The 267,130-nt window shown below is 44.4% G+C and overlaps 8 protein-coding genes and 2 long non-coding RNA genes across 17 annotated transcripts; 7 read left to right on the top strand and 3 right to left on the bottom strand.

Annotated features, from left to right (window-relative positions):
- Positions 1–14,585: 14,585 nt before the first annotated feature.
- LOC142066073 (uncharacterized) lies at positions 14,586–23,686 on the bottom strand. Its single transcript, XR_012663606.1, has 4 exons — positions 22,264–23,686; positions 17,717–17,883; positions 16,031–16,141; positions 14,586–14,779 (listed from the first exon to the last, which is right to left on the bottom strand). It is a non-coding gene; the product is annotated as an uncharacterized LOC142066073 (long non-coding RNA).
- On the top strand, positions 18,987–20,213 carry LOC142066070 (C-C motif chemokine 13-like). The gene is made up of 3 exons (XM_075113053.1): positions 18,987–19,225; positions 19,422–19,536; positions 19,703–20,213. The coding sequence occupies exons 1-3, from the start codon at positions 19,153–19,155 to the stop codon at positions 19,806–19,808; spliced, it is 294 nt and encodes a 97-aa protein (XP_074969154.1). The 5' UTR covers positions 18,987–19,152; the 3' UTR covers positions 19,809–20,213.
- Positions 19,707–22,387, top strand: LOC142066071 (C-C motif chemokine 13-like). The gene is made up of 3 exons (XM_075113054.1): positions 19,707–21,182; positions 21,611–21,728; positions 22,122–22,387. Exons 1-3 carry the CDS (start codon positions 21,110–21,112, stop codon positions 22,219–22,221), a joined length of 291 nt encoding a protein of 96 aa, XP_074969155.1. The 5' UTR covers positions 19,707–21,109; the 3' UTR covers positions 22,222–22,387.
- LOC142066072 (C-C motif chemokine 3-like) lies at positions 23,516–24,617 on the top strand. The gene is made up of 3 exons (XM_075113055.1): positions 23,516–23,758; positions 24,077–24,185; positions 24,361–24,617. The coding sequence occupies exons 1-3, from the start codon at positions 23,686–23,688 to the stop codon at positions 24,449–24,451; spliced, it is 273 nt and encodes a 90-aa protein (XP_074969156.1). The 5' UTR covers positions 23,516–23,685; the 3' UTR covers positions 24,452–24,617.
- A 31,805-nt stretch (positions 24,618–56,422) lies between these two features.
- On the top strand, positions 56,423–67,737 carry LOC142066043 (uncharacterized). The gene is made up of 3 exons (XR_012663603.1): positions 56,423–56,733; positions 65,360–65,854; positions 66,990–67,737. It is a non-coding gene; the product is annotated as an uncharacterized LOC142066043 (long non-coding RNA).
- A 3,221-nt stretch (positions 67,738–70,958) lies between these two features.
- On the top strand, positions 70,959–89,670 carry SMTNL2 (smoothelin like 2). Its single transcript, XM_075112991.1, has 9 exons — positions 70,959–71,788; positions 78,670–78,757; positions 79,498–79,731; positions 80,431–80,484; positions 82,069–82,144; positions 83,499–83,669; positions 84,242–84,359; positions 85,701–85,852; positions 88,123–89,670. Exons 1-9 carry the CDS (start codon positions 71,384–71,386, stop codon positions 88,247–88,249), a joined length of 1,425 nt encoding a protein of 474 aa, XP_074969092.1. The 5' UTR covers positions 70,959–71,383; the 3' UTR covers positions 88,250–89,670.
- A 5,160-nt stretch (positions 89,671–94,830) lies between these two features.
- Positions 94,831–99,602, top strand: TEKT1 (tektin 1). Of its 3 annotated transcripts, none has more exons than XM_075113006.1 (8): positions 94,831–94,957; positions 95,763–96,007; positions 96,398–96,563; positions 96,847–96,975; positions 97,411–97,554; positions 98,127–98,349; positions 98,976–99,172; positions 99,443–99,602. In XM_075113006.1, the coding sequence occupies exons 2-8, from the start codon at positions 95,818–95,820 to the stop codon at positions 99,600–99,602; spliced, it is 1,209 nt and encodes a 402-aa protein (XP_074969107.1). In that variant the 5' UTR covers positions 94,831–94,957; positions 95,763–95,817. The 3 variants fall into 3 exon arrangements, with proteins under 3 accessions (XP_074969107.1, XP_074969106.1, XP_074969105.1); XM_075113005.1 differs by having other exon boundaries at positions 95,732–96,007; XM_075113004.1 differs by lacking the exon at positions 94,831–94,957 and having other exon boundaries at positions 95,177–96,007.
- Positions 99,603–100,514: 912 nt separating this feature from the next.
- Positions 100,515–104,303, bottom strand: FBXO39 (F-box protein 39). 2 transcript variants are annotated; one of them, XM_075113008.1, is made up of 5 exons: positions 104,144–104,303; positions 103,772–103,838; positions 102,616–103,673; positions 101,355–101,531; positions 100,515–100,643 (listed from the first exon to the last, which is right to left on the bottom strand). In XM_075113008.1, exons 1-5 carry the CDS (start codon positions 104,213–104,215, stop codon positions 100,515–100,517), a joined length of 1,503 nt encoding a protein of 500 aa, XP_074969109.1. In that variant the 5' UTR covers positions 104,216–104,303. The 2 variants fall into 2 exon arrangements, with proteins under 2 accessions (XP_074969109.1, XP_074969108.1); XM_075113007.1 differs by lacking the exon at positions 100,515–100,643 and adding an exon at positions 100,924–101,222.
- A 2,326-nt stretch (positions 104,304–106,629) lies between these two features.
- On the top strand, positions 106,630–114,338 carry PIMREG (PICALM interacting mitotic regulator). Of its 2 annotated transcripts, XM_075113011.1 has the most exons (6): positions 106,630–106,741; positions 108,115–108,434; positions 109,301–109,632; positions 110,455–110,550; positions 111,381–111,427; positions 112,759–114,338. In XM_075113011.1, the coding sequence occupies exons 1-5, from the start codon at positions 106,645–106,647 to the stop codon at positions 111,409–111,411; spliced, it is 876 nt and encodes a 291-aa protein (XP_074969112.1). In that variant the 5' UTR covers positions 106,630–106,644; the 3' UTR covers positions 111,412–111,427; positions 112,759–114,338. The 2 variants fall into 2 exon arrangements, with proteins under 2 accessions (XP_074969112.1, XP_074969110.1); XM_075113009.1 differs by lacking the exon at positions 111,381–111,427.
- A 2,115-nt stretch (positions 114,339–116,453) lies between these two features.
- Positions 116,454–258,594, bottom strand: PITPNM3 (PITPNM family member 3). Of its 4 annotated transcripts, XM_075112992.1 has the most exons (20): positions 258,257–258,594; positions 231,906–232,001; positions 210,361–210,468; positions 189,479–189,526; positions 169,153–169,229; positions 166,756–166,991; positions 158,876–159,065; positions 155,922–156,041; positions 149,046–149,227; positions 146,232–146,401; positions 138,830–139,000; positions 132,464–132,658; positions 131,674–131,822; positions 128,904–129,020; positions 128,101–128,217; positions 125,186–125,334; positions 123,032–123,181; positions 121,988–122,171; positions 121,460–121,588; positions 116,454–121,068 (listed from the first exon to the last, which is right to left on the bottom strand). In XM_075112992.1, the coding sequence occupies exons 1-20, from the start codon at positions 258,276–258,278 to the stop codon at positions 120,760–120,762; spliced, it is 2,919 nt and encodes a 972-aa protein (XP_074969093.1). In that variant the 5' UTR covers positions 258,279–258,594; the 3' UTR covers positions 116,454–120,759. The 4 variants fall into 4 exon arrangements, with proteins under 4 accessions (XP_074969093.1, XP_074969094.1, XP_074969095.1 ...); XM_075112993.1 differs by lacking the exon at positions 189,479–189,526; XM_075112994.1 differs by lacking the exons at positions 149,046–149,227; positions 158,876–159,065.
- Between the last annotated feature and the right edge of the window lie 8,536 nt (positions 258,595–267,130).

Below are 267,130 nucleotides of genomic sequence, written 5' to 3'. Positions count from 1 at the left end.
CACCAGTGGGACACAGATCCTATAGCCCCTGTGGGTACACACCCACCTGGAGCAGGGCGCGTGGCAGGGCAGGCAGCAGGCTGGCAGGCAGGAGCAGGCAGGGTGAGCCTTGCCCCGGCCCTGCTCCCTTTCGCAAGGCTGATGAGTTTGCAGCTGGTTTCTCCTTCGAGCCCGAAGGGATGGCCAGGGTCTTGCAGGGGGCGAGGAGGGATGTTCATCATCTTCAAATGGCTGTGGAGCTGCAATTATTTATTTCTAGACCTTGAGCAGGCTGGAGGGCAGTAAGGAGGCAGGGAGGAGGCTGGGGGGCTGTCTGCAAGCCCCTGCCTGCAAAGGGACCCTGCTCTTGGGGTATTTACTGACACCTTCCACCCAGACTCCACCAACACCTATGCATATATATAAAACATATAAAAAATGCAGAATCCCTTCTTTTCCAGCCTCGCCCCCCATACCATGCTGTCTGCAACCTTGCAGGGGTGCAGGAGAGTGTGTGGTGGCTGTATCTCCAGGATGGGCCCCCATCGGCATCCCAGTGATCTCGCCAGGGACACCCAACTGCCCTGACTTGCCTCTGCATCCCTGTCTCCCTCCCCCTTCCCTGCCTCCCTGGCCAAGACGGAAAGACAGACAGGGAAAAGCACTTAAGAGGAGGAGAAAAGCCCATTTTCTTTGGTTTCCCAGTCGTCCCCTCACTTGGCTCAGCTCAGGCAGTTTGATTTTCTGGAGGCTTTTAGGCCTCCCCCGGTCCCTAATCAGATAAGGGGTCATGGGAGGTGGTGTTGAGGGGATGGGGGAGGATTTGGGGCTGCACAGCCCTTAATGGCACTGCAGGGATGAGCTCACTGCGGGGTGCAGCCTTCCCACAGCCCCAGCGTGGCCCTGGTGCCCACTCCATCATGCCAAAAAACTCCTGGACAAGCCACCCCCAGTGCATGCATGCCCAGTGGGGCAGAATCCGACTGCTTTCTCCCCACACCTCTGTCTCCCCAGCTGGGATGCTCTGGGCTTGAGGAGATCCTGGGCAATTTGTGGGCAATGGAGAGGTTGGGCTGGAGCTGGGTTGATTTGCAGGGTGAGGGATAGGACATGGGAACATCCCGGGTGGCCCCATATCAGGCAAGATGTGCTTGTTGATGTGTACTGACCTGTGGGTCCTCAGCATCCTGCCACTCCGCAGCTCCCTCCCGGGGACATTGGCTGTCCTCAGGGTGGGTTCAGCTGGGAATTACGTGGAAAAGGCTACTTGGCCAGTTGCCCCACTCCTGGGATGCTTAGCCCTGCACCCACCGCACTCCCCCGCTCACCCCTTACCATGTCCATCTGCCCCCAGCAATCCCTTCTGGGGAAGTACATCCACCCAACACCAGCTGATGAACACTCCAACCCCTGCAAAATGGGTCCCGGTGGGATGTGGGGAAGTCTGGCACTGTGCGATTATCCCCATAATGGGTTTTCACTGTAAGCTGGGGAGAAGGCGGCAGAAAACTGACAAAGCCATGTGCACATCTCAGCCTCAAAAGGTCCCTTTTGGCACAAGGAGATCCAGGGGGAGATGCAGGGTGGGAGAAGTGTGGCAAGAGAGGCTTCTCCCCTGGTCCAGCCCTGGCATCGGAGCTGCGCATGCTCCATGGGAATGGAAAGAAAAACTGGCCCTTCAGAGAGGGCAGAGGGCAGGGGACCTGCTTGTGCCTGGCCGTGGGCTGTCCCCTGAGGGTTGGGGACCTGTCTGCCTTGCAAGGGACTGTACCGAGCATGGGCTTAGTGAGTGCCGGGGCTCGCGGTTGGCCTAAGGTTGACAGCCTGGCAGTAGCCGAGTGGGATGACATCCCACCAGCTCTCTGAGGTTAGGGTACTTACCAGGGGAGCATGAAAATGGCCAGTTCAGATGAAAGCAAAGGTTCATCTAACTCTGGATTTGGCCAACATTCCCTGTATACCCTTGTTGCGTCCCTCCATTTACCTACCCATCCATCCCTATGTACCCTCTGTCTTCCCATCCATCCATCCATCCATCCATCCATCCATCCATCCATCCATCCATCCATCCCTCTATACCCTCTCCCTGCCCATCCACCCCTATCCCTCTATCCCTTACCCATTCCTCTAGCCCTCCAACCCTTCCCCCACATCTCTCCCTCCCTCCCTCCCTGCCTCCCCCCATCCCACACTCCCTCTCTCTGCCTCCCCCCAAGATGCTCCTCATCTTGGATCCCCTCTCCCCCCACGGCCACCATGACCTTTCCAGGTGAGGACCCTTGTACCGGAGGCTCCGCATCCCTTGCAGCAGGGTCCCTCCGCCACCTGCCCCGGTACCGTCTGGCTGGGGCCAAGGACCGTTGCCAGCTGAGCAGTGAGAGGCCCTGGCAGTGAGCAGGGCCTCCCTTTCCCCTTCGCTGGACCTGTCACAACAGCACTTGTCGGGATGGAGATGGGGGCAGGGGGAGGTGCTGGGAGAAGGGCTGAGACTGGCTGAGCATCCCTCAGCCTGCCTTGTTTTCAGAGGCACCGTGGTGCATTGGGCTGAGTTTGCTCCTGGGCACAGGGCGGTGGCAGCTCCAGGGTCCCACCACGAGCATCTCCTACAAGACACCCATTGCAAAGTGGCCCCAAGCTGGGCACCCCTCTGCACCCCAAAAAGCACCCAATCATTTCCAAAATGCCAGGCTTCAGCAACAGGATGGGGGTTTCCCCGGTGCCCCCTCCGTACCTCCTCCCATAGGACACGGTTCAACACCAGCAGATACCTCCCCAGGGGATCTCCCTCCCAGGCTGGCAACAGAGTGCTGGAGCAGCTAATTGCAAGCAAGGAGTCATCAAACACAGCCCTAATTCCCCCCAGAGGCTCCTGAGTAGCTGTCGGGGTCCCGCTGTGGGTAGATGGATCACCTGCCCACCCTGGCAAGCAGAAACCTCCCCTGCTGGCTGGCCTTGGGAGGCGAAACCAGCGCCCAGCTTTTATCCTGGAGTTTGGAGCCCCATCCCCAGCGCTTGCCCGGCTGGTGTGGCCAGCAGGATAATGATGGAGCAGCTGCTAATTCATCTGGGTCAGCCCCAGCACTGTCTAATGGCCACCCCGGTAATGGCCAGGGTGTCCCGGGGGTGTGCGGTCCCATCTGGAGCTGGGCCCGGCAAAGCCCTTTCCTTCCTGCCATTAGTAGCTCCCAGCTGGGATTTCCCACTCCTTGGGGGTAAGAACCCCCTGGAAGACCATTTAGGGCCATGAATTTTTCAGGAGCTCATTTAGCAGCCAACATTTTCCCATCTGTTTTTGCACAAAGTGGATTAACCCCTTCAGCAGGCCCGGGGGGATGGAGGAGCCAGACCTGAGTGGGAGAGAGCTGCTGTGATTTTGGAGGGGGGGAGGTTGCAGGGGGAAGGCAGGGGTAGGAGCAAGGGCTGGGTTCAGGTCCTTGCTTTGCTCTCTGGAGCTGACAGCAACCTGCTGCCTGCACCAGAAGGACCAGTGTTGTGGCCAGTGCAGGCTCAAGCTGGCAGGGAGCAGTCAGCAGCAACCCCAGAAGCAGCAGAAATTAAGCCTCACCCAAAACATGCCTGAAAACAGCAGGAAACCCCCTCATTTTGCACCTGGGAATTCACAGGATGCAAAAACCTGCCTGGAAACCCATGCAGAGGGGGTTGCCTGCATCCCCATCACCTGTGCTGAGCCTCTGAGACTGCAGGCAATCCTGTATCCGACAGAAAGGAGCCACCACACAGGGCTGGGAGGCGTCTGGGAAAAGAGCATTTGAACCACATTCATTGCTGGAGTGTGGAATAATTATAACGCTGGGGTCAAAAGAGCCTCCTTCAACGTCATTTTTCTGCTCAATATGCAGCAGCCATTTAAAATAAAATAAAGCCCCTAGAAAGTCCAGACGTGGAAGGAAATAATGGGGAATGGTCAAGAGAGGGAGAATTTTTCCAGCGGGAGAGCTGCTGGGCTGTCTCGGGGGCAAGCAGGGAAAGGACTGCAATTTTGTGGCAAAAGCCGGTGCTTAAGGCTTCTAGCAACAATTTCTATCAGAGCTCAGCAGTTTTTTGAACGAAACATTCCTGACCTTGACGGTATCTGGCCAAAGATGATTCAGTATTTGGCTACAGGTGGTCACATCTCAATTAAAGCCCCTGACTTCTTCAGTGATGTGTCTGATGCATCCTTTAGATTGACCCTGCTAACGGAGCTGGACACGGGGATGGTTTTTCTGATGTCTGCAGCCCTTTTTGGACCTTCCTGGTGCAATTTAATGGATGATAGCATCCTTCCTCAGCCTCATCTTCCTCTCCCAGAGCTGGGCGTGGAGGGGCTAGGGTCCCCCATTTGCTGTGGGGCGGTCATGGCACAGGCTGCATTTCCCCAGCCTGGGATTATGCTTTGCAAAGCCAAAGACCTTTGAGGGGTCTGCAAGAGGTGAGCAGAAGGGCTGAGCCCCTGCCATCGACTTGCAGGGTGTCCTTTGTCACCTCCCTTTGCCTTGATCCCGCTTGCCCCTGTGCACAGGTCAGAACGGGTTTGCATTTCAGTCATTTCCAGAAGGCCAGAAAAAGGCAGCTAAGTGGGGGACTGAGCCCTGCCACTGCATTCCACAGCTGAGGATCCCACCACAGCCCCCCACCAGTTCCCCTGCCTGTGGAGATTCCCCCTCTCCCACTTCCCCACTCCCTCCTCCCAGCCCTGCCCAAAGGTGAATTTTGGGGGAGCACCACTGATTTAGGGTTTCATCAGAGCCAGGACCCCACAAATCACTGGGATTTATTACAAACTGCCCTGACCAACATGTCCCCTCCGAGAGACCCCCCTGAGCAATGAGGCTGTTTGCTCCCATGGGAAAGCAGTTCCCCATCCTCTCCGAGGGTGGATGCCCAAGTCGCCCAGAATGATGGAGCACAGACAGCATGAGGGTCTGAACTCCCTTTGCAGGCTTCTCACTGCCCTTGCGCTGGCATCCCACATGGTTTTGGCCCTATCCCCATCTCTGCAAGTGGGTGATTTAATTTTATCATCACAACATCCTTTTAATGCAGATCTCAGCCCTTGGGAGAGCTCTGCTTGTCTTCTGAAGGGTGCCTGTAGGCTGCAGCACAGGGGGACCCCGGGCTGGCCCATGGGATGCCATGGTATTGACTCTGTACAAGTTTCCTCTCTGTATCATCAGGCATCATCCTGGCACACACAAAACTCTCCCAAAAGAACCAGGCAGCAAAAAAAATAGGAGTATGCAAAGGCCAGGCAAGGGAAGGCAAAGAGTTTCTGCTTGGCTGCGTAGGGAGGGGTCTGTGGTGCACAAACAGTGTCTGCTCCCATCTCTTCATACCAGTGACATTGAAGAGAGTCACAAAAAAAATCCATTTTCCTCATCCAGAATAATAATAAAAAAAAGACATTTGCAGCCTTGAAAGATTTATGTAGCCCCTCCAGAAGCTGGTGAGACCACGCGGGCTCTGTGGAGGTGCTCAGTGCCAGGGCTGGCCCCAAATGGCCCTCCCAGGGCGGGGGGAAGCACTGATTCTCCCCAGCGGGGTGATGCCCATGGGAAAAGCTGGGCTGGTGAGAGTGTGAGCACCTGCCCAGCCCTGCTCCATCCATTGGTGATCTTAATTAATTATCCCCTTCTTGCAGTACACGCTCTTGGTTATATGCCTCAGAGACCCCTGGGCAGCAGCAAGGGCTGCAGCTGAGCAGAGGGACCCCAAAACAAGCAGAGGGACCCCACAATGAGCAGAGGGACCCTAAAACAAGCAGAGAGACCCCACAACAAGCCTCTTCCCAGTGCAGAGCCGTGATTTGAGCACTGGGTCCCTACAGTTGTGCCAGTCCTGGGTAAACCCACAGTAAAATCCTTCTCACCCACAAGGGAGAGCCCAGCAAGAGCAGAAAGGACCAGACCAGCCCCACCAGCCCCCATCCTCCTTATGGGCTATAGCCCCCCCAGCCTGGGAGTAGCCCAGCCCAAGCTGTGTGAGCAGCTCCCCGAGGCCCTGCATCTCTAATAGCAATTAACATTGGCCCCTGATTGATGCTGGTCTTGGGCCCGAGGTTCACCTCTACGCCGCAGTGAGCCCTGCTCCCCCTGGGACCGCGGGGCTCACTGTCTCCCTGTCTGCCTCCCCAGAGCTCTCTGGAAAGAGATGTGGAAACCACACTGGCGCCGGTGTTATCAGCCCGGCTGCAAGCCAGATCTGCCAGAGCGTTAGTGCTGTCCCAGGAGCCCGCCGTCTATTTTTAATCCCACTAAAAAGCAGGCAATTTGTCACTTAAGTCTCCATCCTGGACTCCCACTTACCCAGGCAGGAAGTGAGCGGCAGCTCCAGCAGCATCCCTTGCACAAGCAGCCCCAAAACCTGGCTACAAGGAGGATGGTTTTCTGTTCAGGGTCTGCAGCAGCAGCGTGGTCCCTGTCCTTGGGGCTGGGATCGGAGTCTGGGGCCAGGAATGGATGCTGTCCTAGTCCTTATTCGTCATTCCTTACTCCTTGCACCTTATGCCTTATGCCTTATTCCTTATTTGTTATTCTTTATTCCTTATTTCTTTATTCCTTATTCCTCATTCCTTCTTCTGTATTCTTTTCCTTATTCGTCCAGGTTTCCATCTGACCATAATTTGGGGAGAGGGCAGAAGCAGTAGTTTCCAACCATCCCAAAGCAGATATCTTCTCTCCCCTTTCTAAAACTGCCAGAAACACGGGGAAAAAACCCCGGTTCCCATCGCTCTGCCACCAGCCCATCTCAGGTGTGCAACATGGCACCCCCAAATCTCCTGTTCTTTGCAGCAGTGTTTGAACCCCGGTGCACACACTGGGGCTCTGCAATTTATCTGTCGGCAGATGATTTTGCTATTAACAAAATATCCATGTGTGGGGTTTTTTATGGGATGGGGGGGCGGTGGGAGTCCCAGCTCACACCTTTAGCCCCACAGTGTCACCCAGGTCTCCCCATCTGCCCCTCAATGAGGGTCCAACAGCTCTGGCACACCGAAACCTAAATCCTGCAGATTAGAAATCAAACACCCTCCCTCCAAATGGCAAACCCATGCTGATTGCGGCACAACCTGCCCAGGTGGGTGATGGCAGATAAGGGCTGGGTGCCACAGAAAAGGGAATGCTCTCCAGGAGGAATATTAAACCTCACGGCGGATGGATTGGAGGTTTATTGGCAGCTTTTGATGGTAATAGATTTTTGTAATAACCCGAGTTTATTACTGGAAACAATGTGAGGATGTGAAGTGGCTTTGAAGCTTGTTAAAAGCATTTTCCAGCCACTTTAACTCCCTTCTCCCATTGCTGATGCTTCACCTGGGGATGCTAAAGGGGCTGGGCAGGGGATGGGGAGGTGAAGAAATACTGGCCCAGCCCAGTAAAACCACTTGATGCTTTCCTAGAACCAAGGTCACATCTCAGAGCAGCTGCAGCTCAGCAGGGAGGGACGTGCTGGTGAAGACGTGTCCCTGAGGAACGGGCTTGCATTTGGGTGGCACAGGGATGGGATAGGCGCATCCCACCGGGGCAGCTTTCGGACCCTGCCCTCACCAGCCACTGCAAGAGGTGGGAAATATACCCTGACAAATAATTGAATTCCCTTTCCCCTTGGCTGAATCCCAGGTTACCTGCTTAAGAGGTGATATTTATACCTCTTTCAGTAAATGAACTGCAGCGCTCACATTAAATCAACATTTCAGATCAGCCCTCCAGCTGTCCCTGAGGGATGCTCAATCCCGCAGAACCCTCAGACCCTCCTCATCCTTACGACAGCGCAGGGAAGAAGAGGACCAAGGGCATCACTGCAGAGTGGCACAAAAGCCAAAATGCTGGAAACTGGGGATGAGGCTAGAAAAAGGGACAGAAAAATCAGGCAAGGGCTGAGCCAGGGCCATGGGGAGCAGTCAGCATGGGGCAGCATGGCTGCGGCTGGCTTCTGGCTCTGGGTTTGGGCAAAGAGCTGAAAGAAAATCCCCCTCTGGGACTGTGAGGTCTGATGCTTTGATTCATCCATATGGGTTATTTTTTTGGTTTTTTGGCCAAAGCCACTGGAGCTTGACCTTGAACTGGTGTCTTGTTTCCCCCTGCCAACCCCAAACTGCCGTTTTTTCAGCAAAATAAAAATAGTAGCTGGATAAGCACTGTTCTTCTCCAGCACTGCAACCAAAGGCAGTTTCACTGGCACCCCAAACACCCCGAACCATCTCCATGGCCCTGCCACCACTGCAGGGTGACAGCTGGACTAGAAGGGGCAGATTTGCAGGTGCCATTTGGGGAGACCAACATCTGGCTGGGGTCACCCGGGAGCGGTGGATGGGGAGCCTGGGGAAGAAAGTGAAGCGCCCAGACCCTTTCCATCGCCATTACTCACCCAAATCCATCCCTTTAATACCACCAACACCCTGTTTGGAGCCCACTCACGGAGAGGGTGGAATCAAGGACCCCCTTTGGTGTGTCCCGGGCAGCTCCTTGTGCCACAGGGAGCCGTGATCCAAGCCTGGCTCCGACATAGCAGCATCACATAAATAATATTGAATTATTTCCCCGCTGTTTCTGGGAATTGCCAGTTAAGGCTCTTAGATGGCATGCACTTACAGCTCCTAATCGTATTCACCTGCCATTTACCCTGGGAGCAGAGCATGATGCCGCCAGCCTTTCTAGGAGCTTACAGATATGGGGTCTTACATTGTTAATAAGAGGGAATAATTAATATTAATCAGAGGTGCCTCAAATTGCACACCAGGGCCCTTCAGGCATGCAGAGTCAGGGTCCAGCAAAGGGAAAAACGGGTCTTTGCACCCCAAAATATCTCATGGGAGGAAAAGGAAGGGGAAAAGCAGGAGCCAAACTTCGTTGTGCACAGGGATTAATTTGGTGCCTGGCTTATCAACCTCATTCCCCAGATACACATCTAAGCAGCAATATACCTGCCTGGCACCTGGGAGTCACTGTGTCTCCAGGAGATAACATTGGGAATGTAATGTTCTCCCATTCCCCAGGATTTCTGAGCCCAAAAGATCTGGTGACACCAAAAAGATCTCCAAACCTTATTGAACTTTGCCAAGTAGCTCATGAAAGTAAATGAGAAGGGAGGAAATCTGAAGGTTTGGGTTTTTCATCAGCAGAGAGAGATGCTCAGCTTCGCAATCACTTCTCTTTGAAGTGGCCTTCAGGGATGCTGGAAATACCCTGAAATCCAAGCAGCCCCCACCAAAGGATTTCCTTTCAGCGCCCCAAAAGTTATCATTTAATTAAATCCAAACCAAAACGCTTTGATTAGAGCCCAAGACAGAAGCATCTCTTTTTTTAAAACCTTCCTATTAACAAAAAGCCCCAAAAGCTGTGAGGGGGTGGGAGTTCCCACCAGGTTTCAGGGAGAAAAGTGATGAAACAGCATCAGGGATGGATGCAGTACCCAGCCAGGCATCATCACCCAGAGGGAGATTGAGGAGGGGTCTGTAGGCAAAATCCTCTTTGCCACATTATACACTTGGCTAAATTTCAATTTTTTTTTTGGCTGGAAAGTTCAAAAAGAAAGACCTAGGTCTTACCACACCCATCCGTCTCCCCCCAGTGGGGTCGGCAACCTGCTGCTGGCAGAGCCCTGCTCTCGCTGCCAGCAAACCAGGGCTGCAGCTCTCTGCTGAAAGTAACGGGGAGAGTGCAGACACCTGCTTTGCAACTTCTCCTGACCTCAGCTCCTTTTCTTCCTATTGATATGTTTTTCTTTTCCTGGCCCATTTCAAGCCTGAGTTCCCCAGATGCTCCCTGACATCTGCTAATATCCCTGAAACCAGAGCCCAAAAGGGCTTGGAGGGCCTGAAACCACAAACGATGCTGTTTTCAGGCCATGATAGGATCAGGAGGGGTTTTCCCCATCCTAGGCTTGATGCCTCCTAGTAGGGTGCTTGCAGCAGCCCTGGGGGATCCGAGACATCATCCAGGTGAGTTTTCCACCAGCTTTTTTGTACAGGGACAGCATAGCTCCATCATGGGCTGTGGCTTGGGGCTGGCAGGAGCCTCTCCAAACCATGACGGATGTACCCGATGAACCTGGGCTTGCATTTGCAGGCAGGAAAGAAGCTCCTGAAAGAGGGGTTGTGGGTGAAACCCAAATTGCCCCAAATAGCTGGGGCATCCGGGAGAGGACTGGCAGCCAGGTCTCTCTATGCCTCGGGAGCCAGAGACGCAGCCATGGCAGGGAAGATGAGGTGTTGGCAGCCGGCACATATCGCCATGCCCAGCCCACAGCCCTGCCACCTTCTCCACTTGCCTTCCCATCCTGCTCATTTCAACCACAGAAAACTCCATCTGGGTAAAATAGAAAGCCAGCAATTTTTTTTCCTTTTCCTTTTTTTTTGTGCATATTGAGTGTGTAGTGGATGTAAACTGCGTTATCTGGATGGCTTGCTGGCTTAGCACAGCCTCCGTTTTACCATACTAATGACTTTTTACACTCCAGGTAAAATCAGAACAAGACAAGAAGGTTTTAGAAAGCTCGTTCTGACAAATTCCTCACTGTAATTACTGGAGCAGAAAGAACTCATCAGCAGTACATGCCGTTGCTCCGGGCGCTAAAAGTCTCGAGTGGTGAATGGCCCAGATATGGAAACTGCAGCCGCCGCTGCCACATCGCCGTGCGGCACAGGGCCTGCCCGGCAGGTCTCTATGCCAAGGCAGTGAGCAGAGGCCATCGTGGGCTCCTTGTTGGATGGGGAGCAATTTTATACACTAGTGATCTGGCATAATCCCTGTCCTCCTGGGGCCAGGGACTGCCGCGGGGACACAGCACTGCTGCGGGGTGTGCAGGGCTGTTTGGTCCTGTGCTGGCTGGGCTCAGCTTTGCTGGTGATTAAAGACACCAGGCTGGGCTTTGGGAGGCTGATTTTATTCTCCGGGTACCCCTCAGGTTCTGCCTCGCTGAGGAGGATGGAGGGCAGGGACCCCCCCGTGCCCGCTCCCAGCCCAGCCGGCTCCTGCTACTTGCCCAAGCTCCAGCTCTGCTACTGCAGTGGGGAGAAAAGTCATCAAGGTCTTTTGCTTTAAATACATAGAAAACAAGACGGGAAAATAAACCTCCTCTCTGGCTGATGGGAAAGCATCTGGTGAAGCGATTTGCTGGCTGTATGCTGCCAGCAGCCATCAGCAGGCATGAAATAACCCCCTGTTTCACAGCATCCACCATGTAGAAGATGCCCAAGGACCAGGTCAGCCACAAAACCCAAGCTAGGAGATAAAGCCACCAGGATGTCCCCAGCTGCAAGGGGACATGGCAGCACGGCTCACCGGCCAGCTGGCATGGGCTGTAGGGCCCAGCGTTGGGATAGAGAGGGAGGATGAGGCAGTGTGTGGGGTCCCTGCACTCTCCCAACCCCAGCTACCAGGCCCACATGCTCACCTCCAAGACCGGGTCTGGACCTAATGGCCCGATACAGACACCCTCACAGTTGCACCCACGAGGTACTTTGCTTGCACAAGCAATAGTTTGGCTAGGAAGGGGCTGGGAAGAGCTTTTTAGGCATTTGGGATCTGCAAATGTGCTGCAAATATGCCTGTCCCGCATCCCCCAGGTCCTGCCTGCGCCTGGCTCAGCAGGCAAGGAAAACCCATCACGGCTTGGCTTTTACTGCCCTCTCCAGTCCCCCTCCAGATAAGGCAGCTCCCAGAGAGGGAAATGACCTCAAAGCATGGGAGGGGGGGGCCCAAGGCTCAGGTCTGAGCCGTGGTGGGACCCCCCAGCTCTCCCCCCAGCCCCAGGGATCGCCAGTGCGAGCCCTCCCCATCCTCGACCCTCTCCTAGAGCCCACCCCCATGCCGGGGATGGCGGTGGCCCAGGACAAGCCTCCCACGAAGGGTAGGAGCCGTGTGGTTGGGCTGGAAGCTGGGGACTACTGAGATGTCCCCCAACACAGGGGACATGGTCTAGGAGGGGACCACAGTGGCACGCGGAGTACCCATCCCTCGCCTCCTGCCACCCCCAGCCATTGCTGTCACCTAAAAGGATTAGTCATTAAGGATTAATAGTGGATTAGACACTCAGGCACATGTGGCTTAGACACTGAGGGTGAAGCATTAGCGCACATCCGAGCAGTGTGGGCAAGGGAGGGATGGCTTAGGAGGCAGCCTGGGGGGCAGGCAGGCACCTTTCTGCCTCACTGGCTGTGGCTGAGAGGCAGAGGGTTTTACAGGCACCAGGGCAGGAGGGGGATTTCAAGCCCAGAGGAGGGTGAGCACAAACCAAAGCTGGGTGGACCCAGGGCAGGGGGGAGAGGTCACCTCCAGCATCCTCCTGCAGGGCCAGCCTCTGTGCCCTGGCCCTGCAGAGCACCCCAGGCTGAGCAGCCCCCAGCAGCACTGTGCTCCCCAAAAGCTCCCCAAGCTTGGCTCTGTATGACCCCTGGGAAAGCTCGGATCCTGACCCACTCTCTGCAGAAGCTCCCCAGCTCTGTTGGCTGTCCTCGGTGCCCAATTCATCAGAACATGGAGGGCCCCGTGATGTCTGTGGGCAAAGATGCTCTTTTTGGAGCCTCCTGAGTCTCCAAAACAACTTTTTTTTTTTTATATTTTTGTTGGATGGCTGTTTCAGAAATGCAGTGCCCAGGTCACACGTGAGTTATCCCTCTCTTCTCCCAACCAGCCCTGCAGTGGGGGGGTTAGAAAAGCAGAGCCTTTCCTTCTGGGGGGCTCCTTCCCTTTCTTCAGGGTCCCTGTGCCCTGACCTTGGCACCAAGCCTGGCTGCAGGCAATGCCATGCCCCCCACTGCCGCTACGAACTCCCACATGCCCACAGAGCAGGGCTGGAGCAAATGCGGAGGATGGATCCCTTTGCTCTTAATCTCTCTCTATCTGCTAATTAAATATTGATGGTAGTTAAATATTCATAGAACATTTTGGCTCAGAGTTTTTATCTGTCTTCAGGCATATGTGAGGTCTTTGATGTGTTATTTTTCTGGTCCCAGAAGCCTCCAGACTTGTCAACACTCTTTGGAGGGTTCCCCCCACACCCACCCCCACCCCTTTCCACATACGGTTTGTAGAGGGTTTTGGTTCTTTCATTCCCAGCCTCTTTTCCCTCTGTATCCCCTTCCCTATTTTTTTTCTGCAGCATGGAGCATCTCCCCTCCCCCTGAGGGATGCTGGCCCCAGGAGAGCTGCTCTCTATCCCCTGCACACCACAGGGAAGGGGGGGACAGCCCGTGGCAGCGATGGCAGTGCCATGGGATGTGGGGATGGTGCTGGTCCCCCTCCACCTTCCTCTTCCAGGCTCCTGGATTTCTCCCCAGAGGATTCCTCTGGGGCTAGGGGTGTCTGAGAGCCTCGTGGTATCCCTAAAGGAGAAGGACCTGAGGTCATGGGGCTGGTTGAGACCTGTTGCTCTCGGTGCATCTCCGCCGGTCGGGAGAAGCCCTGGAGGGTCCCTGCTGGCGGGGGGACCACGTCCGGGCCCCCGGAGCACGCCACGCTGGGGACCCCAAGGCGATGAAGAAGCAGCACCATGACCCGGCCAGGCCATGCAGTGGGAGAGCACCGCCAGCCGTTCCTTGAGCAGCACTGACATCTTGTGCCAAATGGAGGAATAACAGCGGCCAAGCTTGGAGAGATGCAGAAACCCCACCACTGCTGCTGTGCCCCAGGCTGGCACCCCAACCCCTGCTCTCGCCCCCCCATGCCCGGGCTGGCAGAGCCAGGGCAGCCATCCAGCAGGACCAAAGAGCTTCCACGGACTGGCACCTCGCCCTGCTCATGGTCTGGCCACTGCTTTGAGCCATGAGCAAGCCCCAGGGTCCCAAACCAGCAAGGGCTGGGGGGACTCACTCCTCACCCCAGCCTGGCAGAGCCAGTGCTCCTCCCCATCACTGGTGCCACATCCAATACTATTTGCTTTTCATTTTCCCAACAGCAAATTCAGCAGGACAACAGGGAGGAAGGTCTTTCCCATGGCTGACCTGGCAAATATTTGCGTATTTTAGGAAAACTTCCAAAAGTGACTGACGCCAAGGGGAAAGGGCAGCTGCACCAGGACTGCTGCACGGCCACACTGGTCCCCACTCCCCCAGCTTGGAGCAGTGCTGGGGAAAGAATACACAAGGAAAATACCCTGGGGTGGTCCCAGGCTAAATGAATGAATCTTCTGCTGAGTGTCTTTTCCTCCCTGGACAGGTGGTTTCCAAAAATAGGTGTGAAAACTAACAGTCACTAACACCGCAAAAGCAGATTGTAGCTGCTGACAGCTGCAGCCTGGGGAAAAAAACCACAGGGACTTGGGGCTGAGCCACAGGCAGATTTGGGGTGGAGTAGCAGAAGCCCCCACACCCCAGCGATGCTGATTCCCTTTGCCCATCACCACCTCCCTGCAGGATGCCTGCACTACCCTGCCTTGGGTCCTGTCCCTGGAGAAAATCCAGAGAGCTCAGCAAGCTTCTAGTGTGATTTTGGTTTTTTATTTTTGACCCCAGCTCCAGGGTGCAGAGAATTTTATGAGCATCTTACTTGCTCTTTTGGGGTTTCTTCTTTTTTTTCCACCATTAAATGATACTTTTTGCCATTCAGGTTGTTGGGAAATCGTGAGGCATGTGCAACTTGCAGAAACCAGGGTGCAGATAAGGAGGCATATAGTGCTTTGGGTTTATTTTAGTTTTAAACTCTGGGTTTTCAAAGTCCAAAGCCCGTTGGGGGCGGGGGGAAGAGATCACTCAACTCGAGCAGCGCAGCCCTGATCGTAATCTCAAGCAGAGGAGTTTGGTGTTCACTTGGTGTTCGGGTTTTCAGCCAGGGCCCGTCCCTGTGCGGAGGCAGCCAGCATACTGGGGCCCAAAGGACATGGGAAATGAGTCAGGCAGCACACGGCGGGGGATGCTGAGGAAAGGGGAAAGTTCAGCCTGGGACAGCTGAGAGAGGATGAAACACCAGGGGCTGAGCTGCCTGAACGGCACAACATGGGTACTGCAAAGCCCCGTCCCCTGGGTGGTGCGGGGAGGGACAATCATCCTGGAGGAAAGCTTTTTACCTTTGGGATCAGCTCTGCCAGTGGCACCCTGAGCCACCCACCCACCGCTTTGAGTTGAAAACCATTCTCTTTGGGGCTGCTTTTCCCATTACGGGGCTGGCGGGATGTAGGGCGATCTGCATTCCACTGCCTGGCACGAGCAGCTAGGGAAGAGGGGGCTGCCCCACCACAGCCGCCAGCCAGGAGCAGGGCATGGACTCCAAAATCAAGACAGAGCTCCAAAACTCCAGAGATCTACATCAAAGCCACGCGGTGTAATTCGTTTCACTGGGTTCCTGGTTCCTGCAGCCAGGGAGCATCGCTGCTGGCCTTTCCCTGTGCCCGGGTTAGGCAGGTGAGACAGGCTGCTCTGAGCCTGGCACACGGCTGCAGCTTCTTCCAGCAATGCCTGCAGCATGTTCACCATTGCTCCCGTGTGATGAACATGTCTAAAATCAGGGCTTGGCCATGACTTTCCTGGTGAAATCTCCCCTGGCCAGGGATGGCAGCATCTGTTCCCTCTTATTTCTATACATTTGTATCTTCTGACAGCAGGAGATGGGTCTGTCCCCACAGCCTCATGGTGGCCGGGTACAGGGCGATGCCTCAGAGGCTGCACAACCTAGTCCCATGCTGGTTGGCAGCTTCGGGGGTGAGGTGCAGATCCCCACCAGCTTTTCCGGCCTTGGACCAAAAAAAAAAAAAAACCAAAAAAAAAAACCCTCTGCTGCTTTTTGGGGAAAGTGATAGCATCTGGGCAGGAGCCAGCCAGGCTCCTCAGGAGCGTGGGTGGTGGTGGGGGCATGGACTATGAGCCACCTCTTCCTGCGGACAGGCGAGGGTGGACCCATCTCAATATAAACCATCTCTGCAAGCAGCTGGGGAAGTCCCGGGTGGCTGGAGCTGGGCAAGGACCTTAAAAATGGAAACAGCACATGCAGGGTGTACATTTAGTGGTTATCTCACTATCAGCCCCGGCAAGGTAATGGAAAAGCTGATCCAACTGAAACAGAAATTTAAAAGGGAGAAGAACAAATCAAACAAATCCTTTATAGAAAACAGACCTGACCTGTCAAAGCTGCTTTGATCACGTTCATTACTTTGGCTGCCTCAGCTACAGCAGCCATCCTGTCCTGTGGGTGCTGCACTTCGATCTTCCTCCCCTGGGGTTATTGATCGGCTGAAATGAGGAGAAGCACAGTAGCATCAATAAAACATCTGCAAACATGGCTGGAAAAACAACTCTCACCCAAGGGTGAGCGGCATTTCCAGGGGGCTGTGCTGCTGAGCAGGTGTCCCAGCATGGCCGGCAGCACCCAGCAGCTCGCTCTGGCAGCCCCAGCAGTGCAGTGTTCTGCAAGACAAGGCTGTGGCTGGTTCTCAGCACGGAGAGTGACTAAGCACCACCACGCTCCTGGTGGAGGCAGTGGTTTGCCCAGGAGCTGCTTTGCTTTCTGATCAGGGGTGCAGAGAAGCCTTGGGGAGCAACGCCTGTATGGGGCAGCCATGGGGCGGCTGTGGGGTGGCCAGGGCTGCAGCATCCACAGCTGCCCCCGGGGCCTTGTGGGACTGGGACCTCCTTGCCCGCCCCCCCCAGCAGTGAGAGATTTGGAGTCCCTGCAAATTTTTTGGAGGGGTCAATGACAGCTCAGCTCCCAGCAGAGTCCCAAATGCCTCTGCCAGCCCCCAGATTTGCTACCTTCCCCTGTGCTTCTTGGCAGCAGGGGCAGGATCTGTCCTATGTGTGTTGCAGGTGCCAACACCTCCCACCCCCATGGTGGGGCTCAGCCCTTCTCCCCACTGATGGTCCCACCGTACCGGGGTGGTAGGAGGCATGTAGGGATGAGGCAGCATTTCTTGGGTCCCCCACCTGTATCCTCTGCATTTGCTAGAGGGATTTCCCAGCCATGGGATTTCCCAGTGAGCAAGAGTAATAAAAAGCAGGGCCAGCAGGGTCCCAGGACCCCACGCTGCAGCCCTGGGAGAGGGGGCAGGCAGAGATGGAGGCTGGTGGCCTGTCCCCAGCAACTGCTCCTCGCCACACTCTGCAGCCAAGCCCGGAGGCAGAGCTGTGAGTCCTGGCAAGGACCCTACCATGAAACGGGGTAAGAAAGAGAGGAAAAGGATGGTTTTCAGCCCAGACCACATGCAGGACCAGGGGACCTGCAGGGTCATACCAGAGCTGAGATTGGATCAACTCATCACAGCACTGGGTCTGTCCATGTCCTGTGCCCCTCTCTGCATCAAACACGGGAGGGCTGATGGGGTGGAGGGGGGTGAACATCAGTTTCTCCTAAATTCAGCAAGAGCTACAGGAGCACCTTGTTTTGCCTCTGGTCCCTCTGAGCCCCCATGGACATCCCCAGCTCTGGTGCCAGGTCTGTGTAAACCAGTAAAGCCCTGTCCTGGCCAACGTGGGGAAGAGAAAGGGGAATATTCCTCCTGGGACACAGGTGAGCCCCAGGGACCTGGGGGTACTCAGGGGCTGCCAGCTCCAGAGGCCCAACCAGGACCGAAAATCCCCATCCACCATCCACAGAGGCCCCTCGCCCCCTGGGGCAGAACGCAAGCACTGGGGTTTGGGATGGAGGGATACTGCAGGTGCTGGGTATGTCATCCCTGGAATTTCCCGGCCTGATGTATTCCAACATTTTGCATGGGAGTTTTTAAAACAGGCCTTTCCCAGTCCAATAAACCCTCTTTTGTTTTCCTTGTACTTCTGTTCCATTTTCTTATTGCAGGGAATATTTCCTACCCTTAGGAGGCCACTTTTACCACAGCTGGGCCAGGAGGTCCTCAGTGCCTGGGGCTGAGAAGGCGGATAAGTGGGAAAGGATGGCTCCAGGAAGGGAAAGGCGAGCCAGGCAGCTGCGCTGGACCAGGACCAGAGGCATTCACTTTCCTCTGCTCCCCGGGGCCTCCCTGAGGAGAGATTAAATGGGAGGTGGGGTGATGATGGGAAACTACTCTGCCAGCCAGGCACAAAACCATGAACACCCCCTTGTCTGCACCCACCAGCCCTGGGGCATCACCCAGCCCCACTTGCTGCACCCTGCTGTTACCCAGCATGTTCACCCCCCCAAAAAATGAGGCTGATTTCTGGGAAATTACATTGGATAAGAGCAAATGGAGGGACACATCTGGTCCCACCAAGGAGGTGGCCCCCATTCCCATTGGGGCAGGTCCCTGCCTGGACCAGCACTTCATGCCCTCCCCGGCCAGGTCTTCATGGTGGGGCTGCACTGCAACACCTGCAGCATGCCATCAGCACCCCCAGCCCCACACAGCGGTAACACGGCTGCCCTCACAGCCAGGCTGCCAGGGATTCATGTCTGCATCTCCCCACTGCTTCCCACTGTCCTCCAGCTGCTGGCAGCTGGGATGCATCCTGGGATTTGCTGGGGCTGGGGGGAGAGGGGGCTTTTTGGACAGCTGCAGCCAGGCAAAATCCACTGGGAAGCCCCAGACTGGCCTCTGCCTTTCCCAGCTCAGCATGGCCAAGAACATGAGCTGCTCCTTCAGTGCAGGGGGGAAGGAAGCGGATACACCTGCCCAGCCTCTCCCGGGCCTCATGGGCCCCAACGAGCCCCCAAAACCAGCACATAGCTGTCTACATGCCTGGTGCAACCAAACAGAAGCTGTTTCTCTATGGCTTTCTTTTGATGGGGCTGTGGTATTTGGCTGTTTGTCCCCTGGGCCTGGATGCAAAGTGAGAGGCTGCAAAGATTTGTGGTGCAGGGGGAGCACATGGACTGTTGGGAGCATGTGCGGTGACTGCAGGGTGCTGAGCCCTGCTCTGGTCCCATCCAAGGGAGATCCCCATGCCCTTTTGCCAGCCCTGGAAGTCCTGTCGTGGCATACAGCCTGCCTGAGGGACAGGGATGTAGAGCCAAACTTTGGGAGCAACCTGGCCACCGGCCCTAATACTGGAGGCAGGAGCTCAGGAAAAATCCCATGCCCATTGAAGGCCAAAGGCACAGCCCAGGATCACATTTTTCCCTTCCTGGAACTGTGCTGGGAGGGGATAAGTATTGCATGTGGCAGGAGACCAGGACCTCCCCCTGTCCACGCAACTACTGTCCCTGGGGGGAAGCCAGCCCTGCTCTCTCCATAAAAGCAGCCCAGCTGCCTTGACCCTGGCAGACGGCAGCTCTGCTCTGGTGCCACCGAGCAGCCCTCCCACAGCCCGGCATGGCAAAGGCAGCCGAGGTGGTCTGCGCCCTCCTCCTCCTTGCCGTGCTGTGCTGCCAGAGCCTGGCTCAGAGTGAGAACCACCACCCACTCTGTCCCCACGGGTTGGGGGAATGGGGACAGCCCCCCCAGGGCCATGGGGATGGGTTTGTTTCATGCATGGGGTGCATGGGGGGGGTCCCCTCAAAGAGCTGCCATGCCCACAGCAGGAGGGCTGAGATGGGAGGTGGGGGTCTCCAGGCTAAACAGAGTTTGCAATTTCCCCCCAGGAGCCCCGGCTGTGCCAGACAAGTGCTGCTTCAACTTCCAGACAAGAAGGATCAAGAGAGACAACATCATCTCCTGCTACCCCACCAGCCCTGAGTGCCCACACCAGGCTGTGATGTGAGTACCCTAAACCTGGGGGTAAAGCCTATCTAGAACCTGCCAGACCCTGTGCCTTGCTGTGGTCGGTCTAGTCATGATCCTCTGTGCTTCCAAGCCCCTCGGAAACTCAGCACTGGGGTCCCTGTACACCCACCCTACTAACCCCATCTTCTCTCTGCCCCAGCTTCAAGGTGAGGAGCGGGAAGGAGATCTGCACCCAGGCAAGCAGGGGCTGGGTGAAGAGGTACCAGCAGAGCTTCCAAGTCAGCTCCTTCTCCATCCCCAGCTAGCAGGGTGGCCAGAGGCACCACAGGGAGTCCCCTCCATGAGGGATGGGACACCACAAAGGCGACCCATTTGCAGAGGTGGCTGTGGGGACACCGCATGTGGATATAGCAGCTCATCTGGGACATCCTGCCCATCAAGCTATTATGACCCTCACCACCTCCTCGAAGGCAAAGGGCCTTTGCCATTGCTGGCATCCCACCAGGATGGGTTGTGCTGACCCTGCGGGGCCCTGGGGTCCACACCTGCTGCCAGCCCCCCTGCTCTCAGCCCTGCTTTACTCACAGGCAGCAACAGCGTGTCAGTGAGGCTGCACTTGCTGGCCTGGCAGCAGCAGAGGGGTTAAGGGGGAGCTTCTCCACGGTTATTTTTTGTACAACATACTGAACAGAATTAAACCTGATCTCACACATGCAAACATCTGGCTCTGCAAGTGCCTTGGGAGCGAGCAGATCCTGCTACTGGCTTTCCCACCCGGGTGTTAAACCACCTCTGTAAGTGCTGGGGTCAGTAAGGAAGTCAGGAAGAGGCAAAACCCCAACCATGTCTCTGTGAGGGGGTCTGGGGGTGCACGGGTCCAAACTATGTCCATGCGGGCTTTGGGAAAGCCACCAGTGAGAGAGACAAGAGGCAGGCACAGCCTGCGAGAAGGGGGCTTCACATGCTCCTCATCAGCCATCCTAATGAGTGGAGACCCCGGCTCAAATTAGATCAGAGCTACCACTCGGAGATGCCTGGTCAGTCCCCAGTGGCAGCCTGTGCTCATGGGATGCCACGAGGAGACATGATGGGCACTGCCACTGTGATGGGCAGCCAGCAATTGGTATTAGGGTGGGCTGGGGCAAGCTCAGACACGACCAAGCCGCTTGCCCCTGTGCAAAGCTGCAAGAGAGACATTGCAGCTGAGATGACAATGGGTGGTTTTTGAAAATAAAGTCACCCAGGGCTCTGGCAAGCATGAGCATCATCCTGTGTGGTTTGCCGGCAGCAACAACCAAACCCAAAATAGACTGCCGGCCCCAGCACATCATCTAGTGGTGCAGAGCTGCCGGCTGCTTACCACACTTTCCAGCAGCTCTCGGGTACCACGAGGGTCAGAGGGGCTGGGAGAAGGAATTTCCATTCACTGGTTGCCCTTTATTGGTGGCTCTGGGTGGTACTTTCCCTGGGGATAGCCCAGAGCTGTCATGGAAAGCCTGGCCAGCGGGTATATCATGCCAAGGTGCAGGCAGGACAGGCAGGTAGCTCTCAGTGGCCCCAAGTCAGCAAGAACTGCTGCTGGCACTGACCGAGCCCCTGATTGGACATGAAGGTCTTCCCCTTGGCTCTGCTCACCCTGCTGCTGGTGGCTCTCTGGACTGGAAGCCAAGGCGCCTCCTGTAAGTACTGATGCCAAGCCTTTTCCCAGAGTTGCCTCAGCACCGTCCCTGGCTCTTCTGGCTACCAGGATTTTCGGGGGACAAGAGCTTCAGTTCCTGCTTCTGCCATGGGTTTGGGGGGCTGGGGTCATCACGAGCTGCCTCAGCAAGGGACTGTCCTAGTCTTGTTCAAAATGAGCAAAATTAGGCTTGGGGATGGCTTCAGCCCTGGCGCCCTGGCCGGGGAGCTCAGTAATAGCCCTCTGCGGGCAGGGAAATAGGGGGGTCCTACCCTGGGGCAAAGCAGCACTGCCAGGGACATGAGAGGGGACCCCTTGTAGGGGGAGGGAGAAGAAGAGTACCTGGGAAGCACCCACAGCCCTCAGGGGAGCACCCACACCCCTCATGCCAAGCGTGGGAAAGCACCAACCCCTCTTGCCTCCTCTCAGTACGCAGCTCCTACAGCATGTGTTGCTACAAGAATATGTTAATCCGGGAGAAAATCCCTGCGTCCCGTATCAAGAAGTACCAGGAGACACCTTCCCACTGCTCCCGCAAGGCCATGATGTGAGTACACCCAACCCCCACTCAGCCTTCCTCCCTGGCACCCCGCTCCTCACCCTCGCTCACCCACATTCCCTACTGGTTGTTCTGCCTTTGGGGATCCCCCAAAACAAGCCACCTCTAAAGGTTGCTGTGGGTTGGGGTGCCCTGCCCTGGGTCCTCACATGCACCTTGCTCCTCATTGCTTTATCCCAAATAGCCCCAAAATCCCCCGTTTCATCTGCCAGCCTGAAAAACGGGAAGGAAGCCGAGGTTTCAGAGATTGTTAAAAGTCAGCACTTTCAGGGGATGTGGGAGCACAGGATGCTGCAGGCATGCCCAGGCTGGCGGGGGAACCCCAGGGCACAGCCGGATCCCGCATCCCCCCAGCTAACGCAGCCCTTCTCTCCCCCACAGAGTGGAGGTCCGGAGTGGGAGGAAGTTCTGCGTGGACCCGAAGGAGGGCTGGTTCCAGGAGTACCTGCAGCAGAAGAAATCGAACACCACCTCCATGTGAAGCTGCCTTCCATATAAGCTCTATTTATTTGCATCCAATTACCTGTACATTCTCATCTCGTTAAGTTATGGAGCTGGCTCTGTCCCCTCCCCTGCCGTCGTCTGTCCACAGTCCTCTATGTCCCTTGATGGGTTTAATAAAACATCTCTTGTTGACCTGCAGCTGGAGTGAGATGACATAAATCCTGTGTGAGAAAAGAGGGGTCACATCAGGACTCAGTATCCTTGTGGGGACACAGGAATAGTCTTGGAATGCCCTGGGAGTGCAGTGAAACCTGAAAGGCTAAGGCTGAACCCCTCAGCTCCCCCGCAAGATGAAGCAGCTCCTGTTTGTGCATGGGATGAGGATTGAGGCAGGGATAAAGGCAGGTGCAGGCTGACAATGGAGGAAGGTTGGGTTTGGGTGGGGTTTGGCGGTTGGTTTGTTTTTCTCCCAGATGGATCAAGGGATTAAACAGGACGGCTTCAGAAGGGGAGGTGCCTGGAGGTTTAGCACTGTCCTTCAGACCCAGCCAGAACCTGGAGATGGGCACCCATGGGGGTGGCCCTGCTCATGTTGTGGGGCTCCAGGTCCCTGGGAATCACCTCATCTCATGGGGAAAATCCTCCTGCAGCTTCTAGAGCCTGTCCACCCACTGTGGTGGCAACGGGGGTGGCAAATGGAGGAAACTAGGCCACAACAGGCTTCCCCCTGATATCAATAATTTCCTTAAAAATAACAATTTGAAAATGCAGGTGCTTTTGGGCTGGTCTCCAGTGGGCACAGGGAAGCTGGAGCAGCCTTCATCTGCCTGGTTCCCATCAGGGCTCCGGCCACGGAGCTTTGGAGCTAACGCTGTATCCCTGCTGTGACCAGCAGAGCAGGGTGAGGACTGGCATTTGTGGCAAAACTGGAGATAAGTTGGGATTTGACACCTGCCACTGGTTTTCTGCCAGCAATAGTGGCAGTGGCTGGGGGTGTCCATGCCATGGCATGCAAGCTGGGCTGGGCAGCTCCGCACCCCCCCAACACAGTGGTGCTGCTGGGGCTGTTGCAAAGCAAAACCCTGCCTGGAGCTTGCTGGTGTTGCTTTACAGCTGCCTGCTTGGGATTGCTGTCGGGGCTCTGGCCACCGAGCTTCACGCTCCAGCCTGGCTCATGGCCGGTGGTGTCATTGCAGCAGCAGCAGGGTCAGTGGCATGGGGGTTAGGGCTCTGGCTAGTCCCTGCCAGGCACCCAAATGGAATCTGAAAGCTGCAGCCTCTTGGCCAGCACTTCCCTTCCTGTGGTTTCCTTTCCTTCTCCAGCTCAGCAAAACTGGGAGATTCTGACGTAATTTCCCCAATATGATGCATTCATTTTCTTTCCTTGAAATCCTGCTCCCACACAGTGCTTGCGGATAAAAGGAGGGCAGCACCACAGGGATGCTCATGCAGAGGAGAGCCCTGGAGTCCCACTCGTGGTTCCCACAGCCTAAGCAGCACCATGAAGGTCCCCACAGCCGTCCTGATCGCTCTCCTACTCATGGCGACCTGCACCCCATCCAAGGCCCATCTCGGTGAGTCAAGCATTGCTGCATCCTACCCAGGGCTGGGTGTGCCATTGCTCCACGGGATCTGCTGGGGCAGCCGGAAAACCCCGTCCTCATCAGCGGGGATCCTCGTGGCTGTGGGAAGGGCTGGGCTGGAGAGCACTGCCAATGCTGGGACTCCAGCTTGCAGCCAGGGGTCTCCTGGGGGGGCCACCAGCAGGGAATATGACACAAGGGTGGGGATGGGTGATGGCAAATCGCTGGGAAACCCCAAGTGTCAGTGAGGCCAAAGCCTCTACTGTAACCTGGGGTCTCACCAGGCTGTCTGTCTCTCTGCCCTCACAGACGGCGTTCCCACCTCCTGCTGCTTCAGCTACCAGCAACGCCCTGTCCCACGGAGTCTCATCACCTCTGTCTACATCACCAGCAGCAGATGCACTCATCCAGGAGTGATGTGAGTACCCGCTGCTTCTGGGGGCTCAGGGTGTGATGGTCAGGGCAGTGCCCCAAGGGTGGCTAGGAAGGGGACAGGGACACAGCTGGGGCCACCTGCGGCACTTCTGGTGGGACCCAACACAGGCACCCCACTGCCCTGGCCAAGCACCCTGACATGGGTTTTCTCCTGGCAGCCTGGTCACTAAGAAGAAGGAGCTGTGCGCGGACCCCCGAGTACCCTGGGTGCAGGCGCAACTGAAGCACTTCCGGGCCCTGAAGAACTGACCCTTGACTGCTGCCACCCACGATGCCCCCAGTGCTAAATCCCAGCAGGCTTCCAGCCCCAGGCCTGCAAGAGCATACTTGAACTGTAGCCTTCTTCAACAGGAAAATTTATTTTATTTAACTTATTTAAGTTAAACTAAATATTTTTTGCTAAGAAAAGGGAAAACACAAAAATAAACTTTATTAGGGAGGATGTGCAGGTTTGTTGAACATGGGCTACGGGGTCAGTTGGGTGTTGGGGTGTCCTTTGAGGATCCTGGCCTCTTCAGGAGTGCCAAAGTGCCAGGAGCTGGGGCACTGTGTGAGGGTCCCTGTGCCAGGGGCCTGGAGTCTGGACCGGCTGCAACTGGGGACACTGCAAGGGGCAGGGAGATGATGAGCACAACAAGCCCATGCCACGCTCACTCCCTCCCTGCATCACAGCCCTGCGCCTGTCCCCAGGTCACAGATGGCTGTGGTGGCCACGTGGCCCTGGGGACCCTGTCCCCCCAGCTACATCCCTCACCAGTGCCTGTGTCACCTCAGCTGATGCACCCCCAGGAGTCAGCATCTTCTCCCATGGCAGAGCAGTGCTGGTGGGTCCTTTGGGAGCCACAGGAGCTGCAGAGCAGAAGACTCCAGAGTCTCGGGGAGCCATGGGACCCGCTGCCACCAAAGGCCCCTGAGCTGTGGGCTGTCAGCCCCCGTGCTGCACCTCCACCCTGCTCCCCTCCTGCTGCCGGAGCTGAGCCACTGGCATGCACCCTGCACCATGCCTGGCTCAACATCCCAGGAAACCTCCATCCCTGCCCAAAAGCATCGTCACCTCTCTGGGGCTCTGGGGACCAGCATTCACCCCTTCTCCTCTGCCTCCTCCTGTCCTGCCGGGCACAGGCACTGGCTGGCATCGCAGGACCTGTGCCGGCCCGGTGGTCTGCCCAGGCAGCACCCCTGCAGGAGCCTGGGAGCACTCAGCCCCAGGGGTGTGGGGGACCCCCACCAGCACCCGGGGAGGCAGGAGGGGACCAGCCAGAGCATCCTGGAGGAGGGAGGCAGAGGGGAGGGTACCAACCTGCTGGGGATTTCAATGCCCAGATGAAACATCTCCCAGAAGGCATCCAAGCCCTGGCAGAACGCAGCAGAAGTGGTGCAGGGCAGAGCATAGCGCCTGGCCCTGGGGCAGAGCTGGCATCAGCAGTGGGGGGAGGGTCCCGCTCACCCCCCTGGAGCTGGGCAACGGGGCAACCACGTCTGGGGGTGATGCCACCCACCTGGCTGCAGCAGCGGTGGAACCGGGCGCTGGCGGGACAGAGCAGGGTGTGGCAGCAGTGCCACCCCGCCACCGCCTCCTGGCAGGCGAGGCAGGGGGTCCGGTCCTGCTGCACCGGCTGGGGCTTCCAGCAGAAGGACCTAAGGGACGGGGGTGACAGTTCAGCCCCAGCCCAGCCGCGCTCACTTCAGTTCCCCGAACAACTGGGAGTTGCAGCCCTGCTCGTTGCCGGGCGGGAAGTGGAAGCTCTGCAGGCAGTGAACTAAAATGGAGACTAATAAAGTAAATTTTAAAACCAACGGGGTACATGACAGACAAGAAAATTAAAAAAATAGGGATGGGAGCTTGATATAAGTAGATATAGAATGAAAATTTTAAAAGCAATGGCACTAAGTCAAGAAATAATTAAAAAACAAAAGACAGTGAGTGGGATAAAAGTAGAAATTACATTTTAAAATGTCATTTTAAAAAGGATTAAGAAAATAGAGGAATAAAATTAAAAATAAAGGACAGCAAACCAAAACTTAGACATAGAAAGCAAAATTAAAAAAGCAAAGGTGTAAAGGAAAGACAAGAAAAAAAAATAAAGACATTGAACTGGATAAAAGGCGATATAGAAAATGTTAAAAGTGACAGGGATTAGGGAAATAAAGGAAAAAAATAAAAACAAGGACAGCAAACTAAATAAATGGAAACAGAAAGTAAACTTTAAAAGTAATGGGAATTAAGAGAGGAAAAGATTAAAAATATACAGACAGGGAACAGTGAAAGTAGACATTAAAGAAGTTAAAATCCAAGGGATTAAGAGAGGAAAGAATTAAAATATAGAGACAGGAAACTAAATAAATGAAGACAGAAACAGAAATTTTAAGAAGTGAGGGCACTAAGGAAAGACAATAAATACTTAAAATAGAATGAAGGGGAAAAAAGTAGGCATAGAAGAACATTTAAAAACGGCAGGGAGTCGGAGAGTAAGGGAAAAAAATAAGAAATAGGGACAACAGACTAAATCAATGGAGACATCGAAAGAAAATTTAAAAAGCAACAGCATAAAAGAACAGAGAGGAACTATTAAGAAGTAGGGAGAAAAAACAATAAAAGTTGACAGAAAGAATATTTTAAAAGTGAAGGGATTAAAAGAGTGAAAAAATAAATAGGGTCAGCAAAGTAAATAAATTAAGACATAGAAACAAAATTTAACAAGTGATGAAGTAGAGGACAGGCAGGAAGAATTAAAAGACACAGAAAGGGAAATGGATAAATGTAGACATGGAGGGAAAATTTAGAAAGCAACAGGGTACTGGCCATACGGGTGAGAAGTGAAATAGCAGGAGAGGGAACCAGCCAGCCACAGGGAAAGGACATGGGAAGAGCAACGGCTCATCCCGCGCGGAGCAGAGGGAGTCACTGAAAACAGCAACAGGTTGCTGGGCAGAGGGAGCCCTCAAAACGCAATTTTCACAAGCGCTGGGGAACAAGGCAGTGTGGGAAGAATGAAATAACAGCGGGTGGGGAGCTGGAAAGGAAGAGGCATAGAAAAGAAATGTAGAAGTCAACAGGATATAGGGCAGCGTTGGCAAAAAAGCAAAAAGGTTCAGGGAGCTGTAAAGGTAAAACCACAGGGTGGCCAGTGATGTGTATCGACTATATCCTCTTTCTTGAGCCATTACGCCTAATGGCTGAGATCCTGGTCCATACAGGTGGGGAGTAGGACATATCTTCTGTGAGTTGCTGGACCTTCTGGGACAGTTTCTCCACAGCTGAGACATAGGAGGAAGAGAGACTTCCTTCGGATTGCCAGAGCTGGCCAGCCAATTCATCCCCCACTGGTTCCTCTCCATCTTTCCAGGTCATTACTGCCAATGAGCTGGCATGCAACGCTGGTGTGCTCTCTACAAACTTCCACCACATGGGGTGTGTGCACTGGGCTTCATCTGGATCTTTGTTCGTTGTTCTGCTCATCATAAATCACCTCCAGCACAGCTAGTTCCCTCAGGTGCTGGATACCTCTCTCCATGATGGTCCACTCACCTGGGTGACAGAGAACATCTTCCTCAAAGGGATACCTTTCCTTCGCGCCTGACAGGAGTCACCTCCAGAGGCTGATTACCTTGTGCTCCATTTCCAATTGCTTTGTCAATGCCCCCCTTCCCTAGCAAGGGACCTCAGCTACTTGGCTTCCCCACCCTCTAATTCCAGGCTACTGGCCCCATCATCCCAGCATCAGAGCAGACAGGTGACAATGTGCTCATCTGGATGACGACTGAAATCATCTCACATATCTCACAGCTCACTCAGGGATAGGGTGGTTACCATCTCATTTATGGGTTCTGCCTCCTCCACCTCTCGTGATGGACCTGGTTCATCTTCATCCCTTACTGAATGAGCCGATTTTCTTGTGTACTTCTCCTTACGTGCAGGGGCAGCTGATAGCAGCATGGGTTGGTTCACTGGTTGAGCTGCAGTACCCGTCACAGTGGTTGGAGTAGCCGCAATGCCTGTCATTTTGTCATCAAAGCCAGAGACTTTCTCTTCCCTTTTAGGGTTCTGACTAATGTTGAACAGGGCTCGGTAGGCACGGGCCAGGCCCCAACACGTTGCAGTGATCTATATCCCTCTGCAGTTGTGACAACATACTCTTTCCAAATACTTTCCTAGTTTTTCAGGATCCTGCACTTTTTCAGAGGTGAAATTCCAAAACACTGGAGGTGCCCACTCTCCTAGGTACCAATGCTATCCCACACACCCTGCCACCCATAACCATCCAGCCTTGGGGCAGATCTCTGGATTATATTAAACTGCTTATTAACCTTAGACAAAACCAAAACAATACTGCCAAGAAATACCAATAGAAGTATCTTAACTACCCAAGGACATTCAAGATGCTGAAAAGTTGTTGTAATGAAGGAGAAAACATCCTATCAGGCAGCAGCAAAGGTGCCATTCTACATTTCCTCCATTAAAAAAACCTCTCTGAGGAAGAGGTATAATTGCTAGTTGTTTCCATGAGGTGGTACCTGAAGTACAGTAACAGCTTTGGTACAAAGCCCAAACACCAGACTAAGCTCAAGGCCAGGGTTTTAATAACAAATCTCCCAGGCAAAATATCACTAATCACTGCAGAGCACAGCAAACTGAGAAAACCAATACCAATCTTTAATACATAGAGCAAAAAAAAAAAATTAGCATGCTGCAGATCAGATGAACTAATATTGAGAACAGATGAAATCAATATTGTGACCAGCAACTGTTAAGAGATATAAATTCCTTAACACACTCTGGTTAATCTGTTATCTCAAATCCTCTGTGCCCCACGTTGGGTGCCAAAAATGACTGCCATGGTTTAACCCCAGCCAGCAACTGAGCCCCTCCCAGCTGCTCACTCGCTCCCCACCAGTGGGATGGGGGAGAGAACCAGAAGAGTAGAAGTGAGAAGACTCATGGGTTGAGACAAAAACAGTTTAATAATTGAAATAAAATACAGTAAAATGATAATAACAGAATATACAAAGCAGGTGATGCACAATGCAATTGCTCACCACCCACCGACCTATGCCCAGCCTGTCCCCGAGCAGTGGTCACTGCTTCCCCTCCACCAGCTCTTGGAAAATCCCTGGGAGCTGCCCTGATGGGGCCTGACTCTAACCGACCATCAACCTGTCATTTGGAAACATCCTTGCTCCTCTGCAGGCTCCGGCAGGCATGCCCCAGCAGCACCATCCCCTGGGGCTGCAGCCTTCTTACACAAAGGGGCTATCACCATCAGCCTCACCGCCCCCCGGCCCTCCTCCAGCCCCAGCCCACAGCTGCAGCCATGGTCCCTCACACCCACCACTAACCTGCTCCCCGGACTCTCTGACAGCCACTCACCAAGCGCAAAGGACTACGAACACAGCTGTGGGTGCAAAGGAGGCAGCAAGCGTTTATTCGTCAACGTGTGTAAGTCCTGGCCAGGAGTGAGTCTGCCCGGGGTCTCAGTCCCTTCGCCTGGAACAGCAGGAACAGCAATTCAGCAGTTGTTACTGGAGCAGCAGATACACAGAACAAAAATACAGCAATTAGGAGGAGGACAGAGGAACAGAAAGAAAAATACAATGAGGGAGGAAGACTGAGGAACAGAGAAACAAAGGTATAGGGAAAAGGACACCGAGATGGAGAAACCAACAAAAAAAGGGATGAGGACCCCTGCAGGGACATGGCAGAAGAAAAACAGGGTCAGGGAGCACGACAGATGGCAAGAGAGAGAAAATGACGAGCAGGGAGCAGAACAGATGGATGAAATTAAATAAGAGGGATAAGGGGAGAGGGAAAGAAGAGGATAGGGAATGAGAGGGATTCACAGGGAAAAAAAAGAGAAACACACAGATCAGGACAAAGAGAAGGAGAAGGAAAAACCAGCACTGGGCTGGAGGATGAGAAAAAAGGCCCAGGAGCAGGACAGAGGGGAATAATGGGACAGTGAGTTGGACAAGGGGATATAGCAAGAATCGGTGGGACAGGCAGACGTATGGAGATATACAGACAAAAAGTTAGAGGGAGGACGGAGGACAGAGTAAGAGAAAAGGGACAGGGAGCAGGGCAGTGATGGAGAAAGAAACATCACAGAAAGAGAGAGGAGGAGAGTGGCAGGACCAAGGCAGAGAGATGGAGAAAGAAAAAAAAGATAGTGATGGGTAGCAGGCCAGAGGGACAAGGAAAGACAAGAGGAAGGCCAGAGGGATATAGAAAACAGGTCAGGGAGCCAGAAAGTGGGATACTGTGAAAGAGAGAGGGACAGGGAACAGGATGCTGAGATAGAGAGCCAACGAGAGCAACAGAGAGAGTGACAGAGAGGTGGAGCACAAGAAAAAACAGGGACAAAAAGTGGTGCAGTTGAAGCAATAAATAATAGGGACAGGGTCAGAAAGATTAAGGGATGAACAGGAAGGAGGCCAGGGACAGTGAGATACAGAATTTAAAAAAAAAAAAACAAACAGCGACAGTAAACAAGACAAAGGGATGAAGAGAGAATGAAAAGGAAGGAAGGAGAGAGATACAAAGGCAGGGACTTGGAGCAGCATGTACAGGCTCAGAGGGGAAAAGGGAGCCAGGGAAGAGACCAGAGAAATTGAGGGGGCAGGGAAGAGACAGATTTAGAGCAGGACAAAGAGATGGAAAAGGAAAAAAACAGCGGTGGGCTATAGGACAGAAACAAAGGATGGAAAAAAAAGGAGGGAGAGGGAGCAGGAAAAAAGCACAGAGAGAAAAAGGTAGCGGTAGAGGAAAAGAGAGCAGGAAAGAAGAATAGAGAAGTATAAGGAAGCAAAAAAAAAAAAAAAAATTGCAGCAGCCTGGGAAAAAGAGGGGGCCGGGGAGGGACAGGATGCACAAGAGGGGCAATAGGGACAGTCAAGGGCAGGACTCACCGCAGCTCTCACTCTCAGTGCTGCCAAGAGAATTTGACAGTTCAGACTTTTCTTTCACCTTCTCTCCTCCCTCCCTCTTTTGTAACTCCTGTCACTTGGCTGTCCTCCTAGGAGGATACGTGGGTGTCTCACCGCTCGCGCAAGACGAGGCTTCCCAGACACGCGGCCTCGCCCGTTTGCGCGCCACACGGCGGTACCTCGCAGCGCGCGCCGGCGGCCCGGCCTGCTGCGGACCGTGAAGAGAGATCCTCCTTCGCCGGGAGAGGCGGGCTCTCTTGCCTGCAGCGGGAGGCAGCTGCCGGACGGATGGCCTTCCATTTCCTTGTATTGACCTTTCTCCGGCCCCTCCAGCTTCAGCCGCGGAGCTCCTGTCCGCAGCCAGTAAGCCTCCGGCTGTGCGTTTCTGCCTGTGCCACTAGAACGAGGCCAAAGGCAATCCACCCAGCATCATCCCTGGAGAGGAACCGACAGCCGAGTCCTCAGCGCTGCCTCCGGGAGAGGGAACGAGCAAGTGGTGGCTGTGGCTCTTCTCAGGCAGGAGCCCCTCTTTCTGCAGGAGCTTCGGAGGCACCGCTCTTTCCCCGAACTGATGCTAACGGCACCCGCATTTCTGGTGCAATAAAACATATTCAAGGGCCGGCTTGCTGCCGTAAGGACAGGGTTGGGGGTGACCCGGGGATACGGGAAGGGCTTCAGGAGAGGTGCTGAGCAGAGGCGGGCCGTGGGGACTCAGAGGGAGCCGGAAGGCACCCGGGGGGTGTCCGCCTACCTTCCCCTCTCCCCAGCCCTCGGGTAACTCCCTGGGGCTGCCCCGACCGCAGCGGGCCGTTTGGAGCTTCCCGTCCCGCCGGCCCTGCGTCCGCCCCAGAGCCCGCCGGCCTCCCCGGTGCCCTCAGCCCGCGCGGCCGCCCTCCCTCAGCGGGAGGCAGCTCGGCGCGCGGCGACCCCGCCCCGCCCCGCCCCGCCGGCAGCCCGCGCATGCGCGGCTCCCCGGCGGCAGGAGCCGGGCTCGGTCGCCGAGCGGCAGCAGCGCATCAGCGATCCTCGTTCGGGGCGTACCGAAAGTGCGCAACGACTGACGTCTCAGCCCAGTTTATACCGTCCAAAGGCGGTAACCGGGTGCCGGTACCGGCGGGTACAAGGCTTAAATTCCCCCGCCCTTCCCCTCGCAGCCCAGGCAGTGACATTCATTGCCTCTGCACCAAGCGTGGCGGTCCGTTGCATGTGGATGCTTTAAAAGTCTGATAGTTGTTTCTCCCCATGCACCCCGTTCCGCAGGGAGGAGAAGCAGCACAGGGAACCTGTGCAACAGGTTTCTTCCCCCCTCTTCCCCCTCAGAGTAAGCCCCAGGGACTGCTGTATCAGTCTGCATGTAGCACCAGGGTTGTGGGAGCAACAGCAGTGAGCCAACAGATGCTGGAGGGAGATTTCATAGAAACATAGAACCATTAAAGTTGGAAAAGACCTCCAAGATCGTCAAGTCCAACCATCAGCCCAACACCCCCAGGCCTCCTCAACCATGTCCCAAAGTGCCACATCTACATGTTTTTTGAACACCCCCAGGGATGGTGACCCCTCCACCTCTCTGGGCAGCCTGTTCCAATGACGGACCACTCTTTCAGTAAAGACATTCTTCCTAATATCCAATCTCAGCCTCCTCTGACACAACTTGAGGCCATTTCCTCTCATCCCATCGCTAGTAACTTGGGAGAAGAGACCAACCCCCACCTCACTACAACCTCCTTTCAGTTGTAGAGACCCGTAGCTGCAGAGAGTGATAAGGTCCCCCCTCAGCCTCCTCTGCTCCAGACTAAACACCCCCAGCTCCCTCAGCCGCTCCTAATCAGACTTGTTCTCCAGATCCTTCACCAGCTTCATTGCCCTTCTCTGGACACACTCCACAGTCAAGAAGGGACTGAAAGCTGCTTTGTGTGAGAGGGCCAGCTGTGTTTGGCAGGAAACAGCACATCCAAGCAGACCATATGCAAGAGGCTCATGTGCAGCTGGTGATTCTTGGGCTTTGTTGTGTTGTTTGCACCTTTCCTCACCTCTGTGCTATCAGTGATCTGCTCTCCTAATCCTGCATACACACAAGGCTTCCTGTGCAAACCTTGTCACTTAGATAAGAGACGCTGCACGATGTTACTTACCACCCTGCCCTCCAACATTCAAAGTAATTAGACATGAAACAGGGAAAACAAAAGGCATGTTGGATGTCCTTAGCAGATGACTGGAGAGCCCTGGAGGTTCGGTCTTTGCTCTGTACAGGAGCGTAGCTCTGCACTCCCTGCCACTCCGGCCAGCGAGCATCACAGTTGCACTTTGCTGCCTGCAACACAAAATACGTAGTGGGCTGCTCTGCCACTATGTAGTGTGAGCTGCTCAGTTCCTTTGGCTACCTAATTCAGATCCTTAAAACAACCACTTCACTCAGTTTCTTTAATTCAGACGCCTCTAAATAGCTCCTGGCCTGCAAGCTGTTTTCAGCTAGCAACACAGCTGAAATACAGCATGGGTAGAAATCTGTCACCTTGCTTTGATGTCAAAAAGGTCTTGTAACATGAACCCCTGATTGTTTTGGTATCAAGGCTGCAAAGCAAGAAATAGACCTCCACTTGAGCAAGCAAGACACCTGCCAAATAGCTGCACACAGTAATACGTGGCTGCCTGTGACCGACACCTTCTTCTGCTAAAATCCAGAGCACAGTTCCCTTGTGAAGGGTGGTTGGCAGTGCAGAACGTACCTCAGCTTTCCCTGCACCAGGTCCCCAGAGAGCAGCCTCTTAGCCTGACTGGAGTGTGCAGCAGCCTGTTGTCATCCCAGCATCTTGACCTTGAGAAAGTGGCTGCCTGTAGCAGCAGCAGAACTGTTGTAAATAACTAAAGGGTTAAACTTGCAGCTTGAACCATTATTAACCTAAACCCACATCCTGAGAAATACAAATGACTCAATGAGCCAACTTGTGAAAGGAATTCAAGGTTCACAAGCTGAGAAACTTCAAGGACCAATAACGAAAAGAAACATTCTCCTGCAAGGAAGATGGAGAGATGAAACAATGAAACCAGTGAGAGTCACAGTAACTGGGGGAAGAGTAATTCTAGCGGCAGGAGATTGTGACCACTGACTCAGTTGAGGGACGAAAGGACTAACCCCCCCACTCCTTTTGAGCATGCACAATGAATTAAAATCACACTGTAGCTCTAAATTTAAGCACAGAAGATACAGACCAGTGAAAGAAGGGGATGCTCAGTCAGGTCAATAATTATGTATTAGATAGGCGTGGTGTGTTAACTTTCACGTATAAATGTCAAAAATGAACTCCACTAGGTGTGCATGTTAGGTGGAAAGATTCCCCACGTACCCGGCACTGAATAAAGTAATGCCTGCTCTTTAATCCACCTAGTATTAAGGGGTTTTATTCCCAGTTTTCAGTGACAGAATTGCTGCAGCCTGAAGAGGAAAGGAATGACTTGGTGTAAAACTCTCCAGGCTGCCTGTGTCCCGTGCAAAGCAGACGACCTCAGCAGCCGAGGCCCAGGGCAAAGCTAACAACCTGAGGAGGAGTCACAGGGTGTAGCAGTTTCTGCAACAACCATATTTTCTGGCCTAGCTGGGTAGAGTAAAAGGCAAGAGAAAGGGGCCTGCTGGGTGCCTTGAGAGGCAGAACTGCTGTAGATTGTGCTGTGGCTGTTTCGCTCTTTGTCTTTGGCAGAGTTACTTCCCAGAGGGCAGGAGACAGCTATGTTGCACAGCACGAGAACTGCTGCTTACAGAGCAAAAGGCACTATAAAGCAGCAGTGAAGAACAAGGATGGCCTATGAAGATGGTATGAACAACATGGAGAGCCTAAAGCATTAGCCAGGCAGGGCTTGCACCTAATCTTGTGTTATGGTTTAATCCCAGGCAGCAACTAAGCACCACACAACTGCTCACTCACTCCCCACTCGCAGTGAGATGGGGGGAGAGTGGGAAAAGTGGAAGTGAGAGAACTCATGGGTTGAGATAAAAATATTTTAATAATTCAAAAGAAACAGCAACGTGTAAGGAAAAAGAGAGTAAAAAATAACAGAGAAAATTAAAAAAAAAAAAAGAAAAAAGAAAAAAGAAAAAAAAAGGACCTCAGGGTCAGCCCTGTAAAGATGAGGAATCCTGACACTACCTCCGCAGATGCCCCAGATGCATTGTGGGAAAACGCTGGTGAGGATACCTGGCACAGAAGAGGAAAGAGCCACTGGGAACCTTGGTATCAAAAGACCACCTGACTTTACCTGCAGGAATAAATAGAAGAAACCCTGTCATCCCCCCCCAAAAAAAATATAGAAGCTAAAAAACAGAAAACATGAAAAGCCCAGAGCACTCAAAAAGAGAGGACACTGCACCATGCAGCAACTGAGGCTGTCTGAGGGATGAAGCTGGAAGGAGAAGGTACCTGCTGCAATAGTGGTGTGAGACACCGAAGCCGGATTAGTACGAGGCCACGTAGGGAATTACAGAGGCAGTCAGCCAACTGAAAAACCACAATGGCATGACATGGTGATTCAAAGATCTAAAATGGGCACCGTAAGACTACAGAAACTGCTGCTAAAAATCACAGAACATAACTGCCATGACTGATACTAGACCAAATTTCACTCGACACTTCAGGAAAAAAGCAAAACTGAAATAATAGAAAAAGCTTGCTTGCCCAGGACGGCAATAAAGGAAAGATCCCTGGCTGGAGATTGTTACAAGCACAAATAATAAACATCCTCCTCTCCAAGAAATTCCAGGGAAGACAGTGACACAGGCCTGTGCTGGAAATAAGTGCCTAGCCAAGGCCTCCAAGTAACAATGACCATGACATCTGGATGGACAGTGAAGGGATGAATGCAAAAATTATGGCAGGGAATAAAGTAAATAAAAGGCACTGAGGAGCAGAGATCTGAGTGCTGGAGGGTGTGTCTGGGGCGGGGGGAGGGGGGGGCAGCAGGGCCTGAGGGAAAGACTACAATTACAAGAATTATTGCTAAATCAGTGAAGGGAAAATGATGACATGGAAACAAACTGCCATGGCTGAAACCAGAGCAAAGCACATGTGACAGTGATGGAAAACACACTCAGCTGGGAGAGCAGGACACACATGCCAGGAGGCTACAAAAAAACCCCACCCACAAAACAACCCACAACCCTGGTCTGAGACATTTATGGGCATGAATAAAACAGATCCTCCAAGAAATGCCTCGGAAGACCATGATGGAGATACATGCTCATTGGATGCCTAAGAGAAGCAATGCCTGTGATGTTTAGGTGGATGACTTTGGGACAGATATTATAAGAAAGTCAGGGAGAGCCATGGCTATGGTAAAAAAAAGGAACAGAGGCATCAGGGTTCTGGATTGTATATGATAATGTACATGACACAGACCAAATGAACAAGGCATACAATTTGCTCGCTGGCCCACTTTGTGTGGCGTATTCTACTTATTTGGCCCATGAGATTTTTCCAACCTAGCATTCCCACAATATTTCCAACCTAACCCACCCTATCTCCCTATTAAGCTAACCTCAAACCACCCTCTCCTCCCTTCATTCCCACTTAACTATGGACCACTGGTCACCCACATGGACCCAATTATCAACAAAATCCATGCTGCGTGGCCTCCCACCTGGACATTTTCTGAGGGGCATAATGCGGCCACCATCCAACCACGTGGATGATGGCATCAACAGCAAAGTGCCTAATGCTGTATTTCTTGTAACTTTATCCTCCCTCCCTTTAGCTGTGGTATGAAAAGAACAAAAGGCACCTCATCGTGACCCAAATCAGAATGCAAAACCAGCCTAAAGATGCTGATGAACCCACCTTCCTTTCCCAGACATCGCCTAATAACAAAAGTTAAGAAACACTAACTCTTCTGGGGCTGTCAGGGACAGATTCACATTCCTGCCCAACAACACTTTTCATGTCTGTGCCCCCAAAGCCACTGTGCCATATGGCTCAGAAAATCAGCTCCCAAAGAGCATATCTTCTCTTCTCATACAGAGCCCAGGCTCCTCTGCACATGCATGTATTAGGTGAATTCTACACAGTTCTTACCTAAAAAGGGTGCAGCTCCCAAAGGCTTTAGGGACAGAAATGCTTGCAAGCAAGCTGGAAAGATGCTTAGCCATCCTGTGCCCTGAAAATACAGTGCTTCACAGGCATCCACCACTTCCTTAGCATACAAAGGGACTCTGAATGCAAGTGTGGAGTACATACTTGCACAGACACCCGCTACACCCTCTCACCGTAAATCCTGTAGAAGATGACGATCCCTGCTTTCACCAGGGCGACAACAGGATCAGTGAGAAAACAACATTCCTTCTACAGTTACCTCTGAAGTTAAAAAAAAATCATTTACCTTTGCCAAAAAAAAAAGTAGCTGTAGCGGCTTCCACCCCAAACACCCCTTATTCACTTATTGACCTGAGAAAACAATGCATCTGATAAACACCCTTTGTGCTACACCTGCAGCTCAACTTGACATGCTCTGTTGCTCTTACATCAAATATGACCTTTTGCTTCCCTGAGCTGTTGAAAACACACCTTCCCAGATATTTTGACTGCCTCAAAGACCACCAGCAACAACAGAAAAAAAAAAACCACCAATCCCAAACCCAGACCACTAACCCCATTGGAAGCCAGAAGCAGAATGAGATGCCTGGGGTGAGATCTGAGGTTGATATGCCACCTACCACCTCACCTACCACCCCACCCACAATCTCATGAGGCAGGGGAGGGGAAAACCCCCAAAATGCATAAAGGCAGCCAGCTGGGCAGGAGGAAGGCTTTTACTCTGCCTTAGGTCTAAGTATAGGGAAAGGAAATAGCCTGACACTATGAAAGAACGCATGAGTTACAGCAATGATATAAACAGGTATTTAAACTTGTTTTTACTCTAACAAATGCAAACCCTTATTTTAAGCTGTTAAAAGCATTTGAGGTTATTGGAGGTTTAGTGTCATCTAAAGGGGGTAAGAGAGGAAAGGAATCTCTGACATGGAATAAAAGTTGCAGAAGGGGTCATAGAAGGATTAGGCAGGCAAAAGAAGGCTGTGGGTAGCATCTCCTGGCTCCCTGCGCAGCAGGATGCAATGCCGGGGAGAGGCTGCTTTCCCGCCCGGACATGGAAGCCACTTTGGAGCGCCAAGCTTCCAGAGTGGCCGTCAACTTCTCTAACCCATCCCCTCCCCAGGTATTACCCCGCTACGGCAGGGCCCCGGCCCAGGCCCGACTGACCTGAGGCTCCTCAGCAAGCTCCCCCCGCCAGCCCCCTCTGGAGCAGCCCGCCATCGCTCCCGGGTGACCCCTCCGTCACCCTGGGCCCTCGCCGTGGCCATGCATTGCCCTGCTGTGGCCCCAGCACTGCGCCTTCCCCTGGGACTCGAGGCTGGTTCTCTCCTTCCTTATTGTGTGCCAGGACACCCACCTTTTCTGTCAAGGGGTCTGGGACATTCCCGTCTGCCCACCCTGGAACGAGCGGGACCCGCTGCCCGAGCACAAAGCCGTTGTCGACGCTCACCTAGCTCATGGTTGTGGCCGCGGTTCTGGTCCTAGCTGAGGATGTTCATCGAGTCCCTGGCACACGACTGTCACCCCTACCCATCCGCCTGCAGCCACAGTCCAGACCACCAGCCCCTTGGTCCGGGTTGCCATCCATCAGAAACATGTCAGCCATCACCATTAGCCCCATCAGGGTCAGCTGGGTCTGCCAAAGCAGCTGAGGCGTGCCCCAGCTCCTGAAAATGGCATGCTGAACGCTGCATAGAGAGACCTGGACTGTGCAAGGAGAAGTAGTGTTAAGAGGACAAGAGAACAAATGGAGTATTTGCAGTGCAACCCAGGGGCTGACACGCAAACGGATGACTCTGGGAGCACAGAAAGGCAAAAGACTAGCCCAGTGGCATGCCAAAAGGAAATGTGAAAACCCTGAAGCACACCAGAAAATGTCTGCAAAAGTCTGAGACAGAGAAGAAGGATAAACAGAAAACTTTGTCACACCTTGCATGACAAATGGCAGGCCTTGGTGCACACCAAAACGCTCCTAATGCATGCAGTGGGGCTGGCAGGAAGTCACCTGTCCCTGGGGACATTTCCCTTTAGACATTCCAACTCCCACCCTGCCACCGAAGGCCCCAGCCCTTGGTGCCAGACACACCAGGGATGTCTCAGGGTGCCGACAGATAATGCAGGAGTGTTTTTCAGGACCTTGCACAGCACTGGATGGACCCTGGCTGCCCCCAGGATGATGCGAACAGTTCCCAACAGCCAAATGTCTGTGGCAATGTGAGAGAAATTCCCTGCTGCCCTGTGAACACCACAGGGGTTGCTCTAGAACTTTAATGAACTTTAAAATGGTCCAAGAGCCCTTAGGACTGGTCCCCATCTCCTCAGACACAATGTTTAACGTCCTCCCTGGAGCTCTGTGTTGAGACACTTTTTACTGATTGCAGAGGGACATGGATTTGAGTGGCCCCTGTGGGAAGCTGCTGCTGGGCACAGCCTCAGTGGCACAGCCAAGCCTGCAGGAGCTCCACTCGTGGATGATGACATGGCGTGTCTGTCAGAGACTGTGGGTACTGGGGCCACGGGAAGCCAGGTGCATCCCCCACAGGGTGGTCGTAACGCTGGGCAGCCTGCAAGTCCAGCCCCACAGAAGGGAGGCAGGTGGCTCACGTCTCGCTCACTGGGACGCACTGCAGCCATGCCTTCAGAGCGCCTCTGGGGAAGCATCCTTGCTGAGGGCTATTTGTGCCATCTGAGAAAGGCACAATGAGATCTAGTGCTTGGAAGCAGAAATGAAGCAAATTCAGACTGTAGAAACAAGTTTGTTTGTTTGTTTGCTTGATTTTCCTCTGTGGAAGGAATCAACTGTTGGAACAACTTGCACAAGGAGGTACTGGATTTGCTAGTGCTTGCAGCTTTCCGATCAAGGTTATATATCTGTATAAAATCAAAGTGCTATATATTATGGCAATGAAGCAGTTTAGCCACTATTAGTCCTAAGTTTAGTTAGCTGAACGTACTCAAGGGTAGTAGGGGTTTACCTCTTTCCAGTATGGGTGATCCAGAGTTTCTGTTTCATCAGCTACCTGGGAATGACAGACACGTGGGACAACTGAAAATTTGTCTGGAGGAGTTAAGTCAGTGTCACAGACCTTCAGCCAGCAAAGGGTATTTGTGGGAGCATGTTACTACAATCTTAGCTCTATGCTATTAGCTAACAAGCCCTGCCTGGAGGTGGAAATATTCCCAGTGCCCGTTTCTCTTAGGACAGGACTGATCCATTTTCTCTGGTGGGAAAGTTCCTGCCCTCGGCTGCTTGCACTTGCCCTCGCTCTGCCATTAATTCAGTGCCTCCCTAGTTTGGTAATTTGGGTGTCAGTGAGGCTGTGCTGTGACACCATAGTTCTAGCTTGCTTTCTTTAAACAAACAAACAAAAACCCCCTCCGTCCTGGGGATTATCTCCATTATCTAGTTTATGCTGTGACTGCTAAGACATTTATAGCAGCTCTGTAAAAAGAAAGGTGGATGGGTCAGTGAGACGGTACAGCTTATCCTGGCTTCACTGCTTCAGCAAGCCTGACTCTGTATTTCACTCTGAGGCCAGAAAGAGAGAAGTGATTTGCCCAGTGTGTCTGAGCCAGCCTTTGTCAATGTTAAGTTAGCACTTGTCCATAGCTGGCTTCTGGCCTGCAGGCAAAACGCCAGTACCCTGGCTCAGTTTGTATGCATCTGCAAAGTATAACACAGAATATCCACTACTTCTCTGTTCCTGCACCCAAAGTAAGGGAGTAAGAACATGACAAGCAACCGAGAGCACTTTGCAGATTGATGGTGCTAGGGGAGTTTTACTCATGCTGTTGGGGGGTTCAGAGAGTTGTTTTGAGAGATTCAGAAGATGTGATGAAGTTACAATGGCTGTGTGTGAGGCCAGAGTCACACAATATTGTTTTAGCTGTGTTCCTCAGCCTCCTTCTTTGGCTTGTCTCGTAGGTAACAATTACAGTTATTTTGTGGGTGGTAGGTCTGGATTAAGAGGCTCTGACCTGCCTTGGGAGGCATTAATGTCCCTTCCATACTTCTGGGGGGGGGCAGGTAAAGTGGTTGAGTTGTAAAACAAAACACTTAGGGAGGAGATTTTTCTTTTAAAACCAAATAACGCTGTAGATGTGCTTTAGCTGGCAGCCCCACAGAGCTCCGTGGCTATGGTAACCTTTGCTCCAAGGGGAGAGAAGTGAGCAAAAGGAGGTGGTGCTGGTGTGGAAGTGCCCTTAGGAGCCACTGCTGAAGGAGGTACTGCTCATTCAGATCCTCGCAGCCTGACACATGCTGCTTACCTTCCCTCTGTGCTGTGTCTTGACCGAGGAGAGAGTCCTCCATCTACGTTCAGTAGTATTTACCTTGCGCTGTCTCTTGGACACTGGAAGGGATTTGCAGACTCTTGCTTGCTGTCTGTTTAGCTGTCACTGGCCTTTCTGGGTATGAGACACCCACAGTGGGGCTGTCAAACCCAGCTTTTCCAAGATCTGTTTCACTGTAGCTTCCTCTGTCTTGACTGCCAGAGTCACACAAGAGACGTGCCTGCTCTACTTCGTTGCATGGGCAAGGGATCTTTCCCACAGAGTCTTTCCTGTGCACATTTACTTAGCCAGTCTCCTCTCTGGAGAGAAAGAAGGGCTTCTTGAGTGTTAATAACCTTCATTTGGAGCCAGTTGTTGCCTTTCTTAGGAAAATTGCGACATGGTCGATGGCTGAGCCTACCCTTAGAAACACAGCATGACTGACGAGGCGATCTGTGGAGCGTGTGCCATCTCCAGAGAGGATTCAGTGACAGTTACTTGGGCTGTAGGAAGACAGCTGGTGACAGCTGGCGAGTTTATCCCTTTATCATCGTGGCTGTCAATGCTGCTGTTCTTCCCGTAGCTCCATTTCCATGCATGTCAGTGCTGCAGCTGTGCTGGTTAAGTGCAGAGGATGAACTCAGTCGTTATTTCAGCCTGTTATAGATCCAGATCCCATTAATGGATCTACCTGGCAGAAACAAGAGGAGAGTTTGTTAGGGTTTGTTTTATCTTCTCCCCCCACACCCCGAAGCTATAACAACATGCTTAGCAGTGAAAGTTGCAAGTGAGCGAATACACATTGTATTCAGCTCTGAGGATTAGTTTCCCATCTGTCCATCTGCACCGTGGCACAAAATTAGAAAGCACTCCTTCCGACATGCAACTGTTGCCCTGCATTTCCCCCAACTGAGTTATTCAATCCCCAAATTGTCAATTTTGTCATCTTCTCAACTCTTCTTCCCAACCAACGAAATACACGTGAAAAGGAACTGCCTGCAGGCTATAAAAGTATAACTGCAAGTACTGAATGAAAGCTGAGCTGAGCTTCCCGGTCTTTTCACAGCTTACTTGCCAAACTCTTTGGCCTCACTGGCTCTCTGTAAAAGCTGCATGGAAACATTAGCTGGCAAGGGCAGAGCAGCCTTCCCTCCCCTCAGCTGTAGGTTTTGTTACCCCCTCGTTGGCAGCCACAGTGGCGTACTGAGCTGAGTCAGGGCTGAGAAGGGTGGGAGAGAAGTTAAGTCTAAGGACTGGAGTCACAGGTGGCGACAGCAGCCTTTGTACACCGGGCCTTTTTTTTGTTGCCTCTTTTTTGAGGCCTTGGGTGAGCAAAGCCCCCCATGATTTCAGGGAAAAAAACTCCTCTTCCTTCCAGCCTCGCCTGCCTCTGTGGCACACTGAGCGGACAGGCTGTGGCTGTCTAGGGGCACTTGGCCCAGCAGGGACCCTGTTTTGATCAAGTCGTGACTGTGTTTGTAAAGTTACCCCAAACACTGAAGTGGAGGAAAGCACCACCTTCTCCCTGAGGGCTGCTGAGTAGCTGTTGGCCAGTCTTCCTCCTGAGCAACTTACTAACGCAGTTTGCAGAGTTTTGGTGATGAGATAGGGAGGGGACCCAGACAGAACGCTGCTCCTCCTCCTCCTGCACTCATACGTCCTGGTCTTTTGCAGCCCAAAACAATACATAGCCCGGTCAGTCTTCATGTGAAGTGCTGTAGCACGGGCTATGATTTTCACAGGTCTCTGCTGATAAAGTGTTTTGGTTGTGTTAACCCATGAATCTGAGCCACTTCTTAGAGTTGTTCTGATGAAGCACAGACCTTTTAGAAGTCAGCTCACCTGTGGCTTTCTCATTGCCCTGCCAAAACAGACTCTGGTATGATCTTTTATTTCCAGTTTGCAGATTCTGAAATGTAAAACCCTCTTTCCCCCTTGTTCCCTGCCCTCTACACTTACCCCCCATCAGCTCTCACCTTACACCATCAGAATGCTCTTGAGGACTGGGACAGACTTGGCACACTCTGTACTGCCTCAAGTATGACAGAGACCTAATTCTTTATTGAATTTCCTCACTGACTGGATAAATTCCATAGCTTGTGTATGTAGGAGGTCAGCCTGGAACAGGCATTCCCAGATGTTTTGGTTCATGAGTGAACGTACTTTCTTGTAAACAGCCAGCCACTGTTCCCTTTCAATTTGGAACGAGAACTGTATGCAATGATACTGTTTCGTGGGCCTGCTGTGAATCACTTACCTGCACCCTTCTGACTGCCAGTGGGCTGCAGAGCGTGGTTGGGAATGCCAGTGAGATGGCAGGGCATGATACCAGAGAGGAGCATGATACCAGAGAGGAGCATGATACCAGAGAGGAGCATGATACCAGATTAATCGTTGCTTGCTGCAGAGTTTGACTTATATTTTTCATGTTGGCTTGGCTTGGTTTGGCTTGCATTTTCATTGTTACACTGATTACATTCCCAGTTGGATCAGTAGGTACTGTTGGAAAGGAGTAATTTCCATTCTTCACCATGGCATAATTTACAGATTCCTGACTCTCAGGGTGTACACTTGTGTGCGAGATAAGGAGTAGGGGAGGAGGAGGGCATGGAAGATCGCTTCATTTGGACTTTAATTCTCTCCTTCCCAAGATGCAGGCTTTGCTTCTAACAGCGTGTTGGCTTCTGCAGAGCTGCGCGAGGGAGGCGACCAGATGTCTGCGTTTTGCCTCTACTTTCTGGAACACAGGATGGTACCCAGTGTCCTGTTGAACATCTCTAGAAGGTTATTTTTGTCCTGAATTTTATTTGGGACACAAGACTTTCCTTGTCTCTCCCTTTCAGTGATATCTAGCACCAAGGTAGAGCCTTAGTAGGCTGGGAGCAATCCTGCACCACTGACGCCTAAAACGGATGTGCCACCGTAGTCTGCGGGATGTTTCTTCTGTTACAAGCTCCTTAGAGAAACCTAAGCGGTGAGGTTTCTCAAGGGGAATATTTTCCATAAGTGAATAACACAGCCTAACTATGCTCTGTCTGACATTTTAAATATCTAGTTCCTGGAGTTCATCTTCCTTCTCATTGAGCTATTCACTATGTGAGAGATGCCCCCTACTCGTATTAGCGCTATAAAGAGCCTGATATCCTTGAACTAAAATCTCACCCACCAAAGGCTGAAAAACTGTTAATTACGTCTGCTCTCCTGAGAAATGGCTTCTCTCTCTCCCCTCCCTTCTCTCTTCTTTTTTAAACTAGGCAGTGTGGTTGCAATTCTTGCATTTAGCTGTTTGATTGTAACTCAGATGGTGGATTTTACTTCTCTCTGCTTTACTCTGAATGCTAGAGATATGCCTTGTCTTACTCTGAGATGCTAAGCTCTCAGGCATTTACATTCCATTTTGTTCTCCAGAGATGCTTATGCCGTGCACCCCGTCATACTGGGTGCCGTCCAGTGGTGCACCAAGTGAGGTGGCTAACATCTGTCACTCTTTCTTTTTGAACTCCTCACCTTCCCTGGGGGAGAAGCGTGCCATGGAAGTTCTGCTTTGGTAGAAGGTTTTGGCTCTGGACTTTTTCTTGGGAAGATCTGGGGTTATTTATTTTGGTGTGTTTTTTCTTTTTCTACAGCTCTAACTTAGGGGAGACACATTCAAAAGAATGCAACTTATTCTTGGAAGGGCAGGAGAAGAGATGAGTGGTGGTCCTAGTTTCTGGAGTGTGATCGAGAGCATTGGGAAGGTTTGTTCCATAGATTTGGATCAGCCTGTAAGACGGGCTGATTTTCAAAGCAAGAAAACAGTCTACCGGTCATCTTGGCGATTCACAGTACTCAGAAAATGTAATGCCTCAGATGTGACGAACGGTAAGTGCTATACAGCCTCTGGAGTGGATTGGGAGATTAAAATTAGCGACGGCTTTGAATGTGTGGGTTCAGAGTGCTGAGGAGAGACAGAGAGAGGGGTCAGTTTGATCTGTGGAAGCAGGAGTTGCTTCCAAAATCTGAGTGTGGGTCAGGGCATACATTTGAAGGTTGAGCTGCGTAGTGTTCTGTCTGATCCCCCTAGATTACAATAACAAAGACAGTGAATGCAATATGAATCTTGAAAAATATTTAATATGCAATGATGTTTTGATTAGGCGGAGGAGCTTTTCGGCACATGCATGCACGGAGGGTGTGGATGTAGTCAGTATCTACCTTCCCAGGCTTTGTATGGTCCCCTTGATGTAGCTGGAAATGGCAATATTCATATTTCAGTCTCGGGTGCATCATTTAAAAGTCTACATCTCCCTAGGTCTCTCTATCCTGTTGACAGAGTGAGAGGTTCCTCCAGAGAGCCATTCAGAGTACCTAGACTGACCCCAAATCTAGCCACCTTAAATGCCTTTGTAGGTGCTGTGTGACTATAATTCACAGGCCTTTGGCTTTATCTTATGCTGTTACTGAAGCCAACCCTCTGCATTCAGGTTTCTCATGGGTTCTCTGGGTTTAAGGGTTTAGAAGGCATCTCATTCAAGCCCCATGCAACTTGGAAAGGCATTCATGCCATAGATTTCAGTTTTTCCTTTGACTTGGAGAATGGAGCAAGTCCAGAATGCCCCCTGAAAATGTTTCAGAGTCGATTTGGTTTTGGTAGGATTCTATTGAAAGTGCTAAATGTGACCTAAATTGCTAGGGATGGACCATAGGTGCAGAATTGGATGGACAGTACCTCTAGCAGGGAAATGAGGAAGCAGCGGATGAACAGGAGCAACGCGTTCAATGAGAGTTTGAATGACTTTACCAAGGTCACACACCAAACCCACAGCAGAGTTGAAACAAGAATCAAAGCAACAAATTTCTTCTGCAACTTCATCTTGGGACCTTCAGCCATTCATTTCAACACTCTAGTGAGGTGCTATGGAGTTCAGAAGTGAGGGGGGAAGAGACTGGGTTAATTACTTGTTTACCAGAATCTCTTTGCTTAGGCACATCCATTCAAAGTGAACCCTTCTAATCACTGGCTCTCTGATCTCAGTGTTTCTCACTGATCGTTGTCAAACGCATGCACAGTGATACTGTGGTTCTAAGTTGCAGTGGGCATCTTGTTACAAAGCTCGCTGCTTTGTCAGGACACGGAATCATCGTGCCAGTAATAGCATCGTCCGTCCATTTCCCACCCCCTTCCCCCCCTCCTTCTTGGTTGTTTGTTTGTATTTGGCGAAAATAATATCCCTTTGCCATAAACAGCGCGATGTCCAAGCTGCGACTCGCATTACCGCCTTCTATTTGCTCCTGCTGTCACACAGCCCCTGCAGGTCATAATTCACTGTGGGTGTCATCACAGAACAACCTTGCTGGCCTTGTTACTGGGTCCAGAAAGATGAGTTGCTGACCTTTCCCAAGCGCTATTTCTGTTGACTACAAAAAACCTTCAGAACAAAGTTGCGTGTTTCTTAGTGGCACGAGCCAGTCCCTTCACCTGCCTGCGAGCTTTCTGAATAGCGCATCTGTGAAGATAGCTCCAGCTATTTCAAAGGAGAGCCTAGTTTAATCTGCGTATACTCTGAGGAAGGGTAAGCTTCAGGCCTTCACTACTGGTGAACTAAATACTACTGGTTAATCACATTCATGTAGCTTCCAGTTTGCTTCTAACAGGAGGGTGAGCTCACCTCTGCTTGCGAGCTCCCATGTAGAAGGCGTACTGCTGACCACCACACAGACTGCCTACTGTTGGTGCGGGCAGCCCAGTGCTGGTCTACGCTGCAAGGAGCTCATTAGAATACAGTAGCAGAGCTGGAAAAAAGATGATGTGTATTCCACTGGCTTCAGCATAACAGTTGTTAAATGCCTACTGTTCTTCTCTGCATCTCAACTCTCTTGGTTATTACTTACAATGCTAATTTGGAGCAAAGCTCCCAAGCTCTACCAAGCCATACAAGGTATAGGTAAAGAAACTGCCAGTTCCACAACCCTACAGATTACGGAAGAAGGCCCCACCTTTCTGAAATCATCATGGGAGATGAGGGTGGGGAATTTCTGGAAAGATTTGATGTTGATGTTCATGGGAAAGTTTAAAACCAGAAGCATATGAAAGGTCCCCATATTTTACCTGATTTTAGGGTGAAGGATGAGGAAGTTGTATTAGTTTAATTCCATTGGGGAATTCTTAAATATTTCTTTGCCGAGGGACATACTTTAGGGCAGCGAGAAAGAGACAGATGGATAGGTGCACGCCCCGGGTGCCTCCTTTCACAGCTGTCAGGGCATGTGCTGAAGCAGCAGGCAGGCAAGCTCAGGCCTGATACTGGACAACTAAATGGGAACAGCACAAAGCTGAGCTCTTGTCCAGCAGCTTAACCACTGGCGCTGTAGGCAGTGGAAGATTGCTTCAGAAAATGCCTTCATTTCTGTCCTATCTGTAAAACAAGGATAAAAATCTTGGATTTCTCAAAGGACTTAGTGATCTACTCACAGGAAGAGGTATATGTATCTAAGGAATCAGGGATTAGTTTGGTTCTATATAAACTGTGTTGAAGCAAGGCGAGCACGCTGGCGCTCTCTGCATCTCAGTGTTCATTGCTGGGATGTTAATGCCTCACCGGAGCCCAGCTAGCCTGTCCAGTGCTTCTAGAATAGTGCCTTTCAGTTGCTTGCACTGGCACTTGCATAGTGCCTAGGAAATGCTTAGCAATAGTTGGGATCAAAGGTTTTTGATGAAGCAAAACACAAATGAGAAGAGAATGCTTTTCTCTGCCTCTTTTTGTGATTGTTCTTGTAAGCCTAGATAAAGAACACCTTCCTGTTACTTATTTATTGGCCCATATGAGAGGATAACAATCCTCTATTATAGAATTGTTTGATGATTTTTTTTTTCACTCCTGTGCAAGGCTTGTGACAGCACTGAAGGTCACGAGTTTAACCACCTTGATGACCTATAGGGGAACCGTTATGCTGAGGAAAAACATGATTACTCATCAGTGTGAAATGCTCAGATAAGGTGTCCAAATAGTTGATAAAATCATGGGAACAGTTATTCAAATAACTGCCTGAGGAAGAGGGACACAGTTTCTAGTTGCTTCCATTTTTGGATGTTGAATTCTGTGCACTCCCAGATAAATCAGCATCCAGTGTCACACAGGCCTCAGCTTTTGAATGCCCGCCCTCATGGAGGACCAAACTCTGTATGTGCCCAGCCAGGTAACTCAAGGCACAGTGATGGGTATACAGCGGCCGTGGCATGTCCGTTTTCTCTCTATACAAATGCATCCTCCCACTGCCCCCCCAGATAACTTCCCACTTAGTTTGGTCTGTCAGTTAACCAGCCAGCATTCCCAGTACCTGGATGAAGGCTATCTGGACACTGGTTGCCTCTCCATGTTCCAGATCATAATCTGTGAAGTGTCCAGTATTTATGGTACTGTAACCAAAGCACTGATGTGGAAGCTCTCTCAGAGTTACCTGCCTCATTATACCACCACCATACTATAACTTATTATACTACAGATGCCTGGGGGAGTGACTCTGCACTGAATGTAAATAGTTTTAGTAACCTCAGATAGTCTAGGACAGTTGGTGCTGGCTAGAGATTAGCTCCCACTTCTTTATGTATGCTTGACCTACACTAAAGTCAAGGTCTTATGATTCATCCAAATACCACTGGCATCAATGGGAGTCAGTCCTTTATTTTGTCTGTATTTAAACAATGCACTTAAACAGAGGAATGGATGGATGATTCTCAATGTCGGAGAAGCAGAACTTTTTTGAAGGTCTAGATTTAACTGTTGCACGTGAGAGGTGAAACAAGGAATGCTTCCGTTCATTTGTACTGCTTTAAGTAGCAGGAAACTGTCTCATTCTTAACAGCGCGTTTGCATTAAATAGGTGTATTGTCAGAAGAAGTCTTTAGCGTTGTTTTACTTCACCAAATATACAGTTTAAGAATTTAGGAGAGGGTAATCACCTTGAGGTTTTATCTCACCACTGCCCCCCTTTTATTATTTGAACAGCTGGTTCCTGGGTATATATTGAAGTGGCCTTTAAGTTTAACATATGCCATAAGGTTTTACATGTTTTCAGTGCCAGAGTTTGTATGTCCAAATGATGCTCTGGTATCCCTGTTATTATAGTGGCTTGCTACAGCTGGAATGTAGTCTCCCTGCATGGTCCTTACTAGCTCCATGACTGCAAATTTATAAGTAGCTGAAGTAGCTTCCTTTTTAGATCAGAACTCCCTGAACAGCAATAAAGGGAGAACAGAGCTAGTGAATTAGAGCATGTTTAGCTATTTATGAAGGATCACTTATGAAGCCAGAGCTGGAGGTGATGGCTTGGTGGAAACAAAATGTGTCTCCATTGAGGTCAAAGCAGTTACATCAGGATTCATCTGTAGACCCCATTTATTTTTAGTTCCCATGTTAACATTCCTTCTTATGTACTTATAGCATGCCTCTCCCAATATTCTCCTCACCCACTCAGCTTCCCTGTCCTTTCTCATGACAAAGTGTTGGGGCTCTAGTTTAACTTGTGGTCAGATATCTGAAGAAAAACCAAACAAACAAAACCACACACACACACCCCAAACCAAAAGACACCTAACTGCCATTGCTGTCAGTGGAAGTTGGCTGTGAAAATGTCCTAATAAAGCCAGTACTTAGTATGTGCCATCTTCAGAATCAAGACCAAGGCCTGCATTCTGATTTTAGAGACACAACTATAAACCTCAAGTAACTGCAGGAATTCATAGAATAACTCCACATTTACCCTAGCATTATAGCTAAGGCTGGAGTTTGCCTTATTATCTTTTAAATTACCAGCATAGCATAATCATATTTACCTTGATTAGGAGCTTCAGATCATTCCTTCCATTATATTTAAGGCAAATATGCAAGGTCTGGGTTCTGTCTTTCATAGAAGTCTTTCCCACCTTTCAGAAATCATACTGCAAACATTACATGGCTGTCCTTGGTAAATGTCTGACTCTATTGCCAATTCCTGGCACAGTCAGTCATTTAATGAACATTAACCGTGTCACCTATGCCACACAGGCCGAAACGCCACAGCAGCCAAGTTCTGCTGTTGAAGGAAGAGAGCTGATCACTCTCTCTTCGGCACTGTATCAAATTTGTACAGGTTTTCCATAGCCTGTGATCATGTTCTAACACTCGCACTCGCCCTTCAAAAGGAGACATAATGAAACTGGTTCGCTGTAGAACAAGAAAGAGGGGGACAGTTGTAGCAAGCCAGGAAGGATTGCAAGACAGAAAAGCAGAGCATTCAAGAAAAAGGGAACCTCAGTCACAAAAAGAGACAAGCCGACATAGTGGTCAGGCCACTATCCAAGTGGTGGGAATTTTATGTGGTACACAGGAATGTGTTGGAGGCTTTGTGAAGGATGCTTGAAGAGCTCATCAACCAGCATTATCAGACAGGAAAGCTGCTATCAAACCCTGGCCTGATAACTGGTCAGAGAGCCCTGAAGAATTCTGTAATGGAAGCTGGAGTAGTTTATGAAGTGTTTGGGGAATTCAGAGTGAGATAGTGGGGTACCTAGTAGTAGATTATACCCGAGGCATGAGCAAGAACAGCATGCTACGGGTCTCTTGACATTCCTGAAACTCTCCAGATGCTTGGCAAAGGTGTTTCTTAGAATGAAGACAAAAGCAGACTGCAGTCAAAGCACTGGCCATTTTAGCTGCAGTTTTGCGTGTCTTTTGGCCACTCCACAGGGGGAGCTCCCCAGCCGTGGAAGCATGCAGCCAGCCGTGTCCCAGCCTGATGGGATGTCAGGTTGCTAACCACAGAGCTGTCCCTTCCCATAGTGTTGGGTGACCCTCCTCCTTTCAAGTACAAAAGCCAAAGGTCAGTTACTACAGTAGCAAGTTTTTATCCTTCCTTCCAGGGATTTTCTTATGAGACCCTCAGCCTGGGTCACTCCCACAGCACACCAGAGTAAGACTCGTGGTTACCCACCTCTGCCCCAGTCTCAGAATTTCCATTGGTGTCACCTCTGGCCCCCAGACTGGGCAAGCTGAGTGCTGTGGAAAATAATGGCTAATAATAAGCCACATTGCAAGATGCTGTGCATGAAGAAGCAGGTGCTAAGAAGAAGGTGTGATTAAGGAACTGGTTTTGGTGAAGTGACCATAGATTTTTTCCACTTCTTCTGTAACAGAGCACTTTGAGACAGGTGCTGACAAAAAATGTCCCATCTCTGAGGCCTTCCCCTGGGCTGGCAGTGCTGTGTAGGTTGGAGCTAGGCCAGGGTATCAGCTTGCCTTCTGCCATGAAAAGCTAGAACTCTGATCTGGAAAGAATTGGAACAGCCCATGGAACTCTGTCAGACACACGATCGGGCAGCAATTTGCTGAGAAGAGGGTGACCGGGCCTCAGTGTTATCCGAGATCAGTATTGAGAAAACAAAATTTGCAGCCATGGCAACAACTGCTGCCTCGTAAATGTTACCCTTTTCAGGGCTCGGCACCCTGAAGTGTAACAGAGACTGTCAGTACCTCTCACGGTGAGTGAACGGGGCCGAAGGAGCTGAAAGACCTTGCGCAAACTGGGGAATGGCTGCTCCTTTTGCTGCCTGTGGATATATGTGATTGCACATACTTCTGTGGGCGCACGCCTTGTGTGTGTGCTCTGTTACCTTCTGCCATCATCATTTCAGTGTTGTGATAATTCCCGGTGCCAAGCAAGGATGACACAGGAAAGTTGCCTGTCAGTTACGTTGAACAACCGAGGACTCTTGGCTTTTAGCCCTCACGGAGTGATTGTTAGCTTCAGCTGTTTTCAAATAAGCTTTGCAGATTAGAACTAATGACCAAGATAAGTCACTAAGAACATAAGTGATTTTTAATATTTAGAAAGTTTATGCTCCTTTAGTTACTAAAATCTTGTAATTTCACATGCCATCAGGCTGTGAAACCTCATCTGAGCAGCAATTGTTCACATGCGCCCAACTCATCCCGTTTTAGAATTTGCTGGTTATTGAAACTATCCAGAATCTTTCTACACCTAAGGCGCTTCTTTAAGTCCCTGTTGCATAAATTCTGATGGATCACTTTGCTTTTAGATTAGTCCATTTTAGTAGGTTGTGTTTTTTCAGAGTCTGAAATGAATATGACTTAAGACAGTTCAGGTAAGGATTTCCCAGGTCATGCTTCAGCTCACAGATGCACATAGGCACACCCACGCATGTTATATGGGCAGACGGTGCCGGTCCCACATGCTCCTGTCAGTCTGTAAGATGCAGTGAATGTTGACCAAATTTGCCATATAGTTCTGTTTATTCCATCACACTCATGTGATGTAATTTAGGTTTCTTTTCTTACCTTTCCAGGTCTCCCACCTTCTCACTTCCCCAGATCCTCTGTGTGGGAACTTGATGTTAAAACACTACTGGAAGAAGTTGCATGAAAGGCAGCTCTCCTGTAGTCCTGAATAACAAGACTGTAGTGGGGAAAAACGATGGCTAGTGGGGCAAGAGAGATTTTATAAGGTAATAGAGAAAAAGGCATGGAGAAGATTGAGAAAAGCTATAGGTGAAAGAAGGGGAGAGAAAAGCCAAGCTATTGAAACAAGCAAGGGAAAATGGTATTTTCTATAGCTTGCCCAATGATTGCTGGAAAGTCAGTGGCAGAGGGAAGACCAGAGCCCAGTTGCTAGTCCTTGCTCTGACTAGACTGCTAACGCAAATGAAGAGAGACCCAAGGAACTAAAACAGTTCATAAAATAAAACAAACTTACACATAACGTGCAAAGGGGAACAAATCTGAAGTAAGGAAATCCAACAGCAAAGCACTTCTCATATGCAGCTGTAGTGCACAATTGATTTTAAGGGCTCCGGAATTACGACCGCAGCATGCTGTGTCGACCGGCACGCAACACACTGGCAACTCACATAAGGGCACTAGCAATCTTTTCGCATGTGCACTTGCCTGCTTTTAATAATCATGTTTCACACAGTAAGTGCAAAGCTCTCGTCTCTTGCATGTGCGTTGTTGTCGTTTGCATTTGCTTTGGCGCTGCACGTCTATGTCTCTTGTGTCACACTGAAGTACAGCAAAACACTCAGGAGTATCTGTCTTTAAGAACAAAGCCAATCAGATGCAAATCTGGACACAGGCGTAGGCATCTTTCACAGAGTTCAAGTGGACACGTATGCATTTCAGTGATGCGGTCATTCCCTCCGCTTTGCCTGATGCTGTGAAGCTGCCCGCTTAATCCAGCACTTTTAGAAATGGTATTTTTCGGCTCTGCTTTGACACTGTCAGTCATTATAGTATGTTTTAAACATGTATGCTGATTAATCCAAGCTGTGTTGTTGGCAGCAACCTAGAACTTTGAATCTTGTTCTCTAGCTTGATCTCCTCATTGGTTAGAGGATTAATTTTAGAATACAAATGACAGCAAGCAGGAATGAGCCGCGGAAGATGCCAGGCACCGCTTGCTGGCATAGGGAACGGTCTCCCTATGGAAGGCTTGAGCTGTCTTGCAGGTTGCTGCTTAAACTCTGGTAGCCTGGAACCTGTCAGAGGACAGGGAAAGAAGCAATGTAGGCTGGCAAAAAGTGACGCCCTAACAGCTGGACATGTATCCTGGCGGTTGGTCATAGTCATCAAGATTCCAAGCCTAAACCTGTGAATGTGCCGAGAGCTGATGGGTTAAGCTGGTGGTTAGGATGACATGCTGCCTTATGAATGGTGCCAGTGTTACAAGTACTTCTTCTATTATAGGAGTACTGAGAGCTCCCAGTTATGCTGGATGCCGCCCGGTAATTCACAGGGCAAAAATAGTCCATGACCAAAGCAGCTGACCACGATATTCGGCAAGACAGTCAACAGAAGGTGCTTTACCTGAGGGGATGCTATTAGCTGTATTCTGCATACCTCAGGGGAACTGAAGTAGAGGTGGGATGAAGACGACTAGAGTAGGGAGGATGTCTCTGACGGAGTGGTTGAAGCGACTCAAGATACCACATTAAGCAGTTACGCCTGTAGTTTTAGAAGAAAAATAAGAAAACTGTTGTCTTGAAAATAAATAAGAAAGAAACATTTCCCACCCTTAATCCGTGGTCCTGTCTGTTCAGCACATTTCAGACTCCCATGGAACCAAATCTTCCTGGCGGTTGCTGTTAGTATGAAAGGGTGCCTTCTGTAATAAATGCCAAGGCTGCTTCTTGCAGGAAAAGCCTGACGTGGCATCCCATACATCACTGGCAAATATCCTACTGACTTGGCCAGCAGGATCTCACCCATGCCATCTTTGCAAAGCACACCATCTGGCAATGAGCGGATGCTGGTTGATTGTTTTCTTTTTTAAGCCTGTTTCCCAGTACAGAGGGGAGAAAGGCCAACTCCATCAGAATCAGCAGAGGACAAGGGGATGTTAGGATGGGGCTTGGCAAAGAACAAATGGGCAAAAGTGAAGATACTGCCACGTGACCTACTTCTTGCAGAGAAAATTGATTCTGTACCTTCCCAGGGCACTCCCAGCTGGAATGCCAGGGAGAGGAACAGCAAGGTTTTTGGCATGTAAGTTGCAGTCAGGACTAGGATAAGCTGAGGAAGGACAGGCATAATTTGAAGAGTACGTGTTTTCTTGGTCAGAGGAATATAAACAATAATGTCCTTCCATTGAAAATCCAGTGCAGACTTGCTGCAAAATTGGCTGGCTCGTGAACAAACTGGCCCCACAAGGCAGTAACCTCTTACTTGTCAGTATGAAGTGCACACCCATGCACGTGCTTGGTTTAAACACTAGAAAAACCTTTTGCTGAGGACCGATTGCCAGAAGGGACAGAATTTGTGGCATCCTTTCTCTGGCCTTAAACTCTTAAACAATAAACATTCATGCAGCAAGCCTTTCTATGGGAGTCTTCTCCAAAAGAAGGCATTTTGCAGGTCACTGGGAAATGGAGACTCAGCAGGAGGATGAGCAGATGCCTGCTGGGATAAAAAGCCTGGCACATTTTTCCTCTGAAACTTTCAAGTGTTCCTGTGTGCTTGCCACCTGGCTGTTTTTGAAGGTCATCTCTTTGCAGGGAGACAGCAGGTTCTGTGCAAATCAGGTATGTGCCGGCTCCTCTCTGAGCTCCTCCATTTGCCAGTCCTTGTCAGCCCACCGTTTGCTAAGGTGAAATGTCCATACCTGCAAACTCAGTCATTAACATTGCCCTGAACTGAGTTCTCTTCGAGGTCAGCCACTGTGCTTCTGCTCTGCCCCAGCAACAGCAGGAAAACAAAAATACTCTGAGGAGTTCCCTTGCCAGAGGGAGGCAACACAGACTGACCTGTTAGTCTGTGCAGAAAAACCGGAGACCACTTTACCTTCAGATTTTAGCTAGAGATAGCGCTTCCTTTCCAAGCAGAGAAGGCACAGTATGGGAAATGGTTAAGCATCTGTGGGCAACACTAAAATTATTCTCACAGCCCAGTTTAAGAATAAGCGGTGTAGATGGGATAGACCCACGTGTACGGAAACTCCAGGTGCTTATACAGCACCACCACACATCCCACACATCCATTTCTTATCGTACTGCCTGCTCTTCAGCGCTTTGTTTTAGCTTCCGTTCTCACTTCTTTACTCCTTTGTTGCTTTCAGTACTGATACCCTGAGCATCCTGCTTTATCCTCTCTGCTCTTTTGGCAGTGGCAGTGGAGAGCAGTGGTGGAGAGATATAGTCTTAGTCTCTTCACAAGCAGAATTTTGGCTGGCAGCAGTACAGAGGTCTCCAGTACCAGGACTGCCCAGCATCTGTCACAGCAAGCCCTTTAAACTCTTTTGGTGGCAGAGAACAATGCCTCCTGTTACTTTCCAGAACTTAAGGTATGGTTTTCAAGCCGTTGAGGAGAGGGAAAGAGAGAAGGGGGAAGGGAGACGGAGAGGCTGACTTGCCCTGGGAAGCAACATACCACAGGAGATAAATGGCTCCTGCTCCAGCCAGATAAAGGGCGCAAGTAACTATGTGAGAACAAAAGTTAGAAAGAGACATGGAAAACATGAGTGTGGCCAGGGCTGGTGACAGCATTGTTCTCTGACACCTTGCTGAAAGCAGCATTCCCGCAGAGAAAACATTTTCCACCCCAGTGGATAGCTGTGAGAGAACACAGCAGTTGTGTCTCACCGCCTTTCTGGAAGGAAAGCATCTCTTCTTTGATTATTTTTTTTTCAAGGCAGGGACAGCTTCCCTGCTGGCATCGATCCCTGCCACCCTATTGGTTTATGAAGCTTTGGCAGCATGGAGAGAGCTGTGTCTGCTGTTGGAAGTTACCGGGAAATGAGGTACGATATAAATTTGCTGTGTGCTAATTAATCAGCATGCTTTGTGCAGAGCGAGACCCAGGAACTGACTCCATTCAAGGGCAGCCCTACTGCATGCTAAGAACCAGACCAGCTGCTCACCGCTGCCCAGTGGAAGTCATCTTCTTCCTTCCCTTGTTGCTGCTCTGAGTGCTACCAGTTCCTTCCTTCTCCTTCCATCGGCTCCCGGGCTCTTCAGACTATTCTGGGCTGACTCGGCTTTCTAGCCCAGAAGAGAGCAAATCCATTTCTTTTTTACTTGAACTGGTTTTCTGCTGAGTTGAATGATTGAATTGGCTCATGAACTGTTGTGATGAACCAGGAGCGGGCACAACACAAACAGTGGGAGTGAGGGTGGTAACAGGGGAATTGCCTGTCCCTCTCAGCCACAGTGTACCGTTAGATCGGATCAGCTGTATCATCCCCCTTAACCCCATGAGTGTCTAGATAAGGAATAGGTGTAGGATAGACCATGTGCTACACATTCGTAACCTCCCTCACTCTGAATGAAATTCTTTTTAGATCAGAGTTCCTTCCTTTGAAAAGAGTGTGCTTTTCTGGTCAAACTGCAGAGGAGGATCTTTTCTTGATTACTCCTAGGTGTGTTCACATAAAATTTCTTTATTTTTCATTGTCTCCTCTGCATTGTCATGTATTTCAAAAGGGATGGAGGAGAAAGGCTGCTGTATTGTGTCTATTCTGCAGAGGTATAAGATCCATCTACCCTTTTCTCACCTGTGTTGGGAACTACCCAGAGTCTTAGCCTCCTGAAAACACAGAAAAGTGTATGTGAATTTTATGCTGGTCCCTAAAGGCCAAGGGAGCGTGTGCTTTAGAAGCCTGCTCTTAACAAACCTGTAAGGAGAGGAATTTGACTTCATTGACAGTAATAGGGTCATCAGCAGAGATAAAGGTCTATCAGTAAATGATACTATAACCTAGGAGAACTTTCCAGTTGCTCCAGAGTTTGTCAAGGCCTCTAACCTTAACGTGCACTTTGCCTGTTTAATCCCTGAAAGTGAAGGAAAAAAAATTGGCCAGCTTTACACTGGAACTGGAGAAACAAACGGAACTATGTTGCCTCATGCGTGATGGAAGTAAGTGTTGAGGAAATTATCGAAATGTATCTTTTCGCTGAGGAAAGAGGTTTTGCACTCTTACAGTATGGCTTTCCAAGTGTCCCTGTCTTGCAGACCCATCTTTCCATTTCACATATCTCACGTGGTCTCTTTCCTCATGCCTGAGAGCATTGCTCTAAGCTCCTTATTTCAAAGGCATTTGATGACAAAAAAGGACATGGAAGATGCATGTGGGCCAGGAGCACTTGGAATCCTTGAATCAATATATCGTGTCTCATTGTTTTCATTACTGTCTCAATTTTGCTTTCCCAATTGGGAAGGAAGCCAAAATGGAAAGGTAAAAATAGAATGTGTGTTGGGAAAGGGAGATGTCGATCCCGTGGGTTACTTACAATGCACAGCTTTGCCCTACCCCTGCTTGTTATCTGGGCCGCAGGCCAAATGTTTGACTGATACAAATCTGCATAGTTCCAAAACACTGTGTTAATTTACATGCTTTATTACAACACCATTGAATAAGAGCATATTTCTCTTTAGAAAACATCCGATAGCATGATAAATCCATTTTTTCATAGAAGCTACCCTAGCTCCAGCCACGATATTTATCAGAGCAAGTAAGAACAGCCACACAATTTTGCATGTCTGGCTTTCTTCTTGAGCCTGTCTCCTATTTGGGTCAAATCACATCATACCCAGGAAGGTTTGGATGCATATCAAAAAATAACACGATATCAGAGTAGTAATTCCAATTTAGTATCCTGTGGCAAATAAGGGGAGGAAATGAACGGTTCCGCAGTTATTTTCAGTACTCATACGTAAGTCTATGGAACCTGATGAGATGCATCCCAGAGTCCAGAGGGAGTTGGCTGATGTAGTTGCCAAGCCACTCTCCATGATATTTGAAAAGTCATGGCAGTCAGGCCAAGTCCCTGGTGACTGGATAAAGGGAAACATTGCACCCATTTTTAAAAAGGGTAGAAAGGAGGACCCTGGGAACTACCAACCTGTCAGCCTCACCTCCGTGCCTGGGAAGATCATGGAATAGATCCTCCTGGAAGCTATGCTAAGGCACATGGAGGACAGGGAGGTGATTTGAGACAGCCAGCATGGCTTCACCAAGTGCAGGTCCTGCCTGACCAACCTAGTGGCCTTCTGTGATGGAGTGACTACATCAGTGGACAAGGGAAGAGCTACAGGTGTTGTCTGTCTGGACTTCTGTAAGGCCTCTGATGTGGTTCCCCCCAACAGCCTTCTCTCTAAATTGGAGAGATATGGATTTGATGGGTGGACTGTTTGGTGGATAAGGAATTGTTTGGATGGTTGCATCCAGAGAGCAGTGGTCAACGGCTCAATGTCCAGATAGAGATTGGTGACAAGTGGTGTCCCTCAGGGGTCCATACTGGGACCAGTACTGTTTGATACCTTGATCAGTGACAGACAGTGGGATCAAGTGCACCTTGAGCAAGTTTGCAGATGACACCAAGCTGAGCGGTGCAGCTGACATGTCTGAGGGAAGTGATGCTATCCGGAGGGACCTGGACATGCTTGAGAAGTGGGCCCATGTGAACCTCATGATGTTCAACAAGGCCAAGTGCAAGGTCCTGCACCTGGGTCGGGGCAACCCCCGGTATTAATACAGGCTGGGAGATGAAGGGAATGAGATCAGCCCTGCAGAGAAGGACTTGGAAGTCCTGGTGGATGAAAAGCTGGATATGAACAGACAATATGTGCTTGCAGCCCAGAAGGCCAACCATATCCTGGGCTGCATCAAAAGAAGTATGGCCAGCAGGTCGAGGGAGCTGATTCTGCCACTCAGCTCTGGGGTCCTGAGCACGGGAAAAACATGGACCTGTTGGAGCGGGTGCAGATAAGGGCCACAAAGATGATCAGAGGGATGGAACACCTCTCCTATGGAGACAGGCTGAGAGAGTTATTTATGGAACGAGCTTTCTTGTTAGCCCTGAATACGGCCCTGCACCATCCCTAGTCCCAGCAACTCCAATAACAAACCTGCCCAGTAGAAGACGGGATAAGCAGCAACATTCTTGTATCTAAAAGTCTTGATCCTCCCCCTCTCTGTTTTGGTTGAAGTGAGGAGATTCTTTATTGTGGGAGACCAGGCTCTTTCTGGCTTGAACAGCAGGCTCAATTCTGGTTGCTTACATGCTGCAGTGGAGTTATCTGGAACATCACTGCTAGCAATGAAAAGGAGAGAAGGCAGCCAAATTTAGGAAATTTTCATTAGATGGGGTGTTTTATGGACAAGGATTCTGGTCTCCCTCCATTAAGATCCTCATTCATGAAAGATGCTGGAGAAAAAGCTGTTGATGATACCTGTATGCACTGGTATGTGGGGACTTGTGTTACCGCACCAATGAACAGAGCTGGCACGGGAGCGGAGGGGCTCGTCATGTCAATACGTATCTTGTCCCAGCAAAGAATGTTTTGGGACAGCCAGCTTCTGCTGCTGAGGTCCCTCAGCCTCACAGTTTCTAGGGACAGTATCGGTTGTCCGTGTCCTTTTGCCAACGCTGCCTGGCGATGTGGCCTGTCTCTCCTTATGTTATTTTTACTTTGGCTTACCCATCCATCTGTGGTAAATGTGCGGATGAAAGAACACTTCAGTCACCAAAGCAGCGGTAGCCACCCACCTGTCTAGGACATAGTGCACAGCATGTTGATGTCAGGGCTTGTTAGTGAGGATTGAATAAATGACGCTGTTTTTTCCTGGGGAAGGACAGTTCTCCAATGACATGATGTATTACAGCCAACAAAATTGGCAATCTGGCTTCTGCCTCTCCTGGAAAATTTTAATGCCCTTAAGGTGCTGATGCGTGTAACGATGAGGAGGGCAATTCTGCCTGGGATTCAACTGCCTTACAGGTTTGCAGGGTTTTTGAGTCCAACAAAGCTCGTGACCTCACTGTTTTCATAATTAATCTCTCATATATTGTAAAATACATTGTAAAATGCGAAGTGGCACAGTACTGTAAGTATTTAGTTGTCATTGTCTTGTCTGCACTGATTTGACCGTTATCAAAAAAATGATGAAAGGCTTGCTATAAAACCCTGGAAGCCAGAATATCTGACTATAATTGCATATGCCTTGCTAAATCCCTAACAGTTGCTCGCTGGAGTAATTCCGAATTGAAGCCAATTCTGCAATGGCAGCTTTATGCTCTTACTTACAAGGTCTTTCTGAGGCTACCTGGGGAAGGAAACTGAAGCTTAGAAATAATCTTTTCTTTGGGCCCAGTAGTAGAGTTGCAAGTCCAGATATGGAAATGGGTTATTTCAGTGTTTAAAGAAGGGCTGATGTTGGGATTGCTTTAAGCTCCTCTCAGGTTCTCTACCCTGATGAGACTCTGTCAGGTGTGTGCTCAATGGTGTAAAGACTCTTCTGACTGTGTTGTAAGTAGGTAAAAAATGGTAGAAACTAAGATCTGCCTTGTCTCGCCAGGGTTTTTTTAAAGCTTTGTTGTGAATTTGAGGTTGGGGAAGGTGTCTAGTTACCAGCTTCAGACACATGGGTCTTCTATCCACATACCAGCTACAACCTGAACAGCCTAGCCTTGAAGCTGGCAGGCTGTGGCTTTCCTACCTTAAAAAGTTACACCATTTTATGTGCAGTGGCATATGGCACACGCTGGGGGTGCTATCTGAACTCAAAAAAAAGCAACAGAAACATATTACATTGTTATACTTCACTCCAAAGCATAAAGGAGTTCAGAGAGAAGTGTATTGCAGGAGTAAAAAATAGGAAGACAAAAAAGCCAGTGACGGTGTTCTTTCATTTCAAACTTTCTCTGATTAAGGAGCATGCAAGAGGTCACATTTCTGTTCCATGCTTCACTGAATAAGCAAGGAATGAATTCTTTCCTGTGAGAACCAGACTGGCTGATTATCTCTTAAGTTCAGAGCACTGCTTTTGAAAAATAAAGATCTAATATAGAAAAGCAGCAGCATGTGCTTTTGCCCTTTTGGGTCCCGCTGCAGGACCCAGCTGACACAGACTGGCACAAGGACTTTGGGGACTGTTCTTCCGAAGACAGCATGGGGGCCTCGTGTGCCGGCGGCACTTGTGGAACAGGCTATGCCATTTGCAAATTTGGAGCTTTTCAGAAAGTCAGGAGGTGCCACGCACGCAGATGTTTACCTGCTCAGTGTGTAGGAATGCAGAACTTTCCATCAGCCGGTCAAGGAGGAAGCGGCCTCTTCACTACTGGAAAAAACTGAAAGTTCTGAGTGTAAGGATATTGTGGTAGTTTGTAGGATGCCACCTCCCATGAACTGAGCTGGCCTGGAAAGAATGTTAACTGTGCCCGACGAGAAGCTCTGCTCAGCTATCCTGAGCTTCAGGGTGAGCTGAGCCTCCTAGCAACTGTTACTGTCATTTAGTGGTGGGCCTTACCAAAGCCAATGGAAAATGATGCTGCTGTGCCAAGTTGCTCGGAGAAGGGAAAGGCAGTGAAGCATCTCAGCTGCAATGGTGGTGCCCGGAGCAGAATTCACATGATCTTGCGTATCTGTGATAGCGACGGACACCTTTTACTGGCCCTATGCAGACCATGCATAGCATCTGGGTGAATGACTCTGCTCTTCACATGGTGTATGACAGCATTTTTGAGACGAGATTTGGCAGGGCTGAGTTCACAGAACAACACTATTTGTGTGCATCTCCAGTTGTCTGTTGCCATATATTTATATCATACAGGGAATAGCCTGTTGTTCGCGCTTTGTTTAGCACTAACACAAATGGAGTTCTGGCATGACTGAGTTTCCCCTGTGCTATCTTCATACAAATAAGTAAATAGTAACATTAAAAAAAAGGGGGGACAAATGTGTTTTCTTGAGCAGAGCAGGATGGGTATTCCAGTATGTTTCGGGCCATGCTCAGCACCTTGTGGGATTTGGCCTTGCATGTTTTGGTGTCTGCTTAATTTTTTTGCCTTTGGGAGGGGGATAAGAAGCTTTCATTGCTGGGCCAAAGCATCTAAATCAAGTATTTTTATATTCTACAGGACTAGAGGTTTCAGGAGGCTGCCAAGCATTTTCTGATTAAGGGAAGTACAGTAGGGATTTCTGTAAAAATTCCACGAAAAGAGAGCATTTTGCTGTAGGGACATTGTAGAATTCTGCCTGCAGGACAAACTAACTTTAAACTTTCTATGTATGTAATTAAGGTATCACATGCTCGTGGTGACGGTGTCAGCAGCCGTAAATCCCAGGCATGGTTTCTGTTGTTGGAGTTGTGAGAGTGGTTCAATCGACTGTCTTGGGTTTTAGTGCAAAATGGAAGAGCCTCTAAATGGTGTTTCTGTCATAGGGGTTGAATCCTATTTGGTAAAAGGAATAAGCTCTACCCTAATGAGTAACGTGAATGGTAATATAACTACATTAATGCTAGGTGTTGTCTAAATATTCCAGTTTAGGAAAATTATACTCTTAATTTCCATTATGTAATGTCATTACCAAAATTCAGGGTTTTCTAAGAACTGAAAGATGGAATCCAGCTCATACTGTGTTTAGGTGTCTTTCCGCTCTTACACTTGCAAAGCATTTAATCTCTGAAGCCTTACAGGCCTTCAGTTGCAGCTGTCCAGGTGAAAAACAACTGCAGTGACCCACCAGTTTTATAAAAACATGGAAGGTAGAGGCTCTTAGTATGACAGCCCTCTGCTTCTTTCCTTTCCTTTGTAATATTTCAGAAAGGCAGAAACTATATTTGGCTTGAATTTTACTGAGTAGCTGCCTTGTGTTACACTTTATCACATCGGGGTTTTTGTAAGACACTGGCCACTGTCAGAAGCGTCTCTGTGTAAACCAATTGCAGAACAAGCCATTATCTTTACTGTGCTACAGAATTAAGTTACGGAGCCCATGTCAAAAAGAATTAAATATCTACTGAGTGGAATAAATCCTCACTCTGATATAATTCACAGCAAAATGCACAAAAAAAATATTTAACTCCGTATATGCCACTGGTTAGTATGCTGGTGTAAACAGGTATTTCCTGAGAGGATGTTGTAGTGAGGTGGGGGTCAGTCTCTTCTCCCAAGTAATAAGCGATAGGATGAGAGGAAATGGCCTCAAGTTGCACCAGGGGCGGTTTAGATAAGATATTAGGAAAAGTTTCTTCACTGAAAAGGTTGTCAGGCATTGGAACAGGCTGCCCAGGGAAGTGGTGGAGTCACCATCCCTGGAGGTATTTAGAAGACATGTAGATGTGGTGCTTAGGGACATGGTTTAGTGGTGGATTTGGCAGTGTTAGGGTAATGGTTGGACTTGATCTTCAAAGTCCTTTCCAACCTAAATTATTCTATGATTCCTCATTTTCCCTGTTAATTAAGGAACACTTTCAAGTATTGGTAAATGCCAAAATGGTGTCAAAAACCTAAGTTAACAGAAGGGGAAAATGAAGCATGAAGTAAAATGATTTCCTCAAAGCCATGCAAAGAAAATGTGCCAGAGAGGACCAGTTCTGTCTCCAAGTCATATTTTCAGGCCATGAACGGACCTCCCTTCTTCACATATGGTTAAAGTATAATGGCAGAGTCTCTCTCCTAGGTAGTGGAAAGAATTCTTTCTCCAACACTTCTGTTTGCCGGATTGTTGCAGGTGATTGATGAAAAGTTAGAGGTGATATCCCCTACCACTGAAAGAGCAGAATCCTGTCCACCACCTTCAATACCTGCACACTGATTCTCTTCTCATTCAGCTTTATACAACCTTAATTCCACTGAGCACATAGAATTAGTCTAGATTTACACCAGAGGTAAACAGAATCTGAATCTGGGTCAGCACTTTAGAACTAACTAGACCGGTAGCAGGCATAAGAACCCATGACTTTAAGTCGTCCATATTACTGTGCTAAAACAGATTACCCTCTAGTTCAGTAGTCACTGTGGACAGAGTTGTAATTTATATCCTTAAAGATTATGTTAGGAGGAGGAGGCAGCAAGAGCCATCCTTCATCTCAGGGGCAACTTGCACTGACCTGAGTAAATGGGAGTCATCGGAGTTACTCCAGCTGTAATCACAGTGGTGCACCTGCCCAGAGAATGTGGCCCATGCTGGAAGTAACAAACTAGCTTTGCACAAATCCTTCTGCAACTAGAGGGGAGAATCAAGAGAAAATCACAGGCAGTTGCTGTGTGCAGCATTGCCATAGTCTTCTTATGGGGAGCTCCATGGAGGTATGCTAGCATCTGTGTGCCTAGAGCCCCTGGAGAAAAGGCAGACAGCTCAGGCATTTCTGGGTCCTATCCTATGAGATGCCACATGTCAGACTGTGTAACAGGGCCACGCATGCGTATGCCAATGTCTTGCAGCAGGGAATGGCCGATGGCTGCATCCAGAGACAGGATGCCTTCCAGTGGGGCTCCTCTGAATTAAAGACCTGTTTGAAAGGCTTGCTCTCTCTGGCTACTGCTCATTGCAGATGCAGTTACACCTGTGTCTTTTCAACTATGCTGGCCTACGATGCTGAGTGTGTAACTCACTGCCGGCCACTGCTCTTCTCTCCTCAGTTGGCCTGGGCTTTAACTGCAGAGTGTTGTGTGGAAGAAGAAATCTCAGAAGGTTTCATAAGACATTGTCTGCAAGGTGGGGATTGAAGACTATGGCTGACGCTGACAACAGCTGAGGTGCCACAGAACAGAACTGGAAAGGACTGCAGCAAATGCTGATTCTGGAGGTCAAAAGGAAGGAGTGGAGGAAGGCTCTGTGTGGAACCTCAGCCTGTTCCAAGGGAGATAAGTAGTATGATGTCAGCGCTCACACCAATGTAAATCTTGTGAGAAAAAACAGACCCACAGCCTGAGAAGATCTGTGACAAGAACTGAAAGCCTCATTTTGAACTCTTCATCATCCTGCTCTGCTCACAGTGAAAACAAAGACAGCAGTTGCTGAGTCTGAGCTTTTAGTCTGTGTCCAGCCCTGTGCCTTGCAGGGGAGAACTGAAAGGAAATTCCATCCCATCCCATTGAGCTTCCCAGTTCCTAAGAACAGTAACAGAGAGATGGGTAGGAAGCAGAGGCTAACGAGACAGGAAGGATGCCAGATTTTAAAAGCCTTAAAACTTTCAAAAACCTTGAAAGAGGTAGCTGGAGACTCCGCTCCAACCAACATAAAACAGAAGTATCTTCCAGATATTTACACCAAGTGAATGTCTAGATCAGATCCAGTGTTAAAAAATTCCCTCAGTGATTTACAGACATGTAGTGAGAACCTCCTCCAGTTTAGCTCATCCTCCTTCCACTGAATTTAATGGAGCTTTACCACTTCATGCATATTTAAGAAGTGACTTAAGTGATCTCCAAAGAAAGCACCCCCAAAGTGCGTGGCCATTATACTCTTGTGACCATTTGCCATTGAAATATGTATTTCAGCATAGTCCTCAAACGCATTCTCGCAAAATGATACTATAGTTACGCATGTATTTGTAACACCACAGTGCTATTAAAATATCATGAAAAGCAGAGCACTATGCAGTGGAAGTCATCTGTTAACACCCAAGACTAAAAGAAAACACTGTTTTCTTTCACAAATCTGAAGCTCAAACATACATGTTAAAGGAACCTCTGGGTCACGCAGAATTTGCCAACCAATACTGACTTATATCTTTTTTAGGTCCATTTTAAGCCAGTGATTGAGTGGTCACCTGGTTTATCTGCTAGCATATGTAGAACATGATAATCCAGGACAATGTAAATCCCAATGCTTGGATATAAGTGTGTTACTGTGTTTACAGGAATGGTTCAATTGTTTGGATTAAGTTTAATTTGGATGGCCTTGTAGCCTGTTTGATGTGCCAGATTTTCACTCCCAAACCACAGGGAAAATAATTTAGAGCTTAGCACTGCAAATTAAACTACTTTAGTCTAGTATCATACTAGAGCACTGTGTTAATGTCAGAGATTTGAATCACTGGGAAAAAAAAAATTATGGCAATGGATCAGTGCAGATCTGCCAGAACAGCTACATGGGTTTTTACAAAAACACACACACATAAAAAACCATTGGCATTGAGCTTTAACGTGAAATAAAGGTTGGAACATTTAATAGATTATGTAATACAGTGTTATTTCCTGTCCCCCAGTCAAATGAGACAGATTTCTTTCTTTTCTTTCTTCCCTTTTCCCTTTCCCATCTTTGCAGGAATCTTAATAGACTTGTGGAAGTGTTCCTATTCTCTGCTTCGAAAGGCAAATACAACAAACTTCCCTGAGCAATGCTGGCAAAATGATGGTGCAACTGTTGCATACCCTTGCTGTTCTACTGGGCGCAGATCAGTTTTCAAAAGGATTATTCATACCTGCATGAGGATCAGTGACTCATATTGCTCTAGTCCATAGTTCCTGGCCAGGACCACTGAAGGCACTGGATTTACAGAAGACAAAACAGGCATCTTGTAGCCTGTTGTACATAATCACTCCTGGTGGGGCACCAGATGGAAAGAACTCAAACTTGCTTATCAAAGCCTGTGGTGAGCATGTTGGACTGGTATTTCTTTCAAGACAAACTCTAAACTCCTCTATATGTAAACTGAGCATATTTTGTTCCAGACTGAAACATTTTTGGTTTTTCCTTAGTTTAGTGCCTGGCTGTACCATTTTTCAATGACAGTTTTCCAAGCAGAACCTTACCATAAGACAGCTAAAGTGGCTATTTGAGATGGGCTGTGGGATGCAATGTGTTCCATGGATGCTGGTTTGCTTGCAGGGTAGATTAGGTACTCTAGAAATGCCATAAGGGCCTTAAAAAAACATGTGATACTGCTACAGAAATTGTTCAAACTATTGTATTATTGTAGGCTGTAGTATTTGGACCATTGCTAACAGAATATTGACAGGGTTATCATAAGTCAGGTTTTCCTGGGTGTTTCCTCTTCTCCTGCCAGGAGATTTTGCCATGAGATACTGAGATACATGAGATACTGAGATTTTGCCATGAGATACCATGAGATACTGAGGATTTTGTAGTTCTGGTCTAGGTTTCTGACGTGCCAAATATCTCCAGTCAGGCTGACCTTCCTCTAGAAATCATGGATGTAACCACAGCATTTTTAATATTATTTGTTCCCCCGCATGACACCCAGCCAAGCCGCGCTACCAGCTAATTTAGCTGGAACTGTGTGTTCTTCAGGGTTCTAAACTGTGTCTGAAGACATGATAACTGGGACCTCTTCCTTGCTGGCAGAAGAGAGGTTATTTCATCATAGTAGACAAATGTCAAGAAGCCTCCTTTGGAGAAATGGAGGAAAGCAAACAGTTTGTTTTCATGAAATGGTCTGTTGCTGCTGTTCTAGGACAGTTTTTTCTTTCTTTCTAGTGCTCTGGATTGATTCTAAAAAGGGGTAAACAGGAGCGCTCAGGGAACTCTTGAGATCCCATGAGCAGAAAATCACCCATTGATCTTGGTCTTTGGGCTGTGGCTCAGACCTGAAAAGAGATTCTTAATTGCTTGTACTTCAGAAGAAATCTTACTTCCTGATAGGGTTTTATTGAAGAAAAAGAGCATCAGATACTGAGACAGAGAGGGGGAAGGGGAGCTGAACATCAAATTCCTACTGTGAGTTGGGCATCAAAATCTCTTCGGTAAATTTAAGCTCTGAGAATCTGAGTGTTGTCTTTCCATCTTTGAATCGTATAATTTGGTTTGGGCTTCACTTCTGGTGTTTACATACGATACTATCTGTTTTGAGAGGCTTTTGGAGAGTGCCCAGCTGCAAGAGCTCAAAAGGAGGCGATTTCAACGGGAACAGAAAGGTGGGCGTGGTTTTAGACTGCTGAGGTATGAAGATAATTCCTCGTCTGTGGCAGGGCAGAGAGACAGAGTGAAAGTTGTATTTAAATTTGCTGTGAGATTAGGAAGTATTTGAACTGTTGATATCCTAACCTGTACTGTAAGTTGTTCTAAATGCATAAATGAGACGCGGTTTTAAAAATACTAGCTTTTTATGATTATTCTATGGTTGCTTAGCCTGAAAACTATAAAAAATTTGTATTTTCTTGGCTCTGCTACACCCTGCTGAGAGTGGGTTTAAAATTTTCTTTTGAAACACCTTTTGTCTGAAAACTGAACTTTCAACTCGATTGATATTCTGTGAAAAAGTATAAGCTTTCCTTAGTAATTAAAAATGTTGTAAAAATTGGAATATTTACCATGGAAGAAGGAATATTTTCCAAAGAATTACATTATTAGTACCATTAGCTGATAGCTGTGAGCTGTGTCAACTTTAATATTCGCGCACACACACACGCACACTAACATATTAACATATATAACTATGTTGTACATGTTAAAAAATTACCTACGAGCAAGTGGTAATTGACTTCTGTTGTTATTGCTCTAGGGTTTTTACACATACTCACTTAAACCCTTTGCAACCTGGAGGTGAGGTTAAAAGTCAAGGCAGAATTTCTCCAACTTTCCCTGTTCATTCTAGATATACAGGCTCAGCTATTTGCTGCTGTGTGTTACGAGATCAACTGTTGACAACTGTTAATTGATGACTCCTTTCTGTAAGAAAGCAGTCACTATCTTGTAAGACACTGGCATTTTTCTACAGCAGTGTTTTGGTGCTGTAAAATAGGTCCCACAAAGGAGCCTGGGGTAAGAGAAGGGGAGGGCAAGGAAAAGGAATGCATACAGTGATACTGGAAAAAAGGAAGTGATAGGTTGGTGTTTAAAGTTATCAGTAGCTTAGATAAATGGGTAAATATTACATAAAAATACACACACGTACACATGTTCACAGAGGAGCGTAAGTTTGTACATACAAAAATTATCAATTGCAAAAAACTTTAAATTACAGTGTGCATCTTTGTCCTGCTTCACTCCTGGAGGGTTCTGACACAGACCTGCAGCCATTATCTCTGTAGTGTTCTGCAAAGATCAGGTGAGTCTAGGCATGCTCGTAAATGAGTGTGTACGTTAATTAGTTTTGCATGTGAATACAGTATTCCTGAGAGAAAGAGGCAACGCATTGGTAATATGGTAAATCTTGTATGGTACCAAGAAAGTTGTAGCTACCTGAGAAAGTGCTGAACACTTGTAGGCTAACCCTGATGGTGTAAATTTGCTTAAAATACCTTCCAGATTTCCCTTTCCTGTGAGGCTTTATGCATGATGCATTGCCTTGCGCCACAATAGGCAATACAGAATAAACCTGAGCGCATTCCCCATCATGGCTCTGGCTAGTTTGACAGAAACGTGTGCCTCATCCCTCATGCACACACATTGGATCCGCCGGATGATTTGGGCCCTTAGTATTAACACACATTGAATCGCAGCCCACAGCGGGAAACTCTTGAGCATGAGGGTGAGTATGGTGGATCTGTGCACAAGTTTGTGTGCCTGAAGGGACACGTGAGCCTTCAGCATGTGTTTCTAAAGGCGCATGCGTGTGCATTTCTGTCTCTGTGCTCCCAGAGACAATTGTCCTCTCTCTTTGCCTCAGCGTTCCCCTTGGAAGAGATAAGCTGTGCTTACTTTGGCATCATCATCATCATCCAAGCAACCTGGGAAAGAGCAGATATTCACCCCTCCTCTCACAGAATCATTAAGGTTGGAGAAGACCTCGAATATCATCAAGTTCAACCATCAACCCAACACCCCCAGGCCTCCTAAGCCATGTCCCAAAGTGCCATGTCTACACATTTTTTGAGCACCCCCAGGGATGGTGACTCCACCACCCCTCTGGGCAGCTGTTCCAATGCCTGACCACTCTTTCAGTGAAGAAATTTCTCCTAATATCCAATATAAACCTCCCCTGATGCAACTCAAGGCCATTTCCTCTTGTCCTATTCACTTGCTATTTGGAAGGAGAGACCAACACCTGCCTCAGTACAGCCCCTCTCAGGTAGTTGTAGAGAACGATAAGGTCTCCCCTCAGCCTCCTCTTCTCCAGGCTAAACGCCTCCAGCTCCCTCAGACGCTCCTCATCAGACCTGCTCTCCAGACCCTTCCCCAGGTCCGTTGCCCTTCTCTGGACACGCTCCAGCAGCTCAGGCCCCTGTAGTGAGGGGCCCAAACCTGAACACAGCACTCGAGGTGCGGCCTCTCCTCACCCCGTCTCTCCCCTGCTCCTCCCCGAACCCATCTACCTCCTCGTCCTCACCCTTTCCCACGCGGGGCTCCCGGGGCCCCGCCCGCAGCCCACCGCGCCCGGCCCTCTCAGGGACTCACCGGGGGAAGCCCCCCGCCCCCGCCCTTTCTCCCGCCCTCTCCCACCGTTGCCTCCTCATTACACCTCTCCCCGCGGGGCAGCGGAGGCTGAGGGGCGGCCCGGCCCGGCCAGCCGCCCCGCTCCCGCTCCCGCTCCCTCCGTGCCCCCCCGGCGCCCCCCGCCGGGCGCGGCCTCAGCGGGGCTCTCCCTTCGCGCCATGAGAGCGGGCCCTGGCCCGGCGGCGGCGGGGGCCGGCCAGCGCGGGGGCCGGGCTTAGGGCCGCCGGGAGGGGACGAGGGGCGGTGGCGGGGGGAAGGGGAGAGGGAGACGGCCGGGCGTCTGCCGCTAGCGGCTGCCGAGCCCCCCGCCTCCCCGCGGCACCATGGCCAGCGAGATCGAGGATCTGAACAGCCGGGAGGCGCAGACCGTCTGCGAGGCCCTGGGGCGCTACGAGGACACGCTGCGAGGCGCCGTCCGGGAGATCCATGTGGACATCCAGGTGTTCAAGCAAGGGGTAGGGCGGCAGGTGGAGGAGGTGCTGCGCCTCGCCAGCCCCCTGGCAGAGACCGTCTCGGAGCTGCAGCAGGAGAACCGGCGGCTGCGGGCGCAGCTGGAGCGCCTGTCCCGGCAGGTGGAAGCCCTCGGCCGGTCGGCGGGGCTGCCGCAGGAGTGGGCGGACGAGGCGGCGGGGAGCCCCCCGGCCGCGGGGCCCGGCTCTCCGGGGCAGGGCCCGGCCGGCGGCAGGTTCTCCAGCCATGCCAAGCTAGCGGTCACCGGCCGGAGCCAAGTAAGTGCTGGCGGCGGAGGGAGGGTGCCTGAGCGGGAGCCCTACGGGTGTCGCCAGGCTCCGCGCTGGCCTCGGGGAGCGTGTGGGGACACGGGGCTCCTCTTTGGCAGCGCAGGGTCAGTGGGCTTTCGGGAGCTGCTCTGAGAAACAGTCTTGGCCCCGACACCACCTGGAGACGTTGTGATTATGGCACTGCTTGGTCAAACTGGGATCTTGGTTAGAATGGAAGCAACCTGTCAGTTCTGTGTGGTTAGGAGTAAGAAGAGAGGCTGAGGCAGTCTCAGCTATCAATACACATATGCATGTGAATATCTGTGTATCCTTTCTGGACTCGGTTCAGGGGGCTCTGTGTGCCTGCAGTGCTGTTTGCCAGTTGGCAAGCTCACAAAGGAGAACAGCTCAGCATATAGCAGGCAGTAACATGTTTTCCTAAGATAGTGACTTAGCATCCTGCAGTGAGGCAGTTTTGCTGCACAACCACTGTCCCACACTGCTGCCGCTCGTCCTGGAGAGATGGGCCTCACGCAAGCTGTCATCGTCTCCATGACTTAAACTAGTACGAACACACACATTCCTCCCAGTGATAAAACACTTTCTGCAGCGTAGTGGAGCCTTGTAACTTGGTGCATGGAAACCCCAGTTAGTGGGAAGCTCATCTGGCATCGAGACTTTTTGTGTAATACTTTTTCTATGTGTCTAGCTCTATGGAAAGAGTTGAGAGCTCCTGTACAATCCATGACACCAGGAGGTAGCAGCCAGACAGTACACCATGATTCAGTCACATAAAACTGTGCAATACCGGAGACTTGGCTTTCACAGATGACAGCCTGTTTCATGTAATCCTGACTAAGCCATGTCTTAAGGGGTCTTTAAGACTGCTGGAGCATGAAAAGCTGGTCTGTGGTCTATCCAGGCTTTGGGGATGGAAAATAAAAGCTTGGAAATGAAATTTACTCAAAGTTAAATTGGTGGGAATGAGCAGGGAGCCTGTATTGCATTCCAGCCCTTGTCGTCCCTACTGACTCCAGAATGGGGGTGTAGTGCTTCCCATCGCTGGGCAAGTGGAAAGGTAAAGCTGCTGCTTGGCGCATTGTTCCAACACAGTTGTGGCAACTGCTGCCTTTCCCCCCACGTGACAAAGGTAAGCAGCATACACACAACTTTCAGGTCATTCCTTTTTGTTTGAGAGAGCCATCCACACTTGTCTGTATTGCAAGGAACAGAAGTGAGCTGAGTGATATGGAAGGGGCAAGGGGCTGTGGTCCCTCACACCATCTCACCTGCTCCATCACCACTGCCTACGCTGTAGTGTGTTCTTCACACTCTGAAAAGTCTTGCATCGAGGTTATGGCAATATCTAGCTTTAGGTATTGATCTGTCTTAAAGCACAGAATGAGCTTTTGTTTGGATTGGAACCTTCCAGCTTTGTGTTGAGGGTTCAGAGAAGATCACTTAACCACTGATAGTTCTTCAGTGCCCTCCCAGCAATTTTCCCCAGAAGGCTGGACAACTTCCCGTGTTAGCATAGTTGACCGAAAAGGAATTTCAGTACTGAGAACCATGGGAGATGCAGCTAGAGCTCCACACACCAAATGCATGCAGTGAAAACGTGATTTTGTGGGTAAGGGTCTGTTGTGGCTGTGCTCAAATGGCTAAAGAGCAAGCCTTGGTCGCTGTGCTGGTCACCCAGATTCTCTGTAATGAAGTGTTCCCTCAGTTGCTTGCGATTTCTGGTTGTGTGACCAAAGCACTTGAAACAGAGTACCGTAAACGACACTGTCTATGTTTTCAGATAAATGAGTAGCTGTGATAAAATTGGTGACATTTCTAGCCTTGGTAAATCTTCTGTGAGATACGAGGAGCGAATAACACTGACCTGGAAATAGTAGCAAATCAAGATGTGCTGTCTTTCTCCTGCAAAGGTTTATTGTTTGAGTTCCTTTTTACTGTGTGGTCAATGCAGTGTTTATCCCAAAAAAAGGCTGGGTTATGTTGCCTTCATTTCTAGCCAGATACTTGGGATACGAGTTAAGACTATCCTTTGCAGGTTGCAGATTGGAAACTAGAGATTCTGAGCATCGTCAGTGTCTGAACCATTATTTTCTAATATTGCTAGACTATTTTTCAAGGTAATTTGATTGAAAAAAGTGAAGCCAGGGAGTTCCAAGCATGGTTCAGAAGTAAGGACACAAATCTCCTTTTAATTCTAATCTTTTGGCAATTTCTGCTATGCTGTCCTTAAAATCTGGTATACAACAGTCTAAGTGCTGATTTAGGTGGAATTTTAAACATCCATTAGCCACTGTGATTCAGAGGTGAGTCTTTTTGGTATTTTGATGGCAAACTTTAATTTGGCTCTCTAACCAGGCCAGAACCTGAGAGCTGCTTTCGCAAAGGTGGAAGATGGGATATGTTTGAAGAATTAATTTTAAAGCAGGATCCTGGAGCCAAAGCTGCACTACTGAAGATTTATCCATTGCTGAGCAATTTGTTGCTGTTTGTCATCCTTTGCAGTCACTGAGGTCTCCTACCCACCTGTGATTGTTAGAAAGGAGGAGTTTTGACTGTTTTTGTTGATCAGATCTCACATTTTGGCAAGAGCTTTATCACTTCTTATCTTTCCATAGTGTTTGTGGTTGAGCATGATGCCTTTGTGAACGGGGGGGACTAAAAATACTGTAAGGGCATTCTGTTTTCATACTGTCAGAAGAGTTTCTGTACGATGTGAATAGACTGCTGGACAGACTGCTGCAGAGAACCTGCCTGCAGCGGTCAAAGCAGCAGAGAGACAAATAGCTGGCTATGACCATCTGGGAAGATCTAAATAAGTATTACCCAATGGTATCTCTCTGTGGTGACCTGAAGGCACCCAACAGTTAGTCAGCCTGGGAGTAACTACATGAGATGTAATGACCTGGGGTATATAGGCAGGGAGATTAAGTGATCTAGCAGTCACCTGGCATTACATACTATGATTCTAAACCATCTCAACTCCAATATTTGATAAAGGAAGTCCGGTAGTTCCAGTTCCTTTTTATTATTATTTCCTCTTACACTTCCTTTTGGAATGGTGGCATTCCAAGGTTGCCTTGATCCTTATCTAGATTATTTTTGTTGTGGTTTGGTTTGGTTAGGTTTAATTTGCTGTGACATAGCTGTGGGCACCTGCTGAAGCTGCCAAGGTAGAATTGTTCCCTGCTGTCCATTTTTATCCAGCCTTGCTTCAAAAAAGGTTTTGTGAAATGTGCTTCTACTGGTTTTCTTCAGTGATTACTCCGTGTGCAAAAGCTTTCCTAATTTGCTTATGGTATTCAAGGCTTTCTCTTCAAGCTGCAGGGTCAGTTGCGGATAGCGAATACTTGTGTTAGCTGACAGACAATGTTGGGCAGATGGCTTTCTGGTAGAAGAATTAAGGGGTAAATGTGGTACAGTTCTGGCTGTTGTGTAGCAGCCTTGTTTGCATTTTCTCACGCATTTAATCATTCCCCATTTCTGATGTATCAGTGATCCCTTTATATGCAAGGAACAGAGTGTCAAATCTTGCCTTACAGAAGTCAATGATGGTTTTGCTGTTCACCAAAGTGAAGCATCAGTTTTATCAGGCTGGATTGATGGGCTGAGGCCAATTGTAGGAGGTTTAACAAGGCCGAGTGCTGGGTCCTGCACTTTGGTCACAAAAACCCCATGCAATGCTACAGGCTTGGGGAAGAGTGGCTGGAGAGCTGCCTGCCAAAAAAGGCCCTGGGGGTGCTGGTCAACAGCCAGCTGAACATGAGTCAGCAGTGTGCTCAGGTGGCCAAGAAGGCCAACAGCATCCTGGCTTGTATCAGCAATAGTGTGGCCAGCAGGAGCAGGGCAGTGATCGTGCCCCTGTACTTGGCACTGCTGAGGCTGCACCTCAAATACTGTCTCGGTTTTGGGCCCCTGTCGTGGTTTCCCCAGCTGGCAACTAAGCCCCGTACAACCACTCGCTCACTCCCCCCCAGTGGAACAGGGGAGAAAATTGGAAGGGTGAAAGTGAGAAAACTTGTGGGTTGAGATAAACACAGTTTAACAGGTAAAACAAAAGCTGTGCACAAGCAAAGCAAACCAAGGAATTCATTTACTCCTTCCCATGGGCCAGCAGGTGTTCAGCCATCTCCAGGAAAGCAGGGCTCCATCATGCATAACAGTGACTTGGGAAGGCAAATGCCATCTCACCAAATGTCACCTCCTTCCTTCTTCTTCCCCCACTTTTACATACTGAGCATGACGTCATATGGTGTGGGATACCCCTTGGGTCAGTTGGGGTCAGCTGTCCCAGCCGTGTCCCCTCCCAGCTCCTTGTGCCCCCCCAGCCACTTGCTGGTGGGGTGGGGTGAGGAGCAGAAGAGGCCTTGACTCTGTGTCAGCACTGCTCAGCAGGAACTAAAACACCCCTGTATTATCAATACTGTTTTCAGCACAAATCCAAAACATAGCCCCATGCCAGCTACTGTGAAGAAAATTAACTCTATCCCAGCCAAAACCAGCACAGCCCCTCACTATAAGAAAGACATTGAGGTGCTGGAGTATGTCCAAAGAAGGGCAGATGAAGCTGGTGAAGGGTCTAGAGAAGAAGTGTCATGAGGAACGGCTGAGGGAACTTGGGTTGTTTAGCCTGGAGAAAAGGAGGCTCAGGGGAGAGAGACCTTATTGCTCTGAAAGGAGGTTGTAGTGAAGTGGGTGTCGGTATCTTCTCCCAAGTTAAAAGACAAGTTGCACCAGGAGAGGTTTAGGTTGGTTATTAGAAAAAGGTCCTTTCCACCCTAAATGATTCTATGATTTGCCTGTTTTATAGCAGCTTCCAGTTATGGATATCCAAGGTCTAACTTCTTTACAGTGAAGGAGGAATTCCAGCAGCTCTACAACTATGGAAAGTATTATCACCCTACATTACATGGAGACTTCTGAGCTACAGAGAGATTAGTTCTTACAGCAAGCCTGAGTAAGACACACAAATCATTAGCATCAACTTTCTTTTCTTCAACTTCACCAGTTCCTCATCACGTTGTTGTTACATGAGTTGTACAGATGAGTACTTCTCATTATTAAACACAGATACAGGTACCTGCCCCTCTGCTATTTACAATCTAAGTATCCAGCATTGACAGAGGAAGTATTGTTACACTCATGGGTTTGTCAGTGGAAACAAAGTGGATTTTAAAATACTTTAGCCTGACACTACTAAATGCCCGGTAGAATCTGATCCCAGATCCTCCCAGTGTTTTGTCAGCGCATTGGCCTTCCCCATCCTCCAGCCTGGTATCTGTTTCTTCCCCAGCACTGTTAGCCAAAATGTGGTAATCAGGTTCACATAAAATAAATTAACGCAGCACCTGTCACTGCATTAGGAAGCCAGTTCACTGTGTGGGATGCTACATGATCCCTCCAAGGACCACCTCATTTGACTGTTTTGCTCGCCCCCACCCCTTACAATCTAAAGGAGATGTTTACAGTCTATGCAGGCATTTGGCAGAGTCGGGTCATAACGGCTGACATGTATGGCTAAACAGTTCTAACTGTATGCCATGGGTACATTCTAGGGAGCTGCATTAGCTGTGCTTTACATTTCAGTTCTGGTTATGGGCAATATTTGTTGACTAGGATCTCAGTTACACTAAGTATAGCAATAAAAGTTCTGAACACCTGATTCTGTGTGGTTTGTGTAATAATATTTGGAGTGCTTTTCTCAAGTTAATCCTGGCAGCTAGTGATAACTAAATCTACTCATGCATAGTACCTTCCTCTTGACAAATATAAAAATTTCAAAATAATTTTACTTTCACAAATTAAAAGATCTGGATACAATGACATGGATCCAGTTTAGCAGCAGTAAGTCAGACTGCGTGTGCGTATGGAAGCATTCTCTGTGGGGGTAGCAGGTGGTATAAAAAAGAAAAATATTTTTGATTATCAGGAGAGACAAATGTTATTTTAAATAAGTCATTCTTCTGGTGATGTGTTGTGAAAAAAATTTGCAGACTAGCTTTGCAAAAGAACTCAACGCTCCTCTTGGGTCTAAGCTAAGGAACTGTCTAAAGAGTGCAGCTTTGTTGGATGTGAGCTCTTCTGAAAACTTGTCTGTAATGAAACCTCTAAGTGGGAGAGATCCCACAAAATCAGTGGAGCCTAGATAGCTGAACTGTAGTGCTTTTGCTTGTAAAAAAGTTTTAGATGCTGGGAAAGAGTGAGAAGTTCTGAATGTTCCATCTTCCCCAAACTAGTTTATTTTTCTTTCTTTTTAAATAAGAAAGAGGAAAATCAAAACAAAGCAAAAGTTCTCCGTGTTCAGATTGATGTACTGACCTTTGCTGCGGATTTGATTTGCAGAGCTTGCAGTGTATCTTAAGGCAGGGTGACCTAGTTGTGGAATGGACATTCTAACTCCCAGCCTTCATTGGACATCAGCGGAAATCTGTCAGTCTTGCTAACGGGGCTATAAGCAACATTCTGTTAAAATATGGTGTCGTGTGTGGTTGGTTGGTTGAGTGGTGGTTGGTTTTGGCTTTTGGTGGTTTTTTTGTTGGTGTTTTTTTTTTAAGCAGCCTTTCTTTGCATTTCAGTGGTAAACAGACTAAGGAATGTCTTGGCTCATCATGTAACCTCTGCGCTCTTACCTAGCAGAGCACATAAGTGCATATAACCCCAGGAAGATCACTTACTTAGAAACTAGTCAAGAGAACTAAATGGAACTTCTGGCTGAGAAACCTTTAAAGCCTTCTTTTCTGAGAGTACATCTTCCACATTTTTGGGAAGTCAGCAGTCCTCTTCTGAACTTTGTATTGTTTTGTTTGAAAATCATATCCAGGTGATTCTGCTGCTGTTTGAAATTTAGCTGTTGTGTCTGTTTGTTCTGACAGAGTGTAGACCTGGATGACCACCACAAACCTGAGTTTAGAAGAGTTTTTAGTTCTTCCATCATTGAAAATGGTCATCAGCCTTCATCAGGTAGGACCAGGGTGTGAAATGAAGTAGCATTACTTGTAAAGTACCTGATCCTGGCAATCACAGAGCAGCTCTCACATGTTGGAAGCATTAGAATCTGCTGTGGTTTTAGCATGGATATTGTACTGTGGCACTGATACTGTTTAACTTTACTTCCTGATTAGGAGTTTAACTTTTATTGTTAAGCATGCACTATGATGTTTCATAAATTAGAGATTATTACTGTCACATTATCTTGGGGCACTAGTGACAATAAGGCCACCTATTCTAGGTGCCCTTGTAGCCTTGCATCCCAAAACATTTTGCAAATTACCTGTCCACTTCCATCATCCTTCAGTGGAGGAAGGACTTACTGTCTTCATTCTATAGAAAACTGAGGCACACAGTATTTCATAAGCCCATGAAAAGAACAAAAATGCTGACTCCTAACCCATGGCAGGGGATTTTGGGCGGGGGATACACAGAGGAAGAGGAGGAGCTTACCAAATGAGATGCTAATGGATTAATGATATGAAGAAGTAGTTCTTGCTGAGGTTCATGTAGGACAGGTATGATTGCTGCAAGGATCACTTACACTAGGGTTGTTTCTGCAGCGTGTTGTAAATGGTATAATGTCCCACAGGGAGAACTAGGTGGGATAATTCCAATGAGTTGTAAAATAAAGTTGTTGCATGGAAATTGGTTTGTAACGTTGTTACAAATCTGCAAATAAATTAACTTCCTCTCTTCTTTTTATTCACTAGCTCAGGCAAAAGGCTCCCAAGAACCTTTCCACATGTCAGACGCTTCCCCTGAAGCCCATGCCCCAGCAGTCACCTTACAGATGCCCCACCTTCCCGTCACTGCAGTAACCAGGATATCAGAGAAGTTTTCAGGAGAGACTACCTGTTCAACAGGAACAACTAATGCGCCTACTGGCCTGCTGGGACAGAGCAAGAGCAAAAATGCAACAGCAGTAAAAACTTCTGACCAGTCAGGTAAAAGAGACAAAAATTTGCTGATGCTGGGTCCCGTTTCTTTACCCTGACGCTGTGGGGATTGTCCTGTGACCGAGTGGTAGTTGTGAAACCTCGCTTCTATGGCTACATATCCCATGGCGGGACACTCTGATTTAGAATACTGTGAGTCCTAGGTGCAGCTTTCGCTATAACGTCACATGTGCTGAGAATTTTTGCTGCCTAATATAGTTGAGTTCGTAGTGCATCCTGTCTTCTAGCACAGTTACTGCATAAGTATCTCTTCATCATAGCCAGCTATTTTAATGAAGTTTTCAGGAGTTTTTAGTGCTTTGAGACCTGAGGCCCCTTGAGGAGTTAGGCAGGTATTTGGCTAATGAGTTCGACAGTCACTTGGAGGGAGGGATGACTGGCGGCAGACTGACACATATACATAAGTCAGAGTGACTGCAGAATCTTATATATAAATTGAGTTTAAAAAAAAAAATCTCATTTCATTCATATTGAAATCTTTCAATCTCGAGCTGTATTTCGTATGCATTTAGTGATAGTGACACTTACAGATCACACTGTATACATGGCTCAGAAATTACAGAGAGAGACCAGATGGAATTCCCAGCAAGAGACAGGGAATATTTGCAGATTATTCTTTCAACTTTTATCTTATTAAAGCTAAGAATGTAGCAAAGCCTTCCTTTGTCTTTTTTTCTGCTGTTTCAGTGAAGGCCTGGAATTCAAGTACAGTGAGAACAATGGGTTCATCTGCCACTGGAGGTGAGTGTTCCTATCAGCACGTCCTTACGCAACACAAATTGAGAGGGATTCCGTGCTCCTTGTCTGGGGGGTTCACGTATGAGCATGTAGTTCCGATTAGTAGGTACATGGTAATACTAAAATTGCCAACAGGACTGCATGCAGATTCAGTTTTCCAGGTATCATGGAAACTTGTTCCGCAGTATCAGATTCTCAATCAGTTCAAAGCAAGGGGTTCCTTATTTGCACAGTGGTGTACATGTGTACTGTTAGGCAATCTCTACAGTGGAGACAATAGGTTCCAGAAAAGTGTGGCAGAACAGGCAGTTTGAGCGGTGAAGATTTCAGCTGACCAGGTAAAAACTGTGACTGAACACAAGGTAATGACAGTTGGAGAGTGGTGGGCCCACCCTATGGATGTTGATGCAAATTCCTTCGAGCAGAATAGCAGTAAGTAGTCTCCTTCATATATGAATGTATCAAAGGACAAAATGCTGTAAGGATTTTTGATTGCAGTCAAAATAGATGAGTTGAGCTCTATCCAAAAGTACTTCTGATTGATGTCACTGAGCTGTTTCTGTCTGTACAACGTGCTGGCATTTCACAGTGGTCTCCAGTGTCAGTTTAGCAAAGATGTACCTCATCCAGAATAGGGATCACACTCCTCCTCAGCTTAAAACCCCTGAGATTTGCATAAATATCTGTCAATTGTTTGTGGTCCCAAATTTGTCACGTCTGTGTGCTGGCATTTACCAGGGTGTTTTACATCAGAAATCTAGTTGATCTGGGTCCCTTCTATAAGCAGTGGGGAGAGTTCAGCATTTTCAGAGAGCAATTTAGACAGTGCTCAGGTTGAATTGCTCCTAACATGCCAGCCTTTCTTCTTGTGTGTAGAAGGAGCCTTCAATAAATGAGTCATTGGCTTATGCAACAAGTTTTGGCTTTAGTGTGTTAAAACTGGGCAAGCTACTCCGTTTTCTACATTTACAGAGCATAGCTAGAGTCCAGAGCTGGGCTCTAAAAGGCAAAGCAAAAAAGGTAGAACCTCAGAGGTGGGGGGAGGAAGATGCAAAGTTGGTTTAAAGCCACCTTTGCAACCTTTGGAGCATGTTCTACTTTGCAAACTAAAACGTGTCCTGGTGGAAATTAGGTAACTTAAATTATGCTCTCAATCATGGCAGACTTCCCAGGACTCCTTATCTCTGCCAGAATGACTGTTGCAAGCTGAGCTGTAGCACCATTTCTTTCTTTCACTGAAATGTCCATGGCAGCGTGCCCTCCTCTGAGGTTTGCACAGCGGCCTGAAATGATCCAACCTTCCCAATGCAGTTTTATCAAAGGCATCCTCTCATAGCCCTTTCTGGTATGTTTATACCATCTTTGCTGCAGAACAACAGTTTTGCAGAGGGATCGAACCCCTGGGGAAAATTCCTCCCCAACTTGTTAGCTCATACTGGAAATTAGACAGAGGCCTGCAGTTTTTCACTGTGGTGAGTAAAAGTCACTGCGTGGCTACCTATCAGGAAATGGTTTGAAAATGTACCACGAAAGGAGACAAAAGAAGTTTCTGCCCTGATGCATCTTGTTTTTCCTGCTTTTATACAGAGAATACCACTTCTGTCACTAAGTCTGCCTCAGCTGTGAGCTATGGGATGAGTAGTGGAACCAAAACTGGTGAAAGGTACGCATCTTTCTTGACATTTTCTTAGGCCACTGTGGTCAGTATATTCTCAAGGGACAGGTGTTCTGCTAGCTTGGAGAACAGGTGAGTTCCAGGCACCGTATTTTAAGCCTGTTAAAGGTTGTGAGCTTTCCTGAGGGCTAAGGGGAACAGAGATGGGAAGGGGTAAAAATCTTTCATAGACCAGTTTAAATCAGACCTAATTGTGGGTTTCAGCATTGTTGCAGTGTTAGTCAGTAAAACCCTCAGTGCCAGCAGTGGATTTTTGTTAGGAGGAGCAAGTTGTCAGGCCCTTTGAAAACACTTTTAAAAATACTCAGCTGTGTTGAAATTTGTGCTTTGGGCTTATTTTTGGAAAACAACATATGACTGCTGTCAAACATCCTTAGTTTGGCTAGCCTAGAGTTTAGTTTGTAGATAAATGCCTTAGCTGAGGACTGAGGACTACTACACATTCTTGATGAATTCAGGGTTGCAGTTGCTTAGTATAGGATTACACGGTATCACAATTACTACTGGCATATCCAGGCATCCTCAGCATGCAAAATATCCATCAAGAAAAATGGGAGGACAGCCAGTTTAAATCTCTTAAAGTGGGCTTGCATCTGCCTTGAAAATTATCCCAGATTTGGCATTACATTTCTTCTTAGTTAGTTCCAACATCAGCGCTTCAATATTTGAGCCATGATACACTGAGCACCCTAGAGAACTTTGTCAGATCTGTACCAGAAATTAATATGTGGCTCTGATGTCATTGCTCTTTGCCTCAGTTTCCCCATTTCTGTCATGGGGAACACTTGCAAATGCGATGTGTGGCTTACTTCATGAATGCTGATGAAGTGGTTTATGGCTCAAATACAAATTAGAATGTAATCCTATATTTCTTGATCAACTTACCAGCTTGTGCTCAGTGAAGCAACACTGACAAGAGCTCAGGATTCTGTGTACTATAAGTAAAAATTTCAAAAGTACTTCCTGTATTACTCTTCAAGTTCTATTTTTAAAATGTGCCTTGTCCTCCAGGAACCTAAAAGTTGGAGATTAAAGGGGTTTAGTGCTTCTCTGTGGCCACAACTTTTTTTTCTTTTGTTGTTCTACTCAGTGTGATAAAGCACTTGTGACTTGTCCAGCTATGTCTCATCTGTAAAAATACCTTAGAATCTTCCGTACTTAAGTGCTGTTGTCTGTCAATAAAACTTCCACTTAAATTGCTTTTGACTCATTCAGGTCGTCTTGAAACAGCTGTTTTGGGAGGTTTAGAGTAGGCAACAGTTGGACCTTTTTGCTGACTCTTGGCACTGCAGAGAGTTACTTTTTTGTTTAACCACATACTTTCCATGTTCTCTTTCTCCAGTGCCGCTGATAGTTACTGTGATGTGACCCCCAGCTCTCACTCCTCTCCTCCCACTGTACCTCGCCAAGTTGAAAGGAGGCGAGAACTGGTGCGGTCTCAGACACTCCCACGGATTACAGGAACACAGGCCAGGAAAGCGCTTTTTGAGAAATTTGAACATGATGGCGGAAAGTACGTCACACCCCTTGTCTCCAGAATGGGTTTGTTAATGGGAAACTAATTTGTCAATTATTACCAGCAGAAGACAGCTGGGTGGGAGGACTGTATCAATGTAGGATTTTGAGCTAAGGGACAATATGAAGTCACATATAGCTTCCCCGACTTCACAGACTGAGCCCTGGAAATTCACAGTGACAGACTCCTCTGGCTTTGGAGTTGTTCTGCTGAAGAAGCAGGTGCCTTTTATCAGGAAAGAGTGCTGTGAAAGCTGCCTTCTCCGTCATTATAAGAGGCTGGGAATAGAGTGACTTTCTGTTGCCATTCATTAAGGACCGAAAGTATGGACTGTTCTTTATGCACCATGATGGGACTATGATTTAAATAGAAGAGGGCTTGGAACCCTGGCTTTAATGAAATGAAAATGAGTTTTTCTTGCAGGACCACCAAGTTGAATTTTCAGCAATGTGTTTCTCAAATATCACCTGGGCAGGGGCTGACCTGGGCAAGGTTGCATAGATGTTGCTGACAAGTAGGTTTCAGTTTTTCTAGAATGTAATTTAACCTGGTCTCTGTTAATTTTCCAGAGGAAAAGGCGAATCCAGAGCTAAGCTGAAGAGGTCGCAGAGTTTTGGGGTTGCCAGCGCTAGCAGCATTAAACAAATTCTGTTAGACTGGTGTCGCTCAAAAACCATAGGATACAAGGTGAAGACATGGTAGCACTTTCAGCTCTCTTTTTCAGGAGAATTGCCAAAAAAGTATACTCAAAAATTGAATGTAAAACATGCTAGACAATGAGTTAACTTCCTCAAGGTCATCAAGTTTTGTGCGGGTAATGCAAACATCACGATTTGCATGGGCAGCACTTCAAGACAGTCAGTGATTGCATGAGTGACATTCTGTATGTCGATCAAAGCAATGATTAGTGTTTGTCTGAAAGCCTACATTTTTGTGCTTACGGATATAGACTCAGTACACGCTCACTTCTTTTTTCCTTAGTTGCAGGCTGTGATTTTTGCATGCTTATTATATATGGCAAGATCTGAATAACATTCTGCCTGTACGTGGAGCCTATGGCCCTTTTGCTACACAGCAGACCAGCGTACTCTCTACTGGTATTAGACAAGTGAATTTGTAGTAAATGGCTAAGGCTGAATCACACAGGGTTAGTGAGCTAATTTCTATGAGGTAACATCAGTGTAGCTAAAAGAATTCAGCAGTTGAGTGTTTAGTGATTTTACCTGGCCTTAAACTGCAATTGCCAAAGCAATTTCCAGGACACAGAAAATTTTTTCTGAGGGTTACTTTGTATAATGTTTTCCAACATTACTGTAAAATGTGCATTATTATTGCTGAACTCTAAATTATAGTATACATAAGCAGAACTAGTGAAAATTACTGCTAGTTGCTTGCCAGAGAAGCTGGGGCTTGAATTTTGTATGATGGGAAATCAGCATGAGACAAGAGCCCAAGTATGTTTCTTTTCACTGTGGCAGTTGAAAGTAGCAATAAGCATTTGTTCTAAGAATCAGGTTCTTCCTATATTTCTTCTATGTTTCTACTTATCTGTGTGTAAACAGGCATTGAATTGGGCCTTACTGAAAAGCAAAGCAAGCAGCATAGTCTTTATCTAGTGTTACAGCCACAAAATGAACCATTCTTAAATTATAAAACACTTCACAGGGGTAAGCAGTGTCCTTAGTTTCCACAGATACTGAGCTGGTGCATTTGGCCTGCTCCAGAGTTCACTGATGCTGACAAGATTCTTCTCAGTATTTTCAGTGGGCTTTGGATCAGGGGCCTTGACTGTGTTTGTTTTGTGTCTGGGCATTTTGGACAAAAGGCTTTCCTTGCTGAGCATGCCATTTTTTCTCAGAATACAAATAATGCAATGAATATACAAAGAGGGGAAGAAAAACATAAAGCCTGTGTTCTGTTGCTTTGGTTAGTGGGAGAGGAGGACAGAAAACTGCAGTGAGCAAAAGCAGCTGCTCTTCCCTGTTCCCCCATGCTGCATTAACATGCGTGGTTTTTTCACCATGACAGCACATTGATCTCCAGAACTTCTCCTCAAGCTGGAATGATGGGATGGCATTCTGTGCTCTCGTGCATTCTTTCTTTCCTGAAGCTTTTGACTACAATAAGCTTGACCCAGCTAATCGCAAGCAGAACTTTGAGCTGGCCTTCACCATGGCTGAGTGAGTATCACATTAGATCTCTGTGAAGTGCTTCCAGTTCAAGTCTAATCCAACTGGGCAGCAGCTAAGAGTTATAACCATGCTTCTTGTAGATCCTATATCACCAGCTTACATGTGTCATGCCAGAAAAGACAATGAAGCTCTGCATAGAGAATGCCTAGAACAGGAGACTTGGCCAGTCTAAAATCAGAAGTGCTTTCACCAGGCACAGGATAGTTCCCTGGAGTCCTATGTTCAGGTCTTTCATTGTCTTCAGGCAGTACCTGAGCTCTGGTTCCTCACCTCTGTGATTCTCACCAGGCTTACAATGACACACTAAACTTGAGAAATTGGCCTCATGAGTTATGCTTGGACAAAAGAAGGAAAAAACCTACTTCTCTCTGTGTTTGTTTTTTGGGTTTTTAAAATTATTTTGTTCTTGAAGAAATGAATTGGTCTTAATGAATTTGCTGATATCAATCATAAAAAAGAAATTTAAGTTCACAGAGCACAAGGCATCTAGTGTTCACTGACAGTCCATAGGAACTGGACATACAACTTGTAGTTTCTTAGCCAATCCCACCTGTTTGATACCTGATTTGGATTTGAGGTGTGTTAATATATCCATCCAGCCTCTCTGGAAAAACCGTAACCCCTGAACGCAGGGAGCAAGTAGCTTAACTTTTGGAACTGGGTTTTGTGGGAGGGTTCACCTCTGTCTGTACGTTGCTTTGGTTGAACAAGAAAGAAGGTTGAATTCAGTGCAAGTAGAGTTAGATCAAGGCTGAGAGCTTCTCAATATCTCAACCTGGTAACTGCATTTTTGTAAAACGGACAGAGCTAATACCCTCAGTCACACTGTCCTGATCTTTTCTGATGCAGTACACTAGGCAATTAAATGATAACTACTCTGTTAAAGTCATTATGAGTATGAACTTGTCAGCCAGAAATAGTAACTTTTTTGACCTAGTATCAACACGATTCTTGCTGTTTTGTTTGACTTGTGGAGCAGCAAGAACTCTCCGTGCGGTATGCAGCTGGGTTCGGTATACTCTTTCTGAATACTAATAGGGTGTGGGAATACATGGAAAAGCTTCCTGCAGCTTCTGATACAGCCTCAAACACTGATAGCGCCACACTGAAGGTCCGGGGTTCTTTCAGAGTGCCTTTTTTTTTTTTTTTTTTTTTTAATTGAAGCAATAACTTAGAGAACTGGATTTGCCATTTGCCATTCCAGAGAAAAGCTTTGAAAATTCTTAGCGTAATTTTGGTTCTCCTTATTACTGCCCTTAGCAAAGGAATCCATTTGGGAATTACAAGGTTGTTATACACACACACACATATATATGTATATATAAAAAACTTGTGTTGCTTGTCAGTGGGTTGAAAGAGATTCTGCAACACTTTTAGGTGGTTGATCTCTAAGGTAAAACTATCTACAACTCTTAAAGGAAAGTTGCAGTGTTTTTTCTGTCTCAGTTTATGTATAACCGTAACTGTAGGGGAGAACAGAAGACAGTATGCACACAACATGTAAGAAACATTAGGTAAGAGTTGTCTATGGAAATGACTCCTTCATAGCTGTGACTGCCTTTAAACTAACTGTTCTTGCCTAGTGCCAGAAAAGGCTCTTCTCTCACTTACTGCGGTTCACCCCAGTACGAGCTTTGCTAATCAAATCGCTTCCTGCCCTTGTGATTTTTGAACCTAGGCCTCAGCAGATCTGTTCCTTTCTGCTGGTCCAGATCTCAGTCAGGCTTCTGCTCATCTGAGATTGTTGTCCAAGTCACTCACACCTTGAAGATATGGGGGTGGTGAACAAACAATGCCCAGCCACATGGGCCTTCATTGGCACATCTGATCTCTTCTCACATTTTCCCATTCTTTTGGAGCTTCCTATATCATAACCAGAAAAACTAAGGATTTGCAAACTCTCATGACCCTGCTGACTGGGACTTGGGCAGAGGTATGTGAGATTGGGCTACATGCTACAGATATCAGGGATGTGAATGGCGGTCAGTGGAAAAACAAACCAACATTATAGGGCTTTGGATCAGCTCCCAGTATAGAGGAAGAGAGGGAAAGAACAGGAATATTCCATGGTCACAAAAATAACAATCTCCGACCTGAGCCTGACCGTTTCATTGTGACATGAAATGTTGCTGGTAAACCTCAGGATTTCTTAAATGCCTCAGTGATGCCCAAATCAGAGCAGCAAATGAATCTTGGAAGTAGCTACAGGCCTTAGAGTTAATTCTTGATTTGCTCTATCTGTTTTATTATTACTACAGGAAAATGGCTCACTGTGATCGTCTCATAGAAGTGGATGACATGATGGTGATGGGTCGCAAGCCAGATCCCATGTGTGTCTTCACCTATGTCCAGTCTCTATACAATCATCTACGTCGCTTTGAATAAAACCATCGACACCTCTCCAGCCAGAAGGGTCAAGTACAGTATGCTAATAGGAAGAGTGACATTTTACAAATGGAACGCAGTGTTATTTCTTGCTTTTTACTGTCCCTTTGCTTACACTCAGCTGCGTGGCTGGGCTGACTGAAGTGTTGCTGAGCAGCGCCCTAAAGTGTTGATCACATCAGCATGTCAGTAATAAAGAAATAGGTTTGAAAAAAAGACAAAAAAAAAAAAAAAGCCATAGGGAAAGGCAAATGCTGTCATTTTGGTGCTAGTAGTAGATTGGATTTTTAATATTCTTGTGTTTAAAGATCACAGGAAGCTAATTTGCTGCTCCTGTCTCTGTTAGGCTGGGGACGCAGTTTTATGCAGTGACAGGTAACTCTGCTACAAAGGCGTTCCCTCTTAAAATGCAGGTAAAACTCCATAAGATAGCACCTTCAATTCCACTTCTCTGGTGACCATAGCACAAAAGGAATAGCAGTTGGACAAGGAAAATTCCATTTAGTGAATGGAATAACCTAGAGTACGCAACCACTGGGACACTATTGCCTCTCCTCCAACCATACCCCCCACTCCAGCATCCATGCCTGCGCTCATACACATCGAACAGGCATCGTTCTGTTCTCTTAAAGCAGAAAGAGAACATTGCCTCTTACCCGCTGACTGGGGTGATAGGTAACTACCATGTTACACAAGAGCGTGCGTCTGTAATGGCCAAATCTAAAGTGATTTGCTTACAGGCTTGCCAAAGCCTCTACTGGCTGTCCTGGATTAATTTCTTGATCATGAAGAATAGCAACAGCTGGGGCTGTTCTGTGTACAAGACTCTGTGTTTGCCTGATTTAGGATTACAGGAAAGGGGGGAACTAGCAAGGTACAAAATCCTCTGAACAGCTGTAATAGAAGCAAGACTGTAGCACGCTTTGACCTGGACCCTGGAGGGGAGCAACTCACCAGTGTGGACAGGAATGAAGTCTTTACAACTTGCTCAGTCCTCATGCTGACTCCGAGCTGGACAGCCGATATGCCAGAAACGTATGAAAGATGTGGGAGTTCTGAAATGCCTTGGGCTAGTTTCTGTTTTCAGTTAAATTAGCGGGGGATTATTCCCAGATTTACTGGACAAAAAGGTCGTGTGTCACCCTTTCTGGTTTTCTCTTTGATAAATGAAGAGAGCTTTGTTTTCACAGTGAATGTTAAAACCCAAACCACTAAAAAGCATACTTCAAAAAAAAAGAAGCCTTTTGAAATTATTTCTTCTGTGAGAACAGGCTCATAGAAAGTTAAAACTGAAAGCCACGAGCCCTCTGCTCATGCTAGAGAATGTTTTTTAACCTGCATTTGTGCTTTTTTGTAGATATTTATAAATATGACTTTGGTTCTGTATTGATGACCATTTATAATAAAATATGTCAAATGCTCTTCAGATTTACCGCTTCTCTTTAGAATGAAGTGACTGATAACAAAGTAAAATCAGTGAAAAGAACCCAAAGCTTTCGCTTAGATGATTTTTGTTCTAGTCGTGATGTTTGAAGAAGTTTAAAGAAGTACAGAAGTTCAGTGGCATTTGGAATAGGATTTCAGTTCAGCCTCCCTTTCCAGAGAAGTTTACTTAAGAAACCATTAATGAAGCAACCACTTTGTTAGCAGTCTCAGAAAAAAAAAAGGCCCAAACACCAGAAGTGTAGAAAGCTGAAGTATAAGTTACAGTATAAGTAAAACTATAAGCTGAAGGTCTGGATCATCAGGTTCTGTTTGAAGTGTAGCTAGGCTGTTGCTACGACACTGTGGAAACAGTTTGAAAGATTTCTAAATACAGATGTGTACATAAGTATCTGAAAGACACTTGGTCAAACTAGCAGGATCCTTGGCATTGCTAATCTCACAGCTTTAATGCAAGTGGACAGAGGCTGGGTGGGCTGTTTGCATTTGTCACAGGAGTGCCGTTGTCTTCAGTTTTTGACTTTGTCTTGAATGACCATAATTCTGAGGAGCATGTGTGCACGTGTTGCTCCACCAACTGTAGGGATAAACACACTGTTCTGTGGTTTTGGAGAAGTGATTAGGGTAAGCATGATGAGAAATCTGTCCACAACTGGCACACACCATAGACACATTTACATTCTTGCAGCAGAATACTTTTCATTGCCTAGCAGAGTCATGTTCCATCGCAGCTACGAGAGGGGCAATATTGACCTTACAGATCACATTCCTTCACAGTGCCAGGTCGTGGATGATTTTCCTGGGTGGTGTGAGTGCTAAAGATACAGGTAAGTGCTTGGCCAATTTAGGCCTAGTAGCAAATAATTATATAAAGGAAGTTTTAGTCAGTAAAATTATTGCCAATTCACCTGGGGGAGTTTACATCCTTTCTATAATTTAGCTTGTTTTCACAGCTACCCAGAAGCTATTTGTACAGGTTAGCTAAAGTCTTCCCACTTCAGAGAGGTGATGGTAAAGATATCTGGTACTTGGCAGCAATCTGATTGCAGGGGAGGTGGAAGACTGTGAGCCGATTTTAACTGCTGGAGGTTTGCGTGTAAGAAGACAAGGGAGGTAGTGCTATGACAATTTCAGAAAAACCTACAGCTTTGTACGTTATGAGAAGTCTGATCTATATGAATAACCCTGACTATTAGATTGTATGATTAACCCGAAATTAAAGTATGTAATGGATGCCCCCTGCTGGACTTTTCAGTATTCTTAGTTAAAAAAAAATGCAGCGTGTGTGTACATATGACAGTAAATGCATTTAGCATGAGTGATAAAGAGAACAATATATTAAGTCGGCATAGTGTATGTTTTACACAGACGGACTATTTCCTGGCTTTTCTAATGTTTCTGCACTGTATCTATAATTCAGTACTATCTAAGGTGGTTTATTGGCAACTTGTTCCTACTTTTAAAGGCTAAATCAATTCATTCTGTGCAAGATTTTCAAAAATAGTCTCAGCAGAGACATCACCTGCTTTTTAAAATTATGTTTGCATATAGCTTCCTGTAGCAGGGAAGTCCTCCTCCTTGCAAGTACAATACTTGGATGGATGCCTTTCATCACTTCTTCCTTTGTGTGACATTTCCAATAAAGCGTTTAATCTACACATAGACTCAAACCAGTGCAAACTCTTGGATACATGTTATTAGGTATAAAACTAGCCCACATGGTTCAAGCTGTGTCGTTAATTTAAACCTGGCCTTGCTTACAGAGATAGTTTTAAAGTGTCCAGAATAAAAGTTGGCATTGCTTTAGGTAAGGTGCATTTAAAAGCTACTTTTGGTTATGATAAAGTAGCTCTATGTCTAGATAAAGCCTCAGTGGAGTTAACATAGGATCACAGAATGGCTTGGGTTGGAAGGGACGTTTAGAAGCCATCTAGTCCAACCCCCTGCAGTGAGCAGGGACATCTTCAACTAGATCACATTGCCTAGAGCCCCGTCCAGCCTGACCTTGAACGTTTCCAAGGATGGGGCACCGACCACCTCTCTGGGCAACCTCTGCCAGGGTCTCACCACCCTCACTGTAAAAATGTCTTGCTTAGCTCTAGTCTGCATCTACCCTCTTCTCGTTTCAAACCATCACCCCTTGTCCTATTGCAACAGGCCCTGCTAAAAAGTTTGTCCCCATCTCTCCTATAAGCCCCCTTTAAGTACTGGAAGGCCGCAATAAGGTCTCCCTGAAGCCTTCTCTTCTCCAGGCTGAACAACCCCAACCCTCTCAGCATTTCTTCATGGCAGATTATTCTGGGTACTAGTGGAACACCAGAATGCTGACCTGCTATGTTAGTCTATTTTGCAATTTCAGCAACATTGAAAGCAAGCAGTTAATGGTGCTGCAGTATCAGCGCAACCTAGAGATTTTTCCCACTTCAACGCACCATCACAGCAGTTCAGAAGACAGTTTAATCCTCTGATGAATGAGACTATCGATCTGTGGTATTTTTAATGCATCCAGTAAGGAACGTGGCAACACATTTCATTTAGATCTAGTCTCATTCATGCTTGTTATTTAAACTCCTCCATAGAAAACATATTTTTCCAGACTCTGAGGACTTTGGCTACTTCATAACTACTGAACCCAGTTTCTACACCCAGGCACAATTCAGCAAGGGGAGGAACTGCTCTTTCGCGAAATCCTTTATAAAGGCATTAGTATGGCATGGGGCAGGTGACACCAGTTCCACAGCACGTTAGCTGCTGTTGGCTTACCGGCACATCTACACCGAGGGTTTGATTTTCCATCCAACTGCACCTGCGCTTTACACGTTGCGCGGGAAAAGCGCTGCAGATCCCACAGCACCGCCCGCACGGAACGATCGAGAACGCTCGCCCCTCACGCCACGCGCCCGGCCTGCGGCCCTTCGCGAGGAGAGCGCGGGGGGCGGGGGCGGCTGCGGAGGAAGCTGATTGGCTGCGGGCGGCCGGGGGCGGGGCGAGGGGAGATGGGGTAGGAAATGGTGGGGGGGGTGAGAGGGAAGAAGAGGAGAGGGAAAATGGGGAGACGACGAGGGATGGGGGAGACGGCAGAGGGTGGAGATGGGGCCTTGTAAATTGCTGGAGGCTTTGAGGAATTAACAAACCTTTTCATTTTCATTCCTTTCTATACCGTCCTAATTGCTGGGCTGATGTTATCCCTCTTATTCTGTACCAGGCACCTTTTCAGCCTCAGGACATCTACAATTATTTAACCCCTGAAAACCGCCTGAGGTAACCATAAAACTTTCTTACATCATATACTTCAATACTGAAGGATTGGTTGTAAATTTCATATTAACAGTTTAAAAGGAAATAATCTTTTACAGCAAGCTAACAATGAAGAACAGATTTAGGGTTGGTAACTACAAGTGAATTACTTTACGGTGGTTGGGTCGGGCCAGCGTCAGAACTGGGTCTCTGGAACAAAACTGCATGAAGGCCCACGAGTCTCACAACGACGCCTGGGAGGACTTGGAGGACCAGTGCTCAGGGACTCAGCTTTCAAAGCGGCTGAGCACATTTTCAGAAATATCAGACACCCGTTGTTCTCAACTGCCTTCAGATTCCTCAGCATTTCAGTTTATTATGAATCATTTTGTCATCCCTCGTTAATTTGCTCGTATTTCTAAAGGCCTTGGAATGTTACTGCTGGTATAGATAATAAAAATTTGTGGAAAACAATTAATATGCAGCCTGACGTAATCTGTGACTCACACTGGCTGAAGTAAACCTTTGTTCAAAGTAGCGTTTGAGTTCAGATCTATTTAAGTAATTGGAAATCTTTCAGTTATGGATATGGTTCCTGCTACAGCTGTTAATGTGACAAAAAAATACTGCTTTCAACTAACTCATTTTAGCATGTTATATTAAGAGTCTGCTAAAAATTTATTCATTGGGTGGGTGGGGAATTATCTAGACCAAGGGGGCCCTGAATGTACAAATGAAGGGACAGCCCATAGAGGCATTGCTCTCTTGTACAAATAATAGCAGCACCTGATAAATTGATTTACAGGTCTGCACAGCAGTGGTCTATGTAATTGCTTCTGATCAGTGGTCATCCTAGTCATAGTTTTGCTTTGCCCCGTGAATCAGGAGCATTCTGTGCGTCTGTGACCACAGCTTTCCACCCTCCTGCATCAGTTAGCCTACATTGTTTGCATGCCTCGCACCCCATTCTCTGCTGCTTCTTGAATCTCTAGGTCCTTCTCCTCTCAGGCCTCTCAGTTCTAATGTCAACCGTGTCTTCTGAAGCCTGTATTTTACTTTGGCTAACTCTGAAATACCTGCATTTTTCCATAAGACAGTGTTTCTTCAGCTGAAACCCCTTTTTTGCTCCTCTGGAGTATGTGCAGATTTCTGTTTACCAGCAGCTGGCATGAGAGGTGCTGCACTTACCAGTTTTAATAATCACTGAGGGAATTTAGCTGCTGTTTGAAATTAAAGATCATTAGCAGCTTCCTAGCTGTCACTGCGCTGTATTTGCAGCCGACAATTGCAGTTGCTTCCCAAGTTTCTGTCCTGGACCAGCTCACCTTTCGACCAATGCTACTTGCTTCTTTATCACTTTTCAATCTCTTCAAACTTTGTTGGGCACTCCGAGAAACCCTGCTCTGATCTAAACTACACCAGGGCTATACAAAGGGGCCATAACTGTACCATCTGATGTAATGCTCTTTTGTCTCCTTCATTTCTTCTGCCTGGCTCCCAATCTCTTTTGTCCCAGGAAAGAATATAGTTGCTGCAAAGCTGGAGCACACTGCTAAGGATGTTTTATGACAGACATTTTAAACAGCTAGGTACTTCACATGCCTTTCATTTGCTTTCAGTCTTGATGCATTTCTGCAAGAAATCAATCAAAAATTGCAGTCCAAAGCTGTGGGAACTATCTCAATTAATGTACAAAGAACACGTTTTTATTTCCAGGCAGATCTTAACGGGGAGCGGGTGAAAGGAAGCACCACTGGCTGAGCTGTGCTGTGCCGCTTCCACCTGGTGCAACAGCAGGAGGTTGCTAGTAGCAGTGTTACTGTTCCCATACCAACTGGTTTGTTTACCTTCTGCGCTGTTCGTAGTCGCATGTTTAAAAAGAAACCACGCGCTGCTGCTGCGGAGATTGAGGCTGGAAGACAGCTGGGAGCAAACCGCCCCCCGCCATGAAGGGGAACTGAGGATGTGGCACTTAGCCAGGGTGTGACCTCGGGAGCAGCCCAGGCTAGGAGCAGTATCGCCCAAGAGGTGTGTGAGGGAGAAGGGGGATTGTTTTAAGGGTACCTGTGCTGGAGTGTGGGAAAAGCTATGTGTATTTGGGGTGAGGAGTTGTCTCAGGAACGCTGGATAAGCACAGTGCAAGGATAGGAAAAAGGATTATCAGACTCCTGTGACTGCATATATTTTGGGCATTGGTTTCACCCTACATTAAACCAGTGTCCCCACTATGCTCTGTTCTGTGTTCTGCTTTAGCCCTTCCTAAGCTTTTCCATTTCCTCATCTACCTGCTGCATTTCCTCCTTCAGCTTTCCAGGTCCTGTTTTCTCTCTGGTGTTTGGTTTTGTTTTTTCCTCCTAATGGCCATTTCATTTCTTTTTTACAACCTAGAGTTCATCCACCTCTCCAGCCATATCCTTAAAAGGTTACTTCTCCAACCTGTGAGAGACTACTTGTCTTCTATATTTGGTCACTTTCTCTCAGTTTGTTGTGATTGTCCACATAGTCATTCTGTCCTTCCTCACAGGACTCCTTTTCTTTCCTTTCTCCCTCCTATTGCAAACAGCCCATCTTTTCCTCTCAGTTCCACTTTCAAGCCCCTTACTCTCCTCCTTGCTTCCGTTCCCAAATTCTTCTGCTTCTTCATTCTCCCACTCCAAAATCTCTCCCCTACACTTCACCAAAGTCTTGGGGAGCCTCGAGTAAGAAGTCTTTTCTTTTCATACCTGTGTCATTTTGCAGGTAAAAGGGGCAAGAATTTTTCTCACCCTCATGGCCCTGTCTTCTCCCCTTCTTTCTTTGCAGCCAACTGTGAAAATGCTATTCCTGTTTCCAGGTTCCCCATTCCAAGAACTGACCCACGTTATATCCAGAAGCTTCCCCCCCAAAAAATGGCCAGGCTGTTGCAAGCTCCACCCAAGTTTCATCCCTCAGAATGGGACATCGCAAACAAGCTGCAGCGTGCCAGTGCAGAGTCTCAGAAATCCAGGTCAGAGCGCATGATAGCCGAGAGCCAGAGGCTGCTGGATGAAATAGAAAAGACAACTCAGAAAACCCGCAGTGATGTCAACAAGAAAATAGGTAATCCCATGACGTCTCCAAGTTTCAAGATGTGGTGTTTGAGCTGTATGTTTAAAATGGACTTAGAAAATTAGTTGATAGCGAATAGCAATATGTCAATGCCGTCCTCTCTGATCTCATGGAAACATTCAAAATATTTTTTAAAATACTTTGAGACAGATTCTTTATTTTATAACAAATAAATTACTTCTCCAAAACACACAGAAAGCTATTCCAGCCAAACCTCCTGACACGGGATTGCAAACCTGTCTCCACACATCAGCCTCCAGCACTACGTGCACTCCACAATGGAATAAGTCTATTTTTAGCCATATCTAAGATCTGACCCACAGTGCTCTGGCATGTAAGATGGGCTGGTATTAATACCTGCTTGCAATTTTCATTCTGCAGAACAGAGACGGGAAGAAATAAAATTCTGGAAGCATGAATTAGATAACAAACTTGAACAAATTGTTCATGAGACGGAGGTACTGTTGACTTTCAAGACCAGGCTGGAGAAATCTTTGGAAAGCTGCAAAGAGCCCCTCATCATTGCCCAAAAGTGTCTCCTGAATAGGTGAGATGATTAAGAAGAAAAGCATTCAGGGAGAGAGAAAAAATTCTAGGTAATGAAGCTTTAACAAACAATAAAAAAGGCTGCAAACTAAGGGTCTGCCTCTCTTTGCAGAGGAGTCACAGTCTGGTTTAGGTGTTAAAACACTGGGGAACCACAGCTGTAAAGGAAAAACTTCCCGTGTGGCAAGGAAAAGCCTTCAATTTGGAAAGCTGGGCTTGATCATCTTCTGTCAGCTGCAGGCATTTGAACAATGTGGCTGACAGCTTTTCCTCTCTTTGTTTAGGCAGAGGCGAGCTGGGATTGACCTGGTGCAGGATGAAGTGGAACAGGAACTGGTGAAGGAAGCTGAAGTCCTCCAGGGGGTTATTGCTTTGCTTGGACGTACATTGGAACAAACCAATGAGCAAATCAGGTGCAGAAGCAAGGAGGGTAACTGACTATTGAGCAGCTGAACAGTAGGACAGCCGTAATCCTGAGAAGTTGTAGGGTCACAGGCTGAGCACAGGACCGAAGTTACCTTTGGTGCTAAACAGTTACAGGAGATCAGTCCTAATTCATACCATTTGCTGGGTAATGGTGAGAAGTTCTGTTTGTTAGAACTCAAAGTACGTGCACATGATCCCCAGTCTTCTTATGGTCCAGTCCTGTGCCTTTAATCCAATGGGAGTTGTACCATCAATTTATATGGAGGCAGCTTCATGCTCTAGATTTTGGGACTTTGCCACTAACAGTTCATACTTTTAAGAATTCCGTGATGGCATTTGTATTGCCTAATGCATATATGCATGTTGGGGACACCTGTGAGTGCCTTCCCTTCGGCTTAGGGTCCGGTTGTTTCTCCTCCTAGACTAAACCGTTCAGCAAAATACAACCTGGAAATGGACCTGAAGGACAAATTCACAGCTTTGATGATTGATGATTACTGTGCCAGCCTGACAAACAACACTCCTGATAGCAGATATGCTGATAATGCAGTGAAAACAGAAGGAAAGTAAGTGGTTATTTAGTTCAGCAAACATATGATAATCATACAGGTAGTATGAGCTGTTCCAGTAATAGCAAGGTTAAAGTAATTTTGTGTAAAAACAGACTATATCTGTCCATCATCTGTCTGTTGTAGATTGTTTTTTATACTTCTGTCCATCACTTCCATAAGTGAATGTGTTCTGTGAATTAACTGTGTGCTATTAATAGTAACAGCTGAATTATGTTAGTAATAACAGCTTAATTAATGGAAGGTGTTCTAAGAAATATTGGTTATTATCTGTGTTTCTCCCACAACAACTTAATCTTTTATCAGGGAAAGGCAACTTACGACAAAGTTGCTCTGTGACTTCAGCAAATTAGTTTCCAACCTACCCTTGTCTACTTCATCCTGAAATGTTTGTGACAGACAGGGTCTTTGTTTTGTATCTGTAGAATTCCCAGCACAACTGGTGCTCACTGGGATGTGCAGTATTTGTACTGCTTTGTTCTCTGTTTTGTGGAGTCCTTCCAGATTTATGAAGTCACAGAGGGCGTGATGCTGCCAGTCAATGACCTTTTATTTTGAATCTCTCTCAGCTTTGTCAGCCCTGAAGACTGGATAGATTTCTCAAACATAAACGTTGAAAAGGCTGAGAAGCAGAGAAACAATTCTTTGGCACTGAGGGCACTGATTGATGGCATCCTCTCACAGACAGCGAGTGACCTGCGCAAGCAACGTGAGGTGGTGAATGCTGCATTTAGAAATAGGGTGAAGGAAGTCAAGGATGCCAAGCACAAGCTGGAGACACTCCTTGCAATGGTAAGTGGAAGGGGACAGTCAGCGAACAAGTGGGAACAATGGGCTTGGGTTATCTGCCAGCGTCCTCAACCCAGTGGCTTGAGCTACTTTGCTTTAAGAATTTTACCTTTGCCATATTGGCACCCCCTGCCACATTTTCCTTTTTTTTTACCTGCCATAAAAGTTGTCTTAGGTTTTATTTTCTCAGTGCTGTGTGCACTGCTACAGAGGTGAATTACTGGAATCACTCACTCGATGTAAGCGTGGCTGTAGACATCAGTAAAGTCAGGATTTTCCTTGTGATTTTTAGTTACTCGGGGCTCCTGTAGAATTTTCACAATTGTGATGTAAGAACCTAATAACTTATAAAATCAGGGTCAATGTGCTTGAAATTTGATACATGAAAAATAAGTGTTAATGTTAAAAATTAATTGCTGACCGTAAATCTCCAGTTTCACTCAGGACAGTGACACCTGCTTTCAAGTGATGGAATCATAATCCTGGCTGGCCTTTGTCAAATATCCTCTGGTGAAATAACATTGTAACATAATGAGGTTGTTATTACTATAATCATTAAAGATGATGTTGATGATTTCACCCATTGTAAGAGAAGGTGGGCAGCACTTCCTTCTGTTGGATTTGTTAAGGTGATGGATGAGACTGCCTCGCAGGAGAAGAACGTTGCAGCCTTAAAGAAAGCAATTGCTGATAAAGAAGGACCTGTTAAAGTGGCTCAGACCCGCTTGGAAGCAAGAAACCATCGCCCCAATGTGGAACTGTGTTATGACACAGTGCAACACAGGCTGATGAGTGAAGTCCAAGAGATTACAAAAAATATTCAAAGGCAAGTGGAAATGATGAAAGAGGGGAAAATCTGTGGTATAGATTACTGGGTTAATTTAATGAGTCAAAGCAATGCTGAGTCCCAGCTATTCTCCCTGAAAGGTTGGGAATTGCTTTTCTCTTAAGGGCAGGACACTTTAAGGGAAGCTGCATGGACATTGTTTCTCTGTGAATCCCCTTCCATCTTCTTTTTCACTCAGAATTCTTATTCCCATATGAAAAAAACCTCCATGTGTTTTCAACTAATGCCTGTCTGTATGTTCCCTGTTAGGTTAAAGGACACCCTGACACAGGCTGAGGCAGAGCTGAAAGGTCTGAGCCGCAGACAGCTTTCCTTGGAGGAGGAGATCCAGGTCAAGGAGAATACACTGTACATTGATGAAGTGCTCTGCATGCAAATGAGAGAGTCTGTTTACATTAACAACTTCTGAAGCCCTCATACTTGGAGACTGCGTGTGCTCCAGAGGCCAGCTCCTGAGGAAATTTTATTGACAAACCTCCGGATTTATTGGTCTGGCTCAGTGCCATCCTGGTTCTAGTTGTGCAAGGTATTTAAAACAAACAGATCTAGTACTTACAGCTATCTGTTTTACAGCTATCTATGCTCTAGAACACCTGATGAAATCTCCCACTTGGCAATAAAATTCCAGAATAAATATCTCTTCTTCCACATTATCTCATGTGCAACCAGTGATATCTTTTGCCATTGAAAGGTCTAGAAGCTGTGGAAGCTAGAGCAGGAGTCTCCTCCTAAGTCTGTTGTTGGAAAGCTGGGTATGTGGGAGGCGTGACTCTCAGGACTAACCATGGTGTTTTGTTCTTAACACCCTCTGTTCAGAACTAGGCACAGGCTCTGTATCAAACTTACCAGGAGGCAGGGACTGGTGAGACACTGGAGAGTGCATCTGCCTCCATCTGCGTCAGGATCCAGCCAAGGCTGACTTTGGCCTAATCACTTCCTTGCCCTATGCTTCATTTTCCCTGTTTGTAAAATGGGCTTCACTGCGAAGGTCTTTGGAGCTCTACAGTGAGACATGGTGAAAAAAGAGGAGGGCCTTATTTTTATTAGAGATGTCTGTAAGGGTGCAAAGGGCTCACTGCTTCCTTTGGTTCTGGTGAGGAGAAGCAAAGCAAGGGCAACAATAAATAATACTGGGGACATAGCAGGCCGGTTCCCAAGTCCAACACTTTAATGCACGGAGTGCAAAGTTGTCCCTTGCCTCTCTCTTGCTGTAACGGTATCAGAGGCACTGCTGTCGAGATTCAAATCCCTACTAATGCCTTCCAAAGGATCCGTTCATTGCTTGCAGATGTCACCGGGTACTCTTCTCGCTCCCTGTGGTTTACACCATCGACCAGGTGATGACTGAATAATAAAGCTCTGAGTCAATCAGGTGTTGGAACTTCCTGTAAATAGTGCACAACAGCTGATCCTCCTCACTGGTCTCTCGTTGGGCTGTGTAAATCCTGACCTGTACGCATGAATGACAGTCATCTCTCAGGTACACAGAACACGCGCAGCCCATTAAAGCTCATGACAACAAGAAGCCCCTGTGACTAATGAGGAATCTAAGGAAGCCAAATTTCTTGAGGTTTTACTCTGTTTTTACTCCGAACTGACTGAAAACATCATCTCCTGCCAAAGAATTTTTGGGTTCCTTTTACCCCCAGAACTGATGCATCCCTGGGATCTACACAGATCGGGGAGGACCTACTGAACTCAGAATCTAGCATCCAAAGTAGCGTGGCAGCATGGTTTGCAGCAGCTACAGTTGTGGTCTGGCCCCAGTTCAACACAGCATCCCTAAAGAATGAGATGCGGTTTAGTGGGATTCATCCCACGTGCCTCAATTCAAGCACAGATGTAAGCACTGGGCCTGGGAGGTGACCGAGGATCCCCGGCTTGAGCTAGAGGTGGCAGAGGGAATCCAGTCTAGGAAGGACTCATGGCATTGTTTGGGCTTGTTATTAAACTTGTATAGCATTCTGTCCATGGCTAAGCAGGTTGGAAAGCCCCATTTCTGCACATGGTTCTCAGGCTCCTTATAACGCTGAAACATAATAGAGGGAAGGTAGTTATGTTAATGTCTCCGTAAGTGATCTTTCTGTGGGCAGGGGGACATCACCTTTCCCTGGTATCGGAGCGAGGAAGGGCGTGGGAGTTCTGAAGCACAAACTCTTACCTCTATGGTAGTCAAAATGCATCTCCCTTCTGCGCGGTGTTGTAGCAGCCTCTCCATAAAGGTGACACTTAGAAATGCCCAGACTTTCAGAAATAACAGCCTCTTGCACGATAAGACGAGTTGTAGCAGCTCATTGTCCAGCAGTTCATGGTCATTGTTAAACTCAAGTGTTAATTTCTTGAAAAAAGTGAACATCGTTAGTACTGAACAGAGCTCGTCAGCGCAGCAACCAGAATTCAGTAAACAAGTTCCCAGTTTTACCAACGGAAGTGACTGTCAGCAGATCAGTTCTGTACCTTGACGTGAGCAGAGAACCAGTTCTGAATTATGACAACAGCATAGGCCACAGTAATCTCCGCTCTCCCAGCCTGTGTCCCCTCTGCACTACACACCCTCCTAACAGACAGACGATTTCTATTGCTATTAGAAGCTGCTACACCCACACGTCATGCCATCATCTTATTTGACATCTTGGAAATGATCCCAGACACAAGAGTAGATCCACAGACCATTTCTAGAAAGCTTTACAGATCTCTGGTGTTTATTGGAAACTGCAGTGCAACAGAACTTAAAGAAAGCTGTTGGCAACCGTCGGGTATGAGGCCATGTGCTTCCCTCCGGCATGCAAAGCCCTGATTTACGTGGGCCAGCTGTTGCACGCCTTTGGTGACACACGCTTGGTGACACCAAAGTGCTTTGACATGGGCACCAGTTAATTTACAGGTGATGTAAGACATTTGTGCATCGCCAAAATGGAGCAAATGCAGCAGCAGCCGTGCAGGCAGCAGCACTGTAAGCAAACAAGGTGTACAGACTCTTTTCCTCACATGCAGATTTCCCTGCAAAAGGGTGAGGTTTGGAAAACTCTGAAAGGATAAGGAAGTTATCGGCTACTAAACGTGAAGTTGTCTACCCAGAATAAACCTAAAGTTTTCTTTAAAAATGACATTTTCCTGCCTGAAAGGTTCTTTTTGCTCACAGCTGACATTACAACCACCAGTATTTTAGGTGTTTTAGCTTTTTATGAGGGAAACCTGACACGAGCCTGACTAGCATAATGGGGATTGTAACTGGACAAGGATAATTACCCGAACTAGACTGTAGCTGTAACACCGGAATGGGTCACTTATGAAAATTACCCTCTGAACATAAACCTGGAGCGGTCAGGAATTCCTGTCGCTGACTGCTGCTGCGCAGAGGCCTCTGTGGTAACTGCTTAGCTTCGTGACACTGCCTGAGACGCTGCCGTCGTCGCCCTTACCTGCAGAACGTGGCTGTAGGCTGGGAGGAGGTTGGTGAGGGTAGGTCTCACTGTCCAGTCTGGGTCACTGAAATAGCAGCTCCGTAGACTGATGCTCCTGACTGGGATCTCCGCCAGCAGGATCCTGGCTAGGTGATCATGCTTCATGACTCTTTCAAAGAAGAAGTTCACCATTAGTTTTGGGGCGCTCTTGGCCAGCTTTGCCCACGACGTTCCCCAGACCATGTGCCTGTGAGGTTCACGGAAATGGCATTTGATATTCAAGGTGCACAGGGAATGAGCGCAATGCTCCCGCAGGATGTCCAGCAGTTCATCACAGATGCAGCTATAATTGAAAGTCAGGATGACCAGGCTGTGGAACTTGGACATAGTTTGGTGGAACAAGGTGCTGCTGTAGACAGGAAGGTGGAGACTGAAGAAATCCTCAATATTGATTTCAGATATAAAGCTTTTACCTGTCAAGCAGCTGAGAGAATCCAGAAGCGCACAGCCGTCTTCCAAGGTTACTCTTGCTCCTTTTAAGTTGACAGAATCAAGGTGTTTGCTCATTCTTTTCAGGAAGGTAGCTAACTTCTTAATAAACCAAGTCTTGGTCACATTTTTCCAGATCGAGTGGTCAAATTGCAGGTACTTGATACTCAGGGATACAAGGCGACTGTTGCACTTACCCAGGTGTGAAAGAAGACCTCTCATAGTCATTTGAAATTTTTGGGCAAAGGCAGCATTGTAAGGATTTGGTAACTTGATCTCAAGGTGTTCCAAATACTTGCTAAATTTCCTGACGTACCACAGTGCACTTTGAATCTCCAACGTGTGTGCCCTTGAAGGTCGGCTATAGAATGTGATGGTTCTTCTTTTCCAGAGGGATCCCGAGTGCATGGCCCAGTTCCATTTCTTACAGACCAAGGCAGCCCGAGACCGGTCCCTGTCGTCTAGGCAATGGAAGACATGCCTCAGACAGACGTCGGGTAGATTAGCAAAGGAGTTCTGCTCAGGTTCACTGTCATCTTCCATTGAGAAGACAGTTTTCCACTTCTCTTTTGTGTGTTGAGCCAAACCTAGATGAAGAAAGCTGCAGGTAGATTTCTTGCCATTCCCAGTGGAACAAGCTTCCAAGCAAATGGATGAAAATTGGCTTCTTCAAAAAACAAAAAACCTTTCTTTGCCGCTGTACTCAAGGTGTCAGGGTCAAACAAGTTCTTGTGCCTAAACCGTAGTTTAACCTAAATGAAAAGAAAAAAAAAATGAGTGAAGAACAATCACAGTACAAGCACAGGACACATCTTTTGACTTCTTGGCCCTCAGTCTAGCTAACCACCGAAATGGTACCCAGTGCTGACAGAGCAGCCACAGCCTCTAGAAACATTTGATTGGCATCACCTGCAATTGGCAATGGCTTGTGGCCTGATGCCTGGTGTCAACAAGTATCTGGTGCTTTGGGCTGTACACATTTGAACAGGACTGTCAGCATAAAACTAGTGCAGATGACCCTCCTTCTCTTTCTGGGGTACTGTTCCATGACAATCACCTGAGGTAGTACCCTGCCATAGATTAAGGTACAATCCCTGTTGAGAGTAATAAGCAATATCAGCTGTTCCATCACTCGGTTCAAGCAGGATGTTCAGTCATTGAGCTCCAGTGGGCAGGGAGAAGCCTGGCGAGTCGGGAGCCCAACCGGGGGGTGGTAAAACACATAAGTAAGTAAACAACCACAATGCAAGAAGTTACCAGTTCCACTCCCAAGGCTGGCCTGTGTAAGCATTCAGCTCCCTGAGCACCTCTCCAGGTCTTGTGGTCTCCCTCCTGAGCTCAAGATTTGTTCTCTCTACCCCCCCGACCCGGCCCCCCGCAAAGTTCAGGCATTGCCATGGAGCAAAGAGAACTCAAACCTTTGTGATGTCATGACAACAGAGCTTATGCAAGGGCAAACAGGGAGCAAAGCCGCCTTGAGCCAAGTCACTTGGGCTAAGGTGGAGACAGTGAAAAGGAAAAGCAGACTTGTTTGGTAGTCCCTTAGGACGCGAGAAATACAGGCCACAAGCTACAAGGCAGGCACAGGCTGTACATCTTGTTGCTTTTCACTGACCAGATAAATGAAGTGATGATCCTCTATCTTTTCAAGCTCTGAATTGCAGACTTCAGCTGTGAATTGCGACCTACACCCCACTGGCCTGTTAGGTGCTTGTTTTCATGAGGCTTTTTACAAATCAGGCTATTCGTTGGCTCTGCAAACAGCCAAAGGGCACGGGAAGCTAGTGGTTGGTTAGTACCTCTGCAGAGAGGCAAAAATTCAGAATGTATTTACATCCCACCTCTACAGTGCACGTGTCTTATCGTGTCCTCTTGGTAAATCACTCCTTGGCTCTTGGGGGTGAAAGTGGAAAAATATCTAGCAACACCTTCTTATGGTCTACACCAAAACCAGGGCTTGTTGGCTGACAGGACTACAGGAAGATGCAACTCAGAAGAAAGTGACGCCAGTCCCCAAACAACCTACCTTCCCTCCTTTGCACATGCTATTCTGTTGGGTAACAAAGTTGAAATGGAGGGAAACAACAGGGGTGCTATAAGAAGATGAAGAAAACACGCAGCTCCCCCAGAGTCTGTTTACAAGTGCAAAGGCTCAGACATTTCTGTTTTAATTTTATAGAGAGAGGTGAAAGACCAGGCTGACTGCCCGGTGCAGCTTCAGCTCGCTGCTTCCCTTTTGGCCCACAGTTCTTCTGTCACGCATTACCTCTCTGCCTGTTCAGTTAGCACCACATCTATTCTTAGGGATTCCCCATCCCTCCCTTCCCATCCAAAATGCCAATCCAAACCCTCAGCCCTCAACACAGAACCCTTAGAAACTGTGGTTCTGATTACGACCCGAATCCACCTCTTGTATTTAGCACCATCTCCCCCGAAGAGCTCTTTGCTTTGCAGAACTGTCAGTCATTCAGGTGGGTTTTAGATGAAGGACCCTGTCTTGCCTGTCCAAAGATCCCAGTCAAGTCTTAAAACATGGCGGCTCAAGCTGCAGTTGCTAGTGAGAGGAGCCTGAAACCCTCCCGATGGAGCTGTCGGGGGAGAAGAGACATAACACATCTGTAACCATCTGGAAGCCATGAAGCCAGCAGGCACAGGAAAGCTGAACAGCATATGAGGCTGTAATACAGAGACCACATGTCTATTAATAAGGGATATTTATTGAGCTATACTTACCCGTATGATATTGCACGAATACAAAGGGGTACGATTACCACCACGTGGAACTTTTTTAAGCCAGAGCTTTTAGGAACTAACATGTTTGTAAGCCCATGGTGGGGACTCAGGAGGTATCGTGCAGTGTTACCGGGCTGGCTTCCACACAGCTCTAAGCCAAGCCTTAGCTATGGAGGTGTCTCTAGCTGTCAGCTCCGAGTTTAACTTGGGGGCAGGGGTTGGAAATTAAACCAAACCTTTGGAAAAAAACAGGATCTGCTACAGCCCTTTCCAGAGCAATTTTTCACGTAGAAGTATTTTAAAAATAAATGCTTTGCATTGTTTTCCTCTAGGATAGGATTAAAAAGACAACAAAATACAACTAAACAACCCCAACCCCGATCCCAACCCCCATTCTCTGCACTCGGCCTTTCTGCGCTGCCTGGTTTGCTACAGGCCGCCCCGGACGCCGCGCAGTCCCACCGGCTGCCGCCTCCAGCAGAGCTGCGCAAGCCGGTGGAAACAACCAATGACCAGAGGCAGGAGCCGCGGCCCGGACACCCCACGGCCATCCCGCCCTCCGGGCCCTCTCCCGGTCCCGCTGAGGCGGGTCTCCAGGCGCAGGCCCGAAGGGCACGGCACACAAGGGGGAGGCGAGGGGGCGTCCAGCGGAGCTGCCGTGCCTCAGCACCGCCGCCATCGCTCTCGCCACCTCCCGCGCCTCCCCGCGACACGCCGCCGCCCGGAGCGGCCGCAGCTGGTGCGCAGGCGCCGAGCCCTGTAACGGCCGCGGCGCGAGCTCAGGGCGCAGCCAATGGGAGCCAACAGACGGCGGCGGCGGCACCAATGGGGGCAGGCGGGGTGGGCGGTGCCGCCTTTCAAACGCAGCGGCGGCAGCAGCGCGAGGAGACTCCTGTGGGGAGGCGGCCGCTCCGCTCCCGCCGTGAGTAGCGCCCCGAGCAGCGGCCGCAGCCCCCGGCCGTGCGAGCGGCCCGAGCCGCTCTCGGTGCCGCCCTCCGCGCTCGCTTCAGCCGCCCCGGGCGGGCGGGGGGACTAACGGGGGCGGCGAGGCTCTCCCTGTGCCCCCGCGGCGCGGGCCTGGCTCCGTCAGCCGGTAGCGAGCGCCGGGACCGCGGCCGCGGGAGCCCCGTCCCGCCCTGCCCGCCCAGCCGGGGCCGGTTCCCTGGCGCCGGAGCTGCCCCGGCCCTGCCGCGGGCTCTGCATGAACCGGAGCCGCCGCCTCGTGTTGCGCGATGCCGGTCCGACACCGGGTCGCCGTAACCCGGGGCGGCAGCTTCATCCCAGTAGAATTTTTCTAGCATGAACTAATCCACAGTAATTAAGTTTGTGGAAAGGCAGCGGGATAAGCCGTGAGCTAGTAATAGAACTGACTGGTTGCCCGATTACCAGCCTTCCCCTGCTGCCCCACGCAGGAAGGCATTAAAGGCGTTGATGTCCCAAACACCTTCAGAATTAAAAGATTTCAATAAGCCTTATTGCTTTCTGACACAAGTAAGGATGCTTGTGAGAGATGGAGACAATTTGGGAGAGCAGAGGTAGTGAGGAATATGAGTAGGCCACCTAATAGGGGGTATAATGATGGTAGGGACACCCCCAGCTTTTTTTAACAGTCATCTGCAACAAAATATTGGCAAAATTAATTCACTCTCAGTTCGGATTGCTAAAATACATTTGCATTTCAATTGGTTTTTAGAAGTAATGTGCTAGCCTTATTCTAGCTTGATAGCTAGTGAAAAAGAAGAATTTAAACTATGTATATATATAGGTTTAAATTGTCACATATCATACAGAGAACAGACGTTTTAGCCCTTCCCACCAACATCTTCCAGTAACAATCCTCTCTGTTTCAGGACTTCAGGACTGTGACTTCTGTGTGAGCCTTTAGCCAGCAACTCAGGCTGGAGAAAATAGCAGTGGTATAAACTTGTCTGGCAGTGGAAGGCTGTTTTGATTAATGAAGGGAAAAATTTGGGTTATAAGACCTTAGTTGGAGACACCAAGTAGAAACTTGCAGGTACAGAGCATTCCACCTTGCAAGGTGGAGTCTTGCAGCTTACCAGGGTCTGATGTCCAGTGCTGGAAATGCAGTACAAGACTTCACGGATATGTGCAGACCTAAATAGCTGTAGAAATCAATGCTGTCTCCTTCAAGCCTCCAAGTAAAAGCCTGCTCAGCTCTGACTCTGTGGTTTCAAGCAATTGTAACTGAATATATTGTGTCACAATTTCCATTTCTTGGTTTTTTTCGCACTGCTCTGTACCTTGTCTAATTCTTGCTCGTTCTGATTGTTTTAGAAATAAGGTGGACTAAGAACTGGAACAAGATGGCGTCTGTACTCCAAAATGTCAAGGCAACAATGGCCTGGCGGAAACACCAGCTCCTAGCTGACTTTGATGAGAACGAGAGCCCTGTACCCGACAAATTCAAGAGAAGGGCTTCTTTGAGTTCTCTCAATACCATCCGCATGTCTCTAAGGAAGCGAGTACCCTTAAAGCAAGTACAGCTGAATTTTCATAAGACCCCAACTTGGGAAAGTCTGGAAGCAAGACAAAAGTGCCAAACTCTTCAGAATATTAAAAGAACAGCAAAAAATGCTTTTGGAACAGTGTCTCAGGTACTTTGCCTTTGCAGTGGAGTGTGGAGAAAGTTTAGTTTTTTTGCTTCAACTTCAGTACTAAGATTTCTGGACTCTGTAGGGAATGCCCTATTCCAGAGAGCCCGTCCCACACACTTGCGCACCGTAGTGGTTGTCTCATAGCTACTGACTAGTAAAATCCATAATATCCTTGCATGTATATAACAATGCATGTATAGTAATTTGCACGTATAGACATGGAAACTATGGATCTGGCAGAACAGGGAGGAAGGTGAGAAGAAGAAAGATGAGATGTAGTTTCATAAAAACTTTTATTACTAAATAAATGCTTTCCCCCTACTGTATTTCATCACGTACAGCAGAGCAGCCTTCACAAGGAGGAAGGTGGGTAGAGACTGCTGTTGCTTGCAAAGAATTGTTTCTGAGAAATGTCTAACGCTTTGGATTTATTATTTTTACTCCTTTTCCTGTACCTGTACTATTTATCGGCATGTGTTTCATTATAGTCAGTCTAAATTTTGACTGACAAAAACCACTAGAGGGCAGTAGGGCAGTGAACAGGAGCTTGTGCTTCTCTTTGGTGGAGACCTCTGATTTTAACTGCATCAATCACGTTAGGGAGCCCAGCTCTTTCCTGCGTAAGAGCAGCGGGAGCTCTGTTCCAATGCCTGCCAAAGTCCTGGACGAGCTCCACGGACTAGGGGAGCAAATGATTCTTCCAAAGCAAATGGGTACAGGGCACTGAGAAGCATTCATGCTAGACTAAACCTGATATGAGAATGAAAGCTAGGGATTCAGCTCAAACATTCCTTGTCTTTCTGATTCCAAACTCTAGGCTAATTGAGTTCATTTAGCATAACGCATCTGTCTAATGGTTCTTTCAGAAAATACAGAAGTCTTGCCAAAGCCCAGTACACTCGATGGTTACCTGTCCAGCTGAATCCGTCAGCAGAAGCTGTGCAACCAGTTCTACCAAGCAAAGAAGTACCACACCTCGAACCCCTCGCCACAAGAGTGTTACTCCAGCAGCCAGTTCCAAAGGCACGCCAAGGTCCAGCAAAAGAGCCTTGCTTGGGCCAAGAAGGGTGTCAGAACACAGAGAATGGAGGGGTTTCTCATCTTGGCTTGGTAAAGATGCTGTCTCTCTCCGGAGATCAAGAAGAGCAGCAGCACTGAAGAGCCCTTATTCATCACCCACTCCTGCCAGCAGAAAGATGTAAGCCATGGTCTTTTGTAAACCTTATTCCTTTTTTTAATTATTATTACTGTGATTAGGGCATCTTGTAAGGTGAAAGACGAGATATGACGGTTGCTATCCTATTCCCCGAAAGGCTGTGCTGTTTGAATAGTTAAGAAAGACGCCAGAGGTCCTTGTATAGACAGGGACTGAGCACTGCATAAAGCTGAAATGTGAAACTTAATTTTGTGCTGTGACAAGAACTTTTGAAAAATCACTGTCCCACCGGGTGAAATTACACCATGTTTCTCAGCACCAGTTCCCATCTGACACTAGAGGCGTACCCGAGTTCTTTGCTGATGCTGTTCTGGTAAAGAAAAAGGCTCTTAATGCATCTCACCTCTACTTAGCTCTAACTTTTCCAAAGTTGCTATTTGTATTGCAAAGATCCCTGGAATAGCTCCGCTTATGCTGAGACCTTTATAGAGAGTAGAGGGATTCTTGCCTCAAAGATTTCACGCAAATTAGATACAGGGTTGTGAGCTGGGGAAATATTTCATAGCGCATGCATAGGTTTTTGTTTTGGTCAAAGTCACACAAGAAATGTCAAAGCTAGGAGCTGAATCCAAGCCTTGTTGAATCTGAACCCAGTGTTTGAATTGGAAGATAGCTGTCTTGGGGATGAATGGAGATGTGAAACAGTTGGTCAGTGGAATTAAGAGCATGATTGTTACAGCCCTAAACTTCTCTGGGTGAAGTCTGGAGGTAACTAGAGTTGTTACTGCAGGGATAGAGGCTTGCGTAGTGTCACCAGTTCAGACTGTCCTGTCTGATCTTTAGTAATGACCATTCTGTTTGCAGAGAGTTTGACCGTGAGTTGGAGCTGGTCTCCTCAGGAATTTGCCAACTGAAGGATATCTCCCAGACATTTGATGATGCCATTGTGCAAGAGGAGAGGTAAATATCACTAATTGTCCCTCAACTTCTAGCAACAGGTTACCTCCAATTGCAGGCTAAGTGATCCCTGTAACTCAGCATGAGGAATAGCTGCAGAACTTTCTTGGCTATAATGTAGCAGAGCCTTTCTTCAAGACACCTGTGCAGATCAAATCTGCGGTTGGACTTGCAGCTTCTAAAACCTGTTAAATGCTCTCCTTGTCTTCAGGTTTCTTCCTGTGGAAGTCAGATTTTTCCCAGGAAGAGCCTACCTTTGACCTTGTGTGTGAACAGCACTCCCTGCCTCTGTCTAAAAGCAGGGAGGAATCCTATTGCGCTGACGCAATAGGACGCATTGGTGCCTGCACAATTTTAAGAAAATCCTTTTACTAGGTAGTGTTGTGTTCACAAGTAGTCCATGGTACCCGTAACTCAAATTCAGAGGATGCAAAAGCCTCTTACACAACACCTTGGTTAATCCATGAGGTTGTAGGCTGCTGTGCTGGTAAAGGTTATGTCATTCTGAATTAGACTTATTAAGACAGTAAAAACTAAAGGCCAGAAGTCTTGTCACAGGGCAATTCCCTAGACCCTTCCCTCTCTTAGAACACTCGATGTCAAGCATTCAATAATTAAATGTCAAGCACCCAAAATCCTCTAGAGAGGGCTTAGCATTAACTACTTTTATGTACAAAGAGGTAAGGGATTAAAATCCTACATAATTCTAAAGCTTCAATTTTTACCGATGGGACCATTTCTAGATAACTATAGGTTAAATCCTGTATTAAGTTAATGATCATATCCATTGAAAGTTCACTAAATCTCACTCCTAATATTCTCCCATCTGTTAGTGATATGACAGTTTCTCTCATTCGTAACTGAAGATAGTATCAACCAGGTAAAGTAGTTGTTCACTTACCTTATCTTATACCTGCATGCATCTGTGGGGAGAAAACCTGCTGTTTGGAGAGAGGAAGGCTTATTAACTCATGCTTCTTTCAAGTATTACTATGCGGAACCACAGGGTTCTTCCCTCACGTTCACCGTGGCTGTCTGCTACAGCACATCATCGTGCAGTTGTAGATCTTCACCTCTACATTGTGGATTAGTGAAACCTTGTGGGTTCGCAATGAACCATAAGTTGGGCTTCCATGCAGACAGCAGCTTTTCTGACCCCAGACCAGAAAACTACTGGTACTAATGTCTTTGTCACTCGACCTCAGTTCTCACTGGTTACTAATGAAGATCACAAAGCATGACAGAACAAACTATTACCCTGAGCTAATTTTACAGCCTTTCTTTCCATCCCTAGCATTGTCTTAACTGCTAAGACGATGCTATCACAATAACAGCAGTTGATACCTGTATTGCTGGCATTTTTAAACACAGCAATTGTACCTAAATGGATGGGAACAGGAATTCTTTGTTGTAAGTTTCTAAACATCACTTCTAGTGTCAATTCATTGAACCATTACCAGGTAAATGCCTCTATTACCTTCACTGAGATCTGTACTGTGACATAATATCTTAATCCACTGTGCTGGAAGTGTTCCTTTTGTTAAAGTTACATCCTGAATACTATGTCCTATTTTAGCAACAAAGATAGGTGTAAGAAGTTGATTGCTGTAACATTTCAGGAAAAATGAGAGCGGTCGCAAATGCTTGACTGAAGCTTTAAACAGTGGTGCGTTCCGCTTCCACTAAGCGGTTTGGTCCAGTGCTCCTGCACGTGTAGATGCGTACAGTGTGCCCTGTCACTGGCTGGTTCGCAGGTCACCTACTGGAATAAGTGTGAAACAAACTTTTTTGGAGGTGCCCTTACAGTGTTGTACATGACTTTCTGTTCTGGTATCCAACTGCCACAAGTTCTAGTGTTGCAGCTCCCTTGTCGTCTTTTCCATGGTGAAGCAAACCTTGATCTCACACTGTTTATAGCTGCCAGCTCCATGTATTGTTCTAATGTTTTTCATTTCAATGAACTAGATTCTATTACAAGAACTGCTTCTGTTCCCAGTTGAAGTATTGCAGTACTTAAGTTGCGTACTGCCGTTTATGCTCGCTGAAGGTAACGTTTTCTTGCTAGCATTTAGAACTGTTACACAGGAGAAGTGTACAGATCCCAGACCTCTTCCTTGCTCCCATCTCATAGTTTTCCAGCAATTTGCGTGACAACCGGTTAGTTAACCTTACTGACTTCATGCTGCTAATGGCAGTCTTGTTCTCCTGCAGGCAACACGCAATATCGAACTACTACTATCTAATGGCACAAAACTTACAGTCTGCGCGTCGATCTCGGAAACTTTCTCAAGCTATTGGAAGGAGAGCAAAGAAACTCCATCGAGTACTTGGTACCTAGAGAGAGATGGCTTTAACTATTGTTAGTTTATGAGCATATATAAAGGAGAGCTCTGTGTAGCACTTGAAAGAGTGCACTCTGGACGTGGAACAAGCCATTACGTTTTATGATCTTTCTTGACAAAGCAGCTCAGGACTTCCCTTCCCTTGCTTTCTCTTTTCAAACAAACAAGAGAATCAAAATTGGACCATCTTGAATGTGGCTTTCGTAGGGCAGTAAGTACTTTCAAACTTCTGTTGATCTGACCAGTAGGAAGGGCTTATGGTGGGTGATCATGGGTCATAGTAGTATTTAGACTGGTATCCAATTGCCATGAGTTTTAGTATGAGTCCTTTGCATACTAAAAGTACTGGTCCATTATTTTGAAAGCCTAACAATTTTCTTCTGCATATGAACAAACCCAAAGTTAAGCATCATGTTTAACTGGAAGTTAATGAAGTGGCTTGTTGAATTCTGACCACAACTGACATTCCAAGGCAATGGGTTGCTGTGGAGTCACGCACTAGAGAGGAGCCACATTAGGTCCCTAATTCATGGCCTTAAGGATTGCTATTAGATTAGCCTAACTAATCCTATCTTAAGTGTCCGGGTTCCAGACAAAACAGAGCAACTTTATGTAATTTCTTGCTGCTGCTTTAAATAGCAACTTGGTGATTGAGTTAAGCATTACTTTTGTACTACAACATCTGTCTTTTACTTATACACAGACTACAAATTACTTTTTACAACCATAACACTGGTTACTACAGTTAATGTAAACTCTTACAACTATTCTTATTAGCTAATACCACAGTGCAAGTATTTTATTTGAAGTATACTAAGCATTTGATACCTGTATTTTGCTACTAATAACTTTTTTTAAAAAGTTAACAATCATTTGACAAGCCTTTTTTGGTAGGTGATGCAGTTCAACAAAGTTTAGTCCTTCAAACTAAAGAAAAGATTTCTCAGGCTCTAGAGTTCAACACCAGGGCTGCTTTCCATGGTAGCAGCTTTGTGCAGGCTTCTCAGATTACATTCACTCCAAAATGAACCTTCAAAGAAAAGATTTGGGAAACTTTGCGCTGCTTGGTAATTTCTAAGATGCACATGTAGTTTAGTAAAACTGGAACTACTAAAATTTTAATAGTATTAAGTATAAATATGGGCAGCAGTCATGTTCAATTCTGATTTATGTGTAAGTACTGATTTTAAACTTGCTTCTGATTTTTTTCCTGTCAAACTAGACTGTTTTGAAATATTGAAACAGTTAGTGAGGCCTGGAAACATGAAAACAACCCTGACCTCTAGGCTTTCAGATGACTGAGAGCTTTAGCTTGTGTTATTTCTTGATGTAGTTTTTGTATGGTGTGTCTCGTTTGTTCTTTTTTGAAACTCCCGTTCTGTATGTAACAGTAGCTTGAAGTTATTCTTTGCATGTACTGAAACTACTTCTATAAAGCTTTCACAAAGATGTCGTCTCATACTGAATTATTTTCTTATATGACTTCAAAAGGAAGGAGGGTTGGAGTTTTGTGAAAAGTCAACGTGCAATTTAAGTATTATTTCAGATAGTCAGGTGTATTAAACAGCCTCTACTTATAGTATTTCCACTGGCTACTAGGACAGGTGCAGTGGTGATCTAATACTTCCCACTTCACTGGTAAGAATAATCAGTGACACTGTTTGCTTAAAGCAAGGAAGGTTTTATTTAAGTGACTGATCTGTTATAAGATTTTAAAAACCAGCTCACATCAAAATCTATACCAGTTGTAGAAATCTTACTCCTTATTTCATATTAAGAAATTCATTATTGTACATTTTTGAATCTTTACAAGGCAGCCATAAGAAATATAAACATTTGTCACCAGATAGAACCTTCTCACTGACAAACAATATTTAAAAGTATGCACTTAATAAAACTATAGACTGAAAGAACATGTACAATTTCAAGTTTATAGAATCATAGGATGGTTTGGGTTGGAAGGGACCTTAAAAGATCATCTAGTAAGCTTCCTTGTATGAATTCAGTTGTAAGTGGACTGCCCCCTTCCCTCCCCCCAAAGAGAAAAATAAGTTATGCAGAAGGCTTGGGGTTCTGAGACAGGACTGCCATTCTGGGCCCTACCCCAGTCCTCCCAGAATAACCTCGTCTTTAAAGCTTGCAATCTGCAAATGGTGTTTCAATGTTGTACTCTCCGGTATACCATCTCCCAGCACGTCACGGTAAACCTGCCCCTCTCTCTCTCCCCCCCACCTAAGTTCTGTACATCCTTACAAATGAGAATGAACTGTCAAATTTGTTTCATGTTCCCCCACAATTATACCCTGTTTCAAAGGTAGCTTATTGAGATAAATACAATTAGAGGGTGAACTGTAATCCCCTTACCTTGGGCTTGAACTAAAATGAGGGAAAGAGGAAATACCAACACCCGACTTCAATTCCAGAGTCCATGGCACAGGATTCTAGCTGCTCCAGGCCATTTCTTATTTCTGAAAAAAAGAGCTCTTTTCATCCAGAAAAAGGTGTTTTTACCTCAATTTTTTATGAGGGACTGAATTTAGGATCATCTGTAGGAACCTATATTTGTACTTGAGTGATTAAACGTCACGGAAGTCAAATTACCTTGTTAAACCCACAATTTCTGCTGAAGCTACGAACACGGACCATGAGGAATCACTGCTCTTAGAGAAGCTGGGGAGGTTAGTTGGGAAGTTTTGTGTTTGTGGGAATTCTATCCTGTACCAGCTCCAGGTGAGGATGGAAAGTGCCCCTTCCCCTCCTGCATGCCTGAAATGAACAATTCAGTGCAGAAATCCTGAGTTCAGATCCCACGTTTCAAGCTCTAATCAGAAAAACTATGAAACTGCAGTGTACAATCTCCTCTTCTCTCCATTATTAAGCCAATGAGCTTATTAAAAGGTGCCCATTCTCCAATCATCTAGTACTTTTATGATTACTCACCTTTCTGTGGCTTACATGCAAGATGGGGGAAAAAAACATGGGGAAAGTCCTGTCTGTTCAGTAACAATTGTTGCACTTACAAATTCTAAAAACTGAAAAACCTACTGATTTCAGGTACTATTAAAATTCTTATAAACAAAGTTTTTAGCAAATTGAAGCCAGGAAACAGTATAGAAAGAAGGAAAAATTTCTTTTTTTCCCCTTCTAAATTTATTCCGTGAAGTACCTGATGATACTATAGATCGAAGTATTGAGGATTTGCCTAAACACACATCAGTAGTGCCCCAGCCTAAAACCTGCAATGTATAAACGGGACAACTCGTTCACTACTAATGGCAAACTAAGGCCATTTTGCAGAAGGGTGGAGCTTCCAGATAAGGGGTCATTGTTCTGCTTATTTTAATAGTAGACTAAGGTGTGTGGTTTTTTTTTTCTCCTCTGGTTTACTGGTAGTTCCATTTCTGCATAACCAGTGAAAGTTTTAACTCTATTTAGAAGTGACTTCCCTAGGTACTAGAGGAACAGGTCAAGTAATCTGTAAGAATTAAGACTCTATTTTCATGTAAACAAATCAAAATGGCAGCTCTCATGAACCCCAATGAACAAGAATAATTATCAATGCCATGTCCTTTTTACACATAACAAAATTTTATGCTGAACAGATATAAAACATGCCACAAAACTAAACAGGAGTACTTTGGTCAAGCAAGAATCTGTTCCAAGAGCACTAGTGTATGCAAACACTTTTAAAAAAAAAATAGTTATCCAAAATAAGCAGATTTGGATCAATATCACTATTCAGGTCTGTGGAATATTCTGCACTCTTTGTACAACAATATCTTTTTTCAAACTTACCTAACTAGACAACAAAATTGAATAAATGTGATTTATTTTTTTTTTAAAAAAAGGTATATTGGTTACAAGTTTGCTGTGAAAGCAGAACCGGAACTTCACTTAAGGTATCTTCCAGTAGCTACACACACATACACACACACACACACACACACAAAACACCACAGTTGTGAAGGTGTGCTTTCACAATATCTCAGATAAGTCTACCACTGCTATTAATCACAGCCATTTTTTTTACAGAAATTTAAAACTGGATCCATGTCAACAGGGCAAAAAAGTAAATGCTCCCAGCTGCGGCCTGCTTTGCACTGACGTGTACGGCTGCCTTAGCACCCACTGGATAACAGTTCTGTGTGTTAGCTTCACTTATGCTCCCTCCATTCTGCAGGTTTAAGGAATGTGCTTTTCTGTAACAGACTGGAGGCACTGAAGGTGCTGTAGCTACTGACGAGTCGAACCCGCGCTCCTTGGGCACCCACCATTCCCGCCCGACTACTCTGTCCCTTTCCCTTCTGCGGACGCTTTAACGCTTCCGAAGCCTGTAAAGTTTCTGTAAGTGCCGACTGCGCAGAGGCTGCAGCGCTGAGGACTTGCAACCCGAGAACACCACGACTGTAGGATCAAGCTTATCCTCAGCAATCCTGCTGAGGAGGACTGATAATCCTTCTGTGAAATCCAGCTGCAGACTGAATGCCCGTGAACCACTGCATGTGGTTTCATGTGGACAAAGTGTATAACTAAAATTCTGACTAGAAGGAAATGTTTTAAGAGAAAATGCAATTGAGAAATTAAGCTATAAAACTAGTGATTCATCACGGCAAACCTCAGGGATCACCCCAACCATAGCTGGCGGGGTGGGGTGGGATGCAAGGAGAAAAGTCTAGTGGTTCAGCGTAGATGAGGTCCCCAGCTATTGCCACAGAATATTTGTTGAGCTGCCAGCCCAGCTGTGAGATGTCTAAAATCACACTTGTCTTGTTCACACTCTCAGTTCCTACGGAAGCTCTACTGTTTTAGAGGCAACTGGCTAGTGCTTTCCAAACAAATGCCTCTGATGTTTCAGATCAGCTCCTAATTAACCCAAAGCCTTAACCTCCAAGCTAATGCCTGTATCACTCTTTGGCAAAGCGCTCAGCTGGAGGCATGTGATCAGGAGATAAGCCATTCTATCCCTGAGCAATTAGTAGTGTTGGAATTCTGCAAAGGCCATGTGAGCTCTCATATATTGTAGGAAACAAAGTTAGGGAAAAATATTCTCAGCTTGATTTCAATACCATGTGTAGAAACTTGGAAATTGTTACCACCCTAAATCATGCGCGCACACACACACATACACACACATTTGTTTTACTACGATTAGCTCATAAAATTCCTAAGAGAAGCCAGCACAGTGACTACTGTAAAGGTGACCCAGTTATTAATAGAAATACACAAAATCAGTTTTCATGACATGGTACCCTGCAAAATGACACTGTGTCAGCAAGAGTAAAAGACAGGCCTTAACAACCTCGGAGGTTTCTCTAACCTCGTGCTCAGAAGCTGGTTCCTTTAACACAGTCACAGAATTACACATGGATCCCTCTTTTGAAAGGGAGCAGGCCTTTCTACTACAGCAACTTAAAGTGAAAAATAGATTTTGGAGTCTCTTGGATGACAGAGGTAGATGGCTAAAGCAACATCAGCTTTGAACTGTACAGCAGGAACAGTGACTACCCTCAGGAGACAGGCTACACAACACCCAGTGCTTAAGAACAACTTTGCAATCCATGTTGCTTTTAGGTCCCCTCAGCTGATTTAAAATTTGCCTAGTGAGTTCCTCCCTCACAAGCCTTGGATTCCCACGCCTGTTTAAAACTAACAAGCAGCAGCATGCCAACAGTGAAGTGACAGGAGGGAGCTGGAGTCCGGCGTACCTGTGCAATCTCCTCCTAGCTGCGGAGGACAGGAGAAATGAATTACGTGACTGGAGTTCTGCCAAGGCAGAACACAGAATAATTCCTCCAAGCTTGTGGGTTAAAGAACTAGGTGTGATACTACTGGGAAAGCATTTGTAAACCTTAAGACTGCTTCAATGTAGTTTGTGGCTATCTTTCAATTAGGTTTTGTAGCTGGCGGACTTGGTGACGGCATAAAAGCCCAGGCCCCTGTAATGTAGTTACCTCCTCCCAATTAGCGTGAGCTACCAAGCTTTTAATATCTTTCCTAAATCTTCAGCAAAGATTACCCCCTCCCTTAAAGGAGGAGTTATAAAGAACAAACTACTGATGTGCCAGAGATCTTCCAGGAAGTTTGAAATAGGTAACTGACGATCTTGCCAAGTAATGTCTAAAAAAATAAATCTAAGATCTTCATTTATAAGCTGCTTTGCTGCCTTTTAAGGCAAAAGCCACATTACTATGCCCTTCAAAAAGCACACTGAAACTTTTGGGTGAATAGGGAGTATAGACGTAGGTTTACTTTTTCACTGTCTTAGTAGTTTTCCATTGCATTTCTTGTTTGCTTTACATGTCAACTTTCAAAACCATTAACCAACAGACTCACTGAGAGACTGTTTCTGGCCTAGCTACAGGCTAGGAAAACCTGGAAGTAAGGGGGTGTGTGGGGGATGGACCAGGAAGGCACACCACCCTCTCCACCCCCACTCCCTGAAATTAAAAGCAAACAAACAAACCAACTTGAAAAAGAAATCTATTGGCTTCAAGCTTTCTCAGGGTCAATAATCTGGTTTTAACTTTTAAAGAAAAGGTTTTTTATGTGCACTCGAAACTTCGTTGCAGGATTTAAAACATGCTACAGTTCAGTCATGAAAGTTCTGGGTGAATTTAGTGCAGTGGAAGCATCTGCAAACCGCTACGACGTTAAACCAACTACAACACTTTGGAAATATTCCACTTAGGGGAAATTTCACACATTTCACTTCCTGTAGGTTCACTGCGAGATCCGAGAGAAATTTAGATCAATAGGAAAAAATCTATTTGGCACCTGTAATTTGGCATGTCCATTCTTTGAAGCTTAAATGCTGTCGTTCTGAATGCTACAGATTGTCTTTAACACAGCAGTTGCCATAAAGCATGAGAAGGTAAACAATTTACCCATAGGAATTCCATTACTTTTTTCCTCCTCCAGTTTAAAGATTCTAGTTAGAATAACGAAAAAAGTGATTGCTCTGAAGTTTGCAGATCCCTTAGCAAAAAGGGCCCCCTTTAGCTTACCACCTTAGGATCTGTCTCTTGGACTGAGACGATCAGAGCCATCTCCTTACTCGGAGTAGTCCACACATTTTGCACAGCCACCAAGTTCCACGAAACATGTTCTTTGTACACTTGCACATTACCTTGTATACAGCAACACTGACTGCTTCAAACTGTGGCAGACACGTTTATTCTAACATGAAGTTTTTATGATTTGGTTCATCAGTGGAGTTCTCCCATTCACTTGATGTCCAGCACCTCACACAAACACGAGTGCCCATGTTGGGGTCTGCTGACCAACACTGTAAGCTGAAAGGAAATCTTGGGTTTAAGGCACCCAAAAACATCTTGCTGTACACATCCTGACCACCCGTTATTGTAGTTCCCACCTCTGCTTCCCTTGCAAGTGTATCGCTTTATCAAAAGTGAAGTGGAAACAGATACACAGACACAACTATTTAACCTTTAAAGTGTAAACCTTCTCTGTAACCTATGGGACCTTTCATACTGTTTATACTGGTTTGGGTGCAGCTAATTAGCCGATACCACAATCCTCCTTCTGGGTAAAATCACCCTGTTACAGCTTCTTCTCTTATTGCACATTTTTATTACATCTGTTGTAGAAAATAACCAAAGATATTTCCTTTTGCTTTGATGTTATAAGCACTTGCGATAGTTTTAGATTGTTTTAAAATTTCCCAATAAACGTGTCAAGAGGAACAAACTGGAAGTTCCCCAGTTGGTGTAAGAAGGCAGATTCCAGGGCAGGGAAGACTCCGAGGTACAGGTTCCCCTCTACATCTTAGTTTGAAGCTGCCTAAATATTACCTTTGAGGCATGCCTACAAGTTTAATGGGGTGCACCCAAGATCTATATTCCCAAGCTTCCTAGGGGACAGATTCAAATTTGTGAACTCCACCTCGGACCCAAGCAATGGAGGGCAAATGCCTGTCATGATCTTTGTCTGATTCGGGCTGGCTCTGGGCACGCTCTGGTTTGGGGTTCGAAGAAGGTGGGTCAGGTTGCTGCACAGACATAGTCCTGCGGAGGTGGTTTCTCTTGCGCAAAAACTCAGGTTGGGAGTGGAGGCCAAAGCTGCCTTTTCTCAAGATCATCCGAGAGTTGTTCTTTTTGGGTCGTGAGTGGAGACTGAACTCCAGCGAGGCCAAGTGGGCTGCATAACCTTCACTGAGGAACTGAAACAGGAAGGAAAGAAAGGGAGTGACAAATTACTGCTGTCTCGACCTACGAGCCCTATGAGGAAATAAGCTCTGATATTTGGCATCCCAGTTAGATATCTACAGAGTACTAATACTCCTCTCCCCTCACTTTTTTTCAGCGACATGTTCCATTTTGTCATTCAGCAATATGTGATGCAATCACTTGCAGATACAACCTATGACCACTCGATTCTCTTTACTATTCACCCTGCCAGAAAATGCTGCATCTGAAACCAGAACTGCCCTTCTTTCTCTGAAAGAGTCTCTGCTCTTTATATTTATATGTGTGTGTTTGCCCATGCATTCACACGCGTGTGTTTCCTTGTTCCCCCTGGGACTTCCTGATTGAGCAGCAAGAATTACTTACTTGACACTGTGCCTGGTATTTCTTTGTTGGTCGTCCAACTATGTAGATCTGGGATGGCGACAGAGCCAAGACATTGTACACAGAAATATCCTTCATGGAACCGTATGCAGCACAGATTTTGATGTGGCACTGAAACAAACATTACTTCCAAAGTGACCGCTCTATTGAACACCATGCACTACAAGGATGGCACTTGTTTTGCAATGAAGCAGCAGATGAGTTCATTGTTAACAACCTCACTCTGTAACCACAGAAAGCTAAATCTGTCTGCCTGCATGCCAGCGAAGACTACAGATATGCACACAGGAAAGAACAAGCAGTTCATTTATTTATTTGTCGTACCAGGGGGCCCCTTTGGATGTTTTATCAGCCTTCCTTGCTCTTTAAAAAGTGAGAAATGAAATGAGGAATGGCAAAAAGACTGTGATGGCCAGTGAGATTTACTGTTCAAGGATGGGAGATCTCTAACTTCACTGAATGACACCCTCTGGAAAAAGGATTTTAAGGCTATAGACAGGGGTCTAGTACCTCTTGCATGAGATTCCGGAGAAAAATGGTCTTTTGTCGCAGTGGGTCATGAACAAGTCCATCTGAGAAGAAGATCATCCCTTGTGGGAAGTTGTGTTGAGACAACCATGAAACCACACGCTGTTTTTGCATATCTGGACGGCCAGTAATATAGATAATCAGATATCCCAGGTCCTGCCAATGCCTGTCAGAAACAGCAGATAAATTACGTAGGTGCCGAAAGAGAAACAATACCCACAGGTCAGGTCAGCATTTCTTTGCTCTGCACAGACCCAGTTAGAAGTTGGACATTATCCTTCAACAACTGGAAACCAGCAACCTCTGTCTCTGATCCTATCAAGAAATGAAGTAATAACGTCTACATCTCGAGGGAGACGGAGGGAAGCAAGAGAGATTCTTATACAATGCATTATATAAAATGAGAGCTATTTAAAAATGTATTTTGAATAGACCTTGCTACACATCAAGTCCTGCTACCTTTGAAACCTTTAAGGAGATTTCCCACCGTTTCAGCTGTAAGGAGTGGAAAGCCTTGAAAACTGACATCCCTCCATTGCCATTCAAGTTCCAAAAGAAGAGCTGTCCAGTGCAACATTAACAGACTTGCAAGAATGTATAAGAAGGCCTTTTAATTTTTCCTCCTAAAACCACTCTTGCATTCATGGCGCTTGATACTTTTGATGGAGACGTAATTCCTTATTTGAAGTTAGTGAAACATGAAATTCACTTTGCTAATCACAGTAACACATGGAATCATTATTAATTCACTGCACACACTTTAAGGCCATATTCCCAAGAAGCAACTTTTAACCTTCAGGCAACTTAAACTACAAATTTGGAAGTAAACCATAGCGCTCTAAGATTCCTCTGAAAATCAAGCAGACCTGATGTCCAAGCAAATATAGAAATATATCTGCAAAGAATCCTGGCCTTTAAAGAATTGTTTATTTAGGAAAAAACCCGCTATTCTGCTCTGTTCCTTCCTATTGTGTTCAAATAGGAAAGTTTGAGATCTAAAAAGTGAAGTGTGCAAACCTCACTTACCTGACGACATCAACGGCGCCAGCTCGGACTTTGGGGTCGCTTCCCATAATTGAAACACTTGCTGCAAATGAACCATCAATGCTGAACACAACACATTCCATTCCTCGGGGAAGCACAGTCAGGTAACTTGCCGCACTGCTCTGGTCCCCTCTGGAGTGTCAAAGCAATACATGCATTTTAAAAGCAAAATATCAGAATGTATTTTGTGCATGCTCTAGTTAAGACCTGAAATTAGATCTGTCTGGATCTAGAGCTTTAAAAATCACTGTCAAGTAGGGCTTCTGATTTCAGTCCTATGTAGGGCAATTAAAACTTACACTCTTAGGAAATAGCTTTCCAAAGAGAAATTTGGAAGCTGACTTTAATAAGAAATCACATGCGTATAAGTACCTAAAAGAATTAGGGAAAAAACCCAAAACAGCCTGAAGTACTCAAACATGCTACCTGTCTATACATGTCTCTGTATAGCTATATATGTACTCACGTAAGACATGAACACTATATATATGCACACATACCTGTACATACACGCATAGCACACAGACATTAGCTACATTTTATTTCTGGCAGTCTACAGTTACTGGCAAACGACCAGCTATGACAAGGGAAGAGTTGATACACATCTTTTACTGGCATGTTCTTACACAAATCAGTTCTCCATTAGACAAACATTTGGTCATACTAGCATTACCCATCCCTCTACCCTTACAAATTACAATGGGAATGCCAATCCAGAAAAGCCAAGGCAAAAAAAAAAAAAAAAAGCCCACCCCAAACCAAACCTAAACCAAAAGAGAAACGCAATCACAGATGGCTTTTCTCATGGAAAGGCAAGTGAAATGCAACCTTCTCCTCATGATGCGTTTTCCCTGAGAAAGATGCTAATAAAGCACAAAGTGATGCAAAGCTCTTGCCATCTCATGACCTCACGTTCCCTAAAAAAATAATGTAATCTGAAGACCACATCTCCTTTTCTCTAGAAAGATATTTACTGTATGATCTAGAAATTTTTATCTGGTGATGAAGAGTCTTACAATACGTGTGCAGAGCTTAAAGAGCACAGACAGGACAATTTATTTCATTCCTGTTTGAAACTTACTCCTGCAGTCTAAAAGCCCATGGGAGCTTAGCTTCTGAGTACACCTTAATTCGCTTTTAAGTAACTCTCTGTTCTTGAATTGTCTGTTCCATTACACTGAGGTAAAACATTTCTTCCTCCTCAGTCAGCACTACGTAAGATTGTAAATTGACTTTGGACTTGGTTAAATGGCAGGTAACAACACATTCTGTTTCAGCTAAATTCATCCCACTGATTTAGCCTCCGAAGCAGGAATCCAAAGGAAGCTGTAAAGCTACTTCCTAAGTGGGTAGGCAATTTAATTCTACATGCAGTATTAAACTAAAACTCTGCATTAAATCAAACTTGCCTATTATTAAACATAAGATTTTTTAAAAGCACAGCTACCCCGTCCTGCACCCAGGCCGACAAATTTTATTTCACACATCCTCATCCTTCACGCTTTGCATAGCACAGAGATATTTAAGAAATACTGGAGAGCAGGAGAGCTGATGGATTTTACTTCAATGAACTGTTATTTTCAGGTGCTGGGGTTTTTTGTGGGGTTTGGTTTTGGGTTTTCTGTTGTGGTTTTTTTGTGTTTTTTTTTGATTTTGTTTTGTTTTTTTCTCCCCTTTCTTTTTCCCCATTTAGGATAAGCATGGTCTTGTACAGAATTAAGGTAACTCTTTTAATCAGCCTGACATCAGATGGTGGCTGAGAGCAAGGCAGTATATCCTCTGCTATTAATTTCCATAAGAAAAGCTTATTATCAGTCTGAAGAACACAAAGCTATACCCTTCAGCAGTCTTTTCCCCAATGAACAGGCTGCAAAATATGCCAGGTCATACGTTCTTCCACAAGAAGACAGATTACAGTCACCCAGTCCCCATATTTTGCAAGACCAAGTGCTCCAAACTGGCCAGTAAACAGATGATCACTGCTTCAAACCTAAGCTGACACCACAGTGACACGACCAAGAAAAGATAACTACCTGACCAAAATCTCCCTCCACACCCGCTTCAATCTTACACACCTCAGTGTCTTCCTGATCACAACCTCCCATCACAGCTGTAGTTCCAGCTTGGAGCTATTACCTGACCACCATTTTGATGGGATACACACCAACCCTCAGTCTCTTCTGTTTGGGTATGTTGTAGGATATCCGGCCACTGCTGTTGGATATCTCCGTGTCAAAGTACACCCACCTACCCGAAGATGGCTCCGTCATTATGAAGATATCAACCTGCAAACCCAACAAAACAGTCAGCTAGTGTGATGGTAGGCAACACCTCCATATTTACAAGGCTGCCAAGCCTAGATCACATTGGTGTCTCCAACTATAGCTCGTACTAAAAGCTTACAAGGAAGATTGAAGTAACTTCAAAACTCAGTAAAGGCTTCACGGAGTGTCCTCTCAATTAGAAAATCCTTCCTAACACACAGCACAAGAGTTCTTTGCCTTCACCATTTAAAGCACCCAGCTTAGCACTGCAGGTGTCAAATGAGGCTCAGAAATTTGGCAGGCACCTTAAACTAGAAAAAATGATCATTTCAGCTTGCAGTGTATATTACATTTTTGCATACTAAACCTACAAAATGGAAAATTCCATCCGGTTATTAGCAAAATGAAATCTTTCTCACATCGTAACCTTGCCTACAAATGCAAAACCTAAACACTTCAAATTAGCAAGATTTTTTTTCCCAAAAGGTTTCATCAATATCATTTTCTTAAATGAAATATTTCATCAAAATTAACATAAAGGATATGAAATACTTTGTTTGACTTGAAGTGGCACTTTGTAGCAATAAGTACACCAGTAAATCTGAGGGAGGTATCTGCAGAGCTCTCCTCCTGTACTCATTTTTTACAGAACTTAGGCATACAAGGTTTATGTGGACTTCTTCAGTGATCAACATGCAGCCAGATGCTCTATGAGACTGGCCAGCAGCTTACGAGCTCACGCTGTTTGTGTGGATATCCTTGCTAACTGCAGATACACAATATTTCTTGGACATAATGACGTTACCTGACATTGGGATGTAACTATAACTAGCGCTGAATTTATTCTGAACTGATGAAATTCAGAACTGAATTTTTCTGAGGGATGAGCTTTGCTGCAAGGGAAGAAATGACAGGTATTGCTGAATGAGAAGTGTTACCAGGATTGAACAATGGATTCACTCCTTTCTTCTGCTTTTTGACTGCAAAGTAAATTCACAGTTTGAATACAGATGTGTACCAACTGTCTCTTTAAAGTCTCCGACGGTTTAAGTAGGAGAAAGCTTCACTTTGTACCCTAACGGATTCTGAATTTCCAACTTCCAAATGCACCATTAGCGAAGAGAGGGCCAAGGAAAACATTTTTTATGATTTGCTAGGGAAAACCCAACTTCCTTCCTACCTGCAAAGGAATATAAGATCTAGCAAGAAACAGAAACATTTTCTTTTGAGAATCATACTTCTGACTTCATTTTATTCAGCCATTCTGTTCTTACCTTCTATTCTTCCCCTTTAACAAATTTTCTCAAGTCGAGCCATTAAAGACGGGGCAGGGCGTGTGCGTGTGTGTTTGTGTATGTGTGGTTCAGAGAAACAGTTCCGAAGTTTGCATTGGATGTTCTGAAAAATCTGCACAACTACAAGCCCTTTCAGATTAACATTTTCCAACATCAATGAGAAAGCTACTAGAACAGCATTCTGCTGACTGTGGTCACTGAACTGTTCTGGCTCAGGTTTCCCTCTCCACATCAAAAGATTATGAAATATAGCCCTTCATAAGTTGCTTCAGATCCTTGGAGGGACAACATACAAGTGTAAAAAAACCACAGATAGCATTTCTGTTAGCTTTAAACCCCTCACAATTAAAATGAAAACCTTCAGTAACTCATCACTGAGTGTGGAATTCTCCCCAGTGCAATAATCAGTAACAACCTTAATGTTTTTACTTAGCAATTTCTTTCAAGAGGTTTTAATGACAGGATTCTATTCAGTACCCAAGCAAAATATGAATCTGTTTTACCACTGCAGAAACACAGCTTATTGTTCATCCCTATCCTTCTGAAATGGGAATATGACTTCAAGGCAACCAGCCAGCGCAGAATAGTCAGTGTAGGGAGAAAAAAATATTAGACTATAATGCCCGGAAAATAATGGGCTAAGTAAAATCCCAGAGAGACACGTCTGGCCTCAGGAAAAGCACTGAAATGCTGAAATGTATCTTCAGCCTAGTTTGCATTTGCACACTAAAATGAATCCAGTCTACAAACCTGTAGAAACCCCAACAAGCCCATTTTAGGAATTACTGGGAAAACACGGGCAGACTCCAGGACCGATCCTTGTCTCAGTGAAAATTGGCATGTCAGCATTTCAGTTCTACCCTCCAGCTCAGCAGCACGGCTCTGTTAATTTCCACACAAATTCTTACGCTCTCAGTGAATATGAACAAATGTGTTCACTTAATGCTTGGCTTTGTTAGCTGTAACCCTGGCTACTGCAGACAGCTTTAGGAATGACAGTTCCAATCGTGTCACATTACTACTTAATTCTAAACCTAATCTTTACTCTTCCATGTATAAGAGAAACAGCAGCCGCCTAGCCTTTAGAATCCCTATTCCTTTATCTAGTTGTCTTACCTCGATAGGACGATATACATTTTTCTTTTAGTGATTTGCCAACCATTATAAAATTCTTTTTCCTCCTTGCACAGAAAGTTAATTTTCACCAGTAGGTGGTACAATCGGATGGCAGGTTCAGAGATCACTGCGCAGCACACTCCTCATTAGCCAGAGGAGATGGGCAGCGTCATGTAAGGAGGATGAGAGCTGGGAAAAAGGCAAGCTATCAGGAAAGCCCACTTACAGCATAGTTTTGCAGAAGTGGTGGGGGCTAGTGACATACTTCCCCTCACTGTAAGGCTTTCTCTGGTACTATACACGTGTGCCACATTCAACAACTGTTTCAGTAAAAGCTGGTTCAAAAAAATAAGGAAACTGATTACTCAGACTTTACCTTTTCACCTGTTAAAGCAACCATGTCCAGAGGTCCATACATAAAGCGCCCGACTAGTACCTGAGGACCATCTTCCGCCGCAATGACGTCATTAGCTCGGTGGTTGGCAGTCACGTTCTGAAATAAGAGCAGAAGGTGGGAAGGGTGGCATTTGCTTTTGTAACGAGGCTACTGTCTCCATTATGTTATTATGGACAGTGACACAGAAACACAGTCCTGGACAGTGTGTATGAGGTACGTCACAGCGCACCTTAGAGCACCTCGCAAACCCGTGTTCCTATTTCAGCTGGAGCCTGGTTTCCAGTAACGGTGGGTTCCTGAAGAGACTGTCTAGTGAGAGGGCTCAAGATGACCAAGAAAGAGGCCATTTAGGGGAATGCCAATTAGCTTTCACTTCAAGAGGTGCCATAGATTCACACAACTGTATGCAAGAAAGACACACACCTCTTAATTGACATTAACTGAAGTAGCATCTGAAGAATGAAGAAAATACTTTTTCTTGAGTTATGGATTCATCTAGCATAGAAGAAAATAGAAGAACAACCTCTTTGCTTAACTGAAACTTAAGGCCCCTCTGTTATTTAAAGAAAGAAATATACTTTCTCCCAAAATGTAGTGATAATCCAAGAATAAATTGTTCCTATTCCCTAACTGTTAATTTGTTCGTCTCTGGATTACATTAGGAGATTTCAGCTCTTTAGTAATATTCAGCTATGTAAACCCAGGCTTTGGGAGATCAAACTCCATTTAAATTCCCACCAAACCCAAGTTTGGCTGCCATAGATATTCAGATTTATACTTACTCTCAATTTCACATGTGTCCTTTTGCGCAGCCATTTTTCTCGGGGATTGGATGGACTTAGTGTTGCTGGATCCAGGTTGTCATTTTCCTTGAAATTTACGTTTTCATACCTCATCACCTGAAATTATATTAGTATTTCAATAAACAGTGTGGGGCTTGAGAAGTCCTGGTACTTGCCAAAGGAAGGGAAGGTACACTGCTGCCCCAACACTGCAGAGCCAAAAGCACAGAGACCAGAAAGAGGTACAGGCCATATATTCACATTAGTTGTACAGACAAATAAGCTGCTTTCACTCTGTTGGCCAACACAATCTCAAGTACTTAATGAACAGCTTTTCCATTCACAACAGAGCTTAGGATGGTATCAAGTGACAGTCACATTGTCTGCTCATGGTCTGCAAAGTCAACAAAGCAGCTTAAGACCACAAAAGTATTTTTGATGTCCTTTATGGGGCAGAGATCAGATTCCTGACTTCATCCATATTGATTTGTTATACATATACCCAGACAGAATGGTTCTTATCACCTTTTGGATATTACTCACAACTGCAGTAGGTGATAGGCTTGGGATTTGGCTTGGGGCTAGTAACATCTGAAGATAAGAGGACTGTAACTTGTGAGCATATGTCATACAAGCTACGCATTCTTACAACCTAAATATCACACGCTTACCAGGAAACATGCATGTCCAACCCAGATTTCAGGACACAATGCACAGATTTCAGAATCTGTGGGTTATGCCCTGTTTCAACTGAAACCACAAGCCCTGTCTTACTGAAATCTGTGGGTTGCACCCTGGGATCATGGATAGCTGAATGAGAAGCAGCTTAGTCTGTCTCTTTTACCAGCTAGCAGAAAAAAGTTGAACAGTTGGTTTTCCTTGCTGAAGCTTTCCGCCCTGGGTGCCCTCTCTGGAAGAGTGGCCTAGAATCCCTTTGAAAGATGTCTCATATGAAGTTCCTTGAGTACAATCCTGCTGTATTCAGCCTTAGCAAAGCGGTTAGCTTGCAACAAATCATAGTAATGCTGAGAGGTCAGTTTGTTTTTTTACGAAATTGGCATAAATTCTATTCACTGGAGGTCATGTGCAGGAAATATAGGCGACCACAGTGCATTCAAGAGCCAATAGCTTTAACCTTAACCCCCAGCAAGGGCAGAATGTCCAGGATATGCTGGAACTAACCAGTCCTTTACGTAGTGCTGTAAGCTCACATATTGCTTTACAGGCACATTGCAAATGCTTGAAGGGCTAATTAAATTCTAAAAGCTGTAATGCACATACAAGGCTAGGTAAGACATAACAATGCAACTTGATATGAATGCAGAGAGATAACAAGTAGAATAAAGCAGGAATGATTGCTAACAGACAACTGGGCTCAGGGATGCATTTGAAAGGAAAGATGGGAGAATGTTCCGAGCGATTCAAGATAAAACACATCCTAAGAGAGAAGATGAGATGACAAGAGCTAGAAGAGAGCTGCAAAACAGAGGAGAAACATCTGTGTACAATTATCTAGGGCCCCTGAACAGCAAAAACCAGGGATGTGCATCCTGTCACTTCCAGTAGGAACATCTCCACTTTGGGATGAGCACCAAATAAGATTCCTGTTCTGGAGATTGTTCTCATTCATGGAAAAACTCGTCAGCAACTTTGGCTTTGCCTTTATTAGTGATGCTAGAGATAGTTTTTTAAATTAGCTTTTAAGATTCTGCATTTCTTAATGATATATTTCGACTGGAATCAGATCTACTGAAGGATGCTGTGAAAGGAAGGCAAGAGGTTGAAGGACTCATAGAATTTCATCAATTAAAAACAGCAATCAAAAACTCCACAAGTAGTGTGGTCACCAGCCAGATCGGCCGCTGCACACTCCCCTCACAGGCTGCCATACGAAGACGGGGACTTGGTACAGCTGCGCAGTACAACTCAGCAGCAGTTCTGGACTGGAGGGAACTCAGCTACTGAGCTTCCATTCCCAGGAGCTACCAGGTGAGCCCTCAGGGAAGCAACATCTCTGACACCAGCACTGGGAGTGCAGTTTTCTGCATTACTATCTCTGCTGGTTGCCTGGCAGCAGCTGTTTCATCATTCACTGGATGTAAAAAACCACCCTGATTCCTGGGTTAATCCAAATTAAACTGATGGTGACTGGTTTTTGGGTGAGGGTCACTTATCCTGCTGGTTTCGCATTATCCTTAAGTCACTGCGAACTGCTGTCTCATTACTGACACAGTAGGAACCAAGAGACCCATCACATGACTCAGAAAAAAATTCTGAGACAGAGCACGCAATGCCTCAAAATACTCTAGTATTGCTACAGGAGAGACTTGATTTTCTTATGGGAGCAGTACTTTCAAACCGCTGGTTTATTAGCAAATGTATGCTAATAATTTGATCTTCAGTAGGGAAATACATAATTAAGTAAGGCTGGAGATGGCATATTCCTTCAAAACCAGGAGAAAATTAATACATAATAGGGGGTTATACTGATCTGGGCATGGGAGGGGTGAGCAAGGTGCGTGTGACAGTGCATCGACCCAGTCACACAGTCAGTAGTAAGACCACCAGCCCGCAGTGCTAATGGGGGGCTCACTGTCCCCTTCACCTCTCCAAGAAATCCTTGTGTCATTCCTTCATCCAGTGGCACGTGATGCAACCTCAGTTGGCCATCTAACTGAAGTTAAAGATTAAAAGACTGATCGCCCTTGGAAGACGCAATCGACAATCACAAGGTTATTTGTTGCAGAGGAAAAATAAAGAGATCGATGACCTGTCTTAAAATGAAGGCCACAACGTCCGTTGATTCCCAGTAGCTGGCATGGAAGAGATGCGGCAGGGCCACAGTTGGAAAGGCTGTCAGCACATCTGGACAATACAAGGCATAATCTATTCGTTTTGTTCCCCACCACTTTGCAGTAACTACGAGAAACCCAAACAAAAGAGCATCACATTTCTATAGGGTATCTTCATAATTTAGAGTCTGTTAAAGGCATCTCTCAAACACAAAAGTAATGTTTTCACTGGCTGCATCATCACTTAAATGTCTGCAATCTAAACCGTTCTATTGGGTCCAAGTTTTGGGAAGCAGAAATCACCTCAGCGTGATTCCCATTGCTTCCCAGTGCACGGAAAACGTACAGTGAGAGACTAGTACTTTCATTATCACGTTATAGAGTAAGAATGGCAAATGGTTCCCAAATAGTGAACAGAATATTGATATATGACTACAGTCTGTAACAGGACAAGATAATGATTTATAGCACTTTTGATTATGGGTAACAAATCTTATTTATCTATATTTCTTCATGCCTGGAACATGCTTCTAAACCCATTAGTATGAAGCCCTTAATGACTATTTATGAGTGGCACCTTAATATAAAGCTGTGACTTCACTTCTATTACTTTATCTACTTAATTACAAACAGAAGAGGAAGCTAAATTGTGTTATTTAAAATTGCAGCAACTCAGGCTGTTCTCATTCTCCCCAAATTTCCAAGCAGGTAATTTTCCTTTTCATAATAGGGAAGAGTTGCTGCCACACAGCACCAGGCTTCACTCACTGTTGGTGAGGTATGCTGATGGCAAGCTTTCTGTCGACCCTGAGTTTTCACTGTTTGTGCTGGCCAAGCTCAACTTTCTTGTTTGTCCTTGTGGTTGATCAGCTGTGTTTGGAGATCCAGGACTCTCCTGAGAGAAAGGGATGTTCAAAGAACTGTTCTCAAGGAAGAGAGCACTGTGGTTGTGGATAGCATCACCTGCAGGACACAGAAATTAATAATAATAAAAAACCCCAAGGGGATTAACAACATGGCTTTGAAACTTGTGGTTTTTTTTTTTTAATAGAGAGCTAATGAGCATTTTCCCGAATAATATCAGATTTAATGACCATGGATGAAACTCACTCTGAGGGAGGACAGCATGAGACAGCATGACTAAATAAAGGAAGCACATCCTACTGCCATCAAAATGCAATAGCAGCTGGGTGCGTTTGGCCAAGATCTTCCAAACTGGGTAGTGATGCTGGGAGGCTATTTTACTTCACACTCAACCCCATCTATTTTAGTCATTCTCTGAGCAGAGGTACACAGCTCTGAGAGTCTGTGATACTTCTCTTGTCCTCTTCCCAACACGAGCAAAATGACTTTAGAAAGAGAGCCTTCAGCAAGGCTATCTACTGGTTTGCATGTTTCCAAATGGAACAGAACTCTCATTTATTCATGCCACCCTGACAGATGAGCTATGGGCCGTGGCTAATGCCTCTACTGAATGAAACAAAACACAGCCTTCCTCCTGAGGTGTTCTGAAACATGTAAGAACAGACATGCATTTAAATAAAAGCATTAGTGACAATTTTGCTTGAAGCAGCCAGCATATCCCTCCTGTACCTAGGAAAGGCAGAACCTCAACTGAGAGACAGGATGTACAACAAAGTGCACATCAAAAGCAACTGGCTCCTCAATGCTGTTTTTCAGAGAAGAAACCTCTTGGAGAGATTAAAACAGTGAACAAAAGAAAAAGGATAGCCATCAACGCACATAACACAAAAGAAAGCAGAGGACGCTTGATGATGTATTGCTCTATTTCCAAGTGTATTTCAGACCCACTCAGACAAATTACTGTAATCGTGGTGTGCTCATCTTTCACATGGCCTTGGGTTGGGGACCATGTCATATGATTCTTTACGTAGTAGAGGCCTGGAGTAAGTTTCTCTTCAACTTCTCAAGTCTTACCACTCTCAGTGCAAGAATACCTCAATGGTGCATACGGAGAACAACAAGAAGTTGCTGCTTTTAAAGACACAATTCCTTTAAAAAAACAAACCTGGAATCATTAAGTGTTTACAGATTATCAGAACTGGTAAAACATGTCACCATTAAATGAAAAGGAACAGCAGCATAGCTCCCTACAACCTCCTCCCTTCCAAAATGCAGGCATGGCTAGAAAGATTCTGGCTTGTTTTGACATAAGCCTGAATATCTCAACTGCATGAGACAACACAAGGGGCTGCCCTGCAACTGAATCAGAGAAACAATTAAATCCTAACATTTTGTGATGGGTATGCAGTTTGGACAGAATATGTTCAATTGTAGTTTCCATGGGAACATGTGCTTTGAGTTTTCATTAAAGAAGCTGCAATGTACTCTTCTTTCAAAGGAATCTTGTTGATGCCATACAGTAGGGAAAGCTATGTGTGTCTGTAGAAAAGCTTGATGGAGGTGAAAAGAATGGAAGGATAATTTTACTACTTCCCCCGTCTCAGGCAAACTATAGAGACTCCAACACAGACAACTGAGAAGAAAACACAATGCTGCTTTCTTATTACTTACATCATAAAATGAGCAAGTATTATACACTTTTTGTAGTGAAAGAAGCAGCACAAAGAAGTAAAAAGTCTGTGTGTCATACTAAATACTGAACAGCAAGGCACCTGGTCCTTCTGACATAAAGCCCAAATCATGTGGCTTAAAATATCACAGCACATCACCGAAGAGAGTAGCAGAATCCATGGAGATAAGCAGCCAGGAACAGGGAAGCTGCCAAATTGCACCCCATTAGGGGTCTCTCTGAAGCAGTACCTCGATCCAAACATCAACCAACAGGAAATTTCACAGAGGAAGATGCAATGAATCCCATATATGAGACCTATATCTCCATGAAATGCTCCCGATTGGCAGTGTTCTGATGAATACTTTCTGCTTCCCCTTCCAAAAGATTTACTGAAATTAAAAAGGTTGTGCTTTTAAAATAAATTTTCTGCTTCTGAATTGTTGTTGCTCTGCTGAAACAGTTGTAAACTGAGCCTCATCTAATCCTTCCTTCCCCGTTATAATTTTGTACGAGTTTTGGTTTTTCATTCCCACTGAAATGGAGATGGAGAGAGAAGTAAAAATAGTAACTTTGCACAGAATGGAAAACATGTTGTCAGCCAACACATCTGTTAGCCTTTTCCATATTCCTGACTAGTTTAAGACCAGCTTGGCAAGGGGTCTAGTGCCTTGAAACCTGTTGTTTATTTTGTAATACTGTTATTCTAAGCTGAGTAACCCTTCCCCCTACGAAGAGATCAAATCAATAAAATGGAGAGCATTTCTGGCAGTTTTTTCTCTCCTGTTTTCTGAATTACCTTTACTTTAAACAGGTAGGGCAGCCTGCCTTCATCTCTGTAGGTCAGGTCTTTGTTGAATTGTAAAGGAGGACAGAGAGTACTGCATAGAGACTAATAAAGTACATGTAATACTTTTTTTTCCTAAAAGCTCTGTGCTCAAATTTAGACTAGGACAGTCTACTTGCATAATTCTTCTATTTAAATAACTGAAATGGATACTTCCAACCCAAGACAACCTTTCTCGTGGCTCTGAGGGTCAGTAAAGGTTTTTACCATTTAGCCTACTAATCTAAGTTTACTATCATGCTTGATAAGAAAAAAAATAAAGGCAGATTGTTTTACAGGGTCTCATCTTGGATAATTATCATAGTTACAGCCAATAAAAAGAGGCAAAGCAAATTCCTCAAGGCCACACAGTAACCGTCTCCAGGGAAAATTAACAATCATTTATTTTATGCTTATACCATTCAAGAAGTACTGGGCTTTTAGACCTTAACTTCTATCTATCCATAACGAAGCAGACCAGTTGGATCAGCCACAATCTGGACTGGCACCCCTGCACATTCCATATAAATAAAACTTTGAAAAAAAAAATTTTTTTTTGCAATTATTTCAATTGTGCTGCAAAGTAAACTGAGAGGTAGAGGCTCAAACAGTGAAGAGGATTATTATCATCTACGTTCTGCTATGTCAAATGTCTAAAAAGCAGGACAGGTTGAAACCACATATTTTTAATTAATATACAACAACCATATTTTTAACCCCCAAGCAGATAAAATGCATCATGTCATAAGCAGTAAAGTAAAAAAAAGAATGCATTAAATCCTCCATGTTATTAAGTGTCAAAAGACATGACTGGTGGTAGGTCTGAGACCTGTCACAAAGCGAAGGCTCAATTATAATAGCTACAAAATCACTTTGATTATGAAATGTCAAGTAGGCAGAAGCTGAGAAAGCTGCTGTTTAATGAAAGATCAAGACAGCATGGCTTTCTGTGGGCTGTGACATAACCTGAACTTCGTACCTTGCCCCTATAGCAAAAAACCCCCACTAATTACTAAATCGCATTTTTGTCTCCATGTAACATGCCATGTTTGTATCGATCCAGTGAATAGGTCAAAGATATCTCAGATATTAAACTTAATCTTTGTGAATTTTTCCTTCTCTTTGCATATAACGTGCCGACTCTTCTATACGTTCAGACAACTCAATTTAAAACAGGTCTCAAATAATTTAAATTTATTAAGCTATTTCATCACTAGCCCAATAATGTCATCGCATCCACATTAGGAATCGTATCAACGCAAGATACAGTTGCAACTGGCCAAGTAATTGGCAGAAAGAGGAATAATTCTCTGGGCTAGTCAAGTCTCCGTGATTGCCAAAACCAAGCCTGATAAGAGTCAGCTTTCATCATTATTAAGCTCTTATCAATCCATCACACACAAACAGTACCACATTACTGCAAACAGAGTGACCCTGGGGGCAGCCTCAGTGATAAGTATTGATGCCTGCTGGATGCAAAAGGCAATTGTCCAGATAAAGTGTGCCCTGCTCTTTAAGTCCTGCCATTTAAGTCTTAGATGTTTCCTGAATCTCAATGGAAAAAGTAAATTTGATAAACTAAAAGCTTCAAGATAAACCCTATGCACAGAGCAGGTGGCTCCAACAGCTTCATTTGATTGGCAAGAACTGAAAAACAAATATTGAACCTGCCCTGCCCCAAGTTTTCATCGTGTTCTCCATGGGTTGTCGCTGAACTGTCCCTATGAATTGTGTGACGAATGGTGAAATTCTCTTCTAGAAATAATTTTTTTTTCATGCGGCTTCCAGATCATAATTTTTTTTCCCCACAGAGGCACCTATCAGGAGCGTCAGGCAGACAACAGAGTCATTTTAATCATCAGTTCTTACAAGAAAAGGAACGGGGAATGAGATTGTTTAATGACATGAAAGATTATCAGAAAAGGCTGGTTTGGGCAGTGCATAATAATAATCAGAGTTTGGTGTAACTAGGTCTCATCATAACTGATTAGTAAACTACCATTACAGTTGACACCATGAAGGCTTTCATTTTAAGAAATACTTTCACAAGCCCAGGTATCACAGAAATTAAAAAAACCCCTCTACAGTCACTAGAATTAATCCTTTGTGAATGAAGAACCTTAAATTCCAGAAGCATCTCAAAGCACTTGCACTTAAATGGGAGTATTCCACGTCCACTGAAATATAACGCAGCTTGGGTGTAAAGTACGGCTGTGATTTAACTCTGCACGGAGATTTAAATACTAAACCACACCATGGAATATTTGCTGATCATTAGCACTCAGGCATTTTTATCTTATAATACATCCAACAGACAGGGTTTCCAGATTTACATGATCTGTAGGGAAATCTTCTGACCCTGTGCCTTAGATGAATTCCAAAAGAACACCAGTTGTTCCCAAATCACTTACAAAGTCTCTGCTTCAAGAAGCACTGTATCTGAAGGGTTTACTTTTACACACCAAAACTGGTAAAACGTACCAACACAAGGTTTTCAATTGGAAAAGCAGCCTAAGGGAACTATTCTTCCTATGACAGCTATTTAAAGGAGGGTTCAACTTTTCAAGGCAGCCTTAGATATATCTCAGTGACAAAATTTGTGCCTAACTAACCAACCAGCAGGATCTCCAGGTGCACAGTCAGGCTTTATAATAACTCAGAATGCAAAGCAGGGTATATATTTCCATCGAAAAAAATCTCAGAAACAGGGGTGAGGAGAGAGCCCATGTTCCCTAGTTGGACTGTCCCTCACCTTAGCTATTCCTTAAGTCAATTCCTGAGGAACAGCCAAATTTCCATATGCTTCAGTGAAGCCAACACCTAGAAACCAACCTTCTACAACTCAAGATCAACCACTGCTTTTCAAACATTGATTTAATCAGATTCAAACTAATTTGCATCCAATGTATACCATATTTGAGTAAATAAAACAAAGGAGTTGGGTGTACCCTACTGCACAGAACAGGTTCCCAATGATAGGAGCCAACAAATAGAAAACACTGCCATTTTACTGTATTAGCCTCCAACCTAAAGCTCTGAATCCTGAAAAGCCTTTTGAAATATCCTGCTGAGGCTTAATGTCTGAAACTGTAGCAAAAAGGATAAATCTGACGTGCGTGCATGTAAAGATACACACTGATCAATTCCTTTTTTGCATGATAAGACAAGTCAAGATACTTTGCACCCGTATGATTTTATCTCATTTTCTATAAAGTCAAAACAGCACAATTCCTTCTACTAGCACCTTGCTCATCCATGTCTTCCTCTTTCCTCCCCACAAATCAGTCTATTCCTGTTTCTTCCTGGATTCAAACATTTATTACCCAGCATAACTATTGTTTAGTAGCCTACCTAGGAAAAGAGTAATCAAAAGACAATTTGCCCAGTGCTCTAATTTGTCCTAGTAGATACCCGCCATAAAGCAATGACAAGTGACCAAGAAAAACAACATGTGAAGATTTAGCCAAAGGTCAGCTAATAATAAATTATTTCAAATGATAGTCAAAGACATGGAAATTTGCAAGTGACATTTCAAGTAAAGCAGTGGTATCGCTACCAAACCCTCTTTAACACGACTAGTATCACAAAGCTCGTATGTAAAAAACATCTTGGTAATCTTTGGTTCCGCACTTGCTAAATACGTCTGTGCCACTGTCCCAGGTTACTTGTTTTTAGCATGTTAGCACATTGGTATTTCAAATCCTCTTGAGCTGTGTAAGGAGAGAAAGCCTAAGAGAACAACAGGTAAGGAGAGTTATGAAAACGGGCACTGTACCTAACTGGTGAGATCTTCCATCCCCAAGTGGGTATCTCTGGTACCGTGGGACACTGAACGGAGGCAGGAGATGGAATCTTTTCTCCAGCAGCGGTTCAAGTCTGCAGGCAGAGGGGTCAGCAGAATGAAAGAAACTGTACACTTGGCTGCAAGCTGGGCGGACCTGGCACACTTGGATGAGAAGGAGACAGAGTTTAGTATTGCCCCTTTACAAATTTCAAAGAGTCTATACAGAAACATGGTTAATATGGTCTTTTGCAAACTCCAGACTAGCATGTATCTGGCCGCAAGAAATTTAACTAAATTGTCTGCTATTTCTTATGTAAAGAACACTTCACTGCAAAGGAGTTTACAGAGACATCACAATCTGAGACGCAGACGCAGCGCGTAGCAGACGTGAAGACCAGCCAGGAAATAGACAGTCATATCTTCTCAAAAATAAGTTTAAAAATCTTGTAAATATATTATTGACCGTTACAGCTATGATGCTCAGCACTTCAAATATTTAGCAGCAAAATGGTTTGATGGGCCTATTACATCCAGAGGACTTAAATCTAGGTGACAGCAGGATCAGGTAGGTGACAGCAAGCACTGCAGTTTCTGAAGTCACCTTACGGAAGCTAACGTACAGAAATGAGGCCGGTCGTACTATAACAGCAAAGCAATGTTTATGCTTCTTGCTGAAGGTGTGCAGCTCCTGAGGTTTTGGGCTGTAACTGTGAATACAAATCTGAAAATCACTTACTCGGCTAATAAGACATTCTTTTGACTAAATACACAGCACCCAAGCAGAACTTGTACTCAGATGGGCAATCACACAAGGCTGCCATGGTCTGTAAAACGGTTGGCGTAGTCACTTCTCACCACACAATTCAATCACACTGAATCTTGACAGCGTGAGCAAACCGACTCATCATAGGCTCATTAAACTCAGTACAGTTTGGTTAGCACTGCATTACATGTTACAACAGTCAGTTTATTAACTACAAGAGTAAAGGAATGACTAAAGTATTTATAAAACATGTTTTGGAACATTACGTCGGCTCCCCAGGAGCTCCATGCAAGCAAGACATGTCTTCAAACCTGCTGTGCTATACAATAAACTCTAAATGTTCTTTTGATAGAATTTCTATTTCCTTGAGGTGACAACAAAAACCTGGTAACATGCATGATGTTTTTCCTCAGAAGACATGTTTGGTCCAGCATTATTCCCATGCACAAGACAAACACATGCTTAACTGGAAACCATGAAGAAAGATGTTAGAGTTTTAATATAAGGTGTCATGGAGTATTAGATCTAATGGAGTCTATCCTAAGTGACGTCTCTCACCAGAGACCCATCATGAAACTAAGAAAATAATCAAAAACACACTGCTGAAGTTCCTTCTCATTTTCAAGAGCAACAGTCAAGGTATTTGTATAGAAGCAAAACTACAATGAGCAAACTTGATGCGGTACGTCTTCCTCTGCTGCAGTCACAGAGAGTCACGAAGAGCTACATCAGAAAACACTACACTCTTACAGATTTTCTCAAGCGCTTTTTCATGTGGCTGGAAGGACTCTAAAAATTCATATTCTGGTGCTTGCTGCTATTAATACGGACAAATCTTGGTATAGACTATGTCAATGTTACCAAGTTCTAAGCTTAAAAGATTGATACTAAGTTGTGATACCAGCATTGCCCTTAGCAGGTCAGAACACTGCTTTGTTCTGTTCTATATGAATGTTTGTTCTCTAAAGGCTACAGCACAGGCACACCATGTTTTTTTCTCACACTAGTAAGACAATTAACCTTTTATTGATCATAAAAAAAACCTTCTCAAGATACTTGAACATTGAGGCTCCAGTTCAGGAAAACATTAATTCTAAAGATCAGGCACACATTTATGTACCTTTTTGAACGGGGTCAGAAGCAGGACTCTCTGAAAAGATTCAAGTTCAGTTGCCCAGAAAAGTGCTAGAATGGGCTCATGAACAGGACACAGTGCAAGACCCTGAGGAATTTGTGATGTGGGAAAGAAAGAAGTCCCTCTAATTTAATTTTCTACCTGCTTCTCCAAATAATCCTGCTGGTAGAGTGCCAAATCACACCCAGCCCAGGTAGCTGTTGAAATACGGTATTGGCAGATATCCAAAATGCATTAAACCTCAGAAACCACATGTGTACCCAGCCCACATCTGTACAGGCAGGCACCTTGTCAGCTCTGGTTAAACCTATAACGCAGGGAGAACGGCACAGTCGTTCAGAGAGCAGCTAAAAACAATCCATTGGCAAAGATGAAGGCTAGACCGCTCCTCACATGGCGCCTGGGTTCACTGCCTGAGGTAGGTGTGATGAATCACATCCGTGGGGCCACTTTATTGCATGTGCTCTGTGCTAAACCGCCTAGGAGACTTATCTTCATGTCATGAAGTTGTCAGTACTCACAGCCTCTCAAGAAATGCTCTGGGACAAATCTTCCAGTAAGAAGACACCTATATACGATCCAGTTCTGCCAAACCATGACCTTTTTTCCTTTTTGGACATGCCCTGTGCATTGTATTTTGCATTCACTGACTCACTCCGAGGATGGTGCAACATCTCTAATTCTGCAGGATTTTTGTCACACAAAGTGACCAATGTGGGAGTCTTTGGGGGCACTAAGTGAAGCTTTATGGGCTGTTTTTTTCGCCCCAAGCTCTCTTTGTAAAATGTTTTAAGGATTGTTATCATGGTAATTAGCAGGTTTCCAGCTGCAGGATAACCAAAACCTACTTTTGATGACTGTTGTATGTTGATTTTTCTAGAAAGGGTGGCTCTGTGCATCAATCAGCACACCTGGTAGCAGATGAAAAGAAAGTAGGAGACAATAAGACTGTTTGTTGAGGACACTATAGAATCTTTTCCTTTCCCACTATCAAGTAGATAGGAGCTTCATGCCACCTCTGTCCCTTTCCCACCATTAAGCCAGACTTATGTAAAAACTATGGCCTGTGAGATTCTTCTGTGAAGTACCCTTCCACAGTTCTCCAGGAACCACTATCAAGTACCCTTTTTTTCTTAACATACTCTCCCAAGTAGGGTACAAAATGTGCCCATCAGTTTATTGTGCTGTGAGAATTGAGTAAATTCTCCCATGAATTCCAGTTAATTGCATCACAAGAGACGCAGAAGTGAAATACCAGCAAGACTGCAAAGATCCAAGACTACTTTTGATGGCTTTCTTCAAGCTGTATTTTGTTCTTAGTATTTGCCAGAAAAAATGGAAACAGGTCACCTATTTGAGAGCATTTAAGCACAGCAGAAATTAATTCTTTGCAAGGAAAGAATATCTCTCGCAGAGCCCAAACAGTGCGAAATAAATTCTGTGAGGTAAAGAATTGTACTGCATTATAATTAAAACTGTATTTTGCCAAGCCTATAACTTTGACGTACGTATTTAGGGATCTAGAGCTTATAAATTAGAGCAGTAAACTCATTATACTATCCTACAAAACCAGAGCTTCCTTCCCTAGTGGGTAGTATATTGGTTTATTCTTTCTGACATTTAATATTAAGCATGACAAGAAAGAGCCAAACATAAAGGAAGTACTCAATGTAATTAAATCAGTTGCCTAATTGCACCTTCTAATACTTCTTGTACAGGAACTTTTTCTGTGTATGTCTGCCTTCTGTATATACACAGAGGGCAGAGACAAAGAATGCCAGGAATGCAAACAGCAGTGTTATCAAAGTTGTCAGCATAGGGCAAATCATGATATTTACTGGCAACAAGAAAGCACGTCATCTGAGATATCAACTGTTTTCATGCCCCTCTTCCAACTTGGCAAAGGAATACAGCATGTCACGTTCCAAAGGAGATCACTTCCTACTACTGTGGCATTCAGCAGTATTAAGTTCCCAGCCTGATCACTGAGGGCAAGTGCAAAACACCCTACCACTACCACCGTCCTAAGGTAGAACAGTGCTGCTTTGTGGATGTAACTGAATGCTCGTTATATATTCAGAATTCTGAAAAACACTGACATATTCATAGGGCAGCAAGTCTCTTCCAAGGATGATCAGCGCAGAGTGGAAGAATCTGGCAGAGCACACAAATGATCAGTACTCTAGAAAATAAGAATGAGACTAGATAGCGGGAGGACCACAGAAGAGAGTGCTAGAAGGTAACCAGAAGAACTGTCAAGGAAGCACTAAGGGACCAACAGAATATTCGACAGGAGAATAAAAAGACATTTGACAGGGAAATAAAAAATTGGCACGAAAGTTTGGTTTTAGCCACTCTCTTATTAGTGTAAAGATAAATATTCAGGAAGTAAGACACAACAAAATGCATCTGTTCTGCAGACAGAACAGGCAAACCTCTGGATAGAATTTTCTTCTCTTTTATTTTAAAAACTGACTCTAACAAAATGAATAAATAAAAACATCCTGAACTTTACTTCTCACATTTCCAGGTAGCTTTCTACCTTTCATTTCAGTAAAAAGGGCACCTGACTCTTCTCACCGAACTTCCAACTGTCTGCATGACAGGTTTCTATTTGTCTGTTTCCCTCTCAGCTGCACCATAATTATCACTTTAAAATGGGATTCTCTTACCATATGTACCTCTAAAGACTAATTATGCTTCACATAGCCTCTGCTCACCTTGGAATGTGTTTGAAATGCCAGTCAGTTGAGTTGCTTTCAAAACGTGCTCCCTGCAGGATACCAGAGGGAGGATGGAAGTGAGAGCTAATTTGAAGAAAATAGTTTAAAATACTAGTGATTAATGTGAAATTTTCCTGTTAGAGTGTCTGGAGGTACCAGAGCTGAGATTGGGGAAAGACAGACTATTGGCTAGAGAGTTTAGAAACACACAATCCCAGTCCAGTGAAGTATTTAAGCATTGAAATCTGCCATCCACCTCTGCCTAATCCCAATTCTTTGGAGTTATCACACTTATCCACTATAAATTTAAATATAGATGAGAAGGGAACTTTGACCTGTGCACAGAGCTGCTACCAAAATACAATAGAAGGACTCAGAAGTTGCATTTGCTTTTTGCTTTCTGGTATCTAAAGGTAAGAAGGTAATTGTACAGTACATCAATTTATTCCAAACTGGCAACAAAAACACTTGCTGTGCAGCAGAGCTTGCTTTAGATTCCTGTAGCAAGTGGAAAACTGTGGAATAGACACATTATACCTTGCCCCAGTCTTATCAGTTTCACTGTCCATGAGCCATGTCTCAGACACCTTGCTGAAGGAAGCTATCAGAACTTAAAGGCATTGTGTTTTCTCTTCAATAAATGGCAAGCAGATACAGTAATCAGAGCTGTGGTAACCTTCAGAAATTCCCTTCTTACCAGTCAGGGTAAAGCTGTCTCTTTTCTTGTCTTGCCTTGCAGCCTTTCCCAGTAACACAGGCGAGTTTCAAGTTCAAAACAGCATTATGGCCTCACACAAAATATAGTCAAAATATGGTAAGTCACTTTGTTGTTAAAATTACGACCTGAGACAAATCCCAGTAGCCTCATTTTTACCTTGTTCATGCATTGTCTGGATTTCAGACAGTGAAAGGTTACGATAAACTCGCAGAGCTTCCCCTGTCCCAGTGATCCTGCTGCACAATAAAAGGTTTCAGGAAGGCAGCGCTCATCTCTGTGAATCCAGTTACTTCTAAAGGGCATGTTTATATAGGCAAAAATGAGTTTTTAGCATAACTGTCTCATTCTTGAACACAGACGCCTTCAATTGCAGCACAGCATTCAAGGGAAGACTTTCAGATTGCACAGGGAATTGGACACAAAAACTGTATCACCTCAGAGCAACCCCTCTTGCAAAAAGCCACAATTCCATTAGATTTTCATGTATTTTCGATACATTCATACATTCCCTTGAAGTGAAATGTGAATTTCTTTTGTGCTCATCAGGACTGACTGATGGGAGGGCTTAAACGCACAGGCAACTGCTGACAGCCACCACAAGGATGTGTCAACGTCTGCCGCTGAGGTACTCTCATATCAAACACTGCCAGTATTTTCTACTTACTGTGCAGTAACTGGCATCTGCTCACCAGTATTTGTCCTCAAAGACTCTAAAAAGGTATCTAATGAAGCAGATGCATCGTCTATTTCATGTGTGATTCCAGAGTAAATGTGTCCACCCCGATTCATTAAATGGAAACCACAACACCTTGCAAAAATACGAATTCTAGCTCAAAAAATTTGAACCCACGCACGCAAATTAATACTGATAGGTTTTCCACGTGAAGTTGTACAAACCCCCCCGAAAAACCCCCACCACCTTCAGAGGGAAGTGTTGCTAACCTTGTAAAGAAATCCTTAAGACAGAAAAAAAAAAATTGCAGTGCAGTTTTCAAAGCCAGCCATCGCCTATGTGACTTTGGTTCATTTCCCCAACAGCTCTTTCACAGAAGCAAAAAGCCTTAGTTTGTGGTAAAATATATATGAATTCCCATTCTCTTTAGCCGAGCTTTGTGGGGGGGTTTTTTGTTGATTTTTTTTTTTAATTTGAACAAAACTCTGTACTGCAAATATGAGGAGTGAAATGCAGATTTAATTATGCTCTCTTTTAAGTCCATGGAACTTGCTAAACAAATCTTACCAGATTTCTAAAGGCTCTGAAAGATATGGGTTTGGTAATTTTTTTTTTAATTACGGCAGGTAAAATAATTTTCAGTTTATATTACATTCCACTTTTTTCCCCACAATTAAATGTGACTTTGAAGGCTCAGTCAAATGACACTGCTCAAAAGTCTATAAATTGAGAAGGAAAAATATTGGGAGTCTTGAATTGTCTCTTCTCACTGCTGCAACTGATTTTTCTCCCTCACCTGATAAATGAACAAATAATTTCCTATGAAATGCTGTGCTATTCAAACCTCATACAATGCAAAGAGGCAAATCACACACTGAGTTTTGAAAAGTAAGCTCATACTTTGACTGAAAAATTGAAAAAATCCAGATGTGTTTAGAAATGAAACAAAAAATCCTGTATGTGCCTGATGACTAGGCTCTGTCACCAGAGAGGAAAAAATGTCTCACAACCCACACACCCCAGGCCAAATTTACCCACAAAGCCCGACATGAACAAGATGCAATGCTAAACCAAGCACAGATGTTATTTTTGGTATCTTTTACAAGGACCAGCCCTTGGTGAGGTGTAAGCTTCATCTTGTATGACATGGAATAGATGATTAACAGCAGAGCAAAAGACACACTACTGTAAACGCGTGAGCAGTGACACCCCTGGAACACCTCGGGACCTACGTACAGTAACACTTCCATCTTTTAAAGGAAGAAACTTACCTCACTCCTCAGTCTTTAACTAGGCTCTTTTATTTACCTCCTTTCATATGAGTCTCTTTGTTTACAAAGATCATTAAGCAGCCTGTATTCTAACCCCAGAAAGAGCTTACCATCCAGGCTGGGCAGCACAGTACTCCTCATGGCCAGCACCAAGCCAAGCGGTGATCCAAAGAGGAAGAAATCAGACACCTCGAATTCAAATCGGCCCAGGTTTACTTCTGAGAGACTGGAATTCACGGGAGGAAAGTCTGCACCATCTTTCAACACACTTGAGTGGATGCTGAGCAAAGAAAATGCACTGATTCAACAATAACGAAGAGGGCATCCAGAGAAAAAAATCCATTCCCAAAACAGGCTGCTGAGAAAGCTCTAGTATCTGTACCTAGACCCAAGCAACACGCCTTAAACTGTAGATAGATATTGCAGAGTAGCAGCCACTTATCATGACTTCCAGTGTGGCTGTTCAGTAAATTTACTACCTTCAACATGCAAGTGTTTTCTACAGTTATTCTACAGAATACTTATTGGTAAGTTATGCAAGGCCTCTGAAGATTGAAGTTTACCTCCCTCCCCTTTTAGCAGTACAGATGTACATAAGCTTATTCTGAAGCTTCCTGCTACAAATGCTAACCTACTCAAGTTGTATAAGGACAATGATATTAAAAGGTTACAGTCATACAGTATGTTACGAGGGTACATAAAAAACATTGTTTTAATCTGCTCCTTGAGCTATAAACTAGAATTTCACTACTTTTCGACTCTTTATTACAGATTAAAATTAGTAATGCTTATAGACAGCTTTAAATCCTTTAAGTGATTAAACACTTTCATTTACTTTGTATGCCATGTATGCGTGAAGTAAACACAGATCACCTATCCCTCATTGACAGAGAAAAGACTCGTCACTCATTTAGTTCTGCTGGAGATGAAATGACTCCATCCAGAAGCAGAAAAGTAGCATATGCACCTGCTGTCCAGACACGAGACAGAGCAGAACATGCCTCCAGGGCGCGCAGAATCTGACTGAGAGGTGCTGACTGTGCTGACTTCAACCAGAGCTGTAACTGAAGCCCTCATGAGTTATCTGCACACTACGCTACATCAGCGGCCAAGCAGGGATCAGAATCCAGAAATCCTGAAGACTGGTCCCAAATCAGGCCAAGTCACCAGGCCTCTCTTTCAGTCTGAGAACATAGTGACATTCTCAGTTTGTAACCTGATGCTATTAACTGAAACTCTGGGGACCCAGCTTAGGGCCCCTTTAGGGTAGAAACAAAGAAAGCCAATAATTAAACCCATCTCCAGCACAGCAGTTAGGAGTTACCTCTCTACACCAAAAGCACTGGGACAAAAAGCACAAGCTGACACACTGAAACACAATCACAGTGTGTAGGACAGGACATTTCTGGGAAAGGGCAATCTTTGTAACCTCATTACTCACACTGACACACCGCCTCTAAATGGCAGTAAACGAGCTCATGGGGAAAAAAGTCTTAATGATCTCACGCAAGTGTCTCAGGCAGGAGATGAAAGGTTTGGAATCTCTCTCAATGTACAGGGCGGTCAGAGGATGACCTGGTTTGGTTTGTGGGGTTTTTTCCCCTCTCTTTACTTTAGCAAGGAATTTTTTCTGCCATCTATCTGCTGATCTGCCATTCCCTCATCATTTTCCCCAACTATTCCTCAATAAGTTAGCAACAACAAAAGGTTTGAGGAGTTCAAAATGTGAATGGAAGATAACACTTTTCTATCTGCCTATTTAAGTACAGCTGCATGTAAAGCTTTCAGTTTAAAATCAGAGATACACAGGAAATGAAAAAAGGCTTGGAAGAAAACTGTTATCTTTGTCTTTTAATTATCCTGCTATCCCCCAAGTCTGAAGGACTTTATACAAGCCAATGCTGTGCTTTAAACACAGTAACACAGTACTCCTATACAAGAACCTGAAAGTGACTGACAAAAAAAAAAATAAATCATGTTTTCGGTCATGGACAAGCGAAAACCAACCAATCTGCCTCAGAGGGAAGATACTTTACTATATATCAATATCCAGAAAACCCAATGGTTTGAAAGTAAAAGTAGAATAGTTAACAAAAGCAAAGCAAAGTACAGTCAAAGCGAGAAAATCACCTTAAAATGGTACTAACAAAACTGCCAGATTTGAAGTAAAGCACAGTAGTAAGCCTGCACTATACTCGGCTCTAGCAGAACTGAAACTTCAACACACAATAAGACTGCTCCCTCCGCATCACTCCCAATGAAATAAAGGAAATAAGATGATGGACAGAGGGAAAAAAAAAAGCACACAAAGAATTCAGGTAAGTAAAAACCAAATAGCCTAGCACAGGCAGAAACAATGAGACATAGGGAATTCTTATCTTCTCATCAAATCTGTGTTTTAAAGGTTTCTTAGGATCCAGGAAAGCTAATTAAGTTAATTCTCCTCCCATAACCTCCTCCTCATTTAAGCCAAATGTTTATGCAGGTTTTTTTTGTTTTAAAGCTAACCTGGATAGCTCATAGACCACTGGGAGCACCTAAAGCAATTATCTCACTTTTATAGAATAATATAAGCCTGTAAGAAGGATCTTTTGAAAGAGAAACATAACAGAAGTTTAGAATTATAAAGAATTGCTCCATCTTGATTTGCGCAGACTGCAGCAAAGCAATGGAACTACTTGCTTTCGGTTTTACATATTCAAATTTCTCACAACTGAATAAATATTAAATAAAAAACTCTCCATGTGTGATTAAGTTCATACTAGACCCACTACATCTATGGTTTTCTCTAAGGGGTACCCACAGACTTTACGCAAACCTCCAGAAACACGCCACAAACAAAAATGATTGTGTTGCTCTGGTGCTGACCGGCTCCGTTCAATGGCAAGCCTATTTCTTTTACTCAGTCATCAAACACTAGTTACCTAGACAGGAAAGCATGATGTTGGGTTATAGTATCACAGTCATAGGTGGATGAGTCACTCTGTTTCCTAGGCAACGGCTGCCTTGGCTTCTCATCCTCCATGATTCCCGAGATGTCAATATTGCTTTTGCTCAGGCGTTTGCTGCCACCCAGACTGGAGTCCTCTGCTAAGAGGGGATTATCCTTCAGAGAATGAACAGAGCAAAAGGAAGATTTAGACAGTGACCAAAATACGACAGAGCTTATATGAAATGGCTGCATTTATACATTTGACCTTACTCTATCTAAAAAAGGGTGGAAGGGGTTAGACTTTCTCTCTGCAGTAGAAGATAAGCAAAGAGGTGAAGACTAAATTCCCCTGTAAGATGTATAGCCTAAAAGCTGGAAGGAGAATCAGGAATTACAGTGGGGCAGGGAGGAGGAGTAACACAAAAGCTTTGTCCCTCATGACTGCATAATTCTTAGAGAACTGTAAATATCATAAGGTAATCAGAAAGGGTCTTACCTGAGTGCACAAAATGACCATTAAAATATTAATGGTCTTGCTCATCATGTTCCATGGATGCAGGACCTGATTTTTTAAGAATGTGAACTTCTGCGGGATGCAAGAGGAGACCAGTGGTACCATATATTTAAGGTACCCCTTAAAATAGGAAATAGGTTTATTTATTGTTCACTTCCTCCAGCACTTCTGCTGCTTGCAGCATCCTCCTCCATGACGTATCCCTGTCATCCCCAGACTTTCATTCCTGCATCCATTTCAGTAGCCAATGCAAGCGCTGCTTTTCAAAACAAACGCCATTGGACTGAATCCGCCATTCATGCATGAGATCTGGGTGCCTAAGACATGCAAGATCTGGTTCTTTCTAACTGTGTAATCCAATTCTGTGCAAATCATCTTCTCTTCAAATCAACAGAACAAGAAAGTGTGAAAATGCCTGATGTCTGCTTTTCAAAGATACGAACACCAACACGGCACACTGGGAGCACAGATACTGTTAAACCCCTTTTAATTGAGTAATTATTGCTTTTCATCCATATTCTACTCTTACAATGCAGTACTAGAATTCATGGGATGATATGATATAGCTAGGATTAGTATCTTAATGACTTGCAGAAGATTAGTTTAGGACCAGCATGTTCACAGACAATTATTTCTGTGACGGCACAATGAAACACTTAACATGCGTGTAGGAATCTCTTTCTGCGTTTCATAGTAATGCAGCAAAATTCACACCATGCCAACTTTCATATTAAAGTTGTGCAAGATTTGGGACCTTGCTTGCCATAACACTAATGCATCTACAGTGCTAAAACTAAGCCTCACTTCTTGCCGTTGTCACTGTTAATGAGCGCAGAAAACCATTTTGCAGGGCCGGGTGGGAGGTGAGGGCTCCTGCTGTGTGTTGGCAGCTGACTGCCGCCATGGTTTTGTGTGTTGACGTGGTGTAAAACCAAAATAAAGTCTCCACCTAAAATATGTGCTTCCACTGAGTTCAAGCCAGAACCAACTACAGGCCCTACTTGTATTTTTTAATGTAACCAGTAACCTTTTTTTCAGCCTGACACTGACTCTATGTGGCTTGATTTGCCCTGCAGTTTACAACCTTATATCGAAGCTGTGTTGTACCATCAGTCCTTTTTAGCACCACTATCTATTCTGCAGAACACCAGGGACCTTACAAAGCCAAAATTCCTATAACCAAAGTGCTCCTGACAGACTTTCTTACAGGACAACTCTTTATAGGTGAATTCTGAAGAACATAAGTGAACAACTTTTCTTTATCTGCTCATGTCTCATGATTATCTCAAACTGATTCAGCAAAGGTATTTATCACCTCTTAGGCTTCATCACGAGTTCCAATCTCTAGCTTGTTCCCAAGCAACAGTGCCATGAAAATGCAATATATTTATGATTTTAAATTGTAACTTGCATGCTACAAATATTCTGCAACCTTTGCCTAAAATTCCAATCTGGTGGCTTTACCTTGAATAAATTTATTAGAATGCATAAGAATATTCACAACGGCACACAAAACCGAGGTGAATCCACATACACAGAGCTGAAAGGGAGTTTTTAGATTGAACCAAAGGCCATGAAATGCATTGACAAATCCACTGATCTAAATGGGCCGTAGATCAAGCTCTTAAACATCATACCATCAGTGACTTCTGAAAAACATCTTGGTGCTGCCAAGGCTCAGAGGTTTGATCAAAACCCTGGTGACGTTTTAAGGCTCTCTTCATTAAAAATCACATGGCAGATATGTCAGCATCTCAGCTCCCATTGCTTTTTTTAAAATGGAATTCTTGTCAATGGTCTGAGAAAAATGGGAACCCCTTGAGGGTGCCAGAAGAAAGCAGATGCAAGGAACTCAATGTGATTAAATCTTTTTGCTTAGGTCTCTTGATTTCCTCTTGGTCTCAGGAAGGTTGGCTGTTGGAAAGGCACAGAGTTGACAGCAATGTAACACCAAATGCTCTTCTTTTAGTCACACGTATTTCTCCACGGTGTTTAAAAACTAGTTTGTGTCACCACAGAACTAGCTAAGAAGTCTTTTTAGTAATGGAAGCTAATATCTTCATCCTTGAAAGCTGGCAACAATCCACCTTTGTCCTCTAAGCTTCAGGTTCTCCTTGCAGAGGGCGTGTTACTCTCTTGAGTCACAAGACAATCTCAGACAGGTCAAGTTTCGCAGGAGCTTGACAGTCTCAGAACAATATTGTGTGGGAAAAGCATCAAGCTCCCTCTTCTGCATCGCTATCATTAAGGTTAACCTAGCATACCTCGCATTTCAGCTGTGCATGTTGATTTACTGGGCACGATGTTTCTGTCAGAGTCACAGTAGAACGCTAGCTGCTTTTTCTTCTTTTTTTCTCTAGAATAATACCCGTCACCTAGAGCGAGTTAACAGGACATGGCATGCTGTTACTGCACTGCAGAAAGTCTTTGTTTTCTTTGGTCAAAATCAACACATTTAAAACTTGTTTTTCTATGGGTAAGACCCAGGTCTTCCAAAGCATACCTGCCACAGACAGTTCAATGAGCAAAGAAAAAAGTAGTTTCAGAAGGACAAGGCACTAGATCCCTGTGAGATAACCCTAGCGAAGGTCACTGGGAAATTGTCTAGGCATTGTACGAGAGCGCAGGATTCAAAGTTGTTCTTTTCCTTGTTGCATATAACTCTCTCCCCACGCTCATTTACATTTTCTCCACCACTGCTCCCTGCACCCGTCTTCTTGGACATAGCATTAAGCCACTGCATTACAGTGTTAAAGCGTCATTGAAACACTCTTTGCAGTTCATAAGAGCAAATGCCCCAAGTGAAAACAGCCCTTACCATGCTCAGTACTTCTAAGCGACTTGCAGAGTGTGTAAAATCCAACCAGGCAAAACAGAGGATGTGAGAAAGAGTGCAAGGCAGGCAGATGAGGACTGGGGCATGATAGATCAAGAGATTTGACCAAAGTCATGCAGACAGGCTATGGAAAACCTGCTAACTGAATCTATTTCTCTGAAGCTACAGAAAGGACAAGTTCACAGTACAGGTACTTCCCATAACCTCGCTCAGCACTGATGCACATTAGCAGCCCTGTGCACAGGGGGTGAGATTTCATCTCACGAAGAGATGTTGAAGAACCTAATCTGTTCTCCAGAATTATACAGGTGAATTGCAGGAAAATGAAACCAAGACAGCAGCAGTATATGACCTATGAGATGAACCTTCCCACACTGTTCCACCTATAGCCTTCAACAGCCAAAAGGACCTCCTGGCTTCCGTGACAAGTGAGTAGTCTTACTCCTGAAAACAGGGAACCCAGTTAGTGCCAGTTCTGGAGCTGGCTTTTATCCCATAAACAATCCGTTCATGTGATAGTCCCTTGGGGACTAAACTGGGACCAAATTCATTTTACACGTTACTGAACAGCCATTCAATAGGGAAAGCCTGACAACCATTTCACAGAGACAAAAGGTTATTTGGTGAGAAGAACTATCACTGAGAAATTAACTTCTCTAAGCCATCTGGGCCTTCTCTGCATCTGAAAGGTGAAAATTATATCAGATGCTAAGTGTATGTCAAAATGTCAGCAAACTGTGGTGTGATGGTAAAGAGAAACTGCTCAAAATTCCAGTAGTCCAATACTTTAAAAAAAAAAAAAGCCTTGTTAAAAAATCCCGTATTCAAACCTATTCAAAAAGCCTGGCCAGATTTTAATCTCACTGGTTTGAGCATTTAGGTTCACCTTCATGACAGTCTTTCATGTATACTGCAAAAGACACTGAGCCAATTCAGCATTTATATTAGCCAAATCAGGGAGTTAGGAATAGTTCTGAAAAATATACTAAACCGTTTAAAAAGACATTATGCAACACATTAGAAGAAGGTTGAGGTGATCAGCATAGGAACTATTTGCTGCATTTTCAACATTTAAAAAGCTTGTTTTCAATTGCTACAAGCTCTTTCAGCTCCCCCACATACCACAATTAAAACCCCATCTGCAGTAAATTGGTATCAATACTGGGATCTGAATCAGTCACCCACAGGTGGCTTTTATTTATCCTTGATCCACATGAAGCAAATTGTCATCTTTCTCCATTCGCCCTTATGAAGCGCTGTCTAGCTCTGAATTATGAGTATTTTAGCTGTTGCAACAAAAGAGAATCGTCTTTCTCTTCTAAGAGACAGCGTTCCCAACCAAGGACACTGATTGCTAATGTAAGACTTTGCATTTCCGCTTCTGACAATGGACCAAGTTCACTTCATCCTTCTGTCCTTTAATAACCCAAGGAGTGATATGATGACGACAACAACAACGCTGGCTTTCTTTGTTAAGGATTTTGACATTGACAAATGTAACTGATTTTTAAAGAGCAAGAGTTATTAGTCTGGTCTGAGCAGAGTGATATTCGCTCTACTACAGACTCTTTTATTCAACGTGCAGGTAGATTTTTCAAATACTGCCCTGTACAAGCATGTACCCGCAACAATCATCATGATCTCAGTAATCGTTCACATTTCTGCCTATACTAGAGAAGTCACTACCTATTATGGTTAATCCTGACTTGATTATTTAGTGTATATAGGAAACTAAAATACAGAAAACAGACTACGACACACAAACCAACAAATACTCACCTGGGGTAGCAGAAGACTGTACCATTTTAATTCCTTAAATTGCCTCATTAAAAATTAACAGATCCTCTCTCTCCAAAAGGAAGTTTCTAGTGCCTAAAACTGTGAACTATTCAGAGAAGATAATGGTCACTGCATCACCAATCTAGATTATTATAGATCACTTTGCAATAAACAGAGTAAGAAGGGTACTACATAAACCTAATTTACTCTATTTTCACTGTTTATAACCAGAACGTAAAATGCAATGGCTGACCTCAGTCTCATCCTGATTTCCAACTAGTTTCATTTCACAAACGCCCCTGACACTTGTGAAATGATAAAGTGAACAACTCTCATATTTCTGCATCTCAAATTCTTCCAATGAAATCCATTTCTACTGGAGACACCACGGAAAGTAGAAAGCCCCAGTAAAAAAAAAAAAGTTCTCCTGAATGTGTTTCATAGGAGCAAGCTGAGAACAGTGGACAGAAAGACAAGATAAGGAAGGAAAGGAATACCTAGTTCTTCTGAACACACAGAGGAGTAGAGATAAAGACGGGAGGAAAAAAAGACGGAGAGAGGAATGGAAAGAGAAGCTCTGTGGTATCAGCAAAGAAAGGAATACAGGAAAGTTGATACTATAAGCAAGAGCAGGGAAGTCAAAAGACCCCTTACTCCCTTAAAGCCTGATCCCCATCCTCAGATTCATCAGCCCTTTGCACGATCAGCCCCACTGTAGGACTGGGATCCAATGCAATGTCCTCAGAGCTGGTACCATCAAAGCCTGGCTGCTGAGAATCCAGAGCCATGTTATTAATGGTCAGTAATTCTCCCTCCTGGAAACATTTAGAGGATGTCTCTTTGCTCAAGAGTACTCCCATCACACATAGCTCTTAACTGAACCAAGCAGGTTGGTATCACTGAGCCCGTTTTTGGGGAAAGAGGTAACTACAGAGTCAAGAGATGAAACAGTTTGGCCAGGGTCACAAAACCACCAAAGAACAGAGCGTGGGCACCTCACCCAGTGTCAGCTCTAATACACCACGCCCCCTCCCCATATCCACTTGAATCTGACATATATAAGAAAGAAAACCGAAGTTCAACTAATCTTAAGTGTTGAACACAAAAATGAAGCTTACATGCTAGCATTACTTTAAAAAAATTGTGCTTTTACTATTAAAAAAAAAAAATCTTTCCTGGATCACAGTTAGAATTAATCCTCCCTTCTCGCCACATGTAGCACTCACACAGACACTATTATGCTCAGTGGTCCATTCACAGATCCTCAGGTGATTGCATTCCTTATCAGGAAGGAGGCATTCTTTCACCAGTCACTACAACTTATTGATGAACACATCTTAATGCTAGCCTACCCCCAGGCAGTAGCATAATGAATTCCAGATCCTATGTGAACAAATAAAAAAATTACAGAAAGATAAAAGGTTTTGGCAAAAACAAGAGCCTACCAGAGATTAATGAGGAGGACATGTTTGCATCTACAGTCAGGAATACAATAAAGGGCACTTGGTAACTCTACTTTGAAGATTTACAAATAAAGCGTTCACTAGTGATTTCTGTATATCATAAAACTGAAGCTGCAGACCTAATTTTCAGACAGCAAATTTTTAATATATAAGCAAAATCCCACGCTATCATGGCAATTTACCAAATCCTTAAATTTTCTCTGGTTTATATGGAGCTGATCTCCTCCAGGGAATGAATCTATAAGGTTTCAGCTGTGTGGACTTTTTTCTCTTCACCTGGATGCTGCCGATGCTTCCTCTCCTGCTACTGTTCCGACTCTCATCAGCTGTATTAGAATTATAGCAGATGGCGTCAAAGCCCAAAATTCCTCCAATGCAGTCACCAATGAGACACACCTGAGGAAATAAAAAGATTTTTTTGGGAGATATAGCAAATGTATTAAAAGAAACAAAAAGCATCACAGCACTGCAGAAGAGTTGCTGCCTTACTTTGCACCTTGGTTCTTGTTGCAGCTGAAAACGTGTAGCTACTTTCTCCCACTTCCTTTCGCCTCCAGACATACACCCTATTCCAAGAATATCTGTCCCAGGGGCTATTTTGACCAGCTGGGAGTTCTGCCAAACGGGCCAAACTCTCCCAGCCGCTTGTGGCCAGATTCCAGCTCAAAAAGTCCAGATCCAGGACAACCAGTCTCACACAGATTTCAAGCCACATAACATTTCCTTCAAAGTCATATAGGGAAGAGGATTTCAACAGATTAAAACCAGACTGGTACTCCCCTGTCAGGACAAGGGAATGGAACTTCTAAATGAGGCATTAAGGAGAGAGATTCACTCTTGCTTCACCTTTAATATATACATGCTACCTTCGAAGTATAGACCTGGGAATTACAATACATAGAGTACTAAAATTGGGAATTCAATAGTTGGAGTCATTTTATGGCACACTAGAATATACCTCACAAGCCAATTCCACTGAATCGGAGACGATTCTTTCTCCCTGTCCTCCTGCCTGTGTCTGAGGACGAGTAATAGCTGTATTACCTTTCTCCCTGATAGCAACCCCCATGGTTCCAGAGGTTCCAGCAACCCTTTCCCTCCAATTCTCAAACTGAAGCAAACTTCTAGTCTGTTGTCTCAACTCCAGTTAGTTTAACAGAAGACATTACCTCTCCTTACAAATCTTAACTTGCTTCTAGCCTTAGCTCAGCTTGGCTACAACACTAAACTACAAGTTTCAGGTAACAGGATGTTGTGCTTGATTTCTTCAAAGTGAAGCACTCGCTTTTCCTAACACGCTTCAAGATGCAGGTAAGGAAAAACCTCAAACTTCTCTTAGTGTATCTCCACATACCACACACTCTTAGTTGAGTACTTTTCTTGGGATAACAACTTTTAAAAAATAAAATATCAAAATACATGAAGGCAATGTCTACCCTAAGACAATTCTGGTTCTAAAGTTGTATACAACTGAACATCCTGCTGATTTACTCTCTGATTTTCAACTTCCTAGGCCACACAATGAAGTCAAAGAACCAAAAATTACATGATACAGGAAACCTTCATAAAATTAACAGCATGTTTTGTGGGGTAGTAATAGCATCTCCTTCAATTTACCATTCCATTTCTAATCCTCATTAATATTGGCATTAAGATAATGGAGTTAACTTGTTCCAGACACTGTATAAAACCAAAAAGGCAATCTCCAAGCTAATGAACTTGCAATATAAATGGACAGAAGAGACCAAAATATGAAAAGAAAGATACACACAGGGTAGAGGTCAGGTTATATGGTACATATTCTAGAAGTACAGGACCTATTCAGAGGTAGAGTTAAGATTTCTATCTAAGGACCAAAGCAAAGCACTGTAGACAGCACAGAGAAGTCACATCCATTCTAACAATGCCAGTAAGAGTTGATGGTCAAAATTCTGTGGACCATATAGAGGTCATGCAGACTTTTCCATGTGAAATATTAATATATATAGTTTGTAAAACACACCAAGGAGACTTTGTAGTTTTGACAAAGACAAAATCCCATTAACACTCAATTTCTATCGAGGGAATTGTTTTTACAATTATTTCTGTAACTTTTTTAAAAAAAACATATTCTTACAATTCTTTTTTACATAATCTCACCTTTCATAATGTTAGGTCACAGCAGCTGGGCTGTTTTTATGCTTCAAGCAAGAACAGATTACCATGGATATTAAAACTGGCTTCAAACCAGATTTTAGTCTAAAAATACTGATATGCCACAGCATAATCTTATTACTGCTATGGAAAAGAATTTGTTTCTGTAATGACACACGTGCTTTCCTTCAAAGATTACACTGTACTCTATATTACTTTTTTTTTCTTTTTTTCTGAAGTCTGGAGGTCACTGTACTTTAAGGAAGTGCATGTTTCCAGCTACGTAGAGGGCCCCATCACAAAATAATTTCAGTAACTCACACAGGGTAGCAGTATCATACTTATTCTGTGTGAAGCAGGAAAGTACTGGTTTGTGTAGTCTAAAGGTGGAGAGGCAGGGACAATAACTGCAACACATCAGCCAGAAGTCTGCAGGTGACTTTACTGGGGAGTGGGTCACACCAGAAAAACTGCATGACTCTCCCAAAGTTACACAGGAAATCTGCAGCACTGCTGGCAACTGAGTATTTGTCTTCTACGTTTCTTTACTGTCAATTGTTTTATTACTACTGTGATAAAGGCACAGTAGCAACACTGGCAAAAATACTGAGGCAAAAAAGAAATAGCAATAGTTAAATGTTGGATTCCTTATGCTCTTAGTCACAGACGTCCCAACTTTTCCATCAGCTATAGCAGGTGTGTGAGGAACTCAGCAACACAGATGATCATCTGCCTTGGGCTGTCATGCTCCTTCACTGGTTAGCGTAGCACACTTACCACACAGCTAAGGCTCTCATACGTTACCAAAGTCCATAACAATACTTAGTAAGAGCTTAGGGGTCAAAATGCTTCTGGGAGAAGGTGTAGTATCTTCTACCAACTAAGTCCAGGTTAGATACTGCACAGGATTCCAGAGTGTCCTTCTCATGCTGGGCCCTGAGAAAGCATTGTGTGTAGATAATCCCGTGCTAACATTCATTCATCATATTTGCAGGATTGTCCCAGACTCATAACTCAAAGCCCTCAACACAATGGCCTAAAAAGTAACAGCCTTGCTCCAAAGAATTTTACTTTGATATAAGAGAAAATAGTCCTACCTGTCCATTAAAACCAGCCCCATCTGTAGATTTGAGAAATTCATTGTAAACTTGATTGGCTCTACTGATCACCATGGCAACTGCATCCTGGTACTGTGGGGATGAAACAGCCAGCAAGGGCAAGGCAGCCAGTGGGATGTGGTCTTCACTGCTGCTGAGACAGCTCTCATCATAGCTGTAGGGATTTAGGCTAGAGAAGGACATGCTATCGTCAGGAAAAATATAAGAGGCAGCACAAAGCATTAGAGAATGAACAGTTAGTTATTAACAGATGTAGGTTGGGCTACTGCAGTTCACAATGAGAGAATACAGGAATGACCACTTCCTCACAGTATTCAACTCCTTAAAAAAATGAAGTAGTTACTGCTTTATGTGAATGAGACCATGCTAGAAGGCATTTCTGTAGTTCAACATACTTGGTGCAATTTTTCCACATAGAAGTAGACGTAAATTAGAACACAAAAGAGATTATTCTGTTTCAGCCTTCCCCCACCCCCCCCACCCCCCCAATATAACAACTTACTACATCAAAGAACAGGATCCAATCACAATGGGACACTGTTTCCTAGAACACAGGTGTGACAAATGTATGGTTCAAAAGCATATAAAAACATTTTTCCCAGTGTGCCATCCTTTCAAAAAGGGGGAACAAAGCCGCACACATTCTGAAATCATACATAAATGTTTGCACAGTAAAATTTTGCAAAAGGAGGTGACTTGACTGAAAACACAAGCTTAAATTTGGTAGGATGTCAGTTTTATTTTAGCTTGGATGTGCACCCTGCAGGTTTCTCTGTAAATCTGCCAATCATGTCTTGACTGATTTTTATTGATGAGTGGGGAAAACAACTCAGAGAGCCAAAGACGCAAGGCATGTTAGTGTGTGCCAGATTCTCTTACAGTAAGTTGACTGTCCTTCAGAGATCAAAGAAAAGTCAGAAGCATTTTGGATAATTCAGCTCATCCAAAGTTCACCCAAAGCCGCAGGCAGGCAACAGCAACACTATTCTGTATTCGCTTTCTTTAGGAACTTTGTGGGCTATCACAATATTGAAAAGCAAGTCGCCTGAAATGGAATTAGAGCCTGTCTTTGCCAAAACCTGCATCCTTGAGACTATTGCTAGGGTAACAGAAGAAGAACAGACAACTTGCAGTGCTCAAGTATGGAAGTTGGTCTGTGTTCATGTTCTGAGCCTCACTGGACATTTCCACACTCGCCTCTTGCTGAAGCACTCCAATGATTTGGTATTTTTCATCCAAAGTAGTATAACGGTTCCTATGTCCTGGAGCTGACCTCAGCTGGTCTGCCAAGCTGTGTCGATTTACCAATTAACACAGCTTCGTTTTGCCAGCTGATTAGATCATCCAAATGAACAGCAGACATACAGTTATGAATACTAACTTCCAAAAATGAAAAATGAACCTTAAAAACCTACATAAAAAGGCCTCATTTACTATAACAATTGGTAGATAACACCTCAGAAAGGGAAAGGGAAAAAACACAGGAGGAAAAAAAATTATGAAGTGAATGTTTGAAAAGGAAAAAAATACCTACATGTTTTTGTAATACAAGTATCATGCAAACAATATTCACAAGAGAAATACATGAAACAGAGCCAATGGAAAAATGCACAGCTGGTAATATTTTTTTGTGGCTAAGGGAATATTGATAAAACTGAAATTGAGCAACTATTGTCTAGACAATTAATCAGAATTAACTGTCTTAGAAATGAGGCTTTGGGTGTTTTTAATTCCAGTTTATTTTCTTGTAAAGGTTGCGGCCACAGAGGCCTCCGTTGCTGTCGTAACCACACGCAAAGGGAAGAAAGATCTGGACCACTGGAATAATGTATGGAAGAGATGAAGTTGTTTATCACAGGGAACATGCTAAGTATTAGTGCTGAAGCTGAGACAAACAGGTAAAATATCAGCACTGGAGCTGAAAGGAGCACAAGTCTTGGTATCTCGATGCATTGGCAGGACACTGCAGGAGGTCATTCCAAAGCACCAGCTTGGAAACATCACACTTGCACAAAGGCTGGAGAAGGAGAGGGAAATCACAAGGAAGCAGCTGAAATCACTAAGTGTAAAAGCCAGATAAAGTCCCCCGTGTTAGAACCTGAGTCCTCCCTGGTAAAAGGCAGCAAATGACTAGGCTGCAAGACAGAACTGGTCTTCCATGGTGGGTGATAGTACACCTGGCTCCCAGGGGAGAGCGATTGATGGCACAGTGACATCTGCCAGCAGGGATAACAGACTGCACCGTGGAGATGGGTGAGGGGTTACTGAACCTGGGGAGGGGTGGGAGGAAAGGAAGAACAAGGGAATAAAAGCTTATTCTGAATGCAAAAAGCATCTGGCTAGATGCAGACTAAGACAAAACACTGGTCCCTCCTCAAAACTTCCTCAGGTCGGCAGTCCTAGACCATGGCAGAGGTGAGAGGAGAAAGCAGAGGCAGAAATCACCCATACGGTAACACTTGTTTGGATAACTGTCACACAACATTTTTTTGACATTTATGGTTCGGCTGTCGGCACTCTGTGCTGACAGTCCTAGGGACTCACTACTGCTGTTTCTAAATGCCAGAATATGCTTTTACTTCCTCCACTTTAAAGAAAAACAAGGAATAGAAAGTACTCAAATCATAATGACCAGACTTCTCCATACACTTTCTAATTAAATTCTAAAACTATTTTAAAAAATTGCTTGGGAAAATGCAACAGCACGAGCTTACATTGCAGGACCCACCACTGTGCTGGGAGCATGCAAGGGGCTGAGCACTCCAAAACTCATCCAACAAAACGCCATCATCTCATTTGATTATTCATATGCTTCCTAACTATAACTTCTGTTTTGGCCTTGTTTTCCTTCTCTCTCTCCCCACCAAATTTGCAATTACTACTCTCCAGTTTGGCTAATACTGTAATTTAGGAGCTCTAGTCTGAGGTGTGAATCAATGTATGCTCATCAATTTGTGTGCTATAAAAACCACAATAGTTGATCCTCTCTGGCATAGTTTTCTCCCTGAAAAGGGAGGAGATGGCTCGCAAGTCATCTAGATGAAAGAAGTATGTGACTTAGTTTTAACTCTTAACTGTCTTTAGCAGCAAAGATGGAGCTAAATGTCACGGGAGATCAGTCATGCATTATAAATTTACACAGGTTACATAAACAGTGTCTTTCTGATTTATATGAGAGAGACAGAAAACTGAAGGTAATGGGAGTAGATGGGAGCATACCAGATTAAACAATCTGAAACGTTTACTAGATGGAGTGATTTTGCCCTGAAAGATGCCTTGCCTTTAAGCTACTGTTTGTAAGGCAGGGAGGGCTGCATAGGTGCATTCAGATGAAAAGCCCCAGTGGAATCCCTCTGAACCCAGGCACTCAGCACACAGACACAGCATAATTCAAAACCTGTGCCAAGGTGAACAGAGGGTTGTGCTACCTTGGCACACGCTATGCCTGCACATTCAGAAAATGGAGGATACATTCAAACCAAACAAGAAACCTTGTGCTGCTGCTTAGTCAGTCATCTGGCTCACCCTCGATGAAACATTACAGTAATTAAAAACACACTTCCTCCCCCACAGTTTCCTAAATGGAATGTTTACCACAAGTTTATGTTCCACAACTGCATCCTGGAGTTCTGGCTGTGAAAGCTGCTGGCATGAAGCTGCAGAAATGTGAGAGCAGGGAATCATCTCTCCTTTTGTCAGCCCCAGATGGGCACATCACAAGCAGCTCCACAAAAGAACATACCAAGGCAACACCAATCTTATGTCAGTGCTGGGAATGATTCTATAGGACATTCAAACATCCAGCTTGGCCATTTTCAGTCTGACTGAATACCATGTGCTGCAACAAAAGGGGATCAAGAAACAGAGAAAGAAAGTGGGACCTCTGTTCGTTTGGGCTGCCAGCACATACTCTTCCTTCCACTCTACCAGCTCTTCTTCCAGATGGCTGAGACCTGCAGGCACTGCATTATGGCTTACCTAAGAGACACTACTGAGCCCTGTGTCAATCAATGGCCCAAATGGGCAAGGATGATCTCCCAAGCATTTTTTGATGCTTCACCTCCTCTTCTACTATCAGTCCTCCTGCTTTACAGGGCAGCAACTTGGATATGCGCACGCTTTTCTTCTCTTGGTTGTTTCAGTGTATTCCCCCTTGGTGTGAAGTCAGGCACACCTTCCACCAGCCTGGTCTGCACCCTGCCACCTCTTCCTCCTATTGCCTGTCACAGCTTTAAGCCCAGCTAGCATTTCAGAACTTTAATGCATTCCCTGTCTCTCCTCTCTACCTCCGCCATCTGGACAGCAGGCATCACCATTCCCTCGCCTTACGGTCCAAAATGTGGCTGTAGACCTCCTCAACTCCTCGGCAGAGTTTTCTGCTCTACATGAGGTTCATATGTATCCTTGGGCACTACAACTGTAGCAAAAAGACTATAAAAGCGACCACTGCTTACGGGGAGCCCCCGACAAAACCAAGAGAAGTTTCCCTTTGCTTAGAAAAGAAGAAATCAAGCAGGTCTGATTCTCTCCTCCCCACCACTGCAGAGTTCACTAGTTATTCCGGGTTTACACTTGTACGAGAGTTGAAGCAGGCCCAAGAGCCTGTGTTTCTTTCTCCTTTCTCCATCATGCCATTTAAAATATTTATGTCAAGGAAAATATCACTAAGGAAAGAAATGTTAACTGAAAAGGTTCTCTCATTTAATGAGTGAACTTCAAGACTGAAAAAGCAGGCGAGGAAGAGCAGCTACTGAAGTGGATACATCCAATGGAAAATTCCATGTGTTATTTCTAAATTCATTTCACTAGAGCCATGGGGACAAACAACAACATCAAAAACATTTTAAGATTTTAATTCTTTCCCTTACTGAATATTCTGTATCTCCTCAGCTACCCTCTAGAACACTGCTTGGGCTAGTACCCAAACTAGAGTGCGATCAGAACTACACTACCAGAATGACAGAATATAATTCGTTATCATTATGACGATGTGGAAGCCAATCGTACAGCGCTCAGTAGGAAGCCTGCTCACCACCTGCTAGAACTTTCACTCATTTATTGTGCAAGTAACGCTGCATGGAAAAGTTGTTTCAGTGGAGGGAAAAAATGTAGTAAGTTGGTTACACTATTGCTCCTACGGGTCCTTGTTTCTGCATGAACCTTGTAAGGCTACCTGGCCATTTAATAGGCTTGGAATGAAAGTGTAACATCTCCTCAGTCATATAGGCTAAGATCAGCTTTTGTTCCTTGGTGTTAATAATCTGACAAACAAACACCCAGATCACTCTCCTTCCCTCACAAATCATCTCCTTTCATGCTTAACAAGGTACCAGTTGTCAAAGTAAAGTCTCAGCATCGCAGTTTCCTTTCTAGCTTTCAGGGCACATGCCTTAACCACAGTACTCCCTTACTCCTACATCCCTTAAGCTTTCCTCATATATCCTAGGCTAGAGGCACAATCCAGACAGCAGAAATCCTCCTGTTTCTTTCTCAGGCTTTATGTTAGGCCTTTGGTTAATGACAGAAAAATTCCTCCTTCTATCATTTTAGCCTTGTTTCTGTTCAACAAATTTGAGAAGTGACGCACCGACAGACTGATGTTCTCATTTAAGGTCAACCAGGAAATCCGTTACAGACACAGGAATAGTATCCGCATCTCCTGATCCCCAAGTGGACACTGAAACCAGAGTCATATTTCCTCTCCCGAAGGAGTTGCTACATGTCATTTTTCACATCCCATAGCATTGTCAAAAAGAGCACATACCTGAAATTGTTACCGCCGTACACATAACAATTGTTAAAATTAACAGTAGTGGTTTTGCAAGGCAACGGTACCTTTCACACGAGCATGCACACGTAACTTCAGAAGGTACCGTTGTTGATGCACAGTTAGCAGCTCAGAGTTATGTTCTTGCTCTGAGGACAGAAGTGTTGGAGTCACCACCCCCGGAGGTATTTGAGAGACATGTAGATGTGGTGCTCAGGGACGTGGTTTAGTGGTGGGCTTGGCAGTGCTGGGTTTATGGTTGGACTCAATGATCTTAAACATCTTTTCCAACTGAAATGATTCTATGATTCTATGAAATACTAGACTAAGCAGGTCTCTGAGGTGCAGTTGCAAACTACTCTGACAGTTGCACTTAGTATTTCATAGTGACTTGGTTTTGTATTGAAATATTATCACAGCTTTTTACACAACAATAATTTTCACATGCAGAAGTGACTCCCAGGAATCTCAGAAAGCCACTAGACTTAATGCCAATGTGATCCGATGAACTATATATCTTTAAGCTAGACACTAAGAGACATGTACTAAAACATTTTTGTGAAAATTTTCTTAATCCTCCCTGCAAAAAACAACCTCCTCCAAAAAATCCCAACACCCCCAAAATTCTCCCCAAATGCCAAACCCACCAAACTATTATTTTTTCAGTTAATAAGCAACTTCCTAAAATGAAATCATTATCTCTGCTTCATATAGCAACTAGTAAGTGTTTCGTAGCAGATCCTGGTCTCAGACAGAAACAGGACCTGACAGCCAGAAATCTAAGTGTGAATGTCTTGTAGCATAACCATACAACAGCTCAGTGTCATCTAAGTTTGCAGAGTTATGCTAGCTGAGAAATTTACTGATTTTATCAATGACAAGGTGTTTGAGATATTCTTGCCTAGCACTCTTCATTAGTGAAGAGCTGATCCAGTGTCCACTGTAACGCACGGCACTCTCTCCCAGTTGCTCTCTAGAAGCCCCAGAACTGGGGTCTCTACCTTTATGCAAGTGAATTATCGAATTGCTTAAAAGCAAACCACCCATCTGCCATGTTAGTAAGGGCAACCTCGTGGGTGCCATCTCCATTTACGTCAGTTAACAAATGGATCTGCTCAGACAGGAAAATCCATCAAAACTAATGGAAGCCTCTCTGCACGCAGCCAAATTGTAGTTGTACTGCCAGCTGAAGCCTTCAGGAGCCAAAAGCACTGCTTCCTAGAGATGCACCCTTCGTAGCCCATTCAAGACAGCTCTGTATGTGTCATTCTTATAGGTTAACGGCAATAAATGAGTGGCCTACCACAAAACACTACAGGACCTCAAGGAGCAGTAGCTGCTATCGGGAGTGAACAGCTACTAAAGTTTTGTCATCTTAAAACGTAAAAAACCTGTTCATATGTAAATTCTCTCTAAGATGTGTTAAATCACTCTTGTTTTAGATATTTATTTCTGCTCTCAATTTCCAGTGCAAAGCAGCATTTACTTAAATCGGTCTAGGTTTCTCAGCAACGCTTCACAATCTCCACTTTATTCTTAAACCAATGTTAGCAATATGCCATTTTTGTTTCTAAAACAGGAAACATTAAAACTGTCGGGAAGGTTTTCTGTAACATCCTGCTCCTACAATGCCAAATAATGAACAGATAAGTAAGTCAGACAAACGTCAGTTGGCATGTCCGCAAGCAGATCTAGCTATGTTTCAATTTTAAAATAAGATAAAAGTTGACTACTGATTTTTTGGGGTCAGATTTGGGGGTGGGAGGAAGTCAGCAGTTTTCACTGTTTTCTTCTGTCCAGATTTCTTCTTGATTTTTTTTTTCTTTTGGATGCATGTGGACAATAGGCTGTAGTCCACCATGGGGTTTGGGGTTTTTTTGGCTTTGGTGGGTTTTTTTGTGTTTTTTGTTTTGGTTTGGTTTTTAAAAACAAATAAATCCACTTTGAAAAGGTTGAAAGATCCTTCCAAGTCTTGCAGTAAGCAGAAGATTAAGAAGGATTCACAACATTTCATTATGAAAAAGACAGGTCACAGAAAGCCATTCAAAAACACGCTGCAGAGCCAAACATTAGAAAATGCAAATCAACTTACTTGGAAACAAGAGAGAAAGCTGCTGAACAGATTGCTGGGCAGGGAACAAGTCTGATTAAGATGTGGCCCAAAGCGGCCGGGAAATGGGCTCGGGTCACTTTCTCAAACACAGAGCTGAAGGTGTTGATGTCTGCCAGCTTGCTGCTGTGGTCCCCACCTCCAGTGTCTAAGATGTTCCCCCCATGTAGGATCAAAATTAGCACATGAGTTTTGCAGTTCTGGTGTTGAACTCCTTCCTGTGAGAAAAACAGGGAACAAGAGGGAGGAAGCGATTTTATGGGCAGTGCTGGAATACTCGGTGTCAACGTTCACACGCAGTTAGCAGTGATTTTTTTTCTCCCACCCCCACCATGATCTTTTTGTGATATTTGCCTTCACTGGGGGGGCGGTGGGTGGGTGTGCCTCGTGTTCCATTTAATTCAAGTACGTCTGAACCAGGTAGGGCACACTATGCTCTGCCAGAAAACCCTTGCAGCACAGATGTAGGTTTCAGATTAACAAAGATTATAAACAGCTTTGTGTACATCAAAAGCTATTTTAAATATATTGAGACTGGAGAAGAATTCCAGCATCCACAGACAGCCTAAGCAAACGTCTAAGTATCATGAACAAGGCTGCTGCGTTTACTAGAAAGGTTCTAACTCAAATCGTCACAGGTTCTGAAAAGACAAATTTCTCTGCCAATAAATACATCCAGCAAAAGCAGCTGATACAGTTAACTCAGCATTTTGAGACTGGCAACTTCTTACTGAAATTAAAAATGGGGCTAAGTTGCTTAGACATTTTCTGAAAGAGTAAAAAAAGTATCATTGCCAATATTCATAAACCTCACAAATACCTTTGTGAATATGTGCACACACAGACAATAATCAGTGCACGCCATAGATTGAGACTGGAAAAACATTTTGAATGTCTTTAATGTCTCACAACTCCACTTTTTTTTCTTCTTTACCCCTTGAGAGTTATGTGCACTCAAAGAACTCAGTAATACATTAAAAGATTAAGAGATTTTTGTTTTTAAATCTTGATTGCCGTTTTCTTCTTTGCTTTAGATCACATGATTCCTGGAGACTTCTAGTTCCTGACCAAATATGAACACACAATAAACACAACAGTAACATTTCTTGCATTTGTCTGAGGATTGTTAATTGCTAGATTGTGCAGTTTAGTGAGAATCAGGCAATATTCTGGACACTTTATTCTTAAGGTCTGGAACGAAAGCTACAATCTTCAATGGTAAATAAAAATGAGAAAAATTGCTCCGAGTTTGACAATAACAACATCAATCAGAAAAGCTGACAAGTAAACCCACCCCCCCACGCACACATACATTTCAGTTTAGTGAGGGAATGTTTTGACATGAGTAAGACAAAGAAATTGGCAACTTTAGCACCTGTATAAAGGTGACTGAGAAAGGGCTGAAAATGACAGAATTGTAAGTTGTTCCATAAAGCCACTCTCTCTGTTAAGCCCATGATTTTTAGTATCCAGTAGCAGTATTCATTGTGAAGGCATTTTGCTGACCCGCCTTGTATCTGCTTAAGAACTGGATCTTATAAGACTTTTTAAGGTTCTACTTTTCCTTGCTCTAACTTACCATTTCCCTCTCCATATTGTCCCATTCCAGTTATTCAGAAGAGGAATTTAATTCCCTTTAAAAGCTAAGAATAGCTCCTTCCACAGCCAATGCCAGCTTGTAAATAAGCGGCAGTGCTGATGGTTTGATAGAACTGAAAGCTTCAAAACAGAGGGGAAAAATTCAAGCAGGTCAACATTGCTAAAGTCGCTGTTACAAAAACTCTCTCAGCTGGATTTGACTGGTATCTGTCACAAGAGGACTCAAAGGGAATGAAATTAATTTGCCTCTCAGCAGTTGTTCAGCCATGACTGAGACAAGGGGCTCCAGGGCTAATCAAAAGGACATCTGAAGTCAGACTGTCATCATTTTCAGGGGGCTGTAGGACTGGAGTTCTTCAAAAATAGAGAAGTAGATATTTCCATTGCCTGTCCTATGTGTGGACAGAGGATCTTAATCAGTTAACTGGAAGGAACACAACTTGCTTAGCTTCTTTGCTGCTTTAAAAAAAAACAAACCAATTCTGTTACTATCAATTTCACAACTGCTGAATCTCCTTCACAAAACCTGCATTTCCACTGAAGCACTACGTAGGCATAACAATTCCTCTTCAGAGAACTGGTCATATTTCCACCTAAGTAATTATGCAATGCTTAAAAAAGCTTGTGATGATTTTCAGTGATTGCATGTGCAATTACTGAACGAGGGAAAGACACACTAAGCCACCAAATGGGTTTGTAATTCCATAATACAATATGAGAGCATTTCCACGTGTCTACTCCTTGGAAATCAGCACAGCTTGTTTTGGGAAACAATCTCACCTCATTGTCCTCGTGTATTTCAATACTGCCTTGTGCCGGGAACTTTTGTTTTCTTGAAGAGGTTCTATATAATTCACCTGAAAGGAAAAGAGACATAATTGATCATATAAATATTTGGCTGCCTCAGCTTTTACAGACATTTAGGAAGATAAGGCACATTCCTAGTTTCAAGACTGAAAGATCTGTTCACAGGAAATCCTGTGGACAAACAGAGAAATACACAATGTTTCTTGCAGCCCTGCATATTAGAGGTTCTTCTACTCATAACAGCAACATTTAGAACAGGCTCAGGTCCTTATACAGAGGTGTGTAGTACCGGTACAGCTGCTGTTGGTCACCTGTGCCTTTCTGGAGCAGAAGTAGAAGAGGTCACCCGAGGTTCTGTGTCATTTCTGCTTATCCCATACAGATATCTTAGATGCTCTGGTATATCTTTAATGGCACTAAGCACCTATATATAGGCAAGTGAATTAAGCCTTTAAGGTTTTCCAAAGACCTTCAGGATCCAGGTCTCCACAAACCTCTGTGACTACCTGGGAAACTCCCAGAAGTAACTGGAGCATTCCATTATCAGAATGCAAAATAGGTGTAAAAGACTGTAGAGTAAAAGACCATTTTTCCTCAAAAAACCTTGTAAACTGAAAAATAGGAAGTGGCATCGCAGAGGAACACAGAGCTTGGCTAATACCTTTTCACAACAGGATCCTGCGTGCAATATCCTCTGTTATAAACACAACAATGAAAGGCTCTGCATCGACTTTGGGTTTGGTCACGCGCCGAAGACCCACTTGTGACTACTTCTTAGGCAGCAACCTGCTGTAAGCGGTGGAACATTCACGACACTCAGCACTTAGTCCCACTCTACTCAGCGCTTGTCAGGCCACACTTGGAGCACTGTGTACAGTTCTGGTCCCCGCTATACAAAAAGGGTGTGGACAGGCTGGAAGGGGTCCAGAGAAGGACCACCAAGGTGGTCAAAGGACTGGGAAGCTGCCATACAAGCATAGGCTGGGAGAGCTGGGTTTGTTCAGCCTTGAGAAAAGGAGGCTCAGAGGGGATCTCACCCCCACGTACCAGTACTTAAGGGGCAGCTACAGAGAAGATGGAGATGCCCTTTTTACAAGGAGTCCCATGGAGAGGACAAGGTGGGATGGACACAAGCTGCTCTTGGGGAGATTCCGATTGGACACAACAGGGAAATTTTTCACAGTGAGGACAGTCACCACTGGAATAATCTCCCCAGGGAAGGGGTCGACTCGGTCACGTTGGACACCTTCAGGAGTCGCCTGGACAGGGTGCTGGGCCATCTTGTCTAGGCTGGGCTCTTCCTAGAAAGGTTGGACTAGATGATCCCTGAGGTCCCTTCCAACCTGGGATTCTGTGATATCAGCTTTAAGACCATGACACTGTCCACTGCCTGCCTTAGGAGGCAAAACTTACAAAGCTTTTCTTTGCAGAGAGAATGGTCAAACACTGGAACAGGTTTCCTAGAGAGGTGGTCGATGCCCCATGCCTGTCAGCATTTAAGAGGCATTTGGACAATGTGCTTAATAATATGCTTTAACTTTTGGTCAGGTGTGAAGTGGTCAGGCAGTTGGACTATAAAATCATTTTATGTCTCCTCCAATGGAAAATATTCTATTCTATAAAACTTCTACAGCTGGATATGAAAAGACTTGCCCTCTGAACAAACATTCTCTGTCCTTGAGGACAAAGGAGAAGATGATATAGCATTATCCACTCCCCCCGCCCCCCGCTGTGTTTCTTCAGTCATTGAAGAGAATTGCTACAGGATCATTCTGGTCTCTTCGTAATGCAGTCTTTTTTTCTACAGCTGCATGTGTAGTTACCTAGGAAACAGCTGGAGGATGAAATTTGATTAGCATTGTTGTCAGCTTCATTGTCACGTTTATACATAGGGCTAATCTCTTCCTTACAAATTAAAGGTATGTTCCACACTCCTGTCTCTTACAGCACTTAGGAGACATCTACATCAGAAGTTAGCAAAGCTTTGCAAAAAACACACTGAAGCCCACTTACTCACATTTTAGCTTACAGGGTTCTGCAATCAGATCCTGGAATGCTGATTTCTCATGTAAAGAAAGAGGAGGCAAGAAGAAAACATCAAACTTCTGATTTGCTGCTGTCTCTACGAGGTATCCTACTGGCCATTGTGCTTCATTTCCAAATGTAAGGACAAGAAAGTGACTGCTGGTAGTTAGCAGGGATTCACGAAGGGAAAGTCACGCCTTACCAACCTGATAGCCTTCTGTGATGAGATGACTGGCTGGGTGGATGAAGGAAGAGCACTGGATGTTGTTTCTCTCAACTTTAGTAGGTCTGTCAGACACTGTCTCTCACAGCAGCCTCACAGAGAAACTGAGAAAGTGCAGGCTACATCCAAAGACAGCGAGACAGACTGAAAACTGGCTGAACTGCTAGGTTTAACGGGTTGTGATCAGCAGCACGAAGTCCAGCTGGAAGCCAGTGACTAGTGGTATACCTCAAGGGTCCACTACTGGGTCCAGTCCTGTTTACTATCTTAATTAATGACCTACATGATGGGACAGAGTGTACTCTCAGCAAGCTTGCAGACAATACAAAACTGGGGGGAGCAGCTGAAACACCACATGGTTGTGCTGCCATTCAGAAGGATCTCAACAAGCTGGAGAAGTGGGTCAAAAGGAATCTCATGAAGTTCAGCCAACTGAAATGAAGTCCTGCATCTGGGGAGGAATAAGCCCACTTAGCAGTACAGGCTGGGGACCAACCATTTGGAAAGCACCTTTGTGGACAAGGACCTGAGGACAGTGGGTCCTCAGTGTGGGGGAAATCTTATCAATGTGTACACATGATGCGAGGAAGTAACGAAGATGGAGCCAAGTCCTCTTCATGAGGGTCCGTGAAGACAAGAGGCAATGGGCACAAAGTGAAATACAGGAAATTCCATTTAAATATAGGAAAGAACATTTGTAGTGCGAGGGTGGTCAAGCACTGGAATGGGTCACCCAGATGAGTTATGGAGTCTCCATCCTTGGAGATATTCAAAACCTGACTGGACATACCCCTAAGGAATCTGCTCTAAATGGACTTACTTTGAGCACAGGAGTTGGGCTATAAAATCTCTAGATGTCCCTTCCGATCTCAGTCATTCTCTGAATTAGAAGACACTGGAACGCAATAATTAGGTTTTTATGGCCTTCAAAACATAGGAGTTCTTTAAAAATTAGTACCTGATGGCCACTATAACCCACAAACCAGATATTTGGTAGGATACTCCCTTTGAATTTCTAGCAGTATTATGAAAACTCCAGTTCTACAGCAATCAGCTGGCTTTTTTAAAAAGGCTCTAGAAAGAGTAAGAAAACTGAAACCTGATGTTTTTCCATTTAGAATTTAAAACATCTTCAATGTGATTGCTTCTGCTACCATCTCAGTTTCCTAACAGTAACTTTTTACTTAAGATAGGAAACATAGAACATATACAAGTAAACCTGAGAGGAAGACTTTAACATCTAAAACATTGTCAGGTTGAGTTTATTTGTTTAATCTGCTAGCAGTCTATGAACCAACCAATATTGACCTAGGAACAACAAATCAGTTCCCTTTGAAATACAAACTCTAGTGATACCTATAGTAGTAGAGATGTTTTCTGCTTTATCTGTTAAATTCATGACTTCTCCTATGCATTTCGCAATGCTTCCCTCTTTACCTTATGTCATTGCTCTCCAGAATATTAAGATACAGAATTTCAAAAGCTACAAATTATTTGCCTTTTATTAAAACATGCCAAAATGGCAAAATTGCCATGATTTACTGATTTACTGCTAAGCCCAGCATCTCAACCTCTCCCTAAACATAACCGCTCTCACATAGTGAGGAGCAGCAGTGACCAGGAAAAGTTCTTTATGAGACCTAGGGCATGGCCAAACTATGGCGTGGCCAAACTATGCCAGTTTTTGTTTAAAAGAAAACAATTAAGACCTGAAAGTGCCAGGCTGATTGAGATAACACCTTTTATTCCTATACCTCAGTGGACTTAAACAGAGAAATTAAATATTGCAACATGTCACCGAAGGGGAATTACTTCAGCTGAAGTCATGGGGGTCAGTTCTTTGGAGCGGACAAACATGCTTTTCCCTTCTATACTCAGCACTGAAAATTCCAGACAAGATGTGAATCCTCCCATCTCTGTAACACCTCCTCCTCCCTCTCATGGGGGGAGGAGGCGGCTTTGAAACCCTTCTGAATGTCAATACCAGAAATTTGTAATTTAAAACTTTGGCTGACTGCAGTGGTGCAGCCTTAAAATTCTACTCATCTCACAGGGGTTAGCTGTTCCAAGAAAAACTGGGAGGCCTTCCTCCCTCCATGACAGATGCAAGTTTTGGGAGTTAATGAGAGAAGATTGTACTAAATAAAAATACCAAAGTAGTTCACTAACAGCGTCCTGGATTTAAACACATTTTTCCTCTGTTTCTTCCAGCACGTCGGAAGAAAATAAATGCATCGCATAAAGCTGCAGATGACTCAGTTTACGCTTTTTTTGGCGTTCTGAGTTCACACCCTGTTTGTAGTTCCACTCCATTTGACGTACAGTTATAGGCAGCCTGCCAGACCCTAAGAGAGCGGACTGTAATTTTCACCTCACCAAGAACACTGATTAAGCAGGGTCTGGGCAGGTTATTCTAAAAGCACTGAATTTAGTCCAAAACACATTTTGAACACTCTCTACTCTTCTGCATTAGGATTAAGTGCTAATTCTACAGCGGACTCTACCACTAGCTTTCCTTATAGTCACTAGAAATTTATTTAACATCTGTGGCTATGTTTCTCCATATTTAAAAACAAGGTAATTATTCTTGTCTTTCTGGCAGGCAAGGATTTAAAGGATTAGTCATTTAATACTTCTATTAAACAAAACAATACAACAACAAAACCCAATACACCAGAAAACAAACCCAACAGCAACAACACATACCCTTGTATTTGCATTTGGTGGAAGCAGAGACACCTGGAAAGGAATTGCATTTGGTGGAAGCTTTCCTTTCCAAATGCAATTCCTTTCCAGGTGTCTCTGCAATTTAAAGCCGCTTCTAATTAAAACTGTTGTTTCCAAAAGCCTGTCCAGAAGACTCACTTTTTTCTGAAGGTCATCATATGAAAAAGTGTCAGTTTTTTAACATGTAAGCTCACAACAGAACCATTCGTTTCATGTCATGCAAAAAGGATTATTCAGGGCCATGAGACACTACCTTATACTGAAACACAATGTTTATCTTCAAAGGAATGGTGAAACAGGAAACCCAGGACTCCTCAACAACATGCTCACGAACCTCTTTGGTTATCTATATGGTGCAAGGCACTAGGCGAACTCTTCCTCGGATTACTTGTGTTCCTTTTACTGTTCCTTCGAAAATCTTGTTCTAGAGAGATGCTTTTAGAAAGCAGAAAGGGTGGTTTGCTTTTTCCCTAATGCATCAAATGTCAGGTTGCAGGATAGTTCCTGGCTTCACACACAGAAAAATATCATAGGTAACTGGACATTAGGATTCTAGGCATTGTTTTAATCACAATTGCTATTCTGTCATTAAAGTAGCCCTCTGTCATAAAATTGGGCTTCATTCAAAACAGCTTTCTCACTTCAGCTGAGGAGAAGAAAGAAAAAAGCATTATATCAACGGTATTAGAGATTACAGAAACAATGATGCATAGATCAGTCTGTGGAAGCATGCAAGGTATTCTTTTCTTTCAGACATGCCAACACGCACAGTGCAACTGCCTTCAGAACATGGCTGCTCTGCCAAAAAATTCAGGCTGCAGTAATGTTAGAAAGTATCCTGTCTTGTTTTGAAAATCTGCACCCAGAAGAACAGTTTTAACATAAGAACAAGGAGATTTAAAAAAAAAGAAAAAAAGAGCAAAGGCAAAAGGGAAGCCAGGTGTTTTTTGCTGATTTGCAGCACAAGTCAGGAATGCCAATGGACAGACCTTCGGCATTGCGCTGCCCAAAGGAACAAACTCGCCTGAATTCAAAGGAGTCCCACAGTGGGGTGGCAGGGGGCTGTGTGTCACGCGTGTGGCATGTGTAAGGGGATCAGCTCATGCCTTTATTTCAAGAGATTTGCCGATTACATACTTTGGAAGATAATCAGATTTTGGGTCTACATCAGTTCAGCTTTGTTTAGGTTAAATACCAGAGACTTAAGTAAGTGGGAAGCCTTCTCTGTCCTGATGACAATATAAAAGGTAAGACTATTCAGCAGCTAAAGCTCTGCAGGAGACAGAGACAGACAGCATGACCTACTAAAGGAAATGACACAAATTTAATTAGGCACTGAAATGAAATGGATTACAGAGAAATTATGTGTTTTACTATTTACTGGAAGGGCTTTAATGAGCTAAAATAATAATACCATTTTGCTGGATCGAACCTCTCTGATGACATTATCAACATATTACACATTTTTCCAGCTGTCTTGATTCATACCTTCATTATACCAATTTATGCTAACTGTATCATTATGTAAATTACAGTAACAAAAAGGGTACTCAAATCCCGTACAGAGTCAGAAACCAGTGGGTTGTAATAGCTTAAATTGTAACAGCTAGTGATGCAGTCAGGAACGGTCAGGGTGGGATAGGATTAAAAACTTTCTGTTCATTTGTTTTGTCTTGTTTTCTAATTAACCTGCAAAACCCACCAGCCTCAGAGTCCACGAGGCTTCTCAAATCTTGCACAAAGAGAGGAGACACAGGACAGCAGAACATGCTGAAATCTTGTTCCTCAAGAAGGTCAGCTTCTCTGCAGGCACCCAAACTAACTGATCGGTAGTGGGTAGGTGGTAGTGCCTAGTTCCAACTGTTGTCCTAACGCACAAAAGCAACCAGGTCTCCAAGCACACTGAGACCCTTCAAAAACTCAGACTTTGTTTTAATGCTTTCCTGGAAGCAAAACACTTGAAAATCTCAATCTAGGCAGAGCTGTTGAGCCACCCTACACTGCTCTGGCTCACATTACTGAGCAGAGCGAATTCTTCGGACTGTTGAGTGAACTTGGCCTCGTATCACATTTTTGCTTCAGTGTATGCTGATTCTGTGGTACCTAAGTGTGGTGGATTGACCTTGGTGGGACACCAGGCACCCGCCTGCTGCTCTTATCACTCCCCTCCTCAACTGGACAGCAGCGAGACACTATAACAAAAGGCTCATGGGTCAAGATAAGGACAGGGAGAGACCACTCAGCAATTACCGTGATGGGCAAAACAGACTCACCTTGGGGAAATTTATTACCAATCAGAGTAGGATGATGAGAAACAAAAACAAACCTTAACACACCTTCCTCCCAAGATCAGCTTCACTCCCAAATTCTCTACCTCCTCCCCCTGAGTGGCACAAGGGGACAGGGAATGGAGGCTGCAGTCAGTTCGTCACACATCGTCCCCGCTGCTCCTCCCTCCTGATGCAGCCCAGGATGCGGTTCGCCCTCTTGCCTGCCAGGGCAGACTGCTGGCTCCTATTGAGCCTGCTGTCAACCCACACCCCCAGGCCCCTTTCTGCAGGGCTGCTCTCCAGCCACTCCTATCCCAATTTATACTTGTGTCTAGCACTGCTCTGTCCCAGGTGTAGAATCTGGCTTTTGTTTTGTTAAATTTCATGCCATTGATGATTGCCCAATGTTCCAATCTATCTGGGTCCCTCTGCAAGGCCTCTTGTCCCTCAAGAGAGTCAACAGCACCTCCCAGGTTGGTATCATCAGCAACTATATTGCAGGTCACACAGGTAACGCATAATAAATTTCTAAATCTGGAGAACTAACACAAGAACAAGCTTAATGCAGCACAGAAAAAAAAACGTCTGGACACATATAATCTTGTAACAGTAACTCCATTAATATTTTACAATAACGCTTCATACTGCCCAGCAAACCCCTACAGAACACTCCCTGCTTCCTCTCACTATGTACTACAGTGTTTCGCACTTTTGCCTTTTCTGCTAATAAGGGCTGTTGGTCCCTTTAGATACTGGAAGAGAGAGACAAAACAGTCTGAGTATAACATATAGTCTGTAAAACATTACAGCGGTGTTCTGAAGTTTAAGACAGCCACCAGACCTCTTATTCTGTCTATGCATCAAGTAATCTCTATCCACTGCAAACAGGCAGTGTGAGAGCAGCACACTTCCACCAACCTTTCTTTGCTACTCTCAAGCTTTGCTACCCCCATTTTCAGCCTCACTTCCTGATCAGATCAGAATATATCACTATTCCCTGCTTCCTGAGTTCCATGAGAATTAATAAGTTAATAAAAGAAGTAAAATAACAATGAGCTCAGTTCTAAACTAATATGCCTCTTCTCAGAGAACCAGATTATCCATAAAGTTAGTCTAATACTCCATCACACAGGTATTTACTCCACATTTAACACTAACTCTGCTCCAGTTTCATCTCCTCCACACAGAACACAGATGAAAAAATAGTGAGAGGTTTTAATTCTCTGCATCACTAATTCACTTACAGCAGTGAAAAACTAGCCATGCTGTGAACCAGGAATACCAAGATCTGCACATATTTCTGGATTAGGCATCACTCAGAAATTTTCCCCAGTAAGACTTTAATAGTAGCTGGAAGGTCTAGTATTTTCAAATAAGGCTGAGATAACATAGAAATCAGAGGGCAGAGTACAAAGTACTCCTCACCCCCCTCCCTGGAACATTCTGGTATATCAGAATAATTTACTCAGTTCCTTTACAAAATCTAACAAAAGACCTTTCTTGACCAGCCTTGTCTGTTCAGTCGCTATAGTCAGGCTCCAAATCCAAGAGTCGGGCCAGAGATTTATACTCGTATGCTATTCATGTTTTGACAGCATACAGTCAGAGATCAGGGTTCTACAGAGCTGGTTGTTGGACAGACAGGAAACACAGTGAGAATCTTCTAAGGGAAAGGTTCTGAAAATATTATTGCTGATTAGAAGCAAATCCTACCCTTTGAAGACAAGGATGCCTTTTTAAAAGTGTTGCCATCTCTTCAGGTGCCACACCTCGACTGCAGTGTCATTCCTTGGCTCTTCAAGAACAACAGCTACTACAGTCCACATAAGTGGGAATAATCCATGTTCATTAAAAGCAGGCTCACCTGGAGCTCTTCACGGCTGTTTTCGCTTGGTTAGTTACACAGCAGATCTATGTGGCGTGAGGTGAGAGTCAGCATGCCTGTGGGAGGGGGAGAGGAGGACCCGTTCAATCCCAGTAGCTTTTGTACTGTGGCAAACTCAGCAGAGGAGCCTTTCATTATACTCCCAAAAATTTAGTGACACAAAGCAGCACTTACTCCTTCTCAGAGCAGAACCACCCAAATCACAGGAAACAGGATTGTCACTAACCCTGATTGATCTACATCCAGAAAAAACACCACTTTGTACTGATATGAGCTTGACACTTTGCGTGGGCTAAGGAGAGACAGACCACATTTAGGAGACAGAGGAGTATTTTCTAAATGATTTAATGATGAAGTTTTGCTTGAAGTTGTTTATGTGCTTCAAAGGTCAGGAAAAAACCAGAGGGAGAGATTATCAAGCAGAAGGCTGCAAAGACAAAAATATGTCAGCAACTACCATGCCGCTTGGCTATTTATCACACAGACCCACTGACCTGTGACCCTACCACTCCTCTGATGGCTATGATGTGTCTGTCAGACATGCATGGATTTTGGGTATCCAACATCACCCTTGGAACAATATTCTCTGCGAAACACCATAGAAAACCATTCACATCCTAGAAATATCCTGTCTTTATTTACCTCTCAGTAAATGACCAAAATGAAACTGCCTGTAAAAAAAAAAAACCAAAACAGTAGGGCAATACAACGCGTGGAATCTCTCTGTGATGTAAAAGGTCTACCAGACCTCAGTTTATTTACGTGTTTCAGTTTCTGCGCTGTGACAGGTCTCTCACCCGTGCAAACAGCACAGTATTTGCATGCAGTGCTGCAAGGCAGAATGTAAAAAGTTCCTGTTGGCTGTAATGAATAAATTACATAGAGCAATACCACTGTAGCTCCTGATCGCAAGCCTGAGAGAATGAAATGAAGGGTGGTGTGTTTTATGTAAGAACATGAATGAATGCATCCCTTCCAATCACTCAGTTCAGAGTAGTCAGAACTGCTCCAGTGACAGCAGTGCGTGCAACTCAGCTCTATGGTTTGAAATCTTCCTGTGACTCTTGTCCTCTTGCACTAAATCTGCTGGTGCAGGTTTTGCAAAGCTAGAATTGTTAGGAAGCCTGATGCAGAAAAGATAAAACTGACTTTGCAGAAGAGAAGAATGGAAAAGGTTTTATTCATCATAACACAGTCAAAGACACATGGCGCAGGAAACACTCTTATTCGGCCAGGAAATTCTAGCTCTATTTGGCAGGAACATGCATACAGAAACACTAACCCACACATCTGCAGACACCTACCTAACCAGATGTTTGTGTGCACGCAAGTTCTCAAGTAGCAGAGCTGCCCCCAGTGCAGACGCACAGGGCTGTTCTATAAGGAGGTGGTACCACAACACTAGAACAGCTCTAGTGATCTCAGTGCTGTCGTGTTAAGTTCATCCCTCCTCTCCAGGTGACATCTAGACCAGGAGACAAAATGGGACTGTAATAAAAATTGGCCCCTGAAATGGGGTCTAGCTGCCTTCCAAAATACTATGGAAACATCTCCTATTTCACAGCACCTGCTAGCTTGAAATGCAAGAATCTCTAGTAACCCTGTTTTATTTAAAATTTTAAAAAGAAAATCTAAGAAAATCTATTGGTTGTAAAATGCTACGACAAATCGGGATTACCCCAGAAGTTATCTGGGCTGCTTTGGACTATTCAGAACTGCTTCAAACACAGTCGTTATCTACCAGCTCCTACCTCTTTGCCAGCCTCCACATCCAAAGACAACAGGAGCTCTTCCTCCTTTCAGTTCACCCAAGGGTGGACACAAAGTCCTCCCCTGGCTTTGTTGACAGTAGGGTCTGCAAGGAGCCCTCACAGAGACACTGTAGATGGACACTTTAACAATCTGCCACTCACACCACAGATGAAGACTCAGCAGTCCCACCAGGCACATTACCAGCCATTACATTCATGTCCTGAGCAGCCACAGCTCATGACTCCTGCAAGCTCTGGGAGACCTGCATTATACGGAAGGGTACCTCAAGCACAAGTTTCCTATAGTATCAGACTTGGCTCCATGCCTCAGCACGTACTGCATCACCCCTCTCTTTGGCTGCAGTTCTATCACAATAACCCAGAGGAGAGGGGAAGAAGAGTGGCAGGTCCCTGACTCCATAATTGTGTACCTCCCAGCTCAATCTCAGTTTGGTATGCACCAGGAACTCACTGTAAATAAACCTCTGGAGAGGCCATGGAGTTTATGTATCAAGTGTTTTTTGCAAGGAAAGAAAGATCTCTGCATTTATACAACTTTCACACAAGGGCTTTGGAGTCCCTGTAGAAAAAAAAAAACAAAAAACTTAGTAATGTTTTTTTACAGGAAGAAGGGTTGACCTCAAACATCCCTGCTGAACCCTCCCTGGACAATACAGTGGAGGCACAGGTACAATCCTTCCAGAAGCCAGCAGAGCAGGTAACTCCACTGCAATAAATTAATGGAGAAATTAGATGAATGTCCATAATTAATATTAGCATTTGTTTCTTTTATTATCAAAAACATGACACTAAATAAGCATTTTTCAGTGTTTCTACCTGAGTAACATCTCACCTCTGACACTGTTGTACTGTCTCTATGTTTCACACACTAACATAAGTCATCCACAGCATGCTGTGCCCAGTATAAAGAATATACAAGGGTGGAAGCCCATGAAGACCACTGGCCCTCATCATTTTGAATTACCTGCAAACAGGACAACCACTCTTGTCAATTGAGTGAGCCCAGTGTGGAAAGCGCAGTCATCCTGGAGAAATATATCAAGATGCTTTAACCATTTTAATGCTTCTCTTTAATCATGTGCAGTTTCAAATTACGTTGGACTATATGATCTTGAAAGGTCCCTTCCAACCCACACCATTCTATCATTCTATGAACTCAGAGAAAAGGATGCAGATATAACTGTTAGCCTCCAGTGACTAGATCAACATTCTTCTGAGTAAATAATTTCTTCTCTTCCCTCCCTCTCTTGTTATATTCCATGTGCTATAAAGGAAACAGCAACCAAATTTATCCAGAGATTTCCTAAGAGTAAGACTTTTCAAAAGCCACCAGGTCCTGTTTCCTAATGTCTCTGTCTCCTCAGTACCTTCCTCACACAAAATTCTGCTGGGTTCAGATTATGTTACTGTGGAAGAGTGCACTCCTGATTAAAGCACAGCACAAGAAATTACATAGGAATGCAAGCAGACAGGTTCAGCTAGGCAGCATTCAACTGCTGAGAATCCATCTGAAACAATTCAGGCTGACGGTAGCAGAAACACTGGTTTAGGTTTGTCTCAGGTGCTCCATTGCCTAACACGCAAATCTGCCTTCCCTGAACAGCATTTTTTTCCAGGTGAGACACCATCACCTAGTCTATCACAACTGGACTGTAGTGTGAAATGGCACTCATAAACCTTTCCCAGGTACCACAATAACTATATCTGGCTGCTAAAGGTCAACAGCTACGTGAGTATTACCAGTCATCTGGGGAGTGCTTATGATTCAGAACTGGCTTGCAAAGATGTGGCATCTACAGTTTAAAAAGAGACGGGGAATCTCTCCTAACCTATTGTCAAGTCACCTTTCAGGCAACTTAAAATAACAAAGCAAAACAAATCAGACCAAAACTAATCCTGGGTTGCCAAGTTTTCTAACTCTTTTGTGCAAGAGAGATATACACCAACAGTGAGCACAACTCCTGCTCCTCAATACACTTTTGGGTCTGCACGATTAGATGTAGGTCTTGGTGGGTGAGGGTGAAGGTTAGGGGTGGAAGAAAGTCAAGGAGAATGACACAAAATACTGTTAGTCACACTGGCATCTCTAAAGAAATGAGACAGCCAATCCAGGGGGCACGACACCTGAGCATCTGACACAATCTTCCATTGCAGGGTTAAAAAAAAGTTAATTTATGGAAGTGGCAGAAGAAAGTGGCTATTTTCTGATAAGTTATCTGAAAAGCTAGAAGGAATTTTTTAAGCACTCTTATACCTCAGACAAAATTCTGGGATGTTTTCCCAGCAAGTTTTGTCAGTTACGTATTTGTTCTCTCCCTCCCAATTAATTAAAATTAATTCATTAATTCATTAATTCAGGGTAGTTGAATGTGGCTCGCTGTGCTTCACTTGCTAATGCTTTGTTACTTGGGGAATTCCACCGACAGTTTCAAACTGGCACAGAACATTAAAGCCTGTGACTGGGATTCCTTTTCATTGAATGAACAGACAAGTTAAAATATATTTTTATATGTATGCATCACCATATTTAAAGAGAGTTGACAGAACACTGTATCCATGGCATCTGCTGTACTTCTATGTACTCTATTTCCAGAGGTGAGTCAGTTAACGATCCACAGCTCAGAAAAACACAGTAATATAAGTCAGTTACATACAGATACCTCCCCCTTCAAATATATCCCTTAGAATAGCAGGAAGGGAAAAAAGAGTATTACCTGGCTTTCCATGAAAACTCCAGAAGTTATTGTTAGAATATGTTCAAGTGTCAGGCCACACCTGGAAGCACTGTGTACAGTTCTGGTCCCCGCTATACAAAAAGGGTGTGGACAGGCTGGAAGGGGTCCAGAGAAGGACCACCAAGGTGGTCAAAGGACTGGGAAGCTGCCATACAAGCATAGGCTGGGAGAGCTGGGTTTGTTCAGCCTTGAGAAAAGGAGGCTCAGAGGGGATCTCACCCCCACGTACCAGTACTTAAGGGGCAGCTACAGAGAAGATGGAGACGCCCTTTTTACAAGGAGTCCCATGGAGAGGACAAGGGGGATGGACACAAGTTGCTCTTGGGGAGATTCCGATTGGACACGACAGGGAAATTTTTCACAGTGAGGACAGTCACCACTGGAATAATCTCCCCAGGGAAGGGGTTGGCTCGGCCATGTTGGACACCTTCAAGAGTCGCCTGGACAGGGTGCTGGGCCGTCTTGTCTAGGCTGGGCTCTTCCTAGAAAGGTTGGACTAGATGATCCCCGAGGTCCCTTCCAACCTGGGATTCTGCGATTCTGTGATTCTGTGAAGTGTTGAGTAAATGCTTCAGTGTTCTTACCTTACGATTAATTATATAAGAACATTACAATCTACCAGCTGGAAATACATACTGCCTTAGATTTTGATCACAGATGAGAACACACAAGCAAGCACACATGCAGAAAGCAAACTGTATTTCAACGGCATCCAAACAAGTTCAAATAAAGTCACCATATGGTTGAAATGTTTAAAATAGCTGCTAACAGCACAGGGAAGGCAGATGATTTGTTCTCTAAGCAGTGCTAAACCTCTTGGACTGTTTTTATAAACAGACCTGAAATTCCCTTGGGATTCAAAGGATACAGGACTACGTTAAAACAGCTGCACACCATAATGGGAAAAAATGTGTAAGACCAACCCCCAAAACTTTACTCATACATACTCAAGCACACAACTTGGCCAGTTTGGGACTGTAGTAACTGCAGTAAGACAGTACAACAATCTAAAAACAGAAACGAGAACTCTGAAACAGATCAGATCACATGAGTTCAGACAGTTTTGCCCACGTCAGGTTCTTCATCTTCAAAACAGGACAGTTAAGGCACTTTTGATAAAGATAATAGGCCATCTATAACAGAATAACCGGAAAAGTGTAAGGTCTCATAGCCTCAGCCCTTCAACTAATCTGTAATTTACAATAATGAGAATGAGTGGACAAATTGAGCAGGGCTCTCCTGAATGAAGATGAAGTTGGTAATCCAGAACAGCAGACTTAATCTTGAATTCCAAAAGAACAGTGTCAAATGGGCTTCAATACACCAACAGAGAAAATCGGTGTCGGCTTCATTTCATCAGACGTGACACACATTACCACTATATACTTCATGATGTTTATGTCAAAGACAGCAGCTCTTCCTTTTAACCTCTCATCACTCAGAAAGATGCCGTGCTGCATTACACCACACAAAGCTCTGCTTTAGAAACACACGCACTAAAGTATCTCCACAGGAAGCCACTCCGCAGACCAGGAGCAGGTCAAGGCACTATGCACAACGACAATTAAAGAGAGAGAGAGCGAGCATGTGGGGGAGAGGTTGCAAGAACAACCCCGGTCTGTGTCACAGACTACTGAAATTTTAGCCAAATTCTAATAGTTGAAGGTAACACTTAAAGTAACTTTACAGATTTTACAAGGTTGCCCCAAACAAAATATTTGTAACAAGCAACACAGAAAGCCACTCACTAGCAGTAATTTAACAATGACCAAAATATATATGGAACCAGAGAATCAATTCTAATGCCAATATAGATTCTTGCCTGAAACCTGGGCTGGTAAAATCCAGCTCTGCTTCTCATGCATGGCAGAGAGATTTGTCATGATCAGACTACAACATCACTTTAAAGAAGCTATCTGCCAGCTGAAACTTGTAAACGCCTTGCTGTCACAACAATCCATCAGAAACAAAAATACTTTGCAGAAATGTTAGCGTTTCCGTTAAGTCATTTCTCATAGAAGTAATTTTAGTATATTTCACATTTCAAACTTTCCCACCCCGACAAAACTGTGGATAGGAAAACGTCAGTTTTCAGCAACTAACATTTTATTTTCAAAACCCTGAAACCATGTCAACCAGTGTAAAAGCCAACGTATTTTCAGATTTTGATAAAAACCAGAAGGTCTTCTGCAAAGTTTTTTGTAGATCAGGAAATCTTTTCCTGGAGGAAAGCAAAGCAAAACAAAATAAAACCCACAAACCATAAAGCAACACTCATTCTTTATCACAGTACAACAGTCAAACACATCGGTGTTCCTGGTGAACTAGTGTCACGGGATCCATGCTATTTCAATAGCTGCTAATGAATGTCCATCATAAAAGACACTGTAAGTAGCATTTCTGTGTCAATGAGGAATGCTGTCAAAATGCCTGGGTCCAAGTGGAACATATTTAGAAATAAAGCATCTCAAAATGCCTTTTTTGAATGGTCGTTTTCTGCCACTGGATTTTTTTTTGCAATTATCTTGGTCTGTAAACATCACTTTCTCTTTTTCTGGTTTTATTTGTAAGTTCAAACTGAACCAGAAACTAATTATTATACTTTCTCTTTGATGCCATTTAAGTATACATTAGTGAAGATGATATTTAGCAATTTTCTCATCATTTCTTCATTTCCTAAAGTCAGAGACACTCTTCTTATTTTACTCCTATAGATGGACTTTTCTTGGAAACCTCTATGTTACTGAGGAAGAGAAACTCTGCCGACCAATTCTGTTGTCCAGAGCAGCAACAGAGCACTGTTTCTTACACAAAATGAAATGAAGAAGGGATTTCATCATTACAGAAGTAGAGAGCTCTCATGGATTTTCACCAGTTCTAAGCCACATCAGCGAACCTACATAGTACAAATCACACAAGACTCCTGGATTATCACTAATGGTGCACTGCACATCGTCAAAGCACATCATATGTCGCAAGAGACCTGTATAGCCTTCCTGTCTTACATGGATGCCAGGGTACTCTCATACTTCACTTGCAGTCTGGGTGAATCGTATGACACGAGAGAGACCTTCAGTCTAGTTTCTGTCCTGGTCAGCAAGACCCATAGCAGGAGCTCTTGACCCCCTCTGCAATCATTATGCCTCCCTCCTTTCATTGCCCCATATTGCTACATACAGTACTCAGAAGATGGGATCTGACCAGTCTACATGGAGCCATGTATTCTACGATTTCATTTGCCAGAGAAGAAAAAAAAACCAGGAAAGGCACCCAGAACTCGCTGTCTACTTGAATATCTATCTCAAGTAGAATAAGGGTTCTTGTAGGGTGAAACAATTTTAAAACGCAGAAAATCAATACACAAAACCAACAAGCAGGAATACAAGCATATAGAAACACAGGTACAGGTTTTGCATATCATCAGAATGCTTTTACACATTGCAGAAGCTAACCTCAGCACCCAGTAACTCTCCCACGCTACAAGAATGATGCTGACAAATGCTAAGAAAGTAACTACTGTCTAGCTATTCAAAACCTCACTAGTCTGCTGAATAACAAATATATGGTCAAAAATTAATTGTTAGAAGCACAACACTGCCTGTTCTTTATCCAGCAATATGCAGGTATTATTAGCTCTCAAATCTTTATTGCTTCTTCAGTAGCAGAAAGTTTCAAAACCACACGCTGAATGCAAGGAGAGTAATTCTGCTATCCCTGCCTCAGGTACAGCTTCTCCCAAGTCTTTGGCTTACGCGTTCGTGTAATTGCACCAGCTGAAGTGATTACAGGGAAGCGGCACTGCCGTTCCACACTAAGCAACAGCCTCCAAGATACCTCTGGACAGCTGAGCTGAGTAGTATAAGCACAGGGTGGGATAATTCAGCATTCTGGAACAGCAACAGCTGAAATATGGAAAGGGGAAGGAACACTTTCATTAAAAGAACAATAATTTTTAAATTGTTCAATTTCCCATTTCCTCCCCAAGGAAATTTCTTGATGTTTTAATACAAACTCTGCTCAGAAGTTGTAATCCAGGCTCTGACAAACGCCTTTTGTAACTTTCCACAGGTTTGTAGTCTGATACCAGAAACAGAGGTATCAGGATGGAAAGAACAAAATTAGTGCTATTATATCCCAACTGCCACAAGTCAAATTAAAAGAATAAATGTCTTCCATTCTCTTGTGGGGGGGAGAAAGTGAGAGAGTGATCCTGAAGCCTTGGAGAAAGAGTAAACCCTCTCAACCCAATCTGAAAACTGCAAACAGAAAATCACGCGTCTGCGAGAAGATCTGAGACAAAATAGCACCCGGGAGATACATCCTGTAATCTGGGGCTAACTCAGCCAACCTGGAATACCTGGTAACCTTAATTAAAACAGGTGGCCAAATATAAGTACTGTAAATGATTTGATTTGGCTGAGTTCATAGTAGGTGCTCAACTATCACATGGGAACGGTGACCTCATGATGAAACAACTGTGTCAAGAGTACGAAATGTAGAAGTTCCATCTTTTGGGAGGTCATCAACTGATACCATTTAAAACATAAAGCTGCATTATAAAAACCAGCAGGAACTATTAAGCATTTTTTGTGAGGACAGCCACTGGACCATATATCAGCTCATAGAGAACTACTACTATTGAGTAGTTAAATGGCTCTTAGAAGTATGTGGTACCAAAGCAAATTAAAGTGAAGGAGGTGAGTCAAAACAGTAACTGACACTTAGCTACTGCTGATCAGGTACTAAACTATAAGGAAAACAGCTCACAGTCCTAAATTAAATGCAACTACAATACAGAAATTATACTGCTTTTCAGTCTAGCAGTCAATACCCAGGAACAGTGTCTGCCATCTGAGCCAACTGATTTAATGACTAGGGAAGAGATTTACCAAGTGTTTCAGGAGACAGAAACATACACTGCTACCTCAGATACCAATGAGCCAGCGTCTCTGGCATGGATTGTTTTGGACTCGAATTCCCACTGGAATTGTTATATATAAAGTTGCACAAGTTCATCAGTGACTTACAGAGACATCAAGCAAGCTGTGTATCTATAGCCTTCCTTGAAATAACCCCCTGCCCAAAGTCTCTTCACATGGAGTACCTCAGATCTCAAGATCAGCCATGAGCATGAGAGGAGAGCCAGGTGAAAGGAAAAGCTCAGAAAGCGATTCAACACCTCAAATCCACCATGAAAAGCATCAGTTCAATCCCCGACAAAAAAAAGAGTACTCTGAACCTAGGAGAAAAGAATTTGCATGATCATTCCCAAACTCCTGAGAACATGAGGTGCAATTCAAACCTGTACTAAGAATCAAGCCAGGACCATCTTTAATATTTTGGCATGTTAATTAGGGAGGAACTCAGAGATAAAACAAGAGAACTTGCTTTAGGTACAAAACATAACATGGTGATAGTCTCCAAAGAAAACTGTTATTTCCATTATCGCACTCCTATGAGAAATTACGCCGCTTCTTGCCATCTGCTGTGCTATTACTAGCCGTTTATAATGACAAATCCATCATGAGAAATATGTTCACATGAAGGCTGGAACATATGCTTTCTATTAACAAATGATAAAGAATATTGTAATACACTGCAGATGCAGTTTCGCAAACTGCACTGTTTGGAGGAAAATAATGGCATGCATCACTGAGCCCAATCCTGTTCTGTAAGCCACAACATGAGATAGTATCTGTGTCAACTTCCACACCGTTTCTTCATTGAATGAGCCTTACTCACACACGCTGCCAGATCTTGTACGTGACTACTATGGAACTTCTACTCCAGTAGTCATGGAGTAGAATACACAGGGTTTAGGCGCAGATCTAGACTGACTCCGTGTGCTCCTCAGCTCCAGCTCTCAGACCAGGCCAGACATAGGCAACGGACAAAGCATGATTTCCAAGGGGAAGGGGTTGGCACAGAGTGACAGTGTGTGCTTCTGAGCACAGCTGCAGGAATAGCAAACGTTTCACTGCAAACTCAATGAGGGCAACCGGCAATCGTTCTCAGAGAGAACTGTGACGGAAGAAAATACCCTCATTAACACCACTCTTTCCTATGAGCCATTTTGCTCTCTTTAGCAGGCAATGCAAAAGCATAGAGAGATCAACAGCACAGTGACACGCGAATACACTCACTCCTCAAAGTGGGGCACCAGTAGCAAAGGAACGCTACCAATGTCAGGCATTTGCACTACTTTTCATTCCTGCAGCACTCAAACTTCAACAGCAATACCTCTTGCACCTCTTTAAGCAGAGATGGGAGAAGGAAGTCCAGAGCACAGAGCACTGAAGGCTTCTATGCTCCAAATTGAGCCACGTTGTACTGTCCTGTACGAGCTATCACGTATACCAGCAGCTTCACCCCCCAAAGCTTTACCTCTGCCACTCTAGCCAACGCTATAAGGCGCTATCTAATATTACATAACGTTACAAGCATTTTATTGGTACGTTTTCATGATCCATATTAAAAATAAATACATTTAACACAAAACTCAAAAGAACCCTAACCCTGGTCCCTCCACATCCATCTCCCTTCTCAACCTAACACCAGACCTGTGCTGGTTAACGTTTCCTTTCTATTATTATCTCTAGTTGTTGAGCAGCCCCCGTACCAAAAAAAAACCCCAACAAAAAAACCCCAAAACTTAAACTCACGTTGTTTTTCCTGTAGAAAGGCATATGAGCAAAACGTAGATTCTTCACCTGCAGAAGGAAGAACCCACAATGTGACACGGGATTGCTTTACGTGGACATCAAGCTCTTTGCTTTTCCTATTGTATTGCCCTAAGTATTTTACAATTGACCACTAGTTATTTCTAGAACTCCCATTGGCTTCAGTGGGAATAGCTTGGCATATGTACTTGGAAACTGCTCTAATCTGTTCATCCAAATGGTCAGTCTAGAAGCCAGATTTTACTCTTCATTTCAGGAAGGGCATCATAAGCAATGAAACTGTAGCTAGGAATCTGTTTGATTACCTGTATCATTAGCCACTGAATCTCTAAATATCTAAGAATTAGCATAACTTATCCAGCATCACAAACCAGATTCTTATTCTAAATATTTAATTAGCAGTATTTTTAAGAATGTCTCTGTCCTTCCATTCCCTCCCACAGTCCACCTGTCCAAGGAAAGCTGCAAGTACAACAGCATTTTCTCAGATCTAAATACAAAACCTTAAAATACAGAGACACATGGATACAGGAATAGAAGGGCTTTTCATTTAGTTTATGCATATGAAGGCCTCCTACGGGACTCAGGAGAGTAAACACCTTTGCCATTATTCTATCAGTACAGAAATGGAAGCCCAATGGTACCAGCCCACAGCTACCATCAGAGCTGGGATGGGAACACAGGTCTCTCAATCCCTTCTCTAGATTCCTTCTTCAGAGATCTAGGCAAAATTTACTGGTTTTCCTGGAGCCTACCTACTGTTTGGGTATACTCAAACAAGCGACAGAGATGGCATTCTTCTGCTGAGACACGGTCTGAATAAACAACACACAACATTATGTTCTCTGTATTTGGAAACAAGCCCCAGATTGGTCAGGTGACAAGGACCAGGGAAGCTGGTGCCATTCCACTACGTGGAATAAAACAGTGCACGTGGTGTAGTCACCTGCCTGCCTGCTTTCTTGTGTTCAGTGAAAGCTTCTGCTCGGTGCCCTAAAACAACTATAGAACTTGTATGCACTGTCTCAGATCCCACGGATTAAAAATGCTGTTACATTAAAGCCCACTAGGGTTACTATATCATGAATAATAATAATTTTTAACTCCTCTGATGGATGCAGCACTACAGAATAAGAGCTCTGCCACAGTTCTCTTCCCTCAGTTGCCCCAGCTATCACAACTGACAGCTTGGCTTTTAAAGGGAGTAAAAGGCAAAGAAAAAATGACAGGCTCTTCAATATACAGCATCAGAATCTGCTCTTCTCCATTCTTTGTGCTGGAACCGCAAGCAAAGAGACCACCTGGGTACCTGACTTTTGAGGAATGAAAGAGATTTGAATTAACCACTTTCCAAACTTCACGTACAATCTCTTTCATTTTCAGTTCCTCACCAGGACAATTCAGAGACTGTTGTTCTGCCGAAGAGCTTGGGTCACAACTGTTCCCTGCTTTCAGCTTATTAGGGGAGAAGTATTATCTGCAGTAGCTCACAGGGAGAGTAATTGTTGAGGCAAAGCAAGTGTTTGCCTTGGGAAGAACCTGTGAGGCTCTCATGAATGTGAGAGCTGGAAGCAAAACCAGGCCTCCCTGTCAAGAGCACAGACCAGCCTTCTGAAGTGCCTGCATACACAGCTCTTAATTGCAACATGGCTGGAAAGCAACAGGATTCACGAAGAAAACTCCTTCCAGTGACAGCTTTAAATGGCTCTGCAGATAGAAATTCTGCATCTCAGACAAAGAGCTCTTGACAGAAAGTGAAGCCGCTTTCACTACAGAATTGAAATTAGTTTTTATTTGGTAGGTTTCAAAACCAGACAATTAGGTTTTTTAAAGCTTTACAAATAAATTTCAACTTTGCATGTAAGTTTTTAACATTTAGATTTAGGTCTTTCAGTATGCATTACTGTGCCTGTCCCACGTTTTTCACCATTTAAAGGAGAAATAGAAGAGGTCAGGGAAAAAAATTAAACAAAAACATGAAGGTAAAACAAAAACACCAGAAAGAAACACTTGTTTTCAGATGCTAAGCAGCATATAAAAGTCAATAAATTCAATCTGCCCCATGTTTTCATGCATGTTTTCTAGTTCTTTTTCTGTAAAAATCTCCCATCACATTTGTGCCACTGCCTTGCGCAGGATATGGTGGATGACAACCACTTTGCAGGCACAGCACGTGCTGTTAAAGAGCAAGTGCAGCAAGGAAATGTGATAGAGGGGATACAGGTATTTCTCAAGGTTCTTATCCTATCCAGAACCACTGCAATTTTAGAGTTAAATTTCTTCATAGTAGCTTGTATGGGGCTATGTTTTGGATTTGTGATGATAAGTGTTGATAGCACAGGGATGGTTTAGTTATTGCTGAACAGCACTTGCACGGCGTCAAGGCTTTTCCTGCTCCTCACGCTGCCGCACCAGCGAGTAGGCTGGGGGTGGACAAGAAGATGGGAGGGGACACAGCCAGGACAGCTGATCCCAGCTGAGGGAAGAGATATTCCATACCATATGACATCATGTTCAGCAATGAAAGCTGGGGAGAAGGAAGAAAGGGGGGACCTTCAGTTTTAACATTTGTCTTCCCAAGTCACCATTACACGTGATAAAGCCCTGCTTTCCTGGAAATGGCTGAACATCTGCCTGTGGGTGGGAAGTAGTGAATTACTTCCATGTTTTGTTTTGCTTTGCTTGCACATGCAGATTTTGCTTTATCTATTAAACTGTCTTTATTGCAACCCATGAGTTTTCTTACTTTTACCCTTCTGATTCTCTTCCCTGCCCCACTGGGGAGGAACAAGCGAGCGGCTGGCCGGGGCTGAGATGCTGGCTGGAGTTAAACCACAACTGTCACGAAATGTGATAGAGGGGACACAAATATTCCTCAAGTGTTTTTAAATCTAAGCTTAGATTTCTGATTCTACAAAATCTCTTTGCTTTTTTTCAGACTCAGTACCTTGCCTCAAACTCATGTATGATCTGCAAGATGAATGCTGAAGAGTTGTGACAGTCATACCCATCTGCCCCTCAAAAACTAATTGCCAGCGTTAGTACGACTCCATATAAAACCTTGCTCTTTAATGCTTTCATGGTGGTGGCAGGGGGGAGAAGGAAGAGTTATTTATGACAAGTTTTTCAAAATTTGACCCAGTGTGTGAACTTTCAGTACACTCTTTAGTCAGGTTTTTCTCAGCACTGTTGCAAGCCGCTCTACAAAATACTGAAATACTTATGGAATCCCATACTACCACTGAAGCAATCTGCAAAAAAATATGAAATACCTCCACACAGTCGGGTTTTAATTTCTTTCCTACAAACTTGCGTTATTTCTAATGTATAAGCATTGCCTTCATTTGTTCTCTGTTGATGTTAATGGTAATAGCCAAAACTAAGAGCACCGTGCCACTTCAAGTCACAGACTTTTACCTGTCTTGACAAACAGGCAACAGGGTTGATAAGCACTAGTCCCCAGCAATATTGAAGGCAATATTTTCATGACATTTGTCAGACTGGTGTTGGATAGTAGTTTCTTTTTCATTCTCCTTTTACATATTCCTTGATCTTGCACTGAAGTTTCATAGGGATTCCATGAAGATGTGAGAATATTGCCCTGTTTCATACACTTTGAGGAACAGAGGCCACCTTAGCAGAGTTCTACCACAACAGGGATTGTTCAAATATAGTAAACTACCTGCTACAAATTCCTTTCCAGCTTAGAGATAAGGCCTCAAAAGGTCAGCAGAAATCAGCAGAGCTGAGTGGAATGTGTGAAAAGTGACAAAACAAACAGGTGATGCACAATCATTAGCCAGCTGGGAGCAGAGTCATGGTGGAGCACTTCTGTGAATGCTGTTATCCTCACATTCAAAGCTACTTTGAAATCCCCACATTCAGCAGGTACAGTGCTACTGCCAGGAGATACGGGATCTGGCTGCCCTGCCTCAGTAATGAAGGTGAGTGAAAGCTCTGTTGAGCTTCCATTCAGCCCTAATTTCTGAGTCTGTGACGAGCCTTTCCTGTGTTATCCTACTTGGCAGTAATCTCCTGTCATCTCTAGTCCCTCAGTCCTCCAGAGAATTCATCACCGCCATGCTGCTGCAGTATTGTGCGTGTATGTAAGAAAAAGGTCCCTTTACTGAGAGAATTCGAATACCTGCTGAGCAGATTAATGCAAATTGCATTCAGCTGCATATCATCTCCTTTCATTTCACAGCCTCTGATCAGTGAAGATCTACATAATTTATAAACCTCATTTTTAAACAGTTACGATTACATACAAATCATCTCTCTATCATCAAGCCTGTTCTCCTGATAAAGTTGGACTAATTTAACTTTCAGGCTGATTGGATTGGTTTAAAAATTCTAAAAGCTCACATTGCTCCTAAAATTCCTGCTTACCTCCTCTACCCTCTCAGCCTTCTGGCAAAATAGGCATAAAGCACATAACTGGCTACGCACAAAGCAGTGTGTTCCTGGGAAACGCAGAGAGGGAAAAATGGTCACAGTTAACAATACATTTATTCAAGGGAAGCTAAATCCTTGTTAGTGGGGATGTAAGTACAGAACGCCAGGTTTATGACGCTAAGCACGAATGCACTAAATCAGCATTACCAGGTAATCCCTGCATTCAGAACCTTCCAAAGGGGCCGCAGAGCGCTTTTGGCTGCAACTCAGCAAGGGACATGCTGCCTTCACAGCTCATCACCCACTCTGCCCTGGGCTTCCTTTTAAGCACCAAATATTCTGAAAATTTGTCTCTTTTTTTTTTATGTTAAACTCTTGGGGGGGGGAAGGAATAAAAGAATTTTTCTTTTTGCCATTTTGAAGACCTGTTCTGGGAGCTTATGGGCTCAATCCACCAATCTAATGCAGTAAATATAATTATTGGCTTTGGAACAGGGCATATTCCCTTAAAATTTCAAAAGCACTTGAAACTATTAGGTGCAAAATACATCCAACTTGTCACAATCAGTTATTTCACAGCACATTATATTTTAAGCACATGTGCTCTCTTTATTGCTAACAAAATAAGCAAGGGCAGCCACGAATTTCTGGATTTCTAAAGAAATTGAGAGATCTCAAAACCATCTTAAACTATACTTAGATTGTGAGCTTTGATAGCTTTGAAATTTCAGATACCACAGTTAAACATCTTGTAAAATCTTGCCCCTAAAAACTTATTGACACAAAGTTCTTTCCAGCACATAATTAAAATTTGATGTTATCCACTTTCAGAAACATTCACAAAAGGTGCTTCCTAAGAAGGCAGATCCAGAGAAGTAGGTTCATTAATGGCTTTCAGCCACAGGTTCCTAGACTTAAATTATCTTCTCACTTCTTCCTCCTTCTCATGAGTTAAATGTTCTCCAGCTTCAGGACACATGCCACAGCATGGGCTACAGCACAAGTCTAAAGGCCCCCTAAATCACATTAAGTTTCTCTTCATATAATCACCCCTCAAGAGGTCCAAGGAAGATGAACATAGCTTGAAATGCCAACCTGGCATATTATAAATAACCCTTCTGAAGACATTTACTCTGATAGGATGGGAAAAACTTGGCGGAAAAAAACTTGATGGGAAAATGTGGTGCCTGATTAACCACTTGAGGGCATTCTACTTCATCTGTGTAACCATGCTCCTTGAAAACGCGACTACTAAAGGGCTGAGCTGTTAGTCCTACATTTAGAGACAAATTAACCAAGACAGTTTAGTTTGTGAGGAGTCTCATCAAATTCAAAGAACCTGATCAAACAAAATCATGCTAGTGAAATTAAGGCAGTAGGAAGTCTATGCTGTAACGGAGTGTTAACTATGCTCTCATCAGAGGGGTCCAGATATTTTCATCACACAGGAATTTCCACAGAATCTGAAAAACAAAACAAACCAAAAAACCAACAAATAAGTGAGCAGTTTTTTGGGCAGTGTTGAAACCAGAACAGAACGCACCTTACTTTCCTGCAAAGGATTGGTAACACCAGTAGAAATAAACCTATCTATTCACCAGAGAAAGTAGTTGCTGGTAAAAACAAGATTCACAGAGTTACCTTTGGTGTCATGCTCTGTTACGCAGTCATTACACATACATGTACCTCTGCAGACCTGTGCTCCTGAGCTGTCAGAGGGTATTTTATACAACTCCTGTCTCTTGTTTTGTGCTCCGCCGGGATTACATTGCTAATGGGATCAGCATCAGAGACAGCGCAGCAGAACAGAGTTGCATGCCTCAGCACCAGTGAGATACTAAGGGGGTTCCTTCTTTGCCTTCTTCCCCCCACATCCAGTCGTGCAACGTTAGCTACTAGAGTGCCAGTGGGCTTTATGGCGTACATTACTTTCTCTGCTCTAATCTGAATTCATCTAACATCATAACCATACCACTGGAACAAACAATGCTCATGCTCCACTTTAGAACGTGGCTTTCGCCCCAGCAAGAATAGTGTGAAATTTAACCTCTGAATAGACAAATCAGTTTTGTTAGTATTTTTTTAATACCATGGCAAATATAATACTGGCGTGAGCACAATTATGTCAAACTTGGGAAAGTAGGGGGGAAGAAAGGAGGTAATACCTACAGATGGTACGACCCTCTGGATGGCAATGGCAGCCAGGGAAACTCTAGGCCCAGTGAAACTGATACAAGAACACATGCTGATTTCAGCATGTAGACCGGATCTTAATAAAGGTCGAAAAAGGAAAAAGGAACCTGTGGATGGGCTGCAAGAAAAGTAGGACTCTGCAGCAGGACTCAGCTCTTAGCTAAAATCTCTCTTAGCACTTAGTTTAAGCTTCCTCCATCTTGCAGGCATTTGCTGAGCTGTATTCTAGAACATACAGCATCACAAAATTAAATGACGGCAGTTGCAGAACACTGGTAACCTGCCCTAGTATAAACTGCTGCCATGGATGATTTGCAGGAATCTAAGTCACTGTTTCTCTCTAAAACCTGCTGCTAGGAGTAAAATCTGTTCTTTACACGAGCCATCTGATGCGTCTTGGAACACTGTTGGCTATTCTAGTTTCCATCCTTCCCTTCCACTATTCTCTCCACTAAGCCAAATTTTCTGTTTGCCGTTCTTCACGTTATTAGTCAGTGACAGATGCTATTGCAATAAATTTAACAGCAGTGTAAACACTACAGTCAGCTATGTACAAACACCCTTTAATTAATTATACTATTCTAGGAGGACATGACAAGGAGGGGGAGATAACATGCTACTGGGGGGAAGGAAGTGCAGTTTGTTTACGGAGAACATTCTCTGTGGCAAAAAGGGGAGAGAGGGAGAGCACAAGAGCGAGCGAGCGAAACACTAGTACAAGGTCACCATACTGAAAGCAGAATCATGAGGGTGTAGAGATTCTTCTGTTATATTGAGTATTTTGACCATTGTGTAAATGATGGAGAACCTCTGAGATGCATGGCAGACATAGCAAAGGAGACTGTATCAGTGAGCCAATGAGAAATGTGACCAGATGAAGACCTCGCTAAAAACATCTTAGAGCGCAGCCAGTCTTGCACAGAAACACTAGTTTCTTGTAGGAGTTTAATGGATCCAACTCAACATAGCTCAATTTCAGATACCGTGGGTTAGCATCCGCATCACAGCTGACACGCATCTTAATAAAAAGTCCAAACCATTCAATGCAAAAAAATTAACCATTCCCATTTTAGTGGAAAAAGCTAATTCCCAGCCAAGTTGGCATATCTGCAATATTTTCTTTGTTCTCTTGACCTAATCATAGAATCTAACTTTCTTTTTAAACATTAGAAATGCAAAATTCAACAAAACAATTAAGACCCACATATAGTTAGGCTGAAAAGAAATCCGTTGACTCCATCCCTACAGATTTTATACACAGGAAACAACTGAGTGAGAAGGAAATATATATGTTTCACATTATAATATAAGTAAAGTATACAAATATACAAATTATGCAAGGAAAGACAGTGAGAGAGAAAAAATAATACACCCCCGTCTTGCCTGAAAAAAAAAAAAAAGACCTTAAAAATCAAATTAACAGCTGCCTTCCCACCATACTCTGCAGTTAACTCGGCGCTGATTGCTGGCACCTTGGTGGTTTTCCTTGCCAAAGGTGTATTTAACTACTGCACAGGGAGCTGCAGGCTCTGCTTTACTCCTAACCAAGCACCATATGTACAGATTTAAACACTATACGAGCTTTACAATTGGCTTAAACTGAGATGAATTTCATTTTACGAGAAGCAATAGATGGTTTCCAGACTACAAAGTCTTTCTCCTTCTGCAGAAACATCAATCTGGAGAGCAATGTAGCTAAACTCTCCTCTTACACTTAGGGTTTGTATGTGTTTAGCAACAACCCAGTTGAAAGTTTGAAGACAACAAATCTCCTGAAGTTGATTAATTACTTCTCTCTCATGTAAATGTTTCTCCATAACACATGACCGGTTAGACTCTTAATTTGATTGAAAGATAAAGCAATACTGTTCCAGAGCCAAGTGAAGAACTGCTTATGCCCTATTAAGTAATAAAATATTAATTACTTTCTCATTCACGTCCCTATCTCTCTCTACCTTCCACTACAGGGTGATATTAGGGTAAATTTTTGTAGCAGCTGTCAGCGTATCCTACCCCTCTGTCTGGTGTTGTCTTAGCTAGTGCTGCATCACGTTAGTCTAACCAGAGATTCAAGAGGTCTGGGACAAGGACAAAGGCATTTTCCTAAGTGCTTAATGCTCTTGAATGCCCAATACGATTTATGGAGCTCAGTGCACTCTGAAAAGCTGGCCCTTGTGAACAGCCCACTCAAAACCAAATCAAACCAAACTTTCTCAAAACAGAAAATGACTCACCATCATCGGGTTAAGTTTTTACAGCAGCCTTGTGCACACAAGACAACAGAAAAGATGAATTCCAATTAGTGCAACGAAAGCTGTCATGAATTCTAGGACTTTAGAATTGCAATGGAAGCACCAAACACGAGGGTGCCCAATGTGCTATTGTGGAAGCAGCCAGTGACTGACCATCCCTCCCGTGCAGTAAGTTTCTGCCAAAAGCTGCTAGGATAGATTCTGCTCTCCATGTTACTGCTGTAAGCCCAGGCTTTTCAGCAGTTACCCTTTTTCAGCAGGGTAACTCTCTAGCAGTAACCTTTGCAAAGAATCAAAAGGTACTTGCATCTAAAGGTACTGCAATTGAGAGATGACTGCTGCACATTTTCTGGAAGCATAAATATGCTGTAGTAATGCTTGCTTCCAATTAGCGTAAAATACAATAGTATAATTGGATGATGCTCTTAGTCATATGGTTTAGTGGTAGGTAGTCCTGCGAGGAGCAGGGAGTTGGGTTTGATGATCCTTATGGGTCCCTTCCAACTTTAGATATTCTATGATTCTATGAATTAGCTTACTCCACAGATGTATGTTCAATTTAGTCTTAACCAAAAACGTTATCCTAATCTTTCAGTTCTGTTCAGTGCCTTGTGGACATTAGGACAGGAGAAGAGAGATAGCCACTGAGGGAATTGACAGGAAATTGCTCATCATCTCAGAAATGTGCTGCTTCACATATAATACAAGCTTTTTTTTCCCCCTTTACGCTAGAGAGAAAAAGATGAGATCCAAAAGGTATGATTTCAGAGGGTAAAAAAAGTCACCACTCAGTGATGTATCTACTGTACGTAAGATCTCAGGAATTTTTTTTTTTTTTTTTTTTTTTAAAGGGGAGTCACACAGAATAGCTGGAGTGGTGGGGAGTCAGTACATGCTGTGAATTCAACAGAATTTTATGGTCCACCATTCATAAGCCACAGACTTTGGAGAACAATGATTTTTAAGTTTTAAGGTGAGAAGCACAGCATTTGTCTTTTTAAAAAATCAGTAGGAATTACACAGCTCAGTCCTAGGTGGTGCAGAAAGGGCAGGAATCACAGGCTTCCATACACAGACCTAACGCAACTTGCCCAACAGCACCACCTCCCAGCTCCAAAACGCTATCTTGTAATGGGCTGCATGTGAAAAATAAAAGTTTAATCTAAAACAACAATTCAAATGATGCGTCCCAGAAAGAGGGCAACATTACTGTCAGCACTGTTTTCCAGAGAGACAGTCAACGCATTAAAAGATTAAAAGATTTGAATAACCTGATCTTGTGCAGTGGGACCAAGAAAGGCCTTTCACTCACCTGATGTAAAAATTTCCAGTTGTGAAAGCTGATCATGTCCATCTGTTTTGCTGGTTAGCAGTAAAGCAATCCATCAGTCTGTATGTGTGGCATATGGAGCACAGGAAAAGTGAATTTCACACAGGCATTTTACAGTCAGTTATGTTTTAAACAACTAAAAATTAAATTGCATTTCGTCAATTGCCTACCTGACAATTCATCCTCATTTGAAGCATTTTAATTCAATTAGCTGAATTTGCAGAGTAAAATAGTAGCATATTGCTGACAAACTCGACTAATGGCTCTTAAAATTTAATTAGGGTATATTAAATCAATAGTCATCCTTTGCAGCAAGCTGTATTATAGAAATTACACCGTTATTTGTTTGCTTGCTTGCTTGTTTACTTTATATTCTACAAAAATACCACTAATGTTGTTCAAGATCTTTATATTGCAGAAATAAGGTTGCAAGCCCAGGCAGGGTATCCAGCAGATTTTAGAATGTCTTCTTGGTTTCAGTCATGAGAAACATATTGACAATTCCAATCTTTCCAATTTAAGGATGCTGCGATTGGGGAACTAAAGATGACTGCCTTAAGCCTGTTGTAAAAATTCAGTTTCAAAAAAGAAACAGTCAAGGTTTGTTGGGGTTTCGCCTGTTTCACTTTTTATTTTTGTGTGCATTTTTGGTGGTTTAATGTTTACATTTTTGAAAATGCAAGTGCATTGAAACCAAAACTATCCACAGAAATATGACCTTTTTTTGCCCACAAAGACTTCAACAAAGACAACCATGCTGCAAAACAGTGTTTATGGAACCCTTCTAAAAGCAGCCCAAGTTCAAGCCCCTGCTACAAATCTGGTAGAACTGGCATTTAAACCTTTTCACAGAAAAGTTAAGTAATTGTATTGGGTTCAGGTAGCAAGGTCTTGGTAGTGGGAGGCTACGGGGTGGCTTCTATGAGAAGACAAAAGGAGCTGCCCTCATGTCCAACAGAGCCAGCTCCGGGACTGACCCGCTGCTGCCCAAAGCTGAGCCCATCAGCGACGTCGGTAGCACCTCTGTGATAACGTATTTAAGGAGGAGTTAACAGCACTGTGCAAAAGCTGTGAGTGAGAGAAGCGAGAAAATGTGAGAGAAACAACTATGCAGACACCAAAGTCAGTGAAGGAGGAGGAGGAGGTGGAAGTGCTCCAGGCACTGGAGCAGGGATTGCCCTGCAGCCCATGGAGGAGAATGTGGTGACACAGGTTGTCCCCCTGTAGCCCACAGAGGAACATGGTGGAAAAGATATCAACCCTTCAGCCTGGGGAGGGCCCCACGCTGGAGCAGGTGGATGTGCCCTGAAGGAAGCTGCAACCCATGGAGAACCCACATCAGAGCAGGCTCCTGGCAGGACCTGAGGCCCATGGGGGACCCACGCTGGAGCAGTTCTTGAGGAACTGCAGCCTGTGGGAAGGACCCACATTGGAAAAGTATTTGAAGGATTGTATCCCATGGGAGGGACCCCAGGCTGGCGCAGGAGAAGAGCATGAGGAGGAAGGAGTGGCAGAGACGAAGCGTTAAGAACTGACCACAACCCCTGCTCCCCATCCCTTTGCATTGCTGTGGGAGGGGCGAGAAGAGTTGGGAATGAAGTTGAGCCTCGGAAGAAGGGCAGAGTGAGGGGGAAGGTGGTTTTAGTTTTGTTTTATTTCTCACTAGTCTACTCTGTTACAATTAATTGACAATAAATTAAATTAATTTCCCCAAGTCAAGCCTGTTTTTCCTGTGATAGTGATTGGTAAGTAACCTCCCTGCCCTCATCTCAACCCATGAACTTTTAATTGTATTTTATCCCCCTGTTCTGCTGAGAAGGGGGAAATGATAAAGAGATTTAGTGGAACCAAAAAAAGTTGTCTTTAAGAAAATCTCCTGCGGAGATTCCGATTGGACACCAGAGGGAAATTTTTCACAGTGAGGACAGTCACCACTGGAATAATCTCCCCAGGGAAGGGGTTGACTCGGCCACGTTGGGCACCTTCAAGAGTCACCTGGACAGGGTGCTGGGCCATCTTGTCTAGGCTGGGCTCTTCCTAGAAAGGTTGGACTAGATGATCCCTGAGGTCTCCCTTCCCACCTGGGATTCTGTGATATAAATGTACTTTCCATAGCAAAGGGTGGAATGATGAATCAAGAGAGAATAGTAAAATTTGTAAAAATCCTACATTAATTTATAATTATTATTTCAGAATATGGGATCTGAAACTTTTTTGGTTTTTGCTACAATGAGGGTGGTTATAATGAAAAAATTTTTTACAACGAGGGTGGTGAAACATTGGCACAGGTTACTCAGAGAGGTGGTCGATGCCCCATCCCTGGAAACATTCAAGGTCAGGCTGGATGGGGCTCTGAGCAACCTGACCTAGCTGAAGATGTCCCTGCTCGCTGCAGGGGGGTTGGACTAGGTGGCCTTTAAAGGTCCCTTCCAACCCAAACCATATTGTGATTCTATGAAACCAAATCCCCTTCAACCAGCTGAAGGCATCAGAGCCCATTATCGCTCATCCCTTTGGAACAGTTTTCACCTGTCACTATGGACCAACTGACCCTGCAGAGCTTCCTTTCATATGGTACACTTCAGTCTTGGAAGCTCTTGTTTGACTACTCTGGATAACATCCTGGTTGATATTTCTCTTCAATGGTCCAGACAACCACTTTACACACTCATGAACAAAACACTGTGTGACTACAATCTTCTAATTCTCCGTGGTCTTTTTGTGATGTGGCAGTCATCCTAGATACCAAGATTTTCTGAATTCTGTACGTGCAAAAAAAGTGACTGAGATGAACAAAGTCTTCCAATTCATTCAGAAGGTATGACCTACTTGAAAGGAAATTGCTATCCTCTTAGGTGTACCCTTGCACTAGAATCATCAATAATATGACCATCTTATGATAAGGACATGCACAGTTCACAATTAATACTCCCAGATTCCAGCCTCCAGGACCAGCTCCAATAGTTCTTCTGTGCTACCAGGACACCTTGGTTCATTGGCATATCCCAATGAACCAACCCAAGTTATAAGTTTACACAAACATATCCTCATAGTTGGGGGAGACAAAACAAAAAAACATATCCTCATAGTTGGGGGAGACAAAAAACACATATCCTTATAGTTGGGGGAGACAAAAAGTTAAAAAAACCCCCATATTTTCAAACGTGATCTATAGTAGGTAACTCAATAAAGTATATGTCCAATATGTTTGAGTATGAGCTGCATGGAAGACCACAGAGTGTCAGAAGAGATGAAAGAAAAGAATGAAGACTACCAAACTTCTTTACTACCAAACTCCTGCCCAGGACACAAATCTACTCTGCACCAAGTGTAGGTACATTAATTTCACTTACGTTGGACCAACCTTAAAGTAGAGGAGCTTCAGGCACCTGAACAGGAATGAAACAAATTAAACAGAAGGTAATACGTGGTTGAAACCACGGCATTTCGGCAAGAACTGCTTAAAAATACACGCATGCAAAATCAGTTGTCAGAAGAAGTATTAGTCACTCTGATTTTCATCAGCTTTTCAGTTAGACTATTTTAAAAGGCAACAGAGCGCTCACTACATTCTCGCTAGTGTAAAAAATATTATGTGAGGTATGCCAAGCATTGACTCTACAGTTAGAAAACAAGGGTCTAATTATAGAGGAGCCACTATTCAGTCATGAACCATTTTTCTTTTACTGCAAATAATTACAATAATGCCTGTCAGGATTACAAGTGTTTCACCAATAAGGACCCAAATTTTATGTTTTGCCTTATGTGCAATATACACCACAGTCCCTTTACTCGGACTCCATGCAGTAGCCAAGCACAAAATTTGGCTCTTTAACAGAGTTGTCTCTGGAATAGAAATCTGCAGAATGATACTGTTGTAACCAGGGCCTTCAATAAATACACCAACTCTCAAACACAAGGTAAGCATCTTTCCCTTGCTTTAACAATAGCCACACCTATCAAAGCAGATTTACTTCCATAAACATGATATTTCAGACTCCGTAGACCCTGAAGCGCATCAGCTCCTTGCTGGAATGTCCAGCTAAGTGGTAGTCAGTGTCAAAAAGCATTAATTATTTGGGGCTGGACAAGGAGCGTGGGCCCACGGCAGGGAGGGAAGTGTAAGCATTGGCAATGAGAATGCCTCTGTTTGTTTCTTAGAGGTCACAAAATGACCTCAGATGGTTATAACTGTTGGCACTCACGCAGCTAAAATTCTAACTGTTGTTCTAGATGCTCAGTTCTCTGCATGGCTTGGCCAGGCCCCAGACCTGGCTAAACACCTTAAGGAAACATTACAGTCATTCTCATCAGAGCCTGCAGCGAATGTGCATGAGCAAACAGACACTTCCATACATCTCCAATAAATCCTTTATGAACCAGAAGAGCAATGAAACTTGACTGCTTTCCAAATGCGCTCTTAATCGTCATCTGTTACTTAAAACACTGGAGGTCAACACACATCCTATCATACAACATGGTCTTTTTAGAGACAAAGGCAGACAGATTTATTTTTGCTTTTTGTACTGAGGTCAAGGTTCCCTTATCTGTCTTAAGTCATTTCATAGCTTTACTGCAATATAACTTTGAGAAGGTTCAGAACAAGAGAAATCACCTATTGCCATTTGAATGAGCATTCAAACTTTATCCCCAACTGATCTGCCCTCAGGTATTATGTACATCCTCTGGTGAAAGCCAAAAATTGCGAGCTGCTGAGAAGCACAAGTTGTGCAAGAGGAGACAGTCAAAAGAATCAGAAATTGCACACAGTGATTTTCACATATTATCTAATTCTATCACATCTTATGAAGATGTATATTTCATTTCCTTAGAAGAAATAAGGATCAAACAAGAACATGACAATTACCTATTATCCCACAACTACACCACAAATTCACATTACTCCAAATGTCCTGCTATTGCAATTTTAATACATAATCTAAAATAAACCATTTCAACCTTCCTACTCACACATCCATCTGCCTTTCTGGAGATCATCTTTACATCTCTCTAAATTTCTAAGGGAAGGTTTCGTAGGAAAAAGCTATTCACATACAAGAAAGCTACACAAGCACTTTCCATTCACTGCTAGACAAACTTTCCTTCAGGAACTCTCCCACCATCGCTAAAGACAAGAGCTCTCCTTCCACCCATGCCAAGGTCAGTAAGCAAACCTGTTACATGTACAACGCATTCCTTTCGCATGACTGAATAATTAAAAGCAGTATGACAGGGCAAATAGACAAAGGAGAGCCGCAAAGATTGCATTCAGAGCTCAAGCTTGGCATCTGCTAAACTCTGAAATCTTGACTTTTGCAAATTTAGTTCTAGGATACTTGGCAACTGTAATGAAATATAGCCTTTCCTGACCTGCTGGTGCGTTGGGCTCCTGTCACCGCTGCAAAGGGCTGAAAACGAGATCTGCTACGGCAGCCACCCAGCTGAGGAGATACACTGTTTTCACATCTAAACTGCTTTGCAGCAGCCCAGGGACAGCACAGTCCCAAAACTCACTTGAATCATAAAAGCTACCAATGAGCTTAGAAATCCACTGCTCTTATGGTTTCTAAGGATTGTTTTTGTTTTATAAAAAGCACAGAGCTAAACAACAGACAATGAAAAATTAAGCCTCTGGGCAAGAGGAAAAGAGACCGATGTCCGTCAAAAGGCAAGTCGCTCACCTTTTGTTCAAAAGGGAACCAGTTGTGCTAAAAAATGCCACTGACAGGAAAAACAGATGGAAGAAATAACAGAAAGGAATGGTGAGTAGCAGCACAAGCAACAAGAGCCCACAGTCCTTAATGAACGGAGAGTTTGGATGCCTTCAGCAGAGTCTCCAGACAAATGTTTTTCTGCAAAGCAATTTTTAAATTGTATACATTCACACTGTTCTTGCTTGCTTTTCTTGCAGAAGAGAGACAGTCAGCAGTTAGAGGGTAGCAGAGAGCTCAGCAAATAAAAATCCCTACCAATTAACTGCAACACGTAGCGATGACGACTGCACCGAGAGACAGCAGTACCTCAATGCTAAAGCCATTCAGAGGCTTGAACAAAACTCTTTTTTTGTTTCTCCAAACAAAATTTGGAGAAAACAAACAGTAAATAGGAAATGTTAAACAGGCCACTCCATTTCAACACAGCTGCCTTTCCCATCTTGCCACGACCAGTCAGCCCTGGTTGGAGTATTTCACTGTACCAAGAAATAGCAGCAGGAGTACAGCCTGCAGCGAAAGGAACGTTACTGTGGTCACGAAAAGGATGCATACCTTCGTTGGTCAGCTCGACCGCTTGTACGATCATCATGCAAGCACCTAGGCCATTGTGAAAATTTTCCACAATTGTACCAAGGTCAGCTACAGGTGGAATTCTCTTCTCCTTGCTGCACGACACCTGCAGTATATAGTACAGAAGACCTTTCTCCTTTCCAGACAACTTCTACGTCATCTCTCAGTGAAAGAAGGCAGTGCAAGAAAAGCAAAGTCTTGCAACTTTTGCCTAGCAGAAACCTCTCTGGCATTTCTGGCATGATGTCCAGAAATCAGAGTTGTCCAGCAGTGGTTGCTGGCTCACTGAGGGCAGGCACAAAACCAGGGAGCCACAGACAAAAGCTCAGGAAGGGCAATCTGATCTACCAAAGCTGCAGAACAACACAACCTTTTTCTCACTGCAGTTCAATGTTATTAGAGCTGGTTCACGTTCATGGATGGGTGATGCTGGCCAGCTGGCAAAGCCCAGCTACATTGGCACTGAACTGCATTGCCTATTCCCTGACAGCTGCAAGTTTCTTCTACTCTTTAGAAAAAGAAGATGGACAGGGGGACAGGGGGAAAGGAGGTGATAAAATGAAGGGTGAAGAGCAGTAAAGCCTGCTGTTTGTGTATGGAGACTAAATCATAGCAGGACTGCTGATCTCCAACTGCAATAGCAAGCACTTATCTCCCTGTGTTGCTCAGGTTCTTCACCCATTTCAGATGTTTCTGGATTCTCTCATACTTTAATTTGCGTGTGTGAGAGAAGAAAAAAAAGAAATGGTATGTTAAACTCTTACAACACTTTCCAGCTTTCAAGTCCACATCTCAAAAAGGGCAAATAGAACAAGAGATGGGCAACTGAGGGAGAGAGGACAATCCTACTATTCATGTGACCTTATTTTAAGTTTTATGCAGGTTTGGTCTCAAACATGTTTTGACCTCACAGGTAACGTCTAATCCAGCTATGGCATTTTTTCCACCAGGATTTCACCCTTTGAAATGCTGACACAGGTTTAAATGTACATGTCAATGACTAGCTTGGATTGAATGACATTTTTTTCTGTGACAAGGATTTGCCTGGTTTGCCAGTTAAAACATATAGTAGCCTCATCTCCCGCTATAACGAAACTCAAATAACAAAACATAAATAGTCTTTGCTGTATTTGCAAAGACATCTTCACTTTCACTGTGCTGTGTCAAGCGTACAAAAACAAACCAACAACTTCAACCTTACAATATGAACTCAAGGTAGCTGGAGGAAATGCAAGGCACTGAAATCCAACAGGCTGAGTTTATTCCTAGTGCTCAGTACATGCAATTTTCCTTAATGTAAGGGACTGATACTTTGCACCAGAAGTGAATTTAAATGCATGACCACAATGTGTGAAAATGCTTTTGTTCCACAACAGGGAAGGCATCTGCATCAACATAATTTATGCAGCCGTATGAGTTTCTAATTCAGCTTGATTGCTGTTTGTGTTATTTTCTGTAATGAAAACTTAATAAATTTAAATGCTGCAGCAAGTTTTCCCCCAAAGACTTATTGCTACCTCTGATGAGAAAGGTTGTGCTGGTCAAGTGCTCTCAGTTGTACTTAACTGAGAATCAGTGACTGAGTTAAATTATATACTTGTCATTTATGAAGTTGCTGAGGACCTTGTCTGTCTCACAACAGAACTGTAGCATTACTTAAGTAGCATCCAGTTGGTCTTCAGCTCTGCCCAGAGCATGCTGTATCTTCTCATACATCTTCATTTTTTGAAAGAGCCCATAATTATGTGCCTTATTAATCAATTTATTAAACCATGAAAAAGAATGAGTGGTCTGCTCTCTGCACAGGCACCTGGGAAAACTACTGGCCCTAGAGAGCGACTGAATTGTAACAAAGCTCTCTGCAATCAAAGCCAATGAAGTCCTCATTCTCAGAGTAGTGGTGGTGGGGAGTTTCCCTGAATCAGCAGAACATAATCCTCACATCTTTCCATTGAACAGCTGAAGCACCCTGGGAAAGAAGCCATATAGGACATCTTTCTCTTTTCTACATAATGTTTTTAAAAGAGAGAATCCAGCTTTACCTATCTTTTGACTATAAACAATTGGGCTAAGGCTGAAATATCTTTCTACTGTGGCACAAAAGACAACGTAAGCCTTCCTTCAGACATCCTCCTCCCCCTTCCCTCTTTGCCTTTATCATTTGTATCTTGTGGTTGCTAATCACAGACTTTTCTAAAATTGCTGAATCAGTAACACTATTCAGTCTTGTTAAGCTGTAACAAAAGCACTGTACAGTTATCTGCACTAACACCACCGCAATACAACCTATCAGCATTTGGCAGATAATTCCATGAAGATAAGATACAGATGAGCACATGTAAGGTTAAAAAGGAAAAAACAATTAAAAAAAAACCACCAAGTATCTAACCAATAGGACTAAATCTGAGAGTATAAAGGTGGCAGAAGAAATAAGGAAATGCATGTAATAGCCTCACCTATTCAGAAATCTGATGTGTTTAGTAGGGGTGCATCAGGGAAAATGTCTAACTGGCAGTGCACATTGCAGCCAGAAATCTACTTTGTGTTACTGAGGCAGTGAAATCACATTCTGGCATAACGAGGTATGGTACATGTAATACTGGCTCAGACTTGTGCTAGGCCAGTTCTTAACAGCCTCAGTCCTTGCCGGACATTTCTATCCAAGAACAGTCAGAATCAGCACAATGAACCACGACCTAAAAGCCACAGTTCACTTGCAGCGTACATGAAGCAATAACAGAATGTAGATGCATCTTACATATAGGCCAATTCATCAAATGCCTTGAGTGAGGTACACTGGCTCTAATGCCTCTTCTAACAGCTGTGTTTGAACAGGAATTAAGTAAAAGAAGAGAATGTTTCTTTTATAAAACATCAGAGAATTAGATTAAATGAAAATAGAAACCCTTTGTATGAAAAAGGATGGACTAACTTAGGGGACTGCTTCATTTGTTTCTGCACAGATCTTCCATGCAATCCTGGGTCTCACGTTCTCTTCGCTGCAGCTATTCAACTGCATAATGCAAACAATCTTTTTACCAGCCTTGTTTCTTAACAGCAGAAACGCTTAAAAACAGTCTCTTACAACTATTCCCTTAGTGCCCAAGACAAAGGGTGCTACGAAAAGAACCAACCAAAACCATCCTCATATTACGGGTGCTAAAAGGGGAATAAGCATTCTAAGTCTTCACCAGCCCTGGAAGAAAGAGAAATATCTGCAAGAATGCAAGGAGAGCTGGTTCTTGGCAAGTCATTTAGAAGACTAACTCATATTTGATACAATACTGCATTAATTAAATCTTTGTAGAACAGAAAATAGCATATTTACAACACATATAGTATCTCTTGCAAATTGCCGTTGAATCTCTGACTCCAAATGAAGTTACCAAGCAACGTGAGGCCTTGATAAGGCCCTTGCTTGTAAAGAGCAAATGCAAAACAGAGAAGTTCTTTCTTCTCTAATTACCTATTTAACAAGTGTAAATACACTGTGTGTATTGTGTCTACCTGTCACTTAAATACTATCAAAATAAATCATTCTCATGGTAGGTAATCAAGAAGTTTGTGACTCAGATAAAGGTTACTTTTATATACCTGTACACTAAAATAGACCTGTTCACAGCTATCTTCAGGATTGACTACATGTAGCAAATCCATAAAGAAAAGCATTGTGAAAAGGCTCTTACAATGGACAAATCAAAAAAATTCTTTAAAAAGCTGGATTAATTAAAAAGCACCATTATACACGAGCCCGATACCATTGATGGGTAAGGAAGTTAGGTCCTTCTCTCTCCCTAAAGTCAATGAGGTAATTTTAATCTTCAAACAACCAGGCAATTTAGGAGCCAAAGTAACAATTAAAGGAAGACTGCTTAGGCTTTTGTCCTAGGTCCTAGATTTTTATTGGTGTACCAGTGTCCATTTCCCACTCATTTCAGTGGCACACAGTTAACCTAAATGTGTACCTAAAACTGGCCTCAGGTACTCCTGAAAGTATGTGTCCCCTTGAAAATTCCAGAGAATGTTTTGCTGACTTTAAGGATCAAAATAACCCAATAACAACGACCAACAAGTCTCTCATATATGTTGATTACAGGAAACATGTGAAACATAAGTTGTGGTCTTGTAATCTATCTCATAGTTGTCGAGCTGAGCCCAACACTGACTTCCCACTGAAGTCAATAAATTTCTATTACCTGGCCTGCCAGAGAAGTAGTTTCCTCCTGAAAGAGATCACTGCAATTAACTTCCCAACAGTAAAATACTTACATGTCTATGTAAATCTTAACTATGGATGCTGTAAATTATATCTCTGTTGAGTATTTACACAATATCTGACAACTAATTGCTTCAGTACTCAGATTTTCTTGGTAACTTTAAATAAATAAGTAAAGGCAAGCTAAACATTACCTTGATTTTCTTCCAGCTTCCCAATCGTCTCTATCTGCTCAACAAGGTCGTTTGAGTTCCACTGGCTCATGCCTATGAGAATGGCACTTTTTCCTTCCACCACCTCTTCTGTAGGAGGAAAAAGGAGAAGAGAATAAAGTGCAGTGATGAGCAAGAGAAAAAAGACAGGGTGAGAACTAGTAATTGAGAGAGAAATAATCACTCACCACAGTCCCTAATGGGAATATGTAACAGGTTAGCATATGCAGGACCCTCCAGGAAAGCTTCTTGCTTACTGACAGGCCCTAGAGCATACCTACATGCATCATTTATTGTATGCAGGAAAACCATGGAAAACAAGAGGACTGCCTGAATTTTTGCTCTTACCTTGAGCAGCCACTTAAAGTTTATGATATTAAACGCTCGAAGTGATTCATTAAGTAACAGAATGAGTCAAAATTGTTTTCTCCCCTCCGCCTTGGAAAAAATTTTTTTTTTTTTACTTCTTTTGCGAGCATTGCAGAATGAAGATCAAAACCCCCTAAAATAATTATACACATATGTGGTTTTTCCCTAACAACTGACAAAAACTCCACTTAACCTACCAGTTTTGCCCAACCCACAATTCTCTTTCTTCAGTTTCTAAAAACTGAAAATACTTTCAGTATTAAAGCACCAGCCTGTAATTTTTTTTTCCACAAAACTAACATGTCATGAAGGCTGACAATAGCCTAGAACTATTTTCTGACCAGAATTCACGTAAATATTTTTATTTAATATTTACACCAGCCCTGTGAAGCAATTTAGTAGGCTGGAAGCCTAGGGATACTCTCTTATGGGACTGGATGGAGCAGAAATGCTTCAGAAGTACATGCACTAAAAAAGACAAAAGCTTGCTAGTGTCAGTATCACTGTGAGCTTCTTGAAAAACAAACAGCCTGTTCTAAAAGCATCACACCTGATACAGGAATACAAACACTGCACTTACACAGATATAGTTCAGTCACTACTAACCCTGCCTCCATAATCCAGTAGCAACGTGAACAAAAAAACCCTGGTTTTCTGTGGGTGATATGTCAAAATGCTTTAATAATACTGTTGAACTAGGAACTCTATCTAGCACTGATGTAATTATAAAATATATATTTATAATATACTTATACTATCGAGTAATCAAAACAGTCCACAACAGTCAAACTATGAGCTGCTCAGAACATGAATACAACACTTCCCAAGATGCAAGGGAAACCTCAGACAACATACTGGGACTTCTATCAGTCATACACTGGCAATTCAACATTCATTTTGGCCTCAAAATAGAGCTACAAATGTGGCTATAATTAAAAGCATTTTGAAAAGTTTACTATATACACAATTGTAACCTGTAATCAAAAGAAGTACTTTCCTACTCTAGACTAGCCTGAAGTGAGAGTCTCTCTGTAAAAGTCAACATTTAACCAATATTAGCCAGTAGATTTCAATATCCTAAAATTCTGACTTCAGAACATTCAAAAGGCAGAGCAGGGGGAAGAATGGACACACAGACCAGTTTAAGGCTTTTCAGGCATGTTTTTCTCCCTTTTTGTCAAGGCCACCTGTGCTACACAAAGCTTTACATTTTCATCCAGGGACACAGAATCATAATGGAATGGTGCCGAGCCCACAGCACAGCGAACCAGCTCTTTTAGTGGGATCCCATCCAGGGAGGGGTATGGGAAGAGCTGAAAGCACAAAAACACAAACAGTAGATATCCTCTCTCTTAAAAAAACAAACAAACAAAAAACAACCAGGCCTAGAAGCTGCAGGAAAACATTTTCCTTCAATTTAACAGATGTTTGGCAAGAAGGGTGCACTAGTCCTTTCCAAATAAATTTACTAAAAGCATTTCAGCCTGGCTGTATACAGCCCAGAATGGTATTGGTACCTAGGGCGAGTACACAGTAAAAAACTGGAATTAATAACCACGGTTCTTTACTTGTTAAAGGAAGATTCAGAGAATGGGTCAAATTCTGTCCTCTCTTACTGCCTTTTGTAGAGAGAAGGGCTCTATTACGGGAGTAAACACAGAAGAATTTGGCCAGAACATTTCTGGCTAAAATGATGCACATTTGCAAACAAAAAAGGAAACGTGAGTTTGTTGCCAACCAGGACTTGCAGTGGGCCTCTAAGTGATATTTTAAAATGTATGTTCTTTCATGGTCTCTCATATGTACCCCTCTCATTTAGAGAGATCTTGGTAATGGAGAGGACGACAGTGGATCTGTATAAAGGCTTTAAAATCAGTTCATAGTCATCACCACGTCGTCGTCGTCTCCCCCCCCCCCCCCCCAAGTCCTACACACACTAATAAAGGTCATTTGTCTGATTTATCAGAGAAGCTGGATCCAGCAGAGTCCCTGCTGGACTTGATGTAAACTCAGCTGCTCCCTGAGGCAAAGAAAATCAACCACTCGGAATAGCATTTTGCTCCAGTTTTTGCCACTTTCTCTCATAAAGGCTGATTTATTTGAAGTACTGTAAAGAGGGAGTGAACATGGGGCAGCTCTGGAGCACCCCGACGGTCTGGCTGAAGGCAGCTTGACGGCACTGCAGATGGACTGAGCTGCCCCAAGGACATCCTATGCCTCCTGTGACCAAGCCAGCAACTGAAACCTTCGCCTAAAGCTCAGGGGCAGCTCGTCTGCTGTGGGACGAGCTGCTTCTGCATTAACTGTTATCATGAAGTGAAATGAGGGAAGGCGAGACCAGGCCATTAAGCTCCTGCATGTCAGCGTGGAGGGGGCAGCTCTAGCCTTCTTCGTGCAGTGTGCCTCCCGAGAGACCTGCCTCACCCGGCAGGAAAAGGCTGGGCAGCCTTTTAGTTGTATTTTAGACAGCTGGCTTTGGGGTGAGGATCTGCCCCGGTGCTGGCTTTAGCACTTAGGAATTGTATCACGAGGATGCTGAAGAACTGTCCGTTGCAGAGAAGTAGGGCTCCGAAATTGTTTGAGCATTTAGATCCAGTATTTCCTTATCACTTTCGCTGATATGTCATTTACCAAGCCAGGCATTCCAGATGGCCTTACTGTTTAGCAGAACGTTGAAATAAGATTAGAGGTCAGGCTCTGTTTCTCATTTCTATTGTATTTCTGAGTTGGATAGAAACATTAAATGTGGTCTGGCATACAATGGTATTTAGTCCCAGGTACCAGTGCCTCATCTACTCCAGACCCTGGCCCTATGCCCATTCAGAGGGGAGGCTGTGGATCACCCTCCAGCCTTTCCATCAGTTTTAGGACACCTTTTCCTCTCCCAGCCTAAAGCTTTTGCTCCCTCTACTTAGAGAGCTTATTAACTATCCAGGCATGAAATTCCTCTATAAATACACATGTGTGCTTTTCAAACTGGAGTTCTGCCACGCCTCTTTCCCCAGACTAAATAATAGGCTCTTAAGGACAAGCATGAGAAATTAACCACGCGCAACCGCACAACACTACAGAATATCCACACTCAAACGCTTGTGGTCTGGTGGACAGCTATGATGTTCATCAGTATCAACTGCTCCCACAAGCATTAACATTAACCACCTCTGAACACTTCGTCTCACCTCATCATCTCGGGGCCCTCTGAATTGGGTGAGCCTGCAGGTCTTCAAGGTGCACTGTTCCCAGTTGTTTCAAAGCAGACGAACGAGGATAAATGCGTAAGCCACTCTGTAAATGTCTGCGCATACATTCTGTGTGTTGGCAACCCAAAAAACGGCCAGACAATAAAGCCAAAATCACGTGGTAGTGCAACTAAGTCAGCAAGACAGTTTCTCAACTGGAATAAACTGATGCATAGAATTGACTAAACAAGGTATCTGGACCTGTGACTTTTCAAAGCAGTTTTATGACTTGTGGACCACTACACAAAAGGATATAAACACTCATCTCTGCCTTGTGAAATAACATTTCAAAGAAAATCCACTTAAACGTACACAGAAGGAAGGGAAAGGGGAGAAACAATTCACTCTGAATTTTCTTATGACTTTCAACCTCAAGCAAGCATCAATGAAAGGGAAAAGAAAAAATATTACATATAAAAGGTATTCCATCTCCTTACCAGGCTTCCTACAAAAACGTCAAGTCTCCACTTCTTTGCCTGTCTGTTTTATAAGTCTGATAAAATGGCCAAATGGGAACCTGCAGGCTGCTTTGAGCAGCTTCAGAAATCTGAGAAGAAATGCTAAACAGTGCAATTTCATACTCTGACCATTTTGTGAAGACGTATTCAGCTGTAACTTTTACCTTCTGTGATCAAACAGGGTATGTTCCAGTTAAGTGCAAAACAAACATTTAAATCTCCTGTAGGTTAGGATGTGATTAAAGCAGGCTCTGGTCTTCAGTGTTGCTCCTGCAGAACTGTTCAGGTCTGCGAACAGTTCTGGAATGTATTTGGGGAGGGAATGGCATAGCCTAAAGATGCCGACTCTTTTTAATCACCCCTGTTTACTCTCAGCCCCAAGACTTTTAGAAGAGCAACAAAACAGTTTCTTTGAGTTGAGAAGGAGCAGACACAGACCTGGATGAAGAACTAGCAGGGACTACACTGCCCACCAGCTTCCCTCCACGGAAACTCGAGAAAGGAGTTTTACAGCACTGTATCTTCCCTGATTGCTAGGAAATGTATGCCAATTCAGTGGCTGTTAAATCAGACTTCAACAACAAAAAGACTTAACATTCTCCACATGGCTATCAACATGAAAAGACCAGAAAAAAACCTGTGATACACAACACATTCCGCATGCTTTGCCAGCACGTGCAAGAAGAGTAACACTTGAGCACAGCCTCAGTAGTCTGTTTTCTGCCTCCCCTTCCAGCTCCCAGAGCAGTTACAAGAAGGGCACGGCTGGAAGGGCAAGCAGAGACTTCAATGCATTTCCTCTTGCTTTTGTGGTAAACCAGTTTTCATATCGGCACGAAAAATTTCAAAGCAGAAATATTTCTGATTCTAGCGCGTTCACGAGGAGAATAAACTATTAAGGTGCCTTTGGTTAAAGAAACAAGTCTCAGGCAACCTGTTCAGTCAAACCAACACTATGTGGTTGTCACGGCAAATATTAAAAGGGTTACAGAGAAGGTCAGGGGACAAGATAGAGCTAAAGGACACTCAGCAAGAGAAATTAAACAAAACAGATGCACCCACAACAAATTCTGCAATAAGAATAAAAATCAAGCTTAAAAATGTGGATTTTACTCGAACTACAGTGATTTATATGTATTGTAACTGAAATGGATTTTGAACTGCATTAAGTTAGAAAGCCAGCTAACTTACATCACTACTGCTGCTCTGGGCGCAATGAAGGTTTTTGTAGATGAAAACCAGGAGGACAGCCTGAGTACATCCATGACTACCAACAGGTTGCTATACTTGGAAAAGAACATGTACCTGAAATTCTTCGTTCAAGTATAGTTTGCTTCAAGCAGAGCAAGAGATATATTGTTTTTCACACTCAGGATATAAATATATACTCCGTCCTAAGCCTAACTCACCAACCTTTTGCAGAAAGTATCATGAGTTTGTGTCTCCTGTGATTATCGAGGATGATTTTTATCTTCTATTTAAATGCTTCAAGGAGAAGATGGAAAAAACCACAAACCTTTAAGTTAAATTGAATGTTAATATGAATAACACTGTTTACAGCGGGGAGATTCTTCTCTGCTCACTGTAAACAAAGATTGATGTTGAAGAGCTCAGTATAGCATAGGCAGTTAGGGTAAAAGATACTTTCAAAGAGGAGGCACAAAGACAAGAACTGCTGAAAGGCCTTCACATTTATCCTGAGCAGTCTTCATGTCACACAGTTCTCTGAAGTCAAGAGTAGCCCTCTACTTTGAGCAAGGGCTGGCACCTTATTCCTGGGCCCTTCCACTTTAAAAGTCTCCTAACAAGCAAAGGGCTTCTGAGCGCACAAATTTGAGCTTGAGGTTTTGTCCCCATTTAAACTTTTAGCATGCCACAGTGTTTCTGAAACAAAGCTTGTCTGAGAAGAATGTAACTATATCTGCCTAAGGAAAAGATTCCCCCTCCTCTCCTCACCTGTTTGCTCATCCCCACACCTCCACTGCTGAGGTGACGGCAGCAGAATACGCTCAAAGTCTGAAGGACGCAGAGGGTGCTAGCACATCTAAAGGCAGCTGGCTCTTACTCAGAAGACCTGGACCGTCTCTTTGGCTGTCGCAGACCTGGAGTCCTGCCTGACCCTGGGAAAGCTGTCCAATTTTTCCTTACCTCCAGCGCCTTGCCAGCAACCACAGGATGACCCTGCATCTTTCCTTCCATCCCTTGCCTGGTCAAACTGCAAAAAGCTTTCTACCTTGTTCACACACAGCTGGAAGTTCACAGTGGTGGGACATTTGATACACAGAGAAAATATTTTTAGTGATCATCATTTACTTGAGGAAAATCTGCTCGCACCAAGGCAAAAAAAGTCTAAGCCTACCGTTTCCAACATGGAAGCATAACACAGTCCTGCTATGAAATCAGAACCTTCTGCCTAACTTAATGCATGCCACATGGAAAGCAAGAAGCAAAGGAAAGTTGGGCAAAAGAAAACTGTAAAATATTACTTCTCCCTTTGGCTGTGAATTTCATTAAATTAAGTGGATAAGTCAAAACATGTACAGCTGCTCCATCGCAAACACAGGTGCTTGATTCTCTGTTTACAGGGCTCTCAGCCGGAAATCTCTTTGTTCAAGGAACTGGGGTTTGACCCCAGCTGTTTTTCAGAACACGAAAGCAGCTCACTGATGTCGTGTTTTAACTGTGCCCACTGCTGTGCCCTCTGCCTCCTATTTCAGGCTGTCTATGAAGTGCAAATTAGACATGGGTAGATGTAGAGTCTGGGATAGCTTCCAAATTCTCCCATAAAGAAATATAGTATTCAACTCCAGCTGCACTGTGCAGAAAATCCTTTCATCTGCAAGAATATCAAGCATTGATGAAGCACTCTATAAGTAACAGAGAATAGGTGAGAAATACAGGGAAAAAACATTGCAGGAAACATAATGCTGGAGGCAGAATATGGGTACCAAGCTACTTCATTTCAAGGAGGTGAAAGCTGCAGCCTCTCTCCTAGACTGGTTCTGCAGATTCTCCTCACTCCAGCACAAACTCCTGTGGTTTCTCTGGTGCTATGTTTAATCCACTGATAATGCCAGTTACTTTAGCCCACACACAGCCTTTCCTCTACCAAAGATAAAAGCTCCCTCATCACCCAGAGAGCTTCTGAGCATAGAAACCCCTTCTGCCTCTTTTGCTAGTATCCATGGTTTTGTGCACATTTATCTTCCCGACATTTAAACACGTCATTATTCCTGAAAGACTGTTTGGGAGAAAGCAGAGTTGATACTAAAATAGGAGGAGCTGTGGAGAGGCCTTACAGAGAGATGTGGACAGACTAGAGAGCTGGGAGCTGGATTCTCCACCTGGAACAGGGTAATCCTGGTTATACATACGAACTGGGGGACAAGAGGCTGCAGAGCAGCCCTGCAGAAAGAGATCTGGGGGTTTGGGTTGTTGGCAAGTTGAATATGAGTCAACAGTGTGCCCTGGCAGTCAAGATAGCCAACTGTGTCCTGGGGTGCATCAAGCACAGCATTGCCAGCCGGTCAAGGAAGATGACTGTCCCACTGCTGCACCCCACCTTGAGCCCTGTGTGCAGTTTTGGGCACCTCAACATAAACTCAGCATCAAGCAATAGGAGCGTGTCCAGATGAGGATGACCAAGATGGTGAAAGGTCTCAAGGGTAACACTTACAAGGAGCAGCTGAGGTCAATTGGCTTGTTCAGCTTGAGGAAGAGAAGGCTGAGGGGTGAACTCATCGCAGTCAACAACTTCCTCAAGCGGGGCAGCAGAGAGGGAGGTGCTGATCTCCTGTCTCTGGTGACCAGCGATGGGACATGAGGAAATGGGATGACACTGCAGCATCGGGTTGGACGTTAGGAAAAGGTTCTTCATTGAGAGGGTGGTCGGTCACTGGGACAGGCTCCCCAGGGAAGTAGTCACAGCACCAAGCCTGTCAGAGCTCAAGGAGCATCTGGATGATGCTGTTAGTCATGTGATTTAGCTTTAGGGAGTTCTGCAAGGAGCAGGGAATTGGACTCGATGATCCTTATGGGTCCCTTCCAACTTGAGATATTCTATGATTCTATGGAAGAGTACAGGCACAAGAGTGACCGAACACCAAATCCTCCTTTCCTTTCTTTACCTCTCATAGATTCCCTATTTTTACTTACTTTTTTCTTTTCTTTGTTAATTGCTGATGCTAATCAGGAGACAGATGCTGGAGACTCTCTCTTAAAATGGACATTTCACTCCCACCCCATCTTTCTAAGAGCTGGTACACCATTTCTGCTTTTTTTTTTTTCAGAAGCATAAAAAACAGCAAAAGGCTTATATCAGAATTCTCTTCTTCCAACTTATAAATCTATTGGAACAAGCAGATATCAACTTCTGAACAGAAAGTATTAACATCTTTCTTGCACACTTTTCAAAATTGGTTATACTTTTCCTTCAAGACTCATTAATAAGAGATGCAAGGTTCTAACAGCTGGGATCTGTTGATAAACACATATCTGACCGCTTAGGCTAAAACGTCACCTTGGTGCTGTACAGACACACCAAAGCCGAACTCCTGCACGTGTCTTTGCCAAAGCACATGCAAGGGAGTCAGGACTAGTACAGTGCTGGGAAAGCCTCTACATTTGCTTCATTGAGGCCAGTGATGGACAACAGTATGGAAACGGGACTGTTTGATTCTTTTTTTCTTCCTTTTCTTCCTTACATACTTAAACTTAGAGAAATGCCCTTACAATGCCCAGCTCCCAGCATTAAAAAAAAAAAAGAAAAACTGAAATCTCAACCTTCTCAAACAGGAATTTCCCATAAAATGACACCCTTTTCCATCCACTCCTCTGCAAATGCATGAACATCAGGAGTTCTGATTACCTATGCAAGAGGTACAGGAGAGCAGCAGCTACCAAATCAACTTTAGAAGTACCTAGAGTGGGAGCTTGACTATCACAACAACAGTTTGGGTAGTGAAGGAAGGGGATACACCATGCACTCCCTAGCACATAGTCCATTTCCTGAGGGAAGGGTCAGCTTCACCCTTGCTGTTGGACATGTTACCTTCAAGTAATGACAAAGAGAGGCGTGGCAGCATGACCAATTGCTCAGGTGATGGTGTCCATTTGGACGCCCCAAAGGGTAGGATGATTTCTTCAGCCTGTCTCCACCCACCTACTCAGAGCAAAAGGTGACAAAGACAAGGCTGCAAAAGACATCCCTTATGCATTCACAGAGAGTTTAGTATAATAAGGCTTTTGTACTGGCCAAAAGCTATATGTGATCATTATAACATACTACACAAACCACCTTATCTTTGGTTGCTTAGTAGACCAATGACACTATAGAAATGAAGGAGTCCATTTCCCCTACCACATATTTCTTCTGGAAATCTATCTGAACAGAACTTGATTTGAAGGGCATTTTTACAAACTAACTGATCAAATCAAAACTTGGAAGCACTTATGTCAAACTCTCTTGGTACAGTGGGCAATCACCATTTATCATTTTAGCCTCTTGCAAAATGTATTTTAAAGTCTGTTCTATGGCTTAGCTTAAGTAAGGACTATGTTCAGCAAATGCCAGTGAATTTTTTTTCTCGTTAGTTTATGATCCTTGTCTCAGCAACTCCAAAAATGCAGTCGTTACACTGACCTTCAAAGTATTCTTGAACAATGGATGTTGACGATTCAAAAGAACATTCCGTCAAGCATAGTAAGCAATCAGATTCCCAAAGACAGAACCAATAACATATTTTGCATCAAAGAAACTACCTGTCTGAATCATTTTAGTTCTTTTTATAGAAAAAAATCTGAAGTATGACTTGTGCTCAAAGTTACAATTCCAGTTTCACATGGAATTTGGAAATATCGCTGAAACCCTCAAGACAGCTGTTTTAAGCACATGGTAGGAGATCACTGAAAAGCATTAAGGCAGCATGGAGAAAATCAGCAGAGGCTATTTTTCTTTTCTATTTCCAACTCTTCCAAAGCATAAGATTTCAATGCAGCTTATACAATTTAGGTATCCTATTCTCATTGAACACCCAGTGGGAAAAGAGCACCATCTCTCATTCTCTTCATGCTTAGATGTCTCCTATACACATTTAATTTTGATCCACATAAGCAGTTTATCACATATTAAATTATTATCTCGCACTAAAAGTCTATTATTAGAGGATTAACAACTCAGTAACAGATGTCGTTCATTATCTATACATAGCAGTTGCTTTTTATTTCAAGTAACAACTCTAAAAAGGATAGCTACTGTCTTTACAAGCACTTCAGACTACATAGACTGCTCCTGACATTAAAAAGTGTAGTTAATGAAAGCTATATTACATACTAAATCATTATCCTTTACACACAGCATTCTGTGCTCAAAAACTAGGAGTATCGTGACATTTCTCCCAAATATATTTAAAATTTAATATGTAAAATATTACACATACACACTTACCCTCTTGCTTCCAAACTTTGGAAATCATCCTGCCATGAGACAGCGGACAGCATTAGAAATGGAAAATTATTGCACAGACATTCTGCTTTTAAAGTACTCAATGTCAAAAAAAAGAGGGATTAAGAGGATGGAGGCAGTGGACTGGGACAAGGAATATTTGAGACTGCCTCCATTCAAAAATCCAACGCGTGATATACAAAATGTTCTTGCTAAAGTTTGCCACTGCAGTAGCCACACAGCTAAAGAGCACTGGCTAGCACGTGGAATACAGCATACTGGGTCCCAAACTGTTATTGACAAAAAAATTCCCCATTTCAGTTGGGCCTGAGCAACTCGTGCTACCTCCTATTCCAGCCAAATGCAGAGCGAGCAGGGTTTTGGGAGGAAAGGTTGCATAAGCCTTTGAATCACTTCAGTCTGACAGAAATGTAGAGAATATTCTCAAGCATAAAGAGGAAGAGGGGCTTGATGGAAGCATGGGACGCTTTTCAAAAATGAAGATTAAGACGACTTCTTTCGTTTTTCCAAATCTTTCCAATTTGGGGGTTCTCAAATTAAGTAACTTTCAGTATTCTTGATTTTCAGAACACGGGTACTCTGAAAAAATAGACTTTAAAAACCCCTTCAAACTAGACACCTCAAATTTATAGTACTTAAGCAGTCAGCATAGCCTTGGTTTTTAATTTCATTTTGCTTTTTCACCCAAAAAAGATCTAGACCAACTTCAGTGAACTATGAGGTTTTTTTAACATGCGTGAACTCCAGGAAAACAGTATCTTTCCTCACATTTCTGAAGTGTTGTGTGAATCTGGTGCAGTAATAAATTGCTGCTCATCTGCCCTAAACAAAATGGGAAACGTACCACATGTTACAAGAAGTGACGACTCTGGATAAAGTCAGCACCTTCGCACGATCAACAATAAACGTATTTTAAATAAATATTGGAAGCATCAAAATATCAAAACTGATATGACAGTGTCTGCTCTGGAACAACTTAATTCCAGTATCAAATCTGCCATGTGACAAAAGACACCACGCTGGCTTTAAATTACACAGCTAAGTACCTGTAACCAAGAACAGACACTAGCTATCTGTTTCAGGCAACAGCTAAAAAATATTTATGAACAGGGAGCTTTAGAAGACTGTTGCATACAGTTTGCACAGAAATATCTGGAAACATTAATCCCTATATTTATCTCTTGGAAAGTCCTGTAAATAGAGAAGGTGATGGAAGACTGAGTGGAGTCCATAGATATACTAGAAACACCAAAGACCAAGAGCTACTCTAATGCGCAGATGCAGGAGTAGCACTAGGAACACCAAGCACCTGGGTCTCTTCCAAACGGACAGTAAACCACTATCATCAGCAATGAATAGAAAATAAGACATGTACAGAAGTGCCTTAAATTGATGTTTAAACTCAGACAGGAGAAGGGAAATGACACCCACTAAAAACAGAGGCAGGAAAAGATAGATATCTTGACATTAAGACATTCACAAGCCATCTTTATAACACAGCTTTTTCTTAAAATTCAGGCACTTTAGTGAAAGACAGTCAGCATCCTCACACCTTGAGAGGCTTTTTGCTAAGCACAATAGAATTTTACATCACGCATTAGAGCACAAACACACTGAGGACCGTTTAGACCTCCCAAACTTCCACTTTAGTTCATTGGCAGCATTTCCAAATCATACTCAAGCTACTCAGCCGAGCATTTCAAAATTAAATAAATGAGATCAGTGGATCTATTTTCAGAAGAGGAAGGTGCAGCAAATTAAGAGCATCTCTTAATTAGCAGAGAGCTACCATAGTGTCTTTCATGAATAAGAATCTTGAGAAAGCACACACAGAGCCTGGCCTGAAGTATACACCACGTATCTATTGGCTTCACCTTTATATGAACATAGTAATACAGAAGACAGTGCCATAAGACTAATTTTAAGAAGGCAACACTAATGACAAAAGTTTTTATTCAGACTAAACAAACTCAGCTGGAGAAAACGAGGCAGCTGTATTCCAGGCCACCTCTTCAGTCATTAGCAAAGCTGTCAGCAGGCTTTTGACTACAACATCTGCTACAGTTACACACTTAAGGAAGCAAGAAAAAAAAATGCCCTCACATTCTAAATTGGAAGCCTAATGCACAGAGAAATAAATGATGAAGAAGGTGTATTTCTGATAGGTCAGATTCTCATCTGCTGGACTAGTTTAAATCCAGAATAACTGCTGAAGTCAGAGTTCATTTGAACTTAAAGTAGCTCAGAAAGTGGCTACAGGTTCCCCTGCAAACAGCAATACTACTATTTGCACCTCACCCAGTCACAAACATGGTATCAACTGTTACCTTTGCTGCTTCTGAGGGAGTCCAAAAAAGCCTGAAATCACCTCCCTGGTACTTAAATCATAACCATCATCAACAGCTTCCTCTTAAATACCACGTTAATTTCCAGCCACCTGCCAAAAAAGATTTCTCATACTTTACAATTGGAAAAACACACACCTAGAAATAAAATTAATAGTTTTAAATGACTCAGAAAATCAGCGCCCTAAAAGAGACCGCATGTTCCTGCAGCCCATCTTTTTTATCCACTTCCTCCTGCTGCCTCCTATAAGGAGTCCACTGCCAATGGGACCCAGACTATCACACCTTTCTGTCATATGGTGTGATCCAACATGATCAGTTTTGCCATGCCTTCTCCATATTATTCCTGAGCCATGTCTTCAAAGTCTTTCTACTCCTGGAGGGGAGATCATGCTAACTTTGTGAGGCAGTACAAGGAAAGCATTTGCTGAATGAGAACTTGTACCAGAGCTCAAATGCTGCAGGGAACATTTCTGTCAGTCCACAGGGCATGGATAAAAGGCTCATAGCAAGTATGTAGGTGGGAGCTTAGATACACTGGCTTTATTTTCATTTCCAAATGTATGGATTGCTACTTGTGCTCTGCTCTGCCAGCTGCTCCAGCCAGTAGGCTCCATGTTGAAATTAGAGTTGCAAGTTGCTAGACTTGTCAACAGCACATAAACTCCCCCAAAAGGGCAAGGAAATAAGGAGAGCAAATTTTTAGCACAAAATCAAGATATCAAGAGCAAAACTGAACAAGGTAACAGGGCTGGAACAAGAAGAAAAACCTTAAGTTTGCCTTCATACTAGTGGTTGGAGTCTAGGTTATAAAAAAGAACTGGAATTGTTCACTTAGGAGTGTGAACACAACCTACCTTGCAGTATATGGGTTCAAAGAGAAGAGTTACACAGCAACTGGTAAAATAAATGCTCATAGCCTGTGAAGGAAGCAGTACACTGACCAAGGGAGGGGAGAGGGATGCAGTGTGTCAAGAACACTCTTCCCTGCTTCTGCATCACCACATGATACCAAACCTAACTGAAATGCTCACCAGCAATGCTCCAAGACGCCCCCCCAGACACACACCCACCAAAACACACAACAGTTTCTGTTCTTAACGCACATGCATCCTGCTTCTACACTTCTACATTTAGTCACTGTCTTCAGGAAAAAATAGCACTTCCACAACTAGCTGCTTTGGATATGACCCCAGCCTGAGACTACCTTTGGCCAGTTTCCTACTCTCATTTTGCTCTCAGATCTCCCGTTGCTAAAGCCAAATTATGCTTCTCTCATGACTAAATCTGGCTGCTATTTACAACGCCAGGGATCTGGAGTGGTAAACATGCCATGTTTTAGCGGCCTGACTAGCAAAGACAGTATCACCGCAATGTCAGTACATGCTGCCGAGTTCTCTCCTTATTATCAACTTTTGCTTCATGCTCTCAAGTGTCAGCCATCAGGGAGTATCAGCTAAAAGGGAGGTTAGAGGGTTTTATTATTGTTTATTCACACATTGGAATAATGATGCCTCCCTCAGCTTTGCCCTTCGACCTAATTTTCTAAAAAAGTTATAGTCCTAGAAACATAATGAAATTACAACAATTTCACATTATGGACCCCCTTCAGAGCAGCACCCTGTACAAAAGCTTACAGGCCATTCCTTCTCAAGAAAGCACAAAACCTCCCATATCAACAGCCTGTAAGAACTTCCAAGTCCTTCTTTCATTGTCCACCTGACAGCAGCTGGCAGGTGATCACTGCTCTTGACAGCTTGTGGCAGTACACAGAGCCACAGCCCCTTCAGAAGTCCAAAGTAGTCTATTTGCAACTTGACGCAGCATTTACCTGAATTACAAATACCCAGTAAACTACTTGCTACATAGCACACAGTTCCCCTGCCCAAAGACAAAAAAAAATACCCAACAAAAAAACCTCAAATGAACAAAAAAACCCACAACAGAAGACCAAAAATCCCAACAAAACAACCCACACTGAACAGCCTTGTATTTTATGCTTCATTGTCATGCTGTGCAGCAACTGTCCACCTGCCTTTTGGTGTAAATTCAGCAACAATTTTCAGTAGTTGAAGCTCTCTTCCCGCCTTCCAGCCAAGAGGCATAGCAACATTAACTGCAAGTTCTCAGACCATGAAGCATGTAGTATCGAGCAAAGCAGAGCCATTTACCTTAGCAGGACTCAATGCACATGGGGCAGCAATACCAGAGTAGCAAAGTGCCAAGAAAAAAAATGAAAAAGTTTAAAACAGTGGCAAATTCTGAATGGCAAATAAACTATAATGTCCTGGTGATTCCTTTCAGCTATTGTTACTGCCTGGAATTTGATACTGTCCACAATTATCTTACCATCATTATTTCACTACACGTCTTTCATGAAATCTAGCCATAAGCAGCCCCATGGAAAGAACAGAGACTTATATTTCCTTGGTAAAAACCCTGGAGGACGTTATTTCTTCTTGCCTACTCCTCACTGCCAGGATCTGTGATCCCCTTAAGGCATTTTCTGCTCCACAGTAACATCTCCCACTTAGCGTCTTCTCCAGTCTAGAGCTTGGATACAGGCAATATGGATTGTACTTCAAAATGTAAGCAAGATGGCAGACACCGCATCAAAAAGATGAAAATTAAAAAGTAATCCTACCAACCTGAAAACAGTGATACCAAAATGACCCATGTGATGACAGGCTTGAGGAAAATGACCCAGCCATAAGCAATGTCCCTGGGAACATGGACAGTACAGACCAAAGATCGGAGAATCTCCGCTTCTACCTGTTATCTTAATCCAAAGGCAGCCACCTCCCCTAAAATTTCCACTCATTTTTTCATGCAGCAAACACAGTTCAGTCAGCAACACCAAAATTATACCCTGACTCTGACAGAACGGGCACGAGCTCCTGCACCCCTGCTCTGAGGGGAGTAAAGAACCACATCTGCAAATTAGGTGTAGCCAAGTTGCTTGAGGAAATGGCAGCAAGACTTCTGCACTGGGTTCACACTCAGCAGTTGAAAGCCAACATGGGGCAAGCAGGAATCCCCATTTAGGGCTATATGAAGGAAAGAATTTAAGAAAACTCATCAGATTAGACTGTACTGGACTCCTCTGGCAGTCCCTCATCTTCTACACACACATCTATTCTTGCATGTCATAGCTTTTAAAAATACAAGTAAAACTGAAATCAGTCTTTCACATGCAAATATATTTGCTGGGAGAGACTTCATTTCAGCAGTGATGCAGCTTTTCCAGTTTCTCTAACTTAACTGACAGTCCAAACAGATTAGAATTCCGGATGCCCTCGCTCTCCCTTGCTTTAAATGGTTCTGAGCGAAAACATTCATGTTACTCATTTTAAACACAGAAATCCAAGGTCTGAGTCTTCTGTCAGTCGCACTGTTTCCCTTGGTTCTTCTCCATTTCTGTCAGTACAAAGGAGGAGGGAGCCGCCTGTTTGACAATTGTACATAAGATTAGTTTTTGTCAGGTTTTTTCTTTCCTTTTTGACGAATTAAACAGCAGGCTGAATTGGTGCACGTCCACTCATTTCCTCCTTTCCATTTCCAGCTCTCCTGATGCACAGCACGTATTGGCCCTGCCTGCACCTCTTCCTACAACTCTAACAAATAGCTCTTTCTTTGTGGATATGTATTTCAGAAACGAGAAGGTGCACCTCAAACACTGATTTAAGACATCACATTTTTATTTTTCCAGTCTTCCTATGGAATAAGATTTGCAAATCTGTACTAGAAATTATTTCTTCTCAAAATCAATCTAGACAGGCTGCTTTTCATAAGCTACTCACCTAGACAGCCTGCAGCACCTTTTTATAACCACAGTCTAACCCACATGTCAGTCCCAGAAACCCAGGACACATTTCATCCAGGGAACCACACATCGCTGTTACAGCAGTGGCCCTGTTTCCGTATCACTGTGGCTAGAATCCTTCTCTCCTTATTGCTTAGAAAAATTGAACACGTTTCTCAAAGGCTGTAGAATTTACCCTTCCCAAATAGCACTACAATCTGTCATCCTTCAAGGGTCAAATATTCAACGACAGTTCTCAGACAAGTTGTGGTAGCAAACTCACAATCAGGCCAAGTTGGCTGAAGTTTTCCAAGTGAGAACACAAAGATTACAACATCTGAAATTATGGTCATAAGCAATCAGTGAAAGTGATTATTTATGGACTGCGAGGATGAAGTGAAACTCTCCAAATAAGGCTTAGAGTACTTGTATGTGCAAATGCTTGCAAATTTGGCCCTAGCCCGTCAAGTAACAATATTCAACCCCAAAGTCTTGGTGCTATAGTCAATCCTGTGGACTAGGCACTAGGACAGATGCAGCAAGTCAAACTTCAGCAGAGTGGTCATCATCTTATTTAATATTGTGCTTTCTCCCTACAGTGACAGTTTTTCACAGTGCCAAACTGCATCAGCAATGCAGAACAGCATCTTTAGCACCAATTTTCACGTGTGTCACAGAGTATTGCTTCTACCACATTACACTTCCATTACTTAGAAGCATGCAATTCTGCCGTAGCTAAAGCCCTTCCCAAAAAAGCAGACTTCCTCCTGACTGGCAAAGCGAAACCAAGCTTGGAGACCAGATCAACATCAATGTAGAAACTTTTTCTGTACTGGTGAATTAGTTTATTGCTTATTAGTTCTTTCAGTGCAGGGAGACTTCCATAGACTGCAACGGATTTCAAGGACATGGATTTTCATGAGACATGACACAAATACCTTGAGATTTTGGGTTTGACCCCAAACCACAAGACTACTAGCCGCCATTCTTACCATTAAAAAAGCAAATAAAACACACGTCTACACACTTATGCCACACACAGCCTCTCCCGCAAAACCTCAGCTACACATCCACATCAGCTTTGTACCTACGACAATTTACAGCACTCATAGCCTGATGTTAAGTTCCCATAATAATGAAGCATCCATCTACGGGAAGAAAAAAAAATAAGCTAAGTTCAAGGAGCATCTGAGTACCAGCTGCAGTGTCTGTGTGCCTAACCACTGACAACAAAGATTACAAGGGACAAATCAGCTTATAACATCCATATTTCTTTCCTCTCCCTGTGAGGACAGCTGGAACATCCCTGTGCTAAAAGTCTCTTTCAGATAAGATAGCCGTGTGGTTCAGAACAAAGAGAAAATAATCACTATTCAGCAATGTATTTTCTGAAACGTGCAGTCATGTGCATGCACACACACAGAGCTCAGAGCGCTTCACTCAGAGCTCTCAGATCCCTCTTCAAATAGAGATGGGTTGCCAAATCCCAGCTCAGAAGTGCAGATCTGAGCTGATTTCAGGCTGGGCATGAGCTGGCATTGTGACATCAGATAACATATAGTCAGACTTTGTGCCTCAGCCTACCTATAAATTTTTTTAAAACCCTCTCATTTATTTACCTTTCTGGGTCACTTATTCCTTTACTCTTCTGTGGACTGCTTCTTGATTCTCAGATATAGAACCTTCTACACCAGCCTAGCAAGCCTAGCTGTACAGAAACAGGAAAGAAAACTGGTATTTGATGCAGATCTCATGTCTCAGACTTCGAAAAGGCTCTGAACTGAATATACACCTTGTTAATACAGGCAACAAATGGGGGAATTTTATTTCCCAGAATGTACTTTAGAGTGGGTTGGGTTTTTCTAACCAACCAACCAAACGAAAAAACCCACAAAACACTAACCTACCATAGGACATTCTTTCAAATTAACATCTGTGTCTCTTTTTCTGCACAGTGGCTGTTGCATGCTTGTACTCATTTCTAGCTGTGGTAAGACAAGAGGATGCAAGCACATTTCTGAAAGAACATGAAGTCCACAGTCAATTTCACATATTCCAGACATAGAAGGAGCCATCAAATCATGTCACCAGACTTCCTGAACAAACCACATCAAATAGCTTCATCCTGCTATACCTGCTCAACCAAACACAAATTATTTGACTTTCATAAAAACATTATTCCAATATCCTGCTCCATTTTGAACTGCCTGGTTTCAATGGACAGTTGTAGTGTGCTAGGAGAGGCCAGAGTTTTGTGCCAAGTTTTCAAATTCCATTTTACTTATAGCTATAGTAGGCAATTTACAGAAAGGAAAATGGAAAATAAGTGCTTCACCATCAGATAAAGTCACCATCATTGTCTGGACAACTGACAGATGAACTGAAGTTGAGGCATCCTGGATCCAAACCTGTACTTTGAATAATACACAGTAATAATCTTATTAATGTTAATATGCCTCTGCAAAACCAGCTTGTTTAGGAAAATAATATTGCAAATTCAGCCTCACAGAAATAAATCAGTGAGTTATCAGTGAAGCTGCTTCAGAGCTTCCAAACCATTCAGAGCACAGAGCCAATGCCCCCCCAAAAGCTGTTTAATTTTCACTGCCTGCCTCCTACCCTCTGCATTTTTAAGGCAACTGAAAAGCTCTTGACGTAACAACTCCTTCATGTTGAATTTCAACTCAAGCTTATGCCAGCATGAAAACACAGGGGTCGGTCGCCAACCCTTCCTGCAACAATTCTACCCACAAATAAAATTAAAATATGCTGAAATATGAAGTTCACTGCAAGACAGCAGACATTTAATGCCAAATACTGCCTTAAAAACACCAACTGCCATTTGCAATACCATGGTGCGTCTCCAGACATCAAATCAGCACACAGCAATGAGACTAAAGCCAATGCAGCCCTATAAAAGAAAATTAATTTGCTCAGAAACAGGCCTTATTGAAGAAGAACAGAATGCTGGGAAGGGAGGGGATTTTCTCTCTGTGCCATAAATATCAACAGAAGGAGAAAATGAGTGACAATCTTAGCCATGCAAATGTTTTTGCACTTAGACACCAGCAGAATGCCTGCTGAGCGTGCTGTTAATGAAGCAAGCAAACTAAAAATAAAAAGCACATCCAAACCCAAGCCAAGTTTCCCATGGGACAGTTGAGTTTTCCACTTTGGTTTAGGTTTACTTTAAACTAGAAGTCTCAACAAAGATCTGGGGGGAGGGGAATCCCTCTCCTTTTCATAGACTCATAGAAGCGTTTGGGCTGTAAGAGACCTTTAAAAGATCATCTAGTCCAACTCCTCCTGTCATGGGCAGGGACATCTTTCACTAGATCAGATTGCTCAAAGCCATAGGGATTGCTCTGTACTTAATAAATCCAGGTTGCTACAAAAGCCAAAGGACATTCAACATGTTTATTCCACCTCGCTTCACTCCTGACTTCCAGGTAACACGAGGACATAAGGGCAGCTCAATCTGACCTCAACAGCTTACACTATGAAAGAACCTACAGTTGGACTTCACAGTAATAGCAGAATTAATCCTCCCTTGCTGGTTATTCTCTTCAGAAAAGCAAAATAAAACATGTCAGAAAAGCATTATATTTGGCTCCTGCAAACAAAACCAAACACAGAGCCCCCATCTCCCACTGTAGGCAAGATGCTGTCTGCATACAACCTACAAACTTTAGAATCATAGAATGATTTGAGTTGGAAGGGACCTTAAAGATCACCCAGTTGCAACCCCCAGCCATGGGCAGAGACACCTACCAGCCCAGGTTGCTCAAAGCCCCATTGAACCTGGCCTTGAACAGTTCTAGGGATGGGACATCCACAAGGTCTCTGGACAACCTTTTCCAGTGCCTCACCCCCCTCACAGTAAGAATTTCTTCCTTATATTTAACCTAAATCTACACTGTTTCAGATTAAAGCCATTACCCTTTGTCCTATCACCACATGCCTTTGTATAAAGTCCCTCTCCAGCTTTCTTGTAAGCCCCCTTCAGTTCCTGGAAGGCTGCTGTAAGGTCTCCCTGGAGCCTTCTCTTCTCCAGGCTGAATAACCCCAACTCTTTTAGCCTGTCTTCATAGGAGACCTACTCCAGCCCTCTGATCATCTTTGTGACCCTCCTTTGGACTTGCTCCAGCAGGTCCACGTTCTTCTTGTGTTGAGAGCCCCAGAACTGAATGCAGCACTCCCAGTGGGGTCTCACAAGAGTGGAGTAGAGGGCCCCACCTGAACTACTGCATTCAGCTCTGGGGACCCCAACAAAATAAGGACGTGGACCTTATGAACAAAACTCAGCATGTTAAAGGGCATGACAATATTCAGGGTCTCATCAGATATTGTAGGGAGCATTGCATTCTGGATTCATCTCATTAAATCCACAAGAATTCGAATATTGCTGCTTCTTGAACAAGCAGAGGTCCCAGTCACTTCAGTGAAAGTTTTGCCAGAGCGGAAAACCTAGGCCACTGGTTTTGAAAGTTGGCCGTCAGTAACACAGACACTCATGGCTTTCACCAGGAACTGGTGCAAGAGCACTCTAACTGTCACATCATAAACTACCTAACAAGCTGGGCCCAAGAGACCCCATGACACTGTACTCTTGTAGTCAGGCTGCTTCTGATGCCACATCCAGTTCACAGCAGCTTGCTCATCCACCCCAGCACTTCACCCATCTCCCATAAATTTAGGCCCATTCAGAAATCTTTGAGGGAAGATCTGATGGGTTTTTTCAGATCTCAGTCTGATAAGGACAATGTTGTCAGTTCCCTCCCAAAGGAGTTTAGTTACTTGCTACAAAACTGGGGAAAGAATGGGGAAGGGATGACGAAAACATGTACTGACCTCGTGCATCGAAGTATTCATCATCGGAGCTCTCCACAGAGTCTTTGAGGACGTTCTGCGTGTGCCATTGAGCACCACTGAATCGGCGCAGGCCAGCTGGAAATACAGAGATACACATATTAACCAGAAGGAATGCTCACCTCTGTGTCAGGCTTAAGGGAAAAAAATACATTATTAAACAGTTTGTGTAGATGGCTCAGGAGGAACATTCTGGTCAGTGCACAGACTTTAATCTCAACAACAAACAGTCTGCCAGAGTTCTCAGGATGGCACAAAAATTATACCTCTCGCTTCCACCCAACAAAAACGATTAAAACAAGTTCTCTTCAAGATAAGCCTGCATCACTTTCAGCTAATGTAGTGACTTGAAAAGGTAAGTTCTTCCCTGTTGAATTGACTAGGCTGTTCAATTCCAACACCCAAACTGTACATTGTTTCTAAGACACGAAGCAGCATTTCCCCAGGACATGGCAGTAGCTCCCATTTAAATTCCATTTCCCTTTTAAAAGAAGTGCCATCCTATTTGGCTCACAGATTTACAAAGTACTGAATTCTCACTGAGCTGTTTTTATCAGACAGCTTTGTTTTGCTGAAGCCTGGGGCTTTTATTTGAAGCTTGCCATTTGAAGGCAGAAAGGCAAAACCACATTAGAATCAGTACAGTAACAGATAGAGTCATGGCAGCTTAGATGGACCCAATGGATTATCATACTGAAGTTGATTTGTAATTAGTAAACCAGACCTGCCTAACTATATCAGTTTTTCTTACATCTACAGCAATCCAAGACTAGAAAGTAGTAGTGGAACATATTGCCTTATATTAACAATAAATTCTCCCCCAAACCAGTGGGGAACCAGGGGTCAAATCCACCATACCCATAACAACACTACTGCTGTTGTAGAAAGGACCCTCATGACCAACCAGAAGAGTGTCCTTGGTTTTAGTCATTTCTCCAAATGATGACATCAGACCTGAAATCTAACATCCTGAGGCCCTGTCCACAAAAGCATTCTCCTCCCAGTAGTAAAAAAAACAACTCAAGCAGGAAAACATGCCACAAGGTCACAGCCCTTTTGTTCTACTTTTACTCCATCTATAGCTGAACTAATCAGACATATAAATGAAAGGTACTAGGAGGAAGCAGCTTTTAGCTGGCCAAGGTGAGACTAAAAATAATAATCAGTTAATAACATTTTAATAGCTTAAAAAAAACAATACAAAACCAAAAACATTCAAAATAATTGGTGATTAAGTAGTCAGTGTTGATTACCGGAGTACAGTGTGTATTGGGAGGGCGTCCAGTGATATTTGGCAGCTACCAGAGAATGCATACAGATCATTACATTTACTGTTACAGATTTCTGGAACATTTTGCTAACGATAAAGAACAGCAAACTAACTTATTCCTTTCCAAACAACAACTTCCTGTCCCTCCATTCAAATAGATATATCCTGAAACTTATCACTATAGTCATCAAAACAGCTGCAGCAAGAACACTATTCTGAACTCCTAATGAAGAAAAGTCTGCATTTGGTCAATGCTTGGAAAAGCAGGAATGCCAAAACTTCACAGCACAAGAACGGGAAGCACCACAGAAATTACAAAGTGACAGATGGGAAAGGGAGAATTTGCAAAAATTCAGTCTTTGGATAAGAGCCCATACACTACACAAAAGAGCGGAAGGAGGGAATAATCTGCCTCACCTTTGGAGATGCTAGATCTGAAAAACAAAATATAATGCTATTAGTCTCAGTAGAGAAATTCTTCAGTTAACTACTCTTTTTCAGCGTTCTGTAGAATATTAGATTCCTGATCACAGGCCTTAAGATCTATGAGCAGCCAGAAGGAAGGCAGTAAAGTAGGAAATTTATGAAGAACCTATAAGTGAGAGGCAAGTCTACAGAACATGAGAACAAAAGTGGGACAGAAAGAATGATGAGAAGGCAGAAGACTGCCTCAAATCCCAAAGCGTTCAGAATTTTCCTCCACAAGAAAGCAGCTCTTTGCTCAGCTACCCTGGTCAATCAAGTACCTGTAACTGAAGCTGAATTTCTGTGCTATAGGTGTTTATTACGCCATAAGAATATCCAAACTAAGACTGATAAGACTTCATTGGTAACACACAGTGCCTTTTGGGGTCCTGTAGATGCAGCCATTCCTATACTGAACATAAATTTCCTACTGAGAAAATTGTGCTCAGATTTTTCAGACCAGATGTCTGTATTGATGATAGTTCTTCCAAGGCTAAAAACTGAGGAGTCTGATTTTCATATATTTTGAGCATTCCGTGACTCCACAAGAAGCTGGAGGGCTACATTTGCAGAAACAAACAAAAATGCCACAACAAAAATACCCTCTTATGGCAGCAGATAACTTATTTTGAAGAGACATTTAGGTGCATGACTTTTAGAAGTCAGCTTCTCTGCACTTAAAGCTGTATAACTGTAGGCCTCTACTCAGGCACCAGAAATGCAGGTATCCAAAGCCAGCAAACACTGGGAAAAAAGAACAAACAAAAACAAAACAGAAGAAACAAGTATTTGGCATTTTGAATAATTATATTTTCAGGATTTGCCTTATCATGATTTTAAAATTCTCCAATTTTTTATTATGTCAGTCAGCTATATTTCCCATGGATTGGTGAAATCCCATTCAATGCGGTCTTGGACTTCAATAATTTCTTGGACTTTTGCAAGAGAATTAAGACCAGAAGGGTCCACTCGTTCTTCCTTTTCTTCTTTGCCTTTCCTGTCCCCTTGCAAAATCCACCTTCAAAAGGACAAATACTAGAAGTTGCAGGATTAATCCAACACCTGCAACACATGGGCCACTTCCCTCCATTTCATGGTGTATGCCTTCTCACCTCAGTTTTGGTTTGGTTCCTCTGCTGAAGACAGCTAGTTCTTCTGGAAAGAAGCAGTGTGCTCCTGCTTGTTTTTATTTAACAGATTTTGAGATATTACTATGACAAAGACAACAAATGACAAAAAAATACTGAAGAGTAAGGTAGTTTAAGCATCTGGATGATTCACTGATTCGTATACGATAATAACAAATGCATTTTTAGCATGGTTTTCTTAATCAAATAAAAATTCATTCAGATCAAGACATACATGACTGTGCTCCACTTCTGCATACCAGAACTGAACTAGAATTTTGAATTAAAGGATTCAGAACACAAGCTATTTATCAAGGAAGTCTCCTGGCACACAGGAAATTTTTTTTTTTAAAAAAATTGCTTTTTCATTGCAGAAATTTTCAACTGCATTGTGAAAATAATCTGTTCTGCATTTGACTGGAGGGAATAAAGCACTGTTACAAAAAAAAAATCTCAAGAGAACAACAAAAGAAATCCCAGTGAACTCAGCCATGGGACAAAACTTCTTTTCTTAAGGACTGTATTCATTATGTGACCTTTTGGCTGTCAAACACTGATCAATTTGGAGCACAAAAAAAAACCAAGAAGTCAGACCTCAGTCTCTCAAGAAACCAAGTATCTTCAGCTCCCGTGCAATAGGACCCACAGCCTTCACATACCACTGGAAAGGCTAGAGCCAAGCTCCATGGATTGCCCATCTCATCCCCAATCCTGGGTTACAAGAAAAGCAATAGGACACATCTCTATGGGTGCTTGCTAATCTTTAACAGTTCTGTGAAGCAACGGGGTTTTCAGCTGTCAGCAAGTGTTAGCAAGTCATTACCACATTTACTGTGGACTTTGTTTTCACAATGCCCTCGAGAACCCAAACATTTGCTCCCCATTATATCAGAAATGACAGCCACACCTTGGCAGTTTCCACATTTAAAACACCTACAATTACATGTTACATATTATTATCAACCACAGTAACTTGTCATTCAGACTCCCTCATATTGCCACCACCACTCCCATGCATGTTAATTTATGGTGTCTCCAGTGGAACTTCAAGGTCTAACTTGCATGCTGAGGTAGTAATTTCCTAGGGAGCAAAAACAAAAAACCAGTTCTCTGGATACATTGTTCTATGACAGATGCTATTCACAAATTTTACTTTCAGCTCACCTTGCCAAAGTTCCCATTTATCCCTGGGATAAAAGCAGACTTTGGACATTGTCATCAACAACCTACTTGAATCTCTTGATGGAATGTAGGATAGCAATCCTGAAACTGCAGGTAATGGAAGAGGGCAAGATTTTTGGTAGTCATACTCGAGTTCCACATATTCTTAAAACAAAAAAAACCACCCCATCCAATTCTAATTTTTGCTTCTTAATCCATTTTTTTTCTTCTAAGTGAAATTAAATCCAAGAAAAGTCAGTCCAGAAAGCACATTTATTACCTCTACAACCTCCAGTGGTATAGCTTCTATACATCTCATAAGCACAAATGCACTTCCCCATAGAGCACTCCTATCAAGTCGGGTGCTGCTTTCTCTCCCATTCACCATGTAGGGAAAAAATGCATTCCTAAGCTTACGGTAGTTAAATTAGTACAGTCTCTCACATAGACAAGACCTCAGGATCCCTACAGACACCTCGGCATTATTTCACTTGGGCTCCGATTTTTAAGCGCATAAGCTTTCATGCAAGGACCTAATTTTGAACTTGCATTTAACTTCAGTTTCAAGTCCAAATTCTCTTTTGGGTTAATAATGTCATCAGGCAAAAGCTGCATTGGCCTAATGAGAACAAAATAATTGCTCAGATGCTTCTAAACCTGTTGTAATCAGTATGTCTAAATGCCTTTGAGATACCACCTGAATTGTTTTTCAGCAAAAGGAGGTAAAACCAAAAAAGTAGGTTTACAGAAGTACAGAATGGTTGAGGTGGGAACGGACTTGTGGAGTTCGTCTGGTCCAACCACCCTGCTTAAGCAGGTCACCTATAGCAGCTTGCCCAGGACCATGTGCGGACACCTCCTGAATATCTCCAAGCAGGGTGACTCCATGGGAAACCTGTGCTAGTGCTCAGTCACCCTCACAATAAAAAAAAAAAAAAAAAAAAGTGATTCTTGATGTTCAGAGGGAACGTCCTGCGTTTCAGTTCGTGCTCATTGCTTCTTGTCCTGTCACTGGGCACCACTGAGAAGCTGCTGGCTCCACCTTCTCTACAGCCCCCCTTCAGATACTTGTTTGGCTGGTGATAGCAATACAAGACCACTGACCAAACACCTCAGATACAACAGAAGAAATCAATGAGTACTTGCTGTCACCTCACCTCTCTAATTCCAAGACCATCTTCCCAGTCCACTACACTAAAAACCAATACACTTTCAACTTCTACAGACTACCATTAAGTAAAGGTACCATGGCTGATGCCTGTTGTTATATTTCCTAGCTGCTGCAAAGCGTATTCGTCCCAGCAAAGCAGAGAACATTCTCCCTCCTCAGTGATGCGTATCTTCCCAAGGCCAGCCCAAGTAACAGTAATTACAGAATACAGTTCACTGCATTTAAATCCCTACAGGGTGCAGAAAACTGTTTGCTATTGAAGCCATGTTTGACCGCCTCATTAGAAAGAGAATGCTAAACAAAATCTTAAAAACTGTTTCTTCTAACCGAAGCAGTGGTACTAATAAGTGCTTATTCCACATTTTCACCTTTCTTTTTTAACCTCTGTTTTTGTTTAACCTCTGTAGCAATATACAATGTTTTTAAAGGCTGCAATTTTTTAAATCAACACACCAATACAGACTAGTTATTTCAAGCTTTTAGTTAACACAGTAATGTGCATATTGAAATTGTTTATTAAAAATACCACTGCAAAAGCCTCACACAATACAGCAGGATCACACTTGGTACTGTATTTTTTTCTGTCAAGCATCCACTTGAAAAACTCCAATTATGCATTCACCTGATACACTAAGTATGATTCATTGAAGACTCATTCCTCATTATTCTGCATCTATTATTATTCACTGATACAGTAGAGTGACTGCTTAAAGACTTGGTAGCAGCCACTACTTTTCCTCAACTCTCAGTTCCCTTAAAAACATAGATAACTCATTTCAAGAAAAAAAAGAAAAAGGTGATTCTCACCCGAGCTGTTGCCAGACCAAAATAAGGAACAATAAAGCCAAGACAGACAATTGTGCACACACAGGTGTTTGCAAGCGTGCAGATAAGAAGCCTTGTGACATGAAGTGTCCTAGGGAGACAGTTCTTATCTGTGTGCCTCAAGCTCACGCTGCTTAATTGCATAAATGGCACAAAAGGGCATAGAACTTTATTGGAAAGGGAGCAACCTACAAACTCCATAATGGCAATGGTGATGGGGGAAGCTTAAGCAAGAGAAGATATGCTGGTAGGGAAAAAAGGCGCTGGAGATGAAGGAAAGTGAGGACAAGTACAGACCTGTGTATGAAAAGCTCTGTGTGCTTTGGCTAGGTCAGACAGTGTAGCCCAGTAGCAACTTCGTGGGCAGACCTGAGATCTACAAAGCAGGACTCTGCCCAAGCAGGCAGACAGGGCTCCTCAAACACCCTTCATTTAAGAACCTCCCAGTTAAATCTTTCCTCATCACCTTGATGTCCAGCGGGTCAGATCTTTAGCCCATATACACTAGCAACCCCAAGAAATCAATGTGTCTATGTTAATTTGTCCATTTGAATATGGAAAAGGCATCACACAAAGTTGAAAACCCCCCTTCATTCTAGGAAAAAAAAACATAAAGCTGCATATGACAGAAAAAGTTTTAAATATAATAATGAAAAAACAGCCTACTGCAGTAGCCCCTGCAGATTTTTCACACTGCACTTAACTTTGCCTTTTAGTGTTTACTATGAACAAAGAGTTCTGAGATTAGAATCATAGAATGGTTTGGGTGGGAAGGGACCTTAAAGATCACCTAGTTCCAACCCCCCTGCTATGGGTAGGGACACCTTCCACCTGACCAGGTTGCTCAAAGCTCCATCCAACCTGGTCTAGAGGATTCTAAAACTCCAACAAGTTTTATAGAAGTTTTATCTTTTTTAAAATCAAAATGCTGAAATAGGACACAACTGCTTTGTGTTTAGAGGACTTTGATTTGAAAATATAGAAAAGTTCATCTTCCTAAGATTCTAATCACATCCTCCCAGTTAATAGCAGTTTTACACGCTTACAAGAAATGGAAGTAGTGGCAGGTCTATTTTACAGACAGGCGCTCCCAGGCACACACAAATGAAGTCGATGGATCCAAGTCTCATTTTTGTCAAGTAACTTCCTTCCTATACAGTTGCCTGATGATGAAAGGCTAAGGGAACAGGGCTTGCTCAACCTGGAAATGAGGCGGCTTCAGAGGGAGCAGACAGCAGCCTGCCAGTGCCTGTGAAGAATGTGTCGAGGAGACACAGCAAGACTCTTCAAAGTGGTGCAGGATGGGAGAACAGGAGATGCTGGGTGTAAGCAGAAACTAGTTTTATGTTGGGTTTTTCCTTAAACATTTTCCCCAGAACAGATGTCATTCTTTGGAAACAGCTGCCCAGAGTTGCACAATCTTCATCCTTTGAAATTTCCAAGGCTCAGCTGGATAAAGCCCTGAACAACCTGATCTGCTCACGCAGCTGACCCTGCTTTGAGCAGGAGGTTGGACTCGAAACCTCCTCAGGTCCCTTCTAATCTGAACTGTCCTATAATCCTAAATCAGAAGGGGGGGGGGGGGGAGGGATCTGCTGGGGTAACAGGAAGTAACAGAAACATCTGTAGATGCACTGAAAAAAATTTATGGCAGAGACCACATTCATTCACAGATTACTGGCTGGAAATGTTTCTGCTCAAAGAGTAAACAGGAGGTAGTATGAAAAATTGGCCTTGGTCAAACTACTGGTGCACTAGGGCAACCTCCAAGGTGAGATATACAGATATTGGGACTACGGACTGTACTTAAAAGCAGGCTGGCTCTATTACTTCGTAGGTTCAGAGCAACCAGCCAAGATTGTTCCAGGCACTGCAAAAACACAGAGCAGACGACATACTGTTACCCTGCAGAACACAAAATTTAAACGCTTAATTCAGAAGAGAAGCATATTTCCCCAGCATTCAGAATTGAGTAGGGAAGGTCTGATTGTTTGGTTCAGGCCTATTGTTTCAAGTGTATTTATTTATGTATTTTTAAACACAGTTATCTATTCTGAACATATGATTAATTTTGAAAACGATCAGGCATGATTCTGGGAAACAAGAACTGGATTCCATTCTCGCCCAACTCCAGACTCCATTTTCATCTCACGCAAAACCAAGGTTAATATTTCCAGAAGAAGCACTAATACCTATACAGTAGAAGCACAATGGAAAAGTGCAATTGTCAGACCTTGGTATTACATTTTAACTTTATAATCCATTTTAAAAGTCAGCTAACAGTATATTCTGTTAAAGCATTTTCTTCCCTCCCTTCTAAAGATAATGGAAATTAACAGGTTTCTAAGCATTAAATATGTTACAATCAAATTCTCAGCCAGTTTTTCATTTCGGTGTTTTCACTGAAGAGAACAGATTTATCTGCTGCGTGTTTAAGCACATCAGAAGCACTTTGTCTTCACTGTGCTGAGGCCCTTAGGACACAAAGCTATTTTCTAGGCCAAGCAAAGATCATGAGACAGGTTCTTCTGTTTGATTGTTTTGGAGTTTGTTGTTTTGTTTTTACCAGTCAGGTTTAAAGTGGGTTCTCTGAAACACAGGTAACAGCTACCTGGATCAGGAGTACTACACTACAACTACTCGCACTTTCTGTTCCACTTTCAGACAGGGCTACGCTGCATTAGAAGACACAGAGACAAAAACAGAAATGAAAGAAAACTTGGTACCAAACTCAAAAGTGACAATTACTGTTTCAGGTACATCTCAACATGGGCAGGCAGCAGACTATTATGGCTTATCCTGTAGATAAATACATAACTAATAAATGTTTAATAAATTCCTAAACTAGTTTAGTTCTACCAGCCTTATTTCACCTTTTCAAGCTGCCTAGGCTATATAAGGCTTCATCATACGCACAGAAAAAGCTTTCAGCTGCATTATTACAGCTATCCAGCCTCCTAAGATATTCATTACTTGATTCATTAGAAGAGTAAAGAAGTTAAAATACAGAGGTGAGGAAGGTACAACAGGGATACATTGTACAATGGAGGTAGGGGACAGCGTGCCCAAACACAGCAATCATTTTTAGATCACACAGTTGATGTCTCCACCCTTTTATAATAACTAAGGTGAATATAAACCAGATTTTAACACAGACTTTGAAAACTGAAGTTGGAAAACCTGCAAGCAGCTTCTGTTTTTTTCCCTCCGGGGTCCTTGTGAGAGGACCAGCATTTTCTTCAGTAATCTTACTGATAATGTTTTAAAGCTAACATTTTGGTTTGGTTTTCAGTGACAAGTGCCTTCCCCTCAAGTCCATTTTCCATAATGGACTAAGAGTTACTCTATAAAATATCCAGTCTTTGATCTCCAGCCAAACAAACTACTACTATAGCTAACAATGTTAGTGCATAATAAGCACTGAACATTATTTAAAAGCTCCTAAAATTTTTAAAAGCTGCAAAAACAGTTTGAAAAAGATATAGTCTACTGTTTGGGCTTTCCTCTCTACTTCTGACCTATGGAAATTCAAAATTGGGCTGATAGCTGCCACATTGCAAATCAAGCTCTTACAGACACATGCCTGAGGAGAACGGATGCTCTTTGCATGGAGTTAAGAGTTGAAATGCAGCCATGTTATATGAAAGACAGACAGAACACACTAAATCAGGATCCAACTGTTCTGAAGACTGTACAAAGACTCAAGCAAAAGCTCTACTGCTACTGGTAACAGACCCCAACGTAGGTGACAAACACCTTATGTCCAACACAACCTTATGCCTTTCCAAGGAGGGGAAAAGATCATCACACGCTTCAGTTCCAAGACAGTGGTGGGATTAGTCTTCACAACCAAAATCCTAAAAAAAGTCTCGCCTTTAAATAGTAAGCTAAATACAGCTGTAGACTTACACCTTACAAATGCAGCGGGAAACAACTGCAACTCCTCCCCGTTCCAGTGCTCTGCCTTTTTCCATCTATTTATTATCCACGTATGACAAAGGCAAATATGTGCAGTATTAAATGAGGCTAACAGCATCAAATCTGTCTTCTGGCATAATTTCACAGAGGTCAACAGTTATCTAAGCAGGGACCCATCCTGTACAAATGAAGTCAGCATATCAAGTGAGCTCAGCAACCATAATGAAGCCATAGCTCTGTATCAGCCTCCTGTAAATAACTCTGTCCATTCATGCAGGTGTTTAAACAACTGATGCAGAAATCTGCCTACAGCATCACTTCACAGGAAAACCCCTCGGGCAAACTCAGATTAGAAGAAATATGTGGATAGCCTCAGAATATATGCAGTGATTCCATACAATTCTACTTCATGTCCTGTTACTCATCATCTTAGCGTGCAACAGGACAAGCTTGCTTTCCTGCAAACCAGACCAGCAAGAATCTGGGTCTCCTTAAAACTTGCACAAAGGAAAACTGATGTGGAATAACATAATCATTAACCAATATTAAACACGTATCTGAAGCACTCCAGAAACTTAAAAAAAAAAAAACCAAAACCAAAAATAAACCAACCATATCTTCATGGCAGGTTTATGTTCACTGCATAAGGCTAGACAGATATTCCATGGAAACAGAAGTAGTACTAGTACAGTAAATCATAATTACATCTCATGAAGGGTGGGGGGGAACTAGATGAGCACACATTAACTTTTTCCAATCAGGTGAAGACATAAAAGCTGCAAAGCCCCTCCACGTAACATTTTCATTTATTTACTGCCAATCAAATTTTACCATGTAGGTCACAATACAGGAAGCAATTAAAATAATCGATCCATCTCCTTTTTTTTCCCCTCCTAGCAGCAGCTTTTTGTTCTGCTTTTGTCTGTAGAGCAAATATATCTTAAATCAGATTGGTACCCAGAAAGTTGGCAGAGGTGGGGAGGGAGAACATTTAAGCACATGTATGCACACGCACAAGTGTGCAGGTAAATGGAGTTGTGGTGTAATCCCTCCAACTTCAAAGATAAAAATACTCCCTGCGATGACACATAGCACACAATGATCGGAGGGAACACGTAGAAGAGAATGCCAATAAGCTCCTATTGCCGCAACTACACCGACTGCATTTCTGAGCAGGCCAAGTTTCTGCACGTTGCGAGTACCTCATTTATGGGCAGTTCTGCAACACTCTGCCCCACCACAGAAAGGGACTGGTTCAGTCATTTCTAGAAAAGCCTCTTCTAGAAGAGGCTGAAGCCCACTGTACACAAAGCAACCAGAGCAAAAACCTGCAAGGTAAAAACATGACTTTCTTTTCTGGGGAGAAGCATTAAACATCCATAACCCTGCTACAGATTTAAGGACGCATGTATGTCAAAGGGATCCTCGGACTCCTGTCCGAAAGGGTGTGCTGCCCAGCAACAACAAAAAGAATAGTTGGAAGAGCAACAATCTACAGTAAAAACTTTGTTCATATGTAAAGAAAAAGTCTCATGTATGACCCGAGATGATCTTTGTAGCTAGGGACGGTGGTGGAAGGCAGGGAAGAAAAGCAGACACCCTTCCTGAAGTGAGTTAAAGGAATTAAGAGAGATTGTGCAAGAATCCACGGAGGAGCAAATCCATTTCAAAACCAATGGTATGACAATGAATTGAAAAAAGGATGGCAGCTCAAAGCTGAAGCTAATTGTAGCATTAACATTTCATTGCATCTATTTCCATTCTTCATTTTTACTTCCTCTTTGAATATGCTACCAAAAAACATACCGGGACCCTGTCCAGTTCCCGGTGGCACCTGCTGGCTTTCAGACAGCTGACATAGCACGTGACATGCAGGTCTGTTAAGACACAGAACTTGCCCAGATATCCTTTCAAACCCGGTATGTTGTACATGGAGGCAGAGCAAAGAGGATGCCAATAGCTCCATGCAGGCTTCTACCTGCACCGCTAGTGCATTGTCTGGAAAGTCACAGGCACAAAGAGCACCACAATCAATGCTGCATCCCCAAATGCCATCCTAAATGCTTAAATACAGCAGAGAACAACTGGAGTCATGTGTTCTGCCCATTGCATGGGAAACTTAGCCAGCAGCTCCCACTGACAGCCACAGATGCAGTTCTCCGTATCTCCAAGTACAAGACCAAAGAAGTCCCATCAGTCCTTCTGTGGAGTCACTTTTATGTTCTTCTGACTGACTAGCTTAGAAACAAAATGTCTGTCTCCCCCCCGCCCCAGGCAGATCACAGCCTTGTGCAAACCCACTGCGTCTCTGGCAAGCAGGAGATGAAGCACAAAGAGGAAGGAATGGATGCACAGGGTACTTAAGTGACCCTGTTACACAACAAATCACTGCAGCACTCAGCACAGAGCCACCAACTTGAAAGATAAATGCAAGAGAAAAAGGACAAGCTATAGGTGGTTTGAATACAGATGAAGAAGAGAAAAAGTCTCATGTCTGCTCATGGCCTCTGCTATAAACTCAGCAGGGCAAGTCACTTGCAGCAGGATTTCTTCAACAGTAGCTAGTGATGACCCACAGCTGATCACAGAGTCAGACTGCAGCTCAAGCCTGTAACCTGGTTTCCCCAAATTGAAACAAAGGTGCTACAGCCACGTGACTCTGGTGTAGTGTAACCTCATAATACAAGTTCCCATCTGTCAAAAACATTCTGGAGGATTAACTTTGGTACCAGACAGCTTCATGACTTATCAGGCATTCTCTGCCTACAGTCAGAGCAGAAACATAAAGCTAGTATAAGCACTGTGTCATGTGCTTCAGCTGGTTTGATGGAAATGTGATGGTGTACCCCACCTGACCCAAACAGATGCTATGCTGCAGGGTGACAACACACAAATTCATGATGTCCACGACCGACCAGTTTTCAGAAGTGCTATGTTTGTTGTCCATCTCTCTCCGCAGTCCTTAGCAATGAGACAAGGAGAAGACTTGATCACGTCTTTGCTCTGTCATCTATTTTTACTGGTCTCTTTCCCCGAAGAGCCAACACTGTCCAGTGGGTGCCCAGACCTATCAGAATTGGATCCCAACCTCCTTTGCAACCTCTGCAGAGTACACCAGTATCAGCCTTATGATAAAAAAAAAAATAAGTACTGCAATTTACTAACAAAGTCCTTGGCTAATTTCTTTTTTAAATCTGGAATATAGCTGCAGTAAAATTGTTACTTGTAATGAAAACAGAACGCTAATAGTGCATTTGTATTAGAAAGGAAGTTATATGCTAACATTTTTTTTCCAGCTCTATGTACGTTAAGACTCAGTTTCTATCGTTTACTCCCTCCAACTGTTCAAAATTCATTGCTTCATCCTGAAATATCCAGGTTATCAGTCTGCAGGGAATTCATACTTCATAAGGCCTCTTCCTAAGGACAATGTACCAAGGCTACCAGGTCTACTTCAAAGACATAGGAGTAAAAAGGCCATTAAAGAACATCCTTTCCTGGCTACAGGATTGGACTTCACTCCAATCTCATAATTGCCATTGATTTGCTGGATGACATTGACTGTATTTTCTCTTTCTCCTGTCCTTTACCTGTCTCATTCACTTGAAGTTCTGACTGAAGGGTTTCTTACAGAGCTGAGTCCAGTAGCCCCAAGGCTTGCCTGGATCCTGTCAATGTTGGAGAAAAAAAATAATTACCTAGTCTTGTGCAGAATGACTGCTACCACAGCCACAGCATTACTGGATTCCCATTCCTGGTTTAGCTTGGAAGAGTTGAGAGGGTACACCACAAGGAAGCCCTGATAACTCACTGAGGTCAGCAAAATATGGTGCCCTGCTGACCCCACCTGGCATCAAGGTCATACATGTGAGCTGGAGATGATAAAGCTGCTTTTTTAATGTTCACAAAGACAACATGTCACCTACAGGCTGTTCATTATAATGGAATTCACTCTTTGAGGAGCTGTGATGCCACAACCTCAGCAGAAGAGGAAAGGAATTAGCCGAGGAAGTGCACCAACTGTAAGCAGAAGGGGCAACATGCAGAAGAGCTAGAGAAGCTGAGTACAGACAGCTGGGCAACAGCAAGCTTGCCACCGACTGTCACAAAACAAGCCTGCAATCCTCAGAGCAGGCCTGCTGGCCTGAGAAACCTTCTGTACCCTAGCAGCAAGCACAGAACAGTATGGCATAAGGATGCTTGGGCAACATTAACTCCTTTGACATGCCATTCCCAAAACTGATTTGAGTCAAGCTGGCCTTTGCCTTAATGATATACAAGGTAGAAAACACAGCAAAGCTGCACTAACAGACATTCTCTGCTGTGCAGGTCAAGAAAGCCAAGAAACAAGCTAAAATCCTCATAACCTTCTGGGAAGAGCCAACTGTACAAGCTGGTCCCATTAGACAGCTCTTGGAAAATATCTTATTAATTCTCATTCTCCTGTCTCAGAGCCAAAACTCATCTTCATGCCCTTCTACTGTCAAGGCATGTCAAGTATCATGCATGTGCCTGAAGAGGCAAAAGGCCTTCCTTTTAGTGAGTCATGCTGAGAGAAGTTTCCAAAGTCATCACCTTAGGCTTGAAAAAGCAACAAAGGAAAATAAAATACTTTGAACTCTTGTTTCTTACTCATTAGAGGGGCAATTAAAAAAAAGAAGTAGAAAACAAAAACAAAAAACCCTCATCACATTCACAGTCATTCGGCAGTACAGGTTCTAACACAATGTTTATAAAAATGCTGTCTCCATAAAATGGAAAAGAATTACCTTGGAACAGCAGGAAAACAAAAGCATGAGCATCAAGAAATTGAAAGGGAAGATGTTCCAGGGAATAATTTTTCTTCTTCCTGTAATGCTATCAGCAGTTTAAGCCAGGCTATCCTCCAGAAAATAAAACTGCTTTCCATGTTTTAAAACATGCAGAAAAGCACAAAGTATGGGGCAACCCCAGCTTTACTGTAACACCAAGGGCCTAGTTCTCATACAGAGAGATGGCCTCACTGCACCAAGTGTCATGAAATGAGTATGAAGATCTATCTGCACTCTGAAAGCTTTTTTTTTTTTTGAGCAGCTTAATGTTCTCATTCTTGGTAACACAAGCATCCTGCCAGCTTCTGCTCTATAAAAAGTGTGCTTATGCAGAGTAATTCAAGTGACAAATCTATTTCTGTATCTCTAGACAGGCAGATATCCATTCACATATGACAACACTTTCCACCTGTATATGCCCTCTGGTTCATTATACTGACTATTACCAGGGCTCTTGGGACAGAGTTTGGGTTTAGCTCACATTTTCATATCCACATTAGAGAAGCTTAAGCTCTTGACCTTTCTTAGTAATTAGGTCTAAGTTATATTGATAAGACCATAAAATCTGAGCTGGAAGGCTCTCCTTAGCTTCCCTCAGTTCAGGTTACCATCGCACAGGTATCAAAAGCAGGATTGGAACTTGGAAAGACAAAATCTGACTCGGATAAAAACAGCAGCCCTCTAGACATAGTTGTGCACACTCAAAACACACTGAGCCTACTGTGTTACTGCAACTACTTAACTCTCTTGTTTCTCCACTCATTCAACTGTTCAGCAAACACGCTCTGGGGAGGGAACAGAAGCAAATGAACTTTGAAACTTATCCGTTCTTTGAAAGGGAGCCCATATTCCTATATCTAAGGGAAGGAAAACAAACCTTAAAGAATTTCATTCCCACTGAAGAACAGTTCCGTAAAAGACATTTGCCCAATATGTTTGTGATGTACTTTGGAAGCAGCCAGCCAGCACACAAGGTGTAATAAAGACAAAAAGGAGTGAAACCAAGAGTTTGCTGTTTTTGTTATGGTTTTCTTTCTTCTCTGCAAAAAATTACTGGAAAATTTTGAGTAACAAAGACAGCCAACAACTCAAGGTGCAAGCAAAGTGGATTCGGATAAGTCAATGCACACCCGACAGCCACAATGCACTCAGAAAAGCTCACTGATACTGCATAAATTCATTGCCTTGCTTAAAATTGATCCATACCTATCAATAAGCAGCTATGCATGATGCCTGTGCGTCATCCGCTCATATTAATAGCTGTTCTTTCCTGTACATTTCTTACCACAGTCTATCCAATTTGCTTTGGTTTTGCTCTCCTCCTGACCCCCAAGTTCTTTTGTTTTCTCTTGGTTTTTAATTTTCTTTACTCTTTTGCAGTAGGGGAGAATATCTTCTAATTTGTTCATTTTTAGGCTAAGAGGTTGTTTTGGTTTTTCAAGGCAGGGAAAGGCAGAGGACAGCTGACTTCGAGCATGGCAATTTTAAAATGTTTCTACAAAACAGTCCTGTTTCTCAGTAATAACCTTAAAATAAACCCCTCCAGCCAGGAAAAACGTGAATCTTGAAGCACAGCAACATAATGCAGCAATGAGCACATGCAGGTTTTCACATAATCTGTACAAGCCCCAAATATAGACAAGTGAAAAACTGTACCTCAGTCCCTAATCAAAGCCCTTAAAAAGATGCCTAAGCACTTAAGCACCCTTGAAGTCCTAACAAAGGTCACTACTTGCTTTCTCCGATCATCAGCAGAGTCCTGCTCTGTCCTGCAGCTCAGCCAAATCTCATTGGTAGCAACTTAACGGGATGCAGAAGATGCCTGAGTTATGCAGCATTTACCAGAATCAAAAGCTGTTCTCTATAAGTTTTTCCTACTCTGGTGATGGTAGTAACTGCTCTCAGGACTCCTGCCCTTTATGTCAACTGTCTAAGCTCTGATTTCAAGACCAAGGTCAAAGAGTTTATCTACATTTACACCAGAGACAGCTGTGAAGTTGTATTGGGCTTACGTGGCAAGGTTTTGGTAGCGGGGGGCTACAGAGAGCTAATCCACATCCTGTTGGTCACACACTATCAAGCTCCCAAGTCTTGAGGGAACCGTATCATCTGCACAGCAAAGGCATGGAAGTCTTGACATCTGCCTACAGAGGCTTTTGTGAAAGCACACAGTACAGATTAAAAAAAGAAGAAAGTTTTAGAAGTCTAAAAGCACTTCAACATGGGAAGAGATAAACGTAGCAGTACGGAATTCCAGTGCCAGCACTGCAGTGCTGCGAGACGCGTGACCCACAGATAAAACAGCTCTAAGGAGTTTCAGGTCATTCGCTTTATCTAATCATTCCCATTCTGGAGGCATCAAGATATTCAAGCCTTCTCTTCAAATCTATTCACTTCTAAATTTCACTATTTATGTTTCATTCTGTAATTTATATTTCACTATGTAATTTATTTATTAAAAGCAGCAGTAGAACATAGAAAGCTGTTCATTTCCCAGGTTTGTACTTCCCCAGTGTTGGATGCAGTGGCTTTCAGGAATGTTTTACACATGGAAGTAAAGGCTTGTCCAAAAGTGGAAACTGCTATTTCCCTCAGCCACAGAGCCAACGCTGACATGCCAGCTTTAAGGTGTTCACCTAAAGCACAGCGTGCTGCCCATGGAAAATGGAAGTACACAGAAATGCACCTCCCACGAGGGGGGAAAAAAAAAGGCAGTGGTTGCACTAACACTTTCAACTTAAATTCAAAAGACCACAAGCACGTCCCTAACCGACACCATGCTAGTGTTAGTTGATCTGGATTAAGTATCTCCTGATGAATAACGTAAAGTTGAAGGAACTTCTGGCTGAAGAAAAGCCTAAAAGGACTTGCAGGGATTGCTGGTTTTTTTGCCAGACTAAAAAGCTTTCCATTTTAGCCACAAGATTTTGCTGGGAAGGAAGGGAGAATGCTATATAAATATAAAATTGTAAAGACTTCACAAGTACTCCGAAGGAAACAGCAGTTCCCTGGAGAAGAACTGCCGCTAGCCTGGCTGGAAATCAGTAAAAGTACTGGCCCCACAAAGAAAACTCATGCTTCCAGTGACCTTGGATTTTGATGCAGAAGGTGAAGGGAGGGCAGAGGGAAGTGTCACGAATCTCCAGGCATAAATTCTGGCTACGAGAAAAGCCCTCAGGAGCATCAGTTTTACTGTATTGCACTAGGAAAGCATCTAGATTTAGAAGCAGCTTAAGCATAGCCACAGTCAGCAGCGCAAGTCTGTGTAAGCTCACTGCAGCAGTTCTTCACATCTACTTCTATATGCTGGCTGGACTGCATTGCATCGCCCTAATACATTAGCCTTATTGAGTCTGCTTCCTTCTCTGCCAACAGATTAGCATCAGCCACCTTAACAGGACTCTATTAATGTTTCTTGATTGCATTAGACACCGGCACTGCCTGGATTCACTGATTTGATTTACTGTGTCAACTGCTGCATATTTTATTTCATTATTTTTTTTCAGAGAATGAAAAGACCAGCCCTACTTCAAAATACAGGCTAACTCCTCAGTAATGACACTTGATGTTTCAATGTCAGCGAACTTTCTCTTCATCAGTTTTGTTGACTGATTCTTAGCAGCCAGATTTCAGCAATTTTTGCAAGCACAGTAGCAATTTACATTTCATTTCAGTTGTTCAGTATCACAGTTTCTGAGGATAGAAGTGGAAACCATGTAAAAATGCAATGCCTTTAACAGAAACCCACTACATCGCTAATTCACCAGTCACAATAGTTGAAGTAGAAGCACACGCAGTAGTTCCCATGGACTGTTGGGGCAACAAAACAGACTGACAGTAGGATACAAGAGGAACACTTCCTAGTGGCACAAGGAGAGTTCACAGAAATGCACAGGTGCTCATCTTCTAGGAGAAGCAGAGGCCAGGTTTCCTATCTAAACTGATTTTGCATCGTACTGCAGGTTGCTTCACCCGCCTGTTACAGAGGGAGCTGCCAGAGGGCCTGCCCTGAGTGCACAGCCACATTAAAAGCAGGGGAGAAGACAAAAGCAGAGCCATCTTGCCGCACCATGCACAGATGATTAATCCTCTAGTTAGGCTAGTGTTAATTTTAATTACTTGTAATTAAGATTACAATCAGTAATTTTCTTCTGTAAAAAAGTCTCACTTTTTCTCTTCAACAAAGAACAGCTGGAATTCCATTGGTACTTCGCTGCATCTGTGATCTGGTGACATGAGATGAACTGATGTGATGCATGAGTAAAAATGCAACTTCAAAAAGCCCTCTCGACTCACCCTGCACTAAATCACTTCACATTTTAATTTTTCTATGGCTGACGCTATCACATATCTGCATGAAGACAACTCTTGCAGGACCTACAGAAAACAGTTTTCCACCTCATGGATATATCAGATCTGGGTTTATGATTCATCATACACCCCAACCTCACAGTAGCTCTCATTATATAAATTTCTAATTAAAAGCAAAGTTGCTTCCGAATGTTGTTGAAAAAGAATCAGTTAAAGTAAGATTTTTAGGTTTATAATATGCTCATTAGCCAATTTACCCACATTAGAGACTGATTTCCTTAGCACTAAGATCTATATATGAGGATCACAACTGACATCTATCTCCTGTAAAGCAGTAGCTTCCATAGGGGCGAGAGCAGCAGATACAATTAGTTGCATCCTCTTGTGATAGGCATTAAAATGGCCAACCAAACCCACGCATGAATGAGCGCCTAAGCGCATCCCTGAAGAATGCTCAGCTGCTCTGACCCTCATTTACAGAAAAAAAAAATCCTCTTCCCAGGAAAATCCAGGATCTTACTTGACTAAGAATTGCTACAGAAATAGTTCCACGTCCTATTACGCGACGCTCGCACTTCTGTTTGAGGACAAGAGACTCTCTACCTGTCATCCAAATTTAGGTGCGAGGCAAATATCATCCTTTACGTTTAGTGACTGAACATAGTTCCAGCAACCTGCAGAAGAAACAGCTCCCACTTGTGCATCAGCACTTCTAATGCTATCCATCCACAGAAGAAAAGACCCACTATGATCGTGCAACCTCTGATACGTTCCACAAATAGACCTAAGGAGCAGGACACCCACGGGAAAGGCCAGTTCCACTTTCACCCACAAACACCAGCAGAGCTCATTTTCTCACAGTACCATGAGCAAATTATCCTGCTGAAATCAACAGTAGTTGAAGAATGTATATACGAGAAGGATCGGGTCTGGTTTCCCCCTGGTCAGGAGGCACAAACCCAAATTCTTTCCAAAGGCAATTTTTATTTATTTCTTTTAAGAAACACAGCAAACTGGCAGTGTTATAACAATTAAGCAGTGCATGAGTGCACTTCATGTCATGTGATCTGAGGGTGTTTCTAGAGGAGAGAGAGAGAAAAAACAAGAGGAATTAGGGTGACCCAACTGGTTTGTAGCCAACATTCTCAGAACTAAGGAAATGGAAGCAGAAACACAGACATGAAGTGAAATAAGGCCTAAAGAGGCTCTGAAAAGCACTTTAAAAGAAACAAAGGTCTTCCTCTGAAAATTGAATAGCTAATGCTGCTGATTCCTGATTTTAAAATTATATAGGAGAATGGTTAAGTTAAAAGGCCCGTGCTCAAAACCCACTCATCCTATAAGTCCCAAGCATACTAAGACAGAACAGCTCACCGTCACTCAATAATTCCACACACTCTGCTCCCAGTACCAAAAATGCCGTTTAAATATTACTTGTTATGCAAAGATCATATTTAAAATGCCTATCAAGTCAAGAGAAACAAAAGGCATCTACTTGTTCCATTCCAGGAACTGGCATTACCTCTGACTTAGAATAAACCAATACTGCACACAGTAGGCTGCAGTTCTTCAGGTGCAATACATGTGGTGATGAAATGTGTGCAAAGCACAGTAATACCTTCTGGAAAATGGAAGGAAGGTTTTTCTGTGGAAATTATGTCCTCCGGTGGACAGAACACTTTACCAAGATACAGGGATCTGCCATTGGATCTAATGAGTTGAAAAGTCATTTTACAAATGCACCAGGAAGTAAGCCTATCCCTGCTGTGAAACCACAGACGTGTTACCTTTCTTCGCAGGTTCTGCCTTCTCCTCAGCTTGAGTTAGCTCTTACAAACAGTGACTGTGGCTGAAAAAGAAAACCATGACTCGAGTCGTCACTGTTTACAGCAGAACTTCACCAGCAGGATGAGCACAAACGCTTTTGGAATGAAATAGCAATGAATTTATACCTGAAGCTTATTTGTGAGAGGGTAGAGTAGCAGAACAGTAGGCACAGTCCAGAAGCATCAGTTTAAGAATCACTCCAGCATCCCCTAAAGGCCCTCTTCTCCTTAATGACACAGGGGTCAATAGTCCCCTTGTCAGACAAACAGGATAGATGGAAAGGAAAGCAGACTGATCTGAATGCCAGTCGTACCAGCCCTCAGGTGCACTGGCAGTGCCACTCTGTACCAGGCTGGTCCAACAGACCATCCCGGCTCAGGTGGGCTTGTACCAGACCTTCCAGCAAGATGTGTTCAAGCAGCCTGGGATAAGAACAGCAGTTTTCATTGGCTGTGATTACACCAGCGGGCTCTCCTGTAAAACTAATTCACGTCACTGTCATAATATTACAGATTTCAAGCTCTGCAGCACGCCCAGCAGTTTGCTACGTCTTTTGCTTGGTAATAAGCATTTGCCAATCAAGCTTAGACGTAAGCACATGCCACAGACAGGCAACCATAAAAAAAGTGCTCCTGAATACTTCTACCACACCAACCTAGCTAGCAAAGACAAAACAGCACGCAATGTTCTCATAGCTACTGAAAACTCAGCAGCAAAATATTGAAGACAGAATTAATCTCAATAAAAAAAAAGATAATAAAAAATAGACTCTGCTGCACAGATTAAAACATTTCTACTTGTCAAAACTTGTTTTAGAACTGTGCCCATTTTTAATTCAGGGAAGGGTTTCCTAATAAAATTTTAAAAGTACAAATCATTTGTCCATTTGGAAAGAGGTGCTGGGTAGAAGGAATGACCTTTGCTGTTACCATTGACTGCTGTTGCACAATAATACTTCTTTCTGTTCTGCTGGGTTCAGATGCTTCCTGCCTACCCATTAAGTGATTTAACTGAGCTACCCACCCGGTGTTACCTAGTGACTATGCAGTTAAGACTTACTGGAGGCCAAAATTACCCACTGTTATTTTCTAGTTATGTTTTATTTCTTCTTTGGCAAACGTAAAACTGAAGATGTACATTAAAAAGATGTGAATTTAACTACTCGAGGCACTCCTCAGACTCAGGAGCTCAGGTAAGACAGAGGGAGATGCTGATTCTCCCTCCAGTTATTCCAGGGTGAAAACTAAAGTACGCTCAGAGTAAGCCCTCACCTGTGCACAGATCACCAGAAAAGGACCATATATGTTGTTATTGTTAGCAGGGCCACACAAAATTAGTCTAAAGTCACACAATGAATCTGTAGCAGAGGCTGGAACTGAAATAAAATCAGTTGAAATTGAAATGAAATGTGGAAGTGGTTGGGAGCAGTGGGAGGCCTACAGAAGTGTGAAGCCAAAGGGAAAGAGGAAGAGGCCAGAGGAAGAAAAATAAAAGTGGGAGGTGAGTGGGAGGTTGGGGAGAGAGAGCACAAAAGGCCAAGGGGGATAGGGAAGAAAAAAGTGGAAGACCAAGGGGGACAGCGCTTAGAGGGGAAAGTGAGAGGCCAGACAGGTGGAGGAGAGGAGGAGGAAAATAAAAAAAAAAGAAAACCTGATGGGAGAGATAGAGAGTGAGAGGAAGCAGGAGGGGTGGGCTGAGGGGAGACAGCAGGAGGCCAAAGCCCGAGGGGGAGAGCACTGCAGAAGGCCAACAGGACAGGAGTGGCCAGAGTGGGAGCAGGTGGCTGGCTGGCAGGGCAGGTGGAAGGGGAACAGGAGGCCAAGACAGAGAGTGTGCAAGGCGGGAGGAAGATGGGGAGCCAGACTGAGGAAGGGGGAGCCCCAAAGGGGAGAGGGGGAGGAAGAAAAAAAAAAAAAGAATAGCAGGCCAAGGGGGTGGGGAAGGAAAACAGGGAGCTAGAGAGGGCAGGCAAATAAAGGAGTGGGAGGCCAACGGAGGCAGGGAGAGGCATCCAGCCAACCAAACTGGTGGCTGCTTGTACGGGATGTGATCCCATTTCCTTCTTCCCACCTGGGAGGGCAGTCACCTGAGCCTGTAAAGACTGTAAAACCAGCAGAAAACAAATGTTCTAAAAATTTAAGATAACAAAGAGTTTTCCACCTGTTGGTTCCCAGAACTAGGCTTCAGAAGACCTGAGGAAGCTTGGGAGCTGGCATGGGAAAGAGGTGGAAGTACACAAGATTTCTCTTACTGTTGGCAGCGAGCCACCAGCTCGTCAAACCATACCTTCCATTCATGAGCCTGCAGCACCCTAACTACAGGCTGAGTCCTGCCCTGCTGAAATCTGTATACGCTTACAGTCTTGCGAATTGCAGACTTAAAAGCATTACTGGCACTTCAGGAAGAGGACAGAAGAGGACGAATTAAAAGGGAAAGAAGTGGGAGCTTTGAGGACAAGTGCTAGGAGAGAGTTCCTGGTTAAGAGGCAGCAAGATGAAAGGCAAGAAGTCAGGAGCACATAAGTGGAAGCAAAGGAGAAGAAAGGTAATCCTGAAAGGGCAAAAAAGTAAGCAGTGTCTTAGAGTGAACAAAGTCACAAAGTTTATCAGGGAAGCTGTAGCCCAGAGAAGAGATGTTACAGTACTCCCTCCGAGAGCAGTCCCAAGCTGACAGTGTACTGAGACAAGATTTTTAAGAGGCGGGAAAAGGGTTGACAGGTGCAAAGGAAAAATTGAGAGGTGAAGGGAAGCATTAAGGGAAGACTAAATTAGTCAGTTTGGAAGGAAAGCAGCTTGGGATGGGGAGCTGAGAGAAGCAGCACCTTGAAGACAGCAAGATTGAGCAGACACCAGGTAAGGCTAGAAAGGTGAAAGGGTCCGGAGCTCCCTTTATTCTCATTGTGGCTACATCAGTCCCTAAATAAAAATCAAACAGAGAGCAAAGAGCACAGCTGACAGAGCCAGAGACATAGTTGAAGTCCCCACAAAATGTAGATTCCTTTGTCAAGAAGTCAAGTGAAGGAGCTAACCGAAAGAACAGTCCAGACACCACTGTGCTCAGGAGTACCCAATACAACCAGCTACTCTCTCCCATTCCTCATTCAGTGTTTTTCATCTCACAGCAATTCAGCAACATCAAGTCTCTGGCTACCTACTCTGTACATCCTTCAACTGGCAGTTCTGCAGCAGATGGTAAGGACAGGCATATATTTGCTTATTGAGAACAGGAAGCAAATCAAGAAACTAAGCCATGCAGGCCTTCAAGCCCCTATTTTAAGGCATCAGTGACATTTCCAGTCTTGCACCTTATGGGATTACTGGTGAGATGGAGGAAGAAAGAGAGGAGGTTTATCATGGCTGTCCAGACTCCAGATCCTAGATCGAGCTTTCCTGTAAATGTGGTACATCTCTCAGAGCCATCTCTTGATGCTTCAGATGCTAACTTCCCCACATAGAAATTAACTTCACCCTCCCTCTCAGCAGTATCATCACCTCCTCCAAACTCCCCAAAACCAGAGAAGATATGAATATCCTCTAACCTTTTCCTGCAATCGCTGTAGGTGGACTGCCTGCATCACATCTCAAAGACTCTACTTTCACAATGCAGAGATTTTGGCTTTCTGAGGCGGATCTGGCATTTTTGAGTCACTGCTGCCTGTTAAAAGTGAAGTAGGAAAAGAAGAGCAGATACCACACCACCCCCACAGGGACGTGATCTGCAGTTGCCACTACGTGGTTTTGCACCCTACAATCCTGCAAATGTCCAAGTATTTCTGCCCAGGGACTACTCCAAGCGCTGAAGATCTGGAGTCTATTAGGTGAGATCTGGCTACTTAAACGAGTCAAGTCGACCGCCTCTAAAAGCCCTCCATAGGCACATGTGTCATTCAGCAGTGATCAAGCAGCAGATTTCATGGCTACTAGAATAATGGTCTTTCTTTGTATTTGTGATACGGCTACAGCAGTGGCAGGGGCTGCAAGGCAGGGTACATACAAGCAAAACAGCCACGACATTTCCATATTTGTGCATATTCCAGCTCACTTTGACAACTCAGTTTAAAAAAGCAGCATATTTCCCCTGCTCTTAACCCAGGCATGTTCTGCCAGAGCTCCTCTATAAATGGTCTATTCTTGATTTTCTCTGTAATACGAAGTAATGACAACATTGTGAAGCTGGCATCAAAAGTCATATTTTGTCTACCAGAGTGAGTGGAATCACATCCAAGAGAAGTACCATCCTTTAAAAATCCTGTGCAAAGTCGGGTTTGAACAAGCAAGCTATGTTTGCAGGCTACATTACCCAGGTACCACCAAAAGCGAAAGCAACACTCCCTTATTTTCCTATCAAAGGACTGCAAACCAATGCCAAAGAAAAAACTAGTGAGACTTTTTCCCATTTGAATACTTCTTCATTTCCAAAGATAGAAAACATCCATTTAGTTCAATACTATATTTGCATCTTCTGAAATTACCGATGCTCACATGTTTCTGAGCACTATGTCTCCAGGCTACCACCAATCCACACCTATTTTGGGAGAATATTTTAAAAAAATAAACACCATTAGGGAAAAAATTGGGGGTTTAGCTTGAATATTACCATGCTACTGTAAAGCTCTGCCAAGGACCGGCACCAAACACCAGTCAAGTTTCAGTCACAGCTAGGCCTTCCTTCACCTTCAAAAGCAAGGGGCTCTGTGTGCAACCTAGAAGAAAACCACTTCTGCAACAGCAAGAGGCTTCTCACCTGTTCTGCTCGCTGGCACCCGTCATTCACGCACGCAGAGCACATGCCACCTGCTGCAGGGCTGCTGCTGCCACCAGGCACGGGGCATCAGGGCTTTGCTGCTGAGTGTCCCCAGGCCCTCTGGCCCCAGCCCCAGCCCACCGGCCCCCAAACTGCTGAGTCTGGAGGACGCATGAGGAAAAGACGTGTGAAGGCACAAGAGAGACAGCATCTGCCTCTTCCTTCGAGCAACTCCCACCCAACAAGCGCACCTGTACTGTATTAGGAGCCCAGGGCTGCTGCGCCCCAGCCTGGTTCTCCCGAACAGGCGGCAGCGAGCACCGGCTCCACAAGGCGGCAGCCACAGAGCTCCTCCAGAGCGGGGAGAGACCTGCGAGCAGAGAGCGGGAGGAGCCGGACTGCGGCGGCCGGGGCGGGCACCCGCGGTGCCCCCGTAGCCCCGCACGGCGACCCCCGGGCACCGGCCGACGTGGGGACGGACGGCGGAGCGGACCCCGCTTGGAAAAGACGAGGAAGGCGAACGCACCTGCGTCTCCTTCGCAAAAGTTGGTATTTACCGTTGCGGCGGGCCGGCGGACAGGGAGCCGGGACTGCCCGGGAGGCCGCCGGAGCCTCGCCTCCCGCCGTCCCGCGCTCCCCTCAGGGCGGCCCCGCGCTCCCCTCCCGCCGTCCCGCGCTCCCCTCAGGGCGGCCCCGGCACTCACCTGGGCGCGGAGCTTTCGCCATCTCAGCGCTCCCCGCTCGCAGCCAAGCCGTCACTCGGCCGCGTCAGGTAGTCGCCCGCGGGGCCCTCCCGGCACCCCGCGCTCCGCCACCCCATCTGCTCCCGGCGGAGGGCCCGCACCGCCCACTCGCCTGCGGCGCTGAAAGAGGCGGCCGGGAGGCGCCGCGCAACCCGCCCGCCGCGGCGCAGCCGCCGTCGTTAAAGGCGCAGCGAGCGGCTCTGCCGGAGAGCCGGGGCCGGCCCGTGTGGGGCTGCGGCTGCTCGTACGGGGGCTAGAGAAGCGGCTGGCGAGGGCCGAGCAGCCCTCCGGTCCGGTCTGGGGCGGGGAGGGGCGGGGCACAGCAGCGGGCTCCCCCCGCCCTCCCGCAGGGCTCGGCGCCCCGGTGCGGGCAGGGCCCCCCGCCGGTGCGAGGCACAGGCCGAGACCGCCCACTCCCGCCGGCGGCGGGGCCCGGAGTAGAGGCTCTCCGGGGCCGTGTCCCTCTCGCCCTGCCCGGTAGCCCCCCCACGAGTCGGTCGGGGCTCCCGTGCCGTCGGGGTGGTCAGAGGAGGAAAGGGAACGGGGTCTGTGACCCCGCTGCGCCCCGCACCGCGCTCGGGTCCCGTCCCCAGCAGCCCCGGGCGCGCGTTACCACTGCGCCGGCCTGGCGGGGGGCCCGCCGGGGGCCCGCGGGTCAGTCGCTGCTGCAGCGCGACCGCCGCGAACCGCTCCTGCCAGTGGTTGCTCTGGACTTGAAGGGCAAAAATCCTTTGGGTGCTGGGAGGTCCTGTGTCAAGGCAGCGGCTGAACTGCTGCAACGCGCTGCCTTTTAACTCGCCGTCGGCAAGCAGCTTGCAGTCTGCCGAGAGAGCTGAACTAGGGAACTCCGAGGGCAAGACTTCCCTCTGTCACTAGAGGCATTTTTCGAACACCATCAGGAAAAAAAAGTAGAGCAGCAGCTTCTCCAGATTTCCCGACAAGTGGGAGAAACTCACCTTAAGAAATACCTTAAGTGGCAGCTCCGCTTGTTACAAATCTGTAACCTCATCTACACAGTGTAGGTGGGCAGGCACTTCTTTATTGCAGCGGTGGGGACACAGGATAACTGCCAAACACGTGCCCACCGTTGCATTAAAACTCACCAGTTTGTATATACTTTCTTCTGTCAAGTCACTATTCCATGAATTGTTTAACGTAAAAATGCATACTCTATTCGCTATTAAATCTCACCTTTACATTGATTGGTTTCTTTGATTACATAACTTCTGCAATATTCACATCCCAAAGTAATCATTGGTCACGTCTACTAACGCCCAACAATTGGAATTCTTGATATTCAAATCAAGACGGGAAGGGTAAGGGGATTTCCAAGCAGCATCACTGGTGCATAACGGGTTTCTATAGCAAGTTTCCTTGGTTTCTCAAGACTTAACAAATGCAATAACTAACAAGCACCGTTCCTAGAATTACAGGATTCAAATCAAACTCCTCTGTTCAATTCTTCATTGTTTCATCCAGTTTCTATTAGTTTCTTAATACAAAACCATATCAACCTAGTGAGGCTTTTATGGTTATGAGCTTTGAAACACACAATATTCTAACATTCTTTTGCCTAGTATAATCAAATCTGGTGATTTTTTTGCAACACTTTTGTGGGAACAATGAGAAGAGGCCAGCAGAGAGCCTATGAGGGCTTGTGTTTTATTTACAGCATGTCAGAACATTGCCAAGTAAAGCGCAGTAAACAAAAGGTTTGCCCAAGGAAGCGTACAATTAAAAAGCCAAGCAAACACAATGCATCCAAGTCCTGAAGCGAGTTACAGGGTCTGTGCCAATACCAACTGGGTATGTATAAAAGTAAATACATGATTTGCTCTGGGTGTTGCTAAGCAGTTCATTCAAGGAGCCACAGCAAATACCACTGAGAAGAGAGTGAGTTAAGTGGTTTTGTTTGAGGCTTAAGTGGAATAGCCACAACTCCCAGCAATTCTCACCCCCAGAGCCAGCTGCAAGCAAACTACTGTAGTTCACCTTCCCCCATCTATGGGTGACAGAGCTACATGCTGGGAAGTTTGGCCTCGAGCCACATTGCCTCTGCTGTTTCACTTGAAGTCCCATTTAAAAGAATTGACCACATGATTGCTTTCCCAAAGATGCTATAGTGTCACTAGTCACCAAAAAAAACAGCCCTAGAGGAAGGCTGTGGGTATATTCACAGATCTGGTGGCAGTACTGGCTCAGGGGAAAATGTCTGAAAGGCAGAGAGGTGTTTGGACAAGACTAGTGAGTTCCCTACTCTCTGCTGCTTCTGACTGTGAAAGTTGCAGTACTTTCCGAACAGCTTCTGTCTTGGACAGGGGTGACGTGCCACCTTCACTTCTGGAAGGGAGCAGGTTGGTAATCCATGGGATAAACCCACCTATTTTAATTGGATGTTAACTCAGTAGAGTTGGAGTAGGGAACGGAACAAAAGACAGACGATGGGTCTGAAACGTAGTTTTACCAGGTAGTTAGAAATGCATGAGTACCCACAGACAGCAGATGCGCGACAAGCCCATTTGCAGTTTATCATACAGGCTATCATGACAACAGCATGCAAAGAAGTGATGGACAAACAGTTGTCTTCTCCCTGCCATTCACCATGGACAGATGTGCATTAAGCTTTGCTTTCTGTTATGCCAGTGCAACATCTCTGAAATCTACAAAGCTGGCACAGACAAAGGCATAATTTAATCTCTTATTGCCAAAGCTGATGCTGTCACCTATGCAGAAGGCCAGCACAAGACTTACATCTCACATCAGCGTTATTTCAAGAAACCTACCCATACTGAAGGCACATGCTGGCAAAAGTCTTTCGGTGATGCACATCCAAGAAAATAAACATCACAGACCAGACACTGATCTACTTGCACTGTAGCCTTTGGAAAAGTCTTCATCCTTCCTACATTTGATTTCAGTCTGGGCATACAACAGCATGAGCAACAACAAGCTGTTCCTAGGCTGAATTCACCCAATCCTAACTGCTGTTAGTCTCATAAAGGTAACTAAAGTGAACCACAGTAACTTTTGAGAAGTGTCGGGCTAACAGTCTCCATGTCAGCTACCACGTGGAAGACACACCAAAACAGATCCTTACCATCATCTGAACAGATCTTTGAATGAGAAGTTTTCCCAGGGCTTGGAAGAACTTTGTTTCCAGGTAGGAAACAATCAGGGAGACTCCCATGAGACATTTACCTGTCTTAATATCTCTGCCCTTCAGTAACTGCACTCAGTTTAATAGCCAGACCAAGATGAAAATGAAAGTGATTTTTTTTCCATGGTCCCCAAATCTTCACTGGGAGAGAAGGAGAGAGAACCTGCCTGGAATAGCTCTTCTGCTTAGAGATGTGAAGCAGTTCACACAGACACAAAACAATGCAGACAGTTACATAAAATGTCTGTACAATGTATCCAAAATTGTTTTATCACTAATATTTCTGCATAAAGTTGTATTCTGGGTAAACACAAATACTGAACTAAGTCAATTCAGTCTCTTCCTCAAGCAGAAAACACAAGATGTGACAATTCAGGCATTAATATCTATATGAGATTCAATCTCTGCAAACTGTTTCCAGAACCACCATATCCTATGCTCCAAAAAGACTTGGCTAAATTTACTGGAAGAATAAATTTTCTTCTGAAATGCCTTGAAAAGTTGAACCGTGTGGAGAACATGAACAATACTGTACTCAGATACGATAAATATTAATTTCCTCTCTCCTTCTCTGTCCTCTACCCCCTTTTGCTGACAGGGAAAGCAAAATACAGAGGTCAGAGGCTGAAGCGGAATCTGGGTGTACATTCCCAGAGCTCTGCCCACCACGCTCAGAGGTTCTTCATTAAACAACTCCTTTCAACTTACGTCACAAAGAGCAAGTTTGCACCTTGCAGTGATGACACACTACAAGATAGATCCCAAGCTACTATATTTGCATAACATGGTAGTAGGCAATGGCTGGAACTTGGGTCAGAAGGCACTACTACCATCTCAGTTTGATAAACACTGGTTTTTCTTGCCAGCTCAGCTATTTCTTCCCTGCACTCCTTTGCTCAGAGGAAGTAGACCCTGAATAACATGTAAGAATAATCTTTGCCTTTAATCAAAGTTAAATCAGTGCCTCTCTGAAAACATGTTTTAAAATCAGATTCTGACTCAGCCATTGAAAGAAGACTGGATTAGCATTTGATACCAGCTTAATAGGATTGGTTTGTAATCTGAACATAAACTGGCATTACCGTCAACAGGTGCCCCATCCATTGTTCAACAATGCTATGGAAGTCACACCTGCAAACTGTACTGGAAGAATCTGCTTTACAAAGCAGCTCTTCCATTTCCCCTGCCACGGTTCGTATCATCTAGGAGTCATTGGTGATGTGCTGCCTCCCCACCCACCATCCTCCCCAAGGAGGTGGGAAGAAATTAGACCTTTGCGCAGTGGCTCTGGATGTAAGAAAGCATAAGCTTCGTTGTTGCTCACACACACCACCACAATTATTCCAACACATATTCATCCCTAATGGCTCTTTTGCACTGGGCTAGATGCAGTGACTGGAAAAAAAAAAGCCTTTCCATTGGCACGGCTGCCTGAGCAGGCAGTTAGCTGCAGCCTTTGAAGGCAATAAGAACCACAATGCTTCCCTCGAGGGGAAAGGATTAATTTACATTGTCCTGAATACTGAAAGGAGACAACTACTAACCCTTAACAACATAAACTTCCAGAAGTTTTTCCTTTGTCCTGAAGACTTGCAAAAGCTTCAGAGATTACAGCTAAATCCTTTGGGTACATAAAGGCACACAGTTTTTTTCATGCGTTACAGAGGACATGTAGAACCTCTACAAGAGTCATAGCCAAATAATAATGTAAAAAAAATATCCTAAGCCAGGCAATGGCCTGAGCTGGAATGCCTTTAAAGATATTTATACATCCAAGTACCTGTTGAGAAAAGAATCTAATTCCAAACACATTTACTTGTAATTCCCAACACATTCTGTTTTACTGGTGACCCAAGCTCTTTTCCTTACAATAGAACAGAGAAACTCCTCTCAACAAAGCCTCTGTCAAAGGATGCTCACCATCATTATTAGGTTTTTTGGTATTGCAAGATGTCTAATTATAGATATCAAACCTTGTACAAAACATGGTTTGCATGATAATTCATGCAGAAAAAGATCAACACAATAGGCAGCGCCATGTGTCAGACGCAATGCAGAGCCACCTGAGGGTGGGAGCTCAGAGAAGAATGCTACCTACCGACACCGTTGCCCCCCTGAAAATATCTTCCCACCTGCTCAAACTGGGCAGGAAAAATTGCTCCAGCTGGCACTTAAGAGCCGAGGCAGCAATGCTGAAGGTTGCTTAGTTGGTTAGTATCTCCAAGACTGAATTCGAGCCTGGCTTCTACAGAGTTGTGCCTGACGCCAGGTTCAATCTGCTTTAAGCCACCTTTGGAGCCAAACCAGAAGACTGCTGAGGAAGTAAGAGAAATGAGAGATCTGTCCTCCAGAGCCAACATCGTTTGTCCAAAGTCGGAAGATAATTGCTTATTTCAAGAAGGGGTGCTGCTGAGTGCAGTTCCATCAGCAGTTCCGGGCGTATAGGCAGCCTGAGGCTCAAGGAAAGTAGCCAGTGAGGAGGGTGCAATGAAGGTGAGGAGAACTCTTCCAGCTCAGTTCCTATATCCTCTCTGAAGTCACCATAGAATTTGAGAGGCAGCCCCAGGAGCAGACACCACATTGAGTGAGAGAAAACACCAGGTGGTAGAGCAGCTCACAGCCATGTTGCACGTCAGCCACCCACTAGAAATGGGCTGCACTGCTCTGTTTTACTTGGAAGGACTGAGAAATTCTCTGGCAGCAGATACACCTGCTTTGTGGCTGCTCGTGCCAGTGAAACAGCCAAAGAAGCTGTCCAGGATCCAAGAACAAGCCTTGAGATGGCAACTCTTGGCAACGTAACTTCAAATAGTTTGAGAGGCCTCTCCACACTGTTTATATGTCACCCACAGCTAAAATGAAAAAGAGACAGGATATGTCAGAGCCCAGCACTTTAGAGGAGAGCAGCATTCTGCCAAAAAGCAAAGGGAACAAAACCATAATCCACAGAGGCATAACAGAAGACAGCAGTGGATGGGCAACCGGTCCCAGCAAAGACTTTACGTTTCTCCCAGGTACAGGGAATTGTCTAGCAGGAAGGTACGTGGCTTGGTGAGGAGGCTGTGATGTCGCCAGGTTGCTGCTAGCCCTAGTTAATCCCAGATACCAGAAAGGCCTCATACAGCCCTTATTACTAAGGTTGCACTGCCTGACACCAGGATTCCTCAGCTTTGGAGCTGAAGCTGGATCCGTGGCTGTAAGAAGTCCACAACAGACACAAGGCAGCCAGACAAACGCCTGGCGATGAAAATTTTCCTACCGATACCATAGGCCTTGCTCTGCAGAGAAGCAGGGTCTAGCTAATGGCCAAGCCAGCTGTCAGTAGCTGCAGAAGCAAGAGCTGAGGGAGGCTCAGTCCTGAACTAGTCAGCCCTCACATCTGTTACTTCTTCATTGGCTCTGAACTGAAAGATGCCCTTTCCCCCTGCCTCAAGTCTTCTCAGTAGCCAGAGCGTATCCAATTAAAGTTCTACCAGAGCAGGAGCAGGCTTGTACTGATCAATAATGTCACGGCTGAGGCCTTCTTAAATGCAGGCAAGGAAAAATGGTACTTGCTGTTTTAACTCAAGTGCTCTCCAGTATTGGTAGCTACATGAAGAGGGAGGCATAAGGTGTGAAAGCAGATGGAAAGAAAGTTGGTAAGAATTAAAATCACAAGATTCAAGCAGGATTTCGTAAGTAATTAATTTATATCTAGTATTTGTTACCACACTGCAGAATCACTACTTTAATCAAGATTGTCTGTTTTCTCTGCACTGTTTACAATTCTTTAATAAAAGGGAGAGATTTGCTAAGCACAAGGCAAACAGCTTCCAGTTCCAGATGGGAGACAGAAATACAGCTCACAAAAACTTCTCGGGTATGAATGAGAGCTCATGGAATATGTGCTCCAGACCCTACAGAAAAGCTCCCACATTCAAATATGCCCATATAGTCATGACTTTTCATAGCTGGTAGTGCTGCAGAAAAAGCTACTTAGAAGAAGGACCCCTCCCTGTCCACTCTAAATAGCACATCAAGGACAACCATCCTAGCAGATTTTCAGAAGACCAGCTCCACAGATTAAAAAACCCCAAGTGTCCAGAAGTTCATGAATCAGAACTTAAAGGAACAGTATGAAATTGTAGCAGCTGCAGACTTTTATGCTGTAACTTTAGGGCAATTTTGTGAGCTTTTTTTGTCAAGTTTTGACATGGGGAAGGGAGGAGGCTGGAGGCTGGAAAAGGAGGGCAATGTCTAAATCTTCAAAATGTTAGAATACAGGTCACATTTGTTGAGCTTTCCACTCTCAAAAAATCAGGACAGGACATTGACAAAACACCACATTGAGAGGGAAAGGAGGAAGAAGCAAGCAAACCTAAAGGTATGATTTTTATCTAGATTGCTGCAGACACAGAGAAAAGCCCAAGTTAATCAGCATCTACTGATTGAAAACAAAAGCTAAAACCTGCCACGCCTACATACTGGTTTGCTCATACTATAATCTTACTTGTTCAATATCTCATTCTTTCAATATGGACTAGCTCAGATTTTGTCCTCTCTTTCCTCCCCAATCTAACCCACACTCTCCACTCTCCAATATTACTGATATTTGCTCTATTTTACTGAGCCCTTTCTGATTCTTTCCATTAAAAAAACAGGAAGACAGCGATAAAATTGCAGGGTCCCTCCATTTCAGTGGATAAGCACAGGGCATCTATTCTTTCCATGTGGAAAAGTCTTTATCAGTTTCCCAATGTTATTTTTCATAAAGGCAGCCTGATTTTCTTAAAAAAACATTGTTGTAGTGGCTTAATGCGTTGCTAGGAAGCCTTCTTCCCAGAGCGTGATTGCTGGTCCATAGCAGAGCAGAATGTTAGGAAAGATCAGCAGGAGGAAGGGTTACGATAAATGCAAGAAGATTTGTTGATGAATATCAGCTTGATCCTAAATCCATCTTTTTTTCACTAAATTAAAAAAAAAAAAAACAGAAAAACAAATCCAAACCAAACCTGAGCACATTCAGGAGAACAAAAATTAAATGCTAAAAGCACAGCACAGCTCTCTTGGTGCTTTAGAGAACAGGCTATTTTTAGTCATCTGTTTCCTCACTGAAATGCTGAGGGGGAGAGACCGTGATACCAGGATTTTAAGAAGCATCTGTGGAGCATTCCTATTCTGCAGAGGAGCAGCTGTGTGGCCAGACATAACCAACCTCCATTTCCACTGGCTTTCTTAGGCACAGACCAACCTCAGCTAAGGCAAGCTGCTCATCCTGCTTCTGGGAGCAACACTGCAAAGTGGCCGAACTCTGCCGCGGGTCCCCAGCCCAGGGCACCCAGCCAGGCCTGTGCGTGGCGAGCTGCATGATGGACATGTCACTGACAGACAAGACAGACAAACCCGCGCGAACCGTGCTCACGCTCCGGTCATACTTTGAGCAAGGTAAGGTGGAAGAGCCCAAGGAATCAGGGAATCATCCGGCCGTGCCACCCATGTCACTTTGGCTGCGGTTAGACCTGCCCTGTCACAGCTGAGAAAGTCAGAGTGCCACAGCTAAGGCTGGCCTTAAATTGTCACTGTCAGATACCAATAGCTGCAGTATCAAACGGCTTATCTGAAGCTGCAAAGCATCTGCAGGAGGCAAGGGTGTTACTTGTGTAGTTAGCTCCGCTGAGTTCTCCGCACCATAGATGTAT

The sequence above is a fragment of the Phalacrocorax aristotelis genome, chromosome 18, assembly GCF_949628215.1.
Source record: "Phalacrocorax aristotelis chromosome 18, bGulAri2.1, whole genome shotgun sequence".
Lineage (NCBI taxonomy): Eukaryota > Metazoa > Chordata > Aves > Suliformes > Phalacrocoracidae > Phalacrocorax > Phalacrocorax aristotelis.
Note: the sequence above shows the minus strand (reverse complement) of the source record. Positions and strands in the feature narration are given on the sequence as shown.

Bases quoted from the DNA above. Each gene is read 5' to 3' on its own strand.
- LOC142066071 (XM_075113054.1), top strand. From the start codon at position 21,110: ATGAAGGTCTTCCCCTTGGCTCTGCTCACCCTGCTGCTGGTGGCTCTC. The intron at 21,183-21,610 runs GTAAGTACTGAT...GCCTCCTCTCAG, and splicing joins TGGAAGCCAAGGCGCCTCCT to TACGCAGCTCCTACAGCATG. The intron at 21,729-22,121 runs GTGAGTACACCC...TCTCCCCCACAG, and splicing joins TGCTCCCGCAAGGCCATGAT to AGTGGAGGTCCGGAGTGGGA.
- PITPNM3 (XM_075112992.1), bottom strand. From the start codon at position 258,278: ATGGCGAAAGCTCCGCGCCCAG. The intron at 129,021-131,673 runs GTCATCGATCTC...ATATAATTTCAG, and splicing joins TGGCCTTCATTTTAAGACAG to GTGATGAGGTATGAAAACGT. The intron at 128,218-128,903 runs GTAAGTATAAAT...CTCTTATTTCAG, and splicing joins GGACACATGTGAAATTGAGA to AACGTGACTGCCAACCACCG.
- TEKT1 (XM_075113004.1), top strand. From the start codon at position 95,287: ATGGCCATTTCATTTCTTTTTTACAACCTAGAGTTCATCCACCTCTCC. The intron at 97,555-98,126 runs GTAAGTGGTTAT...AATCTCTCTCAG, and splicing joins GCAGTGAAAACAGAAGGAAA to CTTTGTCAGCCCTGAAGACT. The intron at 98,350-98,975 runs GTAAGTGGAAGG...GGATTTGTTAAG, and splicing joins TGGAGACACTCCTTGCAATG to GTGATGGATGAGACTGCCTC.
- PIMREG (XM_075113009.1), top strand. From the start codon at position 106,645: ATGGGGGCAGGCGGGGTGGGCGGTGCCGCCTTTCAAACGCAGCGGCGG. The intron at 108,435-109,300 runs GTACTTTGCCTT...TGGTTCTTTCAG, and splicing joins CTTTTGGAACAGTGTCTCAG to AAAATACAGAAGTCTTGCCA. The intron at 110,551-112,758 runs GTAAATATCACT...GTTCTCCTGCAG, and splicing joins GCCATTGTGCAAGAGGAGAG to GCAACACGCAATATCGAACT.
- SMTNL2 (XM_075112991.1), top strand. From the start codon at position 71,384: ATGGCCAGCGAGATCGAGGATCTGAACAGCCGGGAGGCGCAGACCGTC. The intron at 78,758-79,497 runs GTAGGACCAGGG...TTTATTCACTAG, and splicing joins TGGTCATCAGCCTTCATCAG to CTCAGGCAAAAGGCTCCCAA. The intron at 82,145-83,498 runs GTACGCATCTTT...CTCTTTCTCCAG, and splicing joins GGAACCAAAACTGGTGAAAG to TGCCGCTGATAGTTACTGTG.
- FBXO39 (XM_075113007.1), bottom strand. From the start codon at position 104,215: ATGGAACAGCTGATATTGCTTATTACTCTCAACAGGGATTGTACCTTA. The intron at 103,839-104,143 runs GTGATTGTCATG...CTTTTCATTTAG, and splicing joins ATGGCAGGGTACTACCTCAG to GTTAAACTACGGTTTAGGCA. The intron at 103,674-103,771 runs GTTTTTTGTTTT...TTCTTCATCTAG, and splicing joins GAGTACAGCGGCAAAGAAAG to GTTTGGCTCAACACACAAAA.
- LOC142066072 (XM_075113055.1), top strand. From the start codon at position 23,686: ATGAAGGTCCCCACAGCCGTCCTGATCGCTCTCCTACTCATGGCGACC. The intron at 23,759-24,076 runs GTGAGTCAAGCA...CTGCCCTCACAG, and splicing joins CCCATCCAAGGCCCATCTCG to ACGGCGTTCCCACCTCCTGC. The intron at 24,186-24,360 runs GTGAGTACCCGC...TTCTCCTGGCAG, and splicing joins TGCACTCATCCAGGAGTGAT to CCTGGTCACTAAGAAGAAGG.
- LOC142066070 (XM_075113053.1), top strand. From the start codon at position 19,153: ATGGCAAAGGCAGCCGAGGTGGTCTGCGCCCTCCTCCTCCTTGCCGTG. The intron at 19,226-19,421 runs GTGAGAACCACC...ATTTCCCCCCAG, and splicing joins CTGCCAGAGCCTGGCTCAGA to GAGCCCCGGCTGTGCCAGAC. The intron at 19,537-19,702 runs GTGAGTACCCTA...TCTCTGCCCCAG, and splicing joins TGCCCACACCAGGCTGTGAT to CTTCAAGGTGAGGAGCGGGA.